The 221725-nt window shown below is 46.5% G+C and overlaps 1 protein-coding gene and 1 pseudogene across 1 annotated transcript; both read right to left on the bottom strand.

Moving 5' to 3' along the window:
* Positions 1-10184: 10184 nt before the first annotated feature.
* Positions 10185-151748, bottom strand: CAPZB (capping actin protein of muscle Z-line subunit beta). The gene is made up of 9 exons (XM_004425651.3): positions 151644-151748; positions 86527-86616; positions 52453-52574; positions 46892-47005; positions 28546-28687; positions 28044-28160; positions 16486-16551; positions 15674-15750; positions 10185-11046 (listed from the first exon to the last, which is right to left on the bottom strand). Exons 1-9 carry the CDS (start codon positions 151731-151733, stop codon positions 10959-10961), a joined length of 906 nt encoding a protein of 301 aa, XP_004425708.1. The 5' UTR covers positions 151734-151748; the 3' UTR covers positions 10185-10958.
* Positions 62187-66728, bottom strand: LOC147914135 (small ribosomal subunit protein uS8 pseudogene; annotated as a pseudogene).
* Positions 151749-221725: the final 69977 nt, after the last annotated feature.

Here is a 221725-nt window from a genome sequence, read left to right as displayed (position 1 = left end):
GTTATTTAGCAGACCTGGGATGTTTTGAAGCCACAGCTCAGACAATATGGCCTTCAGTTCCCAAAGCTGAGAAAAGGGAGAAATCCACAGCTCACCCCTCTCTTCACCCCTTCTCCTGTTGGCTTCATTGGAGCTGAATGGTGGGACCGCAGAGGCCCCTGGGTAAACAGCCAGGCACTGAGCCCTAACAGTCCCAGATGTCCGGGCACCCTATGGCGGGGAGCGGGGGTTGCCTTTTGCTTCTGATTAACTCAATTCAACTGATAACTACTGATCAGTCCCCCAGCTCTGTGACAGCCCTGAGGACACAGCCACCTACCGGTAGCTTTGTGCCTACCACATGTAAGTGCTCAATAAAGATTATTGTTCTTAATAAGTAATTTTCCACCCCCACCAAGCAGTATGAACAGAGACCGCTCCTGTTCACCATCATATGCCCAGTATACAGTAGGTGCTCAATAAATGCTTGGTGAACCAGCAATCACAGAACTATTGAATTTGTGCACTTTAAATGGGTGAATTGCATATGTGAATTATATCTCAATAAAGCTATTTGAAAAAAAATATCAAATTAGCTATTATTAAAATTTGAATGGGAAGTTATGGGTAATGAGAAGAGATTACATCTTGCAACTTTTCTGCTCATATATAGTTGTTACAAAGTAATCTGAATGCCTGATATGCGTGCGGAACTGGTGGTCACTTAGGTGCGAGAGGAGGAAAGGATTTCATTCACTTAGACGGGTCAGAGAGAGAGAGATGTACACATAGATGATGGAGTCTGTTCCACGGAGCATTTATGGAGCACTTATTCCAAACTGAAAAGTTTCACAAACAAGGTAGAGACAATGAGAATCAGAGTGTGTGTCTGTGAAGTAATTTTTTGTGTGTGTGTGAGGAAGATCAGCCCTGAGTTAACATCCGTGCTAATCCTCCTCTTTTTGCTGAGGAAGACTGGCTCTGAGCTAACATCTATTGCCAATCCTCCTCATTTTTTTTCCTTCCCCAAAGCCCCAGTAGATAGTTGTATGTCATAGCTGCACATCCTTCTAGTTGCTGTATGTGGGACGCGGCCTCAGCATAGCTGGAGAAGCGGTGTGTAGGTGCGCGCCCGGGATCCGAACCCGGGCCGCCGGTAGCGGAGTGCGTGCACTCAACCGCTAAGCCACCGGGCTGGCCCAGTAATATTTTAAAAAACTGAAAATAACTAAGAATAGAAAATTCAGGGGCCAGTCCGGCGGCGCAAGTGGTTGAGTGTGTGCGCTCCTCTTTGGCGGCCCGGGCTTCACAGGTTCGGATCCCGGGTGCGCACTGACGCGCTGCTTGGCAAGCCGTGCTGTGGCGGCGTCCCATATAAAGTGGAGGAAGATGGGCACGGTTGTTAGCCCAGGGCCAGTCTTCCTCAGCAAAAAGAGGAAGATTGGCATCGGATGTTAGCTCAGGGCTGATCTTCCTCACAAAAAAAAAAAGAAAGAAAATTCACATAAAACCTTAAAAATATTGTACTACATTTAAATATTTCAGAAACTTAAATTTCTCTAAATTATGAGTTTATATAAAGTAATGTTTTTATTCTGAACTTTATCTTTTTTAAAAAAGCTAATTGAATAACCAGAGTAGAAGGGACACAGATTATAAGCAAACTTTTTATAAAACAAGAAAAAAACAGCACCAAGTTGTTCCAAAGAAATATCTATTTAATAGATCATCTGCTTTCTAAAGGGCCGAGAAGTAAATTGCAAAATAGGTAACAAAGCTCTCACTCAAATATTGGTAGTGAAACAGGTAAGTTTTGATTGAAGTAACAATTTGACAAGGTGTGATTAAGTAATCTGATTTTCCTACGGAAGGTTTTACAAATTTTAGTTATATTGGGAAAAGAAAATAATTATAAAATGAGACATTTTTACTTAATATTTAACTTCTATAATATGTAATTCATAATATTAACTTATAATGTTATTTGGAATGAGACATCCTTTCTTATTAAATTTTAAAAGATTTTGCTGTAGTGGCTTATAAAAGAAACAAAAACTGATGAGACAACAGGAGAAAAAGATCCTCTCTTGGAACTCAGAAGTGGGCAGGAGGGGCCAGCCAGGGGTAGTGGGGCCGAGCAGAGGGGGCGCATATCCCAGCACCCTGCTTACTGTTACATGGGAGTCGACGTGTCTGCCTCTTTGGTTTGTGAGGGTTCAGTGCCACTGCCAACCCCCAGGCCCAGCGACTGGCCCCAAGTAGGTGCGCAACACAGGTGCCCTCTCTCCTCCAGCCTCTCTAGGGTTCACTGGTCACCAGAAGCAGAAACCCACTCACTAAGCGAGCAACAGAGGAAGCTCTTGGCAGGCCGTGGGGAGCTCACAGGAAGCTCACAGGGAAGGAGACGGTGAGCCATCGGCATCTGGAAGACAGGCACCAAGGCTGCCCCGGGGATGTCGGGAGCAGGAAACCCTCCCTGTGGGGATGAAACGGTTCCACCTGTTGAAGCATCAGAGTCTCTCTAGAGAACGTCTTTGTTTTGTTTTTTTAATCTATTATTATACTTTATTGAGGTCATTTTGGTTTATTACATTGTGTGATTTCAGGTGTACATTATTATATATCAGTTTCTGTATAGACTGCATCGTGCTCATCACCAACAGTCTAGTTTTCATCAGACACCATACAAATGTGCCCCTTTACCCCTTTCGCCCACCCCCCATGTGTTTGTTTATCTTCCACATAGGAGTGAAGTCATGCGGTGTTGGTCTTTCTCTGTCTGGCTTATTTCATTTAACATAATAGCCTCAAGATCCATCCATATTGTTGCAGTTGGGTGGATTTTGTCTTTTTTTTTTTTTTTTTTTTGCTGAGGAAGATTAGCCCCAAGCTAACATCCATGCCAATCTTCCTCTACTTTTTATGTGGGTCACTGCCACAGTGTGGCTGACGAGTGGTGTAGGTCAGTGCCCAGGGTCCAAACTCACGAACCCAGGCTGCTGAAGCAGAACGCACCAAACTTAACCACAACACCACAGGGCCAGCCCCTGATTTTGTCGTTTTTATGGCTGAGTAGTATTCCATTGTATATATACACCACATTTTCTTTATCCAGTCATCAGTTGATGGGCACTTGGGTTACTTTCACTTCTTGGCTGTTGTGAATAATGCTGCAATGAACATAGGGGTGCATAGATCTCTTTGTAATGTAATCTTGATTTTATGTTCGTTTGATAAATACCCAGTAGTGGGATAGCTGGGTCGTATGGTATTTCTATTTTTAATTTTTTGAGAAATTTCCACACTATTTTCCATAGTGGCTGCACCAGTTTGCATACACCAGCAGTGTATGAGGGTTCCCCTTTCTCCACATCCTCTCCAACACTTATTAGTTCTTGTCTTGTTAATTATAGCCATTCTGATGGGTGTTAGGTGATATCTTAGTGTTATTTTGATTTGCAGTTCCCTAATGATTGATTAGTGATGCTGAACATCTTTTCATGTGCTGGTTGGCCATCTGTATATCTTCTTTGGAAAAATGTCTGTTCATATTGTCTGCCCATTTTTTCTTGCTTTTTAAAAATTTTATTGGGGTCATAATGGTCTAAAACATTGTGAAATTTAAGGTGTACATTATGATTTATCAGTATTCTGTAGACTGCATTGTGCTCACCACCAATAATCTAATTTTTATCCATCACCATATATATGTGCCCTTTTACCCCTTTCACCCACCCCCAGCCCCCTTCCCTTCTGATAACCACTAGTGTGCTCTCTTTGTCCACGTGTTTATCTTCCACACGCGTGAAATCATGCAGTGTTTGTCTTTCTCTAGCTTATTTTGCTTAACATAATACCCTCAAAGTCCATCCATGTTGTTGCAAATGGGATAATTTTTTCTTTTTTATGGCTGAGTAGTATTCCATTGCATATAGACACCACATCTTCTTTATCCATTCATCAGTTGATGCCTCTGCCCATTTTTTGATCGGGTTGTTTGTCTTTTTGTTGTTGAGTTGTATGAGTTCTTTATATAGTTTGGAAATTAACTCTTTGTTGGACATATGATTTGCAAATATTTTCTCCCGGTTGGTGGGCTGTCTTTTCATTTTGCTCATGGTTTCCTTCACCTTGCAGCAGCTTTTCAGTCGGGTAGTCCCATTTGTTTTTCTTTTGTTTCCCTTGCCTGAGTAGACATGGTACTCGAAAAGAGAAATGCAACTATTTTTGTAAGTTGATTTTGTACTCTGCAGCTCTGCTGTAGTTGATTATTTCTAATAGCTTTCTGGTGGATCCTTTAGGGTTTTCTATGTATAGAATCATGTCGTCTGCAAACAGCAAGAGTTTTACTTCTTCCTTTCCAATTTGGATCCCTTTTATTTCTTTTTCTTGAAAATTGCTCTGGCCAAAACCTCCAGTACTATGTTGAATAGGAGCGGCGAGAGTGGACACTCTTGTCCTGTTCCTGTTCTCAGAGGAGTGGCTTTCAGTTTTTCACCATGAAGTATGATGTTGGCTGTGGATTTGTCATATATGGCCTTTATTATGTTGAGGTGCTTTCCTTCTATACCCCTTTTATTGATACTTTTTATCATAAATGTATGTTGGATCTTGTCAAATGCTTTCTCTGCATCTATGGAGATGATCATGTGATTTTTATTCCTCATTCTGTTAATGTGGTGTATCCCATTGATTGATTTGCAGATGTTGAACCATCCCTGTGTCCCTGGTATAAATCCCACTTGATCATGGTGTATGATCCTTTTAATGTATTGCTGTATTCGGTTTGCCAATATTTTGTTGAGGATTTTTGCATCTACATTCATCACCAATATTGGCCTGTACTTTTCCTTCTTTGTGTTGTCCTTGTCTGGCATTGGAGTCAGGGTGATGTTGGCCTCGTAGAATGAGTTAGGAAGAATTCCGTCTTCTTCAATTCTTTGGAATAGTTTGAGAAGGATAGGTATTAAATCTTCTTTGAATATTTGGTAGAATTCTCCAGTGAAGCCTTCTGGTCCTGGACTTTTGGTTTTTGTGAGGTTTTTGATTACTGTTTCAATCTCTTTACTTGTGATTGGTCTATTCAGAGTCTCTATTTCTTCTTGATTCAGTTTTGGAAGCTTGTATGAATCTAAGAATTTATCCATTTTTTCTAGGCTGTCCAATTTGTTGGCATATAGTTTTTCATAGTACTCTCTTATAATCCTTTGTATTTCTGTGGTATCCATTGTAATTTCTCCTCTTTCATTCTTAATTTTATTTATTTGAGACTTCTCCCTTTTTTTCTTAGTGAGTCTGGCTAAGGGTTTGTCAATTTTGTTTATCTTCTCAAAGAACCAGCTCTTAGTTTCATTGATCCTTTCTATTGATTTTTTAGTCTCTATTTCATTTATTTCTGCTGTGATTTTTATTATTTCTCTCCTTCTGCTGACTTTGGGCTTTGTTTGTTCTTCTTTTTCTAGTACTGTTAGGTGTAGTTTAAGATTACCTGTTCGAGATTTTTCTTGTTTGTTGAGGAAGGCCTGTATTGCTATAAATTTCCCTCTTAGTACCACTTTTGCTGCATCCCATAAGAGTTGGTATATTGTGTTTTCATTTTCATTTGTCTCCAGTTATTTTTTGATTCTCCTTTGGTTTCTTCATTGACCCAATGGTTGTTCAGCAGCATGTTGTTTAGTCTCCATATATTTGTGACTTTCCCGGCCTTTTTCTTCTAGTTGATTTCTAGTTTCATAGCATTGTGGTCAGAAAAGATGCTTGACATGATTTCAACCTTCTTAAATTTATTGAGGCTTGCCTTGTTTCCCAACATATGGTCTATCTTTCAGAATGTTCCACATGCACTTGAGAAGAATGTGTATTCTGCTTTTTTGGGATGGAATGTTCTATATATATATCTATTAAGTCCATCTGCGCTAGTGTTTAACGCCACTGTTTCCTTGTTGACTTTCTGTCTGGATGATCTATCCCTTGATGTAAGTGGGGTGTGAGGTCCCCTACTATTATTGTGTTGCTGTCAATTTCTCCCTTTAGGTCTGTTAATAGTTGCTTTATGTACTTTGGTGCTCCTGTGTTACGTGCATACATATTCCTCTTGGTGGAATGTCACTTTTATCATTACATACTGCCCTTCTTCATCTCTCATTATCTTTTTTATCTTGACATCTGCTTTGTCTGATATAAGTATGGCAACACCTGCTTTCTTTCGCTTGCCATTTTCTTGGAGTATCATCTTCCATCTCTTCACTTGAAGCCTGTGTTTGTCTTTAGAGCTGAGATGTGTTTCCTGGAGGCAGCATATTGTTGGGTCTTGTTTTTTAATCCATCCAACCACTCTGTGGCTTTTGATTGGAGAATTCAATCCATTTACATTTAGAGTGATTATTGATATATGAGGACTTAAGACTGACATTTTATCTCTTGTTTTCTGGTTGTTCTATGTTTCCATTGTTTCTTTTCCCTTGTATTTCTGACTGCCATTTTAGTTTGGTGGTTTTCTGTGATGGTTTTCTCAGTTTTTCTCTTTATTTACGATTTGTGACTCTGCTCTGATTTTTTATTTATTGGTTACCATGAAGTTTGTATAAAAGATTTCATAGATAAGATAGTCCATTTTCTGATGGCCTCTTATCTCCATCTTCCTCTGCAGGCTCCATCCCTTTCCTCTTCCCCTTCTGAGTTACTGTTGTCACAAGTTGTTCTTTTGTATGTTGGAGTTGGTGACTACATTGAAGTGTTTATAGTTATTTTTGATGCTTTCCTTCCCTTTGTCTTTTATGTTATAATTGTTTACTAATCTATTCTGATATAGAGCTTCAATTTTCTGATTCTGTTCATTTATGTCCTTGCTCAAGGTACCTTTGCTTTTTAGTTTCAGATAAGAGGGCTCCTTTCAACGTTTCTTGTAAGGCACGCCTAGTGGTGATGAACTCCCTCAGCTTTTGTTTATGTGGGAAAGCTTTTATGTCTCCATTGTATCTGAAGGATAGTTTCAGTGAATAGAGTATTCTTGGTTGAAAGATTTTGTCTTTCAGTATTTTGAATACATTATTCCATTCTCTCCTAGCCTGTAAGTTTCCTGCTGAGAAATCCGCTGAAAGCCTGATAGGGGCTCCTTTGTAGGTTATTTTCTTCTGCCTTGCTGCCCTTAATATTTTTTCTTTGTCATTGACTTTTGCCAGTTTTAGTATTATATGCCTTGGAGAAGGTCTTTTTGCATTGATGTAAATAGGAGTTCTATTGGCTTCGTGTACTGGTAAGTGCAGTTCCTTTTCCCAGGTTTGGGAAGTTCTCAGCTATTATTTCTTTGAACAAGCTCTCTGCTCCTTTCTTCCTCGCTTCTCCCTCTAGAATACCTATAATCTTTACATTGCTTTTCCTAATTGTTGGATATTTCTTGAAGTTCTTCATTTTTTAAAAATCTTAGTTGTCTCTCCTCCTCCACCTGAAGCATTTCTATATTTCTATCCTCTAAATCACTAATTCTGTCTTCTATAACATCAGCTCTATTTTTTATGGATTCTAAATTATTTTTATCTCATTAATTTTGTTCTGCATATCCAGAATTTCTGTATAGTTTTTTTTAAGGGTTTTAATCTCTTTGATGAAATATTCTTTCTGCTCATTAATTTTATTCCTGAGCTCACTGAAGTGTCTGAGTTTTCTTGTAACTCGTTGAGTTTCTTTATGATAACTATTTTGAATTCTGTTATTTAGATTGTAAATTTCTGTGAGTTCAGGATTGGTTTCTGGAGACTTGTCATTTTCCTTCTGCTCTGAAGTGTTAATGTGGTTCTTCATGGTGTGTGGTGAATTGATCCTTTGCCAGTGCCTCTGTGGTAGTATCAGGTTGAGGATTCCACCTCCCACCTGGGGGGGGCCGGCTGGAGCTGTGTATTTTGATCCCACCCCACCTGCTGGAAGTTGTGCCCGTAGGGCTTCTCTGTGTTTGCGTGCTGGCCGTAGCTGCTTGGCAGGTCATGCATGCACACAAAGGCGGGCCCTCTGTGCTCTGCCAGCAGGTTGCTCTGGTGCAGGACCACTGTGCTCAGCAGCAGATAGGCTGAGCTGGTGTGCTGGGCAGGAGGGGAGGGGCGCTTTCTTACGTGTGCGGAAGAGCTCAGCTGTGCACTCGGGCAGTTCAGCCGAGCTGCTGAGCTTGGTGGGGGCTCCTTCCTGGGGGCTGAGCTGCATCTCTCGGTGGGGAGCATTCCCACAGGCAGGGCCGCTGCAGCATGGTGGGCACTCCTGTGGGCCAAGCTACAACTCTGAAAGCATTTGTGTGGGCTGGGCTGCCCTTGCCTCCTCGTAGTCGTGCCGGTTGCTGTGTGAGGACCTGCGACCTGGATCACTGCTGCCGGGGAGGGGGAGGAGTGCCTCGAGAGAGAACATCTTAATTGGCTTGGTGTGGGTCATGCAAGGGGAAGGAGGGAATGCCACGACTGCATTGCACCGAGGCTGCATGGGCAGGGTGGCATCAAGAACAACGGCTCTGAGGCCAGGTCCGCAATGCCTGCTCCACCCCCGCAATGGCGGGGCAGGGGGTGTCCCAGTGGGCCTGTCACACAGCAGCAGCTTAGTCAATGACTCAGATGAATGAGACAGTTTGGAGACAGAGAGTCATGGAGTCTGGGGCCCCTGAAGGACCTCACGGAGGGCCCCAAGAGGCTGATTTGTCAAGACCACAGCAAGGGGGGAGGGAAAGGGAAGGGCTTTGGAGAAACAGGAATCCCCAGATTATCCACCTGAGCCCTCACACTTCTAGAGATGACCATAACCAGTGCAGGGGAGCCAGGTAAGTTCTTGCAGAGCCAAGACCAGAAGGCAGGCTCCCGACTCCCAGACCAGGGCTCCTGCCACTGCACCCTCACCAAGACTGCCTCCTGTTGTGTTAACTGGCACCAAAGGGCACCATCAAGAAGCATCTGATGAGCCCACGGGGGTGGAGGGATGCTCTGCTGCTGCCAAAACCTGGGAGTCGGCCACCCGCAGCACATGGACCCAGAGGGCTAGTCAACCCTCCAGAGCTCCTTCCTGCCATTTCCTTAGGCTGTCTTCCTGTGTTGCCTCAGTGGGAGCAGGGAAAGGGGTAGCCATACGGGGCCCCAGGCCAGGCTACGAGCACTCCTCTTTTGCCACTTGCTTCCAGCTGCCCCTCACCTAAGAAACCCAGTATCAGAGCCCATTGTTCCCAGTCTCACCAGCCCAATTTAGCATCAGTAAAAGAGCAGTGATGGCACCTGTGGAAGATTCTAGAAGGCAAAGTGAGATCATGCCTGGCATATGTCACAGCTACTATTTCTGAGTTTCGTGTTACTTTTGGTCACACGACTGAACACCTAATAAAAATGAAAACTCAGTGATTCAGCACCTTCTGTGTGCCAGGCACTCTGCTAACACAACCCCATGAGGCTGTCACCTCTGTCATCCACGTAAGGAGACAGGCTCTGGGTCTGGCCTCCCAGGGTCCCACAGCTGAGGAGTCGAGAGCTGCACCCTTCTTTTTTTCCAGCCTTCCTCATCCTCTCCCCTGGTACTTGAAAGGAACTGAGGGCAGGGGTTTCTCAGAACTGTTACCTATTTCTATCTCCATGATATTGTGCACCCAATGAGGATGTGCCCCATCTGGGAACTCCCTCATCAGACCAAGCAGAGAGAAGCCAAGACCGGACCGCGGGTGTCAAGGATCCAGAACCTCAAACCAGAGGGGTAGCCAGGGTGTAGACCCTCCTGACCAGCCACATGGCCACCCGGTGTCACCTAGGACAGCGTGGACTCTGGGCATGTCACCTCAGCCCTGTTCATCACATTGCTGAGGGCCGTGGTGAAGACGGAGCGGGACGCGTGTGGACAGACCCACGCATGGTAGGTGTCTGCTGAGATGACAGGAGGGCAGGGAGCAGGCTGAGGAGGAGCAGAGACGAAAGGCCCGGGACTTCCACCTCATCACACCCAGCACGACTTCAAGTGGAGCCGGCTCTGCAGGGCAGTGGGGCTGGGGTCTGCACGGAGGGAGGGCCGAGAGCAGCAGCTCCGGGCTCTGCAAGGACCCCTTTCCTCCTCACTCACTGTGCGGGTGCCCACTTTTCTCTGCCCGACACCCCAGTGAGGCCTGCTACACGTCCCGTGGGGTCAGCCCTCGTGGCCAAGGCCACATGTGCTTGGAAAGTGAGGCAGGCGAGAAAGAACACAAGGCCAGTGCCAACTGCGTCCCAGTTTCTTTTTATTTATTTTTTTTGTTCTTTTTTCTTTTTTTTTTTTTTTAAGTATGGAAGCTCAAGTATAAGATGTAGATTTTTTTAAGCTTTACAAAAAAACAAAATAAAACAAAAAACTCCTTTTGCATTCCATAAAAATTGACAGAAAAGCACCTGGCCAGAAGAGCAGAACGGTCAGCAGTCCCCACCCCCCGCACCCCCACAACGTGGTCTCCGTGGGACAGGGGCCAGTCTGTGCAGGACAATGCTGAGGGCCACCTCTCCTTTCTCCCAGAGCTGTCCCCTATCCCCCCAACCCCTAACCCCAAGCAACTCCCAAACACACGTGGAATCAGATTTCCAGTTTTTCCTCTCTCTTTCACACACCACAGTTATTTCATAAAATTTTTTTGTTTTACATTTTTTACACCAATGTAACAAAAAGGTGGGAGGGAAGAGGAGGCAGACAGACAGTGTATTTTATGCCTATAAATGGGTGGGTGGGGGAGACGGGGGGCTGGGGCAAACAAAAAACACATGGTTTCCATGGAAACATCGAGAGTTTGGATAGCAAAACGTGGTGGGAAGTAGGCCTCGGAGACGGAGAAGGGTGTTTATGGGGCTTTATTCTCAGGGAGAGATGGCGCTGTGCGGTTGGTCTGTGATGCAAGTTGTTACGTGACCTGTCAGGGAGGAAGGGGACGAGGGAGGGAGCAGAAAACGAGTTTTCTAAGAAAGGAATCTAACGAGTGCATGGCGTGTCCGTTAGCGGGAAGGAGAGGTTTAACATTGCTGCTTTCTCTTCAAAGCCTCCACCAGGTCATTCTTAAGAGCTTCTTGTTTTGATTTGTCTGCAAAAGTCTGCACAGACCTGCCAGGGAGGAAAAGAATTGTTGTTAGAAGGTTTAACAGGAAGAGGTGGTAGGGAAGGGCCAGGCACTGCTGCCCTGGAGCCTGGCTCGGAGAAGCTGCCTGCAGGAGACCGACCTCCCCAGGCGAGGGTCTGGATCACGGGCCGGGCACTGGGCATTGCTGATCCTCTCTAGAAGCGTGAGCAGTGCTGGACAGGGGCAGAGGGGGCACAGAGTCCGAGACCTGCACCCTCAGCACCTCACTGGGCACCACAGAGGCACACAGCCCACCGATGCTGTGATGCTCGGCTCTGCACCAGGTGGGGGTGACCTGGCCGTAGGCACCAGAACCCTAATCCACGCCTCTGGGCACAGGTCCCAACATCAGCCTGAACCAGAAGCCCTTCTGGGCTTCCAAGCACAACACACCAAAGGCCCTCCATGCTTCAGACCAGCTGTGGACTCAGGCCAGGGGCTGAGAACAAGGACCCTGGGCCACGAGGACCCTGCCATAAAGCTCGCCCCTCAGCACCCTGCCCAGCAGAGGACACTCGCTGCTCACCCCACAAGTGTGGGGTGCAGTGGTACCCCACACAGTGAATGTTTAGGAACCAGCGCCTCTGGATGTCTGTGCACAGTGGGTTCAGGGCCAGGACAGCACACGGAGAGCTGCTTTCTGCCTTCTGCCGTGAGGCACCATCAGCTGTCAACTTAGCCAAGAAATCCCCTCAGCCTGGATTTCCAGAGGCAGCATAGGACTGAGGTAAGAGGCCCTGGGGGTCCCTGCTGTCAAATCCTGGACTTGTGGGAAAGCATTAGTGCATTTCCTCATGGCTGTTAACACCCTTCAACAAAGCTACCAACAACCAAGCTTTGTAGAGATTGTACAATTTACAACGTGTCTTCACACGCTTTTCTCATCCAATTCTTCACGAGTATCCTGGAGGGGTCTCAGTATTATTCTCAGATGAGGAGACTGAGGCTCAGAGAAATGTCCCCCACAATGACCACTTTGTCAAATTTACCCAACGTGTTGGTTAACCAAGAACTTATTAAACCATTTATAAACTTTATAACAGTTTCAAAGCAGTGGAAAGAGAGGGCGGAAAGCTGCCTTGCAGGAGCACTGTGCACGGCACGCTCCATGGGAGTCTGGAGTTTGACATACACTGACCGTGAAAAAGAGTGGGAAGGAGGATCAAACAATCATCCCCAAATGCCGAAAATGGGTCAAGTAAAATGAAGCAGGACCCAGGAGAAACAACAGTATCCCAAGTTGAATTCTGGCTCCTGAATCCTAGAAAAACCATGGGCTACTTGGATCCTCCAAATGGTAAGAGGGTGGCATAGTCAAGACTTCGAAAGAATGTGCACACAACTAAAAAAAATTCCATGAGAAACATCAACACTTTGGGTTGATGCTGCCAAAACACACATTTCTGAATATTTGCCCTGGACTGCCCCTGGCTCTGCAGTGGCCAAAGGAAGGGTCAGACACCAGCCCTGGTGGCCCTCCGGCTCCAAATCTCAGCCAGTCCACTAGGGGCTTCTGGAAAAGCTCCCACTGGGAGGTTAACATGACCAGGGGAAGATACAGCGGGTGAGCAGCGGTTCACTTGGCTCCCTGGCCTGCACTGTGCCCAGCCCTCGACCCCACGTGAAGGAGAAAGTTCCAGAGTTCAGAGTTAGAACCAGAGTTAGAATCAGGTAACAGAGCTGCTACAGGTATAAGGCATAAGGAGCAGGGCCCTCATTTAGGGGATAGAGCTTGGAAGGTCACTGCCAAGCAACCTTGAGCCAATGCCTGGAGGAAGCACTCAGCGTGGGACCTGTCCTGGACAGACGGGCTGTCAGGCCACCCACTGCTGCAGAGGGCTCCTATGCTGGAAAGCCTCCCGTGGGTGGCCACAGGACTGGACTGGCCGAGGCTAGGGATCCAGGAGACTCTAGACCCACCCTAACGGCTGAGGGGCTGGGGAGAAAACGGCACTGTCATGGAACACCTTAAAAAGGGGTTTTCTCCATGTCGTGATGGGAATATGGTCCCAGCATGAGGCTGGAGGCTGACAGATGCCTGGACCCTGAAGATGGTGCACATACAGACCACATCAACATGCCAAAGTTCCATGGACCCAGAAGAGCAGCTCTGCCCGGTTACGTAAGCACCCCCACCCCACCCCGAAATCCCACTGAGCCTCTTCTGGGCGGGGCCCTCAGGGTCTAGCCCCCGGGCTGGGGTAAGCCCGTAAGCCCTGGGCTCCGCAGCCTGCCCACGTGGGTTTCCAAACGCCTTATATTGCAACCTGTTTCCCTCCTCCTCTCTGGGGATGCAACTGCTTTCATACACCTGTACTTGTCACAAGCTCAAGTTATGGTTCTCGGCCATTATCAACAAGCAGACTATTTGCCTTTCCATCAGCGTGAGGCGTTTAAGACGACAGCTGCGGCTGGTTACGGGCGGAAGGTTAGTCTGGTCCAGGCAGCTCCAGCAGCAACCGGTCTGGGGGTGCATCAGGCTGGCAGGGGGATTACAGCCCCCACTCTGTGCTCCGTCCTCAGACTCAGAGCCATACACCCCTTTAACATCAGCTAGCCACGAACAGCCCATTTCCCCCTGAGAACGGGGCTTATTTGGCTTCTGGGATCTCTGATGAAAAAGTCGAGGAGGACCCAGCTGCACATAGAACAGCTTCAGAGAGGCCACACTGAAGCATGTGGGTGAGCAGAGGGCAGGGCTCAGACCCTGCTCCGCAGCCCATCAGAGCAGTGCAGACAGGCGGCTTCTGCTGGAGAGGCAGAGTGAGTGCCCCGGACCGGGCTTCCTCAGGAGCACAAGCCAGAACCACCATCTGCCCCACCCCCACCTCCACCCAGAGTGCATAGCACACACACCACACACGTGATATGGGTCCATGTTACGTGGGGCTGAGTCTACACGTTAATGTGGCTGCTCACAGCCGTGAGCGGTCACGGGGGTTAGTGGTGGTTTAAATGGCTGCGCGGCAACAGCCAGACTGGCGGGGTCTCGGCAGGTTGATGAGTCCTGTTTAGTGGGGGGTGCTCACGCCTCTCAGGCAGGGTACCTGGATTGGCTTAATTATCAGGCTGGATGTGGATCTGGCGCTGGGTCAGCACTTGGGAAAGCTCCCTCTGCAACTGCTGGAACTTGGGGTTGTCAGGGATAACGTCAACAGATCTACAGAGAGTGTTCAGAGATGACTGCAGCGGGAGGGGTGGAGGACAACACGGATCGAGGAGCACAGGGGTGGGGTGACAGCTCAGGAGATACAGGGGAACACACAGGCAGAAGAAAGAGGGGAACGTCACCAAGGCCACAGCCGCTCGGGCCGCGGTGTGGAGGTCGTAGCTGCAGAGCCTACGCTGGCGGTGGTCCCGCTTTTCGGGGGCTCACGACCACCACCCAGTAGGCTCTTTGTGTCTCTCTCCTATTTTCCAGCGGTTGCCCAGGATCGTGCAGGTTGGGAGGGTGTATTTGGTGTGGATGGTACAGTGGCCGCAGGCCAGGAAGCTCTGGGCACAGGTGACTGAGGAGGCCTCAGGCTCAACAGCCTGAAGAGGGCAATGTCGCCAGTGGGGGGGAATTAAACCCACCAGGGAGGGGTCAGATCCAATTCCTCACAGGTGGCGTGGGAAATCGGAAAGCTGAGTCCAAAGGGGTCTCCTTGCTATTTTAAAACTGAGTAGGAAACTAAAAATCCGTCTCCTGGACAAATTCACAAGCCAGGGCAGCCCCAGAGCTGCTTCCCGCCTCTCCCTTCAGCGCGTAAGGAGAGGTGTGTACGCGGAATAAGGGATTCGAGGGCTGGAAGAGCACGAGCCCGTGGACTCGCAGAGCAGTGCTGGGCTGCAGAACAAAGACTCCACTGCCTCATCTAATCCCTGCAGCAGCCCTGCCTCCTTGACAGACGAGGGCTGCTGAGTGACTCATCACAGGTCACACAGCTCAGGGTGACAGAGTGTCCACAGATCCTGGCCTCTGGACTCCACAGACAGTGCTTGCCCCACAGCCGCCTTTACTGACCCCCACGAGGCTTTGGCCTTCACTGGGGCCGACGCTGCAGAACGGAAGGCAGGAGATGGGTGGGGAGGGGCAGCTCAGGACCCTGGCCACAGTCAAGAGAGCCCTGGCAGAGGACAGCAGAGTGGCTGCGGCCCTCCCCAGGAAGCAGCAGGTGGAACGGGCTCTTTCTGTAGGATACTCTCTGCTGCCCCGAAACCACCCAACCAGAGAGCAGTCTGCACTCCCTCGTGTGTCTTAGGGTCTGATTTGAAGGCTCCCTCAGACCCCAAAGCCTAAGGGGCTGGGCAGAGTCTTCAGATGGGACTGACAGGCTGGGAACTGAGAGGAGGCCGACTCCAGGGACGAGGGCACCAACTGGTGTTAAGGTGAATGAGCCCCAGAGACCAAACATAGTGGAGGGAGGAACCAACATCTGCTGAGAGTGCCGACTACGTACAATAAGCTGCTTTACCCCTGAAAATCTGCAGAACAGTCCTGTAAGGTGGGTACTCTGACCCTGTTTTACAAATGAGGGAACTGAGGCCCAAGGCCATAGAGCTATTAAGCAGCAGACCTAGGATTCAAATCCACATCATTCTGCAAAGCTTGTGCTTCTGGTACATTACCTCAGCCCATTGACGATGTCCTTCGTTTTTCCAAAGTAGATCTCATTCAGCGTACTTCTGATTTTATTTTCCATGTCCTGGGAAGGGAGGTCAGTAAGACACATGGCAAACAGGGGTCCTGAGGTCCACTCCCTGCCACCTCCCACCAGCTTCCCCTGCAGTCCCCGCTGTGACCACAGGGGGGAGGCGCACGACTGCGCCATGACTAGGGGGCGTGAGCCCCAGCAGCCAAGAGCCCGCCATAACTTGTGCTCCGAGCGCTCTCCCATCCTCAGGCAGTGAGGAAGCCAATACCTAGGTACTGGTGGCCAACGCTGACCACTACTGGGAGCTGGTCTAAACCACATCACCACCCCTCAGCCTTCCCACCAATTTTGTGAACAATTCTGTGAAACCAGAGAGCACTGCCCCTCCTTCCAAGCTGCGTGGTGAAGGGAAGGCTGAGGCAGCGCAGCTGAAGCTCCTCCAGAGCCCCTGGTGTTCCAGGACCCGTCTCCTTTTCAAGCTCAGGCCTCTGTTCGCACCCCGAGGACAGGGGAAGACCGGACTCGGAGCTTCCAGGGCAGAGTCTCCTGGGGGCATACACTTGGGGGCAGTGGAAGGGGGCGCCTTTGGAGCTGAGCCCTGCTTCCCCACATCAGAAGGCTCCGAAAACACGAGGCCAGGGCAAAAAAATGAGATGCCGCTGCTGGCTGCTATGGAGTTGGAAGAAAGAAGCAAAGGAGAAAGCCAGCAAGCCGGCCGACAGGCCTCAGGGACAAAATGTCACAGGCTGTGGGAGCAAACCAGAGCCAGAGAGCCCGGCCACTCACCTCTACCAGGCGCCCGATGTTGGCTATGTGTGGGGAGCAGTCGCTCACAGTTTCATCCTTCTCCATCTGCAAAAGACAAAAACGTTCCTCCAAGTCAGAGGGGGCCGGGCGCTCCGAGAACAGCAGCCTCTGCCGACAGCATGGCCCACGTCCACGGTTTGCAAAGAGCCCATTATTCCCGCTGGCAGCTCTGGAGCCCCTGCAGGTGGTGCAAGGCCACTTCCTCAGTGGGGGTACCCAAGCACAACACGACTTAAATTCCAGGTCATCAACAGCCCAGCCAGCAGAAGCCCGAGCCACTGATTCTAGGGGAGAGTGTCTTGCTGCTGCTCTTCGTGGAGCAGACACCCCCTAAGCCCACAGCCGGGAGGGCAAAGGTGACCACCTTTGCTAGGCACTGGCTCCTCCAGGGCCAACTGGAGAAGACCTGCTCAGTCTGTCTTCACACCACTGCTCACAGGCAGGCAGGCGTGCAGGTGCAGGCTGTCTGGCCCCAGGCCGGGGCCTGATATCGCAGGGGAGCCTCCACTGCGGCATGACGCTGCTGCGCCTTGCCCATTCCTGTAATGACAGCCACCGAGGGAGGGAGCGCCAAGCCTGGGCGACAGGAGGCTCAGAGAGATGAAGCGACTTGCCCAACGGCACACAGGTAGCAGTGGCAGAACCTGGGTGACACTCTTGCTTACTTCAGAGCCTGCATTCTTCCACTCTGCGGGCTGCAGGGTTGGCCGAGTGACCGTGCAGAATCTGAGCGAGAGAATCTCAATCTAGATGCCTAGCTTAGGACGGGACCCAGCAAGTCGAGCCTCGGGCAGTCAGTTCTGGCCCAATAATCAAGACTCTGAGTATCGAAAGGAAAGGGAGCAGGGAAGGAAGAAGGAACTGGTGAATCCTGACATGCACGCTTATTCACGAATTAGGGATTTCCCGTACTTTCTTCCTCTGTTTATACTGATTTCCTTCACAAGACTATAAATTCCTTGAGGAGAGATTTACCTGTTTTACACCTCACAGGGTGCCTAGCAGAGTGGTGAGCATATAAATGCTCACTGTTCCCAAACTGAAAATAAGAACATGTAGCTACCATACCATTGCTGTTGCAATAAAATACGGAAGCCGAAATTGGTAATCAAGAAAAAGGATGAAAAGATAAAAGAAGCATCAGGAAGGCTAGAGCTCAGAATGAATTCAGACTGGTAAAGAAAGCAAAGCAAAGATGGGAGGCCAACTGTCTTCAGAACCAGAAGACCAGGGCAGATGCCTGGGGAGGCGGCAGTGTGTTCAGAGGTAAAAGGCCCCCGCTGCTTCTCTTCTCCATCAGGGAGGGTGATTTCCAGGCCAGGAAATGTAGAACAGACCCCATTAAGAGGGAGATGAAGCCACAAACAGGCGAGCAGATGGTAGGAGAGAACCAAGTCACTTTAATGATTGGGCTTCCAGGGTCAGACTAAGCCGATTCTGTGACACAGCCATCCTTGCAAGATTACGGTGCCCTTTAGAGGTGCCAGAATGCTAGGGGAGGGCAGAGGCTGACGCTACTTTTACAAAAGAAGGAAGATTAGAGTTGGATATTAAACACTAGTTTGACACTGATCCAGACAACAATTTTTGATGGGACTGTTAAAAATCATCTGTTAGCATATTTTAAAATCAGATATCTCCAGGAGCCAGTATGGGCTTGTTACGAACAACTTCTGCCACGAGAATCTCTAATTTCCTATCTCGATGAGGCTGCAGGACTGGAAGAACAGAGATCTTCTCTGGTAAGATCACATCACTTTGGCAGGTTCCATCTAATATCCTGCGGCCGTGGCTGAGGTGTGGGCTGGACGACGGCCACTCAAATGGAGCCTCTGCCGAGAGGGGTCCAATGCCATGTCCCTAGGGTGGCCTCTGTGGCATCCTGTAAGAGTCTCTACGTGGCCCTGGCTCAACCTCTTTGTCCAGGACTTAAAGGAAGGTACAGCTGAGAGGGTTCATCGGCATCCTATCAGCAGCATCAAGGGTCGACATGATCAGAAGGGTCACCACGGAACCCAGAAACATGGGTTAGCCACCAAGCGTGCAGTGCTTCCCGGGGGGCAGTCACCTCACTCCCTTTAGTCTTCATAGGAACTCTACTTTAAACCCAGGAAACTGAAGCTTAAAGATGTCAAGTAACCTGCCCAGATCACAGCCCCGCTGGACCCCAATGCCTCTGCTCTCCCTGCCTCGGTATGCTGACCACATTTACCTGGGCAAATGCAAACCAGATACTTCGGCTCAAACATAATCTCATGAGTACAAAATGGGGAACAAGTCTTGTGAAGAGATTCACGGTTTTTAGACGATTTCAAGCCTGACAAGAATGTGCTGTGGCTGCTACGACTGCTTTCATGCCACTTTAGGTACGTAAACGAAACTACCACTGGTGCCAGACCAGGGGCAGCATTCCTACCCCAGCACACCACAAAGAAGCTGCTGCTGCAAGGCCCACTCCTTGCTCAGGAAGGCAACGGCCCCTCCGCCCTGTGCTGGCCCCGCCACATTGCAGGGCTGGATTCCGTCTAGGGCACTGGGTGTTAAGAGAGCCACGGACATGTTAGAGTTCATCTGCTTAAAAGATTTGAACACCTTGACCCCAACAAACGAGAAAGAACTGGAGATATTTCAGGCTGGGAGGAGAAAGACTCAGGAGACCCTGGCAGTGCTCCAGCAGGGGGAGCAGACCCAATCCACGTCACTGCCAAGGGCAGTGGAGGGACCATGGGGCAACGGAACATCACAGGATGACAGACCTGTCTGTAAGAGGCATCTGCCCCAGATCCCTGGAGGTGTCTGAGAAGAAATGGGGGCCCCACTTAGCAAGACGCTACAAGAAGGGGGTCTGGTGTAGAGTGACAATCTGGACTATGGCCTCGCAAGGCCCTTCCGAGTTATGAGACTAAATCTCTGCACAACAAAGACGTCTGGTTCTGGCAGGACTGTTTGGCTGAGGATTGGCCAAATGGACAAGAGGGAGCGAGATGCTAGAACGGTCGGCCTCTGCCCGCAACTGGCCCTGAACTGTCTCAGGCACTCTTTGGCCAGCGATCCTGGGGAGTCTTGATCCTCAGCAACTCTAAGGGTCCCCACAAGACAAGTGAGAGTGTCCATGAACTTAAAAGGGAGAGCTACTCCCCAGCATTTCAGGTCTAATAAATACCCCACTCCGGGCAGAGCCGCAGTGTTTGCTGGGACATCATCTGCCCTCAGCAGGACCCTGCTGCCAGACAACTGGAGGGTGTGATGTTGAACAGGAGTTGGGAACACACTCAGGAGGAAGGACAGCACTCTGTCCACCCTTTTTTTTTTTTTTGGTCAGGAAAATTGACCCTGAGCTAACACCTGTTGCCAATCTTCCTCTATTTTGTATGTGGGACACTGCCACAGCACGGTTTGATGAGTGGTGTGTAGGTCTGCGCCGGGGATCAGAACCTGCGAACTCCAGGCCACCAAAGCAGAGCACGCGAACCCGACCACTACACCATGGGTCTGGCCCCAACTGTCCACCCATTTTTAAAAGAGATTTTTGGAGGCTAACACACTGGGGCTGTGTGTTCTCTCCCTGGATGGAAACGGTTCCTGTGCCCAGACTGAGGGCTGCTCAGAAAGCTGCTCTTCTGGGCAGGGAGGAGCCTGGGAGTCTGATCCAAAGGAATTCTGTCCTTACGGTCTCTCTCACTCCCCAGCTCCACGTAGATGGCAGGTTTCTGGCAACCCCACGGAAGCGACGAGGCTTTGAGTTCATTGAGGGCCCATTTTAAATGAGCGCCAACAGCCCATAATGAGGCCAGGACAGCTGGCAAAGGGCCCTGGTCATCAGAGTAAGCAAAGTCACATCAGCACCCCAACCTCTTGGGCATCATCTTTGTGCTTCAGAATCAAGAAGCCGGGCTGGCCCCATGGTGTAGTGGTTAAGGGCGTGCGCTCTGCTGCTGGTGTCCCGGGGTTCGGATCCCGGGCATGTACCGACGCACTACTTGTCAGGCCATGCTGTGGCGGTGTCCCATATAAAGTGGAGAAAATGGGCATGGATGTTAGCCCAAGGGCAGTCTTCCTCAGCAAAAAAAAGAGGAGGATTGGCATGGATGTTAGCTCAGGGCTGATCTTCCTCACAAAAAAAAAAAAAAAAAAATCAAGAGGCCTCCCCCTTCCGACGATGGAAAGGCTGAAACCACTGGATGCTCAAAGGTAAGAAGTCTTGGGGGGAAACGGGGGAGTGAGAAGGCTGGGTCTCTGGCAGGAGCAGACTGAGTCCCTAGGAGGACACAAGGGGTCCCTAAGCTCTTGGCAGGGGATCTGAGCCCAAGGAAAAGGCCCAGCAGGGACGGGGGAGGAAAGGAAGAAGGTAGGCTGGGGGTGGGGGCAGAGGCCCTGGCACACACAGACATGTTTCCACAGCCCCCTCGCCCACACCCCTGCCAACTCCCTCCACACCTGGTCAGGGTCAGCTTGCTGGCAACGCCGACCCACCAAAAATAGAACTATTTTCGCAATGCATATATTATTACATCCTTATAAAAGTGGCTGCCAGAAGGAAAACATTTTTATGTGCTGTGGCCGCACAGATGTTCCACAAGGTGGTTCCAACCGAGGCTGAAGTCAGAGCCCAGCCCACTCGGCTCCATCAAGCACCTCTCCTCCTCTCCGTGGCCTGCAGATGGGGAGGACACAGGCAGGGGTTTGGAAAGCAGGCCATCTCCATACGGTATCTCCCACTGCCATGTGCACCTTCCAGAGCACACAGCCCGGAGGGTGGGACCCCGAAGGAAGCCAGCCCCCGCTCCCCAGCTTCTGCTCTCGAGCCCGAGGCGCCAGGGTCCTGGCCTAGCTTGGCTTCAATTTCCTTGCCTCTACCTCCCACTAAATGAGCTGATATATGCACAACGCCCAGAACGGTGCCCGGCCAAACGACAGCTCCATTCCCAGGACTCTTCTGGTCCTGGCTCTTGGCCAGAAGCCAGCGGCGGCGTCCTGATTACCAAGCTGTGCTCTGGGTAAGAGGCTGGGCAGGAGGCCGGGACGTTAACACGCTGTCAGGCCAGAAGATGGTGGTCAGACAGCCTCTCGAGGAAGGTTAGGTCTGCCCAGTTTAGGAAAATTTTAATTAAGCCTAAGACTGTATATATTCTAGAAGAGAGAAAAGTCTCTGCTTACGAGATATGTGGTAGTAATAGCTATTATTTGCTGAGCATAAACTATGTGTCAAAAACCTGTTTTCTTCCATCAGACCTCTCCATTTGCTCAACTTCATTCACGTTCTTTACCAGAAAAACCAAGGGCAAACCACAGTACAGGGCTCGGAAATTCCGAGCAGCGTCCATCTCTCCGATCCCGTCCTCTCCTGCCCACTCCTCCCAGTGGGCGACGGCTGCCAGGAGGCGGTCTCACAACAGCATTCCTTCTCATCCAGGCACTGGGTCACTCCACCCCGGGTCATCTGACCAAAACCAAACTGCCCCTAGAAGCCACGCTGCTCAGGCATCTCCCCACTCGACCTGGGCAACCTCATGGAGCACAAGGAGCCCAGCTGCAGCATGGCTGTGCCTCCCCCGGCGAGAGAGCACTCCCAGGCCTGGCCCCCTTTGTTCCCCACATCTGGAAGGCAGGTCACGGGCCTCTCCCCACTGCTAAAAGACATGGCCTCACCTAACTGCCAAGCATGAGCCAAAGAGGATTTCCCTGCTATGACCCCAGGCAGGGGCCTCTGCTGGAGTTTCAGTGCTTGAAGACAGGTCACTATACGGGGCACCTATTGCTGAGCAAGCACAGAGCTAGGCTTGCAAATGACCGGCCTAAACTCCCACTCGACAAAACATTCCACCTTCATTTCTAAATATTTAGAATCTGAAAAAAATGTCAAATGAACATCTGCAGGGCCCGTCCCCAGGTCAGAAACCCTGGATCTCTTTCAGAGATTTACCATCTTGCCTCTTTCCCACGTCTCCAGCTGTCACACAGGAGAAGTGACCTCTCAATGCAACTTCCTTCTCAACATGTTGGTACTTGGCTCGCAACACTTTTTGACTTGCTCCACAGCCTTCCCACTGGGGCCCAGGTGGCAGTCCGCCAAAGGGCACCTTCCGCCCGCCTCCCCTCACAGGATGATCCGATCTGGCCGGGATGAGCGTCCACAAACACCACTCACTGATCACCTTTCCTCCCACAGCCCCACAGCTGCAGGGCTTTGCCAAAACACTGTACCTACTTCGCCTTCCAGCTGACATCCCTAAGAGACATCTTTTGGTGGGAGTGGGGGAACAAAGGGCCATGGTGGAGGAGCCAGGATGAAGCCAACGAGGGAGCATGGCCTAGTGTGCACTTGGTCTGAGCCCGCTGCGGTCTCCACACCCAGTGTCATGACCAGGTGTGAAATGAGGCTCAAGCAATAAATCTGTCATTGTTAAATTCACCAACAATTTACAGAAAGTCAGTGAGGGCGGCTCTCCACCTCACTCACTTGCACCCCCATAAGCCGTCTAAAGCGAGAAAGGAGGGAACTGGGAGCAAAGCCTTGAATGCCCAGGGATGGGAGGGACCTGCATGGAGAGCCTCCACCAAGCCTAAGCCGTGGCCCTTCTCAGGATGGGACACGGGACAGGGGAACAGGACAGCAGGGGAGTGCCTGGGGGCCATGCCCAGAGAAGGGTGACCTGGGCCGGCCGCTGCCTGGGTGCGGACGCCTTGTGCTGCTGTGTGGCGGCCCCTCGGTCTCAGGGGTGGTGGGGGTACGTGACTCAACAGGCTGTCGGCCTCTGTGCGCTGCACATGCAACTGGGAACCCTGGGTCCTGGCCTGCTTGGCCTTGCTGAGTGTTCCTGACGGCTGGCCAGAACGGCTTGCAGGGTCGGCGCCTGGCACCCTGGGCCGGGTGAGACAGCTCCTGCCTTCCTGAGGCACCTGGGGCAAGTGTGAGAGTGCGGGGGCAAGTGTGTGACTACAATGAGGCTCGTGTCCAGAGGAAAAGCCTAGGCCTGGGGCACTGCCAGTACGATTTAATGGAGGAGCTCAAGGGAGTAAGACCCTCATTGGACCCCCTATTGCTCACATCCTGGTGGTCACCCCAAGCCCTGACCGCTCTACTCCAAATTGTCTCCCAAGCTGTCCCTCCTGCTCTCCTCCTCCTGCCTTTGCCATTCTTCAGTAGATCCTGCCTCCAGGCTGAAGTCAGCTCCTTCACTAACCTCCTGGCCACAGGTTTGTCCCCTCCAGCCCTCCCAGGGCTGCCCCCATCCAGGCCCTGGTCACTTCTCTCCCGGATGACTCTAACAGTCTTCTCTTGCCAACCCATCCTCCATGTCAGCCAGCAAAGCCACCTTTTGAAAACACAAATCTGATCAGATCACTCAAATACTAAAAATCTTAAAACCCTCTTCGCTACCTCTGGTGGTGAATGTATCTCATGAGTCAACTTGCTTCCTGCAGGAGAATCAACCTTAAAGCCACATGAACACCTGAAGGAGGGACCCAAAGGGGGTGTTGCTGAGCATACTCCCAGGAGGCTTGCCCTCCACGGGACTCCACAGCTTTGGCCCCACCACGGTGCCTGGGTGCCCCCAGGGTAGTGTCTGACTGCTCAATACATTTCCATTAGAATGTTTATTTAGAATCTACTGAATGCCAGGTACAGGGGATAGATTAAGACCAAAAAAGTGTGGTATGGTAGAAAGTAGCCTATTTTTCTTTTAGGTGGACAAATCGGGGTTCAAATCCTGACTCTGTCTCCTACTAGACAAGGCATCGTGGGCAAATTACTAAACAGTTTGAACCTCAGTTTGCTCCCCTGTTAAATGGGAATAACTCTATCTTGCTTACAGTCTAACCAAAGGAGACAGCCCGCACAACCATGCGTGTTCCCTCTTTATCACTGATGTGCTCAACTTTCTGGGAACCCCTTCATCTTCCATCCAAGGAAACCACAGACATTTTTCCAAGGCTCATTTGGGACACACAGCTAACTGGCAACCCTCATTTCCCGTTTGCTCAGAAGCCGCGCATCATTAACTTGGATTTGTCTCCCTCGTTGCTGCCCTGCCCTTCCCTTTACAGTTACTTACATTGGAAGCCAGCCCCAGCTTTAATGCACCTCAGATGAGTTATGTGACCGGCCGTTAGGATGATGACAGAAGCATGAATTTCCTCATTAAAGCCCAAGAGCACAAGGCAATCCAAACAAGGCCCGAGGCCCGGGACCAGTGTGCTGAGGACAGCCACTCATCAGGCCTGCGTTTGGCTTGGCAGGAGGCACTGTTAACGGCAAGCCGGAACCAGACCCTGGCCATGGCTGACAGCTCTGATTTAAACTATTAGGAAGGCTGAGGATTAAATATTTGTCCAGGTCACTATAAACCGGGTGGAATTATAAACAGTTTGGAGCGGTAAGTGATGCAGGAAACAAGTCTCCGGATACAGATTTAGGATTTTCCACCATTCCCCAGGTGGCAGGGTGTGGGGGAGGCAGGCTGTGGTAGAGCTAGCTGCCTGGGGGTTCGGCTGCCCTTCCCCGGTCAATGGCTCCTGGAAGACAACGGCCCATTTCCACCCAAAAAGACGGGCTCTGCCCCACTGAACACTAGCCTTGGTTCTGGGATGGTGTGGGGACAGCCCTGCTCAGAGGCCAGAGAAAGGGACCCCCAAGATCCCTTCTGGCTTCAGGTCCCTCTGACGCACAGAGGTCGTGGAGGTCTTGCATGAGGAGTCTAGGCTCTGACATGCATCCCAAGCACATTAGCCGACTACACACTTGCACGACCTTTTTCAAATGCATGGAGATGCTTTTGTGACTAGAATACAAATTCACTTAAAAGAGTTACTAAATGTATCCTTTCTGCCATATATTTTTGCTAGCAATGGCTATTAAAAGTATAATTATCATCTTATTGAGAAAACGTTTTTGACGTTAAAAGGAATCCTCATCAAGTCAGGCACTACTGGAATGGGAATGGGGAAGGCGATCTTCGCGGAAGAAGACTCCCTCCTGAGGGGCTTCTCACGGAGGCTGCTCTTCTGCCGATACTGCCATGACTTCCCTGAGGCCACGTGTGACATGGTCTGTATTTTCTCTTCCCTTTCCACAAAGACACCCCACCGCACTGCACTGGCACAAGGTTAAGGCCTTTCCTTGGGAGGGGCTGTCAAGGGTCCTCAACATGACCCCTTAAACAAGAGTCTTAAACCTGCTTAGACGCTTAAAGTAGCATCTCAAGTAGAACTGAGGACAAATCTGCTTGTGGGGAGGCTGCGCCTTCCAGTTCAAGCTCCCAGTTCACCTCAGATACACCTGGAAGAGACATCTTGGAGATGGTTGCTAATGATACCTAAGCAAAAATAGGGAGAGAAAGGTACACAGTAGCACTTGTCAAATTTAATGTGCACATATTACCTAGAGAATTTTGTTACATTTAGATCCTGATTTGGCAGGTCTGGGTAGGGTCCAAGATTTCTGCATTTCTGACAAGCTCTTTCGTGATGCTGATGCTGGTCCCAGACTAGGCTGTGAGCAGCAAGGCACAGATCCTCTTGAGCTGCAGAGGAGAGGCTCAGAGAGCGACCTGCCTGACGGGCTGTTCATGACCACAAAGATGGGAAATGGAGCAAAGCACTGCTTCTCACAGCACACAACAGCCTGAGGTACGGAGACACGGTGAGCCTTGATGAGGGTGAGGAAAAGAAAACCATGGCCCAGCCTGCAGCCACCTGGTCCTACTGAGGCAGGAAACCAGCCGGGAAACGGCAGGTGCTGAAACACTACAGACAGTTCAAAGGGCATTTATCCAGAAATGTGAAGCCCGACTTAGACAGTGGGTTTACAGCTGGCTAACAAGCTCACTCTAAAGAAAAGTACCCTCAGAAAGATGATTATCAGACTGATGCCTCCCTCTAAGGATGTCTCTGGTAGCCATGCTGGAGGGCTCTGAACTTGGCCTTGAGCTAATAATAATACTAATGTCATCTTAGTAAATGTGTAAGTAACAAAGCCAGAAGAAACAGCTAATGCCTTGATGACAGAAACCAAGATTCGACATTACTGTCACGGGCAGAATGAGCAAAAACAAAATGTGAGGACAAATGTAAAATCTCATTTAAAAAAAGATCGATAGACAAGAACAGAATGGGAATTCCCCAGACCCTCAGTGGCTCATGCGAAAAACAGATGCGGGTGGGGGTGCCAGCGAGTGACCGTTCAGTCAAGTGCACGCTTGTGAAGTGCCAGGCAAGGCAATCCTGGGCACGTTCTGGAGGACGGGATCTATTCTGGATGCCATCTTCTTATGGAGGTTGACAGAAAAGGAACGGGCTATCTCTCAAAGCAGCAAGCTCCCTGGTCCTACCCAAGTCCTGTCAGGGTCGGAGGTAACTCCTGAACTCGCCCAATTTGTCAGGATCTCGTGACTCAGGCAGCCTTCTGACTGCTTTGGCCAAATGTACTCACTGTCTCTTTACGAGCTGAAGGAGTGCTTTGACTTTTGACAAGTACTCTGCTTGGGCCTACACCGGAGGATTCCAGCGAATGGCACTCAGTTCCGTCTTTGGAGCTCGGCTGTGTGGGGAGCCAGAGCAGAGTAGAGAGCAAGCTTGCCACAGTGCTTGCTGGTCACCAGTCACTACTGGGCACCTGCATGGCGGGGCATGTAAACCCACTGAGATGTTTAAAGGAGACACTCCCTCTCTGCATCCTCTTCGCTTTTATTTTAGCCTCTTCTTCTGGCAGCCTGTTACCAACCATCTAGGCCGACCCTCTGGCTCTGGTGTCACTTTACCCTCACCTGCAAGATATGTCCATCAGTTCTCTCTGCAGAAAGCACCTCTCCACCTGTGTCCAATGCCTGCTGCCTGCTCGTGTCTATTCCTCCCTCTACTGTGAAAAAGCAGCCAGATATTGCTCTAGGAAATCAACACCCCTTTCCACCTACCCCACCATGGGTCATAAGACCTAAGTCTGGCCAGACTATTTCATTCCCTCTGGCCTCAGGAAATGATTCTGTGATGGACAAGTAACCCAATCCAGACCAGTGAGACATTTCTGGGGTTATGGGAGACCTATTTTAAAAGAGAAGCTCTTTCCCCCAGGACTGCCAGAGGTAAGCAGTAAGCTAGAGGCTGCCAAGAGCCATCACATGGAGATACAGAGTCGTGACAACATCATTTGTGTCCTAGACTAGCCCAGCCATGCTGAACGAAGTCTGAACTTCTCAGTTACGTGAGCTGACTCATTTTCATTTTTGCATAAGTCAGAGTTTACCTCTGTCACTTGCAACCAAAAGTCCTAATTGATGATCTAAGTCATAACTGAGAAATTAATTTGGTCTCAAATGTCATCAGCAGTATGTCCTAAACATCACAGGAGCATTTTAACGAAAACACCTTGACCCAAAGACAAAACCTCCCATGGCTGAATCTCACGAATCCCCAAGAGGCCTGGGGGGAGACCACGTCCGGCACAGAGCTGCCCCAGCCCCCCTCCGTGGGGGCAACCGCTCATGCATCTCGGCGTCCGTCAGCTCTGCTGCTGGCAGAGGGAGCACTGGCAACCCTACCTGTCTGGTGAGGCTGCCTCCAAGGTTCATGGTGCCGGAGCCAGACTTGTTGGTTTGCAGCCATAGCATCACCGTGGAGGTCAGCTTGTAATGGGCTGTGCGACCACTGGACTTCTCCTGGGGGATGAGACAGAGATCAGAACCTTGGGAGCAACCCCGAGCTGCGGAGAGCCTGAAGCGGCCCCCTGAATTCAGGGGCATTCTAACGTGTCCCTTCTTAAGACACGACCACACCAATTTTCTTATAAAATCCCAACTGGTTTTTAAAGGGACTGAATCTGCAATCATGTGTATTCAGTTCTTCTAGGATCTTTATTATCAGTGACTACTGTGATCTTGACTTATCTTTATCCAATGGCTTCAGGGCATTTTTAGGAATTAGCAGGGATTTATATATCACAGTATTCCCCCCTCTAAGAAGCATCTGCTACAGAACGGGGCTGCACTGGTTGGCATAGCACCTGCACTCAGGCCCGGCCACCAGCTGCTGCGGCTGCTGTACCTGCACTTCCACCACGTGGATGGAATCCCAGCAGCCTTTGATCTTCTTTGATCCATCTCCAGCCTTCTTTATGAGGATCACTCCAGCAAAGCCATGATCCAGATCCCAGAGGTAGACAGATGAGACGCCGCCTTCAAAATACCTGCAGGAAACAGGCCCACATGCCCATTAGATGTTAAGCCCATCAAATTATAGATCATCAGCCCAGATCCCAGGGGTGGCCATTCAGCAAAGATTCATCTAAATGTTTGCCTGGGATTCAGGACCCTCCCTGCAATGGTTCCAGGGTTGATCTTGAAAGTGTTGTGATGATCAGTTGCTCAAGGGAGGGTGTGTAGCATCCTTTGTGGGGTTGCAGAAAGAACACGGGCTTAGGAGTCCTAAAGACAAATCTGAGTTTGAGCTCTGCCACTTCCTCTAGCTTCGTGATCTTTGGCAAGCTTACTAAAGTTCTCTGGGCTTCAGATTCCTCCCAGAGGAAGGATCTAGCAAAGTGTGTGATGTGTAATACGTACTCAGTGGGGGTCATTGCTATTGAGTATTGTTCTTGTTCAATATTGCTATCTTTTGGGATGGCTGTTTTACAGGGGAGATAAAGAGAAAAAACTAGAGCAACAAACTCCTGCCCACCCAGAACCCTCCAGAGCCCAGGCACACCAGGGCTTCTTTCAGAGCAACACTGTTGCCGCAAAACCCTAGCCAGAGATGAAGGCCTGAGCTCGGGGTGGCCTTGGGACGCCAGCTTCCTCCTCGGGTCTGAATCAATATGGAAAAACTCCTGATCAGGATCAAATGCAAGAGGGAAAGAAGAGAGCAGAGGAGAACAGGAAATCAGGCTAGGATCCCAAATCCAAGGAACCCCAGCCAGCAGCTGACGGAGTTAGGTCGCTGTGAGCAGCGACCCGAGGAGCTCGGAAGCAAAGGTAGGGCATCAGCTGACGCGCAGTACCTCGACTCCTGCTGACAACCAACTAAGACACTGCAGAAACCTCGTCTCCGCTGGCCAGCACATTCTTTACCAGAAAGTCCGGGGCCTCTCTGACCCCAATTAACCCCCAGACCCAAGGTGCAGGCACCCTCTGGGGCTCGCTCAGGGGGTGGCGCCACCTGCGACCACAACCTCAACGTGAGCGGCCGGGCAGGCACCGCAGCCAACGTGGGCGTGGGAGGCCAGGTCCCCAGGACCAGCCCCTCCAGTCACCAGCTACGTTCACGCATCTATCCATGTGACGACCATTTATTAAGGCTACCAGGTGCCAGCTGTGTGAAGCGGGCCTTAGTTCCTTTATAAAACAGGGACAATAACATCTACTTTATGGATTGCTGAGAGACAAAAACAATATAGGAAAATAAGACACCTGACAAATGATTATTACTAATTTTAATAACAAAAACAAGTACTAAAAATAAACACAGCTATCAATTATACCTCAATAAAGCTGGTATATGATAAACAATATACACGGTACATATGAATATTTAGAGAATATGGATGTGGGGTATAGAAGAATTCTTTGTACCCTTTTTTTGGGGGTAATTTTACTGTAAATCTGAAATTATTTCAAACTAAAAAGTGTTTGTACAAAGGTCAGTATGAGCTCTATGCCAGAGTGTAGCCGAGAGGATCAGACAAGGCAGCAGCCCTTCCTCCCGCACGTGCCCGTGAGCTGCAGGGGCCCAGCCGTCCTGTCCCCTCGCTCTGACCCGCACAGGCCCACACCAAGGTCTGCTACCCTCGCTCCCTCCCCGCCACGGTTCCTCAGGCAGACGGGCCAGCCCACTGCCACTGCCACCACACCCCATCCCCACTTCTCTGTCCACACTGTCCACTGTGATTAAGTTGTCATGAAAGTCACAGCTCTGCCTCCCCTGGCAAGTCCCTGGGGGGGCAGGGCAGGCCTGCCAGATTAACACAGGAGACACTCAGTGAGGAACTGCTGGACAGACGTGTCAGGCCCAGAGCTAAAGGTCAGTCAACAAGGGAGGCGGAGAGGGGTTTCGCTCCAGGTACGTGCAGCAGAGGGAAGTACTGCGAGAGGAAAAGCACAGTGAGTGAGCTGACACACCTGCGGGGCCTGGAGCTCAGTGCCATCCTAGGGGACGTCCAGGAAGTCAGCCAACACTGGGCACTTAGGGACCCCACTCAGGAAGGCTCTTTCTATTCTCCAAATCTCTCTCCAACCCCACCTCCCTGGGCAGGAGCAGAGAAACAGGTAAGCCTTTTGGTGTAGGACCCGAGGCCCCACCTCCCTCCGTAGGGCCATCCTGGTCTGGACCGGCCCTGCAGGGAGCTGGGCACACACAGGCGGTCCCGGAAGGCTCCTGGGACATGTGGGGATGCATCTGTCACCTCCAGACCAGAGCCCCTGCAGTGCTCAGGGGAGCTTGCAGCAGGGACTCCAGGGGCCTTTGCAGCTTGTTCTCCTGGATTTTGGTGACTCCCTCGGCTCACAGGTCACCAGGAGGCACAGCAACACTACTGAGGAAAGAGCAGCCACAGCAGACCCACGCAGACCCGTCCTGCTGGTGACAGACGGCTGGGCTCTAACACAGTCCCGCCTTTTAGTCTGCTTGGAGGAGAGCAGCCCCACATCAAAAGGAAAAAAACACCAGCTTTAAAAACCGTGGCTTTTCTTGTGCCGGCAGAAAGGATGGGCCAGTAATTCCTCCTTTCCGTTGGCCATCCTGGAACGAAGGCTTGAGGCCCGGCAGGCGTTTCCACCCTTCCGCCCCCTCACAGCTGTGGCCCCGATCCTCCTGTGTCTCCCCAAACCAGAGCGCGGTGTTCTTCCTGTCAAAGGCTCGCCGCCCTCTGGGTGCTGGAACACCGCAGAGAGCAGGTCAGGCTGCCCTGGAAGGGATCCAGGAGAAATCCTGGGGGCTTCACAGCTCTTGTCACCACCACCAGGCGACCCATTCAAAAGCACCAGGTGGCCCAGGCTGAGCCCCCTCAGTCCCATCCCTGAGATTTGTTTTCTAGAAAAATAAAACAACGGTATTAATGCTTTATAAGGTGGAACTGGCCATTTCCACTGCAACGTCGCAGCCCTGGACCGGCTCCCGCTCTGGGCAGCTTCTCCCTGGCAGCCTCAGCTTCCTCTGCGGGCCACACTGACTGGGCCCCAAGTTTCAAAACGGTGGAGAGAAAGGAGGTAAAAACGCAAGCTCAGTTCTGATCTCCATGTGGAATACTAGTCTTTTCTCCAAAATTAAAAAATTTATTGCAAGAACGTTATAAAAAAAGGAAATTTAAAAATTAGCCCACGATATCATACATCGACTTTTCCCATAAATCTGATTTTTCCAAATTCCCTTCCAGTCTTTGTCCAGAGGCATAATTTTTATAGAACTATAAGCACAGCAATGGTTCTGTGTTGAGCTGGGCGTTTTTCAATTGGCAGGGAATCATTAGCACTTTTCCATGGAGCCACATGATCTCCATAATTGTTTTTAATAGCTGGACAGTCTTCCATTGGGCAGCATCCTAATTTACAGTCAATTTGACTTATAATAGAGAGATGACAGCAGCAGAGTCCGAGGACATGGCTGATCTCACCGGATCTGCTCCCTCCTCCACCAGGGCGTTTCCTCTCGAGGTGAGGCGGACGTGCTGAAGCTTGGCCTCCACAGGTACGCCCCAACACCACAACCATTCAAGAATGAACTTGCATTCCATTCACCAAAAGGGATCTCCAGGGACTTGAGGGGCCGCAAGTCTCAACCTGATGTTCCAAGACAAAGGGAGCAGAGGCCTGAGTGATTAGAAAGGGCCATTACAGAACCTCCCAGACACACCAGCCTCTCTGGCAAGTGCCGTCAGGACCGCCATGTGCACAAGCGCCGTCAGGACCGCCGTGTGCCTGGCCAGTGGCAAGGCGACTGCGGGGCACACAGATAGCCCCCATCACATGGTTTACGGCTGTGCTCTGCGCGTGAAGCATTAAAGAGGGACCTCAACAAGTTTTTGAAAATTTATTCTTACCTACTGTACTTTGATCATAATGACATGAAACAGGAAAAAAAATAATTTTTATGTGGTTCACATTTATGAGTTTTTACATAAAGGCTTTTGTGGGCATTTTAAGAATGTGCTAAAATGTTGTCTGAAACCACATAAAGCCATCTGAGGCGTCACCCGCCAGAACTAACAGCGCACACATGGAAGCACTTTAACTGGCCTTTGTATATTTAATGAGTCAAATAGTATTAATATTGTTTAAATGCTAACATGCTATTTCAATAAGGTGGCTCCACCATCACCAGTGCCTCGCTCTCGGGGCTCACACATCAGTGTGAATGAACGATCAAATGCGGCCCAGCGCCGAGAGCGGGCTGCGGAGGAATGAACCCGGCCCTGCCCTGGGCTCTGCCCGCGCTCGATCATTTCAAAATCCCCAGCTCTCCAGGGAGGGACGGAGGGAGAAGGACAGGCCCAGCACCGACTGCCACGGCTCAGCTGATCTGGGCTGAAGACGGAAGGCCCAGAGGATTCCTGCAGTGAGGTCTCTGGTCGGGGGGCAGCTGGAAGAACATCTGTAAAATGTGGAAGCTCCAAGGTGAAAGCAGGGGCTGTTCTTAGGCCTGAAATAAACTCACGCGGCGAGGAGGGTGAATGATCTGTTAGCCCGATGACACAGGGACAATCTGCGGGGAGACTGGAGAAACCACCTTGGAAAGTCGTGAACCGTGAAGTGCTGAAGCTGCTGGAAGCTCCAGGACAGCAGGAGTGGGTGAAATGACGGAGCAACCCAGGACCCGGAGCACAGCACTGTGCTGGTGTCCACGGGGGAGCGAACTCCTGCAACAGAGCACCACTGGTTCCACAAACAGTCCTGGTGGCTTTCAAGACTTTCCCAGGAAAGACCAACATCTTCTAAGGCAAACAGAACTGCCAAGAATTCAGACAGCTGGGACTAAGGAGACGGGGCCACTTTGGGTGGCCATTTGAAAAACAGTGTGTTGACTACAACAGGCAGATACAGGTTTCATAAACTCCAAAGGTCGCGTCACCAGAGGACACCTCTGTGCTGGGTGACCAAGGAGCAAAAGGCAAGACCCTCAGATGGGGCTGGCTATTTATCAGCACAGTCAATTATAATTAAGCATCTGGTCAACTTTAGATCCCTGAACTTGGATCAATTAAAAGCCTAACGTGTCAGGGCCAGCCCAGTGGCGCAAGCGGTTAGGCGTGCGCGCTCTGCTGCGGCGGCCCGGGGTTCGCCGGTTCAGATCCCGGGCACGCACCGACGCACTGCTTGTCAGGCCATGCTGTGGTGGCGTCCCATATAAAGTAGAGGAAGATGGGCACGGATGTTAGCCCAGGGCCAGTCTTCCTTAGCAAAAAAAAGGAGGACTGACATCGGACGTTAGCTCAGGGCTGGTCCTCCTCACACACACACACACAAGAAAAGCCTAATGTGCCAGTAATTCTTTTCTTCTCCGAGTTCTATGTCATTTCTCCCTGAAAATCACTCTTCCACTTGAATAATGTCACAGTCACATATACAGATTCTGTGTCCATAACCTTCAACCACAGGACTTCTGGGGAGAAGGATAAAAATGGGAAAGCATAATACTTCACACTCAAAATGACCTACTTCACAAAAGAAGGAAAGAAAGAAAATATTTCGGCTCCCAAAGCTTTATGGAGTGTTTGAAGCTGAGGTATGCGTGGAGACCTAGGATGGAAACTTGTCTCAGGAATCTGAGCTGTGACTGTGAATTACCCAATTCCGTCTTAGCCAAGACTGGGCTACAAACGCAACAGGGAAAATGGGCCTGGAAGGGACTCTGAAGCTGGCCTTTACTCCTTCCTTTCAAATCGCCTCCCAGGAGAATGGCCGGATTCACGGTTCTAATATGGGGCCCCCCACAGGTAATGAGTCACATGCCATGACCTCTTGCAAAGAACCAAAGCCAGGTGGGGTCTGCTGGGAGCAGGCCTTTCTTGAGTTCACTCAGATGTGGTCTTTTAGCCATCAGGGGCTGGGCCGCCTTCACGGGACCGACCCAGGAGGCTCAAGTAGACTTGGACCTCTGGCCAAGACCTCTGTAATGCTGAGGCACAGGCAGTCGCCTCTAAAGCCAGACAAGTCAGGCGGGCACTACAAGGTAAGCCCCCTAGATGCTGGAGCATGCGGGGGCTTTCTTCTACAGTCAGCTTCATTAAATAAAGTCAAGGAACACTTATTTGGCACCCATGTGGTGCCAAAGACTGTTTTCCCATTTGTAAAATGAGAGAGCTGGATCAGAGGCCCACTAGGTCTCTCCCAGCTCTGAGACTCCAGGATGTGATGGCTGCATCAGGGCCTGTACAAGGCAGACGCAGCACCACAGCACCAATCCTAACGTCTTAATCAAGTTGGTCAAAACTCTGCTTACACACCACCAGTGAGAGGGAACTTACTACCTTCCTAAGGCAAACACTTCTGTTTTGAACAATTCAAATAGTTCTCACCGGACCTGGGTGAACACTTCTACCTACTGCCTTGCAGAACCACAGAAAATAAGAATTTAATGCCCTTTTACCTCATGTAGTTCTTTTAAATATCGAAAGATAGCTTACATAACCCCCAAGATTTCTCTTTTCTGGCCTTCCTGTCGTTATATTATCCTCATTAGACATGATTTCAAGTCCCCGTATGTTGGTTATCCTCCTCTGTAAGAGCTCGAGAGCAGAAATCAGCGCCCCGACTACGTGTTCACCAACGCAGAGTAGAGACGGCACATCTCTGGGAGAAGGGGCTAGCTCTCCACCAAGGAGCTCAAGACCGAATCAGCTCTCTCGGCAATCACACCTCCCTCACACTGACACACACCGAGCTTGCAGTCATCTCAGACAAATGAAACTGTCTCCCACATCCTATACTTGTGAGAACTTGGTATACTGGCCCCAAGAATACCACTTTCCACTCAAGTCTGTTATATTTAATTCTCCCAGACATGGCTTCACCATTCAACATATCTTTTAGGATTTTGAATCTGTCGTCATCTGTATCCCACTATCCAAGCCACCCTCCCCTGGAGGTTTTTCCATGTGGGAATATATGTCAAAGTGGATGCAATCCAAATGAGTATACAACCGAGTTCCAAACTGTGTGGACCAGGACTCTAACTACAGAATTCCAAGACTCTAGAAAGAGTACTGTAGGCTGGAGTGAGGCTTCTGTGGAGAAACTGATGTCAGCTTGGAAGGATGGCTATGGTCTGGACACTTCTTTTAAGTTGGGGGCCAGTACCAAGATGGGAATGCCCTCGGCCTCCACTCGGACTGGAGTCGAAGGGACTGTTAGGGTGTGTGAGAGAGAGACAGAAGGGAACACACAAGGTGGGCCTGGCTGAAACGCCAGATGAAGAGGTCAGACTAAAAATTGTTTAGAGCTGGCCCGGTGGCGTAGTGGTTAAGTTCGCGTGCTCCGCTTCAGCGGCCCGGGGTTTGCAGGTTCAGATCCCGGGTGTGGACCTATGCACCATTCATCAAGCCATGCTGCGGTGGCATCCCATATACAAAATAGAGGAAGATGGGCACAGATGTTAGCTCAGGGACAATCTTCCTCAGCAAAAAGAGGAAAATTGGCAACGGATGTTAGCTCATGGCCAATCTTCCTCACCAAAAAAAAAATTGTTTAAATGTCAGTGCAATTAAAACAAGTGGAATCGGGCCGGCCCCGTGGCTTAGCGGTTAAGTGCGTGTGCTCCGCTGCTGGCGGCCCGGGTTCGGATCCCGGGCGCGCACCGACGCACCGCTTGTCCGGCCATGCTGAGGCCACGTCCCACATACAACAACTAGAATGATGTGCAGCTATGACATACAACTACCTACTGGGGCTTTGTGGGGGAAAAAAAAATTTAAAAAAAAAAAAAGAACTTTATAAAAAATAAAATAGTAACTTTAAAAAAAAAAAAAAAAAAAAAGTGGAATCCCTCTATTATCTAGTGCCTGGCTAGCAACAGTGGCCCTTAAAAGGTGCAAAGCTGTAAGGTTCCACGAGATTCTTTCTTCTCCCGCTCTGTGTCCTTCTGTCACATATATGGTCTGTTCTGCTTCTGAGATCTCAATAGACAGCAGCAGCAAGACCTGGGACAAATGGCCATGAGGGCCACTCTTGATTGTAACTGGCGCTCCATCATGACAGTGAAGAGGAGGTCATTTGGGCACTCATTCAAACAGAAACTCCCATGCTTGACTGATTTTATGGCAAAGACAGGGAGAATAAAACCCAGAGGCAGAGCCATTCCACCAGCAGCTGAGATTCCGACCCCAAACAATACCTTTTTGTTTCCTCTCAGCCTAAAAAGAAAATAAAACCCCCAGCTACCAGCAGTAGCTGTTTTTCTGATCATCCTTAACATCCTTACAACATAAAAAGGCACCTGGTGGGAACAATTCAATTCCATCTTAGGAAAAAAGAAAAATCTTCAATTTGCTTGGAGAGGCATCTAAAACCTGGCCTCCTTGGCAGTGCAGACCGACATTCCTTTTTCGTTGGTTCCCAACCAGTCACCATCAGGAAGCTAAGCGTATCCCCTGTCCAACAGGAGGTGGTGCGTGCTGCCCAATGGGTACAGCTTCTGGAACGTCCACAGGAGCTGCAGAAGGCAGGCTGACGGCCACAACTACGAGGGGCTGGGAATGGGGGTTCTCCTCCCCAGTGGGTACCAGCCTCCCTTGAGGGTGTACCTGGAAACCACCTCCTGGAGGCACCAGGAAGCACACAGGAAACAGTGGACCGGCAGTGCTGGCCGCGGAGCCTGGCACAGAGCAGGCACGCAGCCACTGGGGGCTTCTCGTTTTCCTAGGGCTCCTTCTCTCTGGGCTGAGAAGGCAGATCTCCCTTCTTCTCCTAGCCCTGACATGTCCTGAACCTCCACAAAGCAAGGTCCTGCTTGCTCTGTAAGCACAGCCCCGGGGCTGGAGTTGCCTCCGCACAAAATGGAGAAAGATCAACACTTGGCTTTGGGCTGGCCACATCCAGATTTGCCACTGAAACCCAATGGCCCTCGTCTATGTGTTGAAACCAGCTGTTTTCACCACGGCTTGCGAAAAGTGTCCATGAGTCTGCCTGTGGACACGGGACAGGTATTCTGCGGAAACTCCTTCTAGGACACACAGGTGCAGCATCCCCCGAGCACACATACCGATCAGCTTAGGCATGTGTGACTTTAATGCCAGTTGCACTTAGAAGTGCACATCTGGACTGCGGCTGCCACACTTTACAGCCTCTCTTTACAAGGCTTTTCTTTTTTTTCACTTGAAGAGAAATAATGAAGCCTCTATGGAAACAATGGAGCCGCTGCAGGGGCCGCCAACCTGGCTCTGGGACCTGACCAAACCGCCGCACTCAGCACGCCCGGCCATCTCCTGCCCCTCTGGACTCCCCGTGGAAATACTGCTGCCCCACTCAGCCCACCTCATGAGAATGCTGACGGTCGAGGCCTTCTGGAGTTTCAAAGCCATCACCACTGTCCAAGAGCTGCCATTTTTGAGACCCCATTCTGTGTCAGGGGCTTTGCACACATTATCTTACAGTTAGGAAAACTGAAACCCAGAGAGAGAAAGGAAAATGCCTGACTCACACAGCTGGAAAGGGAAGGGGGGAGCTGGGATGGGACCTGGGGTCTGGCTGGCCTCATGTGGGAGGGGGTACCACATGTGGTGCAGGTGGCCAGACCGGGCCTCAGGGGGCCCTGGTTCACCTGTGAGGTTGAGTTCAGGTAAGTTAAATAGACCTGCAACCATGCCACTGTACACAATGCCACCTCCAGGTGGAGGAGGAAGTCAGAGAAGGAAAGGAGGATACAGTGAGTGGCCAGGACTCGGGGCACATCACTGAGCAACCTGCACAGGAAATTCTGGAAAGGGGGGTCCTCCACCTCAGTGAGGCAGCTGAGGCCTGCTGGCTGAACCTCTGTTAGACCACTCATCCTTGATACTTCCACTAAACAGCTTCCCAGAAAAGAGGGATCTGCTAGGAGCCTGGAAAGCGGCTCAGCCAGGGCGCACAGGGTCTCTGGCAAGACAGAGGAGCTTGACCACTGGAGGGAGCTGGTCCTTTGCTTCCAGATGGTGTCTTCATCCCAACACGTGGAACTGCATAACCCAAGGCGTGACTGTGTGCCATATGGTTACAAGAACGGAAGAATTCTGGAGGAATCAGATCCCTGACGCTAACTCGGGGGATCATGTTTGTAAACGAATTTGTTTTCCGCACACTCCTGTTTTACATTTAACTTTCTTTTAGCAGACGAAAATCAGACAGTACACGCCAAGGCAACCCCAACCCTGGACTGCAGCCCTAGGATGCCAGACAAAGGGGACCTGCAGTGGACGCTCCCTCACTGGCCTCCGGGCTGAGAGGCCACGTGCATCTTGTCCAGATCCACTCTTTAGGGGCTCTAGACACTAAGCTGACACTCCTGCTTAAGAGTTGTGGTCACAAGAGAGCTGACACTCATCCTGAGAGCAGGATGCAGACTCATAGACTCAACTCAACCCCTCCAGAGAGCTGACAGGGCTTCTCTCGATGCATCTCCCTATTCAATTAAAACAGCACAACTGAGGAGACCTTGGGTTTCCCCATTAACTGCTCCTAGCACTTTCACACGAGCCCAAAGCTGTGGCAAGCTGGAGTCCCACAGCAGGCAGGGCAGGTTCTCAGAGGCCCTCTGTATGCATGGCTGAAGATACAAATAATGTATGTGAAAACCCAAATAATAATTACGCTGCTGACAAGCTGAAAGCCAGACAAGACTCCCCTGTCTTTACCTGCTGCCCCTGTGGCAGGATCCTTCTGGAGACCCTTAAATCTGGGAAGAGGCCCTACACCTCTGGGCAAGGGGAAAAAGGTTTATGCATCGTGAGCCACTCAGACCTATGTGAAGGAGCAGGGAGTGAGGGTAGATGTGCCAAACCAAATGGTCCAGGGTTCAAGCCACAACATGGCTTGACAAGCGGTGCATCAGTGTGCGCCCAGGCTCCGAACCCGGGCCGCCGAAGCAGACTGCGTGAACTTAACCGCTACGCCACCAGGCCGGCCCTTCCCTTCACTCCATTTTTGAGACAGAGATTTACTTGAGGTCTCACTATGGGCTGGTGGCAGAGCCCTGACCAGAACCCACAGCCTTCTTACGTGGCCAGCATCATCACAGCCTGCTACCTCGCCACGTCCACACCCAAACAGCCCCACACCCACAAATGGACAGAATATAAGACATCCACCAGATAAGTGCCGCAAAATTAGAATCATCCTATTATACTGACAGTGTGAAGGTCACCGAGTGGACAGGACGAGTCAGTGCGAGGGGAGCCTTACTAACAGCACCTCACTGAAGGCCCCCTCAACCCACAAGATGGGCAGCAGCACCTTTCCAAAAGATAAGGAAACAGGGGCTCAGAGAGTTTACTTACTTGTCCAAAGGCAGTCTGCGACTAAGGACAGAAGAGAGAATCGAGTCCAGGTCTCTTTCACAGCCCAGCTCCTCCCCATCCTGCAGCTTGCCCTTGACACAACGGTGGGGTCAGAGACCTCTATGGGAGGTGTCTGTACCTCCTGCCCAGACAGCGCCGCCCACCATCAGTTACCTGCTCCCCTACTTCTGCAACTTCATCAGAAAATCTCCCGTTGCCTTCTACAATTCCCACCAGGACTGAAACACCAAAATTCCCCAGGCCCAATGCTCATGTCCAAGGAAGGGGTAACACCTAGGAGCACCGGGCCCACAGTCTGGGAAGGCAGCAGGGAACATACGGTTTCAGGGACCCAGGAAACCAAGGCAGGGAACTTTTTTCACACATTAATATGGATGCCCTGCCCTTCCCAGGCCAGCGTTACTCAAATGTCAAATGACAGAGGGACGGAGAATGGAAGGAAGGTGCGGAAACAACCAAATTCTAATGTGGCCCCAGAAAGGGGAGAGGAGGCAGGGAGCCAGGGAAGGCCCATCGGCCAATCACCCTGGCTGCTCCCGGAGAGGCTTGTGGGCTTCTGGGACTGCCACAGGGACTCCAGCCTTGTTTCACTCTGTAAACCTCTTCCAGACAAGAAGGGCTGATTAGAAAAGCTAATTAAAGCTTTTGAAGATTATCTCAGACCCGAAGCAAGGAAGAACACAAAATGCCTTCCCACCCTGCTCCTTCACCCCCCCCCCCCGACTCTGGCCTTCATTAAGCTTTGATTTCAATCAATTGCACACCCACTAAAATTAACTTATAAGGCCAATAAATTGCAACCGCATGTTTCAAGGTATTATCTTCTGCAAGCCAAGAGCCAAGGATCGCAGAGCACAGTACAAGATGTCTGGCACAGATGGGAATAATCATCTTTGGAAGAAAGCAGTGCCAGCCCCTTCGGTTAGAACATCTGGTGTCGGCAGAACCTGAGCCGACAGGCAAGAAGGAGACTCAACGTGAAAGCCAGAGCGGGGAAGGTTTCCCGTCTTCTCCGAGAACCTGAAGATCAAAGCACTGATCTCGGGGTTCATGGCAGCCAACTGGTGGATCACACCACATGCAAGACGTTTCTCTGGCAGCTTCAAGGGCCTACCCTACACTGAGGGCCCACTGCTAAGTCTCTCCCAAGAAGGACGGATGACTTAGGTCAAGCGATGAGGCTTTATGACTGATGAACTCTCCCAGGCTGGGGCTTAAAAAAGCAGTCAACTCTGCCAACAAAGAAGCGATCCCATGAGCCAGCACCCAAGAGCTGCCTTTTCTGCTCCTCTCTCCCACTCCCCAGGGGCTAGAATCTAATGACATTCCTGGACTGGGCCAGGCCCACGAAGCAGAGGCAGAAAACCGTCTTGGGGCTTGGTCGAGAAGGAGAGTGGCCTAGATGCTGGGGACCAGGGTGGCAGGGCTTGGGGAAGGGAAGTAAGGAAGTTCAAGATGCCATGAGAGTAAAGGCCTCACCCAGCCCCAGCACTCCAGGAAAATCGCCTCTCATCTCCTAACATTTTCAGCAAATGGACAATTTTAATCTAAAAACAGGGTTGTTCGGGCAGTGCCATCAACAGTTGCTTGACAATTATCCTCCTTGGGGAAAGTTACTGCTATGAGTCCTTTCTGCCACTGATGATGGCAAAGAAGGAAACCTGGGATTTTCTGAGAGGGGACTGGCGGGCGGGAGGGTGACAATGCAGCAGAGGAGCTGTGAGGAGGGGTAAAACAGGAGCTGATCGGCTTCAAAGGGATCATGCAGGACCCACAGCTCCTCTCCCTGGGCCCCTACTTGTCTCTTGCCCACCTTGGGGAAAGAGTCAGCTCCCAACCAGTGGCACATTTATTGCGTGACGGTGAAATGCTGAGTGCAGGCAGGGGAGAGGGGTGCCACACCCCATAAGAGTTACAAGCCGAGCACCTGCTGGTCAATCCCTCCCCAGCTCCCTGACTCTGACCATACCAACTCCATGTGCTGATGATTACTTCCAATTCCCTACACAGTCAAAGCCTTTGCAGACGCAGGGATCAAAGCCCAGAACCTGAGGACAGAATCCGAGGTTCTCCCTCATGATGCTAATGAAGATTATATCTCTTGTGGCAGACTGAACGCTTACACTGGGGACAGTGAGCTCTCCCTCTCTGGAAAGGCCTGTGTGGCTCTAGGACACCTGGTCCGGATCTCGGTTCAGCCTTAAGTCTGTGCACTCACTGAGGTCTCCTTCACTGAGGTCTCCTCACCTTCTTAAGGAGAACATCAAGAACAAGGTTAATGGGTCCACAACAGCAAGGGAGGAAAGAGAACCAGGAAGCTGTATGCACTGCTACACACACACACATTGCTGGTGCTGGCAGAGCTGCGTCGGCCTGTTTGTTGGATGACAACAAAAAATTCCCACAAGTTCACCCGTGAGGCATAAGCCAACGGGAGGAAGCGGTTGGGGGAGTGGCAGGAAGAGCACCTTAGGTCTCTTGTTTTCTATTTCTTGGTGAAATCCCCAGCACTTCAGATGATGAAGAGGATAAATCTCTGTGTGAGCTGAGTTCATTGCGGCCTTCCCAGTACAGAGCAAGGGTCCTTCCCACCAGGGATCCACAAAAGCAGCTCCCTGAAGGCTCCTACAGCATAGCGCCCACCACAAGCGGACTCTGAGTCCTGACGTGGCTGGAGTCTGGCAGCTTTCAGTCATTCGAGGTCGTGATGGGTCAAGAGGCCGGAGCACAAGCCAAACTCGGTCCTAAGTCTGCGATCCATCAGGACCCAAGACTTCAGAAACATCTGGGGCGGTCAGGAATTAAAGACAGGGTTTGCATAGTGGACGGTGTTCTTCACGTTCCTCACCCTCATCTGTGGGGCACAGGCCACGCTCCAGTTCAGAACGGGGTGCCCGGGAAATGGCAGCCTGACTCACCCAGCCCTGCTGGGCACAATGGTGCCCGTCCTACTGGCAATCACCCCCTCTCTTTCTGGCAGGGGTGGGTCTGCCTGAGGCTCTGTGCATCTCTCACCAGGTCCCTCGTGCAACAGCTCGGTAACCTGAGCCAGCAGACAGGATGCAGTGTCGGGGAGGGGGAGGCCTCCCCTCAGTGACCTTTGCCAATATGAAAGTAAGCAGGTGGCAGAATCCATGGAGGCGCTCTGTCGCTTCACTCACTGGGAAGTGAGTCTTCCAATGGGAAGAGGTCTATACTGGGGAGGGGCAGGGATGAAAGACAAAGAGAAAGGCATGACCTTCTGCCCCCTCATCCCATGGAACAATCTGGTCCCTAGAAAACCCAGTGCCGCTCAAAGCAGAGACAAGACCTTCTAGCCCCCAGCTGATTTCCATCTGCTCCAAAACCACGGCGAAAGAGCTCATGCCCTGGATCCTACCACCATCACTGATGTGGCCGCCAGCAACTCACAGGGCACTCTGAGAACGGAAACTTCCAGAGGTGAGCAATGTACCAAGATGTTTAAAAAAAAAAAAAAGAAAGAAAAGAAAAGAAAGGAGACTGGTTTTCATAATTTTTAGACCAGAAATGGGTTGGCTCATCATGTGTGGTCTAGCTGTCCTCACATATGGTCTCAGGAGAGAGTGTTCTTCAGCACACTCTGATAACACAGGGTGGTTTGAAACTGATGACTCTGGGTCCCCAATGACAGCTCTAACCACCATCCCTCCAGTGGCCTGGGGCTGCTGTCACACAGGGAGAACCGGCCTCCCTGCCCATCTCTGTGGGTGCCACCCAGAGGCCTGTACTCCCTCCTCCCCCCTTGAAGCAGCACACTGATGCTGCTGGGGACAGAACAGCATCTCCTGGGCTGGGATGCCACCATTATAAACTGTCACAGAGCCTCAGGGTCTGGGGCTTCTCCAGTTCAATCCCCCACTTGGGTGCACAGAGCTGTCCTGTCACCGCTCTCAAGCCCCCAGCAGGTCAGCTCACCTTCAGGGGAGCGTGCAGGCACATGCAGAAGTACACAGAAATATGGCTCATTAAGGCTTAAAAACCACCTGAAAAGTGCACTTTTGCCCAGGAAGGCAGTGTAAAGAGTTAGACCTCGCATGTGAACCCAGCTCTTACTATTTTCTAGCAGATGAACCACTTGAGGACTTCCAGTTTCATCATCTGGTAAATGAGATCACTCCCACTTATCCTACAGAGTTATTGTTAGGATTAAGGGATCACTCTGAAGATTTTTAATGATAATGGGGAAATGCTCACCATACCAGGCCAATCAAGACCCCAGAGAAGGCACACACCTAAGAGTGACCACACATGGTTTGTTATATACGTGAACCAGCGAGACAGGAGGGAGAAAGAAGGAAGGAGAAGTTAAAAATGACACGGGGCTCTTCCCCAGGTCTGGCCCCAAAGGGCAGCACAAGGCAAGGCGTCTGAATCACTTTATTCAGGAACTGACAACCCGAACGTTTAAGTCTACAAGAAATCATGCTCGTTCTCATCTTTGGAGAATCCAAGAGCCACCCTGCCTTAGAGATGCCTGCACAAACAGCCCCTCTGCCTGAACCGCTCTTTTCCAGCCCCAGAAGGGCTGGCCCCTTCTGGGCATCAGACCTCAGCTCCAACATCACCTCCTGGAGATGCCTTCCCGGCCAAGTCACTCCCGATCCCGTCACCCATCATGGCACTTGTTGACACGCTAGTGTTTGTCTCTCCACACTGGATGCACCCCGAGCACAGGGACTTGGGATGCTGTGTTCAAAGCCGTACCTACAGCCCCAGTATTTAGTGAGCCAAGTGCTCGTGGCAAGCTCCCTCAATGTCGGTGGAGTAAATGAATAAATTCTGGACTCTAGAGTTGGATGAGGATGGCTTTCTTTCCCAGTTCCACCACTTACCGGCTACATGAACTTGGGCAAGTTACTCGACCTCTCTCAATTTTTCAACTCTTGTAAAATGAGGGTAATCCTCTCGCACAGGCTGTTGTGAGGACTGAATGAGATGAAGACCACGAGGCAGTTAACACAGGGTGTGCCCAGTCACTGGCTAGTAACCGCTGTTATCAGCTGTTATCATTACTGCCGTTTTATTACCAACATTATCACTACAACATGAAACTGATTCCACTTGGGAATCCTAGTTTAACAGCTGGATTTGGCTTCTTCCCAATGGTTGCGTAAAAGAAGATAGTAAAAAACAATTGCAAATAAACTACGAGACAGCAATGAGTCAACTTCCCAGCATGACGTCCTACAACAGGGCAAAATTCTAGAGGGAAGAGCTCTTTAAACACTGAAATTTATTTTAACTCTGAGAATCAATAATTTGTGGAAACTGCAGGCAAATATGGACTCAAATCCTAGCTCTCTGCCTCTGTCCTGTGGCCTAGTCTGAGTCATTCAGCCTCTCGGAGCCCCAGTCTCCTCGTCCGTATAAAAGGGACAAAACTGTCTTCCCCAGAGGTTCTTGTAAGGATTAAAGATAATGTAGATAAAATACCAGCCCGTGCCAGATACCGAAGATAAAGCTGAATCACACAGCGATATATTCAGGGCGAAGGAAATGCTGTGGCCCATTTGTTTCCAGTTTCCTTAGGGCTGTGCTTGTGTATTTCATTCACACGCTCAATGTTGTGGGGTTGTTTCTCTTTGTGTCAGACTCAGAAGTCACTTTTCCTCCCGCAGCAGTTTCTAAAAAACTTCTTCCTAGAATGTGTTGTATCAAATCTGCTATGAAGGGGAAGAGCATCCCAACTGTCCGCAGAGCAGAGACCTGAAATGCTTACACCAAGGGTACCACCACCAGCCTTCTGCAACATCACCAGGTCTCAGCTGCTCAGCTGCCTTTGTTTCTCTCATTTCCATCTCCTTGCCGATATCCTAGATTGCGGTGGGCAAACCACAGCCTGAGGGCTGATCCCACCTACCTCACAGCTCAGGAGGTGGTTTTTAGACTTTTAAAAGGTAAAAACAACAACAAAAACCACGCAAAGAGTAAGTGACAGAGATATGCAGCCTGCAAAGCCTGAAATGTTTACCATCTGGCCCTTTACAGAAAAAGTTTGCCGACTCCTCTCCTAGATGACTTCATGTGTACTGAGGTAGTACTGCATATTTACAGTTCTGCTATCTTTTCGGTATAGAACTTAATGTAAAATGAGATTTTGTTGATAGAAAAAACATAGCTCAGAGGATAACCTTGGAGCCTTTCCTTGCAAGGCTGATCAATCCATTGGCCACTATTTTTGGTGGTGTGGTGGGAGGCAGGACTGAATGGAAGCAGAAGGGAGAGGTGGGAACCTAAGAGGATCCAGCAAAACCACTTCCCAAGGCTGGGGCTGAGGCCCTAAACAACGCAGTCAGCAAAATATCAGCTCAGAGACGGGCCACCAAAGTCCCACACGTGAGGACCTCTACCCGTCCTGCCCTGGCGACTGGTCTGGAAGCAGGTGCCCCTGAGCTCCATGTAAGAACTGGCTCAGAGCATGCAGGATGGTAAATATCAGAGGGACCTCTAGAGACGGACAGATCTGAGTCTGACTCTTGACTCTGCCTCTTGCCTTGAACAAACACCTTAATCTACCTGAGTCTTAATTTCTTCATCTGAAAACCAGGGACTAAAACAGCTATCATGTTTGTGAGGGCTGGAGACGCTGTGGAGAAAACCATCTGGCACCGTGTCTTACACACAGTTAAGTATGGTACCCGCCATTACTATGAATCACCACCCGCAGTAAGGCATAGGCGAGTCTGTCTAGGGCAGCGTTCTGTCACCGAGCTGTCTCATAACCGACCCCATTACCAACCCAGTGCCCAGAGTCCTGCTACGGGTGCTTAGAATTCTAATCAGTTAGGCGGTCCAGGTGATAGGTTCAAGGAGACCACCTGGCCTGGTCAAGCTCTCATTTATGATTTACTTATCAAAACCATGGGAGCTAAAGTGCAAAGGGAGCGAGGGACTCACAGGTCTCGATACTGGTCAAAGGCGTTGTTGGCTTCCACCTCCAGCTTCCTCAGCCGAGCAGAAGGCATGGCCCCATCTTCCAAAGGAGGGTCATACTTGTTACTCCACGGTGACCTGGAGGAGAGGAAGGAGGAGGACAGCCCGTGAACTGTCAAGGCAGACACGGCCTACGAACCTTCAGCCCAAGCGCCAGCTCTCTGAAATTTCAGAGAAAAAGCTACTACTCACAGCAAAGATTCTCCCAGACCCTGGGAACAAACACAGCTTTCTCAAGGTTTGCAGAGTGAGGGCCCAGCAGCAGGCAGCTCAGGTAGCAGCCCTGGGCGCCACTGCTCACCAGCTGTGCACTTCCAGCAGGTGTCCTGACTTCTCTGAGCCTCACCTGCCATGAGCACAACGAGGCCACTATCTGCTAACCACAGGGCTACTGTGATGAGCAAAGGACAAAAAGATACCAAGTGCGAGACTAGAGCCTAGCATGTAGCAAGTGTTCAAAAAATCTAACTTCTTTCTTACCTTTTTTCTCATTTTCCTTTGTTTTCACCATTGTATTGATCAACAGATGCCCCTCTCTCCTCCCTGACCTGCTGGCAGCTCTGGATAAACGAGTGCTCCACAGACCTTCTTACATAGTTAAGGATTAAGAAGCGAGCTGTCCGTTAACGGAAGCAGGCAAGAGACCCAGCTCCACAGGGACACGTTGACTGCACACAAGAAACCTTGAGCGCCCGAGATCTCACACGAACAGAGGACAGCTTTCCCAACACCCAAGGGCCAGGCACACCTATAAAGAGTGTTAAGTAATGAGAACCAGCCTCTTTTGCCAGGCTGAAGACTCGCTGCATTTTTTAAAATGTTATTTTGCCACATTTCAGGAAAGCATTTAATCACTGAGAGTAGTGGAAAGGAGGTTATAAGGGAAATATCTACTCATTAATTCCTACAGGTGGAGTTCAGAGAGCTGGGGTTCCGAGGGAAGAAAGAGAATTAAAAAAGTGAGAGAGGAATGAAGAGGAGGAGAAGACAATGTGGAATTTGGACAAAGTCCTTGACACATTTGGGCATAAACACCTCAACGTGTCCACTGTAAGGAACCCCCACCACCTTTCCCATGTCCCCCTCTGACAACAAACCTTCACATCACTCAGGACTCAAAAGAACCTTCTGATTTGGGATTGATGTTAAGGAAAAAACGTATCACTCTCTTCTGAAGCCCAGTTTTAACAAATTCTGTGCACAAACATCTTTCTTTTTGGTAACCGGTGCCCCATCAGGCACCTACGTTGGCAAATCACAAGTATGGAACCAGAATAAGCTGGGTGACCTCTTCTCGGAGCCACCTGCAGACAGCAGTCCTAACTTCTTGGCTGCCCAGTCCACAGGGTGAGTGAGGGGAGAGTTGCCATGCCTGGTGTCCCAAGAGGGACTCCCTGACTACCTCGAAGCAGAAGGAACTTTCGGAAACCCTTCTTTCCAAGCTGACTATTCCCATTCACCACACTGGTGGCAGAGACTTTACAAGAATGAGGTGAAACATTCCCTTCTGCCCCATGATCAGCAGCCAGCTCTTGCGGTCACACTGGACTGTGCACACACCATAGGAAAGAGTTGTCCAACAAGCCAGGACCCTATCTGGCATGGAGGGCAGGTGTGAAACCGACACTGGGTTTCCATCCTCCGAGAGGCCTCTCCCTTTCCGAGCATGGGCTGACGTGGCTGTTCTTATTCTTGTAATGCGTCTTGTTTATCCCTCAAAACAGTGCTGCCCGACAGAACTTTCCACAAGGATGGAAATGTTCTGTATCTGCGTTGTCCAAAACAGCAGCCACTAGCCTCATGTGGCTACTGAGTACTGGTGGCTAGTGCAACTGACTGACTGAACTTTTATTTTAATTTGAATTAATTTAAATTTAGATAGCCAACTCCAGAACCTAAGCTCCAAGAGGGCAAGAGTCTTTTTTGTCTTGTTCTCCACCGTTTGCTCAGCACCTAGAACAGTGCCTGGTACTCAACCACAAGCTCACTTAAAAAAAACTGTTGTGAGAAGAATGAATAAATTCTTGCACCTCCCCCTGGCAAAGCAGAAGAAACTATTCCTGCCTCCTTGTCCCCTCACTGCCTTACAGATGTCGATTCTTAGAGCTGTCACATTCCTACCCTCCCCTCGCCCTAAACTGCAGGAAAACTCTGAGAGGGGAGCCTGCGCTGTTCGTGCCCCAGGACCTAGCATGGAGTTCGTGTGCAGTAAGTGCTGACGTGGGGCCAAAGCCTCACAGCACGGGGTGGGGAAGAAAGGACCCACAGGAATTCTGCTGGTGGTCCTCCAAACCAACAGAGATGGAGCGACCCTCCGCTTTTTCTGCTGAGGGACACCTAAGCATTAAAAAAAAAAAAAAATCAACAAAGGCCTCTTACTGGATCCAAAGACACAGCTGAAGAGTGCTGTCACCACCGCTATTTATTTGTAAACTAGGCTTGGCTCCCCCACTAGCCAGGGGGAGTGGAAAAGAATCTGAGCGTGAGAATATGAAACCGACCCCCCACCTACGTGCCCTCTTTGAGACTCCACCACACCCAGAGCTCTGACCTTCATTTCCACGGTTAAACGGCCATCGCTTTCCTGTGGGCCTAGAAGACCCACCCAACCGGACTTCATTTAAGGCGACCTGATTAGACATAAGAGCCCATCTTTCTTGCAGACTCGGGGCTTGGAATTTTCAAGAAGCCTGTAACTCACATCTCTCCTGGCTCACAGACGACAGCATTTCAAGCTGTTAGTCCTGGAGCCACAGTAATTGTAGCTGGGGGAAAAATCATAACATTACCCAGAATATTCTTAGTGGAAGGGGCACTCAGAACACATTTAAGAGCTTAAATGGAAGCCATTTGAAAAAAGACAGATGGACAGGAACGCTTAGATTTCAAAAGTCAGGGCTTTCATTTCCCTCAGAGAATGCTTTTTGTTTCAGCTAACAGGTTTCAAACAGTGCTGCTGGCAACGGCCACGCCATAAGGATCTTATTTAAGCAAACGATCAAACACAGTTAGGATGGAAATGTGTCGAGAAACTCAGAAGACCTTGAAGTTTTACAGTGAGAAGGGGAAAGGAAAGAAAATCTTGTGCCTGGACACCCTGGGCTCCTCTTTGGCTAAGGGCCCCTGGGAACGTGGGCAGAGCTGGCAGGGACCTAGAGGGGCTGCAGGTACCCAGTCCCCGGAAAGCCCAGCCTTGGCCTGGATGTGGAAATGATCCCAGCCTTCCACAGGCTGCTGGGGAACGGCTGCCTCACACAGCAAGCTGGAGTTTTCAGGTGGAAAAAAGAATTATAACAACAATGTTGAATAAGCAAGACCCAGCTCACAGATCACCTCTTCCAGAAAGCCTTCTCTGACCCCTGGGCCTGGTGAGGCTGCTTGTCCTTCAGCGATATGCCTCCTGGTCTGTCAGACCACTCAACACCCTCATGGATCACTCTCCCACTGAGGACTAGGCCTGGACCTATGCCCACAACCGGAACAGCGACTGGCCCTTCAAGGCTGAATCTGATCTACCTCAGGGCTGTCTCACCAGGTCTACACTGGGGACTCCCACATCTGGATCGCCATCTCTACCCAGACCTGGCTCCTGAAACTCCAGACTATCCATAGCCTACCTGACATCTCCACTTCCATCTGATGGACACCTCAAGCTTAAAATGCCCCCATATCAGCCCCTCTCTGAGTCTTCCTCACCTCAACAGTGACCCACCTTCCAGCTGCTCAGGCTCCAAGCTTTGCAACCCCTCTTCGCCCTACTCGTTCTTCCACACCCCATCCACCCACAAACACAGCTGGCTCTGCTTTTAAAACTTACTCAAATCCAACTGCTTCTCACCATCTCTACTCGAGTCTCTGGCCTGGATTAGGCCAGAATATATTCTTTACCTAACTTCCATTTAAAGCTAACTTTACCTAGCTTCTATTTAAAGGGACATGATTATAAAACACTTGTCTACTCTCTTCAAAAAGTCAGTACTAATTAAATCTTTGTAATTTACACCAAATTTTGTGCTATTCAGTACTTCAAATGTGTTATTTCTCTTAACCCCCAATAACTCTGTGCTACGTCCTATGACCCTCACTCTGGCCTTCAAGGCCCTATGCGATCTGCCCCTGGCACACCTCTTACCTCGAGGCCCACCCTCACTGCCCTCACTGCGTTCTCCCACTCTGGCCTCCCTGCAGGGCTCAACCCTGACCAGCTCATCTCCACCTGGGGCCCTTACACCCAAAAGTTCTTCTCCCAGACCTGTGTGTGACTGACCTTTCCATCCTAAAGTCTCATTTCAGACACTACCACTAACGGAAGGGTCTCTCCTGTCTATCCATCCACCTCTCCCTCCCCTTGTCCTCTTTTCTTTTATTTATTCACTTTCCACAATCTATATTATTTATGCATCTGCTTACTCCCTGGCCTCCTCACTAGGATACAAGCTCTACAGAAGAGGGACTGAGAAGAGCGCCTGGCATACACAGTACACGCCTATAGAGGTGTTATTGAGCACTCCGTTCAAAGAATGAACACTATTACTTTCATTTTACACATGAGAAAACTAGACCAGAGGGAATAATTTGTCCAATCCCTGTTGCTAGAGGGGGCAGTGGTGGTTTGGAGCCAAGGCAGGCTGACTCCAGATATTTTTTCCTGCTTCCATTTTTCAGACCCCACCTCCTCCTCCAAAAGAGCATGAGGCTGAAGCTTTAAGGCTCTGTGGCTTTTTCTAAAGCAGACTAGCGCTCCTCCACCATTCTCCAAGGCACAGACTACAGCAATCCATCACAGAAAGACTAGACTGGTTTAGGGATTCCCAATCTTTTTTAATAGGCAGAACTCCTAGATACCCTTAAAAATTTAGCTCAGACATCATCTGCCTCTCTAAGTCCTCCTAGAGGCAACCCCAGCCTCGTCTATGCTACTCTCAAATCATGAATAAGGTTGGCACTGGCTGCATGGATCACATCATACAGTAATCAGCTGCTGGGTACGTCTCCTGTTCTAGACCAGTGATCACCTGCTGCAGAGACTAATGTCAACTGAGTTATTTACAGCCCACAGCATGGTGATGAGAAAAGAAAGGAGAGTTGCATATTTGTATGACAGAGCTTCATTCAGATGTCCCTTAACCACACAGGACCTCCTTGTGCTCAGGATCCCCATCACGTACACACCCTGCACTGTGCCCTTGGCAGGACTTACTGCAATTATAATGAAACGCTGATTATTTTGTAACAACATCCCTCACCCATTAGACTGTAAGCTGCCCCAGGGCAGGGGCCTCTTGTTCACTGCTGAATCTCCAATGCTTACTAAAGGCACTCCACAAACACCTACTGGTTGATTGGATGGAAGCAAGGCAAGGAGGGAGAGAAGGAGGAAGGACTAGCTGAAGGACAAAAGGAAAGAAGACTGACAGGGTGTCAGACTGTCAAAGTTCAGTGGTCCTCATGCTGCTGGCAGGCGGTAATGATGGGCCCGGGGTGTGGCCTGGCAGGGCTGCTGCGTTCTTGGGGTGGGAGCTCACCTATAGGAGTCCCCATCTCTGTTGTAGTCACACAAAAGGTAATCCTTTCCCACCACCTTGTCTCTGGCGATTTTCAGTGGCTGGTCAACAGAAGACAGGAGATCTTCACATAGACTGGGGACCTGGCAGAAAGAAAAGGCAGAAACAGGGGTTAAAATAATACATCAAATCCAGGTTGGCTAACGTGACGGCAGCCATGTCCTGGTCAGCACATTTAACACCTGGCCCTTGGTACCCTGCCAGAATTATGTGCCTGTTCTTTTCTTTTCCACATGTCTGACACCAACTGTGTCCCTCTATAAAGAAACCTGTTCTTGAATTACAGTGGAGCGTGACTTCCAACACAGCCTTCCTTCCAAATCTGCGTGCAGCTTTAATTACCTGCTCGCCAGGGTGGTCTAGGACACGTAAGTACGTATATGCTTGGTATTGGTCTCTGGTGGGCAGAGCACAAGCTGAAGGCCTGAGAAGAAGGTAAACATCTTAAATACACAGGAATCCAAAGAACTCTGAGAAGAATAACCCATCCGCGCCAGAGAACTCCCACAGGCTCCCATGCTGGGCGGAGTTTCCAATACTTTCCAGGCCCCTGGCCAAGCATTACCAGGTTGGCTCATAGTCGACCCTACCTGCTACAAAGGTAGCCTGCCCCCAGCTCCCCACCACGCCATGCTCCAGCTGGCTCATCTCAGGTTGGCAGGCCTGGAGCCACCTCACTGAGAGGGAGGGCCCCGTGGTCCAGGGTAGGCAGGGCTGAATCCCAGAGCAAATGCTGCTTAATTTGACACACGGCCCTGCAACTAACCAGGCCGCTGGCCTCCTCCTCCCAACTCAAACATCAATTTCCACCAAAATATTCCAGGAAGGGATGGCAGTGCTTTCAGAAATGGATTCCTTCAGGCTTGAGTCACTTCCATGCTATATTCTCAGTGTGCTGACTTACTCATTTCACGGGCCTGGGTTTATGGAGGCCCCACCATATCGTTTACCAGGCAAGTGGCTGCCAACTGCACCAATAACCCCTCCAAATGGAAAAGTTAAGCCACGTAGCAAAGACACCCAGAAGAGCAGCTGAGCACAGGGGCTGACAGCTGCGGCCGTTCCAGAAGCCCCTTCCCACCACCAGGAAGACAGGGACAGGCAACACTGCCACCCCAGAGATCACCCAGCCTCCGTGGGCTTCTCAAGGCCTCTCTGCTGACCCCCAGGGTATTCCAGAACTCAGCCTGTAAGGCACTGTCTGGCACAGCTGTAGGACGCTGCCCTGTCTGGTAGCTCACAGCAGTTCCGGCCTCAGTGGAATGTTCTCGTACACGGAGCAGCATCAGTCATCAGGGCCCCCAGGAGACACACGCACCATGAACCCCCGCATACAACCTGCTTATTTTCAGAATTTCTTCTCCACGCAACACCTGCATGTATATCTCCCTCTCCCAAACAAACAGACAAACAAAAATGGGGCTATTTTCAAAGTTAGTTTTGGTGATGGTAATATCAACCCCCCCATAGCATTTCCAAGCGTCCGCCATGTGTCACGCACTATGCTAGGCCCTTCATACGTGGCATATTGTCTGCCTGAAAGCTCACACTCATCCTGTGAAGTAGGCATGCATTATCCCCATTTTACAGTTTAAAGAACTGAGGCCCAGAGTCATGAATTGCCCAAGGCCCACACAAGAAGCAAGCAGAAAAGATAGAAATCTCCTCTGCCGATAACTCTGGTTTTACAGACAGCTAAGAGGAAGGACAGTGCAAGGCAAAGGCACACTCTAGTGGCAGATAACCCCCTCCATGCCCATCCCCGCCCAGCTACGGATGGCCACGGAGCCTGGAAGAATGTCCTGGCCGAGGCAAGGAAGATTTCAACGGCTTCCACCTCGGCAGCTGGGATTTAGAAGTGGTCTTGCTTTCCTGCTGTTGGCCCAGTGAAACGCCCTGAGCATTTCCATACCTGCCCATCACGTCACCCCTTCCCGAGGCGCCATCATTTATTCTGTTGGGCCTTGACTTTTGCCTAGAACTCCATTCTAACTGGTTGGGGCCCTGACAGTATTGCCCCAGTTTATCCCGGATTATGGTAGACACTAAGCAAATAGGCTCTGAAATAAGACATCCTCGACTACTGTCCTCACGGCCTTGGGCAAGTCGTTCTACTTCTCTACTAAGACTCGATTCCTCACCTGCAAAGTGGGGATGATAAAAAAGGAACTCACTGTGGCTTTGGGGATCACATGCGATAACGCATTCAGTACTCAGTCCAGCACCCAGCACAGGGCAATGTGTGCACGTCAGTAACTGACACACTGCAACCCCCACTCTCCTGCTTGGCTCTCAGCGTCATCCGCTGGCTGTTGTTCTTAGACCGCAACGCCAGCCTAGACCCCACCTGAATTCACTCTACTGCTCCAGTCACCAGAGAAAACAGACCCTCGAGGACCCAGTTCTTCTTAACCCCAGTTCCACCTGGATTCCCCATTCTCACCAGTCACGTTGCCTGTAGCTAAGTCCTCCAACACAAGAAAGCTTACAAGATAATGGGATTTGGTATAAAATAGGCTTGACTTCACTACTATCTAAAGGTTAATCCACAGATCAAAAGTATTTCAATAATTTCTTCCCAGCACTTATACTACCTGAAGTGATTCTATAATTTATTTGCTGTCCGTCTCCCCTCATAGAATGTAGATTTTATCAGGGGAGGGACTTCAACCTGGTTCACTGCTGCATCCCAGTGCCTATGGCAGCACCTGACACACAGCAAGTGCTCAAGATATTTGGGAGGGAGGGAAGGAGGAGTTTTACAGCATGGAGCCTCCCAAACACCCATCAGCTCTATTTTTAAATTAATAAATTGGTGTGCAGTAACAATTTTTACCAAGAGTTTGTTGCCAAAAACTAAATTTTGATGGACACCAAGGACCAATTTCACTTGTGGTTCCAACCAGGCATTCTCAAATATGAACAAACATGACGTGGTGGAAAAACATCAGACAAAGAGAACGGGAGTTTTAGTTAAAGTCCTGGCATTTATATTTATCTATGACCCTGAGCAGCATGGCAAAGATGACAAGACTGAGAACTAAGAGACCCGGGTTCTAGCTTCTGCTCTGCTATCAACTGGCCACGCAACTGGGCTCTGCCCAAGGCTGGCCATTTGTGAGACATGGTAGGTGAGCAGCATCAGAGACTGACTAGGCTGTGATAAGAGTCTCACTGCTCCAGTGAAAATACTTCAGGTAAAGAAAGACTATAATCAAAATGACATTAAGTTCTTCATATGGATCACTGTAGTCATCCTTTATTTGGAGGATGCCTTTTGGGGGAGGAGTTAAGATGTCCTTAATTTTATGAAATGATATGTTTATTTTGTTTTTGTTTTAAAGGTTGGCAACCCAATGACCTATTCCTCCTCCTCTTTTTTTTTTTTTTTCTTTTTTATGTTTCTGACCTGTGGAATCAAAAAACACGGCAGCCACTGGTCTAGAAAATGGGATCCAGCCCTCCCCGCCCATCGAAGTAGATCAGGGTCCTTTCAAGGTAAAGGACTGGAAGTGACTCCACTTCTCCACTTTGTGACTCGCATCCTTCAAAGCCCAAAGCTGACTCAGGCAACAGTGCAAGGGGTTGGCCTGTGGCACCGGCCATCAACAATAGCCACTCTTATCGCCTGCCCAGCCTACGTTTCCTATTCTTGGTCACCAAGCTCTTCATCCCATGTATTGGGCAAGGCTGACCTCTACTCCACCACCGCCCATGGGCAGTCAGAGGGCCTCAGCCCCTGGCCTATTCAGGTATGGAGACCTCTCTTAATTTTCTCTAGGGGTTATGGCGAGATGGATGGCTCATCTTCTCTCTGCCAGGGAAGCTGGGATGCGGGAGGCTCCTGGGCTGCAGCAGGCATCAGGAGAGCACCTGCCTGAGCCTCTGGGCAATGCAGAGCTACGGTGATATTATCTGAGCTCCTAGACCCAGTCACCCTTAAAGATCTGTGCCTGAGCTTTTCAAAGTCCTTGGCCAGGGACTGACCAACCTCAGAACAACACACATCTAAACCGTCACTCAAAAAATTATGGCAGTGCACAGAAAAACACAGAACTCACGAATGGCGTATGGTTTGTCCTACCATGAAAAGCACCTGGGATGTGATATGGCCAACTTCACCCAAGTAGGTACAATTTTCGCCTTTTGGATAAACTCTCAAGTTGGGCCATATTTTTGTATTCTATTTCCTTCTATCATCCTGTTTCTTTCATCAAAGATAAAATGCCCTGAAAGTATAATCTAATTGTCGTTGTGGAGAACGAGCAGTGTGCCCTACATGGCATGCCCAGAGATCTGTACCAGAGCAGCTAGCTGCTCAAGGGTGCATTAGTCATGATCTGGCACCACCTACCAGTCCGTCTTACTCCCATCCCATCCCACCCCTCTACGTCCTCCTGAACCCTCTCAAACAACCACGCTGTCCTATTCACTGCTCCCTGAACATGCAAGTTTGCACATTCATTCTTTCACTTAAAAACTTACCCATTTACGGATAAAACATAGGATGGGCCAGTTGAATTTTAATTTCAGATAGACGATAAATCTCAAATACACGGGACACATACTTTTATTTGCTAACCTAGCAACCTATCCCCATTCCTCTCTTAAATCCTGCCATTCTTCAGGGCCCAGCCCAAATTCTGACTTCTTTATCAAGATGCCAAATTCTTTGGTATTCCTGCAGTAACACTGATGTCAACTGAATCCCAAATGCTTCGGAGATAGTTGTTCTAATATTGCCATCAGCTATCATTTTATTCCTTCCTTGCTACTGAACATTCTTCCTCGAGTGTTGACTCTGCATCTGCAGAGGCAGGGCCCAGTCCCCAGACCCAGCCCAGGGACACGCACACTGTGGTGGGTGCTCCCGTACGTTTGTTGACTTCTGTGTCATATTATAGACCCAGAATAAAGGCAGTTTATCTCAGTAATCTAGTCAATTAGTTAAGGACTCCCTCCCTACACTCAACTCCAACTCTACTCCCACCCCCACCTCTTAGTCATGTCAAATGCTTAGAATAGTGGAAGAAATCACATTAAGTCTCACGGATCATGAGTTTGCAGAGCAATTTAAATGAAAGAACAGGGGCCAACCCGGTGGCACAAGCGGTTAAGTGCATGCGCTCTGCTGCTGCGGCCCGGGGTTCACCGGTTCGGATCCCAGGCACGCACCGACGCACCGCTTGGCAAGCCATGCTGTGGCGGTGTCCCATATAAAGTGGAGGAAGATGGGCACAGATGTTAGCCCAAGGCGAGTCTTCCTCAGCAAAAAATAAATAAATTGGCAGATGTTAGCACAGGGCTGATCTCCTCACAAATAAATGAATGAATGAATGAATGAATGAATGAATGAAAGGACAGGTCCAAACAAAGCCAAGAGTTCACTTTGGGGTGTGTGTGTCATCTGCTCTGCTGCCTCCAAAGCCAAGGAGGGCCCCTGGTAAGAACACGTGGTTGGTGCCAACACTAGAGGGCCGGATGCCTTCTGTCCAAAATGCCCATCTCAGCTGCTTAAGAGCCTCTGTAAGGAATGTTCAGATAACACCAAAGGTGTCAGCTCAGTCCAGGCTGTTGGGGGGATTTAAACTTAATTCCAAGCGACTTGGAATAATAAACAACGCTGCACTGGCCAGGACAGTGTTCCCGTCATAGTTCCAGTGGTGAGGTTCAGGGCTCCACCAATTTCTCCACTGCCACAAATTCCTTAGTCCCAGAACCCAGGCAGCAGGAACCACCATGCCCGTCACCACTGATACCCGCACCTAGCTCAGCAGTGCCCAGGAGGCCAGTGAAAAGACAGGGTGAAAGGAAATAAAGCAAACTCCGGCAGGAAGAAAAAAAAAAAAAAACCCAGAAAGTAAAGGAAAGGCTAGGATGCCACGAACAACTGCCTCAGGTGACACCTTAATAATAATGAGGGTAACGAGGAGGAGGACGTAACTGCCAACGCCTGGTAGTGTGCGCCAGGCACTGTACTATAGAAACTCTACCGGCATCACCTCCTTTAATCCTCACAACAGCCCTAGATGTAGGTACGGTTACCATCTCCATTTTAAAGAAGGGGAAAGCAGGGCCTTAGAGAAATAAATTGCCCGAAATCACAGAGCTACAAGCCAGTGCCTGAGAAAGGACACAGGAGATACAGTATAGCAAGGTGAAAAAAAATTACACCCACTCTTGCTGTTGCCCCAAACCAAATACTTTTCTACTATCTAACCCAACAGCTGATCACATGAAAAGAGATACAAATCAGAAGCTTCCGGCCACAAGTGAGGTTTGTGTTTGTGCCGCCATATGGTTCTACTTTGTCTCTTCCCCTTCTCCATTAGTTATTAATGTTGAAAAAAATTCTTCAACCAGAAAAAGAAACTTGAGATGAACCCTTAAAAAAAGCACAAAAGCCAGACCAGTTCAGTTCCACGGATAATCTAATCCACGGCGCCTTTGTCTTTAAGGAGTGCACCCTGGTACCTCAGTTTTTTTTTTAAATGGCCAAATGAACACATTCCGTCTTTTGATCTACCCGTTGGCTGAGAGCCTGCCACTAGAGAGATAAGAATCGAAAACAGGCCCTGTTCACCAGGTCGCACACTCAGATGAGTAATGTTGGTGAAACCATGGCTGGGCAGAGTCCTGGCCGTCCCCCTCTGCCCCCCCACCCCCCGAGTTAGAACAGCCCCACTCTCCGACAGACAGCAAAGGATCAGGACACTGGAGCTCCCTCCCGGTGGCCAGCAGAGGTCTCTGCTTACAATCTGTTCCTTTTATTTTTTCCAAGGCCCCACACTTTCCCTTTTTTTCCCTAATAAAAATAAAAAAGAAAATAGAGTGTTTTTAGCGACACACACACTAGTGTCAGAAACACAAGCTACAGTACAGCATTCTGGAAAACTCCAACCTGGAAATCAAACACAAGTTCAAATCCCTGGTCTGCCACTTCCTGGCTGAGTGTAACCATCCTAAATCCCAGAACTGGGAGCTACAACACTGTCCTCAAAGAGAAATTCATTTCCCTCAATAAATGCTGAATGCCCACACTATCTGAGGAGGATTCAGTGGCAGACAAGATGGACATATGTGGCCCTGCTCCCATGAAGCACGCTCCAGCCACCGGAAACAGTCAAGGCACAGGAGCCATCCCAAGCGGCAAGGGCTTCGTGAAGCAAACCTGATGGAGACAGAACAGTGGGACTGTGGGGATCCAGTGGTCTAGGAGGTAACACGGAGATGACACATGAAGGAAGGAAAGGAGTGGCACTGGAAAGGGAGGGAAGAGCCGGCACAAAGGCCCCCGAGGGGACTGCAAGGAAGAGAGGGGCACCAGTGTGGCTGGAGTGGGACCGGGGCAGGCGGGGCAGTACCTGTGGGCCCCTCTAAGTGTTTTTATTTATTTATAATAGGTAATACATTCACACAGGTCAAAATTCAAAAAGATACAAGAGCACATGCAAGGGATAGCCTCCCTCCCACCTCATCCATGCCTCCCAATGAGGGGCTTGGAGGCTGGAGGATCCCTAGCTCCCAGGTGTAAAGAAGGATGCACTTGAGGACCAGCCCGTCCATCTACGTGGGCGCGGGCAGCCTCCACAGCCTAGTGGAAATGAGAGACGCCCCCCACCCCTTATCACCGCCCAGTGTGGAGGAAGCACAAGTCCTCTGCCAAGTTCCCCGGTAGCAGCTTTGTTACAAGGACCTTAGTTTGTCATAAGAGACACTGTGGGCCATGGAAGCATAGTTTTCACATGAACCAATCTTGGAGTTTTCGAGCAATTTTACCTAATGCCTCTCTGAGTGTGGCTGCCCCACTGTTAGGAGACAGCACTTCAAGCCTGCAACCTCACCCTGTCCTGTAAGTCCCACTCAGAGTGTTAAGCTTATTTTGGATGGGAAGCAGCTGATGTTCCAAGAGACTCGGCAATAGCATACCTGAATGAGCCGAAGAGGAGCCCAGGGGCCCCCACGAACCTCCAGGGAGCCTTGCTCATCCTGGGAGGCATCAAAACACGTCAGCACAGGATAAAAATCACACAAGCCAATGTTATCAAGCACCTGCTCCGAGCCGAAACTGGTGCCCTGCATGACCCCACGACCTGGTCAACTGTCATCTGAGGCAGGACTGGCGGCACCCTCCGCACCGCGTGGATGAGGAAACCCAAGCGCGGGAAGCTGCCTGTCCAGCTCACACAGCCAGCGGGAGGTGCAGGGGAACTGGAATCTAAATTCGGAATTCTGATCCAGCTCTTCCAAAGCAGGGGACCTGCCAGGCCAACAAGGTGAGGAGCTCCCACACCCTCCAGTTGGGCCAGAGGAAAGGGGGCGAGAAGGGAAGTGAATCGGGGAGAAATACGGGTCTGTGTGGATCGAAGCCTCCTTCCAGGCAGTGGCCAGAGCAGACACAGGGAGCCAGCGCCCAGGAAGGGGCTGCACTGCGGGGCTCCCCTGCCGCTCCGCCCACCCAGCCCTCCCACACGCACTGCAGCCACTCCCGACTGCGGGCAGGGGCTCTGCACAGACCCCGCTCAGAGCCTGGCACCTGCTGAACCAGAGGCCTCTCGGCCCTCCACCCCAACACCACACACAGGAGTGCCGGCCCACCCTCCAATTTCAGACCTAGTCTCTCTTCTAATTCAGCTATCACTCGACTCTGAGAATATTCTTTAAGTATAGACTGTACTCTTCATTTGAAGACTGTAAATTGTAAGATGTACTATTAATGAGAACACCGCTAAATGTACATGTTAAGCGTAAGAAGCAATTTCTCAATTTCAGAAACATTAAAATGAGAGTGAACCGTGCACCTTCGATTCGCGACGCCGGTACGTGAAGTCCACCAGCAGACTGAACGCTCACTCCCAGCAGGCACACGACCGTTGGCTGGGGTTACAGTCACTTAGGGTCCCACACTGATGAGGCGGGCCAACACGGCCAACATTTGGAAACCATTTTTGACCAACAAACGTTTTATTCTACTTCAAATGTTTCACATGCCATTAACAACAAAGAGCTTTCTCAAGAAACAATAAGGACCCCCGCGCCCCCCACTCTCTTTTCTTAGGCAGGTACCCCAAACCACCCCAGAGATAAATAATAAACAAAGGCAAACTTCCTGGGCTTGGTTTCAGCTATTCATACTCAAGCTCTGCCTTCTGGAAGCTCTCAGCCTGGAATAAGAGGCCAGAATGGTTTTCTAAAGGAAGGGTCAGGACAAAGAGAAACAAATTGAAAGGAGAAATTAAAATCACTATATGTGAGTCAACCTTGCACACACAAGGCTCCCGTTGTCCACATGTAACCTTACGCTTCCCCCAAGGGGATGAACAGGCACTTGGAGCCTAATTAAATTAACCATTCACTGGCCAGGAGCGCAGCCCATCACCTGTGCCGGCACAGAGGGACGCCTGCTCCTCTTAATTAAGGGCTGGTCCCTGAGGGATGGCGCACAATACTCAAGCACCTTCAAGAAGCCAGAGGTGGAAAACTCACTGGATATAAGTTATCTTGGACTCAATACTGAGAACTGCACATAGCCACCAAGCTGGTATCAGAGGCTGCCACACAGAGAGCAGACAATTGCCTCGGCCTAGACAGCAGCAGGGAGGCTCACCGATTCAGCCCAAGCCTCCCACCGCAGTCTCACTGCTCTTCCAAGAGCCCCTCGCCCCTGCCCCTGCCCCTGCCCCCAACATCCTGGACACTCTCTCCACACCGTGGCCACTCTCCCCACCAGGATCCTCGGTCCTTCTCCCAATGCCATCTAATGACTTCAGTTATCCTGCAAGGTCCACCTCCTCCAGACATTCCCAACGCCTCCTTAGTGGAGGCAGTTCCCCCCATCTATGAGCCCTGGGCTATGCTGCTACAGGACTGTACAAGACTTGGCCTCGCAGATCCGGGATGGGGTGTCCTCCTTCAGGGCAGGGAAGAGATGTCTGCAGCCTTGTGCCTAGCGAAATGCAGGCAGGGCTTCCTCAGCACTGAATTGTGGAAAAGCAGGGCTACTCAGGTTGAGTCCTGATCTTTTGAAGCCCATGTGTGTCTCAGTGGGAAGCAAGCTCCCAAAATGTTTTTTTTTTTTTTTGAAGCATTTTTTTGCACGTATGTATTACATCCCTAGAAAAAGAATCCCAGAGTTTTCCCTCCTATGTGTTTTTATCTTGCTTCTTCATGGTCCATGATGGCAGCTGAGGTTGTCAGTACAATGAACCAAACTGACAGGACGGGAGCAAGTTATTCTGCCATTTTTCTAGATATCTCAATTGCATATCAAATCTGGGGCTGATCACTCCACACTTGTTTAACCTGCCCATGAGGTTCACAACAATCGTGCCTGCTCTGTGGTCAATGATTTCAAATTCGCCAAAGTAACCACGCTTCATCACCACAGTTAGAAATCAGACGATGCCTCTGGAACACGGCCTAATGAGAACCTGGCGTTTGCCTCTCTTTTCGGCATTGTTGATGCTCTTGAGAGCATCAGCCAGGACGCTCACGCGCACCATTGTGGCAGTACAGAAAGGTGGCGGAAAGAGCCCAAAATGTTCTTCAGTGCCCCTCCAGGATATGGGACTACGGGCCTGGCTGGGTTGATGGGGGTGAGAGCGAGCAAGAGACCGATGACCTGGGATGGCACTGCACCACTGTGACCAGCGGTCCCCCAAGTAGGATGGAGACTCAAGCTCTCACACCCTCGGGGTGTGGACTACCACTCTGCTAGGACCTGTGGGGCTGGCCCTGCCCCTCACGCTCCACACGGACGACTCCTGAAGCCAAGTCTACAGCCATGCCTACAGCCGTGCCTGTGAGAGGAAGGCAAGCGTGGACACAGAGCTGTGATCCTCTTCCTAGATGGCCCTCGGTCCTGCTTTCTCAGTTGATGTTGTTCAAGTATTACTACATTGACTGCATTCTTATAAATTACCTCAAATCTTTTTGGGAAAAAGACCAGGTAAAAATACATGAAAACAATACATCATTTTATAAGATGATCTTTTTGCTAAGACACTGTAACTTCATGGGCAGGACAGGGGATCTCCATCCTCTATTTTAGTATTATAAAAGCTATGACCCTAATGACAACATACATTGTTATAAATGTTTACTATGCACGAAGCACTCTTCTAAGCATGTAACACGCACTCTCGTTTTATCATAACGGCAACTCTATATGAGGCAGTGGTATCATTGTTATCCCAAATTATTATTAGTTACAGATGAAGACACTGAGGCATAGGTAGGTTAAGTAACTTGGCTAAGGTCACACACTTAGGAGGCGGCAGAGCCAGAATTCAATGAAACCCGTGCAATCCCACCCCAGAGCCAGAGCCCTCAACCACTCAGCCAGTGTCACCTCTAGCATGTTGCCAGGCAAGTAACCCAGGGACAAAAATATTTAAGCTGAAAGACTCATCAACTGGATGGTGGCAGAGAGAAGTACTTGGTAAAGGGGGTTTTTGCATGATTAGGTCAGTGTGAATCTCTCTCCTAAAAACTGCACAGTGAGGTCTAACTGCAGAGGGTAATGGAAAACTCAGTCCAGTTCCTCACCACTAGATGCTCTGGTTCAGGCCCAGACTCAGGCTTTAAACCTTCCTCAAAGCTCTGAACGGGCTACCATGGAGCATACAAAGTGAGACTCTGGTAGGGAAATCTTTGACAAGAGGACATATGCCCCTGAATGAGAAGTGAGCTGCAGACAGAGCAATGTAGTGAAATGCAGAAAACAACTGCTCTTCACCACTCATCTGGGAGCATTCATGGCTGAAGAGGGCAAATCGCTTGACAGTCAGCCACGTGACACGGCGAAGGGCAAAGTCCCAGGAAATCACATGTCCAGCTGAGCAGTCAAAGGACAGGCGTGGTGAAATGTGACAAGGAATCACCAAGCCAGGCCAAACACAGGCGACGGCAAGTCAGGAAGCATTTCTGATCGTGAAATCCCACCAACACCCTGAAGTTCAAGAGGGTTTCCCCAGACTCCAAGACAAGGGAGAGGCTGCCAGTGCGTTTAGGCAGACCAAGGCACTCTAACCATCACCTGCTGAGGCCTTGCAATGAGCCAGGCTGATGCTGTTCCTGTCACCCCAGGGTCCTTAGAGCCACCCTGGGAGGCCACCAACCTCTGAAGCAGCAGCAGAGGCTCAGAGCCACGCAGCCACTAAGTCACATGCTACAGTCCTGGCTCTTTCCACCAATATTTTCCCAAAACTCTCAAGACCACAAACTCCTAAATACTGCCAACCATCTTCCAGAAGTCCAGCGATACTGCTGGTTCCTTTCCAGCAGACGTGTTTCTGCCGTTTGCGTGTCTGAGTAGGGGTGGGGGCCAGCACTGATGTGCCACGTTTTATGAGGCACACCCAGAACAAGGCGGTCGCTTTTTTTCCCTCCCTTAGCACAAAAATCATCCTGGCTGGCCGGCCACAACATTTCACACTGAATTCCTTCCACTGGATGGATGTCTCATCAGGTTTTGTTTTAATTTCACTGAGTCATCCAGAGAAAATGACCATGCATGGACAAGAAAAAATGTGTAACTCTTCCTACTGGGGAAGGAGTCAGCTCCACTCAGGAGCAACTGCTGTGTCCCCTTCATTGGCAGGGTCTTCCCGGACCAAGAGCTGCTCTGTTTCTTCACTTTGGCTCATTAGGAAGTGAAACTCAAAGCTGTAGCTCCAGATGAAATCCACTGATCAAATACAGTGCCAAGCGTCCTCAGCGTCCAAGAGGAGAGAGAGGGGCACAAATGCAGTACCACGTGCTCTGTGCTGTGGATAGGGGCAAGTACAGGAGGCCATGGAAAAGAGCAGGAGGGCTGCCCAGAGCTTCTTGGGAGGTGAGAAGGAGCAGGGAGACCGGGGAGCACGTCTTGAGGAGCTAACACCAAGCTGAGTTACAGAAGTGAAGCACGAGTGTGGCAGACTAGGTCACAAAGAAGCCTGCGGGACTGAGGCGCAGGAACGCCCACTGGTCAAGCAGTGCAGTGTGAAATGCGGACGCGATGGCTGCACAACTCTGCGAATGTGCTAAAAACCACTGAATCGTACACTTTATTTAAAAGGGCGGGGCCAGCCCTGAGGCTTAGCGGTTAAGTGCACACGCTCCGCTGCTGGCGGCCCAGGTTCGGATCCCGGGCGTGCACCGACGCACCGCTTCTCCGGCCATGCTGAGGCCGCATCCCACATACAGCAACTAGAAGGATGTGCAGCTATGACATACAACTATCTACTGGGGCTTTGGGGGGAAAATAAATAAATAAAATTATAAAAAAAATAAATAAAAGGGCGAATTTTATAGTAAGTGAACTATATCTCCATAAAGCTGTTGTTTAAAAAAAAAAAGTGAATCAAGAAAGAATATTCCAGGCAGAGAGTACAGGTAAATCCAGGGAACTATAAGTTCAATGCAAATGCAAAAAAAATTAACTGAGGTTTTCAGGAGATATGAATATGTTACGTGATCTAACTTTAGGTTAGTAAAAAGTGAGTCTGGGCACCAGGCACCGGGAGTGGTGTTATCTGTCTCTTCTCTCTCAGTTGTACCTGACTATCGATCTTACAACCCAGAGCTTCCTTGCAGCAACATAAATTAATGCAGCACATTGCAGGGGACACATCACCAGCCTGGCAGCCAGAGCTGGGTCTGCAAGAAGGGGCTAGATCACTGGATAAGCCACAGCTGCCACTGGTCCTCGATTCCTCATCTCTGACATGGACCAACTGAACAGGCTGGGTTTTACGGTTCTCCAAGGCAGACAAGAGGTGCCTGGTGGGATGCTGGTGTAGAGAGAGGGGCTCAGGGTGACAAGAGTTTTAAGTAAGTGTGGAAGTCTGGGCCTACCACTGTCTGTTTCAGTCAAGGTTTGTATAAGATTTAGTTTGAAAAGAGGGCTCCAGTGATTTTAAAAATGTCTGAAAACCACTAGACTAGATGACCAGTAACGTTCATTTTAGTTTTAAGATCCCACAAAGTTTCATAGTTCAAGACTTAGTCTACTTACTTATTACCTCTATAACCAATCAGGAAATGGCTTTAAGAGCTAATCAAAAGTTTGTGACGTTCTTCCTGAAACAAAACATCTACTGAGCAAGGACCCCTGTGAGTCTGAGCATGCCTCCGAGGTGCACAGCCTTAGGACACAGACACGAGGAAGAAGGACAAAGGCTTGTGACTGCATGAGTGTCTCCTCTGAATTCCATGTTCAAATTTAAAATTCTTAGGAAATTTCTCTATTTGTATACAGAACCCAAATTATCTCCCCTTCTCTCTTCCAGGAGTGATCTCCTGCCCCACAGAACCCCCCACCCCAATTCTATTCACCCATTTTTTCCTACTGCCCACAGCATGGATCTTTATCAACTTAAGCATCCCTTTCATTTACCTGAGACCTTGTCACTGGCACTCAGCACAGTTAAAGGGGCCGGTGATGGACACGCATCAGAAACGCCAGGCTCTTGCCAGACAGCCCCAACTATAAACCCCACGGGACACGCAGGCTCCTCCACGGCCTGGCCCACATCCCTGGCCTATTTCAAATGTCAGGGAAAGCAGACTGAGCATGCCAGGCTCTTTTCAAGTGTTTTTAATGTTTCCCAAACCAGATGTGTCCTCAGGGGGTGACCAGGCACTCCTTATCCAGCACTAGTGCTTGCCAACGTGCACAGGGCTCCTGACAGATCTCAGAGAGGAAATGCTTTCTGCCTCCTCAGGTCCTGGAAAGTGGAATCTCTCTCCAACTTACTTTTACGTCCCACATCTCTCATCAACCAGAAGGCACGATCAGACTCAGAGACTCTTCAGACCTCCTCAGCAGAAGCTCTCCAAGCATTTCACAAAACACTGCTCTCTCGGGTCCACCAGCAACAGGATGCCACACAGTTCCTGAAATGCAGGAGCTGGACAGACCTCCTACTAGGAAGTTCTATGAGGGCAAGGCCAAGGATGGGGTCTTTGTGCATTTCAGATGAAATAGGCTGTCTGGCCCCAGTTGACAAGAACCAAGTATGTTCTTCACCTCAGGAAAGCTCAGCCTTCTGCTGCAGTACCCCGATTCTCACCTAGCTCAGAGTCCTTCCACAGTGCCTCCCCGACCTGGCAGTACTGCTGCCCACTAAACAGAACCAGGGAGGCCAAGCTCTTTTGTTCCTTTTGCCCAGAGTGGAACCAAAGTGATACTCCAGTCCCTCATCCACCTAGAAGCTACTACAGCACATATACCAGGAGTATCCACTGCCATCTCGCAATGCCGTGATAAGATACACACATCAAGGTTAACAGAAAAATGACCGAAGAGCATTTGCACAAATAATCCCAAAGAGACTTAAATTTCCTGTACATAGGCAGAATAAAAACCATAAAGGGAAAAATTTTCCCCAAACAAAAGCGGGGCTTTCAAGGAGATCTGCTGAGTGGCAAACATTTTGGAAAGATGGAATTTTAAACACAAACACAAAAGGGCAGAGATTTGAGGCAGAAGAGCTATGCACACAGCTGGGAGGCCCTTAATTAGGGAAAGATTTGCAAAGCCTGTGGAGCATCAGCGACTCTTCCCATGGTCTCGGAATGGAAAGAATGTGGAAACCAATGGGTAATCCACAAGTTCGAATTCTGCTTGACACTCTCATCAAAAATGAAGCACATGGTCTTGTCCCTTGCCACCTCTTTGGTAGTCCTGGTGGTCCCTTACAGCTACAGAAGAGGACCACCTGGCCTGGAAGAAGATGAGCTGGATTCTCCCCTTCCTAAGGGTGCTTCTCACACACAGCACACAGGAAAGCTCTTCTGTCAAGGAATTTTAAGGCAGAAACATAATTCAAGGGAAGACTAAACACCCCCTCAGACCTAGGGACTGTATTTTTTTTTTTTTTTTGGTGAGGAAGATCAGCCCTGAGCTAACATCCATGCCAATCCTCCTCTCTTTGCTGAGGAAGATCGGCCCTGAGCTAACATCTGTTGCCAATCCTCCTCCTTTTTTCCCTTTTCTCCCCAACGCCCCAGTACATAGTTGTATGTTGTAGTTGCACATCCTGCTAGTTGCTATATGTGGGATGCCGCCTCAACATGGCCGGACAAGTGGTGCGTTGGTGAGTGCCCGGGATCCAAACCCGGGCCACCAGTAGCGGAGTGCACGCACTTAACCGCTAAGCCACGGGGCCGGCCCCATTTTTTTTTTTTTTGGTAAGGAAGATCAGCGCTGAGCTAACATCCATGCCAGTCCTCCTCCTTTTTTGCTGAGGAAGACCAGCCCTGGGCTAACATCTGTGCCTATCTTCCTCCACTTTATGGGACGCTACCACAGCATGGCCTGACAAGCAGTGCATCGGTGCGTGCCCGGGATCTGAACCCAGGCCGCCAGCAGCAGAGCACACACACTTAACCACTACGCCACCGGCCGGCCCCTGTTTGCATGTATTATAGGGCACTTTCACAAGTATTTCCAATGGACTTAAATATCCTGCACACGGGCAGATGATCCGTAATAAAATAGAAAAATGACATCCTCTTGTTGCATCCAGAGGGAACACTTGCCCATCTGACTCCCAAGTGGCAGAAGCAGTGGTTTTCCCCAAACAGCCAACACCCACGTCGATTCTCTTCTTTTGGGGACACCACGATGTTCAGCACGGCACTGGGGCGCAGTCTTTTTAACAGGTAATTTAACTCTACTTTGGAGGACACCCCGAGTCCCCTAGCAGTTATGAGAAGAGTTACCAGATCTTAAGTTATAAGGATAACAGGGATCAAGAACAAAGGCACAGGGGCCGGCCCCGTGGCTTAGTGGTTAAGTGCGCGCCCTCCACTGCTGGCGGCCTAGGTTCGGATCCCGGGTGCGCACCAACGCACCGCTTCTCCAGCCATGCTGAGGCCGCGTCCCACATACAGCAACTAGAAGGATGTGCAGCTATGACATACAACTATCTACTGGGGCTTTGGGGGGAAATAAATAAATAAATAAATAAGAACAAAGGCACAGACTCTGCCTCCCTCTCCTCCACCAAAACCTAGGAGTTTAGGAAAAATGGAAAGTCGGCAGTTGACTTTGGGTTCCCTCGGGAGCAGCAGCGGTCACCAACCAGGGCTGAGGAGGAGACACCAGGACTTGACAGAGCACCTGCACAATCTGATTCGGCAAGTCCTAGGTCCCTGTGAGATCAGACAAGATGAAGGCAGGGGGCACGAGCAGCTCCTGAAGCACGCGGTCTTGAGAGATCCAGGAGGTCACTGCCTCCCAAGAAAGGACTGATGTGTGCGTTGCAGAGGCAGGCAGCCGTGAAGTATAATCTAGGGAAAACGCACATTTCCCAGCTCTAATCTTAAACCCGCAGATAATCGATCTCCGTCCATCCCTTTATTTATCTAGGAAGCCTGAGTGGCGACTAAAAGCTGATCCTCAGCAAAACTGGAGTGCGTGCCCATCACTTGCTTTTTGGCAAGGAACCCACGAGGCCTGAACCAACGCCCAAAGCTCCCTAGGCCTCAATTCACAGGTTCTAATCTGGACAGAACACACTGCTCCTCCTCAATCCTTGCCCAGCTAGCTCCTTTCCTGTCACCCCGTTAGGGTGTGTCTCGGGTGGGCTTCACCTACTCCGAGAAGCTTTTCCTGAAACCCACCCACCAAGGGTGGCCTGGGTGCCTCTCCATGGTGCTCCCACAGTGCTCTGTGTTCCTCTCCATCGGGATCCTTGTATTCTATTCATCCGGGTATCTGTCTCCTCCACAACTATGAGCCTTTAAAGACACAACTATTGTCTTACTTATCACTCTGACCCCGGGGCTTCAGCTCAGGCTCCAGCACTCAGCAGGGGCAGGAGCACGCCTTCACTGAGTGTCCCTTACGTGCTGCACACTGGAGATACAAAGGGGAACAAAGCAGGCAAGATGCCTGCCCTCAGAGAGCTTAGTGGGCAGCACGAGAGTCATATAATTCAGCAATTCCAACTGAGAATAAGGCCCAGTGCCATGGCTGGGGTGACCAAGTGGCACAGGGTGTGGGAGGGAGACCCAGACAGAGGCCTGAAAGACAAGCAAGAGCTGGTGTGGAGACGTGTTCCCAGTAAAGGGGACAGCATGTACAACGATCCCACAGCACAGAGCATCGGGCCTTTGGGGGACACTACAGCAGGTCAGTACGGCTGGAGGAGAGGGGCCCTGGCAGAGGCAGGAGGAAGTGGCTAGAGCCAGATCAAGAGTTCTTAAACCCACACTGTTTCTGGGCTCGATTCTGATGACAGTGTGGAGTCATGAAGGGCCGTGGAGGGTCATGATCAGAACTGCCTTTTGGAAAGGTTACTCTGACTGCAGAGGGTGAGATGGGGCAGGTGGGGGACTACAGCAGGGAGGTCCAGGGGCTGTTAGAATCATCCAGAAATCTAGGGTGGGGCAGCAGCAATAAATGTTCACTGAACTGCTTTAAAATGAGGATAAACACACTTTCACCCAACAGGCTAGATGAGGGTGGGTGGCACTCTTTAAAAGTGACCACTTGAGCACATGGAACCATGCGTCACTAGCCTCCAACACCCTGAGCTGCACCCAGTGCCCCTGGGGCCTGCTTCTCTCCTGGACTCCCAGACACAGTTCTTCCACACGTCACACCCTGCTTAACGCCTTCACTGTCAAGCCCAAGAGGTAAAGAACTAGAGGTAATGGATTTAAGGCCACTTGTTACTGTGAGAAGATCTGAGCACACCTCAATGCCCCATTCCTGGCTGGAAGACAGCACCACCTCCTAGAGCCTGATCAAGGAGCATTCACCCACCGCCCTGGCCAACCAGGAAAACGCAGCCCACTTCTGACAAGGGGCACACTCCTCCTTAAAAGTTCAGCTGAACTGTAATGGGAAAGGCAAAGAATTCAAGCTGCTCCAGCGACTGAGTTTCTCCTCCATTCACTACGTGTTGTCCTAAGAGCCCACAGGAGAGTTCACCATCATCTCGTTTTCCTTCGTCACAGCAGTTACCCTGATCCACTGAGCACTTCACGCACCCAATGCTGCACTAAGCATGTTACACACTGCTTCCTTTAATCCTCGCCACTGCGCTGTGAGAATGAGAAAATTCATCATTCTCTCCACTGTACAGATGAGGAAACTCAGGCACAGAGAACCTAAGTAGCTTACTCAAGGTCACTTCAATATTCAGGGTACACCCAGACCCAGCTAACTCACAACTCCGGTGGTCTTAAAGACTCTCAATGATTTACTGCCACCTGCCAAGGCCACCAGCCCTGGGTATGGGGCTGAGGTCTCCTGAGCTACGTCTCGGCTTCCTGAGGCATCTCTGTCCCTTTCATCTCTCTGCCTCAGATTACACAGCTTACAAAGTATAATATGAAGAGTCTTCTCCTCTCAGAGTTTGTGGATGGGTGGGTTTACTGGATCATTAACTAATATTTACTTAGCGTCAACGATGTGCCCAGGCACTGTGTAAGGTCTGGGGATACCGGTGAGCATTATTACATTCCATAGGTGCTTTGAAGCCAGAGGGCCCTTCAGTGCTAATAATACCAAATTACAGCACACAATTAATAGGAAGTGCTTTAAGACAACCCCTGTTGAGTGACACAACTTGGAGACGTGGCTTCCCCTGACATGCAGTGTTTAGCAGTAGGAAGGTCAATGAAACAGGTATGAAAACGTTGGGAAGAAGCAGTAAGCAACTTCAAAGTGGCTGATGCACGCCTCTACTCCCAACCTACATGCAGCACAGTCAGAAAGAGGGGGAAATCCACTTGTATGAAGGATAATCGTTTCTAGCCTGGGGCAAATCTCCTAAAGGGTTTTGTTCTGAACCAAGAGTGTTATTTTAGCTTCCAGTCAATAATAATTAAGTATGCCTATACATTCCAGAAAGAGGGGAGGGGGAGATTAACGATAATTAAATCTCTTCTGTATTTGGCTTTGAATCTCTCCTCTGAGTGGCCTGTTGTCAGATACTTATTCCAAAGCATCCGTCTGACAAAACTCCTACCACCATCTGCAATATCAATTCTGGTCTTAGCTTGAAGGTTTCAATTACGTAAAAGGTAACAGGCCCATGAGGACCTGAAAGTCTGGAGTTTCACAAGTGCTGTTCATCCCTCTCTCCTGCACACCAAGCATCTAGAATTTGGTCAGTAATCATTTGTAAAGGGGGAGGCCACAGGGCTGGAAGCCCCTGCGTGAGGCCTGTCACAGGCAGATTCTGTGCATGCTGTGATTGACAGGGTCTCTAATGAACCTTAATTGTGAGTGCAACAGGCCCAGGACGGCAGCGGCAGATGTGGCAAAGGGACAACCACAAACCGTCTGACTAACGAATAAGAAGTATCCAGCCTGATGAGGGCCAGTGACCCAAAAAAAGAGGGGGGCGGAATCATTCCTCACCCCTGCCCCCTTTCTAAAGCCCTGACTCCATTAGGCAAGCAATGGGCAGCCTCTGGGTATACTGGAAGTGTACCCTACCTCCAATCTCTCAACAAAAAAAGAACAGGGATGGCAATGCTGCTCGGTGGTGGCAGCCTGGACGTGGGGAATCACACCATGGACGCTGCCATCTCCATCCTTTAACATGGAAGGCCAGACCAGGATGCCCTTTCAACATGGGAAGGGGGAAGTTACACTCTGTGAAGACTGAATAACTTCTTGCTGGCGCTAATTTTGTGACGATATCTGCATTCAGAGTCAGCTATCCGCTGGTGACCTGCAGTGACAAGGAGAAAGCTGTTCCTGGAGAAGGTGCCGGCACAGACAGCATGGCGGGAGAAGAACAGGCCTGAGTCAGATGGGCCTGGGGTTGATCCTGACTCTGCTACTTACTAATTAGCTGTGAGGCTCTGCCCAACTCATTAAACCTGTTTCCTCATTTGTAAAATGGGGGTAGAAGGCTAACCTTGTGGTATGCAGGTTAAATAAACTAAGTATGTAAAGGGTCTAGGACAGTACCTGCCATCTGATAGTCCCTTATTAAAAACCAGGAGACCAGCAGGGTTTTTACTCATTTGTACAATGGCTACAACAAACTTGTGCAAGTCTGATGTGACCTCAGAACCCCATGCAGACAGCTACTATAAGCCAGGTGTTATGCTAGAAGCTTTCCATACATGATCTCTAGTTCTCAAGGTTAGTGTCATCACACACATCTTCTAGATGAGGAGACCGAGGCCCAGAGGTCACACAGCTAAGATGCAAGGAAGATGAGAGCAGGGTTTGGTTGGGCCTTTCGATTTCAAGGTGCTCAACCATATCACATCCCAGTGCTCCTAAGCGGACATTTCAGGCATCCAATTGCAGACTAACAGTTGCCCTAAAAACACCTAACCAAAAATTTTATAGAAACTCGATCCCCAGGTATACTAAAATAGGCTTCTGTAACCTGGTAAATAAAGGGCGGGGGGGGGGTAGGGGGTGGACCTTGAAACACCCAATCTGTTTCCAAGGAATGTTCAAAATGAACAGGCGCTCTGCTTCTAGCCCATCCCAAATTCCCACTCAGCTGGTGGCACCTCACTGGCATTTTCTCCCTCAGGGGTAGGAAGAGGCAGTAGCAGGTGAGGTGCTAAAATCCCCTCCCCACCATGAGAAACACTCAGGAGAGGCGAGAGGGAAAAAGCCATGGGACAGAGGACTACTGCTGAGTGACTTGTGAATGACCCTCAGATGTGCACTTGCGGGTTCTCATGCTGGAGAGGGGGTACCTGGGGGTTACACTGGCAATATGGGGGAGGCAGGGGCAATTAGAGACGGGGGTTCAAGTCAGGAACAAGAGATGAGCAGTCCTGATCAGGTGGAAGTGTAAACTAAAAGGAAGTGAAGGCCCACAAAAGCAGGAACTGGATAAGAGAAAGGGATGCTGAGGGTTCAGAGTCCACAGGTGGCCTGTCCTGGGTGACGTACAGGTGCTGGCCTGCACTTCTGGGTGGCTGACGTGAAAGCACTGAGGTCAAATGACCTGTGGGGCTACAATGTTGGCTGCTTGGTCCTTGGACACTGAGATCGACCTTAAGACCCCCTCCCACCTCGTCAGACCATCTAACCTCTTTGTTTAGTTTTCCTCCGGGGCTTCCTGAGAACTCTGAATGATAACCGGGAGCAGTGGAAGAGTGCCTGCCAAGGTAATCAGGAAGGGAGTGGAGAAGACCCAGACCAGCCAGGGAGCCCACCCCCTGCCAGGGCAGAAGGGAAGCATGGTATTAGATTACCTCTATCTCTGTGGAAGTACAAAGGGTGTTACATGAAACCAGTCAGCCACATTCCGACTCTGACCTCCTCTACTCACTTTGGGGTTGAGGGAGGGCAGTGGAGTTTCCCAGCGTCCTGTTCAGGAATCCCCACCTTGATAGTTCAGGGAAGGTTGGGGATTGGTTTTCATGACCACCTAAAATGCCTCAGTGGAGGGCCTTCTCATCTCCTCCCTTCCAGGTTAAACAAACCAAGTCCTTGCAATTGTGCACTGGGTTATAAAACACCCCCCGTGAAGTCAAGACCAGGACTGTGTTCACCTGTGAAAACACAGGAAGCCTGCTTGGGGCATCAGGGCACAGCCTCTGGACAGGCAGCACCCAGAGGTTAGCAACAGGTCCCAGGAAGCCAGTGAAAGTAATAAAAGCATCAGCTGGCATTTACTAAGCACCTGTCTTACGTGCACGTTAGCACTTGATATACTTCCCCAAATCCTCGCAACGGCCCCAGAAATTCAGTTTTCTTATCCCAATGTTGTATGTTGGAGGAAACTGGGAGCGGAGGCGACCTGCCTGAGGTCTCAAAGCCGGAAGGCACAAGAGGTGGGATTCACGTCCCCGTCAGCCTCACTCTGCCCACTAAAGTGAGCTGCCAAGGCAATGCAGACTGACTGGGGGATATGCGCCAGAAGCCCCTGCCTGCTCGGCTCTGTGTATTTACCATACAGGGCAGGCTATTTGGTCACAGACCTGCGAGAAATCAATGCCTCTTCTGCCAACAAAAGGGGATCCTAAAAGTAGTGACATCAACATAAGGGTATCCATGGTGATGTTCTTTTAGTTTTACGCAACAGAACTCAGATTCTGAGACTGAGACCATCTGGCCCTCAGTTCACAGAAAAGGAGGCCAAGATCCAGAGGCGTGCTGATCACAAAGCAAGTTAGTGGCAGACCCAAAGCTACAAGCCGGGTGTCCTGACTTCCACTAAGATTTGATAATGTACACAATGCTTTTTTCCCCACCTATCTTCTTCCCTCCTACTGAAGGAGCTAGAAGTTTTCTGAAGCAGTTCTCTATTTGAAAAAAGAAAACAAGGAAAGCTATGTTTCTCTCTATGCCATTTTACCAAACAGTTATGAAAATTTAAAATTTGGTTAACACCACACTTAGGACCCCTGCCAAAAAGGGTCTAGAAGCCAGGTCATCTGACGTATAGGTTAGGAACCTTTCCAGGAAACCAATGTTTTCCAAAGTGGATTCCATGAAAGTGAGTTAGAGAAATGCTAGATAAAGGAAAATAAGTTCTTTTCTTTTTTTTTAACTGCAGGACTTCTAAGAATCCTTAATATGACAATATGGATGGTGAAGCTCCTAGAGGGTAATCAGTGTGCCGTTGTTTCCCCAATTGCTCATTGTCTTTGTCCCTCAAGAGACTCAACACCAAGATGTGCTGACCAACTTCATGAAAGTAAGGAAAAGTGTAGGTTGCATCCAGGATGAAATATGATTCCATGCAATGAGCAGTAAGAGGGGTCATCAGTGAAGGAGACTTTTCCAGCCATTCTATCTTGTTTCATTGTGCACTTCTCTGACAAAGGACAAAAGGTCTGTGTATTAGATGTCTGCACCCTCCTCTGTGAATCACCTGACTGTACCTAGCTCTCTGTTCCAACACAGTATTTCCACTTTTCTTATTGATGGAGACAAGAGCACACAGTGGTTGAGAACCTGGAGTCAGACTGCTTGGGTTCAAAGCTTGGCTCCACCATTACTGGTGACCTTGGACAAGTTCCCGAAGCCCCTGCTGCTGCCTCTGTCCAATGGGGACAATGATAGTAACAACCTCAGAAAGTGTTTTCTGAATATTTAAGGAGATACACTCTTTGCCATAAAGGGCAAATATGTTTCAGAGTTTGTTCTTTGCATTTTATTTACATTTTACATTTTATTTTGTTTAAACTTTTAAGTTAAATTTGCATATAAGAAAGCCATCACTCTGGCATTAGCTTCTGCGCCTTATAAAGCCTCCTCCACCTCAATATCAAATGTCATCCATGTCTTCCCTCTGGTTCTTTCCTGCTCAATATCAGCTCTTTAGTCCATCAGGAGTATAAGTACATGCTGTGCAAGAGATATTTAGCCTGTTTTCCCGCAAAATTATTAGTTTCAGCAATTTTATTGCATAATCAATTATTTTCTCACAGTGAAATACAAGCATCTCATGTACTATACCCTAAGTTCTGACATCACGGTCCTGCTTCTGAGCAGTCCGACCCCACTCACCTCCGCTCTCAGCTCAGTGCGCCACAGCGGGCTTCACGCATGGCCCGCTTGCCTCTTGGGAAGCTTATTCCCGGGGGGATGTTGTCATGCTGTTACAAACGGGATCCTGTCCTCCCACCCCCTGGCGTCTTATATACTCTAACTGGTGTGTGCCAGGGTGTATGCTGATTTTGGTACATCTGACTTAAAGGCAGTTACCTTACTGACCCATCCTTTTATTTCTTGCGGTGCAAGAACTTGCTTTTCCTAAAATTTTTAGATTTGCTCTATTAACTGAAAGAAGAAATAGTGACAAACGTTGCATTTGGGCAGAATGCTTTTTTTAAGAGCACTCCCTGCCCAAACACACATAATGCAGAGTGTGTGTGTGTGTGTGCGTGTGTTGGGGGGCGAGGGGAGTTAGCTCAAGCCGGTTTCACCTCCACACTGCTGTTCCCAACAGCTAGGCCGGGTGAAAGCAGTTTCTTTGCTTATCAGGCTCGGAAGGAGCTTCATACCAGAAGAGGCAGGAAGAGAAGTCTTTTTTCCTGAGGTACTTACAGGTTCCATGGTAACTACACTGCCCTCATCAAACATTTCTTTTACCTTAAATTGCACCTTAAAAGATAATTTAACTTTAGCAGGCCATATGAGAAACAACATAGTGTCATGTTTTCCTTTTTAAGACAGTAATTCAGTGGGCAATATGTTGGAATCAGCAGCTGGGTTTGACTTTCCCCTCGGTCACTATCAGGTATGGGACTCTGGGATGTCCTCGGTTTCCTCATCTATAAAAGGGGATCCTCCCACTCACTTTACAGAGTGGCTGCGAAGATTAAATGAGGTGATGGATAAAACGTATTAAGAATGAGGCCCACAGAAAAGGGAAACAAAAGAAAAAATAAACAAGTGGGACTTCATCAGGCTAAAGAGCTTGTGTAAGGCAAATGAAAGCAGGATCAAAATGAAAAGACAATCCACCAGGTGGGAAAAAATATTTGCAAACCATATATCCAGCAAGGGATTAATCCCCATAATATATAAAGAACTCACTCAACTGAACAACAAAAAAACAAACAATCTGATCAAAAAATGGGCAGAGGAAATGAACAGACACCTCTCCAAAGAAGATATACAGATGGCCAATACGCACATGAAAAGATGCTGAACATCACTAATCATCAGGGAAATGCAAATCAAAACCACACTAAGATATTGTCTTACACTCGTTAGAATGGCTATAACCACCAAGACAAAAAACAACAAATGCTGCAGAGGCTGTGGAGAAATGGGAACCCTAATTCACTGCTGGTGGGAATGCAAACTGGTGCAGCCTCTATGGAAAACAGCATGGAGAGTCCTCAAAAAATTAAAAATAGAAATACCTTAGGATCCAGCTATTCCACTACTGGGTATCTACCCAACGAACCTGAAATCAACACTCCAAAGAGGCTTATGCACGCCTATGTTTATCGCACCATTATTTATTATAGCCAAGACATGGAAGCAACACAAGTGTCCCTCGACTGATGACTGGATAAAGAAGATGTGATATATATATATATATACAATGGAATACTACTCAGCCATAAAAAAAAAAAAGACAAAATCGTCCCATTTGCAACAACATGGATAGACCTGGAGGGTATTATGTTAAGCGAAATAAGCCAGACAGAGAAAGACAAACACTGCATGACTTCACTCATTTGTGGAAGATAAACCAACACAGGGACAGACAGAATGTTTAGTAATTACCAGGGGCAAGCGGGAGGGTGGGCACAAGGGGTGAAGGGATGCATTTACATGGTGACTGACGATAATGTACAGCAAAAATTTCACAATTAAAAAATAAATAAATAGAAAAAAAAGAATGAGGCCCACGTTAGTGCATCTGACATCTGATGGATCTCCATCAAACCTATTTCTTTTTCCATGTCATTCACTGAGAAAGCTTTTATGAAGAATGACAAGAGGAAAGAATCAAATTCTTAATCTGAGACGAAACAAAAAATAATTTCTGTTTTGAACTTTATAATCTCCTCTGAAAAATAACAAAAGCATACTGGGTGGTGACATTAAAGGTGATGGGAGACAGCTAACTTTCAAATGACCTAGCTTTGGAGAATTTCAACCCCCAGTCATAATGGGTAATCTACTGTTACTGGTCCAGAACTGTTCAGGACCAGTGGACATATCATTACAGCCTCTGGGAAATAGTCCTGGCTCCCCAAGGAACACACACACACATAAAAGAAGGCAAATGACCCCTGTCCGTCATTTGGTTTCAAGTTTCAATTGTCTGGACTGCTTGTGCAGGAGGCAATTCACCTCATTCTTAATTGGATCGAATGAGGGTCTATTATTCTGCACACAACAGAACTTATCAGAATTTCAAACACTTCTGGCCATATCTATGGAGGAGGAGGTCAGGTGAGAGCACCCCAGGAAGCCCCATTTCCTCTTTCAAAGCCAATCACACCATTTTGTCCTAGTTTAGAAGGGCTGCCTAGCTGCCACCTTGACACAAATCAGAGGCCGCACCATTAGGTGGCAGGGTCCTCGCCTCAGCAGCAGGTTGGGGTCATGAAAGGCCACCTTCCCCTGGAGAGGCAGCCCTGGGCGGAGAACAGAGGGCCAGTTCAGCACCTACAGTCCGGGGGTCTGCATTCTCGATCTCCCTTGCTTTAGTCATCACAGCTGCAGTCCATTCAAAGAGCAAAACACTTGCATGAAAAGGCTCACCACAACTTTCCAAGGAATGGAGTTCATTAAAATACTGCTGGAGGCCCTTGGCTGGAATGCTTTTTCCCCTTGTAAAACTGGAACTGCAGCACGGTGTCGCCTGCAGAAAAGCTCAGAAACATCAGCACAACAGAGACTGTGCAGAGGTTGGTGCATAATTACCAATTATTCAATCCATTCCATGCTTCTGCTCCAGAGACAATATCCGGCCAAGGAGAGAAAACTTCCCGGCAGATCTTACGACAAATGGCAGAGTGGAAGCCAAGTTCCCCCGCCCCCAATAGAAACCTTCAGGGAACCTCCTAGGTACCAACGAATGGGGTCCAGCACAGACCCCCTCCTCGTTTGGCAGGGCTACAGAGCAGGCCAGGGCTCCATGCGGCTATAGTCCTGTGCATCAGCGGTGTGCGTCACGGGGGAGCCCCCCTCCCTGAGCTCCTGGTGCCCAACAGGAGGGAGACTAAGCTCTGTGGGGAGGCCCAGGCACAAAACCCAGCTGAGCATCTCCAAACAACGCCCCAGAGCCCAGCTTTCCAGGCATCAACTTGACTCAAGGCTTTGGTGGAGAAAGCATTCTTTTTACATTAAAATATCTTGCATGTGGGCATGTTATGAATCGGAAGGAAATTTTTAAAAAAGACAAAACATAAAATTCTCTACTAGGGGCAGCCACTTTGGGATTTGCCCCTAAAACTCCAAAGATATGCATCTGCTCTCCTCTATTGTCAGGAATGCCTTGGGGAAAGAATCTGAGAAGTAAGAGGCTGAGTGAAAGATCAGGGAAGAGGACAAAAACTCCCTGCTAGTTGGGCACAACCATCAAAGAGCCTACGACACCTTTACTCAAAAGTAAAGACAGACACACCTCTGTGTATCTGCTCAAGAGACACGGAGAGTGCAAGGCTGGCCACGGCCAAGTCTTCCTGCTTCTGGAAAATCTCCCCTGAATCCCCATTAAATGTCAGCTCGGCAGAGCAGGCCTTTCATCCTGTACCCCAGCCCTGAGAATGGTGTCTGGCACATAGCAGATGTTAAATAATTGTAGAAAGAATAACTCAGTTCTGCAGCTCTTGATCGTCATCCTTGGAGCTGATCCACCGGTGGAGACCAAAGGGCCGAGAGAATCCAACCAAGGGCATTCTTATCAGGGACCAAGTTTTAGGATCCCTGCATTTTTTTTCCTATGGAAGGGGAGCCAAAGAATAAAGGCTGCATTTCCTCCCAGGGCTGAGCACAGTGCCCGCTTAGTAAATGTTGACTGAGCCCATTCACTTTTCACCTACTTAAGCAAAGACCCCTTTAGAAAGGAGAAGACATTTTAAAAATTGCCTTTGAAATAAAGGAGACAAAACGCTGGTATGAGACTGTTTTAAATGGTGATGATAATAGGGAAACTAAGCAAGAAGAAAACGCAAGCCTGCTCACTCAGGAACACAGACAAACCAGATCCTATCTGGTGTTCAAGAGGCCCAAGGGCACGGGCAGCACCTGGGTCCCCAGGCCCAGCACATCCTCATCACTTGGGGATAGAACTGAGTTTGATGCTTCAATCCATACAGCTATCACTGGGAAAATAATTTCCAGATTTCAAAATGATTCAACTATTAGAGATCAAAAGCTGAGTAACAATGCTTATCAGAAATCAGATATATTAATGAACTATTAAATATAACATTAGCCTTAATTTCACCCACCACAAACGTATGTGAGCTTGACTGCATGGGCTGCTTCATGGAGAGCAGGTTCCTGGAAATGTAAGCTGCAGCTCTCCACTCACTCGTTCGCTGAGCCCCCAGTGCCTAAGCGCACCCCAGTCCTCTAACCTGTCAAGTGGGAAGAATCACAGCACGGGCCTCACGCCCCCCACCGACCTCACACTGCCTAGAGGTGGACAATTTCTGAGAGCTGTTTGAAGTGTAGGTACTGCTGAGGCTGGCAGTGGAAAGCCCTGCACCCAGCAGGCCCTTTCTATTTCTGGAGGGCAATTCTGGCCGCTAAAAAGAGGAATATGCTAAAACGAAAAGCGATCAAGTAATCAACTCCCTGGTCAGAACATCAGGATGTCTCTTCCACCTCTAACCCACAGGCCTGGCCCAGACGGCTCGGGCGCTTTCCCAGCTCTGATGCCTTCGTCCTTGCTTGAGTGAAGTCTGGGGACACCCCAGAGCTGGACTTCTGGGTGACTATAGCAAAGAAGAGAGAAGGAATTAAAAAGCGAAGTCACCAACGATTGCAAGCAAAGACTTTTCTGCCCAGTTAAACAGTTTTAGGGCTATTTTTGGTTTGCTCTTAAAAAGGCAAAGGATGGATGGCCTGCTGGGTGCCAATCTGCAGAAACAAACTCCTTTCTCAGCTCAGGGCTCAAAATGCACTCCAGCCAAGAAGTTTCTGCTTTTGCTGCCAGTGTGCAGAGTAAAGCCATAGAAGGTCAAAGTTTAGGAAGCCAAGGGAGCATCTTAACATCATATGATTCCTGGCCCACAGGGACACGTGGGTATTCCTGAAACAGCTTCACAATGGATTTCGGCTGGCTTTGCTCTGGTACAACGGGATTAATATGTAATAAAATGATGTTTTGCCCATCTGCAAAGGAAGGTCATTTTCTACCAATCACAGCATGCATCATAATTCCAAGGGAGCAAAAGCTCTGATGCTCGAAAGAAAAAAGAAAGCTGATCTGGCACGATAAATTGGACTGCCTTGGCCTAGCTGCCAAGCATACGCCACGTTTCTCTTTAATACTGCTCTGTAACCAGACCTCTGGTGGACCGGATAAATTCCCCTACGGTTCTCTGGCTTCAACATCTAAGCGAGGCCATTCCTTTCATGGGGAATGCTGGCAAATCCTAACATTCCTATCAGTCTTAAAATTGGAGACTTTTCTTGAAAACCACCACCTCTCCTTCATTATTTTAGGCAGGTGAGCACAGGAGGAATGACTGTAATTTGCACCGAGCAGGGCATGAGCTGCTCTGAAAGCATCTCACTGATCCCAGATTACATGAAACAAAGGCCCGGATACACTGCTTCTAGATGGCCCCATATGGTGCGAGTTTTCTGAAATTACAGCTTTGGAAAGAAACTAAAACTGCAAGTGAACTTCAGAGCCCCAGCAGTACACTCAGCACAGACCAACTCTTACAAAAACAAAAGAATTTTGCAAATTCAGTTAAAAAGAAAAAAAGAACTGTCATTCCCAGGGAAAACAGAAGAAAAATAGCAGTGATGAAAAGAAAACATTCAAAGAAGTAATTTCTAGGACTGGTCACAGGACCCAGTACAAAACCAGCCCAGATGCCCCTTATATACCATGGTACATAGCAAGGAACTTGATGAAGCCAGACCATTAATCAAAAAGTGGCTTTTGAAGCATGTCAATACAGTTTTAATGAGGCATGCTTTACCAGATCCTAATTCGTTGAAAAGTCATGCTCCATTTCCATTTTGACATTCATCATACTTCAAATTAAAAAATTAATGAGAACACCAATTCCCCAGCCCATTCTGGATGATGAGAATCTATTATGGCCTCTTGTTCAGCCTTAGGAGGTAGATGGGGCCGGAGGCTGGCCTCCACACAACCTGGCGAGGGGAGTCGGCGCCTCTCCAGCCTCCCCATGAAGCAACGGACAACAGTAACCGCTACTCCTAAGTGGCCTGGCTCTAAGAAGGTTACGTCTTTCAAGTCTCTAGTTTTGTTTTTTTTAATTATGTAAATTTTGAATTATTCTCCATAATACATCTATGTTTTAGTATTTTAGATCACTAATGAATTACATTATTTAACACTTTTTCCCCAAACAAGTAAGACCGACACATCAGAAAGATGTACCATATTTAATCTGTGGCTTTGAATGTAGGTGACTGGACCCAAAGGCACCCAGCAGAGTTACCCCAGCAGGAGAAATCAGGTCTCCTGGTGTTGCTTAGCCACACCACCAGTCTGGCTTCTTCCTCACAAGTCAAATCATCCAAAAAAGGTGAAGTAGTCATAGGTTCATTAAAGGAGTATTATAAAAATCTGATAAATGATAAGACAAATAGAAGCATCCAGCTCAGTCCTGGGTACACAGTAGGTGTTCAACAAACGTTAGCTGTCAACCCACAGCCTGTGTCTGCCTCCATCCTCTCCAGCCACATCCTACAGAAGACAAAGTTACAAGTGGAAAAGCAGTGCACTCTGACGGTCATCTACGGGATGCCACATACTGCATCACAGAACAGGGACAGACACAGTGTGGCACCCAAGCAGGGTCCGGGTACTCTCCTGCAAACTAAACCTCAGGGCCAACCTCCCTCCCTCAGTGTCTGGCTAAGGTGAAAGACGGCTCCTGATGCTCTCCTTCATTTACCATCAATGCTGCCATTTCCCTGTGGAGCCCAAGTAAAACTGGCATAATAAGCAAGGGAACCAGCTGACCAGCTTTCCATAAAGCAGCGATGTGCCCTCTCTGAAATGAAGACGGACAAAGGAGTCACAAAGAAAACACACAGCTGTAGTAAAACAGTTCAGTTGCCATAAGAACAAAACAGCCTGTTAAACACGAAGAAGAGTCTACTGAGAAAAATCTGCTCATGAGTTCTTACTTCTATGTTTGGTTTATTTCTAAAATACAGTAATAACTAAATTGGCAAACTAAACTTAAACTTAGCCAAGCACACTTTCAGGCTAAGTTTAAAAGAAAAAGAAGCCTCTGCAGCCGACCAAATTAGGGATCTGACTATACCTTCAACTTTCGCCATCTCTTCCACACACACACAATCAAAAATCTCTGGGGGCCGGCCTGGTGGCAGAGCGGTTAAGTTCATGCGCTCCACTTTGGTGGACCCAGGTTCACAGGTTCGGATCCCAGGCATGGACCGATGCATCACTTATCAAGCCGTGCTGTGGTGGCGTCCCACATATAAAGTAGAGGAAGATGGGCATGGATGTTAGCCCAGAGCCAATCTTCCTCAGCAAAGAGAGGAGGACTGGCAACAGATGTTAGCTCAGGGCTAACCTTCCTCACCAAAAGAAAAAAAGAAAAATCTCTGAGCAAGAAAAACAGAAAGACGTATAGCCCCTCCCAGACTGCATCTTGCCGTGCTACCTTACGGACTGCTGCGAGTTACACAAGGCCACGCAGTGAACTGCTCAGCACGACGTGTGGGCTGACGGTGGCGATAACCACAACATCAAATTCAAGCCCTCTTTCTGACTTTCAAGGACGCCTCTTAACTATCCAACTTTACATTTCATTATTTCCCAACAAAGACCCTTTTCTTTACCGCCACCTTCCTATCCCCCCAACTCACATTTCACACGCTCATGCCCAGATTCTACACAAAATCAAACCTAACCAATCCAATGTTTGGGCCAATGTTGAAAGATCAGAATATTTCACTTAAAACAAAAAATGTATGGCTCCTCCAGAAAAGCCTGAAAACAAGCCACAGAGGATCCTACTCCCACAGGGCAACAAGTGACTGGTGCAAAGGGGCCACTGCTCTTTCAAATGAGGCCTGCCCGCCGAACCCCTTTTTCTACACTACATCCATTTCAGTGATTTATGTCAGCTCCCTGGATCTTGGCTTGTGATCCCCGATTCTGAGCATACAGTAGGTTCCTTTGCATCACAATTCAACCCTCTGTTCTTTAGTACTCATCTGAAACACCTATTCGTCTAGCCAGGACCCATCACGTTGCTACGTCCACCTTCTTCTCTTCATTCCCATCACAAGCACCTGTCGCTGACTTGCTCCTCAGGGCATTTACCTCCAGAAACCTCCTCCTTCTCACTTCCTGAGTTATTACATGTAAAAGATAGCAAGTTCACAGCTCTTTCAATAGGCCCGACTCCATCTCACACGGCTGCCTCTCAACTGGGAGTTTGTGTCCCTATAAATACACAAATAGTTACACGAAGGTCCCGCCAGACTGCTGTGAAGAGTTCTACCTGTGAATGACATGAGCCTCCTGCGGTCATGTATTTTTCCTAGTAAAACTGTTCTGAATTCATAGAATGGAATTAAATCTATCACTACAGCATACGAACAAGTTTTCAAACCACTATTTTAAAAGATACTTCATTGATGAGCCACGGTTGGCAACTGATAATTACATCCAAGACACAAGATGCAGTGAAAAGAACAGAGGACTCAGACTCAGGGAGCCTGGGTTCCAGACCCAGAGCCAGAACTCACTGGCCAAATGATCTAGTAACTCAGTTGGGTCTGATTTTATTTTACTTCTTTTCAATATTTCCCATAGCTTTAAAGATGTTTTTAACATTTTGAGAATTTTCAAATAATATTATGGTGCCAGTTAATCAGAGGCATCATTTTGAGACCAATCATTCTGAATCTTAAAAAAAAGAAAAAGAATTAAATACTTAAAAAACAGATGTGATGGGTTCTTTAAAAGCCAACTTTTGTGTGGTATACCATTTCAAAGTAGAAGTAAAGCCACCGAAGCATTTACAGGGTAGATTCCTGTACTGCTTTGGCTGGAGAAACTTCCACAATAGCAAAGAAACTCACACAGCCTCGTACTGTGCACTGCTGAACACCTGCTGGCTGCAAGTGGCCTCCTCTCCCCCATGCCTAAATGCAAGCTTCTAGAAACTGAAAACAAGGCGCTTGGGGAAGGGGACAGACGGTAATCAACTTGAGAACTCCTATCTTGGGCTTTGCTCACAGAAAGCTCTGCCAGAAAGACAACCACGTGAAACCCATCTTCTCTCTGTCTGGAGGAATCTCGTGGCTCAGTGGTGGTGTCTGGCCGGGGAGAGAGAAGGTTTCTTGTGTGTTTTGAATTCTGCATGGAAAAAGATACACAAAAGCAACCGATTAGGAGCCACACCCAAATGAAACCATAAGAACAAAGCACATACCAGGTCGATCAGGTCGCTGAGGTTTTTCTCGATTTGCTGTGGAGGCAGGCGCCTCATTAAGTCCAAGGCACAGTCCAGCTGCTGGTCACTCTGTGAAAGAGAAACAGAAGTGTCTAAGTCATTTTGCCAATAGAAACACCAAGAACTCCCTTTTAAAAAGCATTTTTGTAGTTTCAGCCTGCTCAGGGTAGTCTGAGACCAAACAGGCCTCCACTGGACCCTCTGACACACCTCCTGGAGGGAGATGCTGGTTTGATAGCAGTCTCTACCCCAAGCGAAGGCATCCAAAAGATACTCAGAGAAGTGGGAAGAGGCCGGAGAGTTCAGACAGCTGTCCTGTTCCACCCCCATCTCAAAACCTCATTGGCTTTCCCTCTCCAACTCAACAGACCATGGGAGATGCAGATGTATTAACTCCCAACTGGTTCTGCAGTGAGCATGCTCAAGTAGCAGATTAAGCTTTATCCTTTGCTGTAACCTGGATATAAACGTCAGGTAATATCACCAGGCCAGGGTCTCTGATGAGCCCCAAGCCAGGGACAAAGCCAGGCAAAGAACAAGTGGTCAGATGCACACAAAGGTTTCAAGTGCTTCAGTCATTCAACTAAAGCTTGGTACATTTCTCCAGGTGCCAGGTCCTTGCAAAGTAGACCAAGACCTGGACCACTTACAGCCAAGAGCTCACTCTACCTGGCAAAGCGAACTACAGGAGCAATAAACTGGGGCCAGTGTTGCCGCAGGGGCCCGGGAGGATACAGGTTACTCTCGTTTACTGAGCACCTTCTTGCAGCTATGCACTGTGTGCTTCACAGTACTCTCCTCACTCAATATCCACGCTGCAAATATGTACTGAGAGCCACCATATGCCAGTCACCATAGATATGCAATAAATAATGGAGGCAGGGAGGCAGGAAGGAATGAATTGAGTGGGAGGAAGACTGGTAAAGTGCCAAGTAACTTCAGAGCACGGCGGACTATAACACCAAAGGCCAGACCTCAGAAGGAGCAACAAGAAACAAGGCAAGAAAGGTGGGCCAGGTAAAGCGGTGAGGACCACTGCACGCGACTCTAAGAAGTGCAAGTGAGGCAGGCGGAGGCCCCAGTACAACCAATCAGAGGCACCATCTGATCTGTATTGCAAATCTGGTCTGCTGAGACAGATCTCAGGATTTTTAAAAGTGCTAAATCAACAAGCTAAAGAATCTTCATAAAATATACAAAGTAATCCTGGAAATGCCACATTTGACTGTAATGAAATATAATCTTTGAATATAACCATCTACACTCCAGGTATATTAACCACAAACAGGCTGTGGGACAAGGACCCACTTTTTATTCACCAAAAACATAACACATCAAGTTGATTTAACTTAACACGTAACATTAAGTTAACTGGAGGCAATTTCATTTTCAGGTAATTGATATGGCACATACGGCAGGCTGGGTTTTTTTGTTTGTTTGTTTGTTTCTGGTGAGGAAGATTGGCCCTGAGCTAACATCTGTTACCAATCTTCCTCTTTTTTGCTTGAGGAAGACTGCCTGTGAGCTAACGTCTGTGCCAATCCTCCTCCATTTTGTATGTGGGTTGCTGCCACTGCATGGCTTGATGAGTGGTGCAGGTCTGCACCTGGGATCCGAACCCGGGCTGCCGAAGTGGCGCACACAAACTTAACCACTACATCACCAGGCCGGCCCCTGGCAGGCTGTTTTTAAAAAAGCAAAAAAAACAAACTTGTTCCCTGCTCAAGATGGTTATCAGTGACAATTTATTCTAGGACACACAACAAACTGGCTACCCCGAAAAGAAACACACACACACACACCCCCCCCAGAAACCTTGTGGCACTTGTTTTGCTTAGTGAAACATTCTAGCAACCATGAATTCTCTGCTTGTGCCATGCCATCTATGCCAGCCAAGGCCACGGTGACATGGGTCTGGCCTGCTGGCATGGGGAAGACATTTTAACACCACTTCTGGGCTAGAGAACACAGATAAACTGGTTTGACATTAGAGCGATCTATATTCAATTCCCAGTTCTGCCATTCATTAACTTACGACCTTGGGCACATTTCTTAACCTCTATAAGCCTCTGTTTATCCATAAAATGAAGACAGCATCTACTTCATAGGATTGTTGCAATGATTTGGTTAATACCTGTGAAATGTTTAATACATAGTAGCATGTGTTTGAATGGGAGTATTTTCTGTGTATGTGTGTAAACACGTTTTAAGTATTTTAAAATATATTTTATAACATTTGCCCCACTCAATGCAACTCTGAAGTCTTTCCTGGACTAAGCTGGAGTCAGGTGTTCAAACTCCACAAATAACTATGTACCCCCTTGGCTGTGCACGAATAGAAAACCCTAAAAGATGCAATCAAACTAGTTAAAAGATGTAAACTAATGGGCCAAAGACCTTAACAGACACCTCACCAAAGAAGATATATATATGGCAAATAAGCACATGAAAAGATGCTCCAGGTCATACATCACCACAGAAACGCAAATTAAAACAGTGAGATACCATTACACACCTATTAGAATGGCCAAAATCCAGAACTCTGATAACACCAAATGCAGAAAAGGATGTGGAACAACAGGAACTCTGACTCATTGCTGGTGGGAATGCAAAACCTCTTTCAAAAACAGTTTGACGGCTTCTTGTAAAACTAAACATATTCTTACTATACAATCTAGCAATCATGCTCCTTGGTATTTATGCAAAGGAAAAACTTACATCCACACAAAACCTGCACATGAATGTTTATAGCGCCTTTATTCATAATTGCCAAAACCTGGAAGGAACCAAGATGTCCTTCTGTAAGTGAATGGATAAACAAACTGATACATCCAGATAATGGAATATTATTCAGCGCTAAAAAGAAATGAGGTATATCAAGCCGTGAAAAGACATGGAGGAACCTCAAATACATTTTAAGCCAATCTGAAAAGGCTGCATACTATGTGACTCCAACTATATGACATTTCTGGAAAAAATAAAACTACCGAGACAGTAAAAAGATCAGTGGTTGCCAGAGGTTGGAGAGGAGGGAGGGATGAATAGGCAGAGCCCAGAAGATTTTTAAGGCAGTGAAACTACTCTATATAATACCATAAGGGTGGATATGTGTCATTATAAATTTGTCGAAGCCCACAGAACATACAACACCAAGAGTGAACTCCAATGGAAACTACGATTTTGAGTGATTATGATGCGTCAATGTAGGTTCATCAATTGTAACTCTGGTAGGGGGTGCTGATAATGCGGCAGGCTATGCATGTGTGGGGGCAGGGATTCTGTGGGCATGGTAACTTCTGTTCAGTTTTGCTGTGAACCTAAAACTGCTCTAAAAAATTAAGTCTGTTAAAAAAAAAAAGGTGTAAACTACTGGTTATCAACTGGGGTTGATTGTGCCCTCCCCGCAAACCCCCAGGAGACATCTGGCAATGTATGGAGACATTTCTGGTTGTCATCACTGGAGAAGGGGAAGCTACTGACATCTAATGGGTAGGGGCTAGGTATGCTTCTAAACATCCTACAATGCACAGGATCAACCCCAACAACCTGGCCCAAAATGTCAGTAGAGTCAAGTTTGAGAAACCCTGGTTTAAAATGATCATTTTTGGGGACAGCAGACTCCCAGTCTCTGATCAAAGCTAAGGCCTCCAAAAGCCGCACATACTCAGGAACATTCTACATACAATTCTAATTCACAGACCACTCATAACGCTAAAATCTTCTGGTCTTTGGAAATATTCTCAACTGGATATTAACAATCTTTCTGAGAACTAAAAAACAAATTTAGATATAAGTAAGTCTAGCTACATTGAAACTTTAATCCAGAACATACTGGGATTCAGAAGGGATTAACCAGAAGCTGAGCAGTGTATTGGCTAGGAAAAGAAAAGTCGTAACTTGACCAGAAAAGACATTGTTTTAACCCTTCCCTGAGCCTGTTCACACCCCCAACCCCAAATATGCTGATCACAGCCTCACCCCAAGAGTGCCAGTAGCATAAAGGGTTCCTTCTGGACAGTCCTCTGTCTGATTATATCTAGTCGAAACCACTAAAATACTATTGCAAAATGTTCTAATTCATATTTTGCATTAATTCCAGTTAATCTTAATTGGAAATATTTCACCATAAATTTGTAGGGCCAAGGATGTCTAACTATCATTAAAGTAGTAAATGACTAAAAGCTTCCCATAAGCCAAGCAACATGGGAAAGCTTAATGACAGCTTGTAAAAAGTTAAAATTAGAGTTAACTGGAGCCCTTCACTTGGGAGTCATCCCAAATTCTGAGGGTCCAAACAGGAAACAGCACAAGAGAAAACGTGGATGATCCACAGCATACACAAGTGACCCCAGAAATAGAATGACGGTGGGGTGGGGAAGCAAGTCCCAGGGGACTACCCAGGATGCTACCAAAAAGCTCAAAAACAAGAAATACTCAACTCTGTATCATTGAGACATAAACACACGTGTGCCTGTATGCATGTGTGTGTTTCTGTCTGCATTTTAAACTAATATAGCAAGGCTTTTTTTCTTATTAGCCAAGACAAGGGAACGGTAAATACAAAATTCAGAAGAGTGAGAAGAGTAGCTATAAGGGAAAAAGCCACTAGGGGAAGATCAAAGTTGATATTCATCTAGGTCTTGCATGGAATGGTGTGTTCAAGGGTATTATTAATATCATGATGCTTAAACTTACATATATGTTAATATGATCCTTTATAGTTATCAGATATCTAAATTTTTTTGAGTTGATTTTTGTGTGTGGTGTAAGACTGGGTCCAGTTTTCCCAACACCATTTATCAAAGAGACTGTCCTTTCCCCCATTGTATATTCTTGGCTCCTTTGTTGTAAATTAATTGACCATACATGCAGGGGTTTATTTCTGGGCTCTCTATTCTGTTTGTCACTGTTGCACCTCACTAAATATTTTTTTCAAGGTAACAGAAAAAAATACAAACAAGAGCAAGCAAGGACAGTAATTTGGATTTGGGAGCTCAGAGTCCAAGGTCTGCCATGTCACAGACGTCTGTGCAACCTGAGCTGCGCTCTTAATCTCGTAGCCCGGGATTTGGGCTAGACGGCCTGAGACTCTTTCTAGATGGACTGCGCCCTGGATCCTGCGCAAGTGCAGATGCTCCCACTGGGTCACAGCTGCCCTGCCCTGTAACAGCCCCCTGCAGGCCCACAACCAGGTTCCAATTCAACAACCCCGTGTTGAGTGCCAACCATGGCCAGGCCCTGAACTAGGCTCAATGAATGAAACCTAGTCCCAACCCTCAGAACCATCCACAAAATAGCAAACAATCACCAGGCAGTGTGATGTGTACCACAACGGCACACAGAGGGTGCAGAGACGAGGCACACTTCACAATACACTGATCTGCACTTCGTGTGTCAATTACTTCCCCAGGATTTCCCACCCTGGTTACCTCCCCTACCTGGCTCTCTATTTAGTCTGTATACTGTCTTCCTGTAACTAAGGGCTCTCCACGAGATGAGATGGCTCCTTCAAAATCCTAACTGATTTCAGACACTTCCTTCATAAAATGACCTTCACCAATTCCACCTTCCACTGGTGGTGTTTTCCGGGTTGAAAGGTAAACAGTAAAAGAATGCCCATTTCACTTCACTCTCCAGAATTCTCTGCCCATTCAATTAGTCATTCAACAATTATTTGAGTGTTTCCTAGGTGACAAGCACTATTTCTCATGCTGAATGGAGAACATAACAAAGTCCCTCCCCGTCCTTCAGGGACTTATGGTGCAGTCAAAACCCACATGGAAAAAAATCAAGGACGAGTCCTTGTCAGGATGTCAAAGAAGAAGGAAGGGACAGTTATCCCACTTTAAGCTGGTGAGGCACCAGGGGTTGGTTTAGGTTTTTGGTTGTTTTTTTTTTAGTATATAAGCTGAGCTAGGGAATGTTTCACTTTCTGCTGGTTTTCACATGACTTAAGGAAAAACAAACTGCTTAAATCACCCTACAACAAGTAAAACAACTGTTAATACAGACTAGAACAATTTTTCAGAATAATAAATAAGTCAAATAAAACACTACAGCTTAAAAAATCTACCAAGGAATTTCCAGACACCTGACAGTGTTGTCAATCATTTGCACAAAGTAAAACTTGGTCTATTAAACGCACTAAAAGGGCAAAGACTAATTTGGAAATCATTATCAAATAAAATTTATTCAGTCCCTAGGTGGGGGTACAAAGAACAGGATATGTCCCAATCTGTGACAAGCTCATTTAATACAATAAACACACCTATGCACAAAAACAAAAAATGTTATAGTAAAGATACATACTAAGTGGCACAGAGAACCTCAAAAGATTTCTCGGAAGTGGGGGTACATGAGCCAGTTATCGCTGGCTGAGTAGGGGTGCCCTAGGCAGACACAAGGGGCGTTTCCAGGCAGGAGGTGCAGTGAGACAAAAGGAGAGGTATGGAAGAGGACACACTGACACGCTCCATGAGCGAGGTGAGCTCAGGAGGAAGGGTAGTACGGTGGGGAGTGGCACTTGTCAGGAAGGGCCCGCAGTGAGGCCAGATCATGCCCCAACTGCACAGCGGTTTTCTAAGGAGGCTCCAGGTTCCACAGAGCTCCAGGCTCTGGGCTCAGAACCTCACTTCTCCCAGTAGTTTTGCTTCTGTCTACTTTACAGGTAAGGATTCTGTGCCACGCTGTTTGGCCTTTAAAACTTTAAAATCTATTTCTCCAGAAGGGTCAGAAACCCCTAAAGATTCTTCCACAGAAGAATGACAGAAATATTGTTGTGTCTTAGAAGGTGAAGCAGATTATATTTTCCGAAAATGGCCATAACACAAGCTCTCCCCACCTGATGTGTCCCTCTTACAATGTGACTTGGACATTCCTCCCATTGAGGGGTGGAGTCCACGTCCCCTCCCCTTGGAACAGGGAGAGTTTTGGTGACTTTATCAACAGGGAACAGCAGAATTGATGCTCTGTGACTTGTGAGGCCAAGCCATAAAAGACATTTCATCTTCTACCTTGCCTGCTGAATGAACACTCATGCTTGGAGCCCCAAGCTGCAGTGTAAACAGGTCAACTGCCCTAAGGCCACCACACTGTGAGGAAGCCCAAGCCAGCCCACGCCGAGACCCTGAGACTCTCTGAAGTGCGGTACCCAGCCAGCCGCCAGGTGCTCCAGGCCTCCACTGTTTCAGCTTCAGCTGTCTGTCCGCAATAGCACGAGACCCCAAGCCAGAACCGCCCAGCCGCCAAGACCCTCCTGAATTTCTGGCCCAAGAAAACCACTGAAAATAATGAAATCATTACCGTTATTTTAAGTCACTAGGTTTGGGGGTGATTTTGTTAGACAGCAATAGTAACTGACACAGAAGGATGCCTCTGGTGACTCTGGGGAGACAGTGTGACCAGAGAAGGGACTGGGGGCAGGAGGGCCAGCAGAGGCTCCTCCACAGCAACCAGGGCTCTGGCTGTATGGCTGGAGAGGAGGCAGAGGGCCAAGGACTTGACAAGGAAGAACAGATAGGACAAGGTTACCTACTGGAAATGAGAGGCAGCCCAAGAAGTGTGAGATGACTAGTTTTCTAGAGGGGACCACCTGCTGGACGATCATGCCACAGCCTCATTATGTGCATGTGTGCATGGGCTGTGTGTCCCCTTTTAAGAAAGTTGTAATTTCAAGGACAAGCAGTAGCTCAAACTGCTTGGATTTCTGAGCAGAAGTCCTGCCTGGCCTGCTCCAGCGACTGGTTGAGGCAGATCTGTACTTAACAGCATCTGTCTATACATAAACAACCAACCAAAGCTTCAAGGCCTTCACAGTTTGTTCTTAAATTCATCAAGACCTTCACTCGTTTACATTCCCCAGAGGCTTAGCAAATACTTACTTCACAGACAAGACAGAGGTAAACCCCACTGGAGCCCAGGCTGATTTATCACAAATTTATGGAGTCTAATTTATCCAGCGTTTGTCTTGTATAATCTGTGACCCAACAAGCAACTTTGTTTAAAAGTTAAATCTGTTTTCTGCCTTGTGGCTCAGGAACAATTTGTGCTGGGGGCTATTTGGGGAAAGATTCACCGGCCAGCCCAGCCAACAACCCATCTCTAGGTCACTCTGAAAAACTGCACAGTTTGGATTAATAAAAAGACAAGTGTTTCTTCCACTGACTGACTGCCCTCTGGTTGAATCTTCTGGGAGGGACATGGTGATGACAGCCACACATGGAGGGAGATGGCTCATCAAACACAAACATGAGCATTCCCTTTGGGTGACTTTTCGTTCCCATGGGAATATCCAACACTCTACATCAAATGAATCAAAGCCACAGTGAGCGCCCATTTGGCAGATCAAGCCTCCTTCAACCTTTTGGGGTCTAGTATATATTATCACAGATGGGTCAATGTCATCTTTTTAAAATTGAGGTGAAAACCACTCAATGTCATTTTGATTGCCAGGAAAACATAATTGCTTTACAAGTCTCTGCTTTAAAAAAAATTCTGCCATGATCACGGAAATTTAGATCTAGACAGCCTTTTCAAGTTCATCTAAGTCCTGCCCCCTTATTTTACAGACAAACAATGAGGTTTAGAGAAAGTTTTATAAGGTGACACAATCAGTGGCAAAATCAGCACCTGAACACACAGCTTCACGTTGAGAGATTTTCTCCTACACCCCACGCTCGCTCTTTCCACCTGGCTCAGTCACAGAGCAACTGTGTGAGTGATGGGCAGGCACTGGGCACGCAGAGCTGAACTAGTCAGACATGGTCCCTGCCCTCAAGGAGCCTGTGATCTAAGGAAGAAGACAGCCAGGAAAAAACAACAGGAAAAGAAGACTACAGCATCCCACCCTCCACTCCTCCAGTGACTTTTCCAGATAACAAAGGTACCAGCTTTCTTTTAGTCCTAAAAGATGGTAATGCCTCTAAAATGTTTTACAAGGTCCATGTTTTTATACCGAGGACAAAGCAATGAACACAGTCAAACCATTTCTCATTGGCTGTGGGACACTGTTAGGAGCATCCATTCCTGAAACGTGGCCCTGGGTCTGCTTTTTAAGTTTTTCTGCCTCTTCTGTCAGGCCGTCAGCTACACTCACTCATCTGCTCTTATCTCACTTCTTCTAATCTGCTATGGATTAGGAAATTAGAAATCAATTTTTAAAAACAACAAAAAAGAAACAACTTTGAGAGAGGGACTAAAGCACAGGTTCATATTGTGGTCCAGAGTCACGGTCCCACAGTTCTGTGAGCACTCTGACAGTGTGTGACGGTAGGGGTGTCTATGTGTGTGTCTGTGTGTGTGCACACACATTTATCCAAGGTTAAGGGCCCACTGCCTCATCCTTTTCTCAAAGTCTCAGACTCTAATGGCACAGATGTGACCTAATAATAAAAATTCCTGTTCTCCCACTTAACCTGCAGGGTGGAACTAAGCAAGTCACCACTTAATCTCTTGGAGCCTCAGTTTTTAAGACTTGAAAACATGGGCTTTTAAGACTTGAAAACACTCTCCACCTTGCAGGGCCACGGAGAGTGAGGTAACATGTCTGGCACAGCCTCTGACCCACGAGGACGTCCCTGTAGTCCGTCCTCCTTAAATGGGAGGAACTCTCATGGAGTGTAAAGCACAGGCTTATCTGCTAGGACTTTTACATAACGGTTTTTGGGTGCCCAAGGGCCCTTTCCTCCCTGATTTTTTGCTCATGTGACGCAGGTTTTCCATTTAGGCTGCCAGGAGTCTCTAGAAAGGTAGGCGGAGTGTTATTTCAGTTTCCAAGTCATTAAGCACCAACAAAGGAGGGCCCACTTCCACAGCCCTCACCCCACACAATGCCCCCTCCCGCCTTGTTTACGATGCAGTGCATGGGACCAGGGGCTCCCCTAAAGCCAAAATGAGAGGAAGGAAAGGACCTTCTGGGCAGAAAACAGTAACAGCTGACCAAATTCCATATTCACCCACAAAAGATCTTCCCTTTTTCATTTTTGTACTGTACTGTTCTCTCCTTTTCCGCTTTCTTTCTGAAACCCTCTGACCCATCTCTCCAGCCCAGGAGAGCACCAAGAAATATTTCCACTATTTCACCTCCTCCCTATTTACTGGTGTTCCCAAGACCCTCTGAGGCCATCGAAAGCAGACAAGTGGGACAGCCCTAGCAGAGTCCCTAAACTATCTCAACTACTCACCCAGGAATGAGACTTTCCAAGTGCCTCTCTCCCCAGTATATTCATTCCAGAGCAAAACTTAGCAACCTACATACAGGCTCTGTGTCAGATACTACCACAGCCATCAGCTGATTTTTCCCTTACACATCCCTTCAGGGAGAGAAAAACCCAAAATGAATCACACTCAGGAGGTGGGGCTGTATCTTTGCTGTAACGCGGGTAAGAAAAAGGTTTTGGAAAACCTCTTCAATGTTTACAGCTCAAAAAATCTCCAACTGCAGAACACAGAACGGTTTCTCTGCAGGGATCAAATTTTACCTAGGAAACTTGCTGGAATGGCACAAATTCTCAATAAGGAGTTAGCAAAGCGGGGGGCCCGAAGGAGGCACGACTGTGCAAGCACGTTCTAACTGGCGAAGCAGAGCCCTGCTCAGCAAGGGGAGGGAGCACAGGCGTACCTGGTGCTCCTCTGCCTCCCCTGCAAGGCAGATGCCCTCTTCCTCCTGCATCCTCCGCCTCTGCCCATCCCACCACACCTCAGGAAGCTCGCTGACCCCTGTTCTGCGTAATGAAACTCGGTTCCCAAGCAGCACTCAACCTCAAGGCAACTGCAGTCTGCTTTTTACAACCCTGCCAGCAAAGCAGAAGGGATGACTTGATGCAGGGAAACACCCCAGGTCAGATGACAATGGACAAATCCACTGCTCCAGATCGCGCCTGCCAGATTTCTCACGCACTGTTCTTGGCTCTGCTAACGAGCCAGCAGGGTGAAGTGGAGCATTTTATCTCGGGTGTGCCTCCCTCTACCTCTCCAGATTTTAAAACACAGAATCATAGAAATGTTAAGCTAAAGGGGATCTTAGAAACCATCTCATCGGTAACTTCTTTTTAAAATAAGGAAAATTGAGGCCCAGGCTTATCCATAACTAATTAAGACTTATCGTATAACTAACAGCAAGTGAACCAGGATCAGAAAACAAATCTCTTTTTTATACAGTTTGGTGCCTTCCATCTGTTTACAGTTTAATCATAGGTCAAAATTCAAGAATGGGGCTGGATTTATCCAAAAAAAATACTATTTTTAATAAAATTCTATATTATTTGAACTAATAATGGCATTATTAAGCATACTTATATATCGTCCAGATAATTTTATTTTACTTTCCAAATTAATCATTCTTTATTAAGAATACAAAATATCCAAAATACAAACCAATTTCAAAAGAGAAAGGGAAGAAATATACCGTCTACTAAAAGCCCACTGTGGACCAGGCCCTCCGTGTGTGAGCTGGGAAAGCCCCACTCAGCTCCATAAGATGGGCACTATTATCCAGTTTTACGATGAGTAAACCAAGGCTCAGAAAGGTTAAGTGACTCGTCCCAGATCCAGAACACTGAATGACACAGAACAAAAACACAAGGTCTGCCTCCCATGACCAAACGCTCTCTAGAGAATGTCAAACAATGCAAACTAAAATAAAATTCATTTCAAATGACTTTTAGAGAAGAACTTGCTAGCTCACCAAATCAGATGGGGCAATGGTCTCTTCTCCCAATGGTCTCTTCTCTCTCTTCTCCCAGGCTGGGCAAATTATGGACAATTCTACCCACTACCAAATTCTGAAATCTCCTGTCACCTGGGATTACAGACTCTGTTCTCACAAACACTATCACTGATGGGTGGATTTCTCAAAAATACTAAAGCCCTTTTCGGACAGTTTCTCTGGTTGATGGTTTCCTGGACCCATTCAGAAGATCTGTAAGGCGCCATTACCTATTGTCTGATCATTAATGCTTCACAGATGTCTACAGCTGCTGCCTCTGCATGATCCTGGCTGGTTTCATTAACAAGCAACTAATCCCTCCACTTTGTCAACTGGTAGTTAGACACGTAATTAGGGCAACCCTGAGATGTCTTCAACGGATGGCATACATGCTGTCCATTTCCACCTGGATGGCACAAGAAATTCAAGAAGCCTTTCAGGAAAGTCAAAGATGATAAAAGCAGAGTGTCCCTGTATTCCAAACAAGAGCTTAAAAAACAACAGTTTGGAAAAAACATCGTCCACATGCTCATTGACGAAGGCTACGAAAAGTAAACTCCCTTTCTCATAGCAGAAGTAGCCAATTCACATAAACCTTCTCCCAAACTGATTTATAAGATGGCCTAGACGATATCTGGAACATTTGGCCACGAGTGTAAACCAGTAACACACTGCACACACACTGCTTCCAAAGGTGTTGGGGGAGTCCAACCCGCAAACAGCGCAAATGGACAAGTCACAATGGGAAAGCAGCAAGATAAAAGAATTTGGGAAAAGCAAAGGCTCCATCCACCCAAGTATTTCATCTAGAAAGGGGCGATGCTGCCTTTTGACTTACGTCCAAAGGGAGGCCTGAGGAAGAGAAGAACACAATGCTCACATTTCTTTCCTGGGTTCCTGAGCTCCTATTGCAGATGCCTGCATGTGAATCAACATGGAAGACTCTCACTTGCCCTATCCAACTCGAGGGAAGCTCTTTATTCTGGTACACACTCTACACTGTCAACCATGGGCACAGCACATCACAGTACAACAGAATCCTACACCGACGACCAGCTCTCTAGCATCCCAAATACATCACCAAAGCTTTCATATACTTTGGTGACGGTAAGGCACAATGCAACATTTTACCAACCTGTGATCAATTTGCAAATCTAAACTGAAACCTGTCACAAAGCTCCCCACTTCCAGCTGTCAGGATCCACCACGCAGGGAGAGGAGATGCCTAAAAATGAGGTCCTTCTGGCTTCAATATTTAAGACCTAAGATATAGTTTTGCCGGCCTGTGAGTTCATTCAGACAAGGATTTAAATCCTTCATCTGCCACTTCTACCAGCGGAGGTCTGGACAAGTCCTTCACCTTCCCGAGCCTCAATTCCTTCATCTGTTAAGTGGGAATAATAACACCTATCTTGCTGTGTTGTTTTGAGGACAATATCATAAAGTGTACGTAAAGAAACTCACACAGCTCCTGAAACACATTAAGTGCTCAATAAAAAAATAGGTATGATCACCATCCTCTTACACAGAGTTTAGTCCCAGAGGGCACAAGGTTCTAAAGTTCCTATAGGGGATTAAAACACACACACCCCTTCCCTTAGGTAGTTAACATTACCTGGGGGCACTCAAGTGGGTGGCCATGCAATAAGAGCCTGAAAATCAGATCAGTCAAGGCCACTCCTTTTTGGTTCTTTTGGGCTAGATGAAAGTGATCTTTCGGAGGGAAAACACTATTCCTCCATCAACAGACAAGTTTCCTTAGAGCTAGCGAACATCTGCTGATGAGGCATTTTCACAAGCTCAAAACCTTCTTTCCTTCCACCCTCAACTGAATGCTGAGTGCTATGTCTCAAGAAAGTTGGCGGCTGAGTAAGAAGCTTAAAGTCCTTCAATGAGCAAAAAGAATTAAAGAAAGGGAAGCAACAAGTTCCAATTCCAAAATATCTTTTTGATAACCAGGAACTAAACCCAAACACTGAACAAATAGTACTATTATTGCCATCTCTCACACTACCACCTAAAGCAGGTTCTGCCAACAACACAACCGCTACAAACAACAACTTCCACCGGGCAGCTGCTCCATGGCAGGCTCAGACTTAGAGCTTAAAACACATTAATAACAGCTAAAATTTATTAAGGCATTGTTCGAAGTGCCTTACATGCCAACATCTCGTTTAACCTTAAAAACAACCCTGGGAGGTAAGTGCTGGGAGGTAAGGTGGGGAGACGGCGACACAGAGCACATGGTGAGGTTATGCCTGTGACGGCGGTGGAGCTGGGATTCAAAGGCAGGTCTATCTGACCCCAAAGCTATGTGCCTAATCACTACTCTGTACTGTGTGCAGCCACTCTCCTGCTGCCACCATGCTCCCTTCTTGTCCTGAAAACCACGGCCACCTCTTTGTTTTCAAGGCTCTAAAGAGGAGGAGCTGGTTACTTTCCCATCTGCTTTGCACAGTTGAGCGGCAAGTGCAGGGGCGCTACGCACTCTAGTTAAAGGTACAGGTTTGAGAGAGGTCATCCGCATTCAAATCCTGACTCTACCAGGTTCTAGCTGTGTGACCCTGGCCTAGTGACTAAACTCTTCTGAGTCCCAGGTTTCCCAATCTATAAAATGAGGATAATAATAGCTCATACTTCATACTGTTATTTTAAGGATCAAGTGGGGGTAATCCTTATACAGCACTTAGCACATACCTGGGACATAGTCACTGCTCCATAAATTGTCCATGTTAAATCAAAAGAGAAGAGGAAGGAGGCGGGGGGAAAAGTAAAAGGATATAACCTAAAATTTCAAAATAAAGGCCTCTCTGGCCTCCTGCCAACCTCTAGAAAACAGTGCTGGACTTTGTGGATCCACAGCGTGGCGGCGACTGTGAGCACCAGGAAGTTCTGGGGGCCTGCAGAGCCTGACTGCCTGACTGTCTGATCAGAGGAGGGCGAGACCAGGCATGGAGATCTGGGCTGAGCCTATTTCAGCATACACCTCTATAAAGCAGAAATCCAGGGATGGCTTATACAACAATTCTGTATGAATCTGAATGTTCGATTTCTCAGAATAGCGTTTTCCTGTTCCATGGGAGATAAAACTGTTTCTCATCCAGATATAAATCCACTAATAGTTTTCATTAAAAGCAAACAGTCTTGTAATATTAAGTTAGTAAGGTCTTCCACGAATATAATAAATGTCACTTGGGCTCAGGCCAAAGGCCCTCACAACCTGCCAGGACAGGGAGAAATTTGAGGACAAGGTGCTGAACAACTCAAGGGCTGGGATGTTATTACCCCATCACCTCCAGTTAGTAGGCTCCTCACCGACAGAGGAAAACTACAGTCAGGGCCACGCTCAGTAGGCAGTGAGCCCCAGGAGACACACTTTTCTGAGTAAGTTTTTGAGTGGGTATTTCCAATAAAGGAAATAAACAGTAACATCAATTATTTCCTGTCTCTTGGTCACTTGAATAAATACAGAATGCAAAGTCAGCCAGCCTGGAAGCTTGTGCACCTTCTGCACAGTCTTAAAGACTTGCTATGAAATGGAGAATCTCTACAACTGGAAAAGCGATTAGGAACAAAACACAATGGCAGCAAAACTCACTCCAGGTACTGTCACAGCAAGACACCCTTCTAGTATTCCAAAGCTAGGAATGCATCCTCCCTGTATTCCCACCAGCCCAGGGAAACCGAATAAACTGTTTACCAGGGACCTCAGCAAAGCAAGCCTCAAACCTCACCAGTGGGAGAGCTTCATAACACAAAGAGAAAACATCTTTGCTTTCCTTCGCCAATTTTCTTATACTTAGCTCACAAGTTCGTGACCAAAATGAATGGGAGGCAACGCAGGAGAGCTTAGAAAAGCAGACGGGTATGTTTTGCTAGGCTCTTTCCTCTAACATGAAGGGAGAAATCAATTCACTTTCCCCTTCTAACCCTTGAATCCCAGGAGAACACTAGTATTTGGATGGCCTACAAATGCTCAGCTTTCCGGCAGTGCCCCAGACAGGGAACCCATCCATCCACGTATTGTTCTTACCTCTCACCTCCTCCTACGGCAGGGGAGGGGAACGGGCACATGGTTCCGAGGTCACGCTCCTCACTTAAAGGATCGTGGGAATGCTTACGGAAACACTTGTTACAGCTCTGCCAGCTGGAATCGCTGCTTACTAAGAGGCTGGAAAGCTAGGGAGTAAGGGATCAGACACAGGAGGAAGCGGAGCACAGGGAGGCAGATGTTCTATGTTACCATAAAACAAACTGAAATGATCAAATTGTCCACTTTAAATATGCGCCACTTATGCACTTCAATCATACCTCAATAAAGTTAGAGAAATGGAAAAAATAGAGAGCCGGCCACTCGCCTACCACCTCAGAAGTGCACCGCTGCCCAACAGCTTTGGGAAAGCAGGTTTTAATGAGAAAATTCAATTAGGAAGTAAACTTAAGAAAACCCAGAGCAGGCTGAGTGTTTTCTCAAGCATCTCAGCACCAAGCAGCACACCAAGGTCCTCTGAAAAATGGCCAGTGACGCGTCCCATGGCTCTCTGAGGAATCCGAAGCCCAGAGAGGCCATGGGACTCGCCCAAGCTGACACGTGGAACTAGAATCCAGCCCCAGATCTGTTCCACCTTTTCCATTTTCCTGTGCTGCTTCACTTGCAAGACTCAACACAGGAATAAGTGGCCATGTAAGACAGCCCCAGTTAGGACGCCAGCTCTCGAACACACCGAGGTGTTCAGGCAGGTGATAACACAGATATGCGCCTGACTCCCGTCGTCAGAGGCTGACAGGCCCTTAACAGCCTTCAAGATCATCAGCAAGAGCTGCCTGCTCTCTTTTTTTTGGTTTCCCTTAACCAACAGCAGGCAGCTGGTCAACACTGGGATGTTCTCTGACTGGGAGAAATGGCCTAGCTGATTCTCATAGGAAGATTAAATCCAGAGCAAGGGGGCAGGGGTAAGAATCCGTTTCCAATCAATGATGGAAAACAGATTTACTCATCAGGCAGGATTCATTCTTGCAAGATATAAAACTTGGCTAGTTCCACCCTAGATCACAAAAGTTCAAGGAGATGTGGAGTGTGGTGGCAGGTGGCACACCCTGAATAAGAGAAGCCTGTGGGAAAGACCATCTTCTGGCCTTGGGCTAGCCCTTCGGAGAGAGAGGAAACAACTCTTCTCTTGGAAGGTATTCCAAAAACTCCCCAAAAGGAAAGGTGAGATAAGTACAGAACTGCCCCACTCATATAAATACTCTGCATTTATGGGAAAAGTTTTAAAAACATCTTAGACAACTACAACCTCCTTCCTGTAGAGCACAACCACAAACATTTGTACTAATATGGGAAAAGATGGTATCAGCTAGTAAAGTCTTTGAGTTAAAGGTCTTTTGTTCTTAAGGAATCCAGAATATGAGTTTTAGTGACCTCAGAGTCCCACTTCCCCTTACAAAATCCCTAAAGCATTGTGCCTTTCTTTTAGCATCTGCTTGATCATTCCCAGGGGTGGAAATGTCCCTATGTCCAGGGCAGCCTGTTTTCACAGAGCACGGCTGTTAAGCAGCTCTTCCTTACATCCGCAACTGCCACCCACTGACAGTCCTGTCCTCTGAGCCATCCCAAAGATGTGCAAGTTTGGGCCCATGGAACATCCTTTCAAACACCTGAAGCAAACCATCACGTCCTTCCTCACAGGGCAGCTCATCTCCCGGCTAAACACTCCTAGTTCTGCCGCATTCTGCATATGAGACAATTCTGAGACCACTCACCATCGGGGGTCCCCCAGCGTTGATTCCACTGACTTGCTGAGTGCCTACTATGCGCCACTCATCTTAGATCTTATTGCTGTTAGATTCAGCCCTTGGAGTTTGCTTTTTGGTTTTTTTGAGGGAATCAAGGCCCTAACCTCCAGTACTTCAGCAGTTTCTCCAGCAGCCACCACATCCTCGCCCCAGGCATAAGAAAGCAGGACAGGGACGGAGCACGCTCAGGCGGGGGTTGCTACTGATTTTCCCAACAGCTGAAGTAAAAGATACGTGTATTCCTCACAAGTCCAATAAATTGCTTAGGAAGTATTTTGAGGTATAATCATTCAGGAAACACTTTAATACAAGATGCATGTGTAATGAATGTGTGTTAGAAATAGATGCTGGGAGAGATGATGTAAAAACAATTTGCTCTCTTATGTAGATTATGCATTTCTCCTGAATCCAACCCCGGCAGCTCAGTCCAACCTTTTCCTCACAGTGAAAAGGTAAATTTCAGTCCAGCCTAAGGCCAACTGCTCTGGGTGGCAAGCCCTGGATCCAAAGCAGAGAGCTGCCATGTTGCTAGGATGTGTGCTTTGTGCACCAATGAACAACGTAAGGAGGGAAAGTTCACAGACATCCACGCTGAGGTCCCCTAGGTGGAGTGACTCAGAATTAGTGTCTGGATAGGTATTACTGCATCCAACTCTACTAATTACTCTAGTTCATCCTTAAGACAGACTACTATATTCAAAACCATGCTTTCTAACAACAGTTAATGAGGTTAGAAAATACACATGATGCTAAGCAGGACTGAAAACTCTAAGAGCGAATCCCAGTTAGTTCGCCATGCACTTCTTGGCTGTGCAGCTTGTGTCCCAGCTAGAGCCTGGGGTCTACCCCTCCCTGCATTCAGAGGGTGGGGACACATGGCACACTAGTGGCCTGAGCACACCAGAAGTTAATTTGCTTGAGGACTTTTCTTGGAAGTAAAGTGAGTGTGGGAGGTGTACTCAAGAGCACTACATTTTCTCTGGGGCTCAGCTTTGTTGCCCAAGCAGCCCGGAGAAAGGAGGGTTTCAAGGCAGAAACAGAAAGCCCTATGGACCTGGTGGGAGTGGGGGATGGCACAATCATTTAACTTCATTCATTGAGCACCCACCATGTATATAAAGAACAAACTACTGAGTAGGAGGGTGGTAATGGGTATGTTCACCCCTTTTGCACAACATAAACCCAGTGTATCACCAACACACTCAGAACTCTAGAACTAAAGAGAAGACCACTTCAGACTCCCCAGGCTCCAAAGTGGCAGAGGCAATGGTGATGCTGGGTGAGGGGTGGCTTTACTGGGGGCACCAGAGCAGAAAAAGGCAAACAGCAACTCCGAGATACACAAGAGCACATGAGAAGTATCCACAGGGGCCCTTCAAAATCATCACAGTGGATATCTCCAGATGGTGGAATTATGGGGGGCTTTATTATCTGTACACTTTGTCTGTGATTTCCAATTATAATGGGCATGTATTATTTTTTTTACCATATGAAAAGGCTTAAGAATTTTTAAACTGACAATTTTCAAAAACAAAAGCCAGCAATCACTCTGGTCGTTTAGACCTGGTACAGTGTGTAGGAGAATTCTGTTCTCAGAATGGAGAGACCCAGACTGCTCATTAAAATTAAACCAGATTATCTGATTCAAACTAAGTTAAGCTAGGGGAAGGTGGAAGGGGCGGGTATAGATAAAGCAAGATTGGCCATGGCAATAGGTAAATGGGGGCTCATTATACTACACACTTGAAATTTTCCGTAACAAAAAGTTTTTTAAAAATTTAAAATAGGCAACACTCCTTTGCATGAAGCCCCAGCTGCCATCTAAGCCAGGCTCCTGCAGGCCTCCAGGCCAGTATGAGTCTAAAGTTTACTTGACTTTAGGCAACTTTCTCCCACTTGCACCAGGTCCAGGGTAGCCCTCCTAAGGGAGTAGCAAAAGGAAAGCCTAGAAGATTTGCAGCAGCCCAGGTTCTTAAAGGGCTGAAAAAACATAGTGTCCTCAAAAATCTTTCAACTTAGAGAGCTTTGCTTTCACTGTTTCCTGTAAAGATGCCACCAGGCACTCTAGAATCCCCAACTCTGGTTTGTTTTTAGGAAAGTTCTGTTGCTTCTGGCTTTCATTTGGCTGCCTTCTGTACATGACAAAAATACAGCTCCTTTGTGCTGTGGAAATTAACTCTACACCAACTGCACTAAAAGTCAAGTCTGCATGATTTGCATTCATTCCATCAGTGTACAGAAGGAGTAAACACGTAGATGTCTAGCACTAGTTTGATTTCATATCTCTTTCCCTCCAAAAAAACTTAACAACTACATCCTTCTCTACATTGAGCATGTCTTACTTTTATAAAAGAGTTTTTTTTTTTAAATCCATTCCTTATTTTAAAATAAACAAGATACCACATACCAGAACCACATTAAGATCACCCTGCTCAGGGCCCAGCTGGAAGGTGATACAAGGTTCTCAGGTCAGTTTCTGGTCCATGGCTGCCTTTAAAAACTTCATGAGCCAAAACTCAAATAATCACCGTGATGTTAATCTGAATGCCTCCAGCATGCCGAGCACTTCACAAATGAGAAAATGGAGGTGCAGAGAGGCTAGGTCACCTGACCAAGAGCACACAGTGGATGTGTGGTGGCTGCAGGGTGGGGTGTGTACCAAACACAGCCCTCCTCTTCAAGGAAGACACAAAACTCTCTAGGGTAGTTCATGGTTCCTACCCTCTGTGAGGCCAGAGATAAAGTGATGGATAAAGTGATGAAAGCTACAGACCCTCTCCGCAGAGAAACTCACATACATACAAAAGTTTGAATAAGATATTTGGTGGGGTCACAGACTCCTCTCATCCCCCAAACATCCCAGGTTAAAAATCTCTGTTCGGATCTTTGATCACTTTGGCAAGAGGGTCTCCAGTCAGAAAGGGGCATATGTGTACCTGGCCTCGACCTCTCTCTCCTGAAGTCTGCCTGTGCCATGGGGTTGCCCCTCACAGTCTGTTCCCAACACCCAGCACCTAGGTCTCATAGATACGTATGCTGCCACCTCCCCCACTACCATATAAAGGAACAAACCCTTATAATGAAAACTAAGGATGAACCAAAAGGGATTATTTACAAAAACAGAACATGCCTGACCCTGTCTAGATTATAAATCTAAGACTTCACTAAAACAAGCTACATCCTGGTGCCTGGGGGCACTGCCATTTTCACGGTCCTGGTTTTTGGCTTTTCCATTCATTTCTCTGCCACTTTCCATCTCATACCTCAATCTGACATAAAGGAGCATCTCCTGGAAATCCAGACTGGATCCTGGACCCAAAATATGTAATTTAAGAAGTAGGTGAAATTCAGTATAGAAACCAAAAAGCAATTTTGCAAAACTGTTCCAAATTGGGAGAAAAAAATTTTTTTTCAGGTACAAACCCCCTGGCCCAGAATTCTACGAAAGTCTTAAACAAAGCTTGTATACGGACATCCATGTCAGCATTATCTATAGTAGCAAAAAGCAAACAACCGTATGCCCAGTGTGAGTAAATTAAGGGACAACCATAGATGAACCACTGTATAAGCACTAACAAGAAATTAGCAGAGGTGTGTTAAGTGAGAAAAAGATTTATGTGATGCCAATAAGAAAAAGCAGGATGCAAAGTTTAAAGTATAAAACCTGTATTTTAAAAATATGCTCAGAGAAGACAAAAAAAACACACAAAGTAAAACCGGCTTTATCTATGAGAGGGGGGATTTTGAGTGACTTATGTTTTCATCTTCTTTATACTTTTTTTGCATTTTCCACAAATGAAACGTGCTTTTTTCCCTTTACCTTTTTCTTCTGATTAGAAATGTAACACAGGCTCTCTGTAAGAAATTCAAGCACTAAAGAAAACAAGAAGTCCTCCTACAATCCCGCCACCCAGAGGCAATTACTCCCCAAAGGTAACTAGCACTACTCATTCGGCTTCCCTTCTTCCAGCTGTTTCCCAACAAGCATCATGTTTAGAATCAAACAAGTTCCTTATAAAACAATCCATATGATTCCATACACGTGAAACGTCCAGAAAGAAAGATTAGTCGTTGCAGAGGGTGGAAACAGGGAGTAACCACAAATGGATACAAAGGATCTCTTTGGAGTGATGGAAATGTTGTTAAACTGGGTTGTGGAGATGGCTCCGCAACTCTGTAAATTTGCTAAAAAATTTACAAAATTGAATCATACTTAAAACCAGGGAATTTTATGATACGTAAATTATACCTCTATAAAGCAGTTGAAAAAAACCCCAACACAACAGTGCCAGGACTAGAGGCACTGACAGTGCGGGAGGGTGAGGGAGCGGCCCCTGGCTGTGCGTCCTGCTTTTCTCCAGAGCACATGGCAAGACCATGTGGCAGAACAGAGGCAGCTGGCGGCCTCTCAGCGATCCCTGGACACACCAACTGCACGAGAGGCTCACCAGATACTGTGAGGGCATGGGGGGAGAGGTCAGTTCCAGGGGAGGCAGGAAGGCACTGGCCCTGAAAAGCCATTCATAAGGCTCCAGCTGAGCTGCCAGGCTCGCCTCAGAGACAAGTGGTGGAGGAAACAGAGCACTGGCCCAAGTGCCCAGACGTCTTACGAAGCTCAGGACGTGCCGTGTGCTGGGAAACGGAGAACACTGCTCTCACTCAACAGGAACTTTACAGCCGCCCCCTGACAAGATGCTACTCCCTGGAAATACTCAAAGGTGAAAAGAAACGGGCCAAAGTTAAGACGAATAATATGACGATAAGCCATCCAGGAAGAGCAGGTGAGTGAAGATGAGGCATTCCATGAAGGGTGCAGTGACTACAGAACAGAAAAGCATTTGGAAGCCTGAAAGGGTGTCAATGGGGACAATTTTCTTAGCAAGTAATTGGCAATTATGTATCAAAAGCTCTCAAAGTGTTCATACCCTTCTAGGGACCCTGAAGAAACCACTCACGTTTAGGCACAAAGATGCCAACTGCTGTGCTGCAAAAAATCGGAAATGACCTCCTCAACAAGAGGGAAATGACCAAATCGTCTGTAACTATTACAATGTTTGCATAGAGTGTCCTTAAAAATATGGGAAAATGCCTATTTTATGTTAAATTAGCAAAGTTGGATATACAAATTTAATCTCAACTAAGAAAACAAATGTCCAAACCCTCGAGACAAATAAGATAATGAAAATGTTAGCAGTGTTTTTCTTTCGGTAGGGAGATTTAGCGATTTTTTTTCCTCCTTTTATCTATTTCTCTGAACTTTCCAAATTTTTTATAATAGTATCTCTCAATCTCTAAAAACCTATGATCCATCTGCCAGTTGGATTTTGTTAACTTTACCCTCCAGGGTTTGTATTGTGTAGAAACTAGGCTTTACTTTATTTTCCGGATACAGAATTCTAATCCTGAATATGCCTTCTGAAATTACACCACCATGATCAAAAAGTGACAAGTGCCACGCACAAGATGATGGAGGCCCCCCGGGGGGGGGGGGGTGCCGCCGACCCCAGCCCTCACTGAGAATAATCTCTACTAGAAGCATGTAAAACTTCTGTCATCCTTTGGAGATAAGGATTTTGTAGTTGCTGTGGCTTTGTTTGAACGTGGGAAAGAAAAAGACTGACAAATTTCAAACTCAATGTAGACAGAGTCATTGGGCAGGACCAGACCTAATCCTGAGGAAACCCCATTTCACCAAGAAGGAAGTTGGACCCACAAGATCTTCGTGCCTTCCTAAGACTGTTTTGTGGATGCAGCAATCCAGCTAAATGATTTTAGTTGGCAGATTAATTTAACAGAAGTGACCCAGGGACACCACTCCGAGGTCAGGGTCGGAGCAGTCCAGGCAGAGCTCAGCTGAGAACTGGCGGAGGAGGCACAGCTAACCGGCCCAGGTCAACACAGCCCCAGGAGGAGCTCGCAAGCCCTCTGCTCCTCTGCTTGGAGGCCTCAACCAGAATGCTGTGCCACACTGATGCGCTGGGGCCACCTCAGCTGTTTGCGACTAACTGTAATTAAAGAATAAAGTTTATTTTATGTTTAAGAATTACAACAGATTCGATGTTAGATCTCTAACTATGACACTCTCACCTGCAGTCTAATGAGCTTTCTTCAATGTGTGAAAAGAGGGGGAGACAGAGTTAACAGAGCAGGCTGTGCAGACTCCAGCCTGGACCACGGAGTGGGTGGGGCACGAGGGTGCCTCCCAGCCAGGGTGTGGGTGGGCTTTCCTTTTGGAGGGGTATTAGCCAGCTGACCTATCAGCTGATCAAGTGTGAAGGAGCCCTGGTCTATAGAGACGGGAAGCCAAACACTCTCTAAGTAATCACATGTCAGATGGGGGCTACAGAGCCCGCTCCTTAAACAGGCAGCAGGGCGCTGTGCCTCTGGCCTGGAAAGGAACCCTGGGGCCGCTCCAAAGGCGAAGGTAAACATCCAGAATGCCGGCTTTCTCTCCTGGCACTTTCCACCTGTGAGGCGATTCTTCCTTTTCAAAGTAGCAGGACTTTTACTCCTAGATGTAAATCAAGTTGAATGGGCTATCTCCTCTTCTCTTCCCTTCCACCCTTCAGGGTGAGTATCTGATTAATATTTTTCTACTTTTGTTGCTCCAAGTTGAAGAGTGTTCAGAGACTGAGATGAACACATGACTTCCCACTCCAGCAACTTCCTTAATCCACAAAGTCCAGAGGTAAAAACTCCCAAACTACTTCTTCTCTTTCTGAAACACGAATCAAAACCCGGTGGCAGCTGTGACAATTTGGACCAAAGAAAGATGCAAAGTGTTATACCACCTCTTACCTATGATAAATGCTTTTTTTCCCCTAAATTCAACTGCAAATGATTCACATTACAAGTTGCCTGGTGACCCAACACACTGTAGTCCCCAGTTTGCAACAAGTTGTCACTCAGCCAACACATTTCCTGGGGGGACTGTTTTCAGTGTCTGTCAGTTTAATCACTGGTCTTGCTCACACTCAAAATGCTCTCCTACCCGTGTGCCGTGTGGATTCCATTAACTCTGCAACTTACTTTCCCTACCATCTCCCTTCATCACAACAGTTAGAGTTTCCACCCTGGTGGCCACTTAGCCATCTGTTGCTCCTCTTCCTCCGTCAGATCTGACATGTGTGTCAGCTCTCCAGGTTCTGGGTCACAGCTTCTGGGCCGGCCATGGCCTGGATGGAAGAACCCTGTATCGTGGAACTATCTGGGCACGGAGGAGACGCCGGATTAAAAACAATCATTTGCAGGCTGAGGAGGCCTGGGGAAGTGGAAAGATGACAGGACACTCGGACTCTGCTCCAGGCTGCCGCGTGCCCCCTCCTGACTTCTCCCATCTGGCTTCCATCTGACAGAGCAGCTGGCCAGGTGGTTTTCATTTGCAGATGAAGCCCCAGCAGCTCCACCGCCACAAACCTCCTGACCTCGGAGTCGACGTCAGGCTGACAGACACAAAGTACACTTGTGTATCCCTGAGCAGGACGGAAAGGCCACACTTTCCACAGCCGGAACCAGGGGGTACAAGAACAAAGTGGGGTCTCGATGCCTGAAAACTCCGACGACAGCCAAGAAAAAGAAATGCACTGGCCTGACAAGATGTGAATCAAAGTCTGGCACTGGAGTCAAGGAACCAGGGAGAGGATTCTTAAATGTCCTGCATGTTGTCTCACACTGAAGCGGCCAGTAAACTGGACCTTGTCTTTCAGCCATTTGCTAGCATGCTCAAGATAATGACAGAACAAGCAGGTCCTCAATGTGAATTACCGTATGTCCATGCAATGGAATATCATGAAACAGCTGAAATCAGGTTTATAAAGAAAATGTAATGATACAGAAAAATCGTGATTATGATTATAATAATAGTTACACTGACAAAGGGTTTTCTGTTCTTTTCACATGTTAACTCATGTTAACTCATTCAATCCTCACAACATGCCTATAAGATAGCTTCTAATATTCATCCTATTTCATACAGGAGAGGACTGAGGTACAGAGACGTTAAGGAACTTATCAAAGATCACAGAGCTGTAAGTGGCAGAGCTGGGATATGAACCCAGACAGCCTGGCTCCAGAAGCCGTGTTTTTAACTGCCATTCTATATTGCCACCCACAATATAATATATACATAATAGTACCTATGTATATATCCACCAAAAAATTAAATAATAAAAATGAAAGGTCAGAGAGAGATACTCCAAAAAAACAAATGTTTTGTCTAGGTGGTAGGATTAGGTAATTTTTATTTTATTTTTGTGTGTGTGTGAGGAAGACTGGCTCTGAGTTAAAATCCATTGTCAATCCTCTTCTTTTTGCTGAGGAAGATTAGCTCTGAGCTAACATCTGTGCCCATCTTCCTCTATTTTGTATGTGGGATGCTGCCACAGCATGGCTTGATGAGTGGCACGTAGGACCACGCCCGGGATCCAAACCTGGGAACCATGGGCCGCCGAAGTAGATCATGTGAACTTAACCACTATGCCAGCGGGCCGGCCCCTTATTTTCTTTTTTTATATTTTGCTCTTTTTCTAAATTTTCTACAACTTACAAAATCAGAAGGAGACCATGACTATTATCATTTTTAAGTCCTTAGGGAAAAAAAGATACTCAGTGTGCTGGCACTAGGGACTGCCAGTAATCAACGAAACTTTCATACAATTACTCAAACCCCACTACCACCCCCACACAACTTTCTTAACCTGTGAAATGGGAATACCCCTCACTACCTAACCTCAGAGACTTGTTAGGATGAAATGAGCTCACAGGTAGAGCTGGCACAGAATCTAGCATCGAAAGAATCACATCCTTTCCAGGGGGCCCAAAACATTACTCATAATAACAATAGCTACCACTTTTTGATGCCCACCCTACTAGACACGTAACATACATTGAGTCAACTCTAACTTCTTGGTTAGAAGGGAAGAAGGAAGAAAATGAGGCTTAGGAGCTTGCCCAGAGCCATGGTGCCTGGAAGAGGCTGATTCAAGATTCAAATCAGCTTTGCCCAACTCCAGGGCCCACGCTTCTTCCACATCCCTGCTTCCCTTTCACATCAAGTTCCACGTGAAGACAAAGAGGGTACCACCACCTGGGGCTTCTCTTCACCATCTTCCTCCTTCTGGGCTGCTCCCTTTGTTTTCAACCATTCCAGGCTCCTTAGGGCCCACGGAGGAGGGAGCATGCCTCACACGGAAATAATTACAACGCAGTTCTCGGTATCTTTGTTGACACTCGAAACCTGATCCACCTGGTTCAATTACCCTCTAACTGTCCTTAACTCAGTCCAAGTTTGTAGACAGATTGATGCTGACAGTCTTGGAGCAAGCTTCAGCCCTCCCCTCCTAAAGCCACACAGAGGAGCGGTCTATCTTTTGGCACTGAATTCAGGAGAAAAGACTGTGGTTGCCATTTCGGTATACTTGATTCTAGGTGACAGTGGTATGCTGGTCTTTAAATACACACTCTGCCAGTGGCCACTAGTCCCATTTCTCCCCAACAGAACAAAAAGCTCAACCTCAGGAAGCTCAGATGGGTAACAGTGATGGCATCGCTGTGAATTACAGTCTGGAACAGTGGAGAACAAGCGTCCATTTGCAGAACTGGACACTAGAGCGCTTCCAAAGAGGCGCTCTCACAAAGGTCAACAGTCGGCCCTCTGGAAGCAGGACCACGCTTCGATGATGCTGCCTCACCCACTAGCAGAGGTGGCCTCTGCTTTAGGAAACTGAGCATATGATCATTCTAGTCCCTCCCCTGACCTCCCAAACAAGACTTCCTGCTACGGTTAGTCACATGTGGCAGAAATTGTTCTTAGTTTTTAAAATTTAAAACAAGTTCATTATATGGTGTGGATCTGATATACAAAAAGTCCATTTTACTTCCTATACACTTCAGGAGTGTTTCTACAGTCAAAGAGCAAAGGCCACCTCAACTGGATCCATCTTGAAGCAGGAGGAAGAAGGACACTTGGACATTATCAAGGTTCACACCATCATCTCACAAACAAGAAAACTGAGTCCAAAAGAAGAGATGTTGGCTTTTGGAAACAAAAGCCCTTAAAAATGATCCTTTTGGGCCGGCCCCGTGGCTTAGCGGTTAAGTGCGCGCGCTCCGCTGCTGGCGGCCTGGGTTCGGATCCCGGGCGCGCACCGACGCACCGCTTCTCCAGCCATGCTGAGGCCGCGTCCCACATACAGCAACTAGAAGGATGTGCAGCTATGACATACAACAATCTACTGGGGCTTTGGGGGGAAAAAAATACATAAATAAAATCTTTAAAAAAAAAATGATCCTTTTACACTCTGCAATGTCGGCTGACATTTATGCTTGTGTTGGAAAATCTTGCACTTCTGAAGGATAGAGGGGCAAGGGAGTGATGGATGCATCTAAAACGCAGACACTCACCACGCTTGTTTTGGAAAAGACCAGTCAAGAATCCACAAAAGGTTATGAAAAACCCGGTGACACCACCACCAATGTTCGTCTTTGGAACAGCAAGGGAAGTTTATTATTTGTAAGGATTATCTTTGCTATTACATGACTCATTCCTGCATCCTAGGACTGCTCTCATCTGATGCCAAGGAAAGACTGCTGAATTACAAAGTTTGCAAAGTTATCATTGCCCAATACGTGTCACACTACAGGGCGAAGTGATATGCACCCTGCTCCCTCCAAATCAGCTACGTGGAGGGACTGTTACTGCCGCTCATTAGTACCAGCTGTTCCTATTTTACTTTAAGGCCTTACAGACATTTTAATCCGAGAACTCATCGACCTCAGCAGCTGAAATGCCAACAGAGTCAGCACGAGTTCCCAAGGAGAATCCACTATGGTTCTGGGGGTTGGATCATGTCACAAGGAAGGGGAGCAGTGGGGGGGAGGACAAAAGCAGGAGACAAATGGGGGAGACTGTGGATGGAGAAAAAGAACTTACTTTACAGATGGCAGACTAGAGCCTTTAAGAGTAGAAGTGAACAATCCTGCCGTCGGCAAAACATGAAAGCTTTTTTCCTACTTCCAACTAATATACCGTGGAAGGAGGGAGAGGAACGCATAACAACAGATAAAATAATACTAAATACCACCCCACACGTGTGTAGCAACTAAGAGCCTGCAAAGCACTTCCCCCTTAGCTACTGGACCCTCAAACAAGCTGTAAGGTAGGTAATACCATCTCCACTCTACAGAAGAGGAAGCAGAGGCCCTGGGAGGTCAGCATTCCCAGTGTCATATAGCTACTCAGTGACAAGGCTGGGACTAGAAGGTGAGCACGCTTCTGCACAGGACAGTTTGGAAATATTAGTGGTATCCTGCACCAAAACCTATCAATTATCATGCAAATAATAGCTAACAATTATTGAGAGCATTTACTACATGCCAGTAATAACGCCATGAAGCATGTTAACTTATTAGGTATTATAATTGTTATTTTACTATTTCTCTTCATCCCCAATACCAACCCTCCTCCCTTGCCCAAGCCACCATCATGTCTCACCTGGTCTACCAGGGGCCTCCAGATCGACCCACACCTGCCCCAACCCCCTCCCTTCTGCAGACCTGGTCAGAGCAAGCTTTAGGACTAAACCTGCTCACCCCCTCATTGCTTACACCCTTCAAAGGTTTCTACGATAAAGACAAAACCCCCATTGGGGTCTAGAAGGACGGTCCTGCCCACCTCTCACTCTCATTTCTCACCCCGCTCCTCAACCTGTCTTTTTTTTGGTCCCTCATAATCGCTAGAGCTCCTTCCTGCCACAGGGCTTTGCACACACTTTTCCTTCTGCCTGGGCGGCTATTCCCTCATCCCAAGCCTAGCCCTCCCTGACCATCCCTATGTCAAACGCCCCCATACCGCCTCCCGTGGCAGCATGCCTCCCTCTGTGCACCGTGACTATCTGGTTGGTGTCCGTCTCCTCCACTAGGCTGTAGGCTCCAGGAGAGCAAGGATGATGTCCTTCTTGGTCACCTCTGTAACACCCGGATCCGGCACAGTGTTTAACTTATGGTCAGTGAATAAACATTCAAGGAACAAATCAACGACTGCTGTCTGCTTGAGCACCGAGAAGGGACTGCAAGCTGGCTCCCGGTCCTAGGTGGGCCTTCCACCATCACAGGAACGCAGCAAGGATGGTGAGTAGCCCTGGGGAGGTGCGGGAAGAGCACTGGAGATGTGGAGTCAGCACATCCTAATCAGGCCTGATGGTGACCGTTCCTGCAGGTGTCCATCACTCAACCACAGACAAACCCCAGGTGCCTTCTGGTTGGAATCAATGTCAACCTTCAAGTCCTATGATTCTGAACAAACCCCAATTCTGTCCACCTCCACTCCACCACCCTCTCTCTCACTGGACCGCCTAACTGCTCTCCCCCCCGCTTCCACCCTAGCCTCTCGCAATCCTTTATCTGCACAGCAGTCAGAATAACTCGTTTTAACGTAAATAAGATCACAGTATTCCCCTGCTTAAAACCCTATGGCTTCTTGCTACCATTAGAATAAAACCTGATGCACAGGCCCTGCGTAATCTGGCCCTGCTGACCCTGGCAACTGGACGTGGCGCTTTGCTCACTAGACCCTTTGTTCTATTCCTCCACCTTGGCGCCCTGGCACCAGCTGTCCCTCCCTCAGAGGTCCCTGTGGCTGGCTTCTTCTCAGCAGCCTCATCTCACCTTCCCTGCCCACCCAGCCCTCCTCCTCCTCTCAGGTCCTAGCACATCACCCTGCTCTGCTTCTTCACAGCACTATGATTGCAAATGCTCAGGTTTGTTCATGATCTGTCTCATCCCAAGAAAGCAGGGACTCGGTCTTATTCCCTATCCCAGCGAATACTGCCTCTTACAGCGTTTACAGCAAACAATTACTGAGCCCTTCCTTGGGCCAGGCAGTGAGAGAAGCACCTGAGATGCATTCACTCATCCCCCAAAACACAACCCTGTCCCCATTTTACAGACAAGGAAAGTAAGGAACAAAGAAGGATAATGGGGCACATGGGATTCAAACCCAGGCAGCCAGCTCCAGCATCTATCCCATGGGGGCTGCCTCCTGGTGCTTCACTGGATGACAGACTTGTCTCCCACAGTGGACAGGGGCTCCTGGAGAGCAGGCACCACGTCTTAGTGGCAGCTGTCTTCCTGGGGTCAGGCACTCTCATAGGAGGTCCTGGATAAAAGCTCAGAAATAAATGAAGCAAGCAGAGAGGCCCTAGCCAGGAAAGTTGTACAAAAGACAGGCGAGACTGGCAGCGAGCAGCACCCTCTTCACATGTTTAAAATTCACACCCACACTCACAAGGACGAGGCCACCTCTCAGGTGGGAAGAGGCATGAAGTCCTGATCACTTAAGTTCCCCCCATCCCAAAGAGCAAGTCTGTCCAATAAGCTTGCCTATGTCAGCCGATAATAGCTACATCATGATTTTTAGAAACTCTTTTCCACAGAAAGTCAAGCAAATGACACTTGGAGGGAGTTTCCCACTGCTTTTACTTTGGAAAGTTATATACGATTACTAAGAACTACTATTAATTGTTTTTATATGTTACACATTTACACACAATCTTCGTTCCATCCTTACAAGCCTGTGAGGCTCACGCGATCATCCCAACTGAGCGGAGGCTCAGTGATGTGAGGGAATCTGTCCACGGCCACACGGCAGCTGGGCGGGAAATCCAGGCCACCAGCCTGCAAACCTGCATTCCTTATCCTAACCCCAAAAGCTTTAATAACACATTTCAGAAAGTTGTCACAATCTTCTCCAAATGACTTAAAAGTACTCATTCAAGCAGTAGCGCTCTGAGGCCGCAAGACAAAGGCAGAAACGTTTTGAGGGAAGTACCATTCTTCTAATGATGTTCAAGTGCCCCACTCCGGCTTACAGCTCCCCTGGCAAGAACTGCAAACGTCAGCAGGAACCGTAATAAACTCTCGGTAAAGGGAAGGAGGAGGGGCGGAGTGGGTGAGTTCAAACTGCAGATTCACAGAACCATCCTGCAAAGAGGAAGCCGATCTGCAGCCCAAGCAGCCAGGAAGCGGAGGGCCAAGAGAGGCTGACAGCCGCAGGCGCCCGGCCCAGAGGAAGGAGCAGGCGAGCTCTGAGCGACCGAGTGGCAGACGGAGGCAATTAAGGCCTCCCGTCCGGCGAGCAGGCAAGGGTGTCCAGCAAAGCGGAAGCAATTGTGGCCATCTAAGAAATACGAAAAGCCAAAGTCGTGCCGAGTAGGGGCTAATAAGAGTGCAGGGCGGTGACGAGAGCATTCCACACCAGCACCTGCTAACCAGGCACCTGGGATTCCCCAGGGCTCAGAGCATCAGAGACTCTGGGAATAGTCTGTTTCCATTTCTATTTTTTACCTCAATAAATAAACTTTATTCTCTAAAAGAGGCCAATTTTAGAGGACCTCTGTGTGCCCACAGATGGGTCTGCCCAGTAGGTAACGGAGTCCAGACACGCAGGAATCCCTCACTGATCCCCACGTTATGGCTTGGGACCGTTAGCCTTCAACATACATGGTTTAATTTATCTTGTCACACACTGGTGGCTTAGGACAAGTAGGACACCCACTTGTCTATCACGGCCCTGCCCCACCTCGGGTCTCTTCAGCCTGGCCAGCTCACTCGTATCATCTACTTGCCAAGGTGGGCCTTTGGATTTGCAATCCTGCTCTATAAAAGTTGCTGACAAGCTACAGAGAGAGAAGAGAACAGCCCCAATGCCCAAATGTGCCGCTCATCTTAAATTCTTCCAAAAGAGCTGGCTGACTCAGAGGTCCACAGACATGGTCACATCTAGCATCACAGAGGCTACCAAATGCTTTCTTTCCAAGCCACAAAGAGGTCACAATCTCAGAGCAAGTTACTTACATGAGAAAAATAAAGACCAATTTCCTGCATTTTATAGGGTTCTTATACACAAGGCTCATAATTTTAAGAGCAACCAATAATCTGCTGCTATAGTAAATGAAACAGGTTGAAGAGAGAAGCAAGAGCTTTCAGAAATAAAAGAAATACAAAAATAATCTTTGAATACTAATAAAACCTCTTAGAAGAGGGTCAGCTGCAAATCCAAGGCAGGATCAGGTATTCTGTAGAAAACTAGTAAAAAACCGCGCGCACGCGCACACACACACACACACACACACACACAATAGATCTCCAGTTTCATACAGAGGCGGGCAGACAGGAACATCTTTCCAACAACACTAGCTTCAAGATCCCAGTCTTGAGTTCCCTTACACACAGGTGCCCTTAGTTCACACATAAATTGCCTCAGATGGAATGCAGAACCATCCCTACCCATGACGGCTGTACTGTCCAGAAAGGCACACGCGACTCACAGGCCCAGCCTGTCTTTAAGTATCTGCCCATCCAACTGTACAACATCCTCAAACAGACTGTATTTCGCTGGGGCTGCCCACGGGGTCTACTTGGGAAGGGAGAACAGAGCAGTCTAGGACAAGAACTGCTCAGACCACAGGAATCTAAACCACAGCAGTGACCACTAACGCTGTAAGGGAGAAGGAACAAGGAGGCTTCGTCTCAAACATGACTTCAGCAAGAGGTGCTATTGCACAGGTCATCTTTGTTCCTCCAGGGCACAAGATGGGAAGAGGCACTAATAAGGGTTATTATACTCACCTGAACGGGGCACCTTTCTGAGGATTTTCATCCAGGAAATGGAATAATGACCAGCATTCCAGACTACTACCTAGAGACTGGCTGGGGGGGGGGGGGGGGCCTTAAAGAGTTACGTTTAACCCCTGAAAGGCGGGAAGTTCCAGCAAAAAGGCTGTCACTCTATCCAAGTCTTGTTGGAACTAAAGCACAGCAAGAAAACCAAGCGAACCCAAGGGGAATTAGAGCCATTCACAAACGGGGAGCCTTGGGATTCATGGACTCTTTAATTTTTGAATTTGCTGGGGTTTATGGCTAATTAGGCCCCTTAGCCATACTGTAATGTGATCAAATTTCAGCTGAGTTCACGGAACAGCTGAAGGTGGAAGACGGCACTGAAATCTCCAGTGGGCCCCAGGGACTGCAGACAAGGCCCACAGCACTTGCTTCCAGCCTTGATCCGAACTAATTAGGCACCTCTAATTCCCCCAAACAACGGCTCAGAGGGCGCTGGGTAATCCACCATATATGCTTGGGGAGCTCTGTTCTTAAAATACTACTTACAGATAATTCTCTTATTTGGTACAGCATATACACATGCACGGCTCAAAGGTGGGGAGGAACGACATTGAGTGCAACTAGCAAACACACATGTGGACAAAAATATTCAACCTTGTTAACCTACAAATGAAAAATAAGGTACTATTTATTGCTTATTAAATTAGAAATTAAGGGAGAAAAACAGCCGAGGTTGACAAGGAAGCAATAAACTGACACATATTGCTGGTGGCACTGTGACTCAGCATGACACGTTTGTTAACAATTTGGGAGTATTTGTCAAAGGCTGTGGAAGTGTTCAAACTCTGACACAATACTACTACTGGGAGTCCATCCTACAAAAGAACCCAAATACAAGGAAACTGCATAAAGGACCACAGTCACCGTAACACTGTTTATAATGCAAAAAACCAGAAGCAACTTAAAGGTAGAATATGAGGAAGTTACTGCTATGTCTACCTCATCTTCTCTACAGAGTACTGAGCAGCCATTAAGGAATGATCGTTATGAAGACTTCTTAGTGATGTGGAAAAAGTCATCATAACCAAGCCATATTAATTTTTTTAATAGACTTTACCCTTTAGAGAAGTTTTAGGTTCACAGCAAAACTGAGCAGAAGGTACAGAGTTCCCATATAACTCCTACCCCCACTCATGCATAGCCTCCCCTGCTATCCAATTTCCCACGAGAGGAGTACCTTGGTTACAACTCATGAACCTACACTGACACATGATTATCCCCCAAAGTCCACAGTTGACATTAGCGTTCACTCCTGGCTACATTCTGTGAATCTGGACAAATGTATAATGAATGTACCCACCATACAGAGTAGTTTCACTACCCTAAAAATCCTCTGGGCTCTGCCTATTCATCCTTCCCTCTCCCCTAACCTCTGGCAACCACTGATCTTTTTACTGTCTCTATAGTTTTGTTTTTTCCAGAATGTCATATAGTTGGAATCATACAGTATGTAGTTTTTTCAGATTGGCTTCTTTCACTTGGTAATATGCATTTAAGGTTCCTCCATGTCTTTTCATGGCTTGACAGCTTGTTTCTTTTTAGCACTGAGTAATAATTCCATTGCCTGGATGTGCCATAGTTGGTTTATCCAGTCACCTATCGAAGAACATCTTCCTTGCTTTCAAGTTTTTGCAATTATGAATAAAGGTGCTATAAACATTTGTGTGCAGGTTTTTGTTTGGACATAAGTTTCCAAGTCCTTTGGGTAAATACCAAGGAGCACAAACGCTGGATCATATGGTAAGAGTATGTTTAGTTTTGTAAGAAACCCCTAAACTGTCTCCAAAGTGGCTGTACCATTTTGCATTCCTACCAGCAATGAAGGCAAGTTTCTGTTGCTCCACATCCTCGCCAGCATTTGGTGTTGTCAGTGTTCTGGATTTTGGCCATTCTAACAGTTGTGTAGTAGTATCTTGTTGTTTGGTCACATTAATTTTTAAAAAGGAAGATAATATAGGGCTGGCTCAGTGGCGTCGCAGTTGGGTTCGCACGTTCCGCTTCAGTGGCCCGGGGTTCGCCAGTTCGGATCCTGGGCGCAGACCCCCTCACCACTCATCAAGCCATGCTGGGATGGCGTCCCACATAGAAGGGCTACAACTCTACAACTATGATACACAACTATGTACTGGGGCTTTCGGAGAGAAAAGAAAAAGAGGAGGACTGGCAACAGATCTCAGCACAGGGCCAATCTTCCTCAAAAGGGAAGATGATAAACTATGTAGCCTATGACCACAACTATTCAAAAACCACGTGTATGAAAAATGAAAGGACTTATTTAAAAAAAGAAACTGTTACAAGTGACTTTTTCCTTCTATGATCCAAACTTCCCACAATGAAGCTTTATTAAGTTGAACCATATGAAATTGCTAATGGTCAACCATTTTTGGCCTACAAAAATGGCAATTTCATATGGTTCAACCCAACAGTTTTATAATTAAAATGTTTTAGTAACTTCAGGCATTCACAGTTTTTGTCCTTATTCTACACCACCACCCACTCTTAAAGAAACATCTCCACATGTGGGCAAACAAGCTGACCAGTCTAAAAGCCAACCTTTAGAATTCTATAATGCAAAAAAGTAAAGAAATTCTCTTAAGAGGATGTGAAACAGCTGATAAAAAAACAGCCGGTGCAAGTCAGTTTCACCATATTTAAGCCCAATTCTGAAAGATGCAGGCAGGCTCTCCTCCCACTACCACGTGGAGATGGCACTTCTATGCTATAAATTCAAAGGGCAGGAAGCCTTCTCCGGGTCAGGAAAGCTAGGATGTGAAGTTAAACATGGGAGCGTTTTTGCAGGAGGGTGCGGTAAGAGGAAAGTTCTACCCCGACTGGACTTCCCCTCCCACTTCTGCCCACCCTTCCAAAGGCCTCCTTCACCTCCAACCAGGACCCACTTTCCCAGGCCAGTGTCTTAGAGGATGTCTGCTTCCCTTTTCTGCCCTCAGGACAAGGCTAATTTTATTCAACAAAGCACCATGATTCCTTGTGTCCAGAAAACGGCATCTGAAGGACAGGAAGGCACACTGTAAAAAAGGTAGACTGAGTAACTGTCTGTATAGGTGAAACCATAAAAAACTAAGCACATGTCTTATCTAGATAATTTATCCAGATAAGCATATCTTGATAAATAGGTATACCAAACTCTCAGCAATATCTCTGGAAGTAGAATTAAGGGGTGGTTTCACTTTCCAAGTTACACATTTCTACGTTGTTTAAATAGAGTATGTATTACTTTTGTAGTCAGAAAAACAATAAGGAAATTGAAGTATTTTTAAAAAGAGAGAATGGGAGATCTGCTTTGATTTACTTCTTTTTTAAACTTCCTACCACTCCTTGCTCAGGCTCCTTGCCTCTACTTCATAGTTCCCACACAGAATTGTTTTACCCAGAAAAGGGAAAGGGGGTGGGAGGAAGAAATACCAGGTCCTGGAAGCCCACCACAGGCCGGCACTGTACTAGTGCTGCATCCCCATCATCTGCCCTTTGGCTTAGCTGAGGAGTGCACTGCCCACCCCTTCAGAGCAGCATCTGCAGGCTGCCAAGGACTCCAGCTAGAGACCCACTAACTGACAGAGCGCACTGGCCTAGAGGAACCAGCTCTGGGGAGGGGCACCGGGAGCTCTACCAGTCAGGTATGTCACTTGCTCTTCAAAACCACCCCATGAGATATGTTCCTGAGACCGGAGTCCCTTTTTCAAGGATGAGAAAGGAAAGCTCATTGTCAAGCAGAACGCAAGCTTCAAGAGGCAGAGTCTTCCTTTATTGTCCCCGACACCCAGATTAGTGTATGGCTCAAGGGAGAGACTCCAGAAGTCCTGTTGGTGAACGTAAGAGTGAACCCTCACAGGCTACAGGAGGTGGAGTGACTTGCAGAAGGTCACCCAGCCTGTAAGCTAGTGGTAGAGTCAACTTTTGGGCTCCAAACCAGCGAGCCTTGCCATGGGTCTCCACTGCTTCGTGGCACACAGAGGAGCGAGAGAACGTTTCAGGACCAAGCTCTGCCTCTTCCTCTCTCCCCCAGCCCAGCGCCATCCCCTGGAGCTCCCGGCAGAAGCTGAGCTTTGCCGCACCTGAGCTGAGCATGGGCTCAGAGGGCACTCCAGTGGGAGCGTGTTCAAAGCAAGCCTTTCATGGATATGCGTGGAGGCGGACAGGAGCATGCCAGATGAGCTGGCCTCCACCCACAGCACCTGCTCACCTCCCTCCTAAACCTGCACAGCCACTGACCACAACTGGAGCACTACCGTAAAGCCTATTTCTTTAAAAACCTGATTGAAATTTACTTAAAACAAAGTTTTAAATGTTTAAGGAAACATATCTATTTTTAAAACAGCCATTGCCTAAATAAAGATTTAACTGAAAATAAGCTTAGAATGAGGCAGACCTGAGTGGGAATCTGAACTCTACAATTAACTGGCAACATAACCACAGGTAAATTACTTAACCTCGCTGAGCCTCAATGTTCTCATCTATAAAACTAGGATAATAACACCTAGTCTCATTAGGAGGAATGAAGATTAAATTTCATTTAAATGAGACAACACATTTACTGAATGTCTTGAAATCTATTCCTAACACACAGGGGTGTTCAACAAATAAGTGCTATTGCTATAAAGACACAAATCATAACAATGACTGCACAAGAAAGGCCTTTAAAAAGCCCATCTAGTCCCATACCCTCATTACAGAGGGGGAAACTGAGGCCCGTGGAGGGTGGTTTGTTAGGCAACTTCTGATTATCCAATACAGCACTTTCCACGGTGCCTCATAAATAGTGGGCACCAGTAAATGTACTGTATAAATATACCCATACAAAACAACATATTCACCTAATCTGCTTAAAAATCATTTAACACAGGTCCAGCTTAATGGTATTCCCTATGGCTCCTATCTAGAATAATTTTTAAAGAAAATTTCTCAGCAGGAGTCTACATTCATCTGGACCTGCACTGTTCAACACAGTAGCCACCAGCCACACGTCGTTATTTAAAATTTAACTAAAATTAAATAAAACTAAATATTCAGTTCCCCGATCACACTAGCCATATTTCAAGTGCTCAAGAGCCAGATGCGGCTAGTGGCCAACACAGATACAGAACATTTCCATCAGCATGGAAAGGTCTAGTGGACAGCACAGCTGTAGAAGTGAGAAGACATCCTTAAGCAATGTATCATTTCTGTTCTTCAACAGTGGATTTGGTTTCCTAAATTCTACTGTCTGCTAATAGCAATACCAGAAGATAAGAAGGAAAGGACCTCACTAGCCTTCTTTTTTTATGCAAATCTGCATATTCTTATTAAGCTTAATATCCCTCAAAAAGTTCAAAACAGTGTATCACTGGGAGCGGGTGCTGGGCCCAGAAGGCAATGGGGAGGACAGGGCCGGGTAGAAGTAAATACAACATGAATAAAACGTGTGCTGAGCAAACACGTGACTTGCGTCGCTGTCCTGACATCAGTAAACTGAACGTTCACAAACTAGGTCAGCGGCCCACCCTCCGAGCCTCACTCGCACAGGACCACAGAAGAGCGGGTAGTTCACCTCTGCTAAGCTGTGGTTTTGCAACAGGATGTGATCGGTGCACCAGCTTATTTCCTTTACAATTTAATTCTGATGCCAAAATACTCATGTGACCCCACCTAAACCCAGCACGGCTGCACAATGCCTCCCTTCAACGGTTCAGAGAGCAAGAAGCCCTGTAGATGGAATGAGACCAGAGAGTAAGTCTCTCTGCTGCCACGCCCACCTCCATCACCTTCTCTGAGGTCCCAGCAGGCTGGCACCCCCTCCAGGAGACAAGAAGCCCACCTGGCAACACTTAGCTCCTGTGACCCTAGGACACATGACCAAGTTGAAGATTCCATATGAGTCAGCTCATCTGGTAGTGAGGCCCTTTCAAAAACCACAGGGTGCAGAAGCATTTTTATAATAGTCCACCCTTTATGTAAAAAAGCAGGGGAAGTAGAATTTATTTGTATTCGTTTGTTATGCCTCAAGAAATGAGGGGGGAAAAAGACACGTCTACACAAAAACTTATCCATGAAGATTTATAGCAGAAGTATTCATAACATCCAAAACCTGGAAGCAACCCCAAATGTCCATCAACTAGTAAATGGACAGACTGTGGTATACCCACACCATGGAATACTATAGAATCCACACAGCAATGAATCTCAAAAAAATCATGCTAAGTGGAAGAAGTCAAGCAAAAAGGCTATATACTGTGATCCCCTTTCTATGAAATTACAGAAAAGGCAAAACCACAGTGACAAAGCAGATCAGTGGTTTTCTAGGGGTGGGGCAAGTGGGAGGGGCACAAGGAAACTTTGTAGCCGTAAGGGAACTAGTATACAACTTGACTGTGGGGGTGGCTACATGATTATAACCAAAATTCATTAAACCATTCACTTAAAACTGGTGAATTTCATTGTATGTAAATAATGCCTTGATAAAACAAAACAAAAAGAGCCCTTAGCAATATTACCAGTGGTTCCCAAGCATCAAGGACTTGGGGAGGGAGCGGCAGCTGGAGGAGACCGGGCATATGAAGGCAAGAACAGGAGGAAGATTTTCTTCATACGGTGTTTTATGCCTATACTTTTACTTCTGAAACTTGTGCCTGTACTGCCTAAGCCAAAACTCAGTTACAATTCTTTCAAAGCCAAATGCAGAGGAGGGCTTTGTGCAGCGGCTCAGCTGGGGCAGTGTGGTCTGACGCTGGGTCCTTGCTGGTGGGCTACAGGCATGAAAAGCTTAAACGGGGTGGGGTAATGAAAAGTGTCTGGATCCAACCAGAGCCGGATGTTGAAAACCACCCATCTCCTCCTCTCCTCCCAGAAGCCAGCACTCCCTGACCCAGGCCTCCTGCCACCACGTCAGAAAAACAACAGCTCCATTTATTGAGCACTTAGTATATCCCAGGTGTTACTACTCATTTGACACGTGTTATGTCATTAATAATGATAACACCAACAACAACACGCATGGAGTCCTAACTACATGCTAGGTACATTGGCGGGCATTCTATCCGCTTTATTTTGTTTAATTAACCTCAAATAGACCCTGTGATGAGGAACCAGTCCCAGAGTTAAATGAAGCCCAAAGCTACACAGCTGACAAAGTGGAACAGCGAGGATTTAAACCCAAGTAGCCTGGCTCCAGAAGCCAAGCTTTACATCTCTGTCCAACATCCCTGCTACTGGCACAGAGGCAACACTAACCACTACAGCCATGTAGGCTGAGGGTGGGGAGGGAACCCACACCAGACACCAGGTAGCTCTGTGCTCCTGGCCTCTTCCACAGCACAAGAGGCCTGCGTGAGGGTCTCACATCCCCACATTAGAGAGGAGTAGCCAGAAGGATGGAGGGATTCAGGATGCTGCCGGGCTCCAAGCCCTTATTCTTTGCACTCAACCAAGCTGCTTCCTTGACTAACAAGCTGTGAGAGCTGAAACCCAAATAAAAATAAGCAGCACGTGGGAAGACAAAATGTTCCTGAGATTTTTAAATCTCTACTTCTTTGAGCAAATGAACTACATGACCAGGTCAGAGTCCTGAGCTCCTGTCGGAGGGGCAGGGAAACCATGCGGGTGCTGGAATTCCAGCATCCTGGAATCCTTCAGCCTAGAGGGACCCTGGTGAGCATCAGTCCAAAACGAAGAAGAAAATGAGGCCCAGAGTCAGGAGAGGAGTCGTTCAACATCACACAGGACGTCAGGGGCTCCAGACTCCTGGTGCAGTGCTCTTTCTGCCCCTCCAACATTTCCCAGGGTGTGGTGTGCAGATCACTGGGGTTTGAGAGGTTTTAGAGAATATGGACAAATGCAATTCAGCACTTACCTATTTTTAACGTGTATACAAAAAATATTACTAGCACATCAGACGTGATTTTACAGATGTTTCTGCTTAGGAAGAGGCTAAAGTACACTGTGGTGTTAAGATCAGTCCAATTTAAAGAAAAACATTAAATAAATAATAATAAAGGTAGCATAAAAACATGGCAAACGTGCTGATAGATGGCCAAGTAGGGAAACATTCTGCATGATTCTGGGTTTACCCCAGCAGCAGGCTAAAGCAAGAAGTAAGAGGAAAAGATGAAACAGAAGGAGAAAGGGGAATGGAGAGAGCTCAAAGAACAAGAGGAGTGCGGAGTCCTGCCGTGGTGCCCGCAGTTACCTCAGATCTCACACCGGGGAGTGAGTGCCCCGCAGCGTAGGACAGCCAGGTGCCACACTCCCCCCTCCCAAGCTTATCCAGCCTAAGCCAGCAGTCTTCCCAACCCAACATGCTCAGGTCCAAACACCACGCATCAGCCCCACCACCATGCGTCAGCCCCCCGCCCCAAGGCCACCGTCATGGCGGCCTTCCTCTCCCCCCATACTGGAGCCAGCTGCACATGTTTACTCCATCCATCTCCATGCCCCAGTCATGCAGACGTCACAACAAGATGCTCCTTCCCATTCTGCCGCAGGCTTCCTTTAAGCTCCCAGGACAGGGACGCCACAAGTCCCCCCTCAAAGCCTCCCAGCTCACAAGAGCCCAAATGACCAGGGCTGAACAATTCAGGTTCACATAACACCTCGTTACACTTCCCCACATCTGTTTCCACACCAGCCTCAGATGCCGGGAACTAAGCCGGAAAACAGCAGGGCAGGAGGGTTCTTAAGAGCTTCGCCCAGCCCACCCTGCAGGCCCTGAGAGTGAAAGCTCCTCTAAAATCGCCAGGGACACAAAGGGCCTGTGATCCCACCAGAGTCCGGCCCACTCCAAGAGACAGGAGCACGCACCTGCTCTAAGACAGGAGAAAAGTGCCTCCCCAAACACTCAAGTCTCATCAGACTTTGAGGAAAATTCACTCATTCACTAGAAAACTATGTATCAAATACAGGGATCACACCTTCCCCCACAACCCCCCCAACAAAGAAAAACCAAAATTTCAAAATTTAGGGAAGAATTGTTACAAATTTTTTTTCTTTTGTGAGGAAGATTAGCCCTGTGCTAACATCTGTGCCCATCCTCCTCTACTTTGTATGTGGGCGCCACCACAGCATGGCTTGCTGAGTGGTGTGTAGGACCACACCCAGGATCCAAACCCATGAACCCTGGGACGCCGAAGTGGAGCGCGCAAACTTAACCACTATGCCACGGGGCCAGCCCCCAAAATCTGCTTCTTAAAGCATCATCACCGTAACCACCTCTACCTCAGAGGCAGGTACCACACGGGCCACATACCAGGCTTGCTGGGCACTTTATGTGGACAGTCAAACCCTGTCATTTGCTGATTCCATATTTGCAAATTTGTCTACTTGCTAAAATTTATTTGTAACCCCAAAATCAATACTCATGGTACGCTCACGGTCATCCAAAGACATGCACAGAGTGGCAGAAAGTCTGAGTCACTGACGTGCACATTCTCAGCTAAGTCTGAACAAGGCGATGCTCTGCCTTCTTGTTTCACCTCTCGCACTGGAAACCAGAGTCCTTTTTGCAGTCTATTTAGTGCCACGTTTTCCACATTTTTGTGCTTTTTGTCGATTTCGCTGTTTAAAAACAGCCTTCAAGCACAGTGCTGTCTAGTGCTCCTAAGCACAAGAAGGCTGTGACATGCCTTACGGAGAAAATACGTGCGTTAGATAGGCGTCGTTGGGACGTGAGTTACAGTGCTATTTGCCGTGATGTCGATGTTAATGAATCACCAATATACATTAAAGAGGGTGTCGTTAAGCAGACACACACAGAAAACAAGGTTTTTTTAATGTTTCACATTAGATCATCAGACCTTATTCACTTTTTGGCTGAAAGTTTGTACCCTTTTACCAACCTCTATTTCCCCCATCCCCTAGCAACCACTTGTCTACTCTGTTTCTATGAGTTTGGCTTTTTTTTTTTTTTTTTTTTTTTTAAGATTCCACATGTAAGCGACACCATGCAGTATTTGTCTTTCCTAGTTATATATTAATCAGATGACAAAACTATTGTGACCAGAGCATCCCAGGAACCTCACCCTGTATTTCCCCTATGAGCACTGGTTCAAGACCTGCTAATTTCAGTGTTCACAGTGCCTTAATAGAATGACAACTGTGAGCAACACGAACAGACTGTATAAACACAGGCAGGGAGAGAGAGTTCATAGCCTCAAGACACAATCTACAGGAGAAAGTCATAACATATGCAAAGAAGAGGAGGACCAAACAACATTGCTGTACAAAGACTGGTGCAGTGCAATGTATAAGGAAAAGTTAGAAACCTCCACTTGCCCAACAATAGGGAATGGTTAAGCAAATGACAGTATTAACCAGTTGAAATATTAGTCATTTAAAATGTTTACAGTTTATAACAAGAAAATTCTTGTGAAAAAAGCAGGATATAAAAATAACACAGACAATTTGAACTCTGTCATGTGAAAAACCTTTAAAAACCATGCACAAAGACACTGAAGCGATAGACCAAAAGGTTAACAGTAGCTGCTGGCAGGGTAAGATTATGGGCAATTTTTCTTCTTCCTTTCTATATTTTCCAACTTTTCTATAATGAACACATTACTTTTATAACAAAAGAAAAAAACACTGTAACTTTTTTTTTTTTTTTAATAATACTGTCAGATCCCAAAGGCATCCCCTGATGGCTGGGAACGGGTCAGGAAGCTTCCCAAGCCCTGCCATTGGTGTTCACACCCAACTAGATGGCCATCTTTCCCCTCCACTAGGCTGTGAGCTCCTTAAGGCAGGGACCTCCTTACTCAGCTCAGTGTCCCAGGGCCTGGCACAGAGCATGGCACATAGGAGGCACCCAGCAAACAATGACGGGGGGCGGGGGGCAGTGAACCAACACCAAACAACACTCAAGGAAAGAAAGTCAACTGCCAAAGTCATGGGGAAAGGCTGCTCAAGTCATAGGTCAGGGCAGGGTACGGAGAGGGCGCTGAAAAGGGCAAGGGTAATATCGCCATCGGAGCCTCCTCCATGACACAGGACCTCCTTCACAAGGCGGCCCGCCTCCCTGCCCAGTCCCATCAAGCTCTCCCACTCCTACCTTGTGGATCCAACAAGTTTAAATTATTGTCAGTTCCCCTCAACAGGCCACATTCTCTTAGACCTCTTGAGTTTTGGCACATACTGTTCTGTTGGCCATGTCTACACCCACCCCTTGTCCTCCTGACAAATGAGTCCTCTCATCTCGGCTCCAACAAAACACCTCTCCCCTGGGACTCCTGCCTTGACTCCCTCAGCCAGACACCTTCTTCAGTGCACCTGCTACACCGGCACACACCCCCTTACAGCGATTATCTTTCATCCTACAGGTTCTTTAGTCAGACTGTCCCCCATTCAAATGGTCTCCTTGTAGATATGGAAAGTATCTTTTGAGGCCCACCCCCAAGCGGAGCACATACTATTGCTAAATATTTATTTCGATGGATGGATGGATGGATGGGCAGATAGATGTGGGGGCCTGGGGCAGTCAGAGAAGGCTTGGTGGCAGCGTGGGGATACAGCCAGGCCCGGAAGGTAAGTCGGAGGAAGGCAAGGAAGGGATGCTGCAAGCTGAAGCCAGATTCAGGAACGAGCCAGACACTGGTGGTCACCAGGCGATTTCAAGTGGTTCGCAGATGAACACCTTGTATATCCATAGTTATATATGTTTATTTCAATATGTACTTTCTATCTATCGCCATTTATATTGGTTTTCCATTTATGGTAATGACAAAGTTCCCCTCCTAAATAATTTAAGTTAAAAAATGAAGTAACTTAAAGAAAAATTAATTAGTGATTCTAATATGGAGATAGATGTGACAAAAACCATGAAGCCTAACCCTAGAATAGGACATTTTTGCAGGAAAGCAAGGCACTCTCTTGACTTGGCCAGAACAGGGAGCCAGACTGAGGAAATGAAGCTTGCTAGGCAGGGAGGGTGAGGTCAGATCAGAGGGCCCTGGAGGACAGCCAGCGAGGCAGACGCTACTAAGATGGCACTTGTTAGAGCAAAGTGTCTGGGAAGAAGGCATGGAGAGAAAAACGCTTGTTCTCTTTAGCCCTACAATCCCACTCCTGAGGATTTATCTTAAGGAAGTGACTCAAAAGAAGGAGGGGAAAAATATATACATAAAATATATACATACATACATATGTGTGTGTGTAGATAAACAGAGATATATGTCCACTGCCTCTAATAGAGAGTACAGTCAAGGGCTTACAAACTGTTCACTGATTTAATCCTCACCATAATCCCATGAGGTAGGATTCTAACATGAACATTTTACAGAGCTATGAGGACAAGATAGTATTTTGCTTTACTCAACACTATCACAAACCTTTTCCATACTGCTACACAGTCTTCATAGTTCACATTTTAGTGGTGTACTACTACATTCCATTGTACTGATGTACCACCATTTTTCAACCCATTGTTGGACATCCACTTTCTCCAGTGTCTTGTTACTGCAATTCATGTCTCCTGCGTACACTGCAACAAAATAGGAGCTATACGAGGAAGGGACCTGGGTTTGAATCTGACCTGTCCCTAGATTTCTTCTTTAACTCAGGGTACTGGCTTTCTGGATTGGTCAACTCAACTGCCATGAAGCTCTCTCACAATGTCATGTTGGAAAGTGTGGTCTTTCCATGCATCACTGGAAAAGCACGTTCAAAGATGAGTTTTCAAACGGGCATAAGTTTATGTGGCAGAAAAGACAACAGCCTACTCCAGAATGTAGAGTCCAGATTTTACAGTGTTAGTCACAGGACCCCAGTCCCTGTTGCCCAGTGATTTACTGTGGGATCTGGACAAGCCACAAGCCCTGTAACAGTAAAACTCCATGACACAGCAGAGGTTAAGGGCAAAGGCTTTAAAGTCAGAGCAGCTGCGTTCAAGTCCTGGCTGTGCCACTTATTAGCAATTTACACGAAGTCTCTAAATTTACATAAAGTCCTAAATTCACAGGATCCTGTGCTTCGGAGAATTCTGGGAACTAAATAGGATAACACACGTAAAGTGCTAAGTAAAGTATGCCATAACAGATGCTACTGCCTTCCTTTCCTTATTAACTCTGAGGGCTGCTGAACGCTTCAGCAGATTTGGAATCTGGTTGTACTTGTTCCAATACACAGCCCATCACCTAAGGCTTGGAAATCATTTTTTCATTTCCTTAGAGATTCTGGCATGTAATAAAATTCAACTCATAGAATTTCATCAGTTATTCCAAGGCCTCACAAGGATACTGGAGTAAGATTCAAGCCTCACAAAGCACTGAGCTCACCATACAAAGGTCCAAAACTCTATTTATGCGTCTATGTTCTGCCAATTAGTCACATGATAGGAGGGCCTTTCCTTGGGGGCCATGGCAACCAGTTCTTTTCTGTTATTTCAAGAAATGCTTCTTCAACAATCGATATGTACCAAACAGATACTGTGGAATCAAAATAAAAGCAGGATCCTGGGGAAAATTCCCAGGATGCTTCTGTGTGCTCTCCATCTGGAATTCAGCAGCTTAGAAACCATAGTCCATCATACACAAACATCAAATCGTTATGTTGTACACTTGAAACTAATATAATGTTGTATGTCAATTATACCTCAATTAAAAAAAAAAAAAGGTTAACCCCAAACATTCCAAAAAGAAAAAAAAAGAAAGACCATAGTCCATCAACAAGAGAACGAGGCTGATAAAGCCAGTTTTATGGTAATCAAAGGACAATGGAATTCTAGCTAGCAGGTAGATAAATGCTTCTGGAGGAAGTTATTTAAAAGAAGGAATGAAGAAATCAAGGTGGTTAAGGAAATGTGAAGACTGGGCCCATTTCCCAGGAACATCACTTTGTGCCAGATAAGATGGAAAGGCATAGAGCCTGGCATGAACTGAGGACGTGGAGATGCTGCCACCCTGCAGGCAGGTGCTGACATCCACAGCCTCGTGCTCTAATAAGCACTCTGAGGTCAGGAACCTCTCTCAGTACCTTTGTACAGCTTTACCTCTTGGGGTTGGACTAATCAGTCATCTACCATTTACCTAGGTAGGCAACCAATATGGCCTCTCTGCTCATTTCTGGCCCCAGATGCAGGTGTGACAAAGCCAGGCATGGAGTCAGCTGGTCCCAAGTTTGAATGCCAGCTTGGTCACTGACAGCTATTATCCCCATACTGTGCTGCATTCTTTCAGAGCGAGCCTGGATGTGCACAGAGGAGAGGAGACAGGGCAGGGAGGAATAAAGACCATACAGCACTCAGGGCCTCAAAAGTGATTCCAAACTCGGACTACAGGTTACAAGTCACTACGTGGGAAACGAGGCTCCCTTTTAAATGAAGAACTGCAACTACGGCTAGCTCATTCCTGTCACATCTTAAGATGGGCTCCAAGTTATCAAAGCAAGACTAGTGGCAGCCACGTAACACAGTCTGCTTAGAGCTGCGAAAAGTTTAAAAACTGCTAAAGGAGAGAAGTCAAGATGGCAGCGTAAGCAGACTCTGAACTCACCTCCTCCCGCGGACACAGCCAATTTACAACTACTCGTGGAAAAATTACCCCGGAGACACGAACTGAAAACTGGATAAGAGGAACTCCTGCAACAACGGACAATCCTAATTGAGGTAAAAGAGGCAGAAACTCCCTTCTGGAGAGGAAAAACACCGCCTTCACAAGCCGCAGCGCCTCACAGCCGCCCGGGAGCAGCCCACAGGTCCGCAGCCGTCCCTAGGAGAGCGGGGCCCTGAGCTGGGAAGCGCCCCCGCTGTGGGCATTTTGTGGACCCAGCACAATCCAGACGAGTGGCATAATATCTGACTCTGCCTGCTACTAAAACATTGGGGAGTACCCCCAGAAAAGCTGGTTCACAAAGAAATTAAAACTGGCTCTTAAAGGGCCCACACGCAAACTCATCCGTTTCAGAAAGCATCCTAAAATCATCAGAAAGAAAGGTGCACAGTGCTTTGGTGAAAACAGACTCACCTGGTGGGCCCTAGGTGCATCTTGGTGGGAGGTGGGACCTCTCCAGGGACTGGGACATTGGCGGCGGCCATTGTTGTGGCCTGGTGTGGGCGTGCTGACACAGACGCCATTGGAGTTCTCCCTGAGGCCTGCTAGCCCAGGGTCTGCCCTACCCGCTAGAGCACCGATTTAATCCAGCTCAGCCAGGGCAGGCAGCCCACCCTAGAGACTGGTCCCACCCAACAAGCCCTCAGGCAACTGGTGGGCCTGCATAGCTTGGTGACTGGATTCTCTGCAGCCTGGCAACTGAGCTGACTTCAGTGGGGCAGGGCGTGCACACAGAGTGGGTGGAGAGTGCGGGGCGGTGGTGGAGTGTGTGGTGCTCCTGCCGTGGAGAGACTGGGTCCACATCGGGAGGTCAGGGCGCGCACGCGGGGCAGGACTGTGTTGACTGTGTGTGTGGACCTGTGGGAGGCAGGGCTTGTCAGCTGCAGAAGACTTGTGCTTCTCAAAGACCCACATAGGGGGTTGCCCCACCTTCCAAAGCTTGAAACAACTGGGTGCTCCTGTGCCTGAGGCCAGCCCCACCCAGCTGCAATCCTCAAGAGAGCTGACAAGAGACCTAAAGGCTAGAGGCTTATAGCAATTGTAAGGCCCTGAGCCTAACAACCTGCCATGCTGGGGGCCTACTCACTTAAAAGAAATGCTGCAACACAAATGTGGTATTAGCACTTGCAGCCAACTGTGCTGGGGCTCCCCACACCTGATAAAGACACTGAAGGGCCCACAACTACAAGCAGCTGAGCTTTACAACAGCTGGCCAGGAGCATGACTCAGCCTCCCTGGGCGCCTACAGGGAGAGCAACCACGCCGCAACAGAAGGACACACGTAGCCCACATAGGGGTCACCCCTGGAACGTTGAGAACTGAGGGAAGCACACTGCAGACCTCCTAAGGCATCACTTACATAAGGTCACCTATCCAAGAGCAGGAGACGTAGCTCACCTACCTAATACATAGACACAAGCACAGGGAAAGAGGCAAAATGAGGAGGCAAAGGAATACATTCCAAGTAAGGGAACAGGACAAAACCCCAGAAAAGGAACTAAGTGAAACAGAAATGAGCAACCTACCTGAAAGAGAGTTCAAACAAAGAGTGTTAAGGATGCTCACTAATCTGGGGAGAAGAATAGATGAACTCAGTGAGAATGTCAACAAAGAAATGGAAGATATAAAGAAGAACCAATCAGAAATGAAGAATACAATACTGGAAATGAAAAATTCACTAGAGGGACTCAACAGCAAAGTAGAGGATACAGAAGAACGGATCTGTGAGCTGGACGAAAAACTAGAAGAAATTACCCAAGCTGAACAGGTAAAAGAGAAAAGAATTAAAAAGAGTGAGGACAGTCTAAGGGACCTCTGGGACAACATCAAGCACACTAACATCCGTGTTATAGGTGTCCCAGAAGGAGAAGAGCGAGACAAAGGGGCAGAGAACCTATTTCAAGAAATAATAGATGAAAACTTCCCTAACCTAAGGAAGGAAACAGACATCCAGGTACAGGAAGCACAGAGAGCCCCAAATAAGATAAACCCAAAGAGGCCCACACCAAGACACATCGTAATCAAAATGTCCAGAATTAAAGACAAAGAGAGAATCCTAAAAGCCGCAAGAGAAAGTCAAGTTACATACAAAGGAAACCCCAAAAGGCTATATCAGCTGACTTCTCAGCAGAACCCTTACAGGCTAGAAGAGAGTGGCACGATATATTTAAAGTGCGAAAAGGAAAAAACTTACAGCCAAGAATACTCTACCCAGCAAGGTTATCATTCAAAATGGAAGGAGAGATAAAAAATTTCCCAGACAAGCAAAAATTAAAGGAGTTTGTCACCAAGAAACCAGTGCTACAAGAAATGTTAAAGGGACTGATTTAAGGGGAAAAGAGAAGACCACAAATAGGAAAAATTATCTATTTCCATGATAAGAGGGTAATGGATACAGATGCACAAAAAAGAGGTTAGATATGATATCAAAAACATAAAAGGAAGGAGGAGGGGAGTTAAAGAGTAGAGCTTTCAGACAGAAGTCAGAACTAAAGAGACCATCAATTCTGTATAGAAGAAGAAAGGAACAGAGAAGGACTACTAAAACCCTGAGGAAAAAAAAGTTTAAAAATGGCAGTAAGTACATACTTATCAATAGCTACTTTAAACGTCAATGGACTAAATGCTCCAATTAAAAGGCATAGGGTGGCTGATTGGATAAAAAAACAAGACCCATATATATGCTGCATACAAGAGACACACTTCAGACCTAAAGACACTCACAAACTGAAAGTGAAGAGATGGAAAAAGATACTCCACACAAATGGCAATGAAAAGAAAGCTGGGGTAGCAGTACTCATATCAGACAAAATAGACTTTAAAACAAAAACTGTCAAAGAGACAAAGAAGGGCATTACATAATGATCAAGGGAACAATCCAACAAGAGGATATAACACTTGTAAATATCTATGCACCCAATGTAGGTGCACCTAAACATATAACGCAATTATTAACAGACACAAAAACAGAAATAGACAGTAACACAATAATAGTAGGGGACTTTAACACTCCACTTACACCAACGGATAGATCATCCAAACAGAAGATCAATAAGGAAACAATGGCCTTAAATGACATACTAGAACAGAAGGACTTAGTAGACATATACAGAGCATTCCATCCAAAAACCGAAGAATACACGTTCTTTTCAAATGCACATGGAACATTCTCCAGGATTGATCACATATTAGGCCACAAAACAAGTCTCCATAAATTTAAGAAGACTGAAATAATACCAAGCATCTTTTCTGACCACAACGGTATGAAACTAGAAATCAACTATAGAAAGAAAATCAGAAAAGCCACAAATACGTGGAGATTAAACAAAATGCTATTGAACAATGCCTGGGTCAACGAAGAAATCAAAGAAGAAATCAAAAAATACCTGGAGACAAACGAAAATGAAAATACAACATGCCAGAATCTACGGGACACAGCAAAAGCAGTTCTAAGAGGGAATTTTATAGCAATACAGGCCTATCTCAACAAACAAGAAAAATCTCAAATAAACAATCTAACAATGCACCTAAAGGAACTGGAAAAAGAAGAACAAACAAAGCCCAAAATCAGTAGAAGAAGGGAAATAATAAAAATCAGAGCAGAAATAAATGAAATAGAGACCAAAAAAACAACAGAAAAATTTAATAAAACCAAGAGCTGGTTCTTTGAAAAGATAAACAAAATTGACAAACCTTTAGCTAGACTCACCAAGAAAAAAAAAGAGAAGGCACAAATAAGTAAAATCAGAAATGAAAGAGGAAAGGTTACAACAGACACCTCAGAAATACAAAAGATTATAAGAGAATACTATGAAAAGCTATATGCCAACCAATTCGACAATCTGAAAGAAATGGATAAATTCTTAGAATCATACAACCTTCCAAAACTGGATCAAGAAGAAGTAGAGAATTTGAATAGACCAATCACCAGTAAGGAGATCGAAACAGTAATCAAAAGCCTCCCCAAAAATAAAAGTCCAGGACCAGACGGCTTCCCTGGTGAATTCTACCCAACATTCAAAGAAGACTTAATACCTATCCTTCTCAAACTCTTCCAAAAAATTGAGGAGGGGGGGAAGCTCCCTGACTCATTCTACGAAGCCGACATTACCCTGATACCAAAACCAGACAAGGACAACAGAAAAAAACAAAATTACAGGCCAATATCACTGATGAACATCGATGCAAAAATCCTCAACAAAATACTAGCAAATCACATACAGCAATACGTTAAAAAGATTATATACCATGATCAGGTGGGATTTATTCCAGGGATGCAGGGAGGGTTCAAGATTCACAAATCAATCAACATAATACACCACATTAATAAAATGAAGAATAAAAATCAGATGATCATCTCAATAGATGCAGAGAAAGCATCTGACAAGATAGAGCATCCATTTATGATAAAAACTCTGAATAAAATGGGTATAGAAGGAAAGTACCTCAACATAATAAAGGCCATATATGAGAAACCCACAGCTAATATCATCCTCAATGGTGAAAAACTGAAAGCTATCCCTCTAAGAACAGGAACCAGACAAGGATGCCCACTGTCACCACTTCTATTTAACATAGTACTGGAAGTCCTAGCCAGAGCAATCAGGCAAGAGAAAGAAATAAAAGGGATCCAAATTGGAAAGGAAGAAGTGAAACTGTCACTATTTGCAGATGACATGATTTTATATATAGAAAACCCTAAAGAATCCACCAGAAAACTTTTAGAAGTAATAAACGAATATGGTAAAGTTGCAGGATACAAAATCAACATAGAAAAATCAGTTGCATTTCTATACACTAACAACGAAGTAGCAGAAAGAGAAATTAAGAATACCATCCCATTTACAACTGCAACAAAAAGAATAAAATATCTAGGAATAAACTTAACCAAAGAGGTGAAAGATCTGTACACGGAAAACTATAAAACATTGCTGAAAGAAATTGAAGAGGACACAAAGAAATGGAAAGACATTCCATGCTCTTGGATTGGAAGAATTAACATAGTTAAGATGTCCATACTTCCTAAAGCAATCTATAGATTCAATGCAATCCCTATCAAAGTTCCAACAACATTTTTCACAGAAATAGAACAAAGAATCCTAAAATTTATATGGAACAACAAAAGACACCGAATAGCTAAAGGAATCCTGAGAAAAAAGAACAAAGCTGGAGGTATCACACTCCCTGATTTCAAAATATACTACAAAGCTATAGTAACCAAAACAGCATGGTACTGGCACAAAAACAGACACACAGATCAATGGAATAGAATCGAAAGCCCAGAAATAAACTCAGACATCTATGGACAGCTAATCTTCGACAAAGGAGCCAAGAACATACAATGCAGAAAAGAAAGTCTCTTCAACAAATGGTGTTGGGAAAACTGGATAGCCACATGCAAAAAAATGAAAGTAGACCCTTACCTTACACCATACACAAAAATTAACTCCAAATGGATTAAAGACTTGAATGTAAGACCTGAAACTATGAAACTTCTACAAGAAAACATAGGCAGTACGCTCTTCGACATCGGTCTTGGCAACATATTTTCAAGCACCATGTGTGACCGCGCAAGAGAAACAATAGAAAAAATAAACAAACGGGACTACATCAAACTAAAAAGCTTCTGCACAGCAAAGGAAACCATCAACAAAACAAAAAGACAACCTAACAACTGGGAGAAGATATTTGCAAACCACACATCTGATAAGGGCTTAATCTCCAAAATATATAAAGAACTCATGCACCTCAACAACAAAAAAACTACCAACCCAATTAAAAAATGGGCAAAAGAGCTGAACAGACATTTCTCCAAAGAAGATATACAGATGGCCAACAGACACATGAAAAGATGTTCAAAATCATCAACTATCAGGGAAATGCAAATCAAAACTACAATAAGATATCCCCTCACGCCCGTCAGAACGGCTATAATTAACAAGACAGGAATCAACATATGTTGGAGAGGATGTGGAGAGAAAGGAACTTTCATACACTGCTGGTGGGAGGGCAAACTGGTGCAGCCACTATGGAAAACAGTATGAAGTTTCTTCAAAAAATCAAGGATAGAACTACCATATGATCCAGCTATTCCACTGCTGGGTATTTATCCAAAGAACTTGAAAACACCAATGCGTAAAGATACATGCACCCCTGTGTTCATTGCAGCGTTATTCACAATAGCCAAGACTTGGAAGCAACCTAAGTGCCCACCAAGGGACGAATAGATAAAGAAGATGTGGTATATATAGACAATGGAATACCACTCAGCCATAAGAAACGATGAAATCCAGCCATTTGTGACAACATGGATGGACATTGAGGGTATTATGCAAAGTGAAATAAGTCAGAGGGAGAAGGTCAAATACCGTATGCTTTCCTTCATTAAGTAGTAGATAATAACAACAATAAACAAACACATAGAGACAGAGATTGGATTGGTGGTTACCAGAGGGGAAGGGGGGAGGGAGGAGGGCGAAAGGGATAATTCAGCATATGTGTGTGGTGATGGGTTGTAATGAGTATTTGGGTGGTGAACATGATGTAATCTATGCAGAAATAGAAGTATAATGATGTACACCTGAAATTTACACAATGTTATAAACCAGTGTTACTGCAATAAACAAAAAATTTAAAAAAAATAAAAATAAAAAGTGCTAAAGAACATTTGCTAGAAGCATCAACAAAAAGCACTTTCCTCTGCACATAAAAATGGCCTCCTTGGACCAGCCTCCAGGGTGTATTGAGGGCTGGATTTTGGAATCAGAAGGACCGAGTTTAAAGGCCACCTCTTCCCCTTACTGGCTGTGTGACCTTGTACAAGATACCTTTTAACCTCTTAGGGCTCCATATCCACATCTGCAAAAGGGGGGCATGCCCAGGTCTATGGTCAAGATTCCATGAGACTGTGTCTATAACGTTCAGCACACAGGGGCTGGCCCAATGCAGGTCCCTTTGTGTGATAAATCCTCTAAGCAAACATGCAGAGGCCTGCTCGGCTTAAAGGAGGGGCCCAAGAGCAAGCACCCTGGCAGCCGGGAAGTCAGGGCCTCTCCTTAGTGTGGTCATTACACCTGCAATTTAGATTTACAGTATTCCTTAATACAGGGATTTTTAGATTCAATCCAATTTTCTTCCCTGTGGAATGGTGCTAATTTGCATGACGAATGATAAAATTCCATAGATAATGAGCCTGTGTTAAGTGCCCACAAATGAGGCCCGGGCTCCAGCACTCCACGGACATTATTCTGATATAATTCTCTCAACCACCCTGTGAAGAAGCGGATACTATGTCGCTTTTACTGATCAGGAAGTTGAGGCTCAGAGAGAGGAAGCAACTAGTTCAAGCTCACATGGTCCATGAGCAGCCCCGGTGGTCCACAGGAGATCCAGGAGTCTCCTGCCACTATCCTATACCAGGCTGCCTTCCAACAATGGGTACTTTTTTCCCATTTTCCTTTATCTTGCCTCCTTCTTATACCCCTAAACCCCAACACTCTACATGCCTTAAAATAAAACACTGAAACCCTGAGGCAGCAAAGTCTTGCAGGTTTGTGGCAGTTCACAAATGGCAGCATTAGTTAGTAGAAGCTGAGAGCACCTATGAAAACCTGGCACCTTCAAAAAAGGAGCAAATTGATCATAAAATAAGCACAGGACCTGTGTGCGGGTGGGGGGCGGGGGTGGGGGGTGTGATGAGGGTCATTGGTGAGCACCATGCCCTGCCCTCCTCAAAGGCCCTGGGGACAACATGTAACTAGCATTCCAGGGTTGACCACTCATGCCAGGAGAAAGAAAAATATTAAACCATTTTCCAGAAGAGTGCCTTTTATTATAACCTGGAACAAAAGCACTATCTCAAACGACTTGCTCACAGAGAGGCAGGTGCATGCTCTGTAAGGCCCATAACTAACAAGAGTTCCAGCGGGCTCTGGGAGAAGCAAGGCCTCCTCTGGGAGACAAAGCCTCAACACAGTCCAAACTCCTTCCAACACAAAGCAAAGGGAGTTTCCACATTGGAGGTCTCCTGGCTCTAACAGCATGCTAAGAGTCCATGTCACTGATAATGACATCATGTTACTATTAATGTTAATAATAATGTTACCGTGTATCTGGCTTTACGTGTAATAACTCATTTAATCCTCATAAAATCCATCAGAAATAGATACTTTCATTCTCATCATTTCATGGCGAGACAAGGAAACTGAGGCAGAGTGAAGGAAGCTGCCCAAGTCTGCAGGCTCAGACCTGAACCCAGGCAGTCTGGCTCCAGAACCCACCCTTCACTGCCCCTGGACTCCGGAACCAAGACTGCTTGGGATCCTTCGGAAGCTCCAAGGATGACCAGTCGTGTGACTTTGGGCCAATTGCTCAGCGCCCACCACGTGCATGCTGAGCCACCAGTGATGTCCGCGCAATTACTATCACTGTCCCCACCAAGACCCGACCCCGCCACCACCAGCACCGCCGGACAGTCTTCAATGCCAGGGGTGGCCTGAACTGCTAGAGTGTGCTGATCCAATCTCAGAGGGAGACCCCGCTCAGCTCCTTCCGTTCTTGTCACTCCCACCCTAAGTGACACCGACTGACCAGGAGCCCAACACTGACACTTCATGAGAACCAGGTTTGGCTGAGAGCTCAAGTCTAAAGGGAGAGCTGGACACTGTTAGAAAGTGTCCCATTAGAAATAGCCCTGCCCTAGCGTTTGGTCTGTATTAGACTGAACCATGTGAAATGCTGATATTCCACCAGTGTTGACCTAAGAAAACAGCAATTTCATGTGGTTCAGCCTAATGGGAGGAGGAGCACTTGCATTTATTAAGGACCTCCCAGACATTCATTCATTCAACAAACACTGTGGCACAAGGGCCTGCGTGCCAGGGACAGTGTAACATTCCTATAGCACTCACATCTCTGAGAGCGGGACTTATCATTCGTCTCCCCTCCTAAAGATTACAAACAGAACTTTCCAGGCAGTGAAAGTAACCAACTCAACCTGCTCAAGGTCATGTGACTATTCAAATGGGCCAGGATGCTCTTCCCGTGAGAAATCCTGCAACCTGACGCTGTATGTGTCCAGGGCTGGGACGGGGCTTCGCAGAAAAAGCCAAGGGAACCCCACAAGGTTTCATCAACCAACAGTCATCCACGAGGGGCAGCCACGAGAACTAGGATGTGCACAAGGAACAACTTGCCCAGAATGCCGAGACGCAGGCTGAGACATACCTAACACCTGAAGGTTCAGCAGGCACCCTCCTAAAGACAGACTGCAGCTCAGAAAGTTCCATCTGCTTTCATTTCAACAACCTGAACCCAGAAACACCTTCTAACTTCTAAACTAAACCCAGACCTCCTCAGCCACTGTGGCTAACATACAGGTGAGCCTCTCTCTACCTCAGTTTCCTCCTCTATAAAATAAGCATCCTGGTGGGCCCGTGCATGAGAGGCAGGACAGCAGAATGCAGTAAGCAAGAGCTGTCGAGTGGGTGGACCTGGATCAGAACATTAACTCTGCCACTAACTAGCTGGGGGCCCTTCAGCAAGTTACTAAACCTTTCTGAGCTTCAGTTTCCTTAGCTGCCAAATGAGGAAACGGACCTCACAGGGCTGGGGTTGAGAGAATGAGAGACAGTGACTGCGCATCCAGCAGAGACACTGGCAGAAGGAAGGTGCTACTGTCGTAAAGAACAGAGAATTCAGGAGGGAATACTTAATAACCTAGGAATGAAGACTGCCATCTCAGAGCACCTCCAACTCCTGCTCCACGGTACACTCCTCAAGACCAAGTCAGAGGCCTCAAATCTCAGGACTACCAGGGGTCCGCACCTCCCCCTGGCTGAAAGAGATTTCAAGACGGAAGCTTGTGTATCTGGAGGACAATACACAGGAAGCCAGGACAGCACACACTGGAAATTCTCAACAGAGCACAGCATCTGAAATGGCCAGCCCGGCCACTGCTGTGTCAGGGTCCGTGTTCCTCAGTGAGGAGTCCACATCCAGCCCCAGGGACCACACACTGACCGGGAGGTCAAGCAGTGCTCAGCAGAGAAGCAAACGACTGATAAACACAAAGCCACCAGTGAGACCGAGAGAAATTCAAGAGTAGCTCCTTCAGTGGCCACACTGCCCTAAAATTAGACTTTTCACCAGGAGAGTGTGGTGGATAAAAGCTGCTCCTCTCAGTTTCTGAGCACAAAACTGCATGCAGGAAGCTCGACCACGTGAAACCAGATATACCCCATCATGGCCAAAGCCTCCTAATGGAGAAGTCTTGAGTAGCAACATGAGATGTGAGCATGCCAGACCTGAACTCTCCATCTACCAATCCCAGCTAATATGGGAAGGGAAGAGGGCATTTGGTACCACTAGGAAATGCTCACTTCCAATCGAAGGCTGCTTGCTAGTCACTTAACCCAGCAGAAAGAGTACAGGCAAAAGCATCTTTTCATGAGCTTAATATTTTTAATTAAAGATATTTCACTTGGTAAATGTTATGAGTCCTCTGCCCAAATCTTCTTATAGAAACCTTTGAGACAGTAAGCCCAAATAATGCTCAACAACAGAATGGTTTAGGAGCAGATCGTAACTCAGAAGGGCCCCCCTGAGTTCAGCGCTAGAACAGGAAGCAGAGCAGTTTAAGCAGTGGGTGGAGAAGTCCAGGGTCTAAGCCAGTGCTAAGGACTGCTTGCTATCTGCAGTGTGGTAAAAACCCTGTCGCCAGAAAACACAGCGCTGGAAGCCCTTCAGATTGCCAGCCTTGGGCAAGGGACTCTACTTCTTGGAGTCTCACCAGAACAGGGGGCTACCACTTGCCTTCCAGGATGGCTGGGAAGTAAAATGGAACACCACCTATCAACCATCCAAAGTTATAAAATAATCAGCTAACAGCCAACACCCTGGCTGCACTTACAAAAGGCCAGGCACCACCTACACTTTCCACATAAAAACTCACTTAATCCTCATAGTAACCCCCATGGGGCAGGTGGATGGAAACCACCAGGGTTGCTGCCTTGGAAGAAATAGGACTGCTGGACTGGCAGTCTATCACTAGAAAGTTGTAGATGAAGGCTCCTTTTCACAGCTTTCCAGAGACAACAGACAGCAATACCTGGGAAGAGCAGGAGGAAGCAGAGAGAAGGGAAGGCCAGCAGCCCCTCACGCCCACAAGTGCTGTGGACTGCTGCCACGCTGGTTCTGCACTTATGCCCGAGTTGGTCAGAATCTTAGATTTACCTGTTTCTATCTGCCTCCTCATTTAACTTTAAGACTCATATTCTAGTAGGTCTAGCTGACCTGCTCAGTGAGTGTCCACGGAATGAATGACCTGATGGAAAAAAAACCCTAGAGTCAGCGGCGCCTGGTGCCCAGAGCCCGGGCTCCAGGGCCAGACTGCCCAGGCAGGCCTCAGTTTCCTTGCCTGCCTACGTAATGAAGGTAACATGAGAACCTGCCTCACAGCGTTGCTTTCGGTATTAAAAACCCGCCAGTAAAAACGAGCTCCTGTAACTATCACAGCCACCACGCAGCACCTCCACCTGCAGCTCTCGGCTCGTCCCCTCAGCAGACTGGGTGACTTGGGCGTTTATGAGCCCAGAGCCTACTGCTGTGCAAGTGCAGCAGAACCTGGTGCCTCCCGCAGACACGGAATCACTGGGGAAACCGGACTCAAATCCCTGCTCAGTTGTTAAAGGATATCAAGGCCTTGCAGACACCACTATCTGGGATTTAAACTGACCAGAAATAGTTGTTGGCTCAGTGATAAGCCATCCTATCAGAATGCCTAAACAGGGGAGCTCTGGGGACAGAAGCGTCCCCCTCAGCCCCAGAGGTGGTAAATCACATCTCACTCTGCCTTCCTATCGTTATCTTTCTCAGCCACCCCTTCCTTTCCACACCCTCAGCCGCACCGTGGCTGGACCCTCATAATCTCACAGGCTGCTGCTTGTGAACGCCTCCCTCCCATCTCTTCCACCTCTCAGGTCCTTCCTGCACACCACGGCCAGATGACCCTTCCTAAAACACCGCTACGCTGCCAGCCTCCTCCAATTTCCACCTGCCCTGTCAAAAATTTCACTGGCTCCACACTGTCCCAGATCAAATATAAACTCCTTAGCTTAGCAACTCAGGCACTCCACAACTCACTCCTGAGACCGAGGTAGCCCTGCTCATTCAGTCCACTCCGTGGTTGGTCCCCAAAATCACGAGGATGACCGGACCTGAGCTTTGCTTTTGTTCCAGGCCCCTGCCTGGAGTGGCCTCTCCTTGACTGCACCCCACCCCATCCTCTCTGCCTGGGCAAGGCCTCCCCAGGGTTCACACCCAGCCCCCAAGCGCCCTGTGAGTTGCAGTGGTCTGCAGGGCTTTGTGGAGGCAGCCAAGCATGCAGCGATGGGCAGACTTGTGGCCCCTGTTATGTCTTTTCTATACAACTTCCTTCCTGCTGCAGTTAACTTTTAGGGTGCATTTGGCTCCCCTTCTAGAGGACAGAGATTATGGCTTCTGTTTGTGTCTCTTACTCTGTGGTATGCAGAATAGGACAAATAACAATCATAGCTACCACTTACCATATGCCAAGCACTGGATTAAGTACATCACAGATTTCATTTCCTACTCCTGGTATCCCTATAAAACGTTACCCTCACGGTACAGATCAAGACCCTGGGGCCGAGCAGGGCAATTTGCACACCTCAAGAATGTTTTTCCAGGGGCTGGTCTGGTTGCCTAGTGGTTAAGTTTGGCGCACTCCGCTTCAGCGGCCTGGGGTTCATTTTCCAACAAGGACCTACACCACTGTCGGCAGTCATGCTGTAGCGGCGATATACAAAATAGAGGAAGAATGGCACAGATGTTAGCTCAGGGCGAATCTTCCCCAGAAAAAAAAACAATCTGAAAAAAAAAAAAAAAAAAGGTTTTTCCAGCATAGGCCAGTTGGGCCTGGGCATACAACAGGAAGTTGCTCACCCCACGGGCACAGCAGAGTGGCTGCCCACTCACTTCCCTCCACATCCACTGGAATTTAAGGATTCACTCAAGGGAAGTCAAGCAGCTTCCTACCTTCCCTGTGGAGACAGGAGTGGAGGCCAAGGAAGGCACTGGGAAGGTGTCAGAGTGCAGGAAACCAGCGGGCCCTGGCGCTGCCTACAACCTCTGCCCTCCTGTGCTCACAGCCGTGCACCATGAGGCGTAGGCCACCTTACCTAAGGTCACATACTGAGTGGCAGAGACAGGACTCCAACCCAGATCTGCCCAACTCCAGAGTCCACGTTCTGCGGAGCAGGCAGCAAACAAAAGGCAGCCCTCTGGGCACTCACCACACGCTCACTCAGTGTTTACGAAGCGCCTCCTAAGCGCCAGGCGGCCAGTGCAAGGTGTGGGGCAGTTAGCGGGAACCAAACAGACAAGGGCAGTGCTCTCACGGAGCCCACAGGCTCTGTCCCCAGGCCTGCCCCTCTTCTTCCAGACCTGGAAGAGGGCAAGAACTCTCAGTTCTTAAGAGGCTCCACTGGGCAGAGGTGAGACACCCAGACCCAAGATTACGGCCTCAGGCTGTGTGGTGTGCAGAGCACAGGGGGCTTGTCTTTTGTGATGAAGTCCAGTCTCAGGCTCCACTAAGGAAGCTCTTCATTCAAGGCACAGCCCAAAGCCAGGCAAACTTCAAACAGCCTTCAGCAGGCAGTGAGGAATGGAGGAAAGTGGTCTAGCTCTTGAGTCAGAATATCCAGTTCCTCCATTTAGTAGCTGTAGAGAGACTAACCACATACCCCTTTGAACCTCATCTGTAAAATGGTGATGATAATAATAATTAGTACTTATATAATTATGTGCCAGATGCTGTTTGAAGCACCTGACATGTATTATCTCATTTAATCTCCTAAGAGCCTTATGAGGAGGTACTGTTATTATCTCAAGGCAGTCTGGCTCCTAAATCCTAACTTATACTATGCTGCCTCCCTCCTAAGGCTGAACCTTCCTGGGCAGGCTGTTGTGAGGAGGATTCAGTGGGGTAGAGCCCCTAGCAGAGTGCATGGCACATGGCTGGTGCCATAAAAACGTTTAGTCTCCACCTCCTTACGCTGAAACATTGACCTGTAAAAGCTTAGGTCCGGACACGGCATTGCTCTAGCTGGTCCTAACACCGGTGATCTTGCAACTGCATCCCTTGGGCTTCCACACCCCACTCTCACTGGTGGGATCTGCTGCAAGCAGAAATGGGACAAGATCCTGTACTTATGCACACCCTATTGCTCACTGTTTCTGAGAAAGAGTCAGTGTCCAGCACAGGAGTCAGGTGGACCCAAAGCTGAATCCCAGGCCTGCCACTCACAGTGGTCACTCAACCTCTCAAGCTTCCGGTGCCTCGTAAGAAAAACAAGGGATGAGGTATAACCTAACCCACGTTTCTGGATCACAGTAGATCCTCCATCAATGGTAGCTACCTAGCTTAAAAGGGCAGAACTTCCGTGGCACCACAAGGTTACATTACTGGGTGGGAGAACTTCCAGTCTGCAGAGGAACAGACTGTGCGTACAGTGCAATTCACTTCCACGGTGATGGCAGAGACCAGAGCAGGCACATGCCAAAAGGTCTGGGAGTGAAGCCTGGCAGAAGCCCAACTTTCTCTTAAGTCTCCTGCCATATCTCACGCAAATATGCTTGCAGTTATGTCAAACAAAGCCCTTCTGAAACTTTATTTAAGAGTGACTCGCCCTCCCCATGCCCCACAATGTAACCTGTGAGGGCAAGGACCCTTGTCTGCCTTGCTCACCACTGCATCCTCAGCACACAAAGCAGCACAGAGAAGGAGCTAACAAACACACACTGAATTTATGTTATCCCGTAGCTTCAGGTACCCTCTAACGCATCCCTGTATTTGGCTAATGGTAAGCATTTCCCAGCCTGGGAAGCAGGAGTCTCAATGGTCAATGTACCTCCCCCACCACCGTTTCCCTGTACCATCAGTCACCTGTCCTCTTCTCTCCCCCATGGAATGTAAAAGAAGTACAGGACTTCTGAGTTATAAATAGGAATATCTGCTTTCAAAAATATGATTTATCCTCTTCTTACTCTCTAACTATTGATCATTGGCTACTTTTTTCAAGCATTCCACCAAAGAGACACCAGTTGGGTTTATATGAACAGGAATGTATATACATGTGGATTCTGAGCTACGCTATGTATCTCACTAACACCAGGAGACCAGCCAAGACACATCAGTGTCACCTATATTGTTTCACCTTGTAACAATATGACAGGCTTTTCCTATCAGCTCCAGTCAGGCAAAACCATCTGTGAGCTGGAGGGACAACTCATGAGTGGGCCTCGCCTGTTCCTTCACAGCTACAGCCCCACCATCCATCACCAGAATCCTAACTCTAAGTCAGAATAATAATTCCTCTAAGTTAGAAGGTAGAGCTGCGTAAGGAGAAGTGCTTTGAAACTGTAAAGCACTTACAGACAGTGCTAAGATTATTACCTGCTAAGAGAATGCAAATAAATTCCATTTGCCTATGCATTCGTAACTGATGTCAACAAAAATCATGGCATTTACTCCAAAGTCCAATGCATCTTAGATTCTCAAATCACTATTTCCCTCCATGGATAACTGAGATCTGTTTTCTCTACCATGACACCTACTGAAAATAAAACCCACAGTGGTCTTAATTCATTTACTTACGAGGCAACCCCACGCCACCACTTCTGTCCTACCCTAACTATCTACACTGGTTTATAACAGTACTCAAGTATTGGACAAATCTGACAAAAAGCAGTCAGAAATTACTTATAAGCCTAGGGGATACTAAGCACAAGTTACTGAAAGAATAAATATAAAATCCAAGTGGTTAAGTTCATGAACACAGACACGCCTCAAAAGAGAGCACTCCAAGCCATTTCCCTCAGTGCCAGGTGCTGTTCTAGGCCCCAGGGATCCGGCCATGGAAAACACAAGACGAAAATCCCTGCTCTCCAAAGAGCTCACGTTCTGGCCCATGCTAAATATGCCTGCATCACCGCACTACTATCTCACTATTAAATGAGCCCTCCTTTGCAAAGGACTCAGTATGCAATTGGTAGTCGATAAATGCCGATCCTCCCTTGCATCTCTGAGTACCCCATTACAGTCATGCACCATCTAACAACATCTCAGTCAATGACGGACTGCATAGATGACGGTGGTCCCCTGAGATTAGTACCATATAGCCTAGGTGTGTAGTGGGCTAAACCATCTAGACTTGTGTAAGAACACTCTATGATGTTCACACAATGACCAAATCGCCTAACGACACATTTCTCCGAATGTATCCCCATCCTCAAGCCAAGCGTGACTGTATTGTTTTCTAAAGTGTCCTTTATATCTTCCAACACATAAACAACCTGACAACAGGAAGGACGAAGTTTAGAGCCCGCTAAATGTGTTTCCACTGACTGAGCAACACCTTACATTACGCCACCCCCAGAGCCTCAGCTTCCTCACCCGTAAAATGGGGACAGCAGCCGCCTCAAAGGGGATTAAATGAGCTCATATAGGGGAAGGGCACAGCACAGTGCCTGGCACCCAGTGGCCCCTCAGGAAATGTTAGCCCTTTTCCTCCACCCCTTCCACAGTCCTTTCAGATTATCCAAATAAGACCCAAAAACAGGACTCGTGAGAAGCCTCATGTATCATTGTGCTCCTCCTGGTTCATCACAGGCATTTTCCCATCACAGATGGAGAATCAGGCTCCCAGGGCCAAGGCAAGATGCCCTCTCTGCCAGATATGCTGCCTTGAGCAGCCCCACCCAGCCACCCCCCATCATCCTCTGCTTTTGCCCTGAGAATGAATTTATAAAACCTCACTCCACTTTTAAAGTCCTCACTCAAATCTGTCCTAGAGAAGTCTTTCCCCACCCCGGCCTGTTCCACCCTCCACGCAGCCAGTTCTCAGCCACCACTGTTGAGGAAGTCCTATAGCGTTAAAAATGGCACCGCTGTGTTTTTAATCAAGACACAGGAAGGCATGAAGAAAAAAATTATTAGCCAGTCTGAATTAGTCACCCTAGTTCAGCAGCAACATCCCTTCATTAAACAAGGAACCAAGATCCTCAAAACCCTTTGGGGCTCAAAGTCCACATGCAAACATCTGACTGCACTGGGCAGAGGAGCAGGTGGAAGGCCTGAGCTGTGTCAGTACACTCTCCAGAGGTTCCTTGGCCCATGAGGAAGAAGTCCTCTGGTCCTTCCAAACTGGGTGCTGGCCTGCCCTGCAGAAGGTTCCAAGGTGGCCAGGAGGGCAGGCTCATGTGTGGGGCCTATGGGAGACCTCAGGCTAGTCAGAGCGCCCGGAGAGCACCTGCCTTCATTACCAAAACAAACACCACGAGTGAAGCTAGCTCTCCCTCGGAGTCGGGCTCACCTGACCCGAGGCACGTCCATAACCGGCAGTTCCAACCTTCACAAGCTGACAGTTCAGGGGGAAAGGGAGGTTGCGCCTGTAGGGTTGCATCGTATCCTGGCCGTATGTTGGCCTCGGGGCCTGCTGGCCCCCCAAGGGCTGCGGCCTCACAAGGGCGATTGTGCGTTCATCCCCGTCCTGTCGGCTCCCCCACCCTCAACCCTCCGCTCCCACTCAGGCCCCAGCGCCAAGGGAACCGGCCGCCCCGCAAGCACCGCACCCGCAGCACGGAGGCGGCGGCCGCGGGAAGGGCCCGCAGAGCGCCGCGCTGCCTTCCGGGCACACAGACGCCCGCCCTTCCCTCGCTCGCTCCGAGGCGGCCTCCCCAGAAGGGGCAACCCTCAAACCTGAGAAGGCACAGCCCCGGCCCACCCCCACCCGGGCTGGAGAGCACCCCTCGCTTCCCAGAGGCGGCAGAGAAGGTTCGCCCTAGGTGAGGGGAGGGGACCACCTGGGTCGGGGGCAGGGCAGGGAGAGGGCCCTGGAGGGAGGGGAAGCCCAGGACAGAGCGGGGCTCACACAGACTACCCTAAGATTGGTGGGAAGTCCGGGGAAGGGAATCAAGGAGGAGGGGTGACGTCCAGGAGGGGGCCATCGGCGGAGGATGGGGAGGTCCAGACTCCAGCCCACGGAGGGAAGAGAAGATTCAGGCTGAAGCATGGAGGAGAAGGGAAACAAATCTAGGCTGAGGCCACTAGAGGAGGGGTTGACGGGGGTCCAAACTGCGGCCATGGAGAAGGGAGGCGGGACAGAGGCCTAGCCTGGACCAAGGGGAAGGGAGCCTAGCCCGGACCATGGGAGGGAGAAACGACGGCCTAGCCTGCGCTCTAGGGACCAGGGAAGGGGACCTAGCCCGGGCCATGGGGAGAGGAAGGGGGACCACGCCTGGGCCCCCGGAGGGGGTGCCTGGCCTGGGCCACAGGTCCAGGAGGGTCTAGCCTGGGCTATGAGGGAAACCTGCCTGGACCCAGAAGTGGAGACTGGGACTCCAGCGTAAGCCAAGGGCGGGGGCAGGGACGGGGAGGCAGGGTCGCACCCGGGCGGCGGCCCCCTCCTGAGCCGGCAGGGATGGTGTCTACCTGCGGTCCGGGACCCCGCCCCTCCCCCACCCGGCGGAACCCACCCTGCCCGGGCCGGGGATCGGCGGGGCAGGGGGACGCGAGCTCCGACGGGACCCCAGGGCTGGGGGACGGTGATGTCGGGCCTTTACCATGGTGGCGGCGGCGGCGGCGGTCCCGGTCCCGGCGTCTGAGGCTCTCCCCCCCGCAGCAGGGCCCGGCGCTTCCACTTCCCCGGGTGCCCAGGAGTGAACATCCGGGTCAGCGCCCCCCTCCCCCCGCGCCGGGCCGCCGCCACCTTCCTTCCCCGCCCCGGCCAGACCCGGGCCCGCCCCCCACGCAGCCGGCTCTCGGCCAATGAGCGCGCAGGGCCGCGGCGATCGCCAAGTATGGAGCGCGGCGCGGGGGGAGGAGCGCCGGACGGGGAAGTGGGGGCGGGGCCTGCGCGGCCGGGGAGGGGCGCGACGGCCGGCGGGGAGGGCGGGCCCGGGTCGGGGGCTGCGGGCTGGGGGTCCAGGTCAGGGCCCGGGGTCGGAGGCGCGGGGCCGGGAGGGCGCTTCCGCCGCACCCACACCCCACCACCCGCTCTGCGGCTGCCGAAGCCGGTGGCGGCAGAGGGACCGTGCCCGCGGGCCTCCCAGGCGGGGATGCGGAAGGCAGTGGGGCTGGGAGGGGTCAGTCCCTCCCCGCCCCACCCGGTGCACGCGCTCACTCCTGCGGCGGACCCGGAACTGGAGCGGCCCGCGGGCCCAGCCCAGCCCCGAGGAGCGAAGGGAGCGAACCTGAGATGGAGTCGCAGCGCCGTCACTTGCTACGTGTAGGACTTGGAGCTAGTCGCTGCACCTGGGCCCCATCTCTAAAAAAAGAGCCTCGGGCCACAACACTCATTGAGCACCTACTGTATAGCAGGCCTTGTTTGAGGCGCCAAAAGATAACAGAGGTGAACCAGGTATAGTAAGATGCCCTCATAGCTTCATGTTACATGTTAGCTGTGAGGACCACACAGGTAGAGGTTAGAAGACTGGGCTCACTAAATGTTAGGTGTGGTATTTTTATATATGCTACAGAGACCTAGCACATTTACCCAGTGGGGCTGCCTCACTCCACAAAGTGACTCAGAAATTCTTTTTTTCTTCATTCAACAAATATTTGTTGAGCTTGGTCTGGAAGGCAGGAGTCCTGGAATGCTAGTCCTGCTAATAATATCTGCCATCCCTGGCTTGCTCCTCTCTCTTGTGAGAATCAAATCAGGTCACATGTGAGAGGATTGTAAACTGTGAAGTGTTGCACAAATGACGGATTATTACCACAAACCAGGCCATGTCCTAGGCCTCTGTGTTCAGGGAGCTCATAGTCAAGTAAAAGCTGCCACCGGCATAAAAAGTGATAGAGGTTGGTCCCACAAGAATGATTCAGACCTGTATTACAGAAATTCAGAGGAGAGTGGCAATTAGGAATTCTTTCACCTGGTAAGTATTGAGCACCTACTGTGTACCAAGCACTGTTCTAGGCTCTAGGGATAAAGCAGTGAACCAGGCAGCCCATGTTGTTGCAGAGCTTGAACATTGGAGGGGAGACAATCAGCTACTAAGTAAATATATATATATTTTATATATATATGTTATATAGCTCCTAAGTAAATATATATATATATTAAATATATAGTGTCAGGTGGTAATTAGAGATGTGGAGGAATAGGCTGGCAGGTTAGCAAAGTGGGGCTGTGTTTTGGAGGGTGGCCAGAGAAGGCCTGACTTAGAAAGTAACATTTGATCAAAGAGAGGGAGCAAGCCATGTGGACAGCAGAGGCACAAGGAACAGCATGGGCAGAGACCGGATGGGGACAGTCCCTGGTGTGTTCATGGAACAAGGAGGCTGAGATGGCTGGCCCAGGTTGAACAAGGGGAGAGCAGTGGGAGCTGAGATCCAGGAGGTGCAGAGCTGTGACAGGATCTGGCCTGGGCTTTGAGAGGATCAGGAGGCTGCTGTGTTCTGAATGGACTGTAGGGGGACTAGGGCGGGTAGAAAGCTACTTCTGTATTCAAGGCATTTTTTTCTTTATTTAAAAAGCACGTGTAAGGGGCTTCCCATGTGATGGACACTGTTAAGCACTTTACAAATAATAACTCGTTTAATCCTCATAACAGAGGCCTAAATAGGTAAGCCCAAGGTCACACAGCAGAGAGATGAAGGTGGCTTACATCAGGGTAGTAGCATTGGAGGTGGCAAGAAGAAATCATAGGGCCGGCCCCGTGGCTTAGCGGTTGAGTGCGCGCGCTCTGCTGCTGGCGGCCCGGGTTCGGATCCTGGGCACGCACCGACGCACTGCTTCTCCGGCCATGTTGAGGCCGCGTCCCACATACAGCAACTAGAAGGATGTGCAACTGTGACATACAACTATCTACTGGGGCCTTGGGGGGAAAATAAATAAATAAATAAAAAAGAAGAGATCATATTCTGGATAGTTGCTGATGGACTGCTGGTGGGCATGAGAAGAAGAAAGGAGTCAGGGATGATACTCTGATTTTTAGCTTTCTCAACACTAGAAGGATTTAACCATTTATTGATCTGTGGAAAAGTGTACAAGGAACAGGGGTGTGTTTGTTGTTTTTGGAGGGGGATAAGAGTCATTTTGGGGCAAGTTATGTTTGAGATGCCTGTTGGAGATTTGAATGGAGATGTCAAATAAGTAATCAGATATGGGAGTCAGGAGTTGGGGGAAGAAGTTGGAGCTGGTGATAAATTTATGAGAACTGTCAGCTAGTAAATGATATTTTAAGGTCCTTAAAGCACAAGACATCTAGGTGAGCTCATGTAGGAGGTGACTGTAGAGAGAAGAGGTCAAGAAGACAAAGAGGACCCAGCAAGGAGACCGAGAAGAAGTGACCTGGGAGGCAGGAAGAGGACCAAGAGAAGGTGGTGTCCCACTGGGAGGCCAAGGGGTAAGGGCATGAGGGAAAGTTTTGTGAAAGAAGTGACACTTGAATCGTTTACTTGAAAATAATATTGAAAGAAAGCCTTGTTCAAAATGCATGACATATTTTCTCATTTAATCCTCATTACAACCCTATGAGGACAGTACTATTATTATTCCCATTTTACAGATGAGGGAACTGAGGCACAGAGGGGTTAAATAACTTGCCCAAGATCACATAGCTAATGAGTTCAAAGCCAGGCAGTCTGGGACCAGAGCCCACACTCGTAACCTCAGATCTGATCACATTGCTTCCCTGCTCAAAAGCTTTTGAAAGTTAAGTTATCTCGTAATAAGAGGGCTCAGGAACCAACCCAGAACTCAGTGACAGGCTAGTCCGTCTCTCTCATGCAGCCCCATTTCTGCTTCTTTTGGTGCATCTGCTACATTCTTCATTTCCTACCTGGCATCCTCAGCCTGCGTGTAACACTATTCCCTTAACATTGCAGCCTGCATGGGATCCATCCTAGTGGCCTTTGTCCCCTCTTTATTCTCTGCATCAGCTTGCTCTATTAACTGGCAAATTTTTTTTGTTTTTCATAGTTCAGGTCCCAAGACAGAATCCAGTTGACCCAACTCTGGGTCATCTTTTTTTTTTTTTTTTTTTTTGTGAGAAAGATCAGCCCTGAGCTAACATCCGTTGCCAATCCTCCTCTTTTTGCTGAGGAAGACTGGCCCTGGGCTAACATCCGTGCCCATCTTCCTCTAGTTTACATGGGATGCTGCCACAGCATGGCTTGACAAGCGGTGTGTCAATGTGTGCCCTGGATCCGAACCTGCGAACCCTGGGCTTCCAAAGTGGAGCATGTGAACTTAACCGCTACACCACCGGGCAGGCCCTGGGTCATCTTTTAATGATGACAGCTCATCAGACAGGTCACTGGCAAGTCCACAGATTGACTGCACATAGGTCAGATCTCACCCCTTGACCAGCCAACTATTGCTATGAGCAGGGGGGCATGTGGCATTAAATATGACTGCCTACAAGGGGCTGTGGGTAGGTGGGCAGGCACCATAAATATTTTTAGTACTGTTTCTCCTCTTTCAAAAACTCAACCCCCTTGAAGTTCATACTATCATATTTTTCCACCTGTCACCCCTCCTTTTTGCTCTCAGGAACTGACTTCCACCTCCCCTCCTGCACCTTTATAACTTTAGCATCCATAAGCATAATCCATCAAAAATCTTATTGACCCCTCGTTTACTGATTTCTTTCCTGCCAATGAGTTTTTTCTTCCACTGTCCCCAGGCACCCACTCCCATGGTCTTACCTTGGACTTGCTCTCACCAGTAATTGCACTATCTCAGAAGACACAATCGCGAAGATCTCAAATCTGACTTTAAGCTCCTTGCTACAGTATCACACACAAGCATTTCTTCAACCTCATCAAGACCTGCAAACCTTGGACCTGCCAGATTTCCACATTTATCTTCCTTCTTGCGCTCACTTCCCTCCTTACCAGCTTAGTAATGAGCATTATACTCTCTTCCTGGCAAAAACCTGTAACCCCTCTGACCGCCTCTTTTCTTCTAACTTGCCCAACCCCAGTTAAGCCAGCTGTTCCCCTACTCTCTGCCTGTATTGCTGGGAAATTTAAAGTGATTGGTGTCACTTTATGTTGATGTCCACAAATTTTAAACGAGCTCTCAATCCTGCCTATCCACCCTACCATATTTCCCTGCTATTTTCAATTCCCCACACTCTACGATGATGATTTTTCAATCTTCTTCCTCCTTTATCCCCTTCTCATCCTTCACTCTAAACAGATGAGCTTGCCTCGTACTTCACAGAGATAATAGAATCCATCAGACAGGAACCCTCTCGTCCATCTACCAACAACTCTGCACCTTGCCCACATTCTCTGCCTTCCCTGCTTGTGAATGAAGGGTCCGTGCACCTATCCGAGCCAACCCCTCCACTTGCACTCTGGATCCCTCTTTCTGTAGTCATCCATTTCTCTCTCTATATTGGATCATTCCCACCTGCTTAAGATAACATGTCCCAATATCTCGTATCCTAAAAAAAAAGCCTGAACAACAAAAATCTTGATCCCACATCTCCCTCCAGCCACATCCCCCACTTTTTTGCTCCCCTACACATCAAAACTTTGTGAGTTCTCTGCAGTTGCTGTTTCCACATTAACTTCAGTTTCTCTTCAGTGGGGGTTGGGCTTCTGCTTCCACCTGTCAACCTAGAAACCCCGTGTTGCAGAAGCCAGTGGTCACTTTGGGGCCTCGTCTTACTGCTGACCTCTCGGTGTTTGCTACAGTTGCCCACTCTCCTCGTTAATGCATCTCTCTTGGTTTTCGTGATACTCTCTCAGTGCTCAGATGTCCTCTGAGTCCTCTTTGCTGGCTTTTCTTCCTTTTCTGAGGGCTCCTTTCTCTTCTGTATCTAAATGCTCTTTTGGTCACTATGGGTCTTTAGCACCTAGAACATACTAGGTGCTCAATGAAGGTCTGTGAAATAAGATAATAGTATCAACATCATAGGATTATTGTGTGAAAAAGTGGACCAAGAATGAATAATAACGGCAACTTTCAATTGATTGTTACTATATGCTAAGCAATTTTCATGTATTATCTCATTATTCCTCCCAACAGTCTTTTTTTTATGAGGAAGATTAGCCCTGAGCTAACATCTGTTGCCAATCCTCCTCTCTTTGCTGAGGAAGATTGGCCCTGGGCTAACATCCGTGCCCATCTTCCTCTACTTTATATGGGACACCACCACAGCATGGCTTGATAAGTGGTGTGTAGGTCCATGCCCGGGATCTGAACCCGCAAACCCCTGGCCGCCAAAGTGGAGCACATGAACTTAACCACTTAACTGCTACGCCACTGGGCCGGCCAGCTCCCAACAGTCTTTTGGGCTAGGATCTTCTATTATTACCATTTTATAGAAAGGAAATTGACGCCTAGAGGAAATGACTTTCCTAAGGTCACACCGATAAGTGGATGAATCCATCCTCACTTTGGTCTTTCTGACTCAAAGTCTATTCTCAGAATCACAAAATTGAGATCATGTGTAGGAAAGTGCTTTATAAACAGCAAAAGAGGATGCAACTACATTCCAGCACATAGTGTGTCAACTTACACATAGTAGGTGCCTGTAAGTGTTTGCTGAATTGTGGCAGAGTGGGAGGGATCCCCAAGACAAATAGTACCATCACCTGAGGAAAGAAAAAGCAATCTTGAGGACCTTGGAGAAACAACCTTCCACTAAATGCTGCATTTTTTATGATGCTCCTCAGCTACTATAGGACACGTTAAAGCAGGCATTACTCAGAAGTTTGCCAACATGGTTTCTGTCTTTCCTTCTTCAATTTTAAGACCCTACAGCTGGAACTGTTGGGTTAATAAACACACAATTATCCCAGGGGGCTGGGGATTGCTTGGCTCCTAAATCACCTCTGGTTTAACAGGCCTGGGCCTGATGCCTGAGCTGGGGATCTTGGATTACTAACAGTGGTTTTAGATGTTTCATTGTGTCTTTGGAGATGCAAGAGAACCCTAGAATTAGCCAGCTTTTACTCCTCGCTACACTGAATTCTACAGACAAGGGGTTTAAACCATATTCCTTGAACATTCTAACTTTATACTAAAGTTTCAGTGGGATTTAATTCAAGGACTTTGTTACCAACGGTACTGGGAGGGAAGGAACACCATGTGGTAATTCCATCTTCCCCATCATTCGGCTGGTTTAGAGGTCCCTTCTGTGGTATCTCCCACGTATGCATACCCTCTCTTTTCTACAACTTAACTGTTCCTCATTCTCAGACATTTAGTTTGGGTGGAGTTGAGCCCACCCCCAGCTCCAGAGGAGAGGATCCTGATTGGCTGAAGCCAAAGTATGGCCTTGGCCACACTAATTGGTTTGGGGATGGGCCCTTGACCTAATTTGGGCCACAGTGCTTTATGCAGAACACTAATCAAAATAAACTCTGCATGAAGGGGGATGGTCCTTCAAGTAAGTTTGGGAAATGCTGTAAACAATATTCCCTCTTGGGGTTTTGTGTTCTCAGGAACCTTACACTTCAATTATCCCATCTCTCCCCAGATTGTTCAACTAGTCCCTCTCCACGGGATGATTGCTGTGGTTTTAAACATGCTTAAGTGTCTCACATCTTATGTTAAAAAAGAAGAAAGAAAAAACCTACATGAATCCCACACTCCCTCTAGCCTACCATCCTATCTCTTGCCTTTTGCAACCAGAAACTTGTCAGTGTTTCCTCTCCCTGCTTCCTAACTTCCCATTCTATTCCATCACTCTTCCACTGAAATGACCCTAAGGTCACCCATACCTCCGCATCAAAGCCACATGGATATTTTTCAATCTCACCTTCTTTGATTCCCCAGTAGCATTTGATACTATTGGCCCCTTCCTCCTCCTTGAATCACCCTTATTCCATTGGATTCCATGACAGCACATGACTCTCCTGGTCTTAATCCTGCCTCTATGGCTGCTCCTTCTCTGTGTTCTCTGCAGACTCATTCTCTACTATACAACCACTAAATGGTGGGGTTCCTTGAGGCTCATTTGTGGGCTCTCTCCTCTTACTTTGTGCTCTCTCCTTAGACAATCGCACCCATGCTCATGGCTTCAGTTACCAGCAGGTCTCAGTCAGGAGCCCACCCTGGAAGCTGGCGGGGATGGGGACCTGAAAATGGGGGAGGGGAACTGTTTCCCTAATAATGGGGGCGAAATCAGGGTGCTATTACCAAAAGAAGGATGAAGGGATGCTGAAGAGTAGAAAAACAAAAAACAAATGATTACTATAGGCCTGCATTCTGGGTAAGCTTATGCAAATGAATGAAACAGGCTCCTTTTGGGTCTCAGAAATTTCTAGTCACTGGAACCCTAAGGAGGGCTGAGTATGGGCAAAAAAAAATGCTGATTTTCTTTGAAGACAGAACACTGTGTGGTTTGTAGAGGAGGCAGCCTTGGCTAGACAGCTTAGATCAACTTTTCCCATGCCTCAGCATCTTGAAGGAACATGTAGCAAGAAAGGGAGAGGTAGACAGACCACTAGCAACCCACTTCTTTTTAATACATCCCCAAAGTCTTCAGTGCCAAGAGGATACTGTAGTCTGAGGTTAGACACCATCATCTCAGGTCTCTTGTTTTTGCTTTTCTAATAGGTACCTGGGAGAACTCACAGCTGCCTTCTGCTGGACCAGAAGTATTTGTATCCTGACCATCTGTGAGGTCTTGCTCAGAGTTATAGAAAGGCCTCTCACATGTGGGCCAGCTGTTGGAGTTTTTATATCCGTATTTGGGAGAATTCATGTTTAGTTTATTAAGCTGGCCAGCCAACCGCCCACCAAGCTTGGGATGGCCTCTGTGATGTGTCCAAGGCTGACCCTTCAGACTCAGAAGAATTGTCACCTCCTCCTCCATGTAGTGTTCTCTGACAATGAGTTCTCTTGCTCTGTGTTCCGTGGGAACACAATACTTAGTACACCTTATTGAATCACCTTTTTACTTGTAATGTGCCCCTACTGCTCTCTGTGCTCCTTGAGGCAGGGACTATGTGTCACATCACTAGCAATTAGCATAGCACCTAGGATATGGTACTCTGTGAATGAAGCCTGTCAAATAGTGAGCCAGGGAAACGCCAAGCACAGTCATCCAGGATGCAAACCTGGGTCACTGTAAGCTTCTCCCAGACTCCCATCCCTCATTCCAATCAGACATTGCAATGTTCCAAATGAAACCAAACCAGATGCAGAACTGATGTAGGAGCTGAAAAAGTGGCAGAACTTAGAGACCAGTCTAGTGAAAGGCTGGAATAAAAGATCAGAGCAACGAACAATTAGAAAATGTTTAAAAATACCATTTACAGTAACATCAAAAAGCATAAATACTTAGGAATACATTTAAAGAAAAATGTGCAAGTCCTGTATACTCTGAAAACTAGAAAACATTGCTGAGAGAAATTAAAGATCTAAATAAATAGATATGCCCTGTTCATGGATTGGAAGACTCAATATTGTTTTGTTTTGTTTTGTTTAATAATTTTATTTATCTACTTTTTTCCCCCCAAAGCCCCAGTAGATAGTTGTATGTCATAGCTGCACATCCTTCTAGTTGCTGTATGTGGGACGCGGCCTCAGCATGGCCGGAGAAGCGGTGCGTTGGTGCGCGCCTGGGATCCGAACCCGGGCCGCCAGCAGCAGAACGCACGCACTTAACCGCCATGCCACGGGGCCGGCCCTCAATATTGTTAAGATGTCCATTCTCCCCAAAATGATCTTCATATTCAATGCTATCCAATTCAAAATCCCAGAAAGATTGTTTTGTAGAAATTGACAAGCTGATTTTAAAACATATGGAAATGCACCCATCTTAGAATCTTGAAAAAGGAAGAAAAAAGTTAGAGGACCTACACTACCTGATTTCAAGATTTACTGTAAAGCTATAGAAATCCAAACAGTGTGGCATTGGCATAAGGATAGACACATAGATCAATGCAACAGAATAGTCCAAAAATAGACCCACACATATACAGTCAAAGAATTGTTGACAAAGGTGCCAACGTAATTCAATGGGGGAAGAACAGGGTTTTCAACAAGTGGTGCTGAAACAACTGAAGATCCAATTAGAAAATAATGAATCTTGACCCTTACCTCATACTGTTTATAAACATTAACTCAAAATGGATCATAGACCTCAATGTAAAAGTTAAAACTATAAAACTTCTAGAAGAAACCTGAAAGAAAATCTTCACAATGTTGGGTAGACAAAGGTTTCTTAGATAGGATACAAAAAGAACTAGCTAAAAATTAAAAAAAATAGATAAATTAGATTTGATTAAAATAAGAAAATTATGGTTTTCCAAAGATACCATCTAAGAAAAGGATATCAGAGCCTTGTAAAGCACTATTTAAACTAACTCACATAGGACTTTAAAATTTTTTGAAAGAAAATGTCATTCTCCCCACTACATAAGTTTCAATCTTTTCAAATAAATAAACACAAATATCACCTTTATTTTTTGTTCAAGTGAAACAATGGAGTACATAGCATAAGAGGACTTTTGTTGAGATTGTTAACTCCCAGGACCAGGCTAGACCTGCTGACCTATTTATCTAAAGCAATCAATGTCGTTGTAGTCAGAAATACTCCAGATTTTTGCCAAAAGGGAAAGCAGAGGTCAAAGGCACAGAAGTGATGGCGAGTTTCTGGTCCAGCAGGCAAAGTGACTGTAAGTGGGGAAAATGAATCACCAAGTCTGAAAGTAGACAGATGGGGAAGAAAAAGCAAAAGGGAAAAGGGTGGGGCACAGCGGGTCAGGGTGATTCAGCACAGAGGCCCAGAGCAATGCCAGTAGTGATGGAGACCATTTCTAATATCCAATGATGCTGCCTGTTTGACAGCTTAAAACTGCCAGACAGGACCACACACACTTGATCTAAGATCCTGTAAGGTCTGGCCCAGTTTAAAATCTATGTGTCAAGAAAACTCTGATTGCCAAAGATTTCTCTCTGTCAGGCACCATTACCAGGACAACTGCCATTGCTTTTCGGTTGGACTTTATCTGGATGACCTTTCATTCTCTTCCCCACAGTACCTGTGATTGCTGCAGGTATGTAGCACTGACAGGCTACATGTTCACCTTGTCCATTTCCTCTTCCTGGCCACAGAGTCTATATTTCTCAGTCTCCCTTGAGTTAGGTTGTGGTCACGTGATTGGGTTTTGACCAATGTAATGTGGGAGAAGTGATATGTGCCACCTCCAGGCATGGCCATAAAATGCCCCTGGTGACCTGCTCCATTCCCTCTCTTTGTTCATCAGCCAGCTGAATGCAGAGGATCCAAGGGAGGGCTCCAAGATGGAAGAAGCCTGAATCCCCTTCCAGGACAGCCCACTGAAAACATCCAATTAGACCATGTCTCGGGGAGAAAATAAACCTTTATTGTAGTAAGCCATGAAGAGTTGGGGGTTGTTTGTTTCAGCAGCTTGCATTATCCTGACTAATACAAGTCGGAAGAGCTCCCCATGATAGCTTCTGTTTGGGATGATCAGTTTAAGCAGGATTTCCATAAAATTGTGAAGGTTCCACAGGTATCTTAAGGTAGAGACATGAGGCTGAACAGAGATCTCATAGCTACGTGGATGGTGAGCCAGGATTTGAACGGAGATCTGTCTGATCCCAAAGCCTATGCTTTCTTCACTCCTCCACGTTACCCCAAACAAAGAGGTGTTTAGATGTTTTGCATGATGGTCATAATGATGATAGACTCTAGGGTTCTATGTAATTTACTCTCTGGCACGTTTGTGCTATCTATTACTGCAGAACTTCCACCACCTCCCATAAGCCAATGAGATTGAGTATAATGACACTCTGTAATCCTCATTTTTATGTCAACATCATCCCCAGGTGCTCAAAGGAGAGTAGTTAAAATTATTATCATTTTCTCCAGCTGGCAACCTAAATGTTTACCAGTCTGGTAAAAGACTTTTGGAACCAGACCATAAATGTATACGTCTTCTTTCTCCATCCACTCCTTCCTTCCTGGGTCAACCATTCTGGTGAGAAACTGGGCTCTATGCCTCTGCTAGCTGAATAAATGCATCGTCTTTCTCCCTGCAATGTTGGAAGGGCAGGTGAGTAAACCTCCATATCCTAGTTTCCACATCTATAAAATGGGGATATGACACCTACCACATACAGTTGTTGTGAGATTTAAGTAAGAAAAGCAATAAACTGGTGGCATATAGTATGCTATTCATTTTTATGAATGGTCCCTCTCCCCCACCCCCCAACAATCTTCAGTGTTCTTACCAAATATCAAAAGATTCTTGGTGTTTTGTAAATAGATTTGCCAGTCTCATTATATTGTCCATGTGTTTCATACCTGGTTAAGTCAGCCTGGTATATCTTTGACCTTAGACTCCAAATAGGCAGAAACCCATGGTTGCTAAATATTTATAGGCTCCACGACCATGCTATCCACTCGCTATCTTCCAACTACAGTAAGAAATCATTGGTTACTTCTTATCTGGTGGATTGTATGCGAGGAGGCTCCTGGAATAAGACTCTGTTTCTGCCCACAAGGACGTTGGAGAGGTGATTTTAAAACACATAGCAGCTTATTCTTCTTAAAAATAGCATTTTAAACATCTGACTACAGAAATACATGCTCATTGTGAAAGTATTATAGATACACCACCAAAAAAAGAAAAATACCAAGAAATAATCACTGTTATCTTTTGGGAACCTATCCTTCTAATCTTTTTTCCATTGCACATATATACATGTGTTACAAAAATGGGATCATACTGTGATTTTTGTAACCTGCTTTTTTCCTATCTAATAACACATCATGAATATTTTACGTATTATTCAAGATTCTCCTCTGGCATAAATTTTAATGGTGGCTTAGTATCTATTGTATGGATAGATCGTGATTTTTTTAAAGCAATTCCCTAAGGTTGTATAGTTAGATTATTTCCCGTTTTTCACCCTTATTAGCAATGAACATCTTTGTGTGTATTCCTCTGCTCACATCCCTAATTATTTTCTTAGAACTCACAAGGAGAACTTTGCATCAAAGGAAGAGCACATTGTCAAGGCTTTTCCTACTCACTGCCAAGTGTTCGATCAGAAAAGTCATACAAATTCCCCACCCCACCAGCAGTGTATGAGAATGCTATAATAAAGGCTTTGGGCCAAGATGATGACTATGAAAAGAAATAAATAATCAAGAAGATAAGTGTTTGCTAAAAGCTCAGCCCACGCCAGCTGTGTTTATTTGTTGAACTCTACAGCCATGTTCCTTGGACCAAACACTGAAGATCCTTTAGACTCAGTTTATTTAGTACCTCTTTCAACACCCTGAAACTTTGACCCAAGTTTTATCTGAAGGAAAGAAGATTTTTGGTGAATACGGTTTCCAGTTTGGAAACTCAGCCCAGGCACTTCCTATTCCTCGTCCCAGCATGGACCACCTCCGTGGTTTTAACGGCTGGGAATCAGTCAGAAAAGGCTGCTGCTGACTTGGAACTGAGACCTTAAGTGCTTATAAGAATGAAAGAGCTGGTTGGGAGTGAAAAAATCATGTTCCGAGCTACAAAAGAAAAACCAATAACAACCCTGGAGTTTGGAGTTTCATTTGACCTGCTCTGATAATATCGCTATGGTGATGGTCTCCATAAACAGTTGCAAAATAACAAGATGAAAAGGAACAAGCAAGTTCCACCCCGGCGAGCTGGAGTTATTTTAGGGATCAAGGCAATGTCATCTGGGGTAAATATGGAATGCAAAATCTGTTCTTTTAATAATCATCCCTTTCTTTTGTGAGGCTCAACAAAGGCCTGGCAGACCAGGCGCTCGTGCTAAGAGAAGCACTGACCCAGCGTCTTCAGGGCTGCGGAGGAAGCACGGCCAAAAGAATGGAAATAATGGTTAATAACAGATGCTGGGCTGATTCTTCTCACACCCTTGGCCTCTGAGACTCTGCTGAGCCTGGCGTGGAGTCCAAGGGTGGAACAAGGGTGATGTTTTCAGGATGGCCTGGCTGGGTTGAGAGGCTGGGATGGGGACCCCAGAGAACCGGGCTTGGTTGTCTGCCCCTGACCTTGATTCCTCGGCCAGAGGGGGTGGAGGGAAGCATCTTCAAGGCCACAGTCTGTCTCTGGGGCATCACCATCTGCCACTCCTATCCTCATGCTGTTCTCTTTGAACCCCTGACTCAGCGAGCCCCAGGCCAAAAAGCAGAACTTTTTTTGCACCAAGAAGAAAATGTCAGGCAATACGCTTGCTGAACTCCTTCCTGACCCTGAAACTCTTATTCTTTGCACTTAACCCCTTGCTCCTCCCTTATTCTCTTTGCTCCTTTCTCTTCTAGATGGCTAAATTGCAAGCTCCACCATCGTCTCTAGTGAAGATCCTCAAGGGAAAGGGTCGTTCTGCAGCCGTGGAGGCTGGAATAGTGCCTAGCACACAGAAGGTTCTCCGTAAGTGTCAGCAGATAGGAACTGAATCCCAAATCCTGTGCCTACCCTAAAGTGGACCTTTCTCCAGCAGGTCTGAGACAATGGCTGCTTGGTCATTTACTCATTCAACAAACATTTATTGAGCACCTACTAGGAACCAGAACTTCTGCTAGGGACTGGAGCTACAGGGATGAGCAAGATCCCAGAGCTCCATCCTGATGGAGACTACATTCTTGTAGACCTAATGTCTGAGGAGGGAGCACCACTGTCATCTTACCCCGCGGCCTTCATAAAATCACACTCAACCCCCTTCTCTGTTTTGTTTGTCTTCCCAGCACTTATCATCAAAGGGCATATTATACACTTATTTGTTTTGGTTTGTCTGTCAGTCGTCCCATACAAAAATGTATCCTCGTCTTTTGTGTGTGTGTGTTTGAGGAAGATCAGGCCTGTGCTAACATCCATGCTAATCCTCCTCTTTTTGCTGAGGAATACCGGCTCTGAGCTAACATCTATTGACAATCCTCCTCCTTTCTTTTTTTCCCCAAAGCCCCAGTAGATAGTCGTATGTCATAGTTGCACATCCTTCTAGTTGCTATATGTGGGGCGCAGCCTCAGCATGGCCAGAGAAGTGGTGTATTGGTGCACGCCTGGGATCTGAACCCGGGCCGCCAGTAGCAGAGCCCGCGCACTTAACCGCTAAGCCACGGGGCCGGCCCAAAATGTATCCTCTTTGAGGGTAATTTGTCTATGGTGTTCACTGCTGAGTCCTCAGCATCATGCTGAGCACACAGTAGGTGCTCAACAAATCTATGCCAAGTCGATTTGTTCAATGAACTCTACAATCCTCTACAAGAACTTTCTAGCAGAAATATCCAAGGAATGAGCTGAGAAGAACCCCAGAGGGTCATGACGACAAATTACAACCATCCAGGGCTTTACAGTTTACAAACCAGGGAGGTGCACGGGAGTGAGCATGGACCTTCACCTCCCAGAGCCCTGCTTTCCTCCTTGTAAAGTGGAAATAATAATGCCTACCTTTGGTGACAAGCGGATAAGGTAAGGGTGTCAATCAACCAACCTGGGACCTGGTGTGGAGTTGGTGTTCATGCCTGGAGAGGAGCGTGATTGTTTCTTTATCCTTTGAGCTTCCTAATTCATTGCAGACATTGTTACTATCACCACTTAACCAACAAGGAAAACAGAGCTCACAGAGGCTTAGTAATTTGCTCATGGTAGCTCAGGCAGGACTAGAACGCCCTGAAGGATAGAATTCCAAACACAGTGCCTTATCTACCACCCCCTAGCTGCCAGCTCTGGCGGGAAAGCACATCTTATAAGTCCCTCCTATTTATTCCTCTGCCCTCGCTTTGACATTCCCCATTTTCAGTGCGTCATGCCACGCATCACTGTGGGAAGAGAAGAGATCTGGGGAGAAGCAAGCCTGAGGAGGATTGTGTGTTTGGTGAGTAGGTGAAGAATGAATCCCCCTCCTGCCCACCTCCCCAGCCCATTCTGCGGCTTCCCCCAGTACATCCCTCACTTCTCTAATGCCTTAGGGACCTTCAGCCTCCCAGTGTCTAAGCTGACAGAGGATTCTGGTCCAATCAAGTGGGACAGGCCAGGAGACTCATCAGCATAAATAAATCAGAAACTTCTCAAAATTCAGAGGTCCTCAGAACTCTGACTAGACTAGAAAGACTACCAGTAATTGAACTTCCTAAAAATAATTATAAATTAAAAAATAATTATAATAGTGTTAGTTGTAATTCATTGAGCATTTCCTCAGTCCTGGGCAGAGTGGAAGACAATTGGCAAATATCCAGTCCTGACAATAACCTGGAGAGGCAGTTATTATTGTTCCCATTTTATAGATGAAAAAGTTGAGGCCCAGGGAGATGAATGATCTTGTCAGAGGTCACGTAGCTACTAAGTGGTGCAAGCCCAGAATTTAAACCCAGATCTTTCTGCCTTCAAAGCTCATGCTCTTTCTGCTACACAAAAATATGGGGGCTGGGCAGGCCCGGGGCCGTAGTGGTTAAGTTCGCACGTTCTTCTTCAGTGGCCTGGTGGCCCGGGGCTCGCTGGTTCGGATCCTGGGTGCAGACCTACTCACCGCTCATCAAGCCATGCTGAGGTGGCGTCACACATAGAAGAACTGGAAGGACCTACAACTAGGATACACAACTATGTACTGGGGGCTTTGGGGAGAAAAAAAAGAAAAGAGGAAGATTGGCAACAGATGTTAGCTCTGGGTAATCTTCCTCCAAAAAAAAAAAAAGAAAAAACAATATGGGGGTGGGGGAAAGTTATGTGCACTAGGACACCTATCCCAGCATCACTCAGAAGAAAACTGGAAACATCCAAAAAAATACAAAAATAGGTGGATGGTGATATGAATTATAGTGGGTGTAGCCAGTAGAATATTTTGCAATTATTAAAAGTGTTACAAAGAATATGATGACATAGAAAAGTATTTATGACAAATGGAAAATGTAGGATACAAAATGTATGTCCACGGAGATTACAATTTATAAATATGCATGTGAAGTATAAACATATATGCATAAAAGACTGAAAGGAAATATATAAATATGATCATAACTGCGTGGTGGGATTTGGAGGGATTTTTTTTCCCCTCTACTTACTAATCTTTCTGTAATGTGGTTAAATTATTTAGCAATTTACAAATTTTAAAAAAATCCTAAGACATTCTTCTCAGAAGCCCTGTAGCTTTGCACGTAGAGCACAGAAACTAGCATGCATTGTTTTAAATTGCTAACTGGACAGATCACTTTCCTTTAGCAACTGCTGCAATCCTGGAGACTCCCTGCTTCCCAGTCACAGCCCTTCCTGCAAAAGTTCCTGCCCAAGCCAGCAATGGGTATTATTCTCACCCACTTCTGTGTCTGTCTGCTAATGGCACGCCTCAATCTAGAGCTACTCTGTCCAATATGGTGGCCATTGCCACAGGTGCATATTTAAATTTAAATTAATTTTAACAAATCAATAATTCAGTTCCTCAGTCTCACCGTATTCCAAGTACTCAATAGCCCACGTGCAGCTGATGGCTGCTGACAGCACAGATATAGAATATTTCTATCACAGCAGAAAGTTCTATTAGACAGCATTGATCTAGTATCTAGACTGAAGACAATTTCTTGAACTCTAGAGAAAGAATTACCTAGCCACTTGCTGTCAATAGATTGACTGGACAATGACTTTTCCAGCCTAAGATTTTACTCTCTCATCCCATCTCCACTCTCCAGAGAGCTCAAGCGTCAAGGAAAATTAAAGATGACACCTCCCCACTATAAGGTGGGGTCTCCCAATTATAGCTATTTAAATTGCTTTACAGGGTGAAGATTGATCAGGCAGAGTGGAAAAGCGGAAGGGTGATTTAGAGTATTGTTCTTTATTATAAATGTTATGAACAGAAGCCATTTATTGATGTCTACTGTATGCCAAGCACTGTATATATTTTGTCTCCATTAATTCTCACAACCCTGCGAGGTAGGTTTGATTCCATTATATACTAAGATGAAGAGATTGAGGCTCAAAGAAGTGAAGAAACTTTTCCAACTTCATGAGCCAGAATTCATACCTTCAGATACAAAGCTCACGCTCTTTCCATATCACCAACGTACCTCATGGGTGGATTCCATATCTCATAGAAGGATTCCGATTGGCCCTTCTTGGGTAACAAGCCTATCCCAGGACCAATCATATCGGAAGGAAAGATTGGTACCATGATTGGCCAGGCCTAAGTCATTGTCCATTAGAACCATCTAAGATAGGGAAAGGCCATTGCCAAATAGAAAAAAGGACAGAGCAGACTGAAACAATTGCTGTTCACTACTTTAATCCCATCAGTATAATTCCCATGGGGCCTACCCATATGCCAATCTCATTAGTTTTCAAAATTATCTCAATGAGAACAATAATAACAATTACTACTATCTTATTGAGAGTCTAGGTACTGTGGCGTGTGCTTTTTCCGTGCATTATTGTCGATCCTCACACTTGTACATATTGTTCTTCAATAATCTTGGGCTTTTTTCTTACTTTCGGTAGAAATAGCAGATCTTGTTTCCTGGATGCTGAGATGTGACCTTCCTAGGTTCTCTGTCGTCTGTTTCCCACAGCTGGCCCACCCCCTGCCTTATACTCCAGACCAGTTCAAGTCATCCACATATTAAACATCAGATCCTCTGCCCTGCAGTCTACACTCTCAATTTGGGAGTTAAATGAATAAGACATTCACGCACAGGATTATTCATTGGGTTGAGTGCCAAGGGGCCAATTCTAAAACAGAACTTAGTCTACACAGTCTAGCCTGGGGACTGGACAGTTGACCGGAGGCTGGACCGGATGCCCTCCAGAGGGCCCTGGAGAGCTGAGAGGTCTGCCTTTCAATGGTCAGGGGAGAAGGAGGAATGTTCCCGGGCCATGGCTTCTCCTTGGATTGAATCCAGCCTACACAAGAGCCGCTTGGGGCCCAAGTTGTCTAAGTAAACATTGATTCCTTGACGAGTTTCCAAAATCAGGAACAGAGCAACTGTTTGGTTTGAACAGGCTGTGCTCTGTAAACCACTGCCTGCATATCACCAGGGCCCCGTGTAAATATTTTAGCTACAGATTGGAAGAACACAACTTTTTTTGAAATCCCATCACTTCATTGCTAGACTTACAATGAATTATGTGTTGTCTCTGTTGTTAGACTTAAAATGAATTATGTGTTATTTCTATTTATTGGGAGGTCCAATTCTCTAATTTTATTGTAAGCATCTTAGATTTGTCTCTACTGAGACTGTTAGGGTTTGGGGAAAGCCCAATAAATAACGAGCCGCTTTTCCTTGCTTGAATTGGGAACAAAATGAAGGGAAGACGCAGGAATCAAGTAGGTAGAGATGAAAATATTTTATTATCAATAAAGCTGATTATGGAGGAGTTGGCTTAAGGTGTATGACTAAGCGGCCTTCTAAGAATTAGGCAGACTTAGCTATCCAGTCTGAGACAGCACTGGACTGGGGTAGATCTGTCTCTGTAGGACTTGAGGCATGCAGGAGCAGAAGAAAGTGTATGTTGCCAGAGAGAAGAAAGGAAAGAAGACACTGAGCTGAGCATGCCCAGTTCTCCCACACCCACCAGTCAATGAACTCCTCCTCCTATGGGAAACAGTAAGCAAGGGGACCAAGAGCCACTGGGATGTTACTGTGATGGGCCTCCTGCCACATGGAAACTTGAGCCGGAGCAAAGAAGGTTCTCCACCAACAGACACCATGATGGAGAATGAGGCAGAGTGAGGGCCTGGTCAAGGATCCCCAGACACAGCATCTTGGCAAAGACAACAACTGCTTGAACCAGAAAGCAGAACTTGATCTTGAAGAGAAAGTTTACCTTCAAGCACAGTTGCAACAATACTGGTACAACTCAGGCCACATTATAAGCAGAAAAACTGAGACTCAGAAGTATTTCTCCAATCACCACAATCAACATCATTTTCTTTTGCTGAGACCACACTCCACTCTCTGCCCAGCAACACCTCCCCTCTTGCCTGTGGCGGACAAGACCCGTGTTACTAAAAGATCAGGGCATCAAGTGGAAACTGGCATCGTGAATTTCAAACGCAATCCTTTACGTGTTTCCTCTCTTGGTTATATGGCAAGATGCGTTTCTCTGGGCCCTGCACCCTTTCTGTTCCTTCCCATTCTCAATCCTGGAAAGAGATGAGAACACAGATCTTTTAACATAATAATGCTGCAAAGATCTACAAGAACCTATTAATATTGGTAAGAAAAAAATAGATCTCCTTAGCCTCAATCGCAAGAGATTGTGGCTAGATGGAGCCAGAGGCCCTGGGGGGAAGGCAGAGGGGTAGAAGATGAGAGAGAGATGCAAAGTGGGAGAGAAGGTTTCCATGTGGAGAGCACAGGAATAGTAAAGATGTTTTACACCATCCTCTCGACTTTGAGGATGTTTGTGATTGGCTGGCTATAATAAGATGAAGAACTTCCTGGGAGTGGACTCTACCTGTTTGTCCTTCCAGGGGTTGTTGGGCATAAGCTCAGGGTTTTACTTAAATGGCCTCATCATCCTCAATTACCTGCTCCTCTCTCTTCATTGATGACCAAGCCTTGTCTCTTCTTTCTCTGCAAGGTCTTTCTGTCATCTATCTCATTTCTATTTTCACTGCTCTGTTCATCAACTCTTGATTGAACTATTGGAAAAACTTACCTGGACTTCCTGCCTTTATCACCTCCCATCTGCACCTACTGTTCGTTTCCTACCAGAGTGATCTTTCTGAAAATCAGATCTGATCTGCTGAAGGCCCTCTGTTATTCAAAAGTCTTTGCTCATTCCCCAGTGCCTAGAAAATAAAGTCTAAGATCCAAGATCCGCAGACAAGCATTCAACTTATCTCCCACTGTTACTATTCATACAATTTATACACTAAGACAAGTGTAGCTAAACAAGTATGGACTGTTGGATCAGAAGGAAAGAGGTTGGGAGTTAAACTGGACAAATGGACCAGTTTTGCAGGAAACTAGTGGGAAGGAGAAATCATTTGCTATTTTTAGTATTTACTGGGTGTCCCTAAATGTCCAACTAGAGGGGGATGGTGAAGTGATTTATGGAAACTCTACTTATGATAAGTTACATACTTACAGTTTAAAATTACATGTACAGGGCTGGCCCCGTGGTGTAGCAGTTAAATGTGCGTGCTCCGCTGCTGGCGGCCCGGGTTCGGATCTGAGCGTGCACTGATGCACCTCTTCTCAGGCCATGCTGTGGTGGCGTCCCACATAAAGTGGAGGAAGATGGGCACGGATTTTAGCTAAGGGCCAGTCTTCCTCAGCAAAAAGAGGAGGATTGACATGGATGTTAGCTCAGGGCTGATCTTCCTCACAAGAAAAGAAAAAAAAAATTACATGTACAGTTCAAAAATAGGGTAATATGTGTACAAAAGAAGCCATGGTACATTTGTTTTATGTGAGGGAGATCAGCCCTGAGCTAACATCTGATGCTAATCCTCCTCTTTCTTGCTGAGGAAGATTGGCTCTGGGCTAACGTGCCCGGGATCGGAACCTGTGAACCCTCGGGCCACTGAAGCGGAGTGCACGCACTTAACTGCTACGCCACTGGGCTGACCCCACCGTGGTACATTCATGTAATACTTTATTATGAAGCCATCTAAAAATCAGATTTTGAAGAATATTTGATGAGATTGTAAAGTAAAAAAAGTAGAATAAATTTATTGTTATAATGATTTCCATGAAGAGAAAACAGACTAGAATGTATTACAAAAACATATTAATGTGTGGTGGGATTATGGGAGACTTTTCATGCATTTTTTACATTTTTCTGTATTTTTCAAATGTTCTACAATAAGCGTGTATTACTTTTATGATCCGAAAAGAGGAATAATGTTTTCAAGGTTTGTAGTAATACGAGGAAATGTAATTTGTTATAATGTTAAATTTAAAAGGCAAAAGACAAAATTATATAGAGATATCTCAACTGTGTTAAAAAAATATTTTGAAAAGGTGAGAAGGAAATATACCCAAATGTTAGCAGTGGTTGTCTTGGAGTATTTTCTTTAACATGCAAGTATTACTTTTATTACAGGAGAAACATTTTATTCAAAAATTTATTGTGACACTGTATTAGTCAGGTTTCCACAGAGAAACAGAACCAACAGGAGTTATTTATTTATTTATTTATTTACTTATTTATTATAAAGAAGTGACTCTCACAATTATGGAAGCTGGTGAGTCCCAAATCTGCAGTGTGGGCTGGGAGACTGGAGACCCAGGGAAGCCAACAGTGCAGTTCCAGTCTGAACGCAGTCTGCTGGAAAATTCCCCCTTGCTCAGGAAGGCTGATCTTTTTGTTCTATTCAGGCCTTCAGCTGATTGGATGAGGCCCACCCACATTATGGAAGGCAGTCTGCTTACTCAAAGATTTAAATGTTAATCTCATTCAAAGATGCCCTCCAAGTTGACACATAAAATTAACCATCATAGACAGCACAACCAGTAAAGTATTCTTGCCAAAAGAGTATATCTAATTGAATCTTATCAGTCTTCTAGACCTAATGATCAGTTTACTTGAACAACAGAGGATAGAAAAACATGTTAAAAGACACCATGGGAATGAGATGGTCCACCTCAGTACCAGACAAATTAATAACTTAAAAAATAGGGGAACGGTGATAGATGAAAAGTGGTTAAGAGGTACATCCGCCAAATGTGATGTGTGGACCTTGTTTGGATCCTGATTTGAATGAACCAACCGTAAAGAGACACTTACGAGAGAATCAGGGAAATCCAAACATTGATTAGATATTAGTTAATATTAAGGTTTTTTTTCATGTGTTAATGGTATTATAGTTATATTTTCTAAAACAAGAGGTCTTGTCTCTTAGAAATACATAATGAGGCCTTTACTAATGGAAGGATTTAATGTCTGAACTTTGCTTTAGGAAAATCTGACACACTGAGGGGGGGCATAGATGAAACAAAGTCTTCCATGTGTTGATAACTGTTGTTGCTAGGGGATGGGCACATGGGGGATCATTACATTATTCTCTCTACTTTAGTGTATATTTAAAATTTTCCATCAAAATGTCCAATTTTTCACTTCTACTTCTAGCCAAAAGTATGAGAACTTGCTGTTGTAAGCCAGAATGACCTATTCTAGAGCATAGAAATTCTGTATTTTCCAAGTCACACACCCCTATAAATGAGTATATCCGTGAGATTCTCCCAGCTCATAAAACTGCATGTCTAGAACAGTGCTCTCTAGAAGAAATAGAAAGGAAACCATGTAATTTATAGTTTTCTAAGTCACATTAATGAAAGTAAAAAGAAACGGTTGAAATCCATGTCAATAACAATTTAACTTAACCCAATATATCCAAAATAGTATCATGTCAACATAATATAAAAATCATTAATGAGATATTTTACCTTCTTTTTTTTTTCATCCTAAGTCTTTAAAATCTGGTGTGTATTTTACGCTTACAGCAGATCTTCATTTGGCCTAGCGGTCTTTTGAGTACTCAGTAGCCACATGTAGCTAGTGCCGCCATATTGGATAGCACAGGCCTACAGACTGGGCAATCAGGACTCGGGAGCGACTGGGGTTTTCCTCTATGCTGCTTCACATATTGCCTAGTTCCTGGGCTAGCTTCTTCATGGCTGCAAGAGGATTTCCCAAAGAAACCAGAGCAATGTGTTCTGTTAACACATTGTAGCTCCTAACAATGTAGGTCATGTTAAAAGCAAGACAACGGGCCTAAAATGGAGTCAGTTATGCTAAGCCCCATGTCGCCAAACCGAGACTTAATTACCATTCTGTCTTTCGCAGAAATGGAATCTTAAACCAGTCAATCAGGAATCGCCGATCAGCATCAGTTAGGTAATCTGCCGGATAGACCCCTGCCATCCCCTAAGGAAAGTCACGTTGCAATAACCAATCTGATTTTTTGCCTAGAATGACTTCCTTGTTCCTGCTCCCTTCTGCCTGTAAGTCTTTCATTTGTACAGCTCCTCGGAGCTCCTTTCTAGCTGCTGGATTAGATGCTGCCTGATTTATGAATTGTTGAATAAAGCCAATAAGATCTTTAAAATTTACCCAGTTGAATTTTGCTTTTTAACAGTCACATTCAACAGACTGAGACCTGGCAAACATCTTCTAATGTCTCATTGACCCGTATTGCCTAGACCTGCCGTCCTTGAACCAGTCATTGGCAAAGAGCATAAGATTGCCATGATTGGATAGACTAGTCAGAGGCCTAGAGCTGGCATCAATTCTCCGAGTCTCACAGCTGTTACTCAGTGGGAGGCAGATGTAATGGATATTGGGGAGCCAAGCCCAAAGTCGTCTATATTAGGGAAGGTTCTAGTATTCTCAGGAATACCATCCAGACAGCTCAAAATCTTCTCCACCACTCATGGGACAAGAGTGCACAATTCCTTGGTGGGACATCTTTAATGACCTTAGCCACTAATGAGCAAAGAGCTCATTAATACAATCTGTTTTGAGGCCAGCCAGCATGAAGATGAGCTGTTGACAGAGATCCATCAGACTTCCCTAGAGTAACAAAACCCCAAACTTCCTTTTTTTTTCAGCACAGTGTAGATGGTGCAGTGTAGGTGAAACAGCCCTGCCCTGGCTTCCACACCATTCTGCCCACCCCTCGTTAGTTGTGGGACCTTGGGCAGAGCACTTAGCTGTCCTGGTTGTGTTTCCCACTTGTAAAATACAGGAGTATCTTACCACAAGGCTGGTCAACAATTGTTCTTCCTTTTAATGACATTCTACAAGGAAGCCCAACATACAGAACAGATAAAAGCAGAGCTTCTCTGCTCGTAGTGAGGGCAGGGACCTGGCCTTTCCCTCAGTTGGGCCACTGAGTCATTCTTTTTTAAGTTTAACAAACACTTACATTGCATTTTCTGTATGCCTAGCTCTGTTCTAAGAGCCTTACATGCATGAATTCATTTAATATTTCATTTAAATCCTCCTAATAACCCTATGAAGTAGGCATTATGATCCACAATTTACATGAGGCAATTGAGACCCAGAGGGGTTGAGTAACTTGCCAAACATCACACAGCTAGTAAGTCAGAACGACAAGATTCAAACCCAGACAATCCAGCTCCAGGATCCACATTCCTGTCCTCTCAAAGCCCTGTAACTGCACTGAGCTAGATGATCCCTAAGATCCCCTCCAGCCTTCAAGTCTGGTATCCTATGAGTAATAGTCTGGTTTTGTTTGTTGCTTGTTTCTTTCGGCATAGTAGACTTCCTCGGTGCAGAATTCCATTGTCCAGCCTCCAGAATTCCATGTTTGGTGCAAGGGGTAGGGGTGTGGGAGAGCAGTGGAGAGGGTTCTGCTCCAGACCCTTCGCATCCCAGTCCACTTCAGCTGAAGCCCACCAACCTCAGGCTTCTGCCTCTTTACCCCTACCCCATGACCCACAGGGAGCACATTTTCCTAACCTCCATTCAGGCTTCATGGCTAAAAATATACACATATTGTGATACTGTGATATAATCAGAAATATATTTGGTCTTCGTCCAGTCCCTGGCACAGAGCTCCTAAAACTCTTGTCATTTCTTAAGAGATAAGAGCAGTAGGAACATCTTTTGTTATAATATTTGGTTTTTGTCCCCACTTCCTGAAATTGCTCTGGAGGATAAAAGTGCAAGGAACGTCTTTTGTTGTTCGTGACAAGCCCCTTTCAGCCACAGCTGAGTTTATGTTAATGAGGTGACTTTTGGAAAGCCCCTAAGGTTGGGGGGCTGGTTGCCAGGGGAACCAACCATGTAATTAGAGGATTGGAACTTTCAACCCCACCCCCAACTTCTGGGGAGGAAAGGGGCTGGAGGTTGAGTTCAATCACTATTGGCCAATGATTAATCGATCAATCATGCCTGTGTGTGAAGCCTCCATAAATAACCCTAACGGAAAGGGTTCAGAGAGCACCCAGGTTGGTGAACAAGAACACATCTGTGTGCTGGGAGGGTGGTGCACCCCAAACTCTACAGAGACAGAAGCTGCTGTGCTCCGGACCCTTCCAGACTTTGCCCTATGTATCTCTTCATCTGGCTGTTCATTTTCATCCTTTAACATATCCTTTTACGACAAACTGGTAATCTAGTAAGTAAACTATTTTCATAAGTTCTGTGAGCTGTTGTAACAAATTATCGAACCCAAGGCGGAGATCATGGGAACTCCCCATTTACAGCCTGCCAGTCAGGAGTACTGGAGGCCCAGACTTGTGATTGGCATCTGAAGTGAGGGGAGGGCAATCTTGTAGGACTGAGCCCTTAACCTGTGGGGTCTGCACTAACAACTTCGGGCTGGTAGTGTCACAATTGAATTGTGTGGGACACCCAATCACTGTCTGCCGAGAATTGGAAAATTGCTTGGTGTGGAAAAACCCACATATGTGGTGTCAGAAGTGCTGTTGGTGTGAGTAGTAGAGAAACACTGTTTTTTTCCTTTTACATATACTCATGAAAAAAATGGGAGAAATTCTGGTAATCAAGATCATCCTGAAAAACTTATATGATATAAAATCATAGAGACAGAAGGTTGAATAGTGGTTACCAGGGGCTGGGGAGAAGGGGAAATGGGGAGTAAGTGTTTAATGGGTGCAGAGTTTCAGTTTGGGATGTTGAAAAATTTCTGAAGATGGATGGTGGTGATAGTTGCACAGTATGTGAATATACTTAATGCCACAGAATTGTACACTAAAAAATGGTTAAAATGGTAAAATTTTATGTTAGATATCTTTTATCACAATATACTAAAATAAGATTATCCTGGAAAATGCACAATTTATTGACTATGTTTTATTCATGGAACCAATTCACTGTAATGCAATTCTCAGCTCTGGGTATTCCATTTCTTCTCCCATCACAGAGAAGGTTGAAATCAGAGGTTTTACAGTCAGATGAATCTGGGATACACTCCTAGCCCTGCCACTTGCGAGTTGTGGGACCAGGACAAGTTCCTTAAAAATAAAAATATCAATTAAAATTTATTGATTTATTGAGCATTTTCATTTACAGCAGGCACTGTGCTGAGCATTTTACGTGTATTGCTTCATTTCATCCTCATTGGCACCATATATAATATAGTCTACCATTTATTCCCGTATCCCAGGGAGGGAAAGTGAGGCCCAGAGAGGTAAAGTAACTTGGCCAGGGCCACACAGTCAGCAAGTGAGGGAATCAGGACTCACGCCCAGATGGGCTGACTTGTCCATTAGGCACAGGAGGCACAGCATGCTGGGCCCATGATGCTTTTAGGGGCTCACAAAATTATTTTAATTTTCATTTATTTTAAAATCAGAAGAAAAAATGAATACAATGATAATGAATATATAATAATAAATTTGGTCTGAACTAGATTCATCTTTATTCCTGCACAGTCATAAAATACAATGTTTAATATTTTTTATAGAAGGAAGGGGCCCACAAATGCCAGAGTACCTAGGGCCCGTGAAATCAGGACCTCTAACTCCAGGTCACCCCAGTTAACTGAACCCCAGTTAACCTACTTTAAGACTGAATATCTGTGTGGACTCAGGCAAGTCACCCTTTCTGTGCCTCAGGTTCCTCCTCTGCAAACTGCGAACAATAAACAGTGTTGATTGGTCTACGGCTGTGAGGATGCCTTGAGTAAAGGTGCACAACGTATTAGCAAGTGCCCGATGCTCAGTGAGGGCTCTGCAATGATTAGCTCCATCTGACATCATTCCTCGCTGCAGCAGCAGGGGCTGGATCATCCAGACCCCAGAGGCGCTGCTCTGAGAGGGCCAGCTGGCCGACAGCCTCGGGGTAGCAACACCTCATCAGGCACACCAGGAATTCCACAGCATCTTCACAGCAGCCTCCAGAGAGATTCCAGTGTGTTCTTCAACCAACCAGGGGAGATCCATGCTTATAAAAGCTTCCAGGCCTCAGTGATAATTTCCCCCCTTCCCACACCCCTCCCCACTCCTCTGGGCCCTTTTCCATCTTAGCTCTGTTTCTGCAGGAAACAGGACAGAAAGGACTCAGTTTTATGCAAGTATTGAAGAAAGCACACAGATGTGGAACTGTTAAGAACTGGCTTTGCAGCCCAGCTCTGCCAGAACAAGCTTGGACAAGTCACTCAACCTCTCTGAGCCTCAGAGCCCTCAGCTGGATAACAGGAACATGTAGTTAAACTAGGAATAATACTTGTAACCATTACTACTACAGTGTAGTGGTAGAAGCATAAGGGCTTTGTGTCAGACTCCTTCGGTTCAAATGATGGCTTCTACCCCTTGACAGTACGTGACCTCCCCTCTAAGTTTCTCATTTGTGAAATGAGGAATAATAATAGTACCCATCCCACAGTGTTATTGGGAGGACTGAAGGAGATGATTATATCTAAAGCTCTTTGCAGTACTGAGTACACAGTAAGTGCTCTATAAAGGTCAGCAGTTGTCTTTTTAATTATAATTGTGCCTCTTCATGAGCCCTATAGCATATGGTCTGGTTTCCCAACTGCACACGGTAGATGTTCGATGAATAACTGTTGAATGAGTAGATGAATGAATGGATGGATGAATTAATGAACCAGCTTGCCATCCCTCTCAATCCAGGACTCTTTTCTTCATGCCAAACCCCACCTTGACCTAATGGCAATAGGGATTTTAGCAGCCTCAAGACTTTCAATTTTCTTGTTTCTTCTTGACGGAATGAGGTGGTTTAAAATGTGTCCACAACTCTGATATTTCCTTCAAAGGTGGACCCTAATTCCCTTCCCCTTGACTGTGAGCTGAACTTAGTGACTCACTTCTAACAAATAGAATAAAGTGGACAGTGTGCAACTTCAAGACTAGATCATGGAAACCATCAAGCTCCCATCTTGGCCTCGCTCTTCTATCGCTTGCTCTGGGGAAGACAGCTGCCATGTCACGAGCATGCTCAAGAAGCTCTGTGGAGGCTACATGTAACGAGGAGCTGAGGCTTCTTGCCTACAGCCATGTGAGTGAGCTGCCATGGAAGCACATCCGCCGGCCCCAGTCAAGCCTTCAGACTACTGCAGCCCCAGCCAGGATTTGATTGCAGCCTCAACAGAGACTCTGAGCAAGAACCACTCATCTGAGCCACTCCAATCTCCTGACCCACAGAAACTGCAAGATAATTAGTGTTGTTTTAAACTGCTATGTTTGGGGATAATCTGCTACACAGCAATAGATAACTAATACACTTTGTATGAATATTCTTTTTTTTTTTTTTTTGTGAGGAAGATCAGCCCTGAGCTAACATCCATGCCAATCCTCCTCTTTTTGCTGAGAAAGACCAGCTCTGAGCTAACATCTATTGCCAATCCTCCTCCTTTTTTTCCCCAAAGCCCCAGTAGATAGTTGTACATCATAGTTGCACATCCCTCTAGTTGCCTATGTGGGACGCCGCCTCAGCATGGCCAGACAAGCGGTGCGTTGGTGCGCACCTGGAATCCGAACCCGGGCCTCCAGCAGCGGAGCACGCGCACTCAACCGCTAAGCCATGGGGCCGGCCCCTGTATGAATATTCTTGATAAAAGGTTGAATAAATTCTTTTCTAACAATACCCGGCTCATGGAAGTTTCTGACCGTTCATTCTCTATATTGGTTTTTTTTTTGGTGAGGAAGATTAGCCCTGAGTTAACATCTGTTGCCAATCCTCCTCTTTTTGCTGAGGAAGATTGGCCCTGAGCTAACATCCGTGCCCATCTTCCTCTATTTTATATGTGGGACGCCTGCCACAGCATGGCTTGATAAGCAGTCTGTATGTCCATGCCTGGGATCTGAACCTGCGAACCCTAGTCCGCCAAAGCGGAGCCCATGAACTTAACCACTATGCCACCGGGCCAACCCCATTCTCTATATTGTTTTAACACTATTCAGAAAGCCTGAATCCATACTTTACCCATGACATTACTATTACTAGACCACGCCTGCTAACTAACTCAGGACCACGTCCCCCACTAGGATCTCAGGTGGGCTGCATCCTGACGTCCGTTGTACACCAGCCCTCCGTGGGATTGGCACCACTGGATCCCCAGCTGGGAAGGAACAGTCAGGCCCAGTGACAAGCAGGCCTCCATCCAGTCAGTAGCTCACATTTGGAAGCCTCATATTGTCAATTTCAGGAGGGTCCCTCTCAGAGAGACTATTTCCTTACTGACAGCTCCCATGCTGCTTTCACAGCAGCTAATCATTTCACCTTATTTGGAGACAACTTCAGAATCCTTTCCCTGGCCAGCCAAGTCTCTGCACTCACTGGAGAGAACTCTCGGAGGCCTCTGTGTCTGGCAAGTCTCTGCCTGATGTGGAAGAGAGCCTGGGAAGAGTGTCTGTGCCTGACCAGATTGAGGGCTTGGGGCTGATAAAGACAAGCCGGCTCGTCCTGTCTCACAGCGAGGACATTAGCAACCGGGCTGTCCTGAGGGCATGGCCAGCGTGGCCACCACCATCAAGCTCAACAGTCTTTTACTGAGCACCTGCTACAAGCCAGTCACTGTAGACAAGGCCAGGACACAAAGAGTAGACAAGGCCCTTGCCCTCAAGGAACTCACGGGCTGGGTGGGAAGGCAGGCAAATCAATCAATAATTAATTCAGAGAAGTAGGCGGAGGTATACCCACACACCAGGTGAACTGGGAGCACAGAGCAGGACAGAGCACGGAAGGTTCCTTCCTTGGGGATGGAGAGGACAGGACAGATTCAGAGAATACCGAGGAGGTAGAATCAGCAAGTACAGAGGGGAGTAAATCCTGGATTGAGGACTTTGAAGGCTAGGATAAGGATTGCTCTGAGTTCTTGGTCATAACTTCTGAAGGCTGGTAGGATTGTTTATCCTCTTCCAATCCCTCTTAGAATCTAGCTGGAACATTAACCACCAAACCAGACTTGAAATTTGAAGGAAGACCTCACAAAAAGAGGTAGGGGCAAACCCACACCCAGTTTGTAGTAAGGATCTTGAGACAAGGGTTGAGTGCAGATTTCTCGTTAAATCTGGAATCTGTTCACTTTCTCCATCAGCACTGCCCTCACCTGGATCTCAGTCACCTTCTCTTGCTTGGACTATTGCAGTAGCCATCTAACTGGTCTCCCCATTTCTACCCTAAATCCAGGCCCCATATGGCAGCTATGGTGGCCCTTTAAAAATTCAAATTGGATAATATCACTCCCCTGCTTAAAACCCTTGACAGGGGTCAAATACCGTATGATTTCCTTCATTAAGTAGTAGATAATAACAACAATAAACAAACACATAGGGACAGAGATTGGATTGGTGGTTACCAGAGGGGAAGGGGGGAGGGAGGAGGGTGAAAGGGATAATTCGGTACATGTGTGTGGTGATGGGTTGTAATTAGTATTTTGGTGGTGAACATGATGTAGTCCATGCAGAAATAGAAGTACAATGATGTACACCTGAAATTTTTACAATGTTATAAACCAATGTTACTGCAATAAACAAAAAATTAAAAAAAAAAAAAAAAAAAAAAAAAAAACCCTTGACAGGTCTTCTATTACTCTTGGGATAAAATCCACTCTCCTTTCTATGCCCCGTCAGGTCCATGTGTCTGCCTTCTGCCTACCACTCCGACCTCCTCTCCTGCTCTGCCCCCCTGCTCACTCTGTCCCATGCACCAGCTTTCTATTGTTGCCCAAATATACCAAGCTCTTTCCCACTCAGAGCCATCCATTCACTTGAAACATATTTATCAAGCACCTTCTATGTGCCAGACATCATTCTTGTCACTGAAGATACAGCGGAGAACAAAATGCACACAAATCCTTGCTATTGGGAAGCTTACATTTTAGTGATGAAAGACATATTGTAAAGAAAACACAAATAAATATAGTATGTTGGATGGGAATCAGTACTAAGGGAAGAGAAATAAAGCTGAGAGAGGGGATCAGAGGTGTTGGGGAGTGGGTTTGCAATTTTCAACATGGTAGCCAAGGATAGTCTCAATGAAAAGGTGACATTTGAGACTTGAGGGGGGTGAGGGAACAAGCCATGCAGATATGTGGGAGTAGAGAATTCTTGGCAGAGAGGACAGTAAGTGCAAAGGCCCTGAGGCCGGGGCATGCCTGGTGTGTTCAAGGAGCAGCAAGGAGGCCGGAGGGACTGGAGGGGAGTCATAGATGAGATTCAAGAAGGAACAGGGATCCTCATCAGGTGAGCCTGACAGGCTGGCACAAGATCTTTGGCATCTGTAGAAAGATGGAACATCTACCTGGAACATTCCACCCTGGCTCTTCACATGGCTGGCTCTTTCCTTCTTTCAGATCTCAGAGAGACTTTCCTTGACCACTCTCATACTTCATCATCACAACACCCTCTTTTCTTCATAGTAAGTACGCAGTTGTTTGATTAATTTCACATACGTCTCTGGCAGGAGCCCCATCTGCCTTGTTGACCATTGTAAACCCAGTGCTTAGCAGACTGTCCAGCACTCAGTAAGTGCTCACTAAACAATTTGTTGAATGAAAGAAAGAAACAGAGAGATTCTATAATTATTATTCCTAGTTTGAACCCTACGGAGTACAAAGAAATATGTTTTGATGTTGGAGGAACCTCCCCAGGAAACCTGTGGGCCTTGGCCTAGAGATCAAAAGCTTTCAGAGAGAGAGAGAGAGATGGAGAAAAGAAAAACCAAAGCATGCCATATTTAAAGACCTGGGAATTAGAATGGCCTTGAACCTCTAAATAATAACATTAGAAACCAGAAGCAAAAGAACAAAGCCTTCAAAATACTGAGTGAAAAATGTTGTTAACATAGAATTCTACACCTCGCCAATCTATCAACTGGGTGGGAGGTAGAATAAACATAATTTCAGATACAGAAACCCTCAGAAATTTTCTCTCTCATGCACTTTTTCTCAGAAAATGATTGATGATGTATTCCACTCAGATGAGGGAAAAACATAAGAAAAGGACAAGTATCCAGGATGCAGTGGCTCTGACTCAGGAGAAAGGTGAGGGAAACTCCCAAGTCGACAGCAAAAGAAAGACTCAGGACAACAGCTGTGCAGATGGCTCAGTCCAGATAGGCAGAGGAGGGTGGAGGGCTCTGGGATAGAGATGTCCTGGAAAATAGAGACATTCACACATTATCTACTCCATGAAACCAGGACCGCCTGCGTAATTTGCAGGGCCCAGTGCAAAATGAAAATGAAGAGGCAAGTCCTTTATTTAAAAATTACTAAGAATTTCAAGATGGGGAAAGCAGAGCATTAAAAACAACTGGGTGCAGCGCCTGCCTGGTGCCGTAGAGGTTAAGTTCGCCCAATCTGCTTCAGTGGCCCAGGGTTCGTGGTTTCAGACGCTGGGTATGGACCTATGCACTGCTCATCAAGCCATGCTGTGGCAGCGTCCCACATACAAAATAGAGGAAGATGGGCACAGATGTTAGCTCAGCAAAAAGAGGGAGATTGGCAACGGATGTTAGCTCAGGGCCAATCCTCCTCACCAAAAACAAAACAAAACAAGAAAACTGGGTGGGCTCTTCTGAGAATGGGGCCCTGTGCTACTGCTCGGGTCATACGCCCAAGAAGCTGGCTCTGCATGTGACTCTGTGGAATACTGTATTGTGGAAACCGTTCTTCTCTGCAAGCTAAGAGAAACCAACTCGGGTTGACTTAAGGAGAAAGGGAACTTATTAAAAGGATATTAGGTGGCCCATAGATTCCCACGAGCGGTGGAGACTTCGTGCATAGCTACCCAACTAGAAACAAGTCCTCAAACAGGCTGTAAACTGGCATAGTGAGGGTGCTGCTGCCGCTGTCTCCGGGTGCCGGGCACTGCAGCTTGCCGAGCCGACTCTGCTGGGTCCCTGCGCGCGGTTCACTGCCACTGTCGTGCACTGCTGCCCCACTGCAACCTCTTCTACCAAAAAAACTTCCTTCATTTTCTACTTCTCCAGTCATCAGTAGTCTATTCACAGTCGGAGATGTGTGCGTCTGATGGGTGGAGCCCAGGCCATGTGCCCATGCCCTAGCTGCCAGAGGCTGGGAGAATAAGCATCTAGAATCTTCCGCTTCTATGTGCAGGTTCTGCGTCCCACAAGTCTCATAATGGGGAATTCTCCCAAATGCAGGAAGGGCTTAAGATCTGAGCAACCAGAAAGAATGACAAATATCCACTGTAGAGGAGTGGGAAGAATTGGTGATATGTAGATTAAAACAACCAAAAAACTAAGCAAATGAAAAAAACTGAGACAAATATAAATGCAGATAAAAATAAAATAAAAAGCTGTTCAAAAAGGAAACATAATGATAGTATAGTATCTGACTCATCAGTGCTCTATATTTGCATATTCTGAATCATGTAGAAACGGAATGTGGACTTAACTCCCAAATTTCATATTCATCCCATTGCGAAGTTGGAAAGGGGAGAATCAGAGTTGCTGATAATTTAAGAACGCTAAAACGTCGTCTGCCGTAATAGGAAGTTAACTGATAATACCTACAATTGATACATAAAAAACTGGGGGGCTGGCCGATGGTGTAGGGGTTGAGTTCTCATGCTCCACTTCACGTGCGGCCTGGGGTTCGCGGGTTCGGATCCCAGTCTCGGACATGCGTACCGCTTATCGGGCCATGCTGTGGCAGGCGTCCCACGTATAAAGTAGAGGAAGATTGGCACGGATGTTGGCTCCGGGCCAATCTTCCTCAGGAAAAAGAGAAGGATTAGCAACGGAGGTTAGCTCAGGGCTAATCTTCCTCACCTCCCCCCCCAAAAAAAAATTGGAAATAAAGTCATATTTTGAAATATGGACATAAATGCCAAAAGAAGCTGCTAAAACATTGAAAGTGGTTGTCTGGGGAATAAGATTGGAGAGTGAGGAGAGGCGAGGTAGGAAAACCGCTATTTTTGTTGTTTGTTTTTGTTATAAGCCTTCCCGTACTTGTTTTGGTCAGGCTGTATTACGCTATGCCTTAGGAACAAACCCCGAACATCTAAGTGGCTTAACACAATCACAGGGTGTTTCTTCTCGTTCTTACAGAATCCAGTGTGGGCTGGGCAGACCTCTTCAGTCTTGTAGTCCCAACATCCAGAACAAGGTCAATGCAAAAGAGAGAGAAAGCTGGAGGGCGATGTGGGATATTTTGAAGCGCCAGGCCTGGAAATGGCTTACTCTGCCTTCCACCCACATTCCACTGCCCAGAACTCAGTCACTTGGGCCAAACTCTAAGAGAGCTGGGAAACGGGGTCCTCCCAGGAAGACAGATAGCACTGTCTGCCACAAGTCTGCCACAGACTTTATTATTCAGAGCAGTGTTAGGTTAACAGAAACATTGAGCAGAAAGTACAGACAGTTTCCATATATCCCATCTCCCCCTACCACACACACAATTTCCTCTATTTTTAACATTTTGCACTGGTGTAGTATATTTGTTATAATTGATGTATCAATATTGATACATTACTGTTAACCAAGTCCATAGTTTACAGTAGGGTTCACTCTGTGTTATACAGTCCTATGGGTTTTGACAAATGCATACGGTCATGTATCCACTATTATAGTATCATATAGAATAGTTTCACTGCCTTAAACATCCCTACCCTCCACCTATTCATCCCTCTCCCCCCCCACGCTCTCCGAACCCCTGGCAACCACTGAACTTTTTATTGTCTCTCTAGTTTTGCATTTTCCAGAATGTCATACAGTTGGAATCATACAGCAAGCAGCCTTTTCAGAAAGACTTCTTCCACTTAGCAATATGCATTTAAGCTTCCTCCATGCCTTTTTGTGGCTTGATAGCTCATTTCCTTTTAGCGCTGCATAATATTCCATTGTCTGGCTGTGCCATTGTTTGTTGGTATCCGTTTACCTATTTAAGAACGTCTTGGTTGCTTCTCATTCTTGGCAATTACAGATAAAGCTGCCATAAACATTTGGCAAGTTTTTGTGGGGACATAAGTTTTCAACTCATTTGGGTAAATACAAATGCAATTGTAGGAATGCCATTGCTGAATCTTATGGTAAGACCATGTTTAGCTTTGTAAGAAACTGCCAAACTGTCTTTCAAAGTGGCTGTACATTTTGAATTCCCACAAGCAATGAATGGGACTTCCTGCTGCTCCACATCCTCACCAGCATTTGGTGCTATTAGTGTTTTGGATTTTAGCCATTTTATTTTTATTTATTTATTTATTTATTTATTTGTTTGTTTATTTATTTATTTATTTTGTGAGGAAGACCAGCCCTGAGCTAACATCCATGCCAATCCTCCTCTTTTTTGCTGAGGAATATTGGCCCTGGGCTAACATCCATGCCCATCTTCCTCTACTTTATATGGGACGCCACCACAGCATGGCTTGACAAGCAGTGCGTCAGTGCACATCCGGGATCCGAACCGGCGCACCCTGGGCTGCCACAGCGGAGCGCACACACTTAACCGCTTGCACCACCGGGCCGGCCCCTAGCCATTTTAATAGGTATGTAGTGGTATCTCATTGTGGTTTTAATTTGAAATTCCCTGGTGACATATAATATTGAACATCTTTTTATGTGCTTATTTGTCATGTGTATATCTTCTTTGGTGAGATGCCTGTTCAGATCTTTTGCCCAAAGGTTTTTAGTGGGGCTGCTTGTTTTCTGATTGTTGAGTTTTAAGAGTTCTTTGTGTGTTTTGGACACAAGTCCTTTATCAGATGTGTTTGCAAATATTTTTCTCCCAGCCTCTGGCTTGTCTTTTCATTCTTTTAACTGTGTCTTTCACAGAGAAATTTTTAGTTTTAGTGAAGATCATCATCAATTTTTTCTTTCGTGAATTGTGCTTTTGGTGTTGTCTCTAAAAACTCATTGCCAAACCCAGGATCACCTAGATTTTCTCCACTGTTATCTTCTAGAAGTTTTATAGGTTTGTGTTTTACATTTAGGTTTATGATCCATTTTGAGTTCATTTTTGTGAAAGATGTAAGATCAGTATCTAGATTCATTTTTATTGCACATGGTTGTCCAGTGGTTCTAGCGCCATTTGTTGAAAAAACTATCCTTTCTCTGTTGAATTGCCTTTGTTCCTCTGTCAAAGATCAGTTGACAATATCTGTATGGGTCTAATTCTAGACTCTCTATGCTGTTCCATCGATCTGTCTATTCTTTAACCAATATCACACTGTCTTTTTTACTGTAATTTATAGTAAGTCTTGAAGTTGGGTAATGTCTGACCTCTAACTTTGTTCTTCTTTATATTGTATGCGACTTTTTCCTCCCCGAGGAACTCAGTTTGTCAATAACCATAAAATAATGTGCTGGAATTTTGATTGGGATTGAGTTGAATCTATAAATCAACCTGGGAAGAACTAACATCTTAACAATACCAAGTCTCCCTATCCATTAACAAAGAATATTTCTCCATTTATTTATTTGTTCTTTGATTTTTTTCATCAGAGTGTTGCAGTTTCCCTCACATAGATCTTGTACATATTTTGTTAGATTTATACCTAGGTATTTCATTTTGCGGGGAGCTAATGTAAATGGTATTGTGTTTTTAATTTTTTTGTGTGTGTGTGTGAGGAAAATCAGCCCTGAGCTAACATCCATGCCAATCCTCCTCTTTTTGCCGAGGAAGACCAGCCCTGAGCCAACATCTATTGCCAATCCTCCTCCTCTTTTTTTTTCCCCCTGTTTTCTTCCCAAAGCCCTGGTAGATAGTTGTATGTCACAGGTGCACATCCTTCTAGTTGCTGTATGTGGGACGCGGCCTCAGCATGGCCAGAGAAGCGGTGCGTTGGTGCGCGCCCGGGATCCAAACTGGGCCGCCAGTAGCAGAGCACGTGCACTCAACCGCCAAGCCACGAGGGCGGCCCCTGTGTTTTTAATTTTAAATTCCAATTGTTCGTTGCTGGTATATAAGAAGCTGATTGACCTTTGTATATTAACCTTGTATCCTGCAACCTTGCTGTAATTGCATATTAGTTCCAGGAGTTTTTTTGTTGATTCTTTAGGATTTCCTACATAGACAATCACGTCTTCTGGAAATAAAGTTTGATATCTTCCTTCCCAGTCTGTGCACCTTATACTGTTTACTTTGTGTTCCATGAATGTATTATTTTGCTAAAAATGTTTAATTTTAAAAATTGGGGGTGGGTCGGCCCCATTGCTTAGCAGTTAAGTGCACGTGCTCCGCTACTGGCAGCCCGGGTTCGGATCCCGGGCGCGCACCGACGCACCGCTTCTCTGGCCATGCTGATGCGGCGTCCCACATACAGCAACTAGAAGGATGTGCAGCTGTGACATACAACTATCTACTGGGGCTTTGGGGGGAAAAAAAAAGGAGGAGGATTGGCAATAGATGTTAGCTCAGAGCCGGTCTTCCTCAGCAAAAAGAGGAGGATTAGCATGGATATTAGCTCAGGGCTGATCTTCCTCACACAAAATAAATAAATAAATAAATAAATAAATAAATAAATAAATAAAATTGGGGGATACCTTGGAAGGGTACCTGGAATGCTGATGTGCTGAGGCACTCTGCCAGAGACACAAAGTTTTAAGTGTATTAATCTTTGTTCCCTTGTTCCTCAAAATTTGATGATCTTATAGAAAGCAGCAAGTGTTGGCAAGGATGTGGAAAAATTGGAACTCTTGTGCTCTGTTGGTGGGAATGTAAAATGGTGCAGCTGCTATGGAAAACAGTAAGGAGGTTCCTCAAAAAATTAAAAATAGAATTACCATATGATCCAGCAATTCCACTTGTAGGTATATACCCAAAAGAATCGAAAACAAGATCTCAAAAAGATATTTGCACACCTATGTTTATCTCAGCATTATTCACAATAGCCAAGAGGTGGAAGCAACCCAAATGTCCATAGAGGAATGAATGGATAAAGAAAAAGTGGTATATACATACAATGGAATATTATTCAGCCTTAAAAAGGAAAGAAATCCGGGGCCAGCCCGGTGGCGCAGGCGGTTAAGTGCGCACGTTCCGCTGCGGCGGCCCGGGGTTCGCCGGTTCAGATCCCGGGTGTGCACCGACACACTGCTTGTTAGGCCATGCTGTGGCAGGGTCCCATATAAAGTAGAGGAAGATGGGCATGGATGTTTGCCCAGGGCCAGTCTTCCTCAGCAAAAAAGAGGAGGATTGGCATTGGATGTTAGCTCAGGGCTGGTCCTCCTCACAAAAAAAAAAAAAAAAGGAAAGAAATCCTGTCACATGCTACAACATGAATGAACCTTGAAGACATTATCCTAAGTAAAATAAGTCAGTCACAAAAAGACAAATATCATATGGTTCTACTTATATGAGGTACCCAGAGTAGTCAAATTCATAGAAACAGAAAGCAGAATGGTGGTTGCCAGGGGCTGGGGGAGGGGGAAATGGGGAGTTGTTTAATGAATATAGAGTTTCGGGTTTGCAAGATGAAAAAGTACTAGAGATCTGTTGTACAACAATGTTAATATACTTAACACTACTGAACTGTACACTTAAGGATGGTTAAGATGATAAATTTTGTTATGTGTTTTTTACTACAATTTTAAAAAAGTTAATGATCTTTCCATATTGGACTGGAAGGATGAACTAGAAGGCTTTTTCGGTCCCACCAGACCCTACTAGAAATCTATCTGTAAGCAAATACTTAAACATGCCATGTTATTACTATTTAAATTTTAAATCTTTTAAGTGTCTTAAAGGGGCTCTTTGTAAAAGAAACGATTATTTTGCAGTGAGAGTGGCCGACTCTAATTTATCAGATTTGAGAAGTTAAATTTTTGTTTCTTGAGTCTTCTTAAAGGCATCAAAAGTATAGAGCATTTGCTGGAATTAAAAAAGTTTCAGTTTTCTGAGCCCAAACAAGACGCAACTATTCAACTACCACTATTGTCTAAGTAAAGAATTAGAATGAGCCATGTTGTCTGAGCAATTTGTTTGTTTTCAATCTTAAAGGCACTATCAATTACACATCAAAAGTGTTTCTCTATTTGCTTTGCCAATCAGGAAGCTCAGAACAAGATTGGCCCCACGTCTCTAGCATCTACACGGAACTTCAGCCAATATCTCTTTAGGCAACTTTGTGTTCTAATTTGCCTCTTGATTCATCTGATTTATTCCTTCCCCTAATTTTCGCTTAGCCCCAGCTTCATCACTTACTTTTTTTTTTAATCTTTTGCACAGCACACATTTAGTAAATTCCCTTTGGAACATGGTAGGGTATATAAATAAATAAAATACAAATGAGTGATGTGAACTGAGCCCCTTACAGATATGGTCCTATATAGCCATGAATTTCTAAACATCATCAAGTCCATTACTTCCAAAGAGAAATAAAACTCCAAGGCCAAGTGAAATTCATCTGGTGAAGCAGAAGGAAGCAGCAAAGCATTAGGGGTGGACTCTTCAGCTAATATATTTCATATCTCTTTGTAAACAGGAAACACACAGCTCTAACAGCCAAGCAGCTGATGAGGGGAGGAGGGGGTGGGGGGCTTGGTCCACGAATGAACGAGTTCTGGGGGCAGTTATTGTTCCCTGCGGTCTTTGAAGAAACCAGCAACCTCCTAAGGAAGAGATAGGAAGTTAAAACTATGCAGTGAGGAAACTTTTAAACACACGGATATGTCTTTATCATAAATCAAGATGGCATTAATGACTTCCGTTAGTTATAATCTGCTTTGAGCTGTTTCTCCAGCGGTGGGAATGAGGGACTTTGAGCTATCCCCACTCTCCCTTCTAGTTTTCTTTCCTAAAAGCTGCATAGAATTAAATGAAGTTGTGTAAGTGTGGCATCCATCATGGTTCTTGGTTACAAGCCACAGAAACTGGTTCTACCTTTAGCAAAACCACAATTCATTAGAAGGATGTTACGGACTGAATGTTTGTGTCCCCTCAAAATTCATCTGTTGAAGCCATACCCCAGTGTGATGGTATTTGGAGATGAGGCCTTTGGGAGGTGATTAGGGTTAAATGAGGCCATGAGGGTGAGGGATGGGATTAGTGCCATTATAAGAGGAGATATCAGAGAGCCAACTCTCCGTCCCACCCCCACACACACAATGAAGAAGTCATGTGAACACACAGCAAGATGGCAGCCACCTACAAGCCAAGAGAAGAGGCCTGAGTATGAAACCCACCTTGCTGGCACCTTGATCTTGGACTTCTCAGCTTCCAGAACTGTGAGAAAATAAATTTCTGTTGTTTAAGCCACTCAATCTGTGATATTTTGTTGTGGCTGCCCAAGCTGACTAAGGCAAAGGATACGGGGGTTCACAGAATCAAGAGGAAGCTGTGGGGCCGGCTTAGAAAACAAGCAGGAAAAAAAGGGAGCTCTGAAGGCCAAGTGCCAAGTTTGCACAATTTCTGGGGCAAAAGGGGTTACATATTCCCATAGACCAGGAGTCAGCAAACTATGGCCCACCAGCCAATTCTAGCCCGTCACATGTTTTTACAAATAAAGTTTTATTGTAACTACCTCTTTCATATAACATTGCTGGTTTCTTCCATCAGGAGAACAATAACTACCCGTAGAATGCTCATCAGTTTACATGTTGTCCATGGCTGTCTTCAGACTGTAACAGCAGAGTTGAGTAGTTGCGACAGAAATCATATGGCCTGCAAAGACTAAAATATTGACAGAAGGAGGTTGCTGACGCCTGCTATAGACTAACATAGAATAGCAAGAAATGGTGCCCCCCAGAGTTGTGCAATGCACTAGTGGCCTTGTCTGGAGGGAGGCTGGGCAGCAGAAACCACAGCTGAGGCTACACTGCAGGACTGGTCATGTTCGTGTGCTGACTCTGTGGGGAGTCTGGGGTTTCCAACCCCTTTTCCATTCTCTGTGTCCTTGGAGAGTCCGTTGGCTGAGCTTAAGTCACGGGCCCATCCCTGTGCTATGGGACAGAGAGTGGAAGGATCTGGCCATCTTGGCTTTATTTACAAGAGTGGAGAAGGGTGCTGGGAATAGCCTTTCCTATAAGATTCCAAATGAGTTCCTAGAGAGGGGGCTTGGGGTACTAATAGGAAAAAGGTGGCAACTGGATGCTGATTGGCTAGAAGTCTACAAATGTCCTCATAAATTCTTACAGATATCAAAGTTATTGTCATATGACCCATCAAGGTAGACATGGTTGGCTCATTCATTCATCGTCATGCCCCACATCCAGAATCTGGCCACTTCTCACCACCTGCACTGCTGCAACCTTAGTCCAGGCCAACACCATCCCTTGCCTGCATTCTTACAACAGATGCCTAGTCCCTCTCCCTGCTTCCAGCCTTGCTTACACAGTCTGTTCTCCACACGGCTGTTAGAGTGTTCCTTCTACTGTTTGTTTGTTTGGTTTGCTTGTTTGTGGGGTGACTCTTTAAGACCCAAAGTCAGATCATGCCGCACCTCTGCTCATGCTGTCCAATGTCTTCCTATCTAACTCAGAGTAAAAGCCAAAATTGTCACCATGGCCTACCAGGGCATGATCTGTCCTCCCACTGTCTTTCTGATCTTACCTCCTACCACTCTTCCCTTCACTCACTCTGTTCCAGCCACACCAGCCTCCTGGCTGTTCCTCCAATAACACAAGCATCCTCTTGCATCAAGGCCTTTCATCATGCCTTTCCCTCACTTAGAACTCTGTTCCACCAGATAGTTGCATGGCTCCTCAAGTCTTTCAGTTTTTGCTCAAATGTCTTCTCAGCAGAGAGGACTTCCTTGATCACCCTGTGACCCCCTTCTCTCTCACCCTGCTTTATCTTTCGTCATAGCATGTCACACCACCAGACATGTTATACCTGTATGTTTCCTTGTTCGTAGTCTGGGCCTCATCCTTAGAGAGTAAACTCCATGAGGGCTGCTGTATCACTGTGAACTCTGCCTGAAGCAGAGCAGGCACTCCATGAATAATGCTAAGTGAAAGAGTCCTGACCCAGGAAGGGCCCTGTTTCACTCAAGCCCCTGAGAAGCTTGGGGCCCTGGAGCCCACTCCTACAGCAAGAAAATGAACCTATTTTCCCCACCCTCAGAATGTCGATCTTGAATTCCCTCACTTCACACCCAAGGAATCTCCAGAGGGTAAAACTAAAAGCTGAAGGCATTGACCTTTTAAACCCCTAAAGGCCTCAAGAGCAGGAAAAGGGGATCTAGTCCCATAGCAGGGTCAAAAAGGTTTTCTTTTTCTTGTCCCCATCACTCTGCTTTATTTTTCTTCATAGCGTTTGTCACTATTTGAAATGGAGCTGGAGCCCCGTCTAGCCACTTGGCTGCTCCTGTATTTTATGTCTGTTCTTTCTGAAACTTTCTCCTTCTGATTTTTCTTTGGGGACACTCCCCCTCCTCCACTCTCAGTCCATATGACTCATTTGGCATTAGCTCCAGGAATGGGCATGTGGACCAGGTCTATGCTAGTTGGCCTACTTTATCCCTCTGGCCACAGTGACTGCTTTGAACATGGCCATGTGACCCCATTCAGACCCAAGAGAATCAGAACCAATTCAAGTCAACAGGACTGCAAGGAAAATAGAACAGCTTCTTACTGCTAGTTTTAAGAGAGAACAGGATGTAAGCCTGGAGCTGCCGGTACCAGTGCCACTACATGGGAAGAGCCTTCTTATATAAAGTTCCACAACAAAGAGACAGAGAGAGGCTGGTCCTGATACCGTTGAGCCCCTGGATCCAGCCATACCTGAAGTCAGCAGACTTTTCAGATACGCGTTGCCTAAGCCAGTTTGAGTTCGATTTTCTGTTACTTGCCACCAAAGAATCTTTTTCATTCTCTCTTCCCTCCCAAATCACTGTTCATTTGCTCCCTCTAACTCCTCTTCCATTAGTAGAAGCTGTGTCTTTAGATCAGACATCAAACCCTGAAATAGGATACAAAAACACTTCCTGCTCAAAGCCAAAACAACTGAATGAAGAAGGGGAAAGGTCAGTCCATTTTCCCCGTGTTTCCAAACATTTGGATGCTTGTCAACACAGAGACAGAACTTCTAGCTTTTTATCTGATAATTTTGGAGCTCTGTTGATGCCAAAAGGCCTGATTCTCATGCTTTCCTTAGAACTGTAAGGCTTATTAGCATTTGACTGAAGTCTAACAAATGTGCAGAATTGGGAGAGAAGGACCCTGAATACATTTGCTGAAATATTTGCACAACTTTCCCTTAATCTGCTGCTTAGACAATGTTATTGTCTTTAGAGCATTTTGAGCTATTTTTCCTTTTTTTTTTTTTTTGAGGAAGATCGGCCCTGAGGTAACATCTGCCAATCCTCCTCTTTTTGCTGAGGAAGACTGGCCGTGGGCTAACATCCATGCCCAACTTCCTCCACTTTATATGGGATGCTGCCACAGCACGGCCTGCCAAGCGGTGCGTCAGCGCACGCCTGGGATCAGAATCGGCGAACCCTGGGCCGCTGCAACAGAGCGCGCGCACTTAACCGCTGCGCCACCGGGCGGCCCCGCTATTTTTCCTTTTTAACATTAAAAGAACAGAGGTAGACACATCTAGATTGTATCTTCATTGCATTTTAAAAATATTTACCCTTCATCATTTTTTTTACTGAAGTAATAAACGTCTTAGAAAAATGAAGCATTACAGAAATATACAAAGGGGGATATGTAAATTCCACCCCCCCCCAGCTGACTCTCTAGAGATGACCATGATTGACATTTGGTGGATATTCTAGTGTATACTAAAACATAAAGTTCTTAGACACAAATGGATTATACTATACATATCGCTGGTGACTTTTTTTCTTTTATATATGATGGATGACTCACCGTGTCTTTATATAGAACTATCACAATCTCTTAAAATGTTGTATCATATTTCATTGTGTGCAGGGCTGTGTATGTTGTTTGAGTTACCAGCATGTGATGGCTCTGATTGTGTAGAAATTCCATAATTTATTTTTCCATTCTCTTTTCAGTGGACATTTGCAGTATTTCTAATGTTTGCTCTAATGAAAAATGCTATATTTGCATCTTTCTATGTTTGCATGCTTGTGCAAGTTTGTAGAATTTATTTCTAGAGGTAGAATTCCTGGGTCAAAGGGAATAAACCTTGAAATTTTAATACCTAGTGCCTAATTTTCCTCTACAAAGGTTGTACCAGCTTTTATCAATGGTGCTTTGGATGGTAAAATTTTTTTCGGTAATAAAAACCATTGGTAGGTGTCTTAGTCCGTTCAGGCTGCCATAATAAGCTGCCGTAAACTGGGGGGCTTCTAGACAACAGAAACTTATTTCTCCCAGTTCTGGAGGCTGGGAAGTCCAAGATTAAGGTGCCAGTATATTTGGTGTCTGGTGAGAACCTGCCTCCTAGTTCACAGACCACGGTCTTTTTGCTGTCCTAACATGTTGAAAGGACAAGTCAGCTCTCCCAGATCTCTTTTATAAATACACTGATCCCGTTCTTGAAGGCTCTGCCCTCATGACCTAATCACCTCCCAAAGGCTCCACCTCCTAATACCTTCACATTGGGGATTAGATTTCAACATACGAGTTTGGAAGGGACACAAACATTCAGTCTACGGCAGTAGGATTGTGCTTTTTTTTCTTGTTTAGTCAGTATTAGAGAATGGATTGCAGTGAGCCATTTGTTTTCGTTTACTTTCATTGTATCAGCCAGAAACCAAACACATACTGGCTTGGCAAAAAATGGACTGAAAAGTGAGGTAAATGGCTTCAGGCATGGCTAGATTCAGGGCTCAAACGATGACATTGGAACCCATTTTCTGTTTCTGGTTGGCTTTATTCTTCTGTTCTACGTCACGGCCCCCAGCAGCTCCAGGCTCTCCCCTGTGGTGACAAGGTGGTTGCAGCAGCTCCAGCCCTCGTATCCTCTCAGATTCAAGTTCTGCACACAAAAGCATGATTGTTTTCCAGTAATCTAAGCCAAAGTCCTGATAGCACTCTTACTGGACCTATCATTGACCCTGTCAGAGTGGCCCAGGAAATGGGCTGAGCTGGCTGATGTAGGCATAGGCGGTCAAGTGCTCCACCCCTGGGAGGGTCGAACCCAAACCCTCACCACAGGGACTGAGAGTAGGGGGAGAGGCAGAGGTTCTAATGACAATCTGGGAGTGCCAATTGGTTGCTGGGGAGATAGAGCCTTCCTCCAGCTACATTAGTCACTACTGAGTCCAGGGTTGTCCTGCAGTAAATCTATTCTCCATACTGCAGCCAGAAAGGGGCCTTCTAAAAAGTTGAGCCTTGTTTAAAATGCTTCAGGGGTTCTTCCTTGCCCTCAGGGTAAATTCCACCCTCCTTAACAAGGCCTCCAGGACCTGGCCTCTCTTTACCCCCCACACCCCACACCCCTAAGGAATCCCTAGCATTCCTTAGGAAAGCCATACTGCCTTGCTTAGCTGCCTGAAGATGCCTTGTTCTCTCTCTTGTTTCTGGGCCTTTGCATAACAGTCCTGGTGATTTATAAAGAATATACTAAGTGCCAGGCAATGAGCTAAGCATTATATGTGTATTAAATACTCCGTTTGAGTACTCAGAATAACCGTATGAAAGACAGTAAGCATACGCTCCAGAGGCAGATTGCTGGAGTTCAAATTCAGGCTCATGTATTAATCATGTTTTCATTTTCTGTATTTTATGATGTTTTGATGTTTTAGGACCTTGCTAATCCTGGAGAGATGGCCCCTCCCAGGGCTGGCTAATTCCTCTAGATAGTAAACAACTTGCTTGAGAACACGCCTTTTGCATACAAACCTACTAAGTCAAAGCCCAAACACCCAACTGCCACATCTATCTAACTCGTACACACAAAGTCAATATTCCTTCTGCCCTAAGTCACCCCAGGGCCAGGTACCAGACAACTAGGGACCATCCCACAGCCTGGAGCCTGCCGACATTATTCACACTAGCTGATCCTAAACTGCTTACCTTGCTTCTTCCATTCCTTCCCTCAAAAACCACAATAAGGGGCTGGCCTGGTGGCGTAGCGGTTAAGTGTGCCAGCTCTGCTTCCATGGCTCAGAGTTTGCAGGTTCGGATCCTGGGCACAGACTGATGCACCGCTTGTCAAGCCATGCTGTGGCGTCGTCCCATCTAAAGTAGAGGAAGATGAGCATGGATGTTAGCCCAGAGCCAATCTTCCTCAGCAAAAAGAGGAGGGTTGGCATTGGATGTTAGCTCAGGGCTGATCTTCCTCACACACACACACAAAAGCCACAATAAAGGCTTTTGCCCGTGCTTTTTTTGGATTTCCTAACCAACCTGGTGCTTTACCATGTGGCCCTGCGTGTCATGGCGTACTCCTTCCTCTCGGAAACTATAAGTAATAAGTTCTTTTTTTTCAAAGGCAGTTGTCTCCATGTCTGTCATCCTGCCACACCTGATGCAAATAAAATCATGGGTACATTTTGCAACAGCTTAGCCCTTTACTAGCTGTGTGGCTTTGGGCTCAATTTCTGTCTTGCGTTCTTGCTATCTAAAATGGGGATAATAACAATCCCTACTTAAAAAGTGCAGGGAAAAATTGTAGGGAAAGTGTAGGGAAAGATTTTGGAATGGACCAAAGAAAGAAAAGAAAAAACATTAATGGGTGACTGATCAACTCACCCATGAAGGTTATTGCTACCTTTCATTGTCTTGGAGTTATTTCACAACTGTAAGTCATAGAAAGCCAATAATAATACAATAATTATGGTTAATAGAAATGCAAATTGTATCTGATGAAATGCAATTGATTTTTGTCCTGAGGATATTGACCAGTTTTGTCAGTTTTGCATCTATTTGTAAATTTATTTTGGCATTCCTTTTCTGACTATAAATAGTAGTACTTTGAATTTTCCTTTTAACCACTTGTAACATCTTAGTGGTTCCCTCATTACTTAATTAATGAGTTTAATAAAGTCTTTGACAATGTTCATGTATATCTGTATAAGAGTGATAATTTTACCTTTTTTGAAAATGATCCTTTCAAATTCCACCAAGATATCCAACAGACTCACCCGGCAGGGCCAGGTAAGCTGCATTTGCAAGAGAAGTACACCTCAAGGGGGGTTTAAGTGCAGGCACATCTTTTCCCGGCTCTTAGAAGTAAATCCCAAGTAGCAATAGAAATTTAACTTTGCTAACTCTCTGTTTCTCTATTTTCTTTCTCTTTACTAAGTTTATGCTTTGTTTTTGGTTGATTTACAGCAGAGAAGTTATTCCCCTTCAATGGCAGCAATGATTGGGAATTTGATTTTTATGGTTAGAACATTTAATGATCTCTGCAAAGGAGTTAAAGAATTATAGAGATCTATTGTCTGTTGAGAGAGGCAGGGAATCTGGCTTGTTAGTCTTTTTTGTTTGTCTATTTGAGCTCATATCAGTTAAGAATTTTATGCCCACCAGGAAGGAGAACAGCTCTTTGATATCTAGACCAGTGAGTTGTTGTTGTTTTTTTATAATTTTATTTATTTATTTTCCCCCCAAAGCCCCAGTAGATAGTTGTACGTCATAGTTGCACATCCTTCTAGTTGCTGTATGTGGGACACGGCCTCAGCATGGCTGGAGAAGCGGTGCGTCGGTGCACACCCGGGGTCCGAACTCGGGCCGCCAGCGTCAGAGTGCGAGCACTTAACCGCTAAGCCTCGGGGCCGGCCGGAGTTTTTTGTGTTTTTGAGTTTATTCTTGATCCTTGGCTAAAGTTGTAGATCTGAAGCTGTAGGCTCTATATGTCTGTAATACAGAAAGGGCCTTATCTCTTGTTGTGTGTGTGAAGTTTTCCTATCTTTAAAGGATATTAATGTTAGATTATAAATTCTCTTAAAGAAAGGGAGCTCTTTTCTGAATTGCTTGTAGAGATTTTTAAAAAGTGATTATAAATATTCCTAAAATTTGAATAAAATGAGAAAATTGAATTTCTAATGCTTTAGATGTGTGATAAGTAAACAATATTCTTATAGTAACTCAGATATGTTTTAAGAATCCAAGTACACACAATTAAAGTAAATCTTTGGCAAATAAGCTAGCTTAATAATTTTTGTTTTAATAAAAACAGCTATGTATGATTTATCAGTGTGAATATATTTCCAGTGTACATTTTATTCTACTTGGCTTTGTTTATCCTGAACTTATACAGGTTTATTAATCAGATAAGCAAACGTTACTCCTGTGTAACATTTCCAATAATGAAGAAACGTAAATTTGTGTTCAACTAAATTGAATCGTTATTCTGACAAACTTTAACAGTGATCATGTCTTACGGTATGTCAGCTAATAGAGAATTTTCAAGATCTTTAGATGACTGAAAACCTTGAACTGCTATTAAATTGGGTTATTATTTAATGTATAATCATTGATACTTAAATAATTTTTAAAATAGAATACTGAAACATTGTTTACTAAGCATAATTTTAAATTTATATACTCTGCTTATAAGCTATATAAAGGCTATATTCTGGGTTATGTTAATGAGCATTTTTAAAAGATGTAAAAGAGATATGTGTGGCTGTAGAAAGCTGCATTGTAAGCTTTGCTCACTGGGTATAATACTTGGGTAAGGCAGACAGGGCTTAATTAGCTACCCCCACATCTCCCAGTGTTATCTGTGAAATAGAAGTTACTTTAGTAAAAAGTAAAACTTTGGTTAAAAATAAAAATTCATGTGAGTAGTTGAGATTACACTAAGAGCAGTAGTAATGGAGAAATATAACTTGTATGTGAGCAGAGCTTCTCAGGTTGTTTTGTTTTTTGCGCTTTTTTTTTTTTTTTTTTTTTTGTCTCTTGATCCCTTTACACTCTCTCTCTCTCTTTTTTTTTTTTTGTGAGGAGATCAGCCCTGCGCTAACATCTGCCAATCCTCCTCTTTTTTTGCTGAGGAAGACTGGCCCTGGGCTAACATCCATGCCCATCTTCCTCCACTTTATATGGGACACCGCCACAGCATGGCTTGCCAAGCAGTGCGTCAGTGTGCGCCCGGGATCCGAACCAGCGAACCCTGGGCTGCTGCAGCGGAGCTGGCGCACTTAACCTCTTGCACCGCCGGGCAGTCCCCATCCCTTTACACTCTTGAGACCTATTCAGGACCCCAAACAGTTTTTGTTTATGTGAATTTTAACTATCAATATTTACTGTATTGGAATTTGAAACTGGGAAAGTTTTTAAATAAATTTAAAAATATCTATTGATTCACTTAAAGATAAAAATGATGCACTCATTGTATGTTAACATAAATAACCTCTTAACATTAATACAAAAATTGTTTTGGCCTTGTGGGCACCCTGAAAGAGAAATGATATGCTCAAGTAAAGTGTCAGTTTGATCTAGAACATAAAAGAGCATTTATATGAAAGTAAATTTTACTTGCTTTGGTTTGTGATACCTGAGTCTGAAAAGAAGCTATGAAATATGTTAAAATTGTAGCAAAATTTGTTTAATTCTGATGGGCTTGCTTCCTTGATTTACTGATTAATGCTTTCATCTGCCATATGCAAGGTTATTCTTTATTTTCTGCACAATTGCATAGATAGCAAAGATTCCATGTCTCAATGACTTTCTGTGATTCAGTTGATTTTATTATATCTGTGATTATCTGAGCGGAAACAAAGAACCAAGATTCCTCACTTATGAAGGAGGTAACGCTCTTTACAATCTTGTTATTCTCTGTTTTTATTTCGAAATGCTTTATTATCACAGTTACAGGCACTCAGGATCCTGTCTTCACCGAATGTCCAAATCTCCTCGGATAACTTTTCTGAATTTTTGCCTTTCCAAACTGGATCCTAAACATAGAAAAAAGTAAAATAAAAATTTCAAGACATCTGCTACACCTAAAACTATCTTTGAGATTTCCCATAGGATCCCTGGAAAATCACAAAGATTTGTTCTTTTGCTTTATGAAAGGAAATGCTAGAAATAGTTAGATTTGCTTGAAGAATTGCACGAGAAGAGCTGTCGCATCAGAAGAAATGCTCGGCGTTCTCAAGGTTAAATTTGTATAGATAAAATGTGATTTATATAAATATTTTTAATTTGGATGTTTTATGGGAAGTCCCTGGGACAATGTCTTTGCTGTCCATAGCATGTTTTTACCCTTAAGGATAACACTCTTATGAACTAGAACAATTATGAAATAGCTCTGTCTGGTTTTCGTATTTTTATCAGTTCTGTTAGTACTTTGCCTGATGATATTGGCAACAACAGTATAGTGTATCAGTTATGAGCTCAGATATTATATAAAATGTTACTTGTTGTAGCCTTCTTCTTTAATTTGAATCTAGCATGGTCCAGGCCAGGAGGTCTCAACTGCGATGTACATCAGACTTATTGTGGATCTGTAGACATCTCTAAGATGTCTAGGCCCTACTCCAGACTTACTGGATCTCTTTATTTGATATTCTTGGTATGAAAAGAATTACATCTCAGGATTGTTATGTGTTATGTCTCAAGATCTTTTCTTCTGTGCAAATTATGTTCATCCATTTTTATGAATCAGATGTTACATTTACCCACTTCTTTGAAAACAGACTCAATCATTATGTTTAGAGATATTTTGCCTAAATTTTATTCTTTTGGGAACAGTTTGATTATCTTTGTTTTATGTGCCAGAAACAACCAAATTTCCTCGTCAGTTTCACGATTCGTATTATGGACCCTCATCAGAACTTTCACTTTGGAAAATGATCAGTAATAAATTAACCACAGCCATTTAAAGTCATTGCCATCTATAGTACCTATCTCTGAGGCTTGCCTGAAGACTCTGCTATAAGCCACAGGCCAGAACTTGTATTTTCAACACAGGACAGTCTCGGAGCTTCATAAAAAAGGACTGTATCAGATACTTCAAACTGACACTCGAAGCTGAGCTGACATGACTTAGACAACTTTTAGACTGTGCCGGTAGAGTGAGTCAGGATCTCCAGGATTCTATAGGTGAGAAGCAGATGGTTTCACGAGTCTCTAACTCGAGATCCAGCACAACAAGAATTAATTACCCAGGACCGAATGAACTGACAAGAGAAATTTTACTGTGTTGTTTGAAATATTGTTGATCTTGTTTTAATGTTCTATTTTCTAGATTTATAAGGAAGCCCTTTGTCTTTCTTCTTAAGCCATCTGTAACCAATAACAATTTAGTAGATTCTGCTTTTGTAAACTGAAGTAAACCATTTAAAATATCTGATTTTCACTGACCTTACAGAATTCAGAAACTCTTAATAAGTCTCCTTACTTTTCATGATAATAGTTATTTGCATAGGTTCAATAAAAATATGCCCTCCTTCTTACCAAGATAAATTGATTGTACATCAAGGTCTCACCTGGAGGGTCATATTTGAGAATGATGTTCATCAAATCAGATATGTCAAGACATTTTAAGAGTTAAAATTTTGCTGAACTTAACGAAATTAATGCCTACAAATCTCTCTAAAAAAACTAGCCTGGGGTTCTTGGTTTACTAGCGGTAAGGAATAATATTTGGATTATTTGGGGGACCTCAAAAAGAGAGGAATTCACCCAAATTCATAGGTACAACAGGTGAAAGAAATCTGGTGGAAAAAGTTTCTTGGGTTGGATTTCTTAACCTAGGAATAATAAATAATAGAGCCTTTTAAAATTCCAGTTGGAGATTCCTTATAAAAACTTCCAGACAAAAGTTAATTTTGTAATTGTTTAAAACTGTATGGCTCTAAATTTTGCAAAGGAAATTTAGGAGGCCTCTGTGACAAATTAATACTCTCACTGCTCCTATGTAAACAAACAGGACAAATCTAATGAGACCACTTTTATTTTGTGACCAGGAATAATTTTTCTTTGAGATTATTATGATCATAGGGGTTAGGGGAGACCATAGGGACAAATTGGAAAGACATTGAAATTTCGTGGGTGTCCTGACTGGCTCACCCGTCAGGGTTCTCTCTACCTTTCGTTATCTTTGGGCTACTTTACAGCTCTGTGAGTTGTAGAAATCTGACAGTCATGCAAATGATTCTTATCCATAGAAATGCAAATGGCGTCCAGTGGAATGTAGTTTATTATTGCCTTGTGGATAGTGACCAACTTCGCCAGTTTTTAATGTATTTGTAAATTAATTTCTTTGTGCCTGATCTCACTATAATTGTGGGGTTCTTTGACTTCTCCTTTGAACTAGTCATAACGTCTTACTGGTTCCCTCATTTCTTAATAGGTTCCATAAAATCTTTGATATGGGTCTATTTTATATCCATATGAGAGTTAAAATTTTATCTTTTTTGAAAATTATCCCCTGAGTTATTATATGTAAATGCTTAGAACTGTGCCTGGCACCCAGTACAGGCTCAATAAATGTTAGTTTTTGTAAGTAAAGGATTAAAATTATCCCCATTTTACAGATGAGGAAGATGAGGTGCACAGAAGATAAGCCAACTGGTTTAAATGGCACAGCTTGTGGACGTGGAACAGAACTACAAGTCAGGTCTGTCTGCCTTCAAAGTCCCTGTTTTCTTGTCCTCATCTCCACCCCACCCTTCTCTGACCCACAGTCCTCTCTGGCTGTGCTGTAACTCCCACTCATTCTTCAGGTTTCATAGTTGGAGTCTTTCTGGATCCTTCTGGGCTAGGTTAGCAGCCCCACCTCCAACCTTGTGTCTTCCCCTATCAAGCTTGTATTGTAAATATGTTGCAGCCATCAATTTCTTCATCTAAACGATGAGCCCCACGCGACCAGGGATCAAGACTGTCTCCATCCCCGACCAGCAAGACCCCACAGCCATTACCAGAAGTGAGGCATCATGCAGGCGTGGCATTTTCTCCCCCTGGGACGGAGAGCAGGGATGCTTTCCGAAACAGCCTGGAACCCCTCTGCATCTCTGTTCTCTGCCAGCCCAACACTCCCTGGGCTCCTGGCCACTCTGGGGAGTATCGAGCCTCCTAAAGAGGATGCCCGTAGCCACTAGCCTCTCATAACTTGAGTTTCTGGGGTTTTTTTTTTTTTCCAAATCAAATTCCAGAAATCCAGGTTTAAAAATAACCGAGAAATGCAATCTTCTCCACCAAGCTGCTTGGCAAAAACAAATCCTCCACGAAGATCAGTGTACAGTCTCGCTTCGCACTTACTCATTTTCAGACGCCACCTCAGCTCTGTTTTGGGAGGGAAGGAGAAGGGGACGCAGGACTCCTTGGGGCTGAAGGGCAAGGGCACAGGGGCCAGGCACAAGCTGGGCTGGACGGCAGGGCCAACCCGGCGTTGCAGATACACACCCTTGCGGGAAGGCAGCTGTTGAGACTGCTGTGAAGTCTGGTTCTCCTTGGAGTCCCCGCTCGCTGGTCCCCAGCCCTGGATCGGGCAGGAGATCAAAGCAGCCCTGGAAACCCATCTCCATTAGTGATCCAGAATTCATTCTCCCTCCCTGGGGAGACATCAACTTCTGCTCGAGCCTGCCTTTCCTCACCATTCCTTAGGAAACTGGCTGGTGGTATTAGGGAGTAGCATTCATCCCGCTGCTAATCAACAACCTCAAACTCCCTCCTTTCTTCTGCATGGTCTATTTTTTGACCTGTCATCTTTCTTAATGCCCATTTTGTGGGTGAGAAAAATGTGTGATGGAAGAGAGGAAATTCAGGACCAGGGAAGGCCTGGAAAACTGACAAATTTCATATTTCCGCCTCCTTTGAATCAGCATTTGTGTCCCTCAATGGGGTTTTCCTGCATATGCTTGTATAACTCCCTTTTAAAACAATTTTTGCTGTTTTTTCCTTTCCCTGCCCCTGGGTAAGTTATTCCAACGACTAATTTCCACCTCAAAAGAAAGTAGTGGACAGGAAAAAAGTGGTCGTGTGGTCTGTTGGCTACAGTTCCAAGTGGAGCCAGGAGACTTTGGTTCTATTCTGAGCCTTTTTTTGGGAACCGGCTGAAGGAGAGGGACACAAGCCCTGCCCTTTTATGGGAGTTCCAGGGACTTTGTGCCAACAGGAGGAAGTCGCTTACTCCGGATCAGAAGGGGACCAGGAACTTGCATTTGTGAAACACCTGCAAAGTGCCAGGCCCTTTAGTGACCGGCCCCTTAGTCCTCACAACTTTTTGAGAGAGGTTTTGTGACTTCCATGTTACAGATGAGGGAACTGAGGCTCAGAGACATGTAATGAGTTGCCCCAGGTAGCAAGCTGGTCAGTGGCAGCTGGGAACAGAGCCTGGCTCTGGTGCTTGGATCTGAGCTGTTTCACTACGATGTGCAACTCGCCAACCGTGCTGTCTTCATTGATTTACTCAACTTATCACACACCTATCATATGTCATCCCCCATTCTAGCAGTGAGCAAAACAAAGATCCCTTTCTTATGGAGCTTATGTTCTAGTTGGAGGTGGGTAGAGGAAGGAGGAAGACAGAAAATAAACATAATAAATAAGTAAATTATGTAACACGATAGGTTTTATCTGCTAAGGACAAAAGAAAAATTAGAACAGGTTAAGGGTATTGGGAGAGCTGGAGACACAGTTGTACATTTAAATAGAGCAATCAAGACAGGCCTCACGGAGGAGGTGACATTTGCATGAAGACTTAAAAGAGATGTGAGAATTGGGAATACTGATGTTTGAGGGAAGATTATTACTGTCAGAGGGAACAGACAAGTCAGTGCCAAGGCCCTGAGGTGGGAGCTTGTCTAGCATGTTTGAGGACTAGCAAGGAGGCCAGGGTGCCTGTGGCAGAATAAGCAAGGAGTCCTTACACAGAAAAGGGCCACTCTGACAGTAGGCCTGGGAATAGACTGCAGAGGGGCAAGGAAGAAGCAAGGAGAGCAGGGAGGGGACTGTTGCCATTACCGGGTGAGAGATCAGGGTGGCTCAGACCAGGTTGGGAGCAGTGGAGGGGTGAGCAGTGGTCAGATTCTGGATTTATTTTGAAAGCACAGTCAATAGGATTTCCTGGTGGAGTAGATGTGGGGTGTGAGAGGGAGAGGTGTCAGGGCACTTCCAAGGTTTCTGCTGGAAGGAGGGAGCTGCCATCTGCTGAGCTGAGGACAGCTTTGAGTGGGGCAGATCTGGGCAGGGAAGGAAGACCAGGAATTTGGTTTCGGACGTAATGAGTTTGAGACATGTCACTTCTCTCCATAAAGGGCCAAATAAATAACATCCAAAAGCATGACTGAAGAGGCCCGTTTATAAGGAGTTTCCAGACAAACCAGCCGATTCCAGTTTCCCCAACACCACCTTCCTCTAAACAAGCTATTCTTTTTTTTGCTGTTGAGGAAGATTAGCCCTGAGCTAATATCTGTGCCAGTCTTCCTCTATTTTGTATGTGGGTCACTGCCACGACATGGCTGATGAGTGGTGTATGTCCGCGCCTGGGATCCGAACCCACGAACCTGGGCCGCCGAAGTGGAGTGCATGAACTTAACCACTATACCACTGGGCCAGTCCCTAAACCAGCTATTCTTAACCAGGGGTCTGTGAACTTGGATGGAAAAAAATTACATCTTTTTTTTCCCACTAACCTTTTACTAGAATTTAGCGTTTCCTCCAACTGTGAATGTAGGCAACAAACCTTAGGAGACTTAGCAGGGCCAGTGACTGTCATGAACAGAAATCACAGTTTCATGTCATGTCACAGGTGCCACATTATCTCCCAACGTCTTTTACCCTCATGACTTCTTTGAACTTATGAATTATTGGACCTGCCATTAGGTTTTATGACTCAGTGCATTAATAGGCACATATATCACTATATCATAAATTTAAATTTAAAACATTTTTGATAATGGTATTTCATTATATTTAGTTTCTTATGTAATCCTATATATTTTACCATTTATACGTAAGATCATTATTCTGAGAAAGGTTTCATAAGCTTCCCCAGACTGCCAAAGGGGTCTATAGCACAAAAGGGTTAAGACCCCTGGTCTAAGTTAATAATATCCTTGCAAGATGGGAGCAAAAATAAAATAAATAAATAAGTCACTAGAACTTCTTGATCCACGGAGGGAACCACACCAGGAACTTTCCAGACATCACCTCATCTAATCCCGACAGTTGCAAGGTGGATACTGTTATTATTCTCATCTTACAATGGAGGAAATTGAGGTTCAGAGAGGTTAATGTCACCCAGCCAGTCAGTGGAAAGTCGGGCGTTCGAACTCAGGGCTATTTCTCAAGTCTGTGTTTATTTCACCAAAACAAACTGGATCGTGTGCTGTGACCTAAATGCCCCTCTGAATCAGCACAGTGTCAGAGGCAAGCGGCGGGTGGTATTAGCCGAGAGTCCGGGGACTGGAGCTGGTCTGCCTGGGCTCACATTCAGCTCTGCTGTTCGTTTACCTGTGACTTTAGGTAAATCCCTTAACCTCTCTGTGCCTTCATTCCCGTGTCTGTAACAGAGGCATGATGGTGATAACAATGCCACGTGCATAGACGTGTTGTGGGCAGCAAGAGTGTGATGCCTAGAAGAGTGCCTGGAGTGCAGAGGGTGCCAGCTTGTATACGGATTTATTTCTGTTAAGAGCTTTGGCTTTAGAGAGAAACAGATTGGGTTTGAATGTCAGCATAACTTCTTATTAGCTCTGTGATCTTGGGCAACTTACTTAGCCTCACTGAGCCTCACTTTCTTCATCTGTGACTGGGGATCATAATACCCTCCTCACAGGGTAGTTGTAAGGATTAAATGAGACAACAAATACAAGATATTTAGATATTCACTGACTAGTACAAGCAGTCTCTAATAGATACATGCTAAATAGCTGTTATTATTATTATTATTACTATTATCTATTTCTATCTCTTTTCAACCCCATCAATTTCCCTAGTCTTTACTTTTGTCTTTATTAAGGTTTCCCAACCCCATTCCTTTACCCGAGGAGTTCACGGAATGTCTAATATAATGAAATTATTAAGGTTAGATTCAGACATTTATTACCCAGATATTTATTGAGCTCTAACTATGTGCCAGACACTGTTCTAGGCACATGGATACATCAGCTAACAAGAGTCAAAAATCTCTGCCCACAGCAGCTGACATTCTAAACATTCACTGTTCTGCCTCACATGATGTCCCCTTTACTGATCTAGAAAGAATCAAATTAATATTTGACAATAATAACTTCATATCAATATATTGGACTTGGGTCTACACTGTCTTTCTCTAGACAGATCCCCTCTAAGCTGGGCCCAGCAGCTCTCCAGCACCATCCCCACTGAGAACTGCTTTCTTCTCTAGACATGCAATGCCCATTCACAGTTCCATGCCTTTGCACATGCTTGTCCCTCTGCCTAGAACATCGTTTCCACCTGACAAACTCCTCTTGTTCTTTCGGGTCTGAGTCAAATGTCCACTTCCTCCACGAAGCCTCCTTTGATTCCCTGGGGCAGATGCCCACTCTACTTGAGCCCTCCAGGGGATATCTGCTTATTTTACCTGATCAGCATCAATTCCTTAGTTGTCATTTAGGGCACCATCCCCTCCTTGCTTTTGGTCCAGTGGGCTGATCTTAAACCTACCTCACTCCTCATTCCAGGAGTGAGCACATGACTAGGCCTAGCCAATCAGAGTATTTCATTCCCCTAGCCTTTGTGATTGGTTTAGGGATGGACACATGACCCAAGCCTGACCAATGAGATTCAAACCTGGGACTTTTTGCTCAAGCCAGTTCGAATTGGATTTCTGTCCCTTGCAGTCAGAGTCTTGACTACTACAAGCAATCCCTGAGTAGATTGTTTTGTGATCTCTCTGTCACCTTCTGTCTCTCTCTCTAGACTCTCAAATAATCCAGGAAAAGGATTGGTTCTTATTTGTGAGATGATCTGGGGTCCAGGTCCCTTCTGACAAATGGCAGGAGAATTGACACAGTCCTGGGACAAGACTGTATATATAGACTCTTGTCTCTCCCATGTGAATGTGAACTGCTCTGGCCCTCCTTTCTGATAGGGATGGAAAAGAATGTATTTGCCAGATCAGTGACCCCATACCGTATATCTGAGGCTGCTCTATGTATGCATCTTAATCTGCTCTAGCAAAGATACCGCATCTGGCATAGCAGCTGCAATTGGTGCTACTACTTGGTGGAGTTTACCGTAGTCCACTGTCATCTTCCAGGATCGGTCTGGTTTTTGCAGGGATCACATTGGTGAATTCATCCTCTATTGGTGATTAATCACCCTCAGCCTTTTACTGTCTTTCTCCAGCTCACTGGTAGCCTCCAGCAACAGCCATCCAATTCCAAAGTCTTTAAAACTCTCCAACACGTGATATATTGCACCCATCAGTTCACTCGCTTCCTCTCACATCCCATTCCAGTTCACGATCAGTGAGAATGTTAACAATTGTGCCATAATTACATGCCAGAGGCTACTGGTACTCTACAAACCACCGTTGACAGAGTCTTCATTGCCAGGCAATTGGCAGGTGATCCAGCTCTAAAATCCCACGTTAGTTTGCTTCCTAAAACCACTTCCGGTATCTGTTGACATAGGCTGGGTTCTCTGTGAAACAGATTCTGAGTCTGAAATTTGCATATAAGAAGTTTGGGCGGCTGGGGGCAGTGAGGATGCTCTCAGGAACAATACCTGTGAGTGAGTGAGAGAAGCGAATTGGGCAGAGGGAGAAGCTGAACTGTGATGAAGTTGTTCTGAAGATTTCAGACAGAACCATGGGCAGCTCTGGAGTTGAGATGGATTTTATTTTATTATTTGTTTTGTGAGGAAGATCAGCCCTGAGCTAACATCCATGCCAATCCTCCTCTTTTTCCTGAGGAAAATTGGCCCTGGGCTAACATCTGCCAATCCTCCTCTTTTGTGCTGAGGAAGACTGGCCCTGGGCTAACATCCGTGCCCATCTTCCTCTACTTTATATGGGACGCCGCCACAGCATGGCTTGACAAGCTGTGCATCAGTGTGAGCGCAGGATCCCAACCTGCAAGCCCTGGGTGGCCGCAGCAGAGCACGTGCACTTAACTGCTGCGCCACGGGGCTGGCCCCCTGAGATGGATTTTAGAGTTGTCTTACCTTGAGGCAAGGGGGCTAGTCCATACTCCCTCCTGGACCAGTCATTGGATGCAAGATCCTTTAGGGAGGGGACTTGATCTTGGGCAAGTCACCACTCTTTGGCTGAGCTGGGGGAGTGAGGGCTTCAGACCTGAAGTGGGAGATCTGGGAGACCACCACAGTGTCCTCTATGGGGAGCCTGTCTTTTTCACATTGATGTGCAGGAATTCCACGCACATTTAAAATATTAGTCTCTTGTCAGTTTTTGATATTGCAAATTCTTCTTTAAATCCGTCATCTATCTGTTACTTTTCTCTCAGTGTCATTTGTTGAGCAGAATTCCTTACATGATGTAACCAAATTAATAGATTTCTCTCCTTCAGGATTTGTCCCCACTCCCTAGGACACACAGATATCCTCCTACCTTATATTCTTTCATTGAATATATTTTTACCTTTCCTATTTAGGTCTTTAATCCTTCTGGAGCCCGCTTTGAATATAGGTATTATGTGGGCATCCAATTTTCTTCCCTTTTCCTCTGTATAATGAACCAGCTTTCACTACTTGTCTTGGGCTCTCTGCTCTCTGGTTTCTGCTCTCGCTACTGTCTTGAGATACCACATCTGCAGAGAATCCGTGACCTCTTAATCTTTACTCCATGGCTTTTTAAAAATTCCCAGTCACCTTGCCCTCTATGCAGCACTGGGTGCTTTGGACCACTTCCCCTTCTCAAGCTCTGCGTGCACGCCCCTTCAAATGTATTAGTCTTGTTCTCCTTTTCTTCCTTTGTCTCTTTCTCCTCTTGCATCCCTAGGGCTTTAATGGCTTAACTTTCTCTTGCGGCTCTTAACAATGGGTGTAATTTAAGACTCTATCCTGGTCTTTATTTTTATCCCTTGTAATTCCATCTTCTTTGAGAAATTCATCCATTTTCAAGATTTCAGTACCTCCAGGTGGGTGACTTCCCTACCGGTAAATCTTGCCCTGACCTCTCCTGTGAATGCCAGTGACAAATTTCCAACTGAAAATGGGACATTTTTTAGTATGTCTAAATTCAAATTAATCTTAACCATGAAAGTCATTTTATACGATTTGCCTATATTTTATACATTTCCAGATCTTCCAGTGTTCTAGCACAGTGTCTTCTAGGTTTTCAACACATACTTATTCAGCGGATGAGAGGATCTCTTATGTTTAGCCATGTCAAAAGTGAAAGTCAAATATTTTTATTCATGAGCAGAGTCACATAAAATTTCAGAGAGAAGTTCTGCCACGAGTCAGCTTATCTTCTTCCTTTGGGAAGAGAGTGGCTCTCTCCTCATGGGTCACCTCCTCCTGTCTTGCAGTGTTCCTGTCACTGAGATAGAGTAGGGAGGGAGGAACAGGGATTGGCAGTGGCCAGAGCCATAGTCACTGTGCTGTACTGGAAAGATCACAGTTTTGGAGTCAGAGAGACCTGTATTGAAATTCCACGTCCTCCTGTTTTGAGGGCCTGGCTTCCTTATCTATAAAAGTGAGTAAGAAGGCTCAGCCCAGGTGGCTATTAGAAGAATAAAAGAAACAACACTTGGAAAGTGCCTTGCACCCAACAGGTGCTAAAAAGAATTGTGAGTTCCCTTTTCGTCTTCCTCCTTGCACCCTTCTCCTGCATTCATGTTCAAGCTGGAGACAGAGTGTCTAAGCTCCCAGGATAAATGGTCCCTATATTGAGCATCCTGCTCAGCCAAAGGGAAAAGTCAGACTGAAAGTCTCATTAATCTACACAGCATCCTCAGGCAATCTGTAAGGTAGGTTGAGGGAACTACAATTGTCTCCTCCTTACAGATTAAGAATTTGAAGTATCAAGTACCATCCTGAGAGCATCAAATGAGTACTTTACAGTTTACAACAGCTCAGAAGTCAGATTCTCATGAAGGGAGCTTACTGTTAACTTTTGAGATAGGCCATAAGGGAGATAATGTCAAACTGTCCATCCACCATGATCCTCTTAAATGACCTGGGCAGCATATTTAAGCCAGTGCAGGGATGAGACGTAAAGTCACCAGGAGCATCCCCTGTTTGTCTCTGGAATCCTTCCAGACCACCTCCTTGTCTTTCCACCCGCTACTCCTTGTTCATCAGTTTCTTGGTCCTCAACTCTCTTCGTTTTGGCTTCACACTGTGGTTCTTCTCCTCCGCCCACCTCTTTGCCGGATGGCCCACTGGGCTCAACTCACACTTCTGACTCTGAACAACCATACTGATCCAAGCCATCACTTTTGGTCTTTGCCCTTCAATCTCCCACACTGCTCCCACAAGTAAGAAGCAACCCATCTGTGGGATCCACTGGATACACCCCGCCCTTCACCAGGACCACAAGGGTCATGGTGGCCTGCTAGTTTCAAGATGGCAGAATAAAGGCATTTCTGCTCCCCATCTTTAAAAATAACCCCTAAACAAACAGTACAAGAAATGAAAACAAAAGTACTGTTTATGAAACCAGGAGACAACAGCAGCCCCTGATCACACCAGATGAAGTAGAGAGAGGAAGGGCAAAGCACCTCAGGCAGTTCTGATAATAGTGGACATCAGAGCACCCTCTGAGAACCACCAGACTAGACCTTGAAGACAGAGGGTTCAGCTTATGCATTTCTTTATCTCCAGAGCTTAGCATAGGACTGGCTAAGTGAAGTCCTCATTCAACACTTGTTGAATGAATTACATCATTTTATATGTATCATATAACAGTTATCAGCATATGAAGGCATATTTTACTGAAAGGAAAACTGTTAGAAATGTTTACTACATTGCTAAGTGGAGCTGCCCTTATTTCTATTAGAGAGAGGCCCTTCTAAACCCATATGCTGAGGAAGAGAAATCTTAGCAATATCCTTGCCCTGATGTTTAGCATTTCATTGCTTCAAATGTTTTTAAAAATTCACGAAATCTGTACTTTCATTAGCTCAGTTTTAGTCTTTCATTATTTTAACGTGAACTTGGTTTCTATGGAGGTCAAGACTTGATAATTACATTCAGCCCGTTGCAATTATTAGTAAGGAACCAGGTAACAGCACTGACATTTAATATTTAATTGTTTTTGATCAGTATTAATTAGTCACAGATGCACACCAGATTCCCATTTAATTAAATACTCTTGGGAACATATTGTGGGCTCAGGGATTCTAACCACATCAAAAAGTAAATGTTCAACTTTAAAAGTTGGGCCCTAGAGACCCAGGCATCCATGAGAGGAAATTCCAGATGTCGAGCATTCTCCTTTTTTCCTCAGAAATAAACCTCCTACTTCCAGCCCCCTGGAATCTAAAATCTTAGCATTTCTGCTGGGAACTTCCAGGCTGCAGCCATCTCCTCTGTCTCTTGCATCATCAGTTTTGCCCTCTCGACTGAATCATTCCCGTCCGCGTACAAACACGCATAATTTCTCCTGTCCTAAAAATCCCTCCATTGACTCCACCCCTCCCCAAGCTTTTGCCCCTTTTATTTGTCCCTCTTTGGAGAAAAACTCCTTGAAAAGATTGTGTACACTTGCTGTCTCCAATCCTTCTCCCCCTCGTCTCTCTCAAACCCACAGTCTCCAGGCTTTGGCTCCGACCCCTCCAAGGAAATCGTCCTTGTCAATGTAACCAAAATAACCTCCTTGATGCCAAATCCAATGGCCAATTCTCCATCTTCATTTGACCCAGTTAATCACATTCTCTTTCTTGGAACACTGTCTTCATTTGGCTTCCAGGAAACCATTCTTTTTGGTTTTCTTCCCACCCATGGTCATGCCTTTTCATTCTCATTTGCTGATTCATCCTCATCTCCCCAGCCTCTAAATTTTAGAGCGCCACAAGGCTTTCTCCTCTGTCGATATTCATTCCCTAGGTGATCTTAGAGAAGCATATATACTCCTTGGACTCCCCATTTTTATCTCCAGCACTAACCTCTCCCTTGATTATTCTGCATTTCCACTTGAATGTTGACTTACCCTGGGTTCCTTAGAAATCAGAGCCTGAAGTAAAGCTCACACATGCGCAAGCTCTATTGGAAACGTGCAGTCCCAGGGCAGAGAGGGAGGGAAATGAGAAACGAGTCAGGGAATGAGGGAAAGCAAACACAAAGGGGTGCATTATCGAGCTAGCCACATATCTATTACAAGGAAACACAGCTAGTGGCTCGGTCACGTGAGAACACCTCCAGAGAGGAAGGGGGGAACCACAGCATCTCGGTGCTGCCTCTTGGGAAGGAGGTTTATTTCTGTCCTGTGGAAGGAAATGGAATTCATCTGGTGACTCCTTCTCCTCTCTTGTCTCTCAATGATCAAAGTTTACTCCTGCGCCTCTGGGTTGTAGTCCCAGGCCTCTTTGGGCTCCTTGGGGATGCCAGGGTCCCCCAACTCTGGTTTAGAACTTAATCTGGGATCAGAAGTGGTGGGAGGAAGCAGAGCCTCTGTGGTCATTTGGGCCTGGTACCTGGAGCTTTTGCAGCAACCGTTGCAGCAGGCATGACGGAGGTGAGCTGGAGCCCGGCCCTCCTCCTGGGAGAGACTGAGAGAGCCAGTGGTCTTAGCAGGAGGCCATTGGCTGTGGTAGCCAGGGCTCTTCTTTGAGTAAGCAGTCAAGGTGAAGGGCGGAGAGGGGATTGAAGAAATATGGGGCAGCACATATACTGGGTCTACCAGATAACTCCAAACTTAACCTAGCCAAAATCAAATTCCTGATTCTCTTCCCCCATACAAACTTCTTTCTCCATTTTTCCCGTCTCAGTGTCAACTCCCATCTTTTCCATTTGCTCACACTAAAAATGCGAACCACCCTTAACTCCTCTTCCTTTTTTCCTCAAATCCCGCATCCCATCTATCAGCAAATCCCATCAGCTCTGCCTACAAAATATATCCAGAAGCCAACCTCTTCTCACTGCCTCCTTTTCCATCATTCTTAGATGATTGGAATAGTCTTCGTGTCTGGTTCTCTGCTTCTGCTCTTGCCCCCGACATTCTCAACACAATGGTCAGAGAGGTCTTTGTCAAACGCAAGTAAGATGCTGTCACTGCTCCACTCAAAACCCTCTAATGTCTTCCCATCTCACTCAGACTAAAACCAAGATCTTTGCCATGGCCTTCAAGGTTCTATGCTATCTGCTTCCACCACCCCTCTGACTTCATCTCCTATTTGCATACTCTGTTCCAGCCACACTGTGCCTCTACAGGGCCAAGTGGACTTCTACCCGAGGGTCTTTGTACTTGCTCCTCTCTCTGCCTGCAAGACTCTTCCCCTGATTATCTGTGTGGCTTGCTTCCTCAGTCTTTAGAGCCCTTAACCTGTATGTTCCACTGCTTCTTAGCCAGAGAAGGCTCCATGGAGAAAGAAAGAGCTGAAGGATGGGAAAGATAAGGAAAACAGGAAGGAAGGAGTATCTCCTCAGGAGATTCTTGGAAAGCCAAAGCAATGGCGGGAATACTTTGGCCAACAAGGAGACCTTACATGTGGGAGAGTAACAAAAGACTTGAAGAGAGAGTGGAACCATTCTCAAAAGGCTTTGAATGCTAAGTTTAGGAGCTAGGTATTTATTCTATAGGCAAAGGCATCCAATTGAGAATCAAAGTCAGTTCATTCAAGTTTCCATTGAAAAATGTCTTCCAACCAGGACCTCTGAATCAGTGTTTCTTCTGGTTGTCTAAACATGTCCATGAAAGAAGCAAGAGAAACCAGCATTGACAAAGGAGCAACAAAGCTTACGTGTCCCTGAGAAGAAATTTCCAAGCCCTTCCAGGAAGTTGATGGGAGAAGGTGGCCTTCCTGAGAACTACTGCTTGAAAGCTTAAGCATCCCGTGATGTGGCAATTGGGGGTTGGACATGGTATTTCAAAACCAACCCAAAAAGAAGAACAGGGGAAGGTTGGTATTCCTTTTTGGTGCCCTTGGGTCCAGGCCTAGCTGGCTCAACCTCTCCGATCTCTCTATAACCAATGTTGTAAGGTCAAGGAGGTCACTGAATGTGGGCGCCACTGCCCTCTGCTGGAGGGACTGGTATTCTCCCCAAGACCAGTATCGGGCTCTAGGTCAATAGTTTTTAATCTTCTTTGATCCTGAGCCCCTTTGAGAATCTGAAGAAAGCTATGGACTCAAAGAAAAAAAGATATGCATTCATACATAAAGATATGCATAGAGTTTTAGAGATTCATGGAAAAACCCTCTGAAACCCATCCATCAAGCTCCCAGGTAAAGGTGTGACTTTAGAGGCAGACAGACCTAAGCGCCAGTTCAGAGCTATGAGACAGAAGAGAAATTAAGAAGAGGTTACTCAATCTATCTTCTGCTAAGATTGCCTCCCCGCCGCCTTGGATCCCATGTTTAGAAATATTTTCTCTACCAAACAAATTGCATTGACTAAGAAATCTCTAATTTTTTATCAACCAAACAGAACAGGCAAGTGATAGCCAGTAACCTCATTATGGCTGAGTTCATATCATCCAGGCACAAGTCAAAGCTAACTTGATGTTAAGTTAGCGAGGGGAGACAGATACATATGTTGTGGACAGATGTATGGATTTTGGTTGGGCTTCAAAATAGTAATACTCAAGCTATGCTGATTACACTTGCACCAACTCTCACTCTCAAGCACACACGCTGAAATCTAAACTAATTCAGTGAAGCTATATGTCTCAAACTCATGCTCTCTCACAAATCCATTTACATGCAACTTGAGTGTACCTTCAAATGCAGGTAAATGCAGAAAATGCACCTTCACACACATCTTTCCAAGCATGCTCTCAGTCTCAAACTCTAAGGTCAATTCAAACACATACCACAAAGCTACACTTAAATCTATTCTGGTTACTCTTAAGCTTGTGTCCCACACTGATGCCCTCCGGCCTCAAAGGCAGGGCCATGTGAGAGCATAGAACATCAATTGAGCACCTCTTAGTACCTGGCATGGCTAGTGCTAGAGATGTAAAAATGAAAAAGACGTCATTCCTGCTTCTCATTCATTCATTCAAGAAATATTAATGTGTGAGGCACTAGGGTTGTAATGATAAAGAGACAAGTGAAGTCCCTGCTTTCACGGAACTTAACCATCTGGTGGGAGAAATGAGAGAGGTTGGGGGGAGCAGGAAAGAAAAGGTCGCAAAGCATTAAGTTTGCCAAATGTTTCTATCTTCTCCTCTTTTAGGGATGCTTTCAATCCATCTGAATCCCTCACTCTGCTATATTAGATATTAAGAACACATGATCAAGTAGTTTAATCACTTGAAAGAGCAAGGATTACCCCAATGAGATGCCACCACACACCTACCAGAGTGGCAACAATTTTAGAGTATGGTTAAAAATCAACTGTTGGCGAGGATGTGGAGTAACAGAAATGGTCATGCACTGCTGGTGAGGATGTAAACCGGTACAATCACTTAGGGATGAAGTTGGCGGTATTTAATAAACAGGGCATACCCTATTGCCCTCCTTAGTTATATATCCTAAAAAATGTATGCCAAGGTGCATCAGGATGCATGTACAAGAATGAGAAGCCTTGTTGGTAATAATCCCAATCGGGAAACAATCCCTTGGACAATAGAATAAATAAATTGTGGATAGAATATAACAGAATAGTATATAGCAATGAAACAAGAATGAACTACACACACAACAACATGGATGAATCTTAAAGCATGATAATGAGCAAAAGAAGTCAAATACCACAGAATATAGGCGATATGATTCCATTTATATAAAGTTCAAAACCAGGCAAAATTAAACCGTATTGTTTAAGAATGTATAGTTGAGTAACAACACTTAAAAGCAAGGAAATGAAGAATATAAAGGTCAGGATAGTGGTTGTGCTGGCAGAAAAGATAGGATATGATCTGGCAAAGGACACACCAAGGAGGGGGCTTCTGAGGTGCTAGTAATGTTCATTTTACAACATTTTCTTTATTATGCTGTATTTATGTTTTTAGCACTTTTCTGTATGCTTGTTATATTCCACACATACACACTTGTGGGAAAAAAAAACGGGAGGGGTGTCTGGGCTTTGGAACCAAACAAAGAAGGTACATAGTAGCTGTTTGGCTTTGGACACATTAGCGAAGGGGCAAATCTATATGACTCCTCTGGAGGAAAGAAGATAGCAAATAAAAAATGTGAATCTCCCTTTAAGAAAGGAATTAGTTTTAATTGAAGGGAAACTGAAAAAAACCACTGGAATCTAAAAGACCTTTATTTATGCAGGTGCTGTGCTATAAAATATTCTAATCTGCGTCGTTAATGAAGCTGGATTTACAGCCTAGTAAACTAAACAAAGAGCTTATGTTTAGTTGATTAACCAGTTGAGGCTAAAATCTAGTTTACTTAAGTGACAGTTTTCGCTTTTACATTTTTCTTCTATCCGATGTGAAAGGATGCTGGCTTTCTTGCTGTGAAATTCCTTTGTTACAAGACTCTGTCTTTACCCAATTTGAAATGCAAACTTCTATCTTTGTGAACCTTGTTCCATACCATTGGGAGAAGTCCTAACGATGATAATAATGACTTACACAAGGAGTTCCAATTAGGAACCAAGCACCACTTCAGACAGTTTGTAGTTATTAAAACATTTTGACATGACCCTATCATCCTTTGACAACTTCCTTACTTCGTGACACAAGAAGATATTCCAGAATCATCTTATATTTTCCTTGCTCCAGCCCTGGAGTCTCAGTCATTTTTCCAAGGAGCCCTGGGTCCTTTTAGTAGAGAACAGTACTTAGAATCCAAGATCTAGGGTTGCTTGTCACTATTGGTGTGTCATTGCTTTCAGGCACTCTCAGTAGACAGGATCAAGAAATACACACACACATATATATGTCTCTATTATATTAAATACGGTGAGTTCATGCTGATACATTTAATTCCAATCTAACAGCAAAGAGTTCTTTCAAGTTTTCACCCTTTCAGTGTTTGTAACATACAGCAATGAATAAAAACATAGTATTGGGAAAGGAACCGTGGAAACAGAATAATAGATACAAAGCTAGGAAATGGCAAAGCAGGGATTGAACCCAGACAGCCTGGCTCCAGAATTCATGCTATACCATCTGCCTCCGATTGCTTTCGTAATTTGCTCTCTGCCTTCTAAAAAAGTTTACAACTCTCTCGCATCCAATAAAAATGCCTCTGTCAGTTTCCAAATCTACACAATGCAGAGCCTTGTGCATCTTCCACATTAGTTAACTTCTCTGAGACTCAGTTTTCAAATTTGTGAAAATGAAGATACTAATCTCAACCTGCTGTGAGGATAAATGAAATTTTATGAGATACCTGGTGCTATTTGTGATGCATCATAGGTATTTAGTGAAGTTAATTTTCCTTTTCTTTTTCAACACAGGTGCTACACTATCAAGTTCCCCCAGGACAGAGACTTTTTTCTCTTTCTGGTTCATTCAATCAATCAATCAATCATCAATTTATACATTCATTCGTTCTTACATCCATTCAAAAAGTATTTATTGAGAATCCAATATATACTAGGCTCTCTGCTGTCATTGGGGATACAGAAATGCACAGGCCCCGTTCTTAAGGAGCTCACAGTCACATTTAAGAGACATACAATTACAATACAATCTGATATGTAGCTCAGATGAGAGCTAGAAGAAGGGCGATTATGGAAGAAGGTTTCCTGAAGAAAGGGGCTGGGTCTAGGCAAGGACTGGTATAGCAGTTCTGCCATAAAAGTTGCCAAGAGTAAATG

The sequence above is a fragment of the Ceratotherium simum genome, chromosome 22 (assembly GCF_057802395.1).
Source record: "Ceratotherium simum simum isolate JZ-2026a chromosome 22, ASM5780239v1, whole genome shotgun sequence".
In the NCBI taxonomy this organism is placed as follows: Eukaryota; Metazoa; Chordata; class Mammalia; order Perissodactyla; family Rhinocerotidae; genus Ceratotherium; species Ceratotherium simum.
This window is presented reverse-complemented; position numbering and strand designations above follow the sequence as displayed.

Bases quoted from the DNA above. Each gene is read 5' to 3' on its own strand.
- CAPZB (XM_004425651.3), bottom strand. From the start codon at position 151,733: ATGCAACCCTACAGGCGCAACCTCCCTTTCCCCCTGAACTGTCAGCTT. The intron at 28,161-28,545 runs GTACAGCAGCCG...CTCATCCCCCAG, and splicing joins TCCACGTGGTGGAAGTGCAG to GAGAAGTCCAGTGGTCGCAC. The intron at 15,751-16,485 runs GTGAGTGGCCGG...CTCCCTTCCCAG, and splicing joins ACATCGGGCGCCTGGTAGAG to GACATGGAAAATAAAATCAG.